The 243,793-nt window shown below is 43.4% G+C and overlaps 7 protein-coding genes and 1 non-coding gene across 16 annotated transcripts; 3 read left to right on the top strand and 5 right to left on the bottom strand.

Moving 5' to 3' along the window:
* Positions 1–3,380: 3,380 nt before the first annotated feature.
* DLG3 (discs large MAGUK scaffold protein 3) lies at positions 3,381–60,360 on the bottom strand. Of its 7 annotated transcripts, none has more exons than XM_065900099.1 (19): positions 59,719–60,360; positions 56,353–56,403; positions 55,808–55,932; positions 55,428–55,597; positions 54,999–55,135; positions 54,506–54,650; positions 53,704–53,863; positions 51,881–52,037; positions 51,128–51,230; positions 28,291–28,405; positions 15,535–15,711; positions 15,213–15,288; positions 12,350–12,395; positions 9,298–9,348; positions 8,603–8,704; positions 7,645–7,817; positions 7,139–7,248; positions 6,713–6,804; positions 3,381–5,649 (listed from the first exon to the last, which is right to left on the bottom strand). In XM_065900099.1, exons 1-19 carry the CDS (start codon positions 60,073–60,075, stop codon positions 5,543–5,545), a joined length of 2,454 nt encoding a protein of 817 aa, XP_065756171.1. In that variant the 5' UTR covers positions 60,076–60,360; the 3' UTR covers positions 3,381–5,542. The 7 variants fall into 7 exon arrangements, with proteins under 7 accessions (XP_065756171.1, XP_065756170.1, XP_065756172.1 ...); XM_065900098.1 differs by having other exon boundaries at positions 5,543–5,649; positions 54,506–54,631; positions 55,037–55,135; positions 59,719–60,075; XM_065900100.1 differs by lacking the exons at positions 12,350–12,395; positions 53,704–53,863; positions 54,506–54,650; ... (3 more) ...; positions 56,353–56,403; positions 59,719–60,360 and adding exons at positions 10,614–10,655; positions 14,297–14,396; positions 52,939–53,087 and having other exon boundaries at positions 5,543–5,649.
* Positions 36,948–37,749, top strand: LOC136142587 (chromobox protein homolog 3-like). Its single transcript, XM_065900843.1, is given in 3 exon segments — positions 36,948–37,295; positions 37,297–37,435; positions 37,685–37,749. Coding segments are annotated over 3 exon segments (552 nt in total).
* Positions 60,361–69,464: 9,104 nt separating the features above from the next.
* On the bottom strand, positions 69,465–76,823 carry GDPD2 (glycerophosphodiester phosphodiesterase domain containing 2). Of its 2 annotated transcripts, XM_065901151.1 has the most exons (16): positions 76,719–76,823; positions 76,333–76,436; positions 75,959–76,052; positions 75,740–75,799; positions 75,411–75,509; positions 75,135–75,228; positions 74,844–74,989; positions 74,643–74,725; positions 74,390–74,540; positions 72,197–72,418; positions 71,841–71,989; positions 70,453–70,488; positions 70,129–70,393; positions 69,880–69,962; positions 69,599–69,627; positions 69,465–69,517 (listed from the first exon to the last, which is right to left on the bottom strand). In XM_065901151.1, the coding sequence occupies exons 1-16, from the start codon at positions 76,821–76,823 to the stop codon at positions 69,465–69,467; spliced, it is 1,773 nt and encodes a 590-aa protein (XP_065757223.1). The 2 variants fall into 2 exon arrangements, with proteins under 2 accessions (XP_065757223.1, XP_065757224.1); XM_065901152.1 differs by lacking the exon at positions 70,453–70,488 and having other exon boundaries at positions 70,129–70,276.
* Positions 76,824–81,141: 4,318 nt separating this feature from the next.
* KIF4A (kinesin family member 4A) lies at positions 81,142–208,778 on the bottom strand. Its single transcript, XM_065900334.1, has 30 exons — positions 208,659–208,778; positions 208,433–208,547; positions 205,179–205,369; positions 203,704–203,796; positions 200,350–200,516; positions 200,021–200,115; positions 156,608–156,724; positions 155,802–155,977; positions 149,562–149,623; positions 136,633–136,765; positions 134,870–134,928; positions 134,654–134,759; positions 130,015–130,071; positions 128,647–128,832; positions 122,189–122,292; positions 121,090–121,234; positions 120,211–120,321; positions 116,378–116,461; positions 115,065–115,178; positions 105,931–106,086; positions 105,706–105,806; positions 101,359–101,488; positions 99,912–100,082; positions 99,427–99,534; positions 98,316–98,393; positions 97,640–97,738; positions 96,922–97,104; positions 83,365–83,481; positions 81,622–81,744; positions 81,142–81,345 (listed from the first exon to the last, which is right to left on the bottom strand). The coding sequence occupies exons 1-30, from the start codon at positions 208,776–208,778 to the stop codon at positions 81,142–81,144; spliced, it is 3,705 nt and encodes a 1,234-aa protein (XP_065756406.1).
* On the bottom strand, positions 101,055–101,161 carry LOC136143184 (U6 spliceosomal RNA). The gene has a single exon (XR_010657879.1). It is a non-coding gene; the product is annotated as a U6 spliceosomal RNA (small nuclear RNA).
* Positions 208,779–209,366: 588 nt separating the features above from the next.
* PDZD11 (PDZ domain containing 11) lies at positions 209,367–212,260 on the top strand. 2 transcript variants are annotated; one of them, XM_065900773.1, is made up of 7 exons: positions 209,367–209,443; positions 209,956–210,055; positions 210,474–210,557; positions 210,825–210,881; positions 211,177–211,275; positions 211,503–211,563; positions 211,714–212,260. In XM_065900773.1, the coding sequence occupies exons 2-7, from the start codon at positions 209,969–209,971 to the stop codon at positions 211,746–211,748; spliced, it is 423 nt and encodes a 140-aa protein (XP_065756845.1). In that variant the 5' UTR covers positions 209,367–209,443; positions 209,956–209,968; the 3' UTR covers positions 211,749–212,260. The 2 variants fall into 2 exon arrangements, with proteins under 2 accessions (XP_065756845.1, XP_065756846.1); XM_065900774.1 differs by lacking the exons at positions 209,367–209,443; positions 210,825–210,881 and having other exon boundaries at positions 209,969–210,055; positions 211,714–211,748.
* Positions 212,261–216,706: 4,446 nt separating this feature from the next.
* ARR3 (arrestin 3) lies at positions 216,707–229,167 on the bottom strand. The gene is made up of 16 exons (XM_065901387.1): positions 229,136–229,167; positions 228,420–228,450; positions 228,209–228,269; positions 227,967–228,011; positions 222,391–222,590; positions 222,210–222,269; positions 221,985–222,052; positions 221,212–221,347; positions 220,943–221,027; positions 220,617–220,689; positions 219,862–219,999; positions 218,273–218,356; positions 217,984–218,007; positions 217,760–217,812; positions 217,442–217,451; positions 216,707–216,874 (listed from the first exon to the last, which is right to left on the bottom strand). The coding sequence occupies exons 1-16, from the start codon at positions 229,150–229,152 to the stop codon at positions 216,778–216,780; spliced, it is 1,182 nt and encodes a 393-aa protein (XP_065757459.1). The 5' UTR covers positions 229,153–229,167; the 3' UTR covers positions 216,707–216,777.
* An 8,019-nt stretch (positions 229,168–237,186) lies between these two features.
* On the top strand, positions 237,187–238,265 carry P2RY4 (pyrimidinergic receptor P2Y4). Its single transcript, XM_065900177.1, is given in 2 exon segments — positions 237,187–237,991; positions 237,994–238,265. Coding segments are annotated over 2 exon segments (1,077 nt in total).
* Positions 238,266–243,793: the final 5,528 nt, after the last annotated feature.

Below are 243,793 nucleotides of genomic sequence, written 5' to 3'. Positions count from 1 at the left end.
GAATCACGTTTTGGTAGGAGACTGGCTATGATGACCAAAGGAGAGAAATCAGATTTTGAGCTTAGGTGACTAGGAAAATGGTAGCACTTAGGATGGGGGAGAAGAGTGGGTGAAGCAGTCTTCCTTGCAGCCATAGGGCTCCAGGGAGGAATGGAGTCACCGCGAGGAGCGGGGGATGTGGCATGTTCATCTTTCTCTGACGCTATGGCTGAGAGAGGAGTCTTTGAAAGTCATGCTTGGGAGGTCCTGGCTGACCCTGAGAGCTTCTGGGCACTGGATAAACTTGTGCTGAACGAACAAATGGTCAGTAAGTGGGAGCAGAGCTGGGGGACCGTTCAGTTCCTGGTGAACAGGCAGCAGAGTGAAAAGAAGGGGAAGGAGCTAAAGGAGAGGAAGTGGTTGGAGATGGAAAGGAGTCATAATTGGAGCAAGATCCCAGAGGAAGTAGCAGGAACTCCAGAATGGAGGTTCTCCGTAAAACAGAAAACAAAATTCACATTCACCACAGGTTTGGGCCTCGTCAAATCTCTTCCCTCCAAGCTTGAGCCAAAGACTAGGACATCTCTTTTACCGAGTACCTGCTATGCGACAGATACTGTGCCGAATGCTGGAAATGGGAAGGGAAATAGGACAGTCTCTGCTCGCAAAGAGGAGTCAAGGAGAGGAAGCCAGATGTCAAGAGAGAAGGGCCAGAAAACGCGTGGCAGAGGAAGAAGCAGCGCAGCGCTTGAGAGCACAGCCACTGCAGCTGGCCTGCGCTTGACTCACTGACGTGTATTAGCTGCATGACCTCCGTGTGCCTCAGTTTCAACGGGAAAATAAGGATAAGAGCACCAACCCCATAGGGCTGTTTTTGGCAATAAATGATTTAAAACGCACAAAGCACTGAGCACGGTGCCTGTCACATAGTAAGCGTGAAATAAGTGTTAGCGGTTACGGTGATGGTGAAAGTTCTTACAGGGTCTAACAACAGCACAAAGGAAGGAAGGGTCATTGTGACCCACGGCACGGGGGCAGAAGAGGTACTTCAGGAAAGGCAGCATAGAACGAGGGGAATTCTTGAATGGAGTCTAAAATGTTGACAGGAGTTTTGCAGGTGATCAAGGGGGTGGCAGCGAGGGCATTTATGGGCAGGAAAAAAAAAAGCAAAGACACAGGGTTGTGCCGCATTCAGAGAACTCATGGCTGGAGCAGACGGGGCCACAGCAAGACGAGGCAGGAGGGAAAGGGCAGGGACGCCATGATAAGGAGCTCGGACTCTTCTTCCCTGTAGGCAACGCTGCCCCCATGGGGAGGGAGGGCACTTTAGTAGGCCGATTCTATCAGCTACAGGGAGGATGGCTGTGGTGACAGGAAGGCCGGTCAGGAGAGCATCCGCTTGCACATGTTCTTCACCACCAGCAGGCAGGTCTGAATCCTTCCTCTCAAACCACCCACTTTCCAGTCCTCTGCCGTGTGCTAGGTGCTTCTGGTGACAGTGCGAGTGCCGGGGAAGGGACAGGACGCGGAGGGAGTCCATTAGGTCTAATGTGGAAACCACCAGTGGGTATCCCCCTGCAACAACAGGCTCAGTGCTTCATATAAAATCTAGTTGGGGCTTCACAGCTGAAACAGACTATCCTCTGCGAAAGCTCTTGCTACCAAGACCCCACTGGTTCGGCAGGAACCAAGGTGTGCGGGGAGTGGGGGGAAGGGGGGGGTGCCAGTTCTGCTGTTTCTGGGAAGTGATGAGGAAGAGAGGCCTTGGAGGGAATTGGAATTTGAGCTTCAGAAAGTTACTTGCAGTAATAATAGCATGTCCTAGAGGTGCCACGGCACTGACTGAACGGGTGAGAGAATTAGTGGCATCAAGGCCATGAAACCCTAGTTGGGAACAGGGATGAAGGGCAAAACGTGGGAGCACTGAGGTGAGCGTCTCCCGCAGGCGCTCGCTCGCGGGGTTGTCTTGAGAAAGCTAAGGCTCTCTCTCTCTCAGCAGCCACTCTGACACCGTGGGCCTCCAGTGGTTGGCACCAGGCAAGTGCTGTCCCCGTGGAGAGGGCTCCGTTGTCCTTTAGTACTGACCTTTCTGCTCCAGGAGCCCAGTGTCCCTTCGCAGCCCCATCCTTTTTAGCTTGACTTGGACCTGCTCAGGATACTCCCCCTGTAGTCCCTTCCCAGTCCTGCAGCTCAACCCCTACCTTCCTCTGCATCTGTATTAGCTCCATCCTTGAGCATGGCTCCCACGCTAGTTTTGGTAAAGATTTTGCTTTCATTAGCTAATTTCTAGAACCACTTTCACCTTAAGGCAAAGTTGGTCACTTGCGTCTGAACAAATATTTTATGTAGTCAGCATCATCCTAGGAATGTTTTAATTTAAGGTCTGTTAGAGACGAAGAGGCTGGGGTGGGACTGGCTGCGTTGTCGGCAGCGGAGCCGGGGAGAGAGCGCAGCGTTGCCTCCTAGTGGAGAAGGCGGTGGTAGAGTTCAGGGTCAGGGTGTCCACCTCTGCTCTTTCCAAGTTGCTCAGCATCTTCCCTCCGGGGCTGCGCTTTCTTCAGCCGCGCCGCCTCTAGGAGGGCCAGCAGCTGTGGAGCCGGAGTCTCAGCACAGCGGGATCAGAGGCCAGCTCTTTGTGCCCTTTACACTTAGGAGGTGGATTTCCTTAAAACCCCACAGAGCACTTTGGCGACTCCCTTTTGTTAGGCTGCCTTCTAGCAAATGAGAGAATGTGTGAAAAGAAGCACCCTGCAAACAGCTCAGCACTGTTGTCCTTGCCGTGGTTCGGCCCCCACACAGTCATCGCTCTTGAGCTGAACCACAGCAGGACGTCCTCAGGCTTCTTCACACAAGCTACAGGGACATCAGCCACGTCACAGGCACCTGCTCTAAGCGCTCCTCCTCTCATCACAGGGCTGCCGCGATGACTGCCACCCTGCTCTGCAAACTGGGCCCATCTCACCCTCATTCCCCCTGGGCTCTAATGCTTTCTGGTAGCTGGGAGCCCAGCTTTTTCTTACCATGTTTATTACTCGGCTCTCTGCTCCTGCCTTGGCTCCCGCTGTCTCTAACAAACGTCTGTGCTGCATTAGGCACCTCCTGTCTTTGTGTACCTTCTTTGCCATTTTGCCCCGAAGGCCGTGGATGCCCTCCACGCACACCTGGCCAGCACTACCTGAGGCAGTTTTCTGGGGTTGGGGTAGGAGACTGAGCGCAAAGCTTTCACAAAGGACCTGTTATGAGCACAGGAGTCTAGAGCCATCCAGAGGAACGCCTGACTCGGTCAGCTGATGGTCACTAAGCAGACAGCCTTTTGGCCCCCAAAGGTTTGGGACATGTTTCCCACTGCTGCGCCCCCACCCTCCCCTCTCAACTACTTCAAGAAGGTCTCTGAGCCACAGTTCATTGCAACTATCATTTATTAAAAAATATATGTCTCCTTGGAAGGAACACTGGTAAACCAACTAGTGTCATGCTTGCTTTGAATCTCTGCTCTTCTCCCCTGGGAGGGGTAGAGGGTTGAGCATCACTCAGACTACATCACTTAACATCAGAGAAATCAAAGCACTCCCAGCTCACCCCCTCCTCCCCAGAGTCATAATCGGACACCACTTTACCCCTCTTGCCTCCAGTCCAGTGTACTGCGCGGGTAAAGCTGCTGCCCTTTCTTTACCCACATTCCGGGCCCCACACTTTACAGTTATAGCCTCATCACGCTGCTAGGAGAACTGTTAACAGACTTCCTAAATCTGGCTGGTAGCGCTCAAAGCATCTTCGACATGTATGCTTTGCACCGGTTGTAACACAGTGGGCTAGGAAACAACAGGCTCAACCCTGGGGCCAAGCAGGTCCACGCTCTTCTCCCCTGGGTCGTGCCTCCAGCGTGGAGCTGAGGGAGGCATGGTGGCTTCAAAGGAGCGTGGTGGGGCGGGGCCCGGGCCACACCTGCCGCCTGCATTTCTGGTCAGAGAAAAACCCCCTTGACCACAAACACTGCCGTCTGACTCTGGGAAAAAGCAACAGGGTTTCACATCTCAACGGTAAGTGAATTGTAGCTCTACAGCTCAAATTGACAGCATTAAAGTCTACTTTCTTCTTGAAGAAACAGTAAGCTACCAGCTGTTGGTGAGGGATTGGGGTAGGTAGGGCATATGAAGCAGCTGCGAAAACAACCCAAATCAAACTTTTCATTACGCGGCTGGCCAAGCTCAGGGCCGTCCCACTGTCCCAGCGCAGAGCTGGAAGGCAAGTGACTCCCCGTCCCTGCCAGTGGGCCCCATGACAGGGCCTCGGCTGAGCCCAGCATGTCCCTGGCAGGTGAGTGAAGGGACACGTTACAGTAGGAGGCCCAGCTCCTGTCGGTTCTCACCTGCCCCCACTTCCCTTTCCGCTGACGGGAATGGCCAAGCCCGGGTCGCCTAGTCTACCACAAGGCCCGGCTCCTCCAGAACATCTTGAGCCTTTAGAACACGGTCAAATTGGATTCTACACATTCACTTAAATAGTCAAAGTAAAATCTGGAAGAATGAAAAGGCTGACACAGTAGCACAACATGGTTTTGGTTTAACAGCAGCTTAAAAATGAACAAAAAGGAAACCTCTCATGCAGACACATCAGGTGGCATAAAACAATTGGCAATTTAATACGCTGGGAGCACCGTTAGCCATTCTCTCGCTCCCCACACGTGGGCCTGACTGTGCCCCAAGGGCAGCGTCGGCTCTAGGGTCACAGCTCCAAGCCTCTGGCCCCCGGGCCAAAGCCCTTTCTCACCGTTCTCTGGCTGACCTGACCCCTCCTAAAGAAAAGCCCAGCTCTCAAGAGAATGACCAATGCGGGTGCCCTCGGTACAGCACTTACTACCACTTTCACTCCCTCCCCAACCAGTTGGGATATAAGATGCCATCTGATTGGAATATGAAAATTAAAGCATTTCTCTAATAACACAGTACCATTGATGAAGTCTCCATAGATTTTCTAGTCCAAATGCGTGTGAATATATATATATATTATATGAGAGTGTATAATATATATATATATAATAATTTCTATATATTTTATATAAATTACATATATATATCTATATATAAATAAGATACTTTCTGTCACCATGACCGCGCTGTCCCAAGCCGCGAGGTGGTGTACGGATCGTAGCAAAGCCCGGGAGCCTCTCCTCGCGGGGTGCGCGGGGCTCGCTTCATAAGCCGCGCAGCTGTCCAGTCTGTCTTTCCATCAGTCCTCCTCTCTTCTCTTCGCTTCTGCTTGGTTTTATGCAAACAATGACTCTGATGGATTTGCACCTGTGCTAGTGCTTGGGAAAGGTCCATGCAGGAATGGGCGCAGTCACATGATGAGTGAGATGGCATCATCCCAAAAAATAAACTAAAACAAAACAAAAATTTAAAAAAACAGAACAGGACTAGAAAACTCAATTTTTTGGACATATCTAAAAAAGGGGACAAGAACAGTAGTCATCTGTTCTCCCCATGGGGACAGGAATGAAGAGGGAGGAGGGAAGAGGGACTTGGTTTCTTCTGTTCACAATAGAATGGTTGGAGGGGATTCTTCAGAGTTTTTCAGGGGATGGGACCCAAATGTAGTGCCCAGACTGGTCCTCAATGATTTGTTTGATTTTGTTATAAATCTCTTCCAGTGAGTCACCCTGTACAATGGCTGAAGAGGAAAACAGAATTATTACCGTGGTCCACAGCAACCCCCTGCCCCAAACCCTGACAGTCTGGCCCATCCCAACCGCCCCACAGCTCAGCCCCGCTCATTCACTAGGCGGCCGTCTGGGAGCCCAGGTCGCTGGGGAAACTGGCGGGCACTGCAGGCCCGGGGCTTGATGTCAACTTGCTAAGACAGTGAGACTGAGCAGCAATTAGTAGGAAAATGTGTTCTTCAGAAATGTTTATTGAGCACCCATTAGATGCCAGACCTTGTAGATCATGCCCCTCTCTTGGCTGCCATGAGGCCGGCAGTTGGTAATTCTAACGCAGCCTTACCAGAAGATGTGGAAAATCCTGGTTATCCAGAGCAACAGCTGAAAAAGCCACAATTTCTGGCAAGGTGCCGTGCTCCTGGGGCCGTCACATCTGCTCCATGTCAGAGGTCAACCCGACAAACAAGGACATGGATGCTAACAGAAAAGGGAGCTCCAAGACCCAAGGTATGCGAGGACAGTTATGAATCCTGTCCCCCGGTAACCTTGTAGCACCACCAGCTAGAGCTCACTCAGCACCACCTTGCACACACATGTCCCTGTACTTCAAAAGGTAAGCAACATATTACACAGAAACCTTCCCAACCTTTTAGGAACTGACCCTTCTAAAGCAGGTGACCATATAAACACACACACTGACAGACGACAGCCTGAACACCACGCCAGGGAATCATCGTCATCAACAAACATTCACTCAGTACATAAAACATGCAAGGACAAGTGCTGGATGGGGGAGCCTGGGAGGGAGGGAAACAAACGACAACAGGGAGCCTACAATCTAGGAGGGACATGAAGACGAACAAAAACGATCAAAGGCAGCATTTGGTGATGGTGGTTGATACCAGAAAACTGGCTAAACTCCTCTGGCTGGAGGGCACTTGAGTACTTTGGCAATGCTTGAGCTCAAAAGCACCCAGAAACTCTGTGCAAGGTGTCTGGGCCTCTTGGAAACACTCACAGAATAGGTGTCCAGCTGCTCCCATGTTACCCCAGCTGTGCAATGGGGAGACTTACCTGTGAAGTATTCTCCAAACTCCTGCTCCAGTTTCATGGCTTTGTCATAGATCTTATTTGCTTGTTCGTATGTCTGCCGTCGGTTCATTTCCCTGCCAAAGACACGGAAGAAAACAGTACCCAAAACTAGGTTCTGTGTTTTGATTAACACAAAGGATTGTTCCAGGCTCCCTGAAAAGCTGCTCAGCTGCCCTCTGACAGCAGCAGCGGCCCAAGGCTCAACATTCCTCAAACCTTCCAGGTTTGAAAGCTCAACCAGGAATACACGCAAGTGCACTCGAATCCAAAGGAGCCCCCAGTGAACAGGGTGGGGCGCAGACATTCCACTGAGCACCCATTGGGTCTTACCCCTGCCCAACAAACCACTTGATTTTTCCTTTCCTTTCCAGGGCCCTCTCCTAGCCGAGAGTCTCAGCAAATACTTACATAAGCGCTTCAATGGACTTGGGCTTGATGAAAATGGCAATGGGGTAAAGTTGTGACTGCTGCAGCCTCTTGATAGCATTGCCAGAAACATCTAAGATGCAGTGCTTGCCCTGAAAAAGCAAAGACTGGCATCAGTCCACCCAGTCCCTGTCTACGCCCTGTGCTAACCCAAACATCCACCTGCGGGAAACATGGCGCCACCCAGAGAGGCCTGGAAGATTCTACTTCTGAGGTACCCAGGCTCCACATTTTGCTCCTACTACCCACACAAGGTCACATCTGAAGCTGCAGGTGGGTGACGCTCTGGGGTGAGTTGCGCAGAGGAGACAGATGCCTCCAACCTGGGTCTGGGAACACGCGGAGTGGGCGTGGCGCTGGTCAGCACTGCCACTGGGTAGGGCCATGTGCTGGAAGGATGAGGATCCACGCAGAACTTTGGCTGCAGCATTTCCGTGCTCCCTTTGAGGGTAATTTCGTAGGGCCACCGCCTCCGCCTCTCTCCTTACCCTCTCTGCAACTGCCCTCACTGACTGGATGCTGGTCCCATAGAGATTATCGTTGAATTGGCCTGCCTCGATGAACTTGTTGTCCTGAATATCCTTCTCCATCTGTTCTCGGGAGACCACAAAGTGGTAGTCTTGCCCATCCACTTCATTATCACGCCGAGGCCGGGTAGTATCTGCAGGAAGAGAGGAAACGCTCTGGGGTGCAAGGACAACGACCTGCCCCAAGCCCCGGAGAGCTGACTTGTTCCCCTCAACCACTGCTGGGCCCCAGGGCCACTCCAGTGCTTTTCAGATGAGTCGGGGGAAAGAGGCTGGGAGGAAGTTTGTCTTGCCTACATCTCTTCTAACAGCCAGGTTAGAAGCTGGGAGCTATCTGCTTTAGCTTCAACTGGACCAGAAAGGCGGGGTTTCCTGGGCCAAGGTCTGGCAGACAGAGGGTGCCAAACGTGGTACAGGAGCCAGCAAGCCTCACAAGCCAACCAGAGGGCCACACCCACACCTCGTGGGCTGGGCACCCCCAAGCGCCCAATCGTTCCCAACCACCACCACTCAAACTCCTCTCCAAGGGAGTGAGCAGACCGGCCTGATGTCTTAATCCTCCCCACATCAGCTTTGGGGGAACGCGTTGCTGCCTAATCTCTTCCAAGGTGGGTTTTTTCTTTTCACATTTTTTAAAACTACTTTTTCAGCTGTGCCGGGTCTCACTTGTGGCATGCGGCATCTTCGTGGCGGCATGTGGGATCTAGTTCCCTGACCAGGGATCGAACCTGGGCTCCCTGCATCGGGAGCATGGAGTCTTAGCCACTGGACCGTCAGGGAACTCCCTCTTCCAGGGTGTTAGATGCACCCTGTTCCCAGAGAACCCTAGAACCTGGCCGCAGGCCCTTTCCATAAAACATCAGAGCAACAATTCCCAGGGCACCAACGCCTCCCTCCCAAAGATGCCCTGGGCTTTTACGTGGTACACAGGATCCAAATTTATGCGGGAACTCAGAAATCAGGTCATCGTTGACTCTGTCCTTCATTGGGCCCAGGATGATGACAGGCCTTGCATAGTGAACTGGAGAGCAAGCACAGAGACAGTCAGTGAGGCCCCCACCAGACGGCCTGTTGTCCTTCCCCGTATGCCTGGAGCACTGAGGCTCTGGAGCCACTGCTCAGACGGGAGAGCACATCTTCAGCCATTCTGCCTTTTAACTACAAAGACATCAAAGAGCCTTTAATTTGAGAATATCTAAGTCCAAGGCAAGTATGAAACCAGAAGCATCTCCCTTTCCAACAGATTCAGGAGAAATCTCTGCATGGGCACCAACAGCTGAGCAAGGGTTTTCAGAGCAGCCACGGAAGGGAGGGACCGAAGCCTCTCTTTTAGCAGTGGCCACATCCACTGAAATCGACCTCTGCCATCCCTGTCCATCTGTCCTATCCTTCGGAAAGCATCCCAGCAGCAAGCAAAGGTATAGTGAGGGACGCACACTGGGTGGCCTTCCCTGTTCTAACGCTAGGAAGAAGTAGATGAGAAGGAGGCATCCAGGGACCGGCTGCCCTCCTACTCCTCCACCTTCACCCCATGTGCCGCCACGGCCAACCACTGGGCCGGGCCCCATGACCACCAGACTGGCTCAAAGGCAAGGCTCTCAGAAGGGGGCTTACTTTCTTGCCGTGTCACTGGCTCATATGACAAAATAGCATCCTCTTGTCCTTCTGCAACAAAAAAGGGGGACATGTTAGCACTTTATCATCTGCCTCCCTGTGTCCTCATCTCCCTACAATGTTCACTTCACCCCCACCTCTGCCAGAAAACAGCCTTGTCAGCTGACACTTGCTAACACCTGCCCTTGGGCCTATCTACTTCCCGTTGGCAAGAAAGCACAGGAAGACCTTCACCGCCCCTGGGACAGGAGTCAGGAGTCCTCTTGTTCAGTGAAATGTAGCTGAGCAAAGGGACATGACCCAGAAGCCATGAAGCCTCCACCAAAAGCCACCTCAATTTCTCAGAACTCTTCTTATAAGTAATATTCTACTGTGCTCAGTTGCCTTCTTGCTCTGGTGAGAATCACAGGAAAGCGTCAACTGGTCGAGACACACTGCCTGTGTCCCCTCATCTGCAGGTCCCCAAAGATGCAGCTAAACTTTGCCCCTTTTAAGGGTCTACCTATCTCCCCTTCACTGGAAGAAGCAACCAGAAAAGTGGCACAAGGCTGGGCTAAGGTCCTCAGTGCCCTTTAAGAGCAGTGCTGAGCACTGCTCTCCCCTCACGGTAGAGCTCCATCTATCCTAGCAGCGATGAGCTCTTCCTAAAACAGTCACCAAGAGACGTGGTACTGGGCGCTAGGAGGTCCCAAAGTGGCCGACGGCAGTGCCGGGGAAGGCAGCGATATCTGCATCAAGCCCCAGGATGCATTCTCAGGGCCTCCAGCCACAACTCCTGAGAGGCCAGTAGTCCCAAAGTTCATGCGGCTTGAATTGTGGCTTCTCTGGCCTGGTCACAGGATCTCTGAAGGAAAACTGGGCAGTCATCTGGTCATTTAGCCCAGCTAAAAGGTAAGGACGCCAAGCCTTAACCCAGGGAGTACTAGTGACCTGGAAAGGCAATTCAGAACAATATCCCACAGGAGCCATTCTTCTTTTGGTCTCTGAGCAAATCTGTAAAACTGGCAGCACCTACAGCCCATGGTGGCTATGGCAGGGATTTGCTCACTGGCTGCTCAGCCTTCCCAGGGCCCAGGGAAGCTTTTAAGTCAGGTCCTGGCCAGAACTGCAGGGCTTATGCTCTCCCCTTTAATACACAGCCTAAATCCCATCCCATAAGGACAAAATGGCCACAGCATTTCCAGGATCTCCAAGTGTACATGGCTAAAAGAAGCAGTAGCCTCTGAACAGAAATGGCAGCCGTGCAACGCTGGAATGAGGATGGCTGGGACACACGGTAGAGCTACATGACATGGGGGAGAATGACACACACTTACTGGAACTGCTTTCGCTGTCACTGGTGTTGGATGTCACTCCCTCTGCAAGCCAACAAGAAAGAGACTCCGATTCAGAACACACCACTGAGAGGTCACACGCGGCAGAAAACTCAAATGCTCCAAGAGCCAGACACTGAGCTGCCAACCAAGTCAGGCCACGGGAGGCCTGCCACATCAGGCTACCAGCTGGGAGGCACAGCTCCAATCCTGAGCCCCGGCCACCTCGCACTTGTCCCCAGGGCCCTCTGGGGCTGCCAAGGCCCTCCCTACAGACTACCAGCTTCCAATCTTTGGCAGCATCCTCTTCATCTGAATCAGAAGAACTGACTTGGATGGTTTCCAAATCCTATCCCAAAATGCACCTCCCAATGCTAGACAGGAAGTGACAGTAGCAAAGAGAAGCCCAGCGACCAGGCTGCTCTTGAGTTTCCTCCCCACACAGAACCCCTGAAGTACAGAATTGTGCACGACTAAGAGGCTAAGCACTGGGTTGGTTGAGCAATCGGCGGGGAATGACGTGTTGGCCAATGGGTGGAACCAAGAGCCCTCCTGCCGCTGCTACCTGGAAAGAGGGCTTGGCCCCAGCGGTGAAAGGGGATGCTCCTCCGTCCAGGAGAAGACAGACACGTCACAACACAGAGACAACAAATGAAGAACACTGGGAAGACAAGACGATCCTCCTGTCTCAGACTGTTGGGGCCTCCCCGCGTCTGAGCGGGCCCAGCAGCCGCACTTGCAGGAGGCACAGAGCACAGTTTGGCCCAAAGAAAGCCCTTCGCTCCCAAGACGACAGTCGAATGAAGATGGAACATGGAAACAACGAACTATGGAGTGAGACACTGCTCGTTTCAGCCAAGATGACACTATTCCAGACCGTGATATGCTGTGGCCCCCAGGAAGGACTGGCTAAGTCACCATCCATGCTAGTTCCTGAGCAACCCCCCGATGAAGCTCCTTTACCCTCATGCCTTTATTACTTATGGAAGCAGAGTATCCACTAACAGAACCTGCCCGGCACGGCCACATGTGTGCACAGCAGGGAGGCTAAGGCCCTGTGATCTAGGTCCCTTCCTTTTTCAAGTCTAGGATTATTTTCCAGAGGGGAGAGGTTGGTCAGGGTTTCCCCAAGCTAAAGCACTAAATATATATAGTCCGGAAAATGCTGTCAAGGCTCCCATCTGCTCAGCCCCTTAGAGATGCTCTGTGGGGAGCCAGCCCACAGCCATCTGCTGAGGCCCCTGAACCTTCTGGGACATCCCAGATGTACGCTGGGTAAAGGGCTTCACGGTACTCTTACCCCCTGTTTAGAGAGACTGAAACAGCTAATTCTTAAGTCCAATTCTTTAGTGCTGCGTCACTGGAAGAAGAATACAACAGGCGGGCACCCCTCACCTCAACAATAGGTTAGAGATGAGCTGAGTGGTCACCTCTGGAGAAGCACTTCTTGCCCCCCCTCACTTATAAGGTGGGATGCCAAGACGGCTCCACACCATTTCAAGGTACAAAAGGAAAAAAAGAGACATGAATGATAGGCTTTTATTAGGGTACCAGGGATCCAGAGCAAAAGTGTGACATTCAGAGCCACTTCTAATTCCTCCTGCTGTGGTACCAGTTCTCACAAATTCTCTCACTGCCCTCCCCTCCGCCCTTTGCCCTCACCCATGTCCCCTGTAGCCCAACCCCAGCAACTCCACTCATGCCAGAAATACAGTTAACAGTATGTAAGTTTGACTTACTCAGGTTCTTTGCTCCATAATAATCGTCACTTAACCCAGGGAAGTCCTAATTTCACAGACAGCAGGACAAAGTGGGAGGGAGGGAGGGAGGGAGGGAAGGAGGGAGGGAGGGAGGGAGGGAAGGAGGGAGGGAAGGAGGGAGGGAGGGAAAGAATTGGGGAGAAGACAGAAAATAGAGAAAAAAGACAAGGGGAAGGAAGAATACAGAGCCAGGTGAGCATCAGTGACAGAAGTATGAAATACTATGAAGACCTATAAATATAGCCAGGTTAAGAACTTTGCTACAGAAAGAACATCCCAGGTCATATATGATACCTGGACAGACAGGTGACTTACCAAGGCTCGGAGCACCTGCTTTGACTAAATGTGTAGTTACACAGCCACCTCTGCTTTGCCCCTGAAATCACCATTTCCCTCTGAGGGTGAATGGAAAGTCAAACATCTATGTGTGGCAGACAGGCTGGCAGAATTATCGTCATCCCAAGGAGCTTTCGTCCAATACTGACTCACTCTGTCCAAACCCTTCAGGGAAAGCTTCATGCAGTCTGAGGTGTGGGCTTCCAAGCTGACCTGAGTTCTGCAGACCACAGGGGATGAGCTCAGCTTCTGGAGAATAAGCACTAGGCAGTTTCAACTCTTATCCAGCAGCCAATCCCCTCCCCCGTTCAGCTGGGCCACCCAACAGCGAAGCCTCCCCAGGCTGGGCTCAGCACGGAAGTTCTGGAATTGTCTGGTGAACGAACTATGGTGACCTCACCTCAGGCCTCTGTCTCAGACCGTCTCCTACTGCACCTAGTGCTTCTTACTGAGCTACCCAGAACTGTGAGCCCTAACCTGCATCTGGATGAGGGCACCCTTGTAATCTACTAGCTGCCACCCCAGACACTGATGACCTATGTATCCCATGACCATGAAACATGCTGGCCTAGAAAAAGGACATTCCCTATCGGAACTAGTCAGTCTCCTGCTGTCCCAACAGCTCAGGACCCCGAGACCCCTCCTTGTGAGGCAGAAGAGGAGAGAGGTTTACAATTCACCATGAGCCATGCGAGAAATACTTTAGCAGCCTGACCTGGTATTTAAGGTTAGGGTGAGAGCAGTTAATTTCTGAGGCACATGGTAGAAAGAGAATATTTCTCAGGATGGCAAGTTCATTCAGCCCAGCTTTATGGTCTTTTCTATCAAACCAGCTTTGTGTTGCTCAATAAACCTTTATTTGGACAATGTTTAGTAAACCCCGTTCGGTGTCAATTCGTTTAAGCAAGAAGGATTTTATTTTGAAAGCTGGCTCTGTAACACTCTGGGAAGACAGTGAGTCTGTTAGAGCTGTGTGAACATCCCTATGCATTACACGCATATGCACGTGCATGTAATTCAAGAAGTAGGCCCAATTCCAGGTGTCCAGGGAAGAAAAGGCTCTTCTCTTGACATAGATGAGTGAAGATAAGGGAAAGAAAACACAAGAGGAAGAAGCCAGGAGAGCAACACCGAGTCCCTAGACTTGGTTTTCTTGAGAAACCATTTTTCTGAACTTGACCCTGTAGCTGATAACCGCTCATCACCACCACAGCAGAGCTCAGCCATGCACTCCCAATGCCAGTGCCAGCGACTTTCTGGTGGGCAAGCCCTGGAACCAGTTCTACCTCAGAGCCTCCAACATTCTTTCAGAGCGAGGAGCTGGACAAAAAAGACCCAACGTCTCCCTGTGCAGACCAATTTCTACCCTGACTCTGCAAATAAGCAGGTACACACACACACACACACACACACACACACACACACACACACACACACACTCACACACGGCAGATAGACGGGGGACCGACACACACGGACACATACACACCCACACCCATACCCACACACGCTTTCCCAGTCTTCGGTGCAAATGAGGAAGAGAGGGCGGGGCTGTGGGTGGCCTGCTCTCTGTTCCCTGCTGCTACTTACGTTCCTGTACGCTGCTCTCCTGGGCCATGTTTTCTTTGCTCTTGTAAAATGGAAACTTTCGAGAGAGGCGGAAACTCTTTTTACGTTTCGTTTTGATCGACTGTGAAAGAACATGAACATGGAGGGGAAGGACAGAAGAAAAAAAAACAGAACAATGGATTTTAAAGCATGCAAGAAAAACTAAAATGGAGACAATGGTGAGCTAAACAAAAGACCATCTCTCACAAATGGAGTCTATGAGATTAAATGAAAGTTGATGTAAGAGGAAAATTATGTTTACAGGAAAATGTTGTAGGGATGTTAGAGGTTTCTACCTAATCCAGACTCACAGCACTCACTGGTACTTCCTAAAGGATAAAGGTCACTGTAGCCTCCTGGACACATGCCCTAAGGTGCCACTGATACACACAGAGTCATCTACTCCGTGTCTCTCTTCCCTCTACCGCTCCAGAAGTTCTTTGGCCTGTGAAGCTCACAGAAGAAAAGGGGTGAATGGACAGAGCCCTCATGCCTCGTTCGGTCTGAAGGGCAGTCGGAGCTCTGGGGCTGGCCTTGCTGGCTGGATGACAAGGTCAGGCTCTGTTCAGGGTCCCCACAGCTCCGAAAGGGTCTACAGCCAGGGAGACACCCACAAGTGGTTTCATGTGCCCCAAGAAAGTCAGCCTTCCAAACAGTCCAACTCCAACACATCATCAAGAGCCAGTTACCCAGGGGGGAGGAGTATACACTGGCTGTAGAGGTTGGGTGCCCGCTCTCTCTGCTTTGTGAAAAGCAGTCAGTATTCTGATAGGACAGAGCCAGCGCCCTGAAAAAGAGATATTCTTTTGTGCTCGCCAGTTTTCTTATCCACCAGACAGACTTCAAGCTTCTTATGCCTCTTCACATATGGCTGACTTCCTTGGGGATCCCCACTTACCCTGTTAGACTCAATCATCCCCGTCCTGGCATGAAACTTCACGGTTTTCAATCGAGCCCTTTCTTTCTTTTCCACCCTGTTTTGGAGTCAGAAAGAAGTCCTGTTACTGCCAGTGCATGGTCTCAGCAGTGGGTTGCAGTGGGCACAGCAGCCATCTTTGACTCACTGAATCGTAACCATGTCCTGAGCACCAGCTCTCTACCAAAAAGGAGTAATAAAGCACATCCACTGCTCTCAAGCAACTTATAGTATAATAGGTAAAGAAGAAATCAATACCAGGAACAGGGTAAGGAAAACCTCTCTCATGATCATGACGACTCACCTCTTCTTACTGGGGATCACACCAATTTGCTCACTTTCTCCATGGGGGGTCACCAGTCTCGCCTGCCACCACTCATCATCAGAGGCGTTAATGACATGTAGAATGTCACCATAGGAGAAGCTGAGGCCTTGGCTCGGCAGGCAGCTGTCCCGAGTCCGGTCATAATCAAACAAGGCCCTGGAAACAAACAGTGAAAGATGAAATGGTCATCTCAACCCTAAATAGGTGGAAGGATGGCAGAGGAAGGTCAACCCAAAGAGTCAGCACACACCCAGCAGCCTTACAGCAGACCAGAAGGAATTCTGTGGGAGACTGCATCCTTCTTTCAGTCTTGACATTGTAAATATCCCATTCTCCCAACAAGGGGCGTAAGGGAAAACAATCTTTCACGAGTCCCATCTCCTCCCAGCTTCTGGACGTGAAGTGTGAGTCCAAAGCAGAACACCCTCGCTAGTCTTCTCCCTCAGCCACGTCCTAGGGAAATAAGTTAGTTCTGCCAATGGGCTGTCTCAGTTTACAACAAATCTTTAAAAAGTAGTCGAAGATAGGACACAAAAATGTTAACTACAATCCCAAACAATGAATGGTAAATGCTGTAGAAATACAAAAGAGAAAAGGGCCGTGCATCCTGGGGCAGCGAAAGAGAAAGCTAAGGCTGATGTTGACCCCGCACAAGGATAAAGTTGAAGGGGCCCCTCTAAAGAAGTCTCCCAGTTCAGTCTCTCTCTCTCATATACGGGGAAACGGAGGCTCAAGGAGGAAGAATAATTTGACTGAGGTCACACACCAAACTAACTGGGACAGAAGCCAGGTCCTCTGATAAGACATGCAGAGTAAAGATTAAAGGGGAGGGTAGGAGAAGGTGGGGAGAGAGCTATTCCATCTAGGCTTGAAAAAAAGGAGGAGACCAGCTTGGTTGCAGCTGAGAGTCATGGAAAATGAGGCTGGAAATAAAAGTCTGGCGCCAATTTTGGAAGGTCTTGAATAGACCTGATCTAGTGACCCCTGAAGATTTGGGAGTAAGGAAGTGGCACATCCAAAGAGACTTAGGAACATTAATCTGACCTCATATATGATGAGATAGCAGGGAAAGGGGGTGGATTTTTTTTTAAGGGGGTGGATTTGAAGGAACATTTAAACCAAAGCTGCAAGCTCAATCCTTCAGGATAGACTGCTGACTTCGGCCCTGGTGAAGCTGGTACTTGACAGCAGAGCTCCCCTGCTCAGGGAACAGACACATCTACATGAAAGTGTCTACTTTTCTCATCCACTGGATCTCTCCTCATACGCAGTCACCACAAATGGGTGATTTCAGTGAGAAGTTTGTATTTTTCTACTTGTAATCTAGGCTCTGTCTTCTTCATATTCTCTGTTAACACCTTTGCACATACAGCCCAGCAGATTTCCCAGAACTAGTTCCAAGACTTAGACTTCTACCTGCAATACAGTGGTCTGTGGCTCAGGGGGAAGCTGCAAAGTAAAACATACTATTTCCCCATGTGCAGGCCGGCCCAAATGAAATGCAGAAGGTCATAAAACTGTGGAGCGTGAAACACCCATCTACATCTTAAACTTCTTAAAATGGAATCCTTAAGAAGTCACTGTCAGAGTATTTGAAAATGAAAATACCCAAATTCTGACCAAAAACCCTTTATCTCCCTCAATTTACACACTCGAAGCAATAAGGAGAGAGGCTGAGGTCAGCAGATTAAGGAGGCCCTCCATCCCCAAGGTTCTTTCTGGGCTTTGTGTGATAGAATCAAATCTGAACACGTCTGCACTGCATTCGAAACTGAGTGTCCTAAAGCAAAGAAGCTATTCTGTCAGAGCTTCCTACGAACACGTGCATGGTGAAGACCTTATTATCTTAAGTGACAATGAGAAACACTAAATGTCATTATGGGCTTCAAAGATTAAAACAAATATAGTAAGGAAAAGAACAGAGCTTGGATTCTGCACAAATTAGTTTGGGGAGGCAAGGAAGAAGATGTTGAAATGAGTGAGGAGAGATTAGGATGAGGCTGTAGAAGATTAGAAGGGAGAGTTTACTGGTTACAAGTTTAAAACATAAAAGGGACAATCCAATATATACTTTAGCACCTCACAGAACCATATTGACCTTTGGCAACAGCAGTAAGAAGCTGGAGTACGTACAGTAAAATTGATGTAAACATTTTCTGGATGAGGAATCCAATTATTAGTAATTGATTAAACATCTGAGATTTAAATAAAACTAATAGGTCAGTTTACTTCCAAGATGAATTTTGGATACTTTACAATATTAAAACACATAACACGAGCTAAGTAAAAACAAAATAAGCACAGATCCAAGGCAACAAGAATGCCAGCAGTTCCCACTGCCTGTCAGGAATGGAACTGTTTGGTTTGTTTTTAAACCACAGGCATGTGTTCCTTTTACGACTTTCAAAAAATGTAACTCAATTTAAAAAGGAACTGCTTTCAAATATTTTAGCTGTTTCTTTTTCTTTTCTAACATATTTCTAAACAACTGCTTCTTCTTGCTTTGTGTTTTACATTTTAGACATTATGTATCGGTCTTCTATAGCACTCACCCATTCTTTTTCCCCTGCCCTCCCAATTTAGTTACATCACATTTTTTTGGTTAAACAATATTTAATTTTACATCATTATGTAAGTGGTGTTCATAGATGACTACCCCTCCTTTCCTATAAACTTTTCCTATTGTTGTTTTTTTTAAAACAATTTGTTTATTTATTTTTGGCTGCATTGGGTCTTCGTTGCTGCGCGTGGGCTTTCTCTAGTTGCCGCAAGAGGGGGGCTACTCTTTGTGCTGGTATGTTGGCTCCTCATTGTGGTGGCTTCTCTTGTTGCGGACCACGAGCTCTAGGCGTGTGGGCTTCAGTAGCTGTGGTGCACGGGCTTAGTTGTGCCACAGTGTGTGGGATCTTCCCAGACCAGAGCTTGAACCCGTGTCCCCTGCATTGGCAGGCGTATTCTTAACCACTGCACCACCAGGGAAGTCCTCTATTGTTTTTTTTCCTGGTGGAAATAAATGCCTGATTTTTCATTTGACTATATTTCTACATCCCTATTATTTTGTAACTCCCTTATTTAACACATAGAAGGCTATTTAGATTTACTATTTCTTTTTGTTACAGTTAAAATATTCGAAAGCAGTTACCTTTGTGTAGCAAGAAAGGGGGTGAATAGGCAAGGGATTAAATTTTTTGCATATGCTATTGTAATATTTGACATTTTAAACTATCCATATGCATTAATTTCATTAAAAATTAAATTAATATAAGCTCATTATAGAATATTTGAAAAATATAAAGCCTAAAAATAGAAAAATCACATTTAATGTAACTTAGAAGTAACTCTTCATACTGTTGTGGTATTGTATAATATTGTGTAATAAACACACAAATCAAAAAGTACATATTTCTCAAAGTTACAAACATGGTGTGTATACACAATTCTGCAACCTTACTTGTCACTTGAAATTGTATCATTAATATTTCCCATATCGTTGACTACTCTTCAAAACTAATATTTTAAATGATGATACAATAGTCTATTCTTAAGGATATTCATTAATTAAGCAAATATTTATCAGCATCTAATATGAACGGACACCACTGTTCTAGGCACTTTTAAAAAAGAAAATAAAAAGGGCTGGGGGAGTCAATAAACCAGGCACCTGACCTGAGTCATTTACTTCAGATGAGGAACCTGTTTGGCTCTAAGTTCCCTGGCAAAAAAAGGCAATTTCCCAATAAAATGTAGTACTTAAGTTTACCTACATTCTATCTGATGAATTTGTGAATGAGCAATAGTGAACAACAGAATGGACAATGCTTTTTTTAAACGATGATTTTGTTAAAAACATAGCAGCCTAAAACTTGAATTTGAAATTCTGAACTATAATACCATTCTCAGTTGAGAACGTAAAAGGTGAATTGACAAGAATTTCCTTTTCTATCAATCGGAACAGCAAATGAGGAGAGCTCTGTAGAACACTGAAACCTCAAGGGTCATTTCACCCCACTTCCTATCTAATAAAGGAAATTCCTTTGATATTCTCTAAATTTCTTTCCAGTGCAAACATTTAATGAGTCTGAGTCCTTCCTAAGGTCTTCTCTACCAGGCCAAACATTCCTAATTCCTTCAACAGTCCTTCTTCCATTGTCATGATCTTGATTTGTTTTCCAAATCTCTTCCTGCTGAAATTTTGTCTGACTAAGAGCTTGAAAAGTACCTCATAGACAATGAAAACCAGTCCCAGAGATGCACAGGGCCTCATCTTAGAGTTGTATGATGGTTAACTCTCAGACCAGGGCTCTTAAATCTCAGAAAAATTTTGTGAGGTCTAAGTCACGGTCACATTTTTAAAAAAGAAAAAAAAAAGCTAACTGTCCACTTGGCTATGTCTGGAAAATATCTTTCTTCCATTATTTACATACTCACTGAGTCTACTTTGGGGCACTGTGTTTGACAGAAGGGAGATACAGAAGCAAAATGAGTCTTGGCCTTGTGGAGTATGCTATCTGACAGTGTGTCATAGCGAGAGGCACAAGGGCAGGACAAACCAAGGCCTAAAAGCCTTCAGAGGGAGCATAGGTCACAGCGAGCTTGGGGAATCTATGGGGAGGTGTTAACTTTGAACTGGGCCTCCTCGATGACGGTTCAGATTTCAAAGACAGAGATGGGGAGAGGCCCTTCCGGCTAGAAGGAACAGCATGAGCAGAAGCTCGGAGGCAAGCAGCCCAGGGTGTGTACCGGGGTCAGCAGCACCCACGTTTGGCCTCACCGCAGGGCACTCGGGAGAGCGGTTGGCCAGGGCCTGCCTGTGGACAGCCTGGAGTCCAGCTAAGGAGTCTGGCATTCATTTAGGAGGCCTTGTGTGACCGACTTCATTGTCTCACTTTTTTTTTTTTTTTTTTTTTAAATCATTACCAGGCTGGTGACGCAGTGGTTAAGACTCCACGCTCCCAATGCAGGGGGCCTGGGTTCGATCCCTGGTCAGGGAACTAGATCCCACACGCATGCTGCAACTAAGAGTTCCTGTGCCACGACTAAGAAGCCCATGTGCCGCAACTAACACCTGGTGCAACCAAATAAATTAAAAAAAAAATCATTACCAGGCTAAACTTTCACGTGGGAAGTAATCCAGTAAAAGAGAACAAGCCTGAGTAGTAAAGTCAAACCACCTTTCAAATGACATGTATTTCATGTAATAGGAAAAAGTATGCAAATTAGACCTTAATAAATTTTGAAAAAATATTGACTACCTACCTAAGATCTTTAAGAGGCATGCTAAACTGTGGCCTTCTAGCAATAACAGTCTCTCTTAGGAACAGCCTAGAAACCTAAGGAAGTGACAGGGATTGGCACCTTGTTACAAAGGCCTCTAGTCAGACTTGATAAGAGGATCAAAGAACACCTTTCTCCACAACATGAATATATCCTCCTGCCCGCCCCTTTTTATCCTTAGGGCAAGCACTAAGGAAAGTCAAGGCAGTAACATACCTCCCCTTTTAAATCAGACTGAACAACTGTCCTGGAGCCAAAATCCTACACATGCAGGGCCCAGATGACACAGCAACCAACGTTTTCAACCTCTGACTCAAACCAAGAGTGAGCAGGAAAAAAAAAAGCAACACCTGTTTTCTCCGGACACCTAAAAAAAGACCATAATTAACTACTCCGTCACCTTGGTCCCATCTCATGTGTGTGAGCTTATTGACAAGATGGTGTGTTGGGAGACTAGAAGCCTCAGAAACTCCTTATCCTTCCTGGGTGTAAATATAAAGAATCTCATGGGGGCCTCCAAGTTAAGGACTGGTCAGGTCAGAAGGAAATACTATTTCGGGAAAGAACAAGGCTTATGGAAATATTACCATCCACAGCCTAAGATCACAGTGAGTGGTCTACATAAAAGATTATTGACTTCAACCCTGAATATGTTCTCCTTGGTTATGGCCATGTACCTCTGTGAAGCAAAGGAGAGCCAGATCTTGGGTTTTCCCACAACTTCTCAAACATCATGGCCAGGCCAGAAAATACTGATTTATCTTGAGAGCAGGGTAAAGAGCATGTCCCAGGTAAAATGTGGCACATAAAAACAGAAAGTGGGCGATGAAGCCACCTTCTGGAGCCAAGTCACAGCAGCACGAAAAGCAGATGCTCACTTCCCAGGGCCTGCAGGTTGGAGTTCCCAAGCTAAGTTTCAGCGCAGCAGCTTTAAATGCCGCTGCCTGTCTTTCCTAAGGAGAAGGCGTTGTCAAAGGTCTTGAAAGATATGTTGTTTAAGTGGTGACCTTTCAAATAGTATCCCCTAAGAGCTGCCCACAGGGATGATGCACACGCTCCAGAGGACTTTGCCTAATCTTCCTTTCAGCTGGGACCTCACTGCCAAGTGGGAAAGCAGGAATATAATCAGCTCAAAGTAAACAGATTACCAGGCCCAAAGTCTCTGCAGTTCAGGTCCTAAATTTTAAAGTTTAGGGTCTGAAAGATTCAGAGAAATCATATGCATCTGGCCCAGACACCCTGGTGTCTTAGTGAACAGGAATGCAAAGAAAATGGCAAATACCGAGGAAACCGGTCAGGCAGGTTTCTCAAAGCAAAGTAAACAACAGCACTTCAGCACTACAGCCTCAAAGGCAAGTAGCTGCTTCCATGTACTCACCTAGTAGTGTGCCCACCTCTTTGCCTGTGGACCCAGCCATCTGTCTGGCCTGGGAGGCTCTGCCTGTCCCCTTGCGCCATCAGCAGCTCCTCTGAGGCCCAACCCAAGTTCCACCCTTCTCTGTGACCCTGCCCACTCCAAATTTCCTTCTTCCAAATTCATACTACATATTTGGCAGCGATCTTTCTTTATATTTTCTGTTTATTGCTATTTAACCCTTGCAGTTTTCTAATCTTTCATATTATATCCCTTTGGGGAAAGCCCTTTGAGGACTGAGGCCACGTATGACGCTCGTGAATGGTGGGTGAGACCAAGCTGGGGCAGCGAGCACAGAACACCCTCCCAGTTACTATCCTGCAGTGTTCTTCCACTGTATATCCCTCCCATACCAGTTGGGAGACATCGATTTCTTCCTTTGGTCAGTGTTATGGGCTGAATGTTTGGGTTGCCCCCTCCAAGTTCATTTGTTGAGGCCCTAACCCCCAATGTAATGGTAATTGCAGGTGGGGCCTTTGGAAGGCAATTAGGTTTAGATTAGGTCATGAGGGAGGGGCCCTCATCCTAACATTAGTCCTTTATGAGAAGAGGAGGAGACAAAGAGACCTGTTTCTCCTCAGAACACACCCAGGAAAGGCCACATGAGGACACAGCAAGAAGGTGGTCATCTACAAGCCAGGAAGGGGGGAGGGGGCTCACCATAACCTGAATTTGCCAGCACCTAGAACTTGGACTTCCCAGCCTCCAGAACTGTGAGGAATAAATGTCTATTGTTCAAGCACTCAGCCTACAGTATTTTGTTACAGCAGCCCAAGCTGCCTGAGACAGAAAGTACCAGATAAAGGGCACATATTACTTAAATATTCAGCAGCCCCTCCCTTGCCTGGTCCATCTAAAGGATGCACAGAGAGCTGTAAATCGGCCCTTGGCCTTAGTGCAAGAGTTAAAATTTCTCGCAGCTCCTGAAGAGCAACTCAAAAGTCCAAACTTGAGTACTCAGATAGACACAAGGTGGGTCATCACAGGAGGAGCAAGTGCAGCTGGTAGCAAGTCGGGAGTCCCTTGCACACCTTGAAGAAGGGAACATGGAGAACAGGGGAGGGCACTCTTCTCCTTAGTCTACCTCAGAGTCTCAGGCCTTAGAGAGCAATTATGAAGTCAGAGGGGCATTCACAGACCCACAGTGTGTGAATATTCAGGGTTCACAGCACCTGTTGGATCAGCTGAGGGGATTACAAGTCCAGGACTGGTGTCTGTATATGATCCAGCAACAGGCAGTTCCAGAATCACTGATACAGGAAACTATCCCATCCTCTGGTAGCCCTGAACACTACATAAATTGTGGTTGCTTTTTAAGATGCGGATTATCAGCACTCCCAAATTCTGTCAGATAGTGAAGCCTGCCAATATTACCTCGTTGGCATCTTAATCCACTACTGAAACTCACTAATGAGCAAGAGAAAGTTGGGCTCCCCCGAGCACCACCCTGGGCTAAGCACAGAGCAGTGTACAATTAATGTCTGCTTGTGAAGAAGAAGGAGCACCTTCCAGCCTTCTTTGATGACCAAGCCAATATTTCTGACATTTTTTTGACATTGTTTCTTGAATCAGGACTACAGATGGGGCATGACTTCCTTCCTAGAGTGGGAAGAAAACTGGGATGGCAGATGGCCAGCCAGAAGGCCAGGACTCCCAAAATGCCTGATGCTGTCCTGTGACTGCAAAGAATGTAGCCAGGCTAGCCGGAACAGACTTTCAAAAGCTATTTCTACAAATGTACTATCAAGCCTCTTGGCAAGCTTTGGAGGATAAGGTCTTTTGTTCATTCATGAAATAAATAAATAAACTAAATACAAGTGTAGAACTTGGAGGTCTCTGGAACTCTAACCTACCCTGTGTCTTTTTACTACCTTCACATCAGAATGGCCTGAGTTAAACATCTAATCACCCTGACCCTGAGCAAAAGGCTCAAGAGAGGCATATTTTGTGGACTTTTCTAGTGTGGAAGGCAAATTAACCAGCAGAGCAAAGGCCCTAGACTGGGCAGAAAGAGGGGCTCTGTTCACCCTGCCTATACTATTTAAGAGATGTTTCTATAGTATGGTGAAGGGTGGGGAAGGCCTTTCCATTAAGTCACTAGTGACTTTAAAACCAAGTTTCATTTTCCAAACACTGTTATCTTTCCTTCTTCCTCCTGCTCCCCGCTCCACAAATCCCATCCCCCCTGTGGTTAGTGCGGCTGCAGCTTCCTAAGGCTTCACCTGCTACAGCCTCGGTGCAGCTGCAAGAGGGTGTTATTTGCTTCAAAACAGCTTTGCAACCCCGTGCACACGAGAGGAGGATAGAGATTCAGGGGAAGGGAAGGGAGGAGGAGCATGTCAGAAGGGGAAACAACAGCAAACAGAATTAGAGGTGAAATCCCACTGTAAAGGGTTCCTTCACTTTAACCACCTGCTGCGTAGTATCATCTGTGTGGATGGCAAGCTGCTGGAGGGCGGGAACCACGCCTACCGCTTCCTTGAATCTACCGCCACAACCACGCCCAATTTCTCAGGCCCGTGCTTTACTGCTTTCCACGTGGCAGGAGCTAAAGTAAGTGTAATGTTCAGTTGTTCGAGTGAAACAGAAATAAATGTCTATTGTGACAAACAAGTGGTCATTCCTAAGCATTATGACTGCTTGTTAAAAACATACATTTCCCCAAACCTGGTGAATCTAAATCGATAGAAGAAGAGCCTGGGAATCTGTACTTCTACTAGCATGCCAGCTGATTCCTATCAGCAAGTTTGGGAAATGATGAGAGAGCTCTAGTCAGAGCCAGGTTCAAATTCCAGTTTTGGAACTTCTTAGCTGTCTAACTGGAATCTCAGTTTTCTCACCTGAAAAATAAGAATAATAATGCCTACTTCGTAGCGTTATTAAAAGGATTTTAAAAGCAATTTAAAGAGAATGTTTAAATGTTTGTTCCCGTAAATGTTTGTTTAAAATGTTTGTTTGTTCCCCTTCATCCTGAAGACACTGGGAACTACTAAAAGCCTCTGAGCAGATCTTTAGCTTCAACCCGCTCTGCAACACTCAGACAAATGGCTGCCCAGCCTCTTTGGTAACACCTCCAGTGACAAAGAATAAAATTTACTATCTCCAGAAGCAGTTCATTCCACTTTCAGACAGTTCTAATCATAAGCTCTTTCTTCCTTATGTTGAGTTGAGATCTGCCTTGGGTGACAGAACAAATCTAATCCCTTTTCCGCATGATAGGGTGACACAATTAGTTTAGATAAGGAAAGTAAGGAGGATGAGTAGGTGTGGGGGTCCATTTGGAACACACTGTTTGTTTGAGGCACTGGGAGGGCAGCTCCAGTCACGTGTGCAACAAGTAGTTGATATGTGGGTCTGGAGTTCAGTAAAGAGATCAGAGTCGTCATTTACACAACAGGATTTGAAGCTGTGAACATAAATGACATTGCCATTTATGGGGCAGAGCTAATGAAACGTATTGAGGAATGGTCAGCAAGGTAGAAAGAGAGCCTTTAAAGAAGAAAGCCGGTAATACACGGAAACAAATATGAAGAGATCAGACCAATGGCAGAGAATCAGCGAAGCAGTCACTACTGACAGAGTTGGGCTTCTGCCCCTCTGGAGCCTTCCAGAGTTGCTTGGAACCATACCACCATGCTGATAAGCAGATGCACACTTCCTTTCCTATTGAAAGAGAAGCAATTTGAAGAAATAGCAGCAGCAAGTACAGACGACTGCAATATTTCCAAGCCTGGATGCTAAGACCAGTTTCTCCAAATAAGGCTCCCATGCTCCTATCTTTGGGGGAAACACTGCCTAGTACAGTCCCTCCTGGAGATTGATCACAGTAAAGAACCCTATTTTCCTCTGTTTAATCCTGCATTTGCCCAACTTACTGAACCACTGATTTTTCACACAATACTTAACATCTTGAGGAGCTAGTGTTTCCTGGCACATAATGTGGCAAATGTGGTGAGAAGAAGAGAAACAAGACAATAGTTTAAGGGACTATTGGTAATCAAGGGAATTTTTTTTCTTTCCTTATTAAGAATGGAAGAACCTTGAATATACTTAAATGCTGAACAAAAGGAAGCTACTGTAGAGTAAAAAAAGGCCAAAAACAGGCACAAAAAGCAATAGAGCGAGCCAGGCTTCAGGCTTTGGTAGAGGGTTAGCTTAGCGAAATACCTCAGCTCGCTAATCTAGCCATAAAACATTATTTCCCTTGATGAACTCTAGTGATTACAAATGTTCACTATTCTAAACCATATTTACTTTCCTCTGAGGATACAGATATTATCTACATAAGACTAAGGGCAGATGATATAAACTGTATAAACTGATTCACTAGAAACAGAGTGCAGTCTCCACCCTCCTCCCCAGAGTCAGATGGAATGCGTCCCTTGCCAGGACCAGAGAAGGGTGTTCCAGGTCTTCCAGGTTGAGAGCTGATACCCCACTCCCCCTGCCCAGGCAGGGAGAGCTCTAGCACAGGATAGGTAGAGAGGGGAAATTTAGAAATAAAGCTCTCCAAAGAAACTGTCTTGCCTAAAGATCAGCTTCCCACACACACTGGAGTGCCACATCTGCGGGGGCTGGAAGCACGCGAATGGAACAATCCTGACCAAGTCACATAACTATTACCCTTTTGCGGGAGGCGACAGCATATTTCTGAGTCCCCCCATTGGCACCCCAGTGTCCAGGCTGCAGATCCAGAGCAAGGGCTTAGGGACAGAAAACAGGAGACTGAAAAGATCACCAGTGACTAGTCCAGCCTTCCTCCTGCTCTCCTCTCTTCACAACAAATGTGAAGAAAGCTGCTCTCAACACAGAGGGAGCAGAGCTGAGGGTTCATTTTAGAAAAGAACCATGAAGGGTTCTAGTGGGCTTGAGGCTCAAATCTGGGCTCCCTTGGCTCTTCTCCCTGTAGGAGGGTCAGGAACTAGCAACTGAGGAAAAAGAAAATCAAGCACCCCAGAGAAAAACTGCAATTAGCATTTATATCGGTTGGCTATGTCATCTCAAACCCCAAGGACAGAGTAGATGTCACGTTGCCAGGCAACTAGCAACTGTAGCCTCCCCTCCCCACCTTCCAGCTGGTATCAGAGGCCACTAGAAAAAGTTTAACCCAAGAGTCTGATACAAGCATTAAACACACACACACACACACACACACACACACACACACACACACAGACACACGGCTCAGAGGAGTAATCCTACCACCTCTTTCTCCAAGGATTTTACCCTTGGAGAGGTACAATATGCTTGCCCCAGACTGCTGGAGTTTTGCCAAGAAGCCCAAGCAGGAAGAAGGAAACTATCCCTAATTCTAGGAGGAGTCCATAGTGTTCATTTAGCAATCCAACTCTCTAAGAGGTTTGTACTTCGACCTGACAAAGTATTATAATGTGACTCAAGGGTCAAAAGCTCAGCCTTGGACAGTATCTCAGAACAGCTTCCAGCAGCAATACACTCAATGCTATATATCCGTTCCACCCACCCTTCCTGTGGAAGATACACCATCCCATCCCATGTCCCATGATTCAGATACAGCAGACCAGTGCACAGGGAGTGAGGGAACACAATTAAAAAAAAAAAAACCCAGAAAGCAGCAACCTGTCAGTTCTTTGGTTTCTTAAAAGAGACCCTGTACCAGAACGCAGTGATAGCTGATATGCTCGGATACAAATTCTGATGTCTATTATGCATATGTAGAAGGGGGGAATGCCAAGTTTCCCCTGAAATCACAGATTGCAAGCAAAGTACTTTGAACATTTGAGTGCTCTCTGAATGCTGAATAGCAACAACCACCCAACAGTCTTTTACAATTAGAGCAAACTGAAAATTTCCCATACTGAGTCATTCAGGAGCAAAAAGGAAGAAGCCAGCTCACAAAAGGGAGGAGATACTGACCATAAAGTACACAACCTGAGCATACAGTGCAAAGTGTTGTTTTAGTACTGGGAGTACACACTCCCTACCCCACTAGGTAAACAAGAAGGGCTGGGTTGGCACGGAACTCCCCTTGTGCAGCACAAGGCCTGGTGCTCAGAGGTGAGACTTACCTGACGTACAAGGACCTCTTCTCACTCGTTCGCAGGGACCCAGACCCGGAGCTCATACTGCTGTTCATCATTTGTTCTCGCAAGTCATGTATCTTCGATTCAAAGCGACTGTATTCTGTCAGAGACAAGGGAAAGGACAAGAAAAGAATGAACCCAAGGAGTTGCACCAAGCCTGTGTGCCAGCGGCCAAAGAGTCAGGAGGACCCTTGGCTTCAAAGCAGCCAGAGCCAGCCCAGTCAATCTTTGCTTTGATAAGCAGAGTACCTCCTCCATGCACAGAAAGATTTCTCTCAATCCCCAGACTAGTAGAACGAAAGAATACACCTGAAAAAGGAGTAACATTTGGACATATCAAATGGAAAAACTCACTGATCCTTAAAAAAAATAACAACTGGAAAGAGGTTCCAGTGCAGCCTTCATTAATCTTTAGAGCAGGCACTAAGGCCCAAGGAGAGCAGATGGGAAAAGAGACTTTCCCGAAAAGTGGATTGCAGAGAACAGATGGCCCTGAGATGCAGGGTGGTGGGGCAGCGAAGGACCTGAGGCCATTATATCACTGTTAGGCAAAGATGATCTGTTTCTAGATGACTTGTTTTTTTTGAGGGGGGACATTGGAATGCAGTACAAAGGTAAAAACAAACCTCGCAATCAGAAGAGAAGATCACAAAGCTCTCCTGAATTATTTCCCTTTTAACAAACAGGGTCTTTGGCTTCAGTAACAACTGAACATTACAATAGAAATTCTCCCAAACCCAGAAGTCTGCTGACATCTCTCTCCTCCAAAACCATCTAGCCAGGGGGGTCATAAGTCCATGCCCAACTTTGTAGCCCACTGACACCATTACAACAGTCTGAAAAAGCCTCATCATTCTGGAAAGGTGACTACAGGTTTACACCCGATGTAAGAAAACCTGACATAGGAAAATTAACTCTATCCATACAATTATTATAAAAGGCTTTTTACAGGGCTACTTTGCTGTGACACTCTCCTAGCACATTTTAAATATGATGTTCACATTTACCACAAACACACACACCCTGCACATTTTTCAGGTCTATAATTGCCAGTCTATAATTGCCACATAAAATGGGATATATCTAAGGCACAGACTGTGAAAACGGTAGAAAACAGGCATACTTCATTATGACAAGCTGATTTTAAAGGAAGTCACAATTTATACTGGGGGTTGAAGGTTGGGGAACTGCTTTAAAAAACAAACACATTTCCAGGAAATAAGAATTCCACAAAAGCATTTTCATGCACCACAGAGGGCTGGCAAGAAGCATCCCCATCTAGTCTGTAAGACTCTACAGGCAGAAAACAAAACACCTGTTCTAACACCTGACACTCCCCTTCCCTCAGCAAAGCAACCTGACCTTCAGCTGGGTATAAAGGGAAACAGTAAAAAGCCTTAACAGGAGGGAATAGGGTTCTAACTCATACAAATATCCTCTTCTCAACAAAGTTTCTTTTTGTTCACTCTGGTACCAATGAAGCCAACTGGTTAAACTCATGTGCTCTTTCATTCAGCACGCACTGGTGTTATGGTGATTTGTCCTCATTACTTACTCCTGTCCCTGAAATCCTGCAGGAAGCGGTTAAGTCACTGACTCACCCATTAAATGTTGGGGAAAGAAAAAAAAAGAGAGGGCCTCCCTGGTGGCGCAGTGGTTGAGAGTCCGCCTGCCAATTCAGGGGACATGGGTTCGTGCCCCGGTCCGGGAGGATCCCACATGCCGCGAAGCGGCTGGGCCTGTGAGCCATGGCTGCTGAGCCTGCGCATCCATCCGAAGCCTGTGCTCCGCAACGGGAGAGGCCACAGCAATGAGAGGCCCGCGTACTGCAAAAAAAAAAAAAAAAAGAAAAAAAAAAAAAAGAAAAAAAGAGAGACAGCAGCTGGACAATGTCCCTATTCTGAGGGTTAGAAGGCAACACATCAATATCAATGAGGCTTCCCAATCTAAAGGTAGAAGGTGGTGACCAATCTGTCATGGTAGCCCTGGATGGCCCAAGCGCGCAGCAGCAGGGCTATCTACCTCTAGAGCCGCCCAGGCGCGGGTCCCGCCCCAAGGCTCAGCCCTCCAGCCCAGCCCTCTCCAGTTGGCTCCTTTCTGGCCCTCCTCCCCACTCACCGGCTAAAAGGAGACTGGGTGAGACAAAGAGATTTCTGACCAAGCAACCCCTTCTTGAGCAAGATAAGTAAAAGGCAGAAATATGCGTTGAACACAGAAAAAAAAAAGAAAAAAAACCCCACCACCCAATCTATCCTTAAGCCATATTCCCCCTCTCCCAACTTGTTTATATATTCTCTTCTTTGGAATTGGCTTGCCCACTGAACTCCAACTTAGCAGCCGGTCATGGCAGTTGCTTAGTAACTACATTTCTTAAATAACCCTTTAAAAACAACCGCCAAACCACCATTTCCTCAAAGCTCCTAATCCAAGGTTGATAACGCTGGGCCAGAGAGCCCACTTAAAATAGACTATAGAAAGAGAACAAGGCTATTGCTTTAAGGAAGCCACTTTCTGTTTTCTATGTGCTACTAAGCTTTCAAGTCTATTAAATAGTGTTTTATTCACTTTTTCCCCATTCAGATGATCCCCTTAGAGTTCTAGCTGCTCATCGGTCTCTGCCTTTTATTTGTAGAGTTATCTAATGTCCAGTAGGCACAAAGTAGGCTCCGAATAAATGATTGTTGGGTAAACGAGGAGCAGATTAAAAAACTCTGCCCAAGTCGATGCTTCTGTTCTCAAACTAATAAAACTAATGGTTTATTTAACTCATGGCTGCCAGCTTCACTGAGGGCTTGGAAAAGTAGTTAAGAAGTATTCCCATTTGCTTTTGTTCCCAAGGTTAATTATTGGGAGCAATTGGAGTATATGTTTTTTAAACACCTTTTTGAGATGTTAATAACCCACAGTGGGCATCTGATTAACAAACTTTGTTTATAACAAAGAAAAAAATAATTCTAACAAAAAGCTGTTTAGAATAGTCTTTAGATAGTACCTCATCTTAATATTAGAGGCCTCATTTTCCAAGGACAAAAGCTTCAACTAAAAAGCATCTGAATTCTAAGACCTTACAATTTGCCAAGGTCCCTTCTTTTCCCCTTCCACTCATAACAAAGCCGTTGCTGGAAGGCATCTCCTAGGCCTAAGTCTTTGCCTAAGAAGCCCACCAGACCAGCCTCTTTAATCCAAAAGGCCTACTTCAAACAGGCTATTTTAAAGAAACAACACTTATTACTAAAATCTCAAGTCTACTAAACTGTGTTATATTCATTTTTTTCCCATTCATATGAACCCAACCATTTGTGCTCCACAAAGATATCCACGGTCAGTCATTGCTCCCTCATTCTCTTTACTAATCACAGAGAGAAAAGGGAGTGGGGTAGGGGACAATCAGACATCATTCCCCGAAACAGGATTTCTCACTGACCATCTGGGGTGCCTCTGAAAGATCAGGATTTGGGACCCTATCCCCTGATACACTGACTCAGAACCTACTGAGTGGGCCAAGGAATCTGTATTTTTAACAAGCATCAAGATAATTCCGATGCCAAATAAAATTTGAAACTGCTGGTCTTGATTACAGAATTGAGTTTTGTTTTGTTAGTTCAGGGAAAAGATAAGGTAAGTATCCTGCAGCCTGTCTCAAAAGGAAGTTAGGACAAGAGGGTTGGAAAGCTCTCCAAAAAAAAAAAAAAAAACTGGCAATACAACTGCAAATTCCACGGGAAAGGAAAGTGCTAAAGAAGCCTCTGTCCAATATATACACTACCAAACGTAAAATAGATAGCTAGTGGGAAGCAGCCGCATAGCACAGGGAGATCAGCTCGGTGCTTTGTGACCACCTAGACGGGTGGGATAGGGAGGGTGGGAGGGAGGGAGGGAGACGCAAGAGGGAAGAGATATGGGAACATATGTATATGTATAACTGATTCACTTTGTTGTAAAGCAGAAACTAACACACCATTGTAAAGCAATTATACTCCAATAAAGATGTTTAAAAAGAAAAAAGAGGGCTTCCCTGGTGGTGCAGTGGCTGAGAGTCCGCCTGAGGATGCAGAGGACACGGGTTCGTGCCCCGGTCTGGGAGGATTCCACATGCCGCGGAGTGGCTGGGCCCGTGAGCCACGGCCGCTTAGCCTGTGCGTCCGGAGTCTATGCTCCGCAATGGGAGAGGCCACAACAGTGAGAGGCCCACATACCGCAAAAAAAGAAAAAAAAGAAACCTCTGTCCAATGTGCCTGCAAAGAAATCTAATGAGTTTATACTTTTTTAAATTATAAAAGTAGCACATGATTTTTTAAAATCTTTAATTTTTTTCTTTGGACATTCCTGTATCATTTCCCCATCCCACTACCCAGAAGTAACCAGTTAGGATTTTTAGTATGTATCCTTCCAGACTTACTTCCATGTATATATCGTTTATATACATACACTCACAACTCACATAGATTCACAAGTTTTTCTCATTCTGATATATAATGGAAACCTATTCATGTCAGTACACAGTGATCTACCTCGTCCTTTATAATAGCTGCACAGTATTGCATATTATGGACAGACCATAATTTATTCAGTTGTATCCCAACAGACATACATTTAAATTGTTTATAATTTTTTTATATTACAATCAATACTGCTCTGTATATTTGTATGAGCATTTCGATAGCATAGACTCCTAGAAGTGAAAACGCAGGGTCAAATTACATGCACATGAAAAAATTTGATCGGCACTACCAAAATGAACCCCAATATTCTGAAACCTTCATGACTGGAAGTGAGGATAAACTGCTAGTCTAAAGCTTCCAGCAGCTCTTCTGTTCCTGAAGAAGTAGAGGCAGAATTTACCTTTAAGGACAGATTGATCTTTTTGTTTGGGGGAAAAAACTCTGATAAGCCTTTTGGTTATGAAAAAGTAAAGCCAAGACTGCATTCTGGAATAGACAAAGAGGAACCTCAAATGTTCTCTGCATAATCACAGAAAAGGTCCTCCTGTGGGTGGAGCTGCTGATTCAAAGGGCTTGTCCTACCACCTATATGATACTTTATCTACCTCTAGAAATATCTACCTCTAGACTTGACCACTCTGCCTCCTCCTACTTAGTAATTTCATGCCAAACCTCCCTGGTACAGTAAATGACAGCCCCCTTCCTCCTGTGCACAACCAGTGTTTCCTCCTGTGCACCACCAGTGTTTCCTCAGTGTTTTGCTGATGTTCTTCCTAACTGCTTCCTCAATCCATCTTTCTTTCTAACTTCCATTGTCATTGCCTTTTCCTTTTCTCATGATTATTTTTATCTCTTGCCTGGATTTAGGTCACACTGTGTTATCTCTTCTCTGGACCACTGCTATATTGCTCTAGCTGGTGGTCTGCCCCCAGGCTCTCCAAACTCCAATCCAGCTTAAGATTCTTATTTGAAAAGCCTTCCTAAAACGCCAACTTGTAGCCCTCTGTCCAGGTATCTATAATAACTCAACAGCAACTAAAGAACTTTAATATCTCAACTAAAATTTCAAAGACTGCTAAAACCATCATCTTGTCACCCTCAGCTGATCTATCCCATGTTTTATTAGACAGATCCTCTTTTGATCTAACCTGCCTGGAACTCTTGAACACAATTTGTTCATTCCTACCTATTATTCCCTTGTCCTGAAATTTTCCTCCCTGCCTGACACTGAACATCCTTTATGTCCTTCACCACTCAGAAGTTTTATTCATTACTTATTCAAATCTTAACTAAATGTCTACAGTGTGCCACGCATTATGAGAGCTGATGGGGATATAATGGTAATCAAACAGTTCCTAGAAATTACAATAATGAAAAAAACAACAATTTAATTACAATTTTAATTACGATTGTGACAACTGCTATGAAGAAAATGCTACAAGACGAACAGGGTGACCCAATCTACTGAGTGGGGGAATGGGAGGTTAACAAAGGTTTCCATGAGGAAGCGACATTTAAGCTGAGACTTTAAGGATGAAGAGTTAGCCCGTGGAAAAGGGGTAAAGAAAGCATTCCAGACAGAAGGAACAGCATATGTGAGGGTACAAAATATCTGGATCACAGGGAAGTAAGGGAATACTGGCAGGAGATCAGACTTGTAAGGTAGACAGAGGTCAGATTATACATGACCTCGTGGACTACAGTAAAGATTTCTGCTTTCATCCTAAGAGTAACAGAAAGAAGTCACTGAAAGATTTTAAGTAAAGGAATGACATGAACATGTCTGTATGTGTATCACTATGGCTATTGTGGGGAGAATAAGTGTGGTGCCTCACATGTAGATTTAAGTTTCTTGACAGCAGAGGACCATGCTTTCTCTTCTTGCCTAGGCCCTACAGCCCCTAGGGGGGCCTGCTTTACAGCATCCAAACCAGCTAGCCCCCTAGCCTCTGCTCAAATATATCCAATGTTGGGAAGCTCTGTATTCCTTAATTATTAGACAACACTATTCAAGAGAAAATTCTTGGATTGAGGGCCATCTCTTTTGCTAGCTGGTCCTACTTAGGTGTCTAAAACAGTATAAAACATGATGGATTCTCTTCTGCATAACTGTATGAAGGAACAGTTTAAAGAAAATCAAAGAGCTGGGAAAGCCTGGAGCAGGTTCCAAGACTACTGAGTAAGACTGAAGAGAAGGTAGAGTGTGAACAGGGGAAGGGGAAGTGATGGAAGGTTAGGGGGCCAGATTATAAGAGTTTGAGATAGGACTTTTCTTACTAGGCTTTGGGAACCACTGTTAAGTGTTTAAATAGGAAAGTGATACAATTAGAACTAGGTTTGGGGGAAGATTATTCTGAGAACATAATACAGAAGGGAAAACAGCGACAAAGATAACAGAGACCTGTTCTACTAGTATAGACAATGACTTCAAAGGCTTGACATAGTGTGGGGGCAACTGAGGACAGAAAGAAGAGGCAAGAATCAGGAAATATGCTGGAGCTAGAGGAGAGAAAATCTGACATCTGACTGGATGTGGGGTGAGAAAGGATCAAAGGCAGCTTCTGAATTTCTTCCTGAAAGACCAGGAAAAGGTGGGATAATATCAGCCATAATAGAAACTGGCCATCATGTACTCCAAGTAAGTTCTCTATTCTCCAGGCTAAATACTGTTACTTCCTTAACCATTCTTCATCTAACATGGTTTCCAGGCCCTCCACTACCTCTCCCTTTTTAAAATCTAGTGCCCAGAACTTGTGGTGATGTCATTTTCTTTACAAAACTGTAAGCTCCTTGATGTGGTTTTTGTTTCCTTCTCAAAGTTTAGCATGGCAATCTGCACCATCGTTGAGTCAACGATCTTTACTGAATGTGCTAACTCACTATAAAGATCCAACAGGACAAACCTGGACACTGTAATTCTCAAATTCTGACTCCTCAGGAACTAATGTAAGAAAAAAGAATACAAAACTTTCTCCTTCCACTGACCCCAAAATGGTTAAAAACTGAACAACAAAACCACAAACCACTTCTGCAAAACACTAACATATCAGAGGTTTCAAGACCTACTTAATAGCCTAATAAAGCATCAAAGAGGACTGAAACTACAATATTCACTAATATGAAATGGACACATAACCAAGCCTCCAAATCCATTTCCCCTATAAGACTTTGATCTCAAATGCATCTACGTTCCTAATGACAGAAAAACTGTCTTCTCAGGATAAAAAAATGACATTTGTCAGTAATTTGGAAAAGCAGAAAGAGGCTCAGTTTCTCAACCCATAGAAGACTTATGTGGTTCTATTTGATTATGGGTAGGAAAATGTTGTAGAGACAGGGAACAATGGGAAGCAAAAAAGGGTACTTACTCTGCATGAAGCACTGACTACCTATGGTTTGAATGAAGATATAAAAGGTAAATGCTCCAAAATAAAATAAAAACCATGCCTACCAAATCTGGAAGTGACAATGAAGCTGGGGAGACAACTGGATGACAGACTTCAGACACACAGATTGTGACAGGTAGGAACAATGGAAAGAGGGGAATACAAATAGAATGCAAAAGAGAAACGTAACTTCCTGACCTTGAGTCCCCACACAAATACTGAGTAGGGAAGACAGGGCTGAATAACAGCATGTGTCTTGGTTGGCTATCAACACAAAACAAGGCAATAGCTGCCCAAAGGCTCGTTTGTTCCTATGGAAGTGAAGGTGTTCCAATCTCAAACTCATACAGCCCTCATTTGCCATTGCTGAGCTGCCCTGAGCTCAGAGGAATCACCCGTTGTGCAAATGTACAGAACTCGTGAGAGTCACAGATTTTGATGAGTATGAATTGTGTTTTAGGTTTCTACAGTTGCCTTTGGAGTGCAAACCCTCAGGATTTGTATGAATTACAAGCATCTGTCCCAACAACACAGCTCATGTTTTCAAAAGAAATGGATGGAGCCAAAAGTAAAATAAGCCCATCAAGAAGATACCTGTCAGTGTGGTGATAAGTACATGAATCGTCAAACAGCACAACATTTCTTGGAATCACAAACCTGTCTCTATAAAATAATATGAAGCCTATTACTTGGGTTAGTTTCTAATTATGGGGCCTACTATTTAAAGAATCTGACACCTCTAACAGAAGCCGCAGACCCGGACCGGAGCAGCTCGGAGGCGGTGAATAATAGCTCTTCAAGTCTGCAGTAAAAAATGGCCTCCAATAAAACTACATTGCAAAAAATGGGAAGGAAACAGAATGGAAAGAGTAATAAAGTCGAAGAGGCAGAACCTGAAGAATTTGTGGTAGAAAAAGTACCGGACCGACGTGTAGTGAATGGGAAGGTGGAGTATTTCCTGAAGTGGAAGGGATTTACAGATGCAGACAATACTTGGGAACCCGAAGAAAATTTAGATTGTCCAGAGTTAATTGAAGTATTTCTTAATTCTCAAAAAGCTGGTAAAGAAAAAGATGGAACAAAAAGAAAATCTTTATCTGACAGTGAATCTGATGATAGCAAATCAAAGAAGAAAAGAGATGCTGCTGATAAACCAAGAGGTTTTTGCCAGAGGTCTCAACCCAGAGCGAATAATTGGTGCCACAGAGAGCAGTGGAGAATTAATGTTTCTCATGAAATGGAAACATTCAGATGAGGCAGACTTGGTGCTGGCAAAAGAGGCAAATATGAAGTGTCCTCAAATTGTAATTGCTTTTGTGTGTGTGTGTGTGTGTGTGTGTGTGTTTTGTGGTACACGGGCCTCTCACTGTTGTGGCCTCTCCCGTTGCAGAGCACAGGCTCCGGATGCGCAGGCTCAGCGGCCATGGCTCACGGGCCCAGCCGCTCCGTGGCATGTGGGATCTTCCGGGACCAGGGCACGAACCCGTGTCCCCTGCATCGGCAGGCGGACTCTCAACCACTGCGCCACCAGGGAAGCCCTGTGGCTTTTATTTGTAATTGCTTTTTATGAAGAGAGACTAACTTGGCATTCTTGTCCAGAAGATGAAGCTCAATAATTGTCTGCATTGCTTTTTATATATTTTTTTTAATCAAAAATCTGGGTCTTGGTTTTTTTTGATTTATTAGTGTGAAGAAATAACTACATTCTAATGAAAATCAAGTTTGATATGTTCGTTTTGAAGTAGTACTGGGGAAGTTGTTGGGTTTTGGGGGGAATTTTGGGGGGTTTTGTTTTTGTTTTGCATCTGTAGCACTGGTTACTTTGAACAAATAAAAGCTTTCTGTAGTTGCTTCCTTTAGCAGAAAAGAACGTTTGATACCACGGTATATTATTTCCTCTGCATTAGAGAACAGCTTTTCTAAATGTTCGGGAAAATCTCCATAGTCATTACTCAATCGGAATTTAGAATTTTCATTTAACTCATATATGCCTAAGGACCATTCTGGGTTTTTTGTATGTGTATACATATGTAAATGGTTGGGGGTTTTCTGGTTATTGTTTAAATACATTTACCAAAACAAAAACAGCCTTTCACAACCAGGGATAAGCCCACGTTTCTGGGATTCTATCATTTTGAGCAATATAAGAAATCACTTCAACTTAAATTGAAAATTTAAGTCTTAACCTTTCAAATTAAATAATTTTGTAATTAATTAGACAAATTAATGTAAACAATTTAAATTGGATAATTTTCTAAAGCAGCCCTACCAGAATCTGCATCCATATCTACCATCATATAAATGCGGCTTTATATGTAAAAACCCCTGAAAGGAAAACTTTATCTCTGTCAACCCAAATGAAAAAACTAGAAAAATTCTGGTATGTGTTAATTAGCCAAGCAAGACTTAGTTAAATGGACATTTAAAGCTTCCTTTTGGCAAACCATTCTTTTATAAGAAGTTGAAATCCCTGTGCTGTATTTACTGAAAGACTGTGATACATGGAATGTCTCAGACTTGTTAATGGAAACCTAATCAGATGGTTAGAGACGTTGGCAGTTTAGGATCTGCAGGAATAAATGAGCGAACAAACTTTACTAATCTAAACTTGACCTGCATGTTTTTTCAAACTTTACCCCAACCCATTCCTTACATGTAGGCTCAATCTTCTCAGTATTTTGGGTTACTGGTTCAGCAGCAGCCAGGAAAAACAATAACTCTGTAGTAATCAGAATGTTATTCAACTGTATATTGTTTACTTTATTGTAAATACTGGTGAACAGTGGTCAATAAATAGTTTTATATTCAAAAAGAAAAGAATCTGACACCTCTAAAACTAGACAATTTCTCAGTTCCCTTCTAATTTTGACATAATTATGATTTTAGAACCAAATCAATGAGGTCCATAAGAAATCAAACCTAGGACTAGTCTAATAAAAAATTTTAATATGATCTACAAGAAGGAAATCTTCACATCTGCAAATAATCCTAAACTCTTTGGGTCAAAAAAATACCAATTTAAGGAGTATAAATTGCAAGAAAAAGAATTTAAGGCTATATGAGAGGGCAGAAAAGTTGCAAACAGACCTCCATATGGGCAAATGCTGCCTGAAGAAAAATAATTTCAGCTCTACTTTTAGAACAATGGGCTCGGAACTATGACTAACCCAGAACAGAAACTTCAGTGTCATTGTATTCTGGTCCCTGCACTGTCACAATGTGCTTCCTCACCCATACACACACATTACCAGGGTCCTGATACTGGGAATAAAACAGAAAACAAGACAAGTCATAACAGCATGCCATAAAAAAAATCCAGATTATCCCTACTGACTGGATGTTTCTGTCCCCTAAAGAGCTTAGTGATTATGCAGGAAGGGCCACTGAGCAAAAGTGCTATACTATATAAATGTGCCATGACATTCAGCCACCTGGTCTGAAACGAGTAGAATGAAAAATGCGTTGATCTCCCATCAAGCTAAGAAAAAGTTTTTCATAGGACCTGGCCATTGGCTCTCCTCACCCCGTTCTAGATCACCCAACAGATCAGGGTAAAAGCTTCAAATAGGGCCTTTTCTCTAATTCAAAAGAATTTCATATAGTATATTCAAATGCAAGATTAATAAAGCCTTTAGCTCCTTTAACCCATAAGTCAAAGTCTATGTAAGAACCACCCCAAGACAAAACACCTCATCTAGAAAACATGAGAATGAATACCTTGCCCTGAAGGTAGCAGGTACTCTTGTTCACAGCAATCTTTTCCACTTAACAGAAATGCTGCAACACAGTGACTGAAACACACAACATTTTATGACTAAGCTTGCTAACTTGAGATAATATAACTGATTTCTATGTTTTGTTTTGTTTTGTTTTTTATTTTTTTTGGCCGCAGCCGGCGGCGTTCCCCCCACCAGGGATCGAACCCGGGCCCCCTGCAGTGGAAGCACGGAATCGTAACCACTGGACCACCAGGGAATTCCCTGATTTCTATGTTTTACTATGTCAATTGAGAATCTAGATTCAAATGTTCTTCACAGTAGTCACTCCAATAGGATCACAAATTCTCTCACAATAGTTATTGGGGTATCAACTGAATCTCTTTTGGGTCAAGTTTCTGTGGAAGGAACCCAGAAACTGAGACCTAGAGAAAGACCCTTCTGCTTATTTGTCAAAACATCTGCGGTCATTTTTCATATTTTACTCTGATAATCCCAGAGTAAAATATTACAGAACAGAATTAAGAAACCCCAAATCCAAATTATAAGCGTGTGTGTGGTTGTGTGTGTGCGTGCGTAATAAAGGTGGCACTTCAAAACAGCACGAAAATGATGGATTATCTAATAAATGGTACCAAGGTATTCCTTAAATATTTGGAGCAAAAATAAGGTAGTGTCCTATCTTACCTCATAAATAAAGTCCAGGCAGGTTAAAGTTTTAAATGCAAAAAGAAAAACATTAAATAACTACAATAAAACAAAGGCAGACATTTATTTTATCTCAGGGTAGGAAAGGCCCTTCCAAACCTAGGGGCAGAGGTGAAATACACAAAAGAAAACACTGATAGACTTGACTACATAAAAACAAAACATCTGTACATCAAAATAAAATAAAATAAAGCAAAATGGGGAAAACCGCTGCAATATATATGACAAAGAACTAATATTCTAACTACTTTAAAGCTTTTAGGTATCAGCAAGAACTAATGAACATACGTCAACAGGGAAATGGGGAAAGGGTATGAACAGGCAATCCACACACAAAAAAAGAAAATGATGAACAAACAAACACACACACAAATGTTCAATTCTATTACGAAAAAGAAATACAAATTAAGATATGAATTAAGTAACATTTTTACCTATCCAATTTGCAGAGATTTTTAAAAAATAATACTCCATGTTAGCAAGGTTGGTGGAGGTGGAGAAATATACCAAAATATATCAAATATATCAAAAGTCTTAAACATGTTCATATCCTTTGGCCCAATAATTCCACTCCAAAGAATTCATTCTGAAGGCACAATCACAGATTCACAAAAAGCCTCATACAAGGATATCCATCAAAGTGTTATTTATAAGATCAAAAAATTGCAAACAACCTACAAGTCCTCCAATAAGGGAATGATTACATGAATTATGGCACACACATGATGGAATATTGTTTAATTATTAAAAACCATTTTAATAAAATATGCATGACGCCAAGTTAAAAGAATGGATATAAGACTGCTTAAATACAATGATCCGAGTCTTGAAAGAGATACATACATACTATATGATATATAAAAGTTTGGAGGGAAATATACACAAACACAAGGTTATTTCTGGAGGTAGTTTTACAGGTGATTTGAACTTTTTTTACTTTGTATTTTGTTATGTTCCAATTTTCTACAAATCTGAATGTAATATTTATATATCCAGGAAAAATATAATTTTAAAAATTATATATTTTAAAATTATATATATTATAATATAAAATAATTTGAGAGGGATGGGGAGGCAGACTGAAAAAGACAGGCCCAAGGATGAAGCCAGGACACACGTGCACTAGAAATTTCCCTCCTCACTGCTCTTGACTCCTTCATCATTTTCCTCTGGGACGGATCACCCAACCAGTTGCAGACAAATCCACTTAAATGTATTATCACTATTATCACCTTGCCATCTTATCCAAGAGTAGACCAAAGAAGCCCTGCCAATGCATTGCTAAAATCTAGATTTACCACATTTACCCTATTTCCTTGGTCTACCAGTCCAGTAACCCTGTCCATCAAGGCAATTTGGCAGTCTGACATGATTCGTTTGACTTTGGTGAACCAATACTGGTTCCAGTGCTCACCACTTCTTTTTTCTGAGTGTTTATAAAACAACTCTTGGGCTTCCCTGGTGGTACAGTGGTTGAGAATATGCCTGCCGATGCAGGGGACACAGGTTCAAGCCCTGGTCTGGGAAGATCCCACATGCCGCGGAGCAACTGGCCGGTGAGCCACAACTACTGAGCCTGCATGTCTGGAGCCTGTGCTCTGCAACAAGAGAGGCCACGACAGTGAGAGGCCTGCGAACCGCGATGAAGAGTGGCCCCCGCTTGCCACAACTAGAGAAAGCCCTCGCACAGAAACAAAGACCCAACACAGCCAAAAATAAAAATAGATAAATTAAAAGAAGGCTCAACATTTAAAAAAAAAACAACTCTTAATAATCTAGTTTGGAATTTAACCCAAGATTTACAAAATTCTCTTTCTCCTTTTTGAAAATCTGAAGGACACGTGTGTATCCAGATCCCCAATGCACGTATTTATACAAAATGTGTTAATTTCATCAAGTTGAAAAACCCCCAAATCTCTAGGGTCTTTGTTTTTTTAAGATATCTAAATTCAGTGAAAAGTAGTGAAAAGTAAACAAAGATCTATTTCAAGAGGATGAAAGTCTTATCACAGGAAAGAAGAGGGGAAGACAAGACCTTTATTAAAACAAGACTGTTATTAACTCAAGACTGTGGTTCGGGCTTCCCTGGTGGCGCAGTGGTTGGGGGTCCGCCTGCCGATGCAGGGGACAAGGGTTCGTGCCCCGGTCCGGGAGGATCCCGCATGCCGCGGAGCAGCTGGGCCCGTGAGCCGTGGCCGCTGAGCCTGCGCGTCCGGAGCTTGTGCTCCGCAACGGGAGAGGCCACAGCAGTGAGAGGCCCTCTTACCGCAAAAAAAACCAACCAAACAAACAAACAAAACCTCAAGACTGTGATTCAACAACAGTCTAGGTACAAACAGGAGCTTATGAATTGAATTCACTTACACTTATCTAACACAGAATTTGAGTTAGAAGAAACATGTGAGATCATTTTGCATAGTCCCCTCATTTTACAGATCAGAAAACTGGGGCCCATGGGGACTTCCCTGATGGCACAGTAGCTGAGAATCCGCCTGCCAATGCAGGGGACAAGGGTTCAAGCCCTGGTCCGGGAAGACCCCACATGCCACGGAGCAACTAAGCCTGTGTACCACAACTGCTGAAGCCCATGCTCCGTAACAAGGGAAGCCACTGCAATGAGAAGCCCATGCACCACAATGAAGAGTAGCCCCCCCCCCACCGCTGCAACTAGAGAAAGCCCACGTGCAGCAATGAAAACCCAACACACCCAAAAATAAAATATAATAAAATAAATTTTTAAAAAAACCAATAAAACAATTACCCTATTGTGGAATATAAGTCTAAATCTTCAAACAAACAAAGCAACAGTGTAAATACCAGGGTCAAGATTTCAACAAGCAACACATTAAATTAAAAAGAAATCCTAAAAAGCTATAAATAAATAAGAAATAATTCATTCTCTATATCATTCTAATCACTCTACCCCATCAGAAGAACCGATGTTTTACAGACACCAAAGCTCCTAGGATTTTGCCTCAAACCATGTAACAAGGACAAGAAAGCACCTGTCTAGCTAGGTTCAGAATTCTTTGCCAACTCTAGCTACCATGTCCTTAGGCTACATGGAAGACAAAAAAGCACAGTGCACACGAGGACACACACACACACACACACACACACACACACACACACACACACACACCTGTATATAAAGTTCAGTCCCAGGAGGCAAAACTGAAAAGAAAGCTAACATATTTCTCTCTTCTAAGTTTGCAAAACAGGGTGGGCCTAAAAGGGTGCAGCCACTTTGGGAAAGTCTGGCAGTTCCTCAAAAATGTTCAATGTTGTTACCTTATGACCCGGCAATTCCACTCCTAGGCATATATACCCAAAAGAATTGAAAACATATGACCGCACAAAAACCTCCCGTGAGGTTCATAGCAGCAGTATTCACAGTAGTTGAAAGGTGGAAACAACCCAAAAGTCCATCAACAGAAGAATGGATAAACAACTTATGGTATAACCATAGGATGGAATATCATTTAGCCTTAAAAAGGAATGAAGTGTTACGTGCTACAACATGATGAATCTTGAAAGCACTATGCTGAAAGAAAGAAGACAGACACAAAAGACTACATGTTGTATGATTCCATTTATATGAACCAGCCAGAAAAGGACACTTTACAGAAACAGAAAGTAGATCAGTGGTTGCCTTGGGCAAGGGAAGGCAAGGGGAGGAGTTTGGGGGAAATGGGAAGTGACTGCTAATGGGACAGGACTTCTTTTTGGGGTGAGGAAAATGTTCTAAAATGGACTGTTGCACCACTCTGAACATTCTAGAAACCACTGAGTTGTACACTTTAAATGGGTGAATTGTATGGTATGTGAATAAGCTGGAGGGTTTTCTGTTTTTTTTTTTTAAGGTGGGCCCTATCATTTTTATCAGGTCAGCATTCCTAAATTATCCATACCCACGCCCTCCAGCACACAGTGATAAGAGTGGAAAGGTAGTCCCTTATCCTCCTGGTTCCCTCTAATCACCTGAGTAATAACAGTTGGCTTGCTCGGGTCTCAAGTCAATTTATAAACAACGTGAGAATCAGGGGACTAAGCAAAGCAAAACAATAAGCACAAGAAAAGATGCTCAACATCATTAGCCATTCGGTAAATGCAAATGAGAAGCACAATGAGGACTTCCCTGGTGGTACAGTGTTTAACAGTCCGCCTGCCAATGCAGGGGACACGGGTTTGAGCCCTGGTCCGGGAAGACTCCACATGCCGCTGAGCAGCTAGGCCCATGTGCCACAACTACCGAGCCTGCACTCTAGAGCCTGCGAGCCACAACTACTGAAGCCCGCGTGCCTAGGGCCGATGCTCCACAACAAGGGAAGCCACCGCAACAAGAGAAGCCCGCGCACCGCAACGAAGAGTAGCCCCCACTTGGCGTAACTAGAGAAAGCCTGCGTGCAGCAACAAAGACCCGATGCAGCCAAAAGTAAATAAATAAAAATTTTAAAAAAAGAAAGAAAAGAAAACCACAATGAGATATCACTTCACACCCACCAGAATGGCTAGAATCAAAAAAACTGACATTAATAAGGGTTGGCAAGGATGTGGAGAAACTGTAACCCTCACACTGCTGGTGGGAATGTGAAATGGTGCAGCCACAATGGAAAACAGCCTGGCCATTCCTCAAAAGGTTAAATATAGAGTTGCCATATGATCCAGTAGGTATACATAAACAAGAGAAATAAAAACACATGCCCATGCAGAAAACTGCATACAGATCTTCAAAGATAGATAGCATTCATAATAGCCAAAAGAGTGGAAATAACCCAAATGCCCATCAACTCATGAATGGATAAACAAAATGTGATATATTCATATAATAGAATAGTATTCAGTCCTGAAAAGAAATAAAGTACTGATACATGCTACAACACAGATGAACCTTGAAAACACTATGTCAAGTGAGAGTAGCCAGTCATAAAAGACCATATATGAATCCATTTATACAAAATGTCCAGAACAGGCAAATCCATAGAAGCAGGAAGTAGATTAGTAGCACTGAGGGGGATGGGGAGGTTGGTGGGGCAGTGGGGTGGGGAGAGGCTGGGGGGACAGCTAAAGGATTTTTCTTTTTGTGGTGGTGAAATGTTCTAAAATTGACTGCTGGGATGGTTGCACAACTCTGTGAATTTTACACCACTGAATTACACCCTTAAATGAGTGAACTGTAAGTTCATAAAAAAAATGAATGACAAATACAACTTTATTTCACTTGAAGAAATGGGAAATTCCTATTTACTGCATTAGTATTCTTAGGCCTGCACACATTTGCTGTTAAGTCAAGCCAACCAATTCCCATCTTTTGGCTCCTCCTGAGGTTCCCCCCACAATATCATTCTATGGTAGTTTTCCCAAGTCCACGTTCCTTTTGCAGGAGAGGGGGTGTCTCCTTCAGGCTTCCAGCAGCCCCTCTACCCCCAGGTTACCTCCTCCTTTGGTACAGGAGTTTGTGGTCATCAAGACTTAAAAAGCTGACATTTGGGGCCTTACCTGCTGGCGCAGTGGTTAAGAATCCGCCTGCCAATGCAGGGGACACGGGTTCAATCCCTGGTCCAGGAAGATCCCACATGCCGCGGAGCAACTAAGCCCGTATTCCTCAACAAGAGAAGCCACTGCAATGAGAAGCCCGCGCACCGTAACGAAGAGTAGCCCCTGCTCGCCGCAACTAGAGAAAGCCTGCACACAGCAACGAAGACCCGACGCAGTGAAAAATAAATAAATTTATTTTTTAAAAAAAGCTGACATTTGGGAGTTGGCTTTAGTCCATCTGTTAACAGCTTCTGGCACCCGAAGAGTCTCAGAACAGTATCTTCTGGGTAGAGAGAAGGGGCTCACAGCTTCTCTGCTGTGGAGAGAGGTCGTTGTGGTCTCTTGGCAAAAGCCCTGGACACGAAGTTCTCAGGAAATCTGACTTCAAATTGTGATTATGCCCCTTACTGGCTGTGGGATCTTGAGCAAGTCACTCAACCTCTCTGATCCTCACTTTCCTCATCTGTAAAATAGGGATAATACCACCTATCCCACAGGGATATCCTGAAGATTAATGCTTACAAAGCCATCTAGAACGCAGACATACTCAATAATTCAACAAAACATGTGCCAGGCTCTGGACTAGGTGCTGGGGCACAAAGAAAAATACAATAGTAGCTGCCTTCAAATTGTTCAGTGTAGAAATGCTGTTAACAGGAATTCATTTTCTTCCCTCCCTACATTAGCCTTCTTTTAGGATGGCAACAGGAGTTTCAGAACTTTGATTCTTTGCCTTGATAAACTTTCACCTCTGTGCTCTCAAAAAAGATCATGCTGATAGGGTGGCACCTATGTTTACATCCCTCATTCTCAAACAGGGGAGATGGGGTGGTAAACTTAAATGTTATGGGGAAAATATCCCTTTTATGCTTTCAAGTTATTACCAACACTGATCCTTACACTCTTCCAGGCCTTACCTGAAGGTGTTTCCATGGTGAAAAGTGTGCTTCTTCAGCACTTTAAAATAAGTATGGAAAACCCTAGTTCTTTCTCATTCCCTGTACCCCCAGCCTGTATGGATTTATATTCCAGTTGAAAAGACTAGTCACAAAGGATCAGTTCCCAGTTTAGCTACCTTAGTGACCAATTTCTGGCTCACCTCCTGATTTGGGGTTCAGAATCTATGCTAAAAACAAAAGGGCTTTCCAGAAAAATACTAGCTGAGTTTATAAACAGAGGCTGACACAAAGCAACTAGGGAGGAAAATGTAGGAGATAGTTTCTAAATCAAAATGTTATAACATGAAAACCATCCTTCCCTTGGTGGAGCAATTCCACAAGTCACAGAAAAATATTTTTCATTTTAGAATAGATTGGAAGAGAGCCTCTGCCAAGAGCCAGTTGTTTCAATTTTCAATTTGAATTTTAAGCAGGATTATACATGCCCAAGAACATCATGCTATTTTTAGCTAAATAGGTAGGATTGCTGTGTCCACAACAGTTTGGAGCAATCAGGAGTGAAACTATTAAACAGCATCTCTCACTGTAGTAGCTTATAATTTGGCACTTCTATATCTATTTTAATATTTTCCAAAGCTTCATCATACAAATATTTGTAAAGCACCCATGCTTAGGCACAATACAAAGTTTAAATAGATAGACAAGGTTCCTATCTTCATTATGGGTTCAACCCATTAAGCAACCAGATATATGAAAGAATCTCACAGTTAGAGCAAAGTCAGAGCTGCCATCCAGCCCCTAACTGCCCAGATGAGATACATCAGGAAGCAACTGTCCTACACCTATCACCCTTCCAATGCTTGCACCATCTCTATGTATTCAAAAGAGAGGGGTAATGAAAATGTTCTAAAATCGACTGTGATGATGAATGCACAATTCTGTGAATACACTAAAAGCCACTGAATTGTACACCTAAATGGATGCATTGTATGGTGTATGAATCATATCTCAATTAAGCTGTTAAAAAAAAGGAGAAAAATTGTTCTTACTCTGATTGCTCTAATTAGTCAAGGCTATTTTTTTTTAAGCTCTCGTACTAAAGGATATCTAGCTAAAGGCTGCACTGGTTTGGCAATGGTGCCTCGAGGGCCACCATGGAGACCACTCTAATCTTTCCCTCACCCTCTCTTCTATTATTTTCCCAGTTCCTTTCCTCTGCTCCAACTAGGTCTTAGGTTTCTCAGGTATTCCCAAGCACGATTTGTCCCAGCTGGTGGACTTCAGGATTAAACTGATTGCTGACCCTCGGCAACTTTCCCTTCATGACCTTAGGCAAGTCATGTCCCTGCTCTCCTGTCGCTGTTCTGGTTTGCACAATGAGGGGTTGGACTACGTGATCCTTTCCAGCTCCCACATTCCATGTGAAAAAAATACAAATGATGAACACTTACTTGGCCAATAACATACAAAGTCTCTGCCATTTTAGCCAACAAACATATATTTGGATCATTCATTTTGTAAATGCCTATGTGATGCAATCCTCCAAAGAACAGTATTTAACATAATTATAAAATGATCAACATGGAGTCCTTATTCTTAAAAACTATCATTTTATCAAAGAAAATTCAGAGCCCAACACGGAATGCTTGATAGTCTCTCTGGACCTGTTTCCAAGGGTCCATTTTTGAATGGAAAAAAAAAAAAAGCTTTTGCATGTTGGGGCCCTGTTGGATTTTCCAAACCAAAGGAAGAAATGAGATTGGGGTGGCAGAGACTTAACAACAGTAGTTCAACTAAATCCTAAGAGAAGAAAGGCTTTGTTTGGCAAATGGTAGAGAGACCTAGCATAAGACAGCACCCTGACAAACATCAAAAATGCTCAGAAATATGCCCAGAGAGCAATGAACACTGAAGGAATCCCTTTAGCCAGGACAACTTGCAGCTTTTTATGCAAATCAATTACATTCTAACAAAACTCGGAGAAACATGTAGTCACCAGTTTCCAACATACTACCACCAAATTCACAGTATTGTTTCCATGTGCCCAGCATCAGTGAGCAAAACCAAAAGAAACACATCAATTTCTCCTTCACACACACACACAAATATGCAAGAGAAACCATTTTCTTTGCAGAACCTACGTTGCCTAAGTTGTGGCCATGAAATGGATAAATATTGGTTGCTAATAAAAATCAGATGGTGAGCTCTACACTGAGAAGCAAACAGCACGCCCAAGCATCATAAAAACAATAACCCTAATGTGTGTTTTTTGTCATTAACCGGGACACCCAACATGGAAAGAAATGACTCAAAGTGTCCATTTGCATCCCTCTTTCCTACTACCTCAGACCAACAAGCTCTCCTGTTAGTCATCTCCCTACACTTGTCCCCATCAAAAGGGCCTAGTGCATAAGGTTGCAGGCCCCTCTCTTGTTGGCCTTCAGGCTCCTGGCTTGAGGCACTGAACAAGGGGTAGGGGGGCAGCGGAAAGGACAAAGGTAGGCGCTTTCGATCCCTCACGGCTTTGCAGCAGGGCTGCCAGCCTCTCCCCATTCTCATCACGGAACAGAGCACCTGCCCTAAGGGACAAAGGCCGGCCTTACAAAGAGGAGGGGGAGGCGAAAGGAGTCGGCGACAGTCGCAAACGCTGGCAAACAAAAGCGGGCATGGGGGAGGCCCGAGAACACCGAGCCCACCTCGGGGGTTCCCAGAGGTCGCCAGGTCGGGGTGGGGGGGAAAGGAGGCGTAGTAACGGATGTGGGGGAGGGGAAGACGGAGAAAATTCCTCTGAGGACCGAGATTAGGGAGCTGCTGGGGGCGCAGCCGCCGGCAGGAAGGAGAGTGGGGGGCGGACAGAGGTCCCAGGCGAGAAGGGGCAGAGTTCGTGGGTGGGGAGAGGTGATGGCCAAGAGGTGGAGGCCGGCCGGGGCTCAGCCGCGCGCATTGCTCCGCGGGGCCGCGAGGGACCCTCGGGAGGGGCTCCAAAGTCGCGCGCCGCGCGGGGCTGGGGACACGCGACCCAGGGATTCCGGGGAGAGCTCAGAGTTGGGGGCGCAGTGTGGGAAAAGAGAGAGTCTGAGAACAGAACCGTAGAGAGGCTAGGGGGGACTGTGAGGGGGCCTGACCCCCGTCCGCCCCACCTCACCTGGCGCCGGGTCGGAGTCCAGGTCTAGTGCTGAGAAAGCGCCAGCTCCGGCCGGCCCCTCTGTCCCGCGCGGGAGACCACGGACACAAAGCGGGGCACGCGGGAGGAGGGGGGGAGGAGGGGGAGGAGGAGGAGGAGGAGGGGGAGGGGAGGGAGGAGGAGGAGACGCCTGAGGCGCGCGAGGCGGGGAGGGGGGAAAGGAGGGGCGCCCGCCGCCCTCCGCCTGGGTCAGGGGGCGGGGCGTGAGGCTGGAGGCCGCGCTCGGCCGGCCAATGGCCACCCCGCCGGCCGGCTGGCTCAGGCGCGCTATCCCGCAGCTCACCTCGGCACCTGGGCCTTGGCTGGCCCCAGCCAATCAAATGCTTTCATTTGCATAACCGGCCCCTCCCACTCGCCCAAGCCGGGGGACTGCTCCCGCAGAACACAAAGAAGGCCCCCAGCAGGGAAAGGGGGGTCCACTTCCGATTCCCTACCTGGAGAGCCTAGCATCACCTTTTCAGCGCGTTTATGGCTGTTTCACGGTCACCCTGATGAGGGGAGAAGTGGGGGGTCATAGAGGTTTGGCCCAAGCACTCTTAAGAGGTTGGTACTCTTCTCCCTCAAGTCCTTCTAACCGAGAACTACCCTCCTGTTCCAGGGAACACAGTTATGTTCTTCGCCTCTTGAGCCCTCCGCCTCTGCCTCCCTCCTCCTCCCCTTTTTCCAGTCGCCCCAATCTCTGCGCTTCCTCCCGTAAACTGCCGCCCACTACTGGCCTTCAGCTGCATTGCAGCCCTATTCACCAGGCTCTGAGCACAGCCTTGATTGATGCTCCCAAGCTGTCCAAACCTACCCCAGTCCAGAAGGAAAACGAGAGAGGAAGAGGTTACTGTACCAGTGTAAGAAAGGACCTAGTCAAGTGGCTTTGTTACCTATGATGGCAAAAAGCCAGCAGTTAGTAATAAGTCTAATCTCCCCAAATCATCTTGTTCCACCTTCCTTCTCCTACCTTCAGGTCTGTACTGGGCCACAATAGTGACTGACTGGCCAGCCCGTTTCAGAGCAGCCGCAGCCTGCTCATGAGTTGCATTCCTCAGGTTCACGCCATTCACCTGTCCAAAGAGAGGAGTTATGAGCCACCCCAAAAGCAAGAAAGGAGTCCTCTTGTTGTCCTGAGTTAGGAGAGGGAGATGGGTAGACCATCTCTAAGCCTACTTGGATGCCTTTCTCATCCAAGGATGGGCAATATCCCATCCTTGCCCCTAGGATGAGACCTAAAGGATACATCTCTAGCATAATATCTTTGTGGGGGTCAAATGCCAGCCAGGGTTAAGATCCAAGAGATACTCACTTCCTCCTTAAGTATAAGTCTGGTTCCCTGTCCCTCACTAAGGACATCTATAAAGAGAATATGGGGCTTCCCTGGTGGCGCAGTGGTTGAGAGTCCGCCTGCCGATGCAGGGGACACGGGTTCGTGCCCCGGTCCGGGAAGATCCCACATGCCGCGGAGCAGCTGGGCCCGTGAGCCATGGCCGCTGAGCCTGCGCGTCCGGAGCCTGTGCTCCACAACGGGAGAGGCCACAACAGTGAGAGGCCCGCGTACCGCAAAAAAGAAAAAAAAAAAAAAAAAAGAGAATATGTTTTCTCCAGCTTTTAGCCTTCCCCCACTTCAAGAAGCATTCCTTGGAGACAGCCAGGTCTTCCCTCCTCCCTTTCAGACTGGCATAGCTCCCATCCTCCCACCTTGCCTTTGTCTCCTCACCGATAAGATCCGGTCTCCTCTGCGCAGCTCCCCACTCAGGTCAGCTGGGCCTCCTGCCAGGATGAAGGAGACGAAAATGCCTTCTCCATCCTCTCCTCCCACGATGTTGAAGCCCAGGCCTGTGGAGCCCTTGTGCAGGATGATCTTGCGGGGCTCTCTGGTGGGAAAGGAGTGGAAGGGTCAGGACAAAGTAGGTATAAACTGTTGTCCCTGCGAGGGCCAGCCTGGAACAAGGCCCATATGGCTGTAGACGGACTTAGGTTCCTAGGTATGATACTCTGTTGCTCCGTTTCTCTCCTGAAACCTGCTTGGCTGCTGTTTGCTTCCAGGTGCCAAGTTTCAGTTGTTCTTCCTCCCTTCTTCCTGAGGGCTTGGAGTCAACTTCCCAGTGGACAGTCCCCGACTCTCTCTGGTCAACAAACCCCTACCCTGGGCTCTAGAGACCATATCTCAGAGCCCACTCACTGGTCCTCTTCCTCCCCAGATTCTCCCATCCTACCAACTGGTGTGATTTGAACCCTGGGCCACAAGAAGGGGAATCAGTTAGGGGCTGTGGGATGGCCCTGGGGTTGATTGCACTCACCACCCACAAACTGTGCATACTTACTTTATACATGCTTCTCCGCAGTCTCAAAAATCCACCGACCAACTATGACCCCTCCTACTTTCCCCAACAACAGATTTAGTCAATAGCTAGCACTATGTACCCTTGCTGGGTGATGTGGGAGATAGAGATAAAGAAATCCCAGGTCCCCAGAAGATGCTTAGGAGCCTAACTGAAGAGAGGAGACAAACACATGAAAACTCCGACTCCAACTAACCATGTCTAAGGAATCCCTCTGTAAATGGTCAGTGTCATCAAGTGAGAGCAGCTGCGGCTCCTGTATATCCATACAACCTGACTCAGCACACTTGCCCAGCCCACTGCCTTCACTTTAAGCATCTTTCATCTGAGGAGCCCCAGGTCCGAGGCTCTTCCTTTCTTGCTCCTAGTCTCAGGTGCGAGGCTCCTTCCCTGAGACCCGGATGCTCTTGCTAAAGCCCTCCTCTCCTCCTACCTGGCATCCCCTCCAGGCCGCAGGGAACGGAGCGGCCAGGCCCACCTCTGCGAAGCCCTCCTCCGCGAAGCCCTCCTCCAGGCCGAGGCCGAAGCTGAGCCCAAGCCCAGGGGCAAGCCGGAGCCTGAGAATTTGCGTGCCCTCTCCATGGCTCCTCCAGCTCCCCCCGACCCCGCCCCCGCCAACTCCGTCCGCCTACCCTTCCGGCTCTACTGCAGCCAGCCCAGCAGCCTCCCAGGCCCCACCCTGCAGCAAACCTGTCCCCCGGAACCCCTGCCGGCCCAACCAGTTCCGCAGCGGCAGCAGCCTCCAGAGTGGGGCGGGGCCGTTCCCTGCGTGCGAGGCCACTTGGCCCGCCAGCCTCCCAGCATCCCGGACCAACCCCACCGGCTGAACTGCTCTCTTCTCTAACGTGGAATGGTTGCAGCAGAGGGGGCTGCAGCTGTCTCGGGGCAGGAAATCCCGCAGCCTCCACCTCCTCAGCCCCCTAAACACTCCATCCTACCCTTTCTCTGCACTTTCGAATGGGGGCCACACACTTGGCACTCCCCCTGATGGTAGAACTTGTCCCTGCAGCCACCTCTGTCCCTCCTTAGGGTCCCAAGGGCCTGAGAGGGGGCCTCAGACCCCAAAGACACGAGGTATGAGGGCTTTATCCTCTTCTATGCCATACTACGAGGAGGCCTGTGGCCAGCCAGAAGCGATTCCTCTCCGCCGCATCCCTGGGTAGGATGCGGAGGGGCGGGGCAGGGGAGGGGGTCTTACCTGGTGAAGTCCTCCTCAGCCAGCATGTGCCTGGGGATAGGAGAGTAGCGGGCGGGGGGAACCTGAGGAGGAGCAGGGTAGCTGACCTTGCTCTCCACAGCCCCGAGATAACCCAGGCTGGAGTTATGGCTTATGTGGTTGTCAGCCAAGGCAGTAAAAGCTGGAATCGAGAAAGGGAGAGAAAAGTTCCGAGACCACTCCCCAGTGGTACCCTACTCCACCCGCCACCAAGGGCTGACCACCCCCCCCCACCTCAGATGTAAAGAGACCAGACCGAGGGATGCAGATTCCTCAGGCGTCTCCTCCCCACTCCACCCCCTAGGGTTCCTCCTCCACAGTCCCTTTCTGAATTCTGAGCTCACTCCTGTGAGTCTTAGAAAGAGCTAAAGTCAAGGCAATCTACAAAGAAAGGCATGACTAGAGGTGTGACTAATAATAATCCCTCACATCTCTATAGCCTGATACAGTTTTCCAAGGGCTTTCTCGTCCGTGATCTCATTTGATCCTTGCAGCAGTCCTATGAGGAGGGCAGCACATATATCATTAGCTCCTTTTTGCCAAAGAGGAAACTAAAGACAGGTGAAAGGGACTTGTCCAAGGGCACTCAGGTATAAGGGACAGGGCTGGGATTTGGACTCAGCTTTCCTGAGCACCAGTTTTATTCTCTCTCTCTCTCTCTCTCTCTCTCTTTCTCTCTCTTTCCTTCTCTCTCTCTTAACAAGGAGCATAAACTTGTTCCCTTCCAGAAACCAGGGGGCAGGGCTTCAGAACAGGGACAGGGACAGGGCAGACTGGTACGTACTGCTGGCGTAGTCGGGGGGTGCATACATGTCGTTGAGGTGGAGGCTGCCTGGCTTGGCCACCTTCAGATAGACCATGTCAGATGTGTTCTTCAGCGAGGCCACAGCTTCCTCATGCCTCACGTCCTGCAGGTTGGTGTTGTTCACCTAGGAGAGGAGAGGCCTTAGGGCTGGCACTGGGGAGAAGAAGGGAGGGCCTCCGCAGGGAACACTGAGGGGTGCCCTTTCAGTGAAATTCAACAGCGCTCTATCTAACAGAGGTCCAAATACAGTGCTGTGAGGGGCAGAGAAGCAGGGGGTAGGGGGGGACAGGTGAGGGAGTTCCGGCCATGAAGAGGACTAGGGCCTTGCTATCTGGGGACACACAACTCAGATGATGCTCTTGAAATTTCCCAAGACGCCTAGTCCCTGAGTGAGGTTCAGGTGGAGGGAGAGGCTACTAGAGCTCCACCTCCCCACCCTGCCATTTGGGCATCCCCAGGAAGGCTGTCTCACCGCCAGCAGCCGATCCCCGATCTGTAGGCGTCCATCCTTCTGAGCAGCACCCCCCTCAATGATCTTGGTGATGTAGATGCTGTTGTCTCCTGGGATGTGCTGGTTGCCAATCCCCCCAGCAATGCTGAAACCCAGGCCTGGGCGGGAGCCAGCAGGGAGTGGGAGAGGGACACAAGGAGAAGTTAGAACACGCAGTCAATCCCAACCCCAATGCCCCACACCCAGCCAAGCCACCAGCCCCATAGGAGCTCCCCCCAGGGATCCCAAACACCAGGCTGCCATCCCGAGGTCAGTACAGGTGAGATGTGAGATCAAGAAAGAAGGATGTGAGCTGCACCAGGGAGTCAGGAAGGAATTCCAATCCCTTCCAATTCCTACGGGGCGAACCAGGGGCCTCTGGCCAGAGCACGAGAACCCAGAGGGCCGCACCTTTGGGCCCTTTGAGCAGGTTGACCTCCATGATGGTCTCTGGTGGGGGCTGTCGCCTCCGTACCACCAACCGCACCACAGGGCCGGCCTCCTTCAGTGCCTCCACCGCCCGGCTGTGCACCACCTCTGACACATCCACCTCATTCACCCGCAGCACACAGTCATTCACCCTGTGGGGGAAGCCCAAGAGGCATGACACCCTGCCACCCCCCCTCCACCCCCTCTCCCACCTCCTCCTTTTCCTCTCCCCTCCCCTTCCCCTCCCTCCTCACCCCTCCCCATCTCAGATCTAATTCAAGGGTCATCCTGCCAGGCGGCCCTCCTCCCCTCACCTCCATCCTGCCCCTGCCGTCCCCAGCCCTGCTTCCAGGCCACCTCACCCCAGCCTCCCGTCCATGGCAGCTGCTCCACCAGGGATAATCTTCGTAATAAAGATACCAGGGTCATCGGGGACATGGGGGTTGTCGATTCCACCAGCAATGCTGAAGCCCAGGCCAGAATTGCCCTGCAGAAGGAAGTGGAGGGGCACAGTTTTCTCATTTAGAAGGCATGGAGGAGGGTTTCCGGGGCCCCATCTACCCCTGCCCCCAAAGAGCAGCTTCTCCAGGCCTCAGAAGGGGCCACGGCAGGCTGGGGCACATTCGTCACCAATCTGGCAGATCCCCAGCCTGTGCTGACCATTCTGGCGTGGAGGCCTCAGCGAAGCCATCCCCTCCCCAATTCCCCAGGCCTCAGCGAGCAAGGTCAATTAATATTTGTTAGACAGCTGATTGATTGATGCAGTGATGCAGCCTCTGAGGGCCGCCGTTTCCCCATTCTCTCAATGCAGGTCCCCCACGAGTCTTGAGACCAAGATTCAGGGCCCTCCCCTCTCCCCGTTCTAACCCTGCCCTCCCATTTTATCCTGCCCCACCTCCAGACTCACCCGCTCAAGGACTATCTCCTCATACTTGAACATGCCATCACTGCCATTCACCTAGGGGAAGACACAGGCAGGGCCCTAAGTGCCTCCTGCGCCGCTCCCCCCTACCCCCTGGTCAACCTGCTTGTCCCCCAACTCCCCACAGAGTAGTAGGAGAGCCCAAATTGACCCTGAGACATCTGTTGGCCACAGATGGGACAGGCTGACCCTGAGGAGGCCCCCCCTCCCCTTGCTTCCAGCCATATCAGGCCCAACCCAGCTGCTCATTTAGCCCAGATCAATTGTTTGGGACCGAGCCAGCCAGTGGTGCACTCACCATGAGGCTCAGGGTTCACTAGGAGGGGTGCAGGGCTGGCCTGAGGGGGATGGCAGAAATTGAACATGGCAGGCAAACCATGCCACACTCAGCATCCGTGGGGGCACCCAGTGGCCTGGACGGGGACCTGCACCCCTTCTGAACAACAGCTCTCCCTGACTTGGGATCACAGACTCCCACCATGTCAGAGCTGGAAGGGCAGCAGACACCATCTTGTTCAACCTCTCCCATGTGACAGATAGTGACACTGAGGCCCAGAGAGGACGCAGGTTGTGCCTAAGGGCACACTGGGAGTTAGTGGCAGAGCAGGGGCTAGAACCTGGATCTCCACATGCTCTTTTGAGTAAAGCAAGCTGCCAAGGCCACTGATGTTCTGGCCACTCATCACCTTGCCCAGCAAAGCTCATGGGAAAAAGAAAAGTTACCCCCTTCAGAGTACCTCATGAACCCTCATTCTATCTCCTGTGTCCCCAAGAACCCAATTCCTCAAATGGGCAGAAGTCAATCCATTTTCTATCAAGGGGCTTTTGATCCCGAACCCTTTGTGTTTCCCAGCAGAAAGGGATCTGCTCGGGAGTCAGAGGCAAAGCCAGGGGTAGGACAGGAGCAGAGTGGACAAGATGCCCCATGAGGGAGAAGCTGATGACCCATGGACTGATTGGCAGCAGAGTCCACGGCCTTCAACATGCAATAGTCACAGGAGGAGAAGCGAGGGAAAGGGATGGAAACAGGGTTGGTCTGACCAACCCATAGAGATGGCCTCTCAGACAGGACTTACTTGTGGCCACTGTCGAGTGAAAATATGATTCTGGACAGACAAGTAGCACCTGCTCCCTGGCTTTCCCTCTTATCCCCAAGAATGGAGGAGCCCTCTTGCCTCTCTCCCCAGATAGCCTGGTGCCCCTCCCCCATCTTTCTCTGGCTGTGTTGCCCCTTTCCTGACCCCTGGTCTCCTCGTCTGAAGAGGGAAGCTGCAAACCCAGGGTGAGGGCTCCTCTGCATGCCCTGCTCTGCTTCCCCTCCCACCTACACCCCACACAGCTTTGGCTTCGAAAAGCAGAGAGGAGGAGAGGGCTGGCTAGTCATGCCTCCACCTTTTCTGAGCCTGGCCCCAGGGCTTTTTGCCCTGCAGCCCTAGGGGTTGGTGGGAGGATTCTCACTGCAGCCCTACTCCTGTCCCTGATCCCAGGAGGAAGAGCCGATGGCTCTTAAGAGCCCGCAAACCAACACCACCGCCTGAAGTACCATGCAACAGACACATAGGCAAAAGGATTTCCATGTAGCTCTTGTATGCATCTGGTACACCATGTGTGCCCACATGTGATAGCCATGCTTCAAGTCCAGCTCTGGTGAGACCCAGCAGCTCCCAGCTTCCACTGGTCCACCCTCCAGCCTCCCACCACCCCCCTCAGGGAACCTGCTCCCAGGGCCAGGAGCCAGCCAGGGATCAGCCCTGGCAAAGAAACCTTGACCAACTGGCCCAGCCTTGGGACTGGCACCTATCTACCAGTTGAGCAGGACAAGCACAAGAGAGTGTTTACAAGGGTAGGGCCCCAGGATGGAGGAGAATCCACTGGAGAGGGCAAGGGGCCAAGGCAAGGGACACAGGAAACAGTGTGGACAGACAGAAGGCCAGAACGGAGGACTCCTCTCCCCAGGAAGTCCCCACCTTTGCTTCTGAGTGAGAGCACATCTGATCCCCAGAGGGGGACAGAGGTGGCCAGGACGGTCACCAGCTTGGGGCAGCCAGCACCTGCCCTCCACAACAAAGCCTCCTCCTCCCCTCTCCCTACCCTGGGGGCTGCAGAGCCGAATAACCGGACAGGCCCTCCGCCATGCATGCCAGGGACCCGGCTCTGCCGGCCCAGCCTCCATTTTGCTGCTTCTCCCACAGATGCTCCTTCCATTTTCTAAGCTGGCAGTTTATTTAGGCTGGGAGTGGAAGCCGGAGTTGTGCCCAGCACCCAGGGGTTCCCAAGCTGTGCCAAGTCAGGACTGGGGGGCCAAGTTCTCCCACATCTTGCGGTACCCAAGGGGAAGATGCCCCACCGGGGCCAGTCCCTGCACCATAGCAGCTGCCCCTTGCCTGGCTCCAGGCATCATGCCTGTTCTGGAGCAAGGAAGCTGGCTTCAGTCCCCCCCTCGCCCCCTGAGTACACATACACACTTCAGAGCTGCCTGGACAAAAGAGTCCATCCTTCTCAGCAGCCTCTCAGCCTTGCTTGGGACGTGTCTCTCGCCTCCTCCCCCTCCCCTCCCTTGCCTGTCAAGCGCCTCTCACCAGGGACACCACACACGCGCGCGCACGCGTGCGCACACACACACACAGAGGCACACGCGTGCACACACTTGCAGCCACATGCTCATATACATGTAGCCACACACACACAGGCAAACACAGCCAAACCTGCAGCTTCATCTACAGAGACACCTCCACATTCAGAGAGACGTCCCCACATGTCCATGTGCACATTCACACACAAAGGGACTAGGACGGAGAGGGACTCATGGCATCAAGGGATGAAGCTCAGCAAGCTGGGCACATGGGCTCCTCGACACAGATTCACAGGAGCTCCACTGCCTTCCTCCACACGCCTCAACACACACACACACACACACACACACACACACACACACACACATACACGTCCCCCCTACACAGAGCACCTTGCCCCCTCCTCCCCTCCTGTGGAGACACACACCGCACACAGCCCCCGCAGAACCTCCCGCCCCCTGCCAGACACAGAGACACTGCTAACCCCCCCCCCCCGCCCACGCTGAGGCGAACCCAATCCCCCCACACGGGAGAATGTGCCCCTCCGCCATGCCTTCGCCTCCTGACACACAGCTCCTCCCAATCCCCTCCAAATGGAGACCCCCAAACAGACACACTGGGAAGCACACACCACCTCTCTTGGCCCAGCTGCAATGCTAGGGCTCAGGGTCTGCGGGCTGGGAGCCCTGGGAACCCGTGCTGCACCCCAGGCCTCCAGGCGCCCACTCCCCAGCCCCCCGTGGGTTGCCCCACCACCACCCCCTCTGCTGATCCATACCTGCTCATACCAATCGCGGTTGGTACAGGTGCACTCGGGCCACCAGCTGGGGCCGCTGCCGTTGAGTTTGGGGGTGCTCTTGCCCGGGACTGGCTTAGGGGGCACTGGCCCCACATCCCGGCCGGTGGGGATGAGCTTGGCCTTGGTGCGGGGGGTGGGGGTGGCCCCCGCCTGCGAGGGCAGGGTCTGCGAGCTGTAGCCCCCGTAACCGGCGCTGGCTCCATTGCCCCCACCTGGCCCGTAGGGGTCGGGTACCTGCCAGTCCCCGTAGCCGGGAGGCTCGAGGCGCCGCAGGGCGGCCAGGCGGGTCACCTCATAGCACTCGGGGCACTTACAGCAGTGCTGGTGCTTGTGCATGGCACTGCCCCCCGCGGCCCGGACCCCCCAGCCCACGCCGGTTTCCACACCGCCGCTGCCGCCGCCGCCGCTGCCGCCAGGCTCCCGGGCACACTCACACTGCTCGGACCAGGAAGGGGGGGGCACCCGTGGGGGCGCCCGGGCGGAGCGGGGCCTGGGGCCGGGCGGGCGTCCCGGGGCCTCTGCCCCCACGCTGCCCCGCACCCACGGCTCCCCCTCCAGCACTGGCGGCTCCGTGTCGCCCGTCGTGGCTCCTGGGCCGAGGCCCAGCGGCAAAGAAGAAGCGGGAGCCTGGGCAGAAGCTGGGTGCTGCGAGGACCGCTCCCGCACTGGTCCCCAGGATGGATCTGAGTGGAGTCAAGAGCATCTCTCCCTGGCTCCCTTCTCAGTTGATTCCAGCCAATCAGCGTGCAGAGTCAGGCAGCGGCAGCGGCAGCGGCAGGAATGCTAAACAGCGGCTCCTTAAAGGAACAGAGGCAGTGGCGCCCCCAGGCTCAGCCCCAGCTCCCCAGATATCGGGGGTAGGGCCAACCCTAGGGCAGGGACAGGGGACTTGTGCCACGGGTGAGCTCAGCCCCCACTCTCGTGCCCCCTCATCTCCAATTTCAGCCTGTCCTCGGCCCACTCCACCCCACCCCACTACCAAGAGGGAGTTGCAGGGAGATGCTCAATGGGTCCCCGGGCTTGCTCTGAGCTGGGGCCACCAGAAGTAAAGACTTGAGGCGGCAGAACAGATCGAAGGGACGTTAGAGCAGGGTGAGGGAGGTGCTCTCTCCTAACAGGGGACCAAGGAAGAGGGCAGCTTAGGAGGCTACTCTCTTGTCAGGGCCTCTTCCTCAGGACTATTGTTCTCTCAACCTCTAGGCCCCGAAATGACTGCAACCTCACACTTGACCTGCTTCCATCACCAATGAGGGACTCAAGCCTAGAACAGAAGGAAAGGAAAGCTCTAAGTTTTTGTCCCTGGCGCACAGATTCCTGTCTCCTCAACTCCACTCCTGCATGGTTATGATGGGGGAAAGAGCTTCAGGATGCCAAGAGAGTAAAGAAAGTCCAGGGCAGAAGGAAAGGTAAGGAGAGATCTGAAGTGAAAGAAATCCGGGTGTCTGGAGAAGAAGCTGGGAATACTTATCCAAGGACATTTCCTTAGCCTCTCCTGGCTCAGTCTGTTGGCGGATGGAAGAAGGATGACATGCTGGGAAAACTCTTATCTTTTTGCTGTTCTTTATGTCATTAGCTACCAATTATTGAGTCTTCACAAAGTCCTAAGTGCTTTACATGCAAACAAAACCCCTACCAAGGTGCTACTATTATTATCTGACTTTTACCGAGAAATTGAGGCTCAGAGATGTTAATACAGCTAGGTTACACAGGTGGAAGTGACAGAATCAGGATGCAAATCCTGGCCATTTGACTCCAGAGTCCACGCTCTGAACCACTCAAGTCCAACAGGCCTATTCTAAGTTCTCCTGCAGATCTCAGATCTCAGTTCAACGAACATTCATTGCACACCTACTCTGTGCAAGACCTTGACCTAGGCCCTAGGGCTACAGAAATTCATTCTCAAGTCAACAGGTATTCACTGAGCACCTGCTATGTGCCAGACACTGTTCTAGGATTTGAGGATATAGCAGCAAACAGAACAAAACACAATAAATCCCCGCCCTTGGGGTGCTCACATTCTAGTGAAAGGGCACAGACAAAAAATAGCACAATAAATAAATGAAGTATATACTACGATATATGGTGATAAGTGCTATGGGAAAAAAGAAAAAGAGCAGAGAAAGCAGGATTGGGAGTACTAGGGAAGGACATGAGGTTGTGATCATTTTTCTTCAAGTTTTTTACCCCTGCATTTTAACATGAGAATTTTCAAACATACAGAAAAATTGAAAGAATTTTACAGGGAACAAGCATCCAATTGCCACCTAGATTCTCATTAACATTTTACTATACTTGCTTTATCACATGTATATCCTCCACATATCCTCTCCAACTTTTTTAAAAATGACAATTTGCAAACATACAGAAATGTTGAAAGAATAGTACAAGGGACACCTATACGTCTTCCTCATAAAGCCAACAACTGGCAATGTCTTGTTATATTTGCTTTATCGATCTATCTACAATTTCTTCTGAACCGTTCAAATGTACGTTATAGATTTCATTACACTCCTCCCCTAAATATTTCAGCATTCATCTTGTGGGAATAAAGACATTCTCCCACATAACCACAATATGATTATGACATCTAAGAAAATTAACAATAATTTCATATCATCTAATATCGTCTAATGTCCAGTCTATATTCAAATTTCTCCAAACTTGCCTTTTATCTTTTTTTTAAACATCTTTATTGGGGTATAATTGCTTTACAATGGTGTGTTAGTTTCTGCTTTATAACAAAGTGAATCAGTTATATATATATACATATGTTCCCATATCTCTTCCCTCTTGCGTCTCCCTCCCTCCCACCCTCCCTATCCCACCCCTCCAGGCAGTCACAAAGCACCGAGCTGATCTCCCTGTGCTATGCGGCTGCTTCCCACTAGCTATCTACCTTACGTTTGGTAGTGTATATATGTCCATGCCTCTCTCTCGCTTTGTCACAGCTCACCCTTCCCCTTCCCCGCCTTTTATCTTTTTTAACATCAGAACCTAATCAAGGCTGTCACATTGCATTTGTGTCTTTAGCCACTAGAACAGCCCCAATCTTAAAAGAAAACCTTTTTATTTTGAGATAATTATAGATTTACAAGGAAGTTGCAGAGATAGCACAGAGAGGGCCCGTGTACCCTTCACCCAGTTTTCCTCAATGATTGCATCTTACATAATTATAGTACAATATCAAAACCAGGAAATTGACATTGGTATAGTGTGTGTATAGTTCTATACCATTTTACCACATGCAGAGATTTCTGTAACAACCACTACAATCAAAATACAAAACTATTTCATCACCACAAAGACCTACTGGTGTCGTCATTTTAAAAGGTTGAGAAAAGTGTAAAAAAATTACCTCCCTTTAGGTCTCTTTACCATGTCTCATTTATAGTACGGTTGTCTTAAATATTTCCTCTACATATACTGAGCTTCACATCAGATGATGTTTTACTTATTGCTTCAACCATCAAACATTATTTAGACAACTCAAGAGAAGAAGGAAAGTCTGTTGTACGTACTTACTTTTTTACTCATTCTATTCTTTCTTCCTTCCCGATGTTCCAAGATTTCTTCTCTTATCATTTCCTTTCTGTTTTGAGAACTGCCTTTAACCACTCTTTTAGGGTGGGTCTGCTGGTGTCATGGTCTCGTAGCTTTCCTTTTTCTGAGGATATCTTGATTTCTCCCTCATTTCTGAAGGATATTTTCACTAGATATAGCATCCGGGCTTGGCAGTTCTTTTAACACTTGAAATATGTTGTTGCCACTTCCTTCTGGCCACCATGGTTTCTGGTGAGAAATCGCTGATACTTGAATTGTTTTTCCCCTGTTGGTAAAGTGGTGTTTCTCTCCTACTGCTTTCAAGATTTTCTCTTCGTCTCGTTTTTAAAAGTTTGATTATAATGTGTCTTGGCATGGATTTGACTTTATCCTGTGTTGCGGGTTTGTTCAGCTTCTTGAATCTGTAGGTTTATGTCTTTTGCCAGATTTGGGGGATTTTCAGCCATCATTTCTTGAGGACTTTTTCGCCCCCACCCTTTCTCTTCTCCTTCTGGGACTCCGATGACATGAATGTTAGGTCTTTTGTTATAGTCCCACATGTCTCTGAGGCTCTGTTCATGTTTTTGTTTTTAGTCAAGTCACCTAGTCAAGTCTGTCCTTTTCTCCTTCTTTTAGCATCTTCCTATGTTTGTTTTATATATCACATACAGAGTTTTAGCTGTCCTTAGTGGGAGAAATAGGGAGAAGCATGTCTACTCCACTTGGGTCCAGAACTAATAGCCTCCCATCTTTATTTTTTTTTAATTAATGACACTGGCTTTTTGAAAAGTACAACTCAGTTGTTTTGTAGAATATCCTACTTCTGGATTTGTCTGTTGTTGTTTTTTTTCCCCTCGTGGTGTCATTTATCTTTTTCCTCTATACCCTGTACTTACTGTAAACTGGAAATTAGAATAGAGGCAATCTTAAATAGGCTGGTCAAGGTAGGCCTCACTGAGAAAGTGACATTTGAACAAAGACTTGAGGGAGGTGAGGAAGGGAGCCATGCAGAAGAGTATACCTAGCAAGGGAAGAGCAAGTGCAAAGGTCATCGGTAAGAAGTGCATCTGGCTTGTTGGAGAAACAGCAAGGAGGACCAGGCAGCTGGAGCAGAGTGAGAAGGAGAACGTACTAGGAGATACGATCAGAGATTTAGTAGGAGACCAGATTGTATAGGGCCTGTAGGCCACTGAAGGATTTTGGCTTTACTCTGAGAGAGATGGGGAGCCATTGGAGAGTTTTTGTGCTGAGAACTGACATGATCTGACTTGTGTTTAGCAGGATCACTCTGGCTTCCATGTGGAGAATAGGCCACAGGGGACAAGGGTGAAGCAGTGAGACCAGTCAGCAGGCTACTGAGGTGATGCCAGAGAGACATGAGTGATGGTGGTTTGGACCAGGGTGGTAGCACTGGAGGTGATAAGAAGTGATTGGATTCTGGATGTATTTCGAAGAGAGAGTCAACAGGATTTGCTGACAGATTGAATATGAGGTGTGGTTCCAAGGTTTTTTGGCCACAGCAACTGGAAAGGTGAAACTGCCATCGACTGAGATGAGGACTGCTTTAGGGGAGGGGTCATTTGGGCGAAAAAGATCAGGTGTCCAGATTTGGACATGTTGAGTTTGAGATGTCTATCAGACATCCAAGTGGCAATGAATAGTAAACAGACCCTGTCGCCAAGATGCTCAAAGTTAGAGAAATGGACATATAGAAGCATTTCATTACAATAACTGTGAAAAGTGCTATTTCAGAGGGGTATACAAAAAAGCAAGTTATCAACTCTACTTGTGGGTGGCGAGGGGCTTACGAAAAGTTTCATAAGAGATGATATTTTTAGTTTGCTCCTGAAGGGTGACTAGGTGTTCATTAGGTAGAGAAAAGAGAGGAGTGTCTTGTTTCCTGTATTCTTAGACCCTGGCACACAGTGGTTGCTCAGCCACACCCAACCCAGTCACTAGTTGTATGACCTTGGCCGTTACTTTACTTCTTGAGCTTCAGTTTCTTTATCTGTGAAATGGAAATCATCTAGGTTTTTTGTGAGGATTAAATGTAAAACATTTAGCACATTACCTTGTAACAGTGGGTTAGGGTTAATTATTATTGTTGAATGAACAAATGAATGAATATCTTCCTTCATGACCAAGTCTAGGCTAGGCTGGTAACTCAGGACCTTAAAGTCTTTTATATGCTCAGCAGTTTGCCAATACTATAGAGTGCTAGACTCTTTTCCTACATCCTAAAAGTAGCTCAGGAAAAACAAAAAACACCCTATAGCCTGGGCCTCTGAACTGCTCTGATTGAGGAATAAACATTGCTAAGCCTGGAGTGAATGGAGAGGGTCAAACTGCCTTCCCCACACCCCGTCCCCATTTGACTGCTCTCTCTCTCTCCTCTCTCCCTCTCCCTCTCTCTCTCTCTCTCTCTCTCTCTCACACACACACACACACATACACACACAAACACACACACATTTTCATTTTTAATGAATATGAGTTACATCCCTTTACATTCATAGTGAGCTTCTCCCCACTCTACAGGCTCTCTGATGCTCAGACTGGACTTGGTTGGCAAGTCAGCAGCCTTGAGATGCTTTGACACTTGGAATCCCCTCCCAACTGCTAGAGTTCCAACCTGAGGCCCCAGGGAGACAGGCGCCCCCTACAGGTCGAAAACAGCCCGCGCCCCTGCAGGCGGTTGTGGTTGCTAGGCAACCGGGAGGCCCGCATGGAGACTGAAGCCACAGAGGAGCCTGAGAAGGGATTTGGGAGAAGGGGACTGTTTCTCACTCCTATCCACCGTTTCTCCAGCACCCTCCCTCAGCAAACTGATGGGGTTAGGGCAGTGCGGCCCGCTGCTGTCTGATAATCTGGGCTCATTCTTGAAAGTACAGCTTCACTGGGTGACCCCAATCTTTTTGTGTGGAGAAATAATCACCCTTGCCCCAAAGCCCTTGGGTTTCACCTCGGAGCCAGAGACTGGGATTGCTGAAAGCAGGAAGTTTCTGTTTTGTGAGCAAGGGGCATTGCTGTGGGTGTGCATCCTTGGTGGATGGGAATTCTAGCACATTGGGCGTGGGTAGGAATAATTTTGGTGATTAGTCTACTAAGGTATCAAGATTTCCCCACCTTTCCCAAGGTATGGATTAGGGAACTCCTACTTTCGCCCATTAAAATAAAAAGGCCCCATAGGAACGACAATATATAAAGGATCATTCATACCTTGGTGGAGACAAGTTTCTCAGTGGCTTTCCTGAATTAGATTTCTCTATGGAGTAGGGAGAGATCCTGAGGTCTGTTGACCCCTGTGAGTAGGGACAGAGGCCAACAAGAGGGAAAGAAACAAAAAGAATGGCAGGGTAGTAACACAGAATTCGGCACCTTCCTAGTACTGTGTCTGGTTTGGGGCTAGCAAATCCTGTCAGCTCTGTGCCCTCTCTGTTAGGACCATGCTGAAGTATTCCGTCCTTATGACCGCCTTTGGGGACCAGAAATCCACAGCTTTTCCCCCTAGTAACCTAGCATTCTGGCCCAGGAGTAGGTCCAAGCAGGCCGAAGCCGTGGGCACAATAATCCCTCCACTTGGGACTCATCTCTTCACAATCAGTACAGCAGGAGCTTCACTGTGGCAGAGCCCCAAGCCATGGCAAGCTTAGGGGAGAGCTGTACCCGGAGTCTCGTCGTGGGCTTTCCCTCAAGAGTTCCAAGGTAGAGATACCAGGCTGAGGTACTGGCAGCCAGAGAGGTCCTGGTCCAGCCACTGCCCCAGTCCACAACATCTCCACAGCCGCACGATGGCAGGGGGAGGCTCCTTGCTCCCTGTGCTTCTAAACTGAACTGGGTCGGGGCTGTGCCTTAGCTCTATTAATAGCCCCCTAGCCCAGCCTGCTAGCCCCAAACCCGGATGCCAGAAGCTGTGAGTCAGCAGCTAAAAATAACGAGAGCAACTGCACCCAAACCCCAATGAGCAGCGCCCCTTGGCCCTCCACCCTCAAGTTTTTGTCAATCTCAGCCTCCAGTCCAGGACCTTATAGAGGTTAAGTGCGCCATAGCTGTCCAGTCCTCCTGGGAAGAGAGGAAGGATGGACGGTGGCAGGCTCAGGGCTGAGCGCTCAAGGCTAGGGACTAGGGGCAAGGGCTTGGGGCATTCCGGCCGAGAGTCTAGACTCTGAGGCTAGAGGACTGCAGCTGAGAGCCTGGGAGCTGAGAGGTGGAGGCTGCGGGGGTTGGAAACCCTGGATGTGGTCGGGGTCAGGTCGGAATGGGAGGGGAGGAAGAGGCTGCGGGGCTGCGAGGCTGGGCGACTGGGAGGGGACAGAAAAGTAGGGATGGGGGTGGGGGGGAGGTCCATGCTGAGAGGTGAGAGCCCGGCAGTACCTGGGCGCCACAGAGCTGAGGCCGGCAGTCGGTCTGAGGGGCGGGATCGGGAACAGGGAAAACTACGGAAATGCAGCTTGAAAAGGTAGTATGTGGAAGAGATGGTCCAAGGCGGCGTGGACCCCCGAGAAGACTGGGACCAGGCAGCAGCCGCGGCGTGGGCTCCCGGCGCTCCTCCCACCTCCCAGCCCGTCGCACGCCGATGCCCCCGCCCACCGCGCCTGCTGCAGGCCAGGTATGTTGGCGTGGACGGCGGCCTGTGTGTCTATGTGCATGTGTGTGCATGGCGAGGGCGGGGTGGCGAGAAGGGAAGGGGCGGGGTCTGGGAGGAGGAGGGGGCGGGAACACAAATTCAAATTAGCTTCGGGCCATCCCGAGACCGGAAGTGGCCGTGGGGCCTCCTGGGAGTTGTAGTTCCAGGGCCTGCCCTGCAACCGAGGAGGGTCTTGTCCCTAGGTGTCAGTGCCGCCCCCGGTCCCAGGCTGGCGAGAGAGGAGGAATTGAGAACCAAACCTCCTGACCTCGTCAGACCCTTAGTTCGATTTCCCTTCGTGTGGAGCCATGAACCGGGGTGAATGTGGGTGCGGTGGGGACTGAAGAGTCAGCCAGAGCCCCCTCCTGTCCTTGTGTTTGCCTTAGCCCCTCCCGCACTTCTACCAGACTCCTTATCCTAGGCCAGCTCCGCGCTGGTCATCTTAACTGTTTATCCCAGGGACTCACGAGCAGCAAACGTACCGGGGACCTTGCTCCTCGAGGGGAAGGTGGGCCCGGCAACCTGACCCTGCACGCAGCCCAGAGAAGCGAAAACTTGTCGAAATCGGACCATGCCCTCGGGATACGGAGTCAAGGACACAGGTCCCCAATGGGCACAAGAAACAGGTAGCGTTCAGCAAATACGTCACGGGTGACGACGGCGCGGCCCTCCTCTTGGGGCAGGTGACCACAAGGTGGAGCTACAGCGCAACTCTGCACAGCGCGCCTGGGCCACCCGGAACGCTCCCTGTGGCGGCTGCTCTCCTGCTTCCCACTTGCAGCCCTTCATTGCCCCAGGTGGACCTCTTGCCACCTCCAACCCACGATTCTCCCCATGATGACCCCTCAATGTCATGTCACATGCAACCCTAGATGGAAGGTGCATCCTCCACCCAGCCCCAGCGCTGAAAAGATTAGACTGTGCCAAATGGGCACTCAATTCACTGAATAACCGATTACCGGACAAGATTCAGGAACAAATGTGTCTTGAGGAAAAGACTGTGCACAGCAAAAAGCCACCTGCAGGCACAGAATTACATGGCTAGATGGGCTCTTTGGCCCCCAGCCTCTAGGCAGGAAATCAGATAAATTGCATATGTCAGGGGAGACAGTGAATGAAGCCAGGTCAATATCTCCATCATCTTATAGTTCTCCAGGAAAGGCCGTTTTGTCATCTCCTTCAGTCTGTTCCAAGCTGTCCCGTCCCTGACACCCTGTGCCTTCTACACAAGAACACGTGAACACAGATCAGAAACATTCTCTTGGCAATCTCCTTGTCTCTTCCTCTGTTCTAGTTTCATTTGGGGAGAAACTTCTGGTGACTCAGTGTCTTCCTAACCACTTCAGGTCAAAATCTCAAGGGGAACAGATTCCATGGACGCTTGGGGCATGCCATCATCTGGGCAGAGGGCCCTCATAGTTCAAAACCTCCTATTGGCAAAGTTCACCCCACGCCAACCCCACCAATATTCCACTTCGGCCATTCTCTCTTCCTCCTTGCTGTTGGCCAATGCAGACAGGCCTCAGACTTTGGCTGGTGGGGGTCCAGGACAGGGCATTTACTCCATTATGAAAGCGTTGATCCTGGTCAGCAGCACTGCTGTTTCTAAGCCTGGGGAGAGGGGCATATAGGGAGTGAGCAAGGGGAAGGCTAGAGGAGGAGAAAAATGAAGTGAGGGGAGAAAGTTCTTACCGGTTCTCTCTCTCTCCTTAGCACATCTCCTATAGGGAGAAAAGCTTCTCATTATGAGTTCAGCCAGCTTCAAGCACGACCTTTTGACCCCGAGTTCCCCCAGACTGCCTTTCCCAAAAGGTTCAAGCCAATTGGATATATAAGGAAGGGTCTAAGAATCTCCGAGGAACCAAACAGACCAAACCCCAAGCCCCAGGCAGCATTTATGAATCTGAATCAGCCCTATCACCAGGACCCTAGGGAGAATAAAGACCCAGAAAGCTGGGGCACAAAACACTCACCGTTGGAGGAGGAAGGTCCACAAAAGCAGCAGGATGGAGACACAGTTGGTAATGATCCACATCATTAGGTAGGTTTGAGGGGACTATGGGAATAGAAAAAAGCTCCTGTCAGTGGCCAGAGCGACCCATATACAGACACAGGTAGTATATGGGGGGAGGAGGGGCAATAAGTAAGGAAGAGAGGGATAGGGTTAATGAGAAGCAGGGATGGGAAAGGAGGAGGAGGGGTGACAGTCCCAGAGCCCTTACAATAAGCCAGACAGGGTAACGCATCTGCTGCAGCAGCTGGCAGTCATTGGTGGTGACCGAATCCACCCCTGCACACCAGAGTAGGGAGAAGAGCCAGGGCTTGTTCACTACAAATAGGTTCACCGAGACATTATCTTGGTGCAGTGCTCTGTGGAGGAGGGGAAGAAATAGGGAACATCCAGAATCATGGCGTTCCAGGCATGGGAGGGAGACAGCCCCTCTCTGTGCTTGAATCTCCAGTGTCACTTCCCCAGAGCCATCAGTTCTGCCTTTGCATAGCAGCCCCTGACCAACTCTGTCTCCCGGTGGATTCCACCTATGGGCCTTAGCTTTGCTGTCTGGGGCCACACAAATGTGTCTCTCCTCTTTGTCTCATGACATCCCTTCAGAGGTCTGAGGGGCAGTGACCCTCAGTGAGTCTTCTCTTCTCCAGGCCCAACGACCCCAGTCACTTCAACTGGGGCTGGGGACCTGGCTTATCATTCCCTTCCTCATAAAAACCTCTCTAATCTGACCTTACTCCAATTTACCTATGTTCCTTTTGAAGTTTGGAGCCTGCATCTGAAGGTGATATCCCGGGTAGGCTGGGACCAGCTTCGAGGAGAGCAAAACTCCTCCTGCCTTCTGGGCACTATGCCCATGTGAAGGCAGCCCAGAGTCAGGCTAGTTTTTGGCAGTGTCATTCATTATTCACAGTGTTCAATCAAAGCCCTGGTCTTTTTCACACATGCTCCTGCTAATGCCAGTGTCTCCCTCTCTTGTTTTTGTGCAGTTGAGCTTCTTTTGGACCCCAAATATAGGTCTTTGCATGTATCTCTGTTGCATTTCATCCTGGTACATTTGGCCCGTCATCTTGGAGTGCTTAGACCTTTCAGGGCCTCCATTTTCCCATCAGTGTTTTCATTACCAATTCATGCCTTTTGGAAACACGATCAGCAGTCGATGTTGACCAGGACAAGACTAAGAGGAGGGCCAAACCTGATATCGTGTCTCCTCCCATGGTGACAACTTGGGGAAAGGTCCTTGAAATACTTAATATGATAACTGGGCTATCTTTCAGTCCACATTTTTTTCTATCTGACCACAAGGATATTATAAGAGACCTTGGCAACTGCATGTTTGTAAGTCTATCATGTTTCCTGGCTGGGTCAGCTTCTGGGGCCCAGCTCACATCTGGGACTCTCGCCTCTCTCCCCTGGATCCATCCTCTCTTGCACCAATCTCTCTGGTGTAGAATGAAAGCTAAAATCCTTCTGGTGGCCTACAAGGTCCTACCCAATTTGGCCCCTGCCTACCTCTCCAGCCTTGCCTTCCCCTCGCTCACAAGACTGCTGTTCCTGTTCTTCTGCAGCTCTTCCCATTGTCCTCTCTTTGTGACCTGTCAGGTCTCAGCCCAGACACCACCTCTTTAACCACTTTTCCTACTGTGACTCTCCCTAGCCCCTCTCTCCCAATCTCTACTACATCTTCCCAATTTTTTGGTCTTCAGATCACTTATCACTATCCAATATGCATATGTTTTGTGCAGTGGTTTATTGTCTGTCTGTCTCACCCCCAAAGCCTGCAATAAACAGTGCCTGACACATAGCAGGTGTTCAATAAATATGTGTTGTATGAGTGAATGAATGAATGGCCTTTGCCTTCCCAGCCTCGGCTCTTCCCCACCATTAAGCCTCGTGTGATCCCCTCAGCTCCTTTCCTCTGGCACTCACTTGATATCCAACAGTGGCAGGTCTTGATAGGGGAGGTTGAGAAACTGGGGCTTCTCAGTGCTGTGGCCTCCCAGATGTCCATATATCTGGCGCATTTGGGGGGCCCGTTGTTGGACATAAGCCCGATCTTCATCCGGTAGCCAGAGGACCTGTGGTTCAGGGTGGATGGGCATGAAGCTGGGGAAGGCCTAGGGATTCCGGGGGTGGGGACAGGGGCAGAGAGGTCTGACTGCGGATGGGCTGTATGAGCTGGGGTGGGGCCCTGGGGCGGGGGGAAGCCTCAGCATTATCATCATGGCCTAGGGAAGGCAGGGGAGAGGGGCACTAGGGAGCACTTGGGGTCCTGGCAACATTACCATGGCTTGGGGCACCCCTGAACTCAGCACAGTCTCCAGTGTCTGGTTCACAAAAGTGTCATGGTATGTATGGTTTCGTGGGGGGCGGCGCAGGTCAAACATGACAGAAAGGTTGTGGGCTTCAGCTTCTTTCAGTAGTTCTTTCAGGGCTGGCACTGTCTGATTCTCAGCGTCTTTCCGATCAGGGCCTGACAGCTGCTTAGCCCCCCAGAAGGGTCGCTTCTATAAGGAGAAGAAAATTGTTTCAAGACCAGAAGAAGCCTCCAGGCCATCCTCCCATCCTCATTATCTTCACTCATTACCCCCACTTGGTGTACAGCTTCGGCCCACTGCTGAGCCAGGGTTTTTCCTTTCTCCAAATTGTGGCCTTTTTTAGACCCTCTAATACCTTACTCTGGCCCCAACCTCCTATCCTCCCGGTTTCCTAACTTCCTCACTCTCACTACACTTGCCCTTGGGTCTCACGAAGACCTCTGGGATCTTGACCCCTTGGTTTCCTCCCAATCCATCAGCCCCTTTCTGGCCACACCTACATCCCCTACCCATGGTCCATCCGCAGCTTGAACTACTTTTCCACAGCCCCGTCAACTCCTTTCCTGCCCCACAAATCCCAAACTCATTGAATTCTGCAATTGTCCGCCCCCTCCTCCCCTAGAATCAGGGGGCAGAGCACACCACGTAGGCTGTTGGCACTGTAGTCCTATTTTTTTTTTTTTTTTTTTTTTTGGCGGTACGCGGGCCTCTCACTGTTGTGGCCTCTCCCGTTGCGGAGCGCAGGCTCCGGATGTGCAGGCTCAGCGGCCATGGCTCACGGGCCCAGCCGCTCCGCGGCATGTAGGATCTTCCCGGACCAGGGCACGATCCTGTGTCCCCTGCATCGGCAGGCGGACTCTCAACCACTGTGCCACCGGGGAAGCCCTGTAGTCCTATTTTTTGCTCTCAGTGCCACTTAGCCATCCTTTTACTTTTTCTTGATTTGTTCCCTCTCCCATTCCTCCGGGTGGCTGTTCCAAACCTCTGCCACTCTCCTCGCCTCCCCTTGAAATCAACAGATGACCTTACCTCCTAGTCACTGGCATGGAGAAAGTGAGCTATCAACACTTATTAAATGTTTACTATGTGCCAGGCAGTATTAGAAGCACTTATGTGTATTAATTTATTTAGTCCTCCCGATAATCCTACAAGGTAGGTACTGTTATTATTCCCATTTTATAGATGAAGAAAATGAAGTACAGAGACCCTAAGGAATGTTGCCTAGGCTCACACAGCTAGGAAGTGGTGAAGCCAAGATTCAAACTCGGATGTCCTTTACTCTTAAGCGCTCAGATATGTCTTAATCCCTCAGAATATGTATCCAACTGACGGGTTGGATTTTTTTCAATTTTAGGTTATTTCTCTGAAATTTTACTTTTTAAAAATTTTTTTATAAGGAACTTGTATTACTTTGGTAATCAAGAAAAGAAAAACTAAATAAATTAAGTATCCTTTTAAATAATTTCCATCACCTGCAGGATTGAAGTCCACACTTCTAGGCCTGGCATTCAAAGCCCCCAGAGACCAAGCCTCTGCTCCCCCGGCCCCCGGCCAGTCTCATCTCCCACGACTCCCGTGCAGTTTTGTCTCCCACTTCCACTGAGCCACTTTTTCATTGTCTTTTTTTTTTTTTTTTGGCCTTGCCGCGCGGCTTGCAGGATCTTAGTTCCTCAACCAGGAATCGAACCCGAGCCCAGGCAGTGAAAGCGCCAAATCCTAACCACTGGATCGCCAGGGAATTCCCACTGAGCCACTTTTTGTTCCCTGGAAAGGTTTCTTCATATTTCTGGGCTTTACACACACTCTTCCCTCTGACCAGAATTCCCGTTCCCTGCCTTGTCCATCTTAAAAACTACCCTCACTTCATATGCTGCTCAGGCATCCTCTCCTGTGAAACCACTCCTGATCCTCTCCTGCACTCCCCCTGCCCAACAGTGACCTCTCTCTCCTCTCTACCCAGTAAAGACCTTGCTCTTGCTGGAGGTTTCATATTCTGATAGCCTGTTGCCTAGGTGCTTTCCTTACTAGGAGGGAATGACCTGAGTGCAGAGATTGTATACCTGTCGCCCAACACGGGGCTCAGCAGATGCTTATCAATGAATGAACTCCACCCCCGAGTGCCCCTGCCCGTGGCTGCCTCTTCCAGAAGGCTGTCCTCACCTGTAGGAACCAGGTCCCGGCATTGAGTCTCTTCAGCTCAGTCCAGGAGAAGTTGCTACTGTGGCTGTTGACTCGGTGTGGGAACACAGAGGCCACATCTGTGGTCCTGGTCAGGCGCTCATCATGCATGAGGAAGGGGATCCCATTGGAGCTGAAGGCACAAGGGGAGTCAGAGGGCCAAGCTCTGGGGCATCATTTCCAGAGCGTCCCTGCTGTGTCCCTGGGGTCGGGAGGGGACCCCGGCTTCCCTCACCTGACCATCACGTCGGTCTCAAACACAACAGCTCCACATTCAGCTGTCTTCCGCAGGGACATCAGGGTGTTCTCGGGGGCCAGCTGGGAAAGGTGAGGAGGTGGCAGGGAAGGGTGAGAGCCTGGGAACCCACAGGCCTGGTCACAGCAGCCTAGAGGAGCAGACCCTCCCTGCCCTGCCAGCATTCTGCCCAGCACTCACCATGGGGGCCCCTCGGTGTCCCATCAGCTCAGGCTTGGGGGGTAAGTCTTTGGATTCCATGATACAGGCTGAGGAGATGAATAGGGGCACCAAGTAGATGGCCAGGGCAACTCCAAAAAATAGGAGAAGTAGCAGAATCTTGGGACCTGTGGGGAATGGGGGACAGGCTATAGAGAAAGGACAGTGGTGGGCCGTGGGGACAGAAAGCAGAGTGCAGGTACAGGAAACGGAGCAGCAGGAGGCAGAAGCATTGATGGCCAGTGAGGGTGTGTGAGAGGGTAGAGTTGGCACCTCTTTGGTGGATACGGTAGAAGGTATCAGCCACAGGCCAGGCCAGGAGAGTGATGCCAGCAACTGCTCCAATATGAAGGAATGGGGCTGTGGCCTGTGGACAAGAGCTGTTGAGGGGGGCTCTTCTCCCTAGAAGCCCTCCCCTTCTCCCCCTAGGACCTGACTTTTGAAGTTGAGAGCTACCTGGAGTCTCGGGGCACCAGGGAGCAAGCTGTGTCCTGGGGTTGGCCACAGGGGAAGGTTTCCCCCACTAAGCCCTGGATACCAGCCACTCACCTGCAGTGACAGACGTAAGCTATGCCACTCCTGCCGCCATTGGACCTCCAGTCCCACAAGGCCAGCGGCCACAAGAAGTATAATGAGGAGCAGCAGCACCTGGGGGACCAGGGATCTTCATGTCAACCTGGGCTTGTGGCTGCCTGGGCTGCCCCTCACTCTATGAAAACAGGACCATTCTCTTCTCCTGACTCAACCACTGTCCTTCTTTCACTCAGCACATATTTACTGGGCTTCAGGTCCTGAGCTCGTGCTCAGGGATAGAAGAACTGGCTAAGCACCGGGCCCAGTGTACCCCTCTCCCACTTGCTCCCATATGCCCACTCTACCTTGTGGGTGGTGTGCAGGCACAGAGGCTGGCCACAGAGCCGCAGGAACAGGGCCAGGAGCTGGGGGCAGAGGTGGTGGGAGTCATGAGGTGCCAAGAGAGGGGCTTCCCAGGCTGACACCTCCCTCCTCCCCTCCCCTCAGTGGCCAGGGTGAGAACGATAAGGTAGAGCTGAGCGGGAAGGAAGGGCTAAGGTTAGACCAGCTGCTCCGGGACCCACCAAGAGCAGGGATGCGTATGTGACCAGTAGAGAGATGACCAGCAGGAATGCCGGGGACCAGTCCATCCAGTGTCCCCAGTGCTGGAACAGGAATCTATGGGAGGGGAGAGGGAGGTGTCCAAGTGGGGGAAGGGCAGCGAAAGTAGCCTGAGGGGAGCTGGGCTGGGTGGCTCTAGGATGGGGGCTAGAAGGGAGTGAGGGGAAGCCCTTCAGGGGGTCAGGGGCTCCACGGACTGGGGAGACCTCACGGAGGGGTTTTCAAGGAGGCTGGGTAGGGGGCAAGCCAGGCAGGGCTGGGGATGACCGAGCACCCTGGAGTCCCGAGGTGGGGAATAGGTTGACATGTCTGCTGAGGAAGGGGGTCTGTGACACACTCATTGAAGTTGTGCAGGTCATTGAGAAGGATGAGCACGACGTACAGCCAGCCCAGGGAGAGGAGAAAGGTGAGGAAGAGCAGGCCAAACCAGATGCATTCGCACTGCAAAGGGGCAGGAGAGAAGCTCACAGCCCATCCCCACTTCAGCTCAGAGTCCCCAACAGAGGGCAGCTCAAGGGGGCTTCCTGCCAGGCATGGGGGTGCTCTGCTTTTGCAGGTAGTTCTTTCCATGTTTGAGGGGATTTTCCTCCTGGGGAGAGAAAGCCCCTTCCTTCCCTATCCCCTCCCCTCTGCTGTCTCTGAACACACCTGGCCTTCTTATACCCTCCGAGTGGCCTCTGCCTTGGACTTCTGCCCCCCCACCACACCCCATCCGTACTTCACCTGGTTGGTTTGTGTCCTGTCTTTGGGGCATTTCTTCCAGTGGCAGCTATACAGGCAGTGGAGGCAGTGGGCCCAGACCGAGCAGCAGCCAGGAGACTCACCCATGGTGAGGGCCTGGGGGAAGGGACACTTGGCTATCAGGGACCCTGGCAGAAGGCAGTATATGTGAGGAGCCCCGGGAGGAGCAGAGGCCTGGGCCGCTGCTCAGCAACGGAGGTCACAGGGCAGGTCCCAAGTGCCAGATTGGATGAGGAGGTGAGCAAAGGGGACAGTTTCCGGGGTCTTTCTTTCCCTTTCATCTGCATATGTGGAAAGTCAGTGGGACACCCAGAGGTCTAGCCTCCTGGCAGGATATACACCCACTCTCTCCATCTCCTCCCCTTTCAACAGCATCCCTATCTGGGGATGGAGAGGTTGCCTGGGGTAGGGACTCAGGAGAAACTTCCCTGGGGTGGGGCAAACACGGTTTAGCAAGTTGAGGCAGATCTGGCCAAACTTCAGGCGGCCCCGTGTTGAGGCTTCCACCATAGAAGCCAGGAGTAACCTGAAGGAGAGGCACCGGGCCTGACCTGGGGCTGAGGGAGGCCTGGCTAGTGGCTATTTGGTCAGTTGCTATGGATACAGAGATTGCACACATTACAACCCCTGAACTGAAAGATTCTGTCTCCACCTCCCAGGGGCAAGGGGGCACTACCAATAAGAGGAAATCTTGAGGAGAACAGGTTGCCTGGGGCACTCCCTACCTTCTGAAGGAAACTTTTTCCTGCCCGCACACACTTGGAACATCTAAGCCCTCTTACCCCAGTCCTGTCGTTTCCTGCCCAGTCATCCCCCAACCTCAGCCAGGAACCCAGTCTCCGCCTTTTCCTTCTCAGGGGCCCCACCCTCTGAGGACACTTTGGTGAAAGTACAACAAATACAGGGCAAAGGTGTGTATAGGGGCTGTGGTTGTCTTGGGGCAGGGGATCCCTGGACCTTGTGCTTTGAGGTCAAGCTGAGACCAAGCTGGCTTACTGATCCCCAGACTAGGCTGGGTGTGTGATTTTGATCCTACATGAGAAGGTGTGGGATTTGTGTAAAGGAGCCCCTGGATACACCCAAAGTGGGTGTGGTCTGAGGAACATGACCCCTTGCCTTGTCATCTGGGCTCCCCTGAAGCTGTGGAGTCTTTAGGGGGTGCACAGTGGCTGAAAGGAGGGTGTGGCTGCTCCTGAAACAGCCCTTCTTACCCTCTGCTTGCCTTGGGAAAGGAGGGTTGGGGTAGGAATGGAAGTTAGGGGGCTGAAGATGGGGGGAGGGAAACCTCTCCCCACCCTGACACCCCTCCCAGGAGAAAGCCAACCCAGAGGGAGGTCCCCTGCCTCTTCCCATGCTGGGACCGAGTGGTTGTAGCCTGCCTCGGGCTCCAGCCGTACCTCGGGTACTGCCTCTGCACCCCGGACACTGCCGTCCAGGGTCCCACCTCCCTCCAGAAGCTGTCTGTAGGATAGGGTCAGGATCTGAGCAGCCAGAAAACTCCAATCAGGGGAGCTGACCAGGGGTGCTGCTCAATCCCTGGGCCCAATCCCTGCCGGCAGGAGCCGGTCTCGGCCCTGCCACTCCCGCCTGTGGCCCCCAGCCTTCCCGAGCCCTCACACCTTTTCTCAGCAGCAGGTCCGCTCTGCTCTCTGCCCTCGGCTGTGCACTGCACTGTTTCCCAGGTCCTCTCCGAGTTGTCAGCCTCCTCCCTCTTCCAGGCTCAGCCCCACCAGTCAAACAGGTGGCACTGTTGCCACCTACAGGAGGCTGTGCGGGTCCTCTCCCAAGGCCTGCAGCTGCTCTGTTGCCTGTGGTGTCCGTGCCTGGTCGGGTGGGAAGATGGGAGGGGGGAAGGGGGAGGGCGAGCAGATCTGCTTCTTTACTCGCTGCCGGTCAGGGGGCTTGGGGTGAGGAATTCCTTTGTGCAGCTTTCCCCATCCCTCTGTCCCTCCTCCTGTTCTCTTAGTCACTGCTGGGGCTTTGTCCCGGCTCAGGGAGGCGAGGGCTGAGGGCTGAGGGCGCGGGTGGGCGGGAAGCTGGGGGGAGGTGACCACACAACTTTGCAACTTGGCAGTGAGGAGAAGGGGCCCAGCCAGCCCCCTGGAAGGGGGTGTGTATGTGTGCAAGGATGTCTAGCATCCAGTCTCAAGCTCCTTGGGAGGATAGCCTTAATTCATCAGCCTCCCTTCCCTCTTGGGATCTTGCTTCTGCCTCTGCAAGGTGCATCTAGAAGGGAACTCAGAGTTGCATGCCATTTCTTGTTTCACCCAGTTTCTGGACCAGGGGTCTCCGTGGGCCTTATGGGGCCTGGGTGGTACTAGCAGCCCTTCCCTTTCCCCCCTCACCCCAGAAAGGAGATGCTCATTCAAGATGTGCTGAGATTTGCATCTTTTTCGCTGCTTTGACCCCAAGGCATCTACCGTCTCTTTCCAAGAATCATTTGAGGAGTGTATAGTGGTATGGTCACTGGCTTTTGGAAGATGAATACATATAAAAGACACTTTTACCACACCATCAGCGGGGGAAGAATGGCCAGCAGGCCGTAGAGTCAGCTTAGTGCTAAAGCACAGGGCTCTGGGTGGGCCAGGGACTGGGGGCTGGCTTGATTGACCTTCCCTCTCAACCTTTCGGCTGAGGCAGTGGCTCGATGCCTGGGGGCTAGTGCAGTGTTGGTGGGAAAGAATGTTTTCTCTGGGGATAAGTTCATTTACCCCTCCCCCCAAACGCACTGGATTTGGAACAGTGAGAAGGAAGACCTGCTCTCTTAGGCCAAGAGCCTGCCCCCTCCTTCTCTGCCTTCCCATTGTATCCAGAGGCTCTAGTTGGCAATGGCAAAGGCTCCCTTGCTCCCTCGGCATTAAAATGCAAAGAGAAGCAAGGCTGCTTGCTGGCAGGAGGCCAGAAAGGGCTGCAGGGTCACCTAGTCCCAAAGGCTTCGCTCTAGGCAGGTTGTCCTTCAGTTTCCTTTGCTTGGACTCTGTTGGATTCTGGAGGAGTCTTGGCTTTCATGTGCTAAATTCTGGGGTGTACTCTGGGAGCTTTGTTCGGGGCAGGGGGCTGGGATTCAGAATGCATGGATATGACGCTCAGGGCTTGTGAACTCCTGAGAAGGCTGCAGGGCCAGGGCTGGCTCCCTTTTCGCCTTAAGCAGAGATGAAGAACCCAGATGCAGAGTGAGGAGTAAGCCGTGCCCATCCTCTTCCCTTTCAAAGGAGGAAGCAGGGTGTAAGTGTAGTGCTGTCCAGGGGCTGGGCAGCAGTACGATCCCATGCCCAGGCGACTCCAAATCAGGCCGCAGGCTGTCAGTAATGGCCATCACTGCCGATCTAGAGTCAGCTAAGAACTTTTGGTGTCAGACCTGGGTTCAAGTCCTAGTAGCTCGATTACTCATTAACTTTGTGACTTTAGTGAAGTGACTTAACATCTTTGTATCTCAGTTTTCTCATCTGCAAAATGAGACCTATTCACCTTGAACTTTTTTGTGAGGAGCAAATAAAATTGTGGCAAGCACATGGAGATGCTTGGCAAATATGGTTCCTTCCTCCTAAATCTGGAGGTCAGGCAGCCTCTACAGTGAAGGTCAGGCCACTGGCCTTGCTAGCATTATTCTAACCTCCTGAGATAACAGAGCAACATGAAGACACATGACTTGCTGCTCCATACTCCCCTCAGGGGATGAGGGCTGCTACAAGGCAGTGGGGCTTGGGCACTTGCACTGACTTTCCTTAATAGCTTCCCAGGGGTGGAGGAACACAGGTTGAAATTGTATTTCTCCCCCTAGCACAGAAGACTCTTTCCGAACAGCAGATGGACTAAGATTTATTTATTTACTTAACATTAACATTTAAAAAGATTTCATTTACCTCAGCAACTTGAAAGACCATTGATTGTACTATTAAAACACTTGAAATTCAGAGACAAGAAAGATCCCAGCGCCATTCTGGAGGTGGCGTGAAGATCTGTGCCAGGCCTCCAACCTAGGCTAGGCTCTGCCATGAAACTGAGATAACCTAAAGATAGGACAGCCTTGGTCTCATTCCCACTGGGACACAGCCCTAACTGCTCATGAGTAAGAGACAGCTAGATTGTACTGAGGACTGGTTCCTCATGAGTCATCAGGAAGGTCAGTTGGTTCTGCCTTCAGCAGGGAGCTTAGCACCCTTCTGGAGAGGAGAGTAGTCGTCAGGGGCTCTGGACACGAAGTTGCCAACATCCAACAAAGGTTCCCTCTGGACACGAAGTTGCCAACGTCCAACAAAGGTTCCCTCTTTTCCAGTAATGTGCTGTTCCTTTTTTCAACAGCAAGAAACCTGAAATCAAGAGGAATCATGAAAAAAAACCCCTTCTGGCTGCAACCTGAAGGCATCTCCCAAGCCAGACCGAGGCAGATATGATGAGTCCAACTTCAGTGGGCCTCTTCTTCAATGGGGGAGCAGCCAGAGAAGAAGCTGGTATTGCTGGCCAGAGCTCGTTTCTTTTTCTTCCCTGGAGCTTTATTTTCTTGGGATTCTGTTGCTACATGTTTTGACTCTGGGAGGCCAAGGGAGGAGGCACCTGGAGCCGTGTTGTTTAATAGCACCTGCTCCACATCACACATCTCTTTCAGGATCTAGGAAGGACAGAGACAGCTATATGACTAGATCTGGGGTAGGGACAGAGGCTCAGCGCAGCCTAGCCACTACAGATGTTTAGCACACTCCCAATGGTATGAGGTGACCCCCCAAATAGCTCTGTTGAAAAAACCAGACTCTAGCAGATGCCCGGTTCCCAGTTCCCAGCAAGCTGATTGTACCTTTACCTCCTTTTCTCCCACAGCTCTCTGCCAGTGCTAATGCTGAGACGGACGCTAATACATTTGGAAACACCTGGCTTTTAGGCCACCTACCTTGCTGTTGGGAGTGGCACAGACAGGGTTAAAGAAGCTCAATCCTGGGGTCACCTCTGTGGGATCCTCCAGTTTGAAGGAGCCTTCAGAATCCCGAGTCCGCTCAACAGTGCCCAAGCTATCCTGAGAATCAAGCAGACAGGGATATGAGAAATTCAGCTACTAGGGTTACACAATCAGTCTGCTCCCCTTCAGCCAGTGAGGTACCAGCTGAGGGCCTCATCAGTCAGTGTAAGCAGGTCTTAGGGTGACCCTGCTTGGGGAGGTCACAGTGCTCAAAGGCAGCCTCTGAAGGCAAAAGACTGGGTAGGAGAGTGGCACAGGACACATCATGAGGCATGGTTTAAAACAAGGCTGAGCCTCGGTCATTTCTTTGATTAATCCTCTCCCCTCCCCAATCTACAATATACTTTTTAGCATTTTACAGAGTGTTGCCTGTATTGGTCTTCCTTTCAGAGAGGAAGCTGAGGCCAAGAGAGAGAAGTTGCTTAGGTAACAAGGCTACTCTGTGGTAGAGCTTGGATTAGAATTATAGCCTGTTGTCATGGAAACTGAACTGGATTAAGAGTCAGGAAGCCTGAGGTCTAATCTTAGCCGCCATGACCAGCTGTATAATATCACACCGAGTCACTTAAGCTTATTTCTGGGCCTTAGTTTCCTTCTCTGTAAAATGGCAGTATTGGACTAGATCAGTGGTTTTCCAACTGAAATTCTAAGAGGAAACTCGATTTATAAACAAGTAAAGAGCAAGTTGCTTTGGTTGGCACGGGGTCAAACTGAGCTGGGCCACACTCCTCTGCCTGGAAGCACTTCCATGGAGCCACTATAGGACTCTAGAACCCAAATTGAGAAAAGCATGGGCATAGAGAATCCTGAAGGTCCTTCTGCAATGCTACTTCTACAGTTCCTAGCCTGACCTCTAGCTTGCCACTTTAGTCCTCTAATGATTACCTACCTCAGAAGTTTTTTTAATGGACGACCCAGGGCAAAACTGCGCCCATATAGATAGTTAAGAAATGCACGGTGAACTAGTCTTGCTAAAATTCCTGTGTATCACACAGAGAGCAGTAGGAATGAGCTTTTGCCGTGGGCACAGGTAGGCATAAGGCAAGTTCGGGCATCTGACCTGCTTGGTGCTGCACTTCTCAGTACACATTTTGTTTCCCTGAGTCTGCTATCCCTGGGAGCAATGTAAGAACAATTACAGTTAACTTGGCTCAGAACAGTGAATATCAGAAAGACCAAGTTCCTGTGGGTCTTTTCCTAGAGCCATGGAATAGCTGGTTCCCATGGAGAAGGTCTAAGTAACTAATGTCTCAAGATGTCAGAAGGATTAACTTCCTTCCTGGAAACTGCTACCTCAGCACGTGGCCCTTACAATTCCAGCTAAGCCTCTGGACTAGTTTGATCCTGCGTGGCTGTATGCCTGTAAATGCTTGCTCTACTGTTCCTTGCTTGTGCCTTAGACACTGTACAGAAATTTTACAGCCAAGGCTAGGGGTGGGGAACTGCATATCTGGGAATCTCCTGGGAGAGGCTGTGGCTTCTGAAGGGGTTGTGTGGACAGGTTAGCAGCAAGGAAGAAGGACTGAGAAGCGAAATATCTTTTTCTGGTTGCAGAGGGAAGAAGGGTGGGAAGGGCTGTGCAGGAGACTCTGGATTTCAGGAAGGAAGGTAGAAGAAAAGGACAGAAACTGCTGGGAGATCTGAAAGGATGGTGAGGGATGACAGCACCGATCCTACCTTGCCTTGCTGACGGTTCCTACACTTTGTGGGGTCACAGCTGCAGTCCACGCCACAGTCCAACTTCTGTCTCCTGCACCCGCACTGCTTGTTCCCACACCAGCCCTTGCAGGAACACTGCAAAGCAGGTTTGTAGAAAGACACATTACTGAGTCAGAAGACTAGGTTTGAAGTACCTTCCCTTCATTCTTAGGCCATTCTAGAAAAACTGGAAAGTACCATCAACTTTACTAAGCTTCTATCTCCTCAGTCCTCTCTTTAGTGAAACAATGATCACCAAGAACCCCCAGAGGTTTTCTAAGAACAAGTCATGCCACACTTTTGGGATAGTATACTTGAAAGATGGATTGGATGGATACCATAATAATGCAGGGCAACTGACAAAGATCCTCATGGTGATTTTATGGCCAAAGTGAAGAACTATGAGATGAATGGGAGTAGAATTAGGCATATTTAAGGACTGAGTATAGTTGCTCAGTATCTTTAGATCTACCCAGCTGCACTTTCATCCAACTCACATTTCTACAGTTTGTTTAGTGTCAGCCTGGGCTTTGTCCTCAGCAGTTTAATCATTCAACATTTTAATAAATCACTGATGATATGAAATAAAATCATTTACATTTGTATAGCACTTTACAGTTTCCGAGTACTTTCATATATAGAAATGCAAAATCTCATTTGAATCTCATAGCCAGTCTACAAGGTAGGCATATTTATCAGCTGTAACAATGACACAAAGCAGGAAGGATGATTAATATGTAAGATAATAGAATCACAATTCAAAAATATTTTGACTGGCTGGAATTATGGGCTGGAAGCAGACAGAAAAGTTATAACAGGGATAAATGTAAGTCTAGCATTAAGTTCCCCCAAATCAGCCATATAAATGTCATGTTGGGTGGGGGAGATCTGGCTTAAAAGTAGTTTGGTGCAGGGAATTGCCTGGTGGTCGTGGTTAGGACCCGGAGCTTGCACTGCCGATGGCCCAAGGGCCCAGGTTCAATCCCTGGTTGGGGAACTAAGATCCCACAAGCAAGAATGGAGTCCGCCTATCCACAGAGCTGGAACTCCTGGCTTGGGGTCTCTTCCCTCCGCCGTCACTGAACTGCCCCAGAGCCCGAGCGGAGGGCGGCCTCACTGAGGCTGCCGGCTCTGGAGGGGCCCCAGCAGCCAAAGCCGCGACAGTCCTGGGGACCATGGGCCGGATCACTCATCCTGGGGTAAGCCAGCTGCCATGTCATGAGGACACTCAAGCAGCCCTAAGGAGAGATCCATGTGGCAAGGAACTGAGGCCTCCTACCTACAGCCACATGACTGTGTGGATGACAGGCTCTTGGTGCTCCAGCCAGGCATCGGGGCTGTGCCTCTGAGGTAGGAGAGCCAAGTTCAGGACGCGGCTCCACAAGAGACCTCCCAGCTCCACGTAATACCAAATGGCGAAAATCTCCCAGAGATCTCCATCTCAATGCCAAGACCCAGCTCCACTGAACGACCAGCAAGATACAGTGCTGGACACCCTATGCCAAACAACTAGAAAGACAGGAACACAACCCCATCCATTAGCAGAGAGGCTGCCTAAAATCATAAAAAGGCCACAGACATGCCAAAACACACCACCAGATGTAGACCTGCCTACCAGAAAGACAAGATTCAGCCTCATCCACCAGAACACAAGCACTAGTTGCCTCCACCAGGAAGCCTACACAACCCACTGAACTAACCTTAGCCACTGGGGACAGACACCAAAAACAACGGGAACTACGAACATGCAGCCTGCGAAAAGGAGACCCCAAACACAGTAAGTTAAGCAAAATGAGAAGACAGGGAGACACACAGCAGATGAAGGAGCAAGGCAAAACCCCACCAGACCTAACAAATGAAGAGGAAATAGGCAGTCTACCTGAAAAAGAATTCAGAATAATGATAGTAAAGATGATCCAAAATCTTGGAAATAGAATGGAGAAAATACAAGAAACATTTAACAAGGAGCGAGAAGAACTAAAGAGCAAACAAACAGTGATGAGCAACACAATAAATAAAATTAAAAATTCTCTAGAAGGGATCAATAGCAGAATAACTGAGGCAGAAGAACGGATAAGTGACCTGGAAGATAAAATAGTGGAAATAACTACTGCAGAGCAGAATAAAGAAAAAAGAATGAAAAGAATTGAGGATGGTCTCAGAGACCTTTGGGACAACATTAAATGCACCAACATTCGAATTATAGGGGTCCCAGAAGAAGAAAAGAAAAAGAAAGGGACTGAGAAAATATTTCAAGAGATTATAGTTGAAAACTTCCCTAATATGGGAAAGGAAATAGTTAAGTCCAGGAAGAACAAAGAGTCCCATACAGGACAAATCCAAGGAGAAACACTCCAGGACACATATTAATCAAACTATCAAAAATTAAATACAGGGCTTCCCTGGTGGTGCAGTGGTTAAGAATCTGCCTGCCAATGCAGGGGACATGGGTTCTAGCCCTGTTCTGGGAAGATCCCACATGCCGCTGAGCAACTAAGCCTGTGCGCCACAACTACAGAGCCTGCGCTCTAGAGCCCGTGAGCCACAACTACTGAGCCCACATGCTACAACTACTGAAGACTGCGTGCCTAGAGCCCATGCTCCACAGCAAGAGAAGCCACCACAACGAGAGGCCTGTGCACTGCAACGAAGAGTAGCCCCTGCTTGCCACAGCAATGAAGACCTAACGCAGCCAAAATAAATAAAAAAATAAATTAATTAGTAAACAGTACTTCTTTAAAAAAAAAAAAGAGAATAAAATTAATCACAAAGAAAAAATATATTAAAAAAATTAAAAGCAGCAAGGGAAAAACAACTAAAAACACAAAGGGAATCTCCATAAGGTTAACAGCTGACCTTTCAGCAGAAACTCTGCAAGCCAGAAGGGACTGGCAGGACATATTTAAACTGATGAAGGAGAAAAACCTACAACCAAGATTACTCTACCCAGCAAGGATCTCATTCAGATTTGATGGAGAAATTAAAACCTTTACAGACAAGCAAAAGCTGAGAGAATTCAGCACCTCCAAAACAGCTTTACAACAAATGCTAAAGGAACTTCTCTAGGCAGGAAACACAAGAGAAGGAAAAGACCTACAATAACAAACCCAAAACAATTAACAAAATGGTAATAGGAACATACATATCAATAATTACCTTAAATGCAAATGGATTAAATGCTCCAACCAAAAGACATACACTGGCTGAGTGGATACAAAAACAAGACCCATATATATGCTGTCTACAAGAGACCCACTTCCGACCTAGGGACACATACAGACTGAAAGTGACGGGATGGAAAAAGATATTCGATGAAAATGGAAACCAAAAGAAAGCTGGAGTAGCAATTCTCATATCAGACAAAATAGACTTTAAAATAAAGACTATTAGAAGAGACAAAGAAGGACACTACATAATGATCAAGGGATCAATCCAAGAAGAAGATATAACAATTATAAATATTTATGTACCCAACATAGGAGCAACTCAATAAATAAGGCAAATACTAACAGCCATAAAAGGGGAAATCAACAGTAACACATTCATAGTAGGGGACTTTAACACCCCACTTTCACCAATGGACAGATCATGCAAAATGAAAATAAATAAGGAAACACAAGCTTTAAATGATACATTAAACAAGATGGACTTAATTGATATTTATAGGACATTCCATCCAAAAACAACAGAATACACATTCTTCTCAAGGGCTCATGGAACATTCTCCAGGATAGATCACATCTTGGGTCACAAATCAAGCCTTGGTAAATTTAAGAAAATTGAAATTGTATCAAGTATCTTTTCCGACCACAATGCTATGAGACTGGATATCAATTACAGGAAAAGATCTGTAAAAAATACAAACACATGGAGACTAAACAATACATTACTTAATAACCAAGAGATCACTGAAGAAATCAAAGAGGAAATCAAAAAATATGTAGAGGGCTTCCCTGGTGGCACAGTGGTTGAGAATCTGCCTGCTAATGCAGGGGACACAGGTTTGAGCCCTGGTCTGGGAAGATCCCACATGCCACGGAGCAACTAGGCCCGTGAGCCACAACTACTGAGCCTGCGCGTCTGGAGCCTGTGTCCCGCAACAAGAGAGGCCACAATAGTGAGGGGCCTGTGCGCCGCGATGAAGAGTGGCCCCTGCTTACCACAACTAGAGAAAGCCCTCGCACAGAAACGAAGATCCAACACAGCCAAAATTAAATAAATAAACAAAAACAAAACAACAAAAAAGATACACATAACTGAATATAATACATTCTTTTAAAAAAATACGTAGAAACAAATGACAATGAAAACACGACAACCCAAAATCTATGGGATGCAGCAAAAGCAGTTCTAAGAGGGAAGTTTATAGCAATACAATCCTACCTTAAGAAACAGGAAACATCTCGAATAAACAACCTAACCTTACATCTAAAGCAATTAGGGAAAGAAGAACAAAACAACACCAAATTTAGCAGAAGGAAAGAAATTATAAAGATCAGATCAGAAAGAAATGAAAAAGAAATGAAGGACACTAGAGCAAAGATCAATAAAACTAAAAGCTGGTTCTTTGAGAAGATAAACAAAACTTATAAACCATTAGCCAGACTCATCAAGAAAAAAAGGGAGAAGACTCAAATCAATAGAATTAGAAATGAAAAAGGAGAAGTAACAACGAACACTACAGAAATACAAAAGGTCATGAGAGATTACTACAAGCAACTATATGCCAATAAAATGGACAACCTGGAAGAAATGGATAAATTCTTAGAAATGCACAACCTGCCAAGACTGAATCAGGAAGAAATAGAAAATATGAACAGACCAATCACAAGCACTGAAATTGAAACTGTGATTAAAAATCTCCCAACAAACAAAAGCCCAGGACCAGATGGCTTCACAGGCGAATTCTATCAAACATTCAGAGAAGAGCGAACACCTATCCTTCTTAAACTCTTCCAAAATATAGCAGAGGGAGGAACACTCCCAAACTCATTCTACGAGGCCACCATCACCTTGATACCAAAACCAGACAAGGATGTCACAAAGAAAGAAAACTACAGGCCAATGTAACTCAGGAAGATAGATGAAAAAATCCTCAACAAAATACTAGCAAACAGAATCCAACAGCACATTAAAAGGATCATACACCATGATCAAGTGGGGTTTATTCCAGGAATGCAAGGATTCTTCAATATACACAAATCAATCAATGTGATAAACTATATTAACAAATTGAAGGAGAAAAACCATACGATCATCTCAATAGATGCAGAGAAAGCTTTCGACAAAATTTAACACCCATTTATGATAAAAACCCTGCAGAAAGTAGGCACAGAGGGAACTTTCCTCAACATAATAAAGGCCATATATGACAAACCCACAGCCAACATCATCCTCAATGGTGAAAAACTGAAACCATTTCCACTAAGATCAGGAACAAGACAAGGTTGCCCACTCTCACCACTCTTATTCAACATAGTTTTGGAAGTTTTAGCCACAGCAATCAGAGAAGAGAAGGAAATAAAAGGAATCCAAATCAGAAAAGAAGAAGTAAAGCTGAAGCTGTCACTGTTTGCAGATGACATGATACTATACATAGAGAATCCTAAAGATGCTACCAGAAAACTACGAGAGCTAATCAATGAATTTGGTAAAGTTGCAGGATACAAAATTAATGCACAGAAATCTCTGGCATTCCTACACACTAACAACAAAAAATCTGAACGTGAAATCAAGAAAACAATCCCATTTACCATTGCAACAAAAAGAATAAAATATCTAGGAATAAACCTACCTAAGGAGACAAAAGACCTGTTTGCAGAAAATTATAAGACACTGATGAAAGAAATTAAAGATGATACAAATAGATGGAGAGATATACCATGTTCTTGGAATGGAAGAATCAACATTGTGAAAATGACTCTACTACCCAAAGGAATCTACAGATTCAGTGCAATCCCTATCAAACTACCACTGGCATTTTTCACAGAACTAGAACAAAAAATTTCACAATTTGTATGGAAACACAAAAGACCCCAAATAGCCAAAGCAATCTGGAGAACGAAAAACAGAGCTGGAGGAATCAGGCTCCCTGACTTCATACTATACTACAAAGCTACAGTAATCAAGCCAGTATGGTACTGGCACAAAAACAGAAAGATAGATCAATGGAACAGGATAGAAAGCCCAGAGATAAACCCATGCACATATGGTCACCTTATCTTTGATAAACGAGGCAGGAATGTACAGTGGAGAAAGGACAGCCTCTTCAATAAGTGGTGCTGGGAAAACTGGATAGGTACATGTAAAAGTATGAGATTAGCTCACTCCCTAACACCATACACAAAAAAAAGCTCAAAATGGATTAAAGACCTAAATGTAAGGCCAGAAACTATCAAACTCTTAGAGGAAAACATAGGCAGAACACTCTTTGACATAAATCACAGCAAGATCCTTTTTGACCCACCTCCTAGAGAAATGGAAATAAAAACAAAAATAAACAAATGGGACCTAATGAAACTTCAATGCTTTTGCACAGCAAAGGAAACGATAAACAAGACCAAAAGACAACCCTCAGAATGGGAGAAAATATTTGCAAATGAAGCAACCGACAAAGGATTAATCTCCAAAATTTATAAGCATCTCATACATCTCAATAACCTAAAAACAAACAACCGAATCCAAATGGGCAGAAGACCTAAATAGACATTTCTCCAAAGAAGACATACAGACTGCCAATAAACACATGAAAGAATGCTCAACATCATTAATCATTAGAGAAATGCAAATCAAAACTACAATGAGATATCATCTCACACCAGTCCGAATGGCCATCATCAAAAAATCTACAAACAATAAATGCTGGAGACGGTGTGGAGAAAAGGGAACACTCTTGCACTGCTGGTGGGAATGTGAATTGGTACAGCCACTATGGAGAACAGTATGGAGGTTCCTTAAAAAACTACAAATAGAACTACCATATGACCCAGCAATCCCACTACTGGGCATATACCCTGAGAAAACCATAATTCAAAAAGAGTCATGTACCAAAATGTTCATTGCAGCTCTATTTACAGTAGCCAGGAGATGGAAGCAACCTAAGTGCCCATCATCGGATGAATGGATAAAGAAGATGTGGCACATACATACAATGGAATATTACTCAGCCATAAAAAGAAATGAAATTGAGCTATGTGTAATGAGGTGGATAGACCTAGAGTCTGTCATACAGAGTGAAGTCAGAAAGAGAAAGACAAATACCGTATGCTAACACATATATATGGAATTTAAGGAAAAAAATGTCATGAAGAACTTTGGGGTAAGACAGGAATAAAGACACAGACTTACTAGAGAATGGACTTGAGGATATGGGGAGGGGGAAGGGTAAGCTGAGACAAAGCGAGAGAGAGGCATGGACATATATACACTACCAAACGTATGGTAGATAGCTAGTGGGAAGCAGCCGCATAGCACAGGGAGATCAGCTCGGTGCTTTGTGACCGCCTGGAGGGGCGAGATAGGGAGGGTGGGTGGGAGGGAGACGCAAGAGGGAAGAGATATGGGAACATATGTATAACTGATTCACTTTGTTATAAAGCAGAAACCAACACACCATTGTAAAAGCAATTATACTGCAATAAACATGTAAAAAAAAAAAGCAAGCCAGTCAGCCAGTAATTTGGAGCTCAGAAATTATAGGGAGAGAATGTTTCAGTAAACCCTGGGTCAGTCAGACTCCATTTGAAATGATATATCCTATTTTAGGGCCCCATAATTTTTTTTAGGCATATAAAAAGTGTAGACAAGAAAAAACCCCACTCATGTCCCCAACCCTCCGTTGATGAGTAAAATACAGATAGAACTGAAGCCTCCTGTCTATGCTTTCCTGATCCCATTTGCCTTCCTCCCTCCCAGGGGCAGTCTCTTGAATTAGGTGCTTATTATCCCATGCATGTCTCTTTTTTTACCACATATGAGCTTTTGTTTAAAATATGTAAGGAGTTACCTTACATACTTCTAAACTTTATATAAATGGTATCTTATCATCCGTTGATGCATGTAGCTCCTGTTCCATTCATTTTCATACTGAGTATGCCACAATTTACCCATACTCCTCATAGTGCCATATTTCACACTTACAACAAGGCTACAGTAGTAATAGCTGACATCACCATGTGCCAGGCACTGTTACAAGCGCTTTCCATATATTAAGTCCATTTTATCAATGTTTCCTTGTGCACACATTCAGGAGTCCACTGTGTGTATGTGCTTCACAAAGAGGGAATTAAACAAAAAGGGGGCGGGTGACCAGCATTATAGGAAGTGATGTTGTAAGAGAAATGGTGGAAGAAAGTAAGGATAGTTTGGCTTGGAACAAATATAGGTGACAGAGCTCTCAGAATGATGGATTAGAGTCAGAGGAGACCTCAGTGACTACCTAAAGCCTGATTTGATGTATGAAGCCCTACTCAAACATCCCTGGTCTTATTATCCAATGCTCTATTTATCCTGAGATAACAGTTTCTATATAACTTCTGATCTCAGGACCAAATTCTGCCATCTGGAATGATTGGAATCAATTTAACCCCACTTTCACAGCATATATGTTCAAACCCTGAGCATCGTTTTCACTCCCCAGTCCCACTCTGTCCAAATCCTCTCAAAGCTAAATATACCTAGCTCCCTCAATGATTCACCACATGACATGGTTTCCAAGAATTCTTACCACCTTGGCTATATAACAATTTGTCCAAGTTCATCTTCAATTGTGACATCCAGAAATGAGCATAACTTTCTAAATGTGGTGTGACCATTGTGAAGCAGATTGAGACAAACACCTCCCTTGTTATGAACTCCATAGTTCTGCTAATGAGTCCTAAATCACAGTAGCTTTTTTTCCCTTGTCATATCTTTGTGGATTCATATTGCATTTACAGTTAAATTCAAGCCCTCGAGCCTGTTTCATATGGACAACCATCACCATTGTTGTGTAGTTGTGAGGGTAAAAGAAACCATTAAAACATCTTCCCCCTCACCCCCATTATGAGAATAATAATATAGTACTTTATAAAATCTGAAAATCAAAACCATGATTTTTAATATTTAACAATTGTATATAGTCTTTCATCATGTGGAAATGTCAATTTACTTAACTAGTCACCTAACGTTAGATATTAAGATTGTTTTGAAAGAAATTGTTTGCCATTAAAAATCACGTTGCAGCAAATATCCTGGTACATAAATACAATCCAAATCTTACCATGATTGACAAGGCCTCTGATTACCCCTCTGACCCGACCTTGTACTGCACTCTCCCACTTCTCAGTATCCTCCAGCCTCACTGGCCTCTTCAGATGTTCCTTGATAAGCCAAGCTCATTCCTGCCCTGAGGTCTTTGCATTTACTGTTTCCTTTTCCTGAAATGTTCTTCTGATTTTTTTCCCGACTTGCTCCTTCACTTTGTTCAGATCTCAGCTTAAATATCTCCTCTTCAGAGAGGCCTCTCCCAAACACTCGTCCAAAGTACTCTTTTCCTACCCCATCATTCTCTATGATTTGACTACATTTTCTTTTTATCTCTTATCATCTAAAATTATTTTATTTGTTTTTCTGGTCACTATGAGTCTCTCTCCACAAGAATGTCTTCAGTTTCATGAGGCCAAGGATTTTACCTGTCTTGTTTATTGCATCCTCAGCACCTAGAAGCAGTGCCTGATACATAGTTTGATGCTCAAAAAAGATTTATAAATCTTTTTACATATCAATGACTATTTCCTTAGTATAAATACCTATGTGTATAATTATTGAGCCAAAGGATAGGAACATTTTTAAGGCTTTTGATGCATATTTTCAAGTTGCTTTCCAGAAAGGTATGCCAAACTACACTCCTAACAACAACAGACAGGAATGCCCGCCTTAGTCACCTTTGCCAACACTGGACATAACAGAAAAAAAAAAACCCCTAACTTTGCTTCTTTGAATAAGACAGAGCAAAACACTGAGTTCTATGACATGTCCTAGAGACACTTCGCCAGGATGACATTGATCCACTGATTGCTACAGGCTGGGTATGATCCTCTGACCATTTACACATTTATCTATATTATATGCCTCAAAAACACTCTATTACCCTGTCCATGTGTCTCTATTTTATCCAAAGTACAAGAGTGGCATCTGAAGGGCTATCATGAGGAAGAAAAATTAGACTTCTACACAGCCAAGACTCATTGGGATGATTTATAGGACAGCTCAACAAGGAACAACTTTCCAACACCTACTTGGAATACAATGGACTGCCCTGTCTCACGACTGTGAGCCTCCCCCTACTAGATTGCTTGTTTTCAAGCAAGCAGAGCCTAGATAAACACCTGGGAGTGGTATTATAGAACAGTCATGACGTACATGACAGATGTATTCACACGAATGCCATGTGCACTAGCTTTAGCTTCATCCTATTTTCTCTCACACCAGGACGCAGATCAGAATATAAGAGAGGGAGCAAGATCTTGCCACAGACAAAACCTCAAATATGATGTATGTGGGATGTGTGTGTATACGTGTGTGTGTATCACAACTGCTAGCAACTCACCAGCATGTCCCAACACCATAGCTGAGAACCACTATAATAGAGAGATTCTTTATATAAAAGCAGTGGGAAGTCAAGATGAAAGACCTCTGGGGTTCCTTTAAGCCAGTGGTTCTCAACCCTGGCTGCACATAAGAAATCTCTGGGGAGCTTTTCAAAAAGGCCAGGTCCCACCTCAGATCAATTAAATCAGAATATCTGGGGGTGGGGTCCCAGGCAACCTGTGTTTAAAAGCTCCCTGGGGGATTCTAACGTGCAGCCAGGGTTGAGAATTATTTCTTTAGAGTCTATAATTCTTCTAGCACTGATTTCAGTGTTACATTATATCTCAGAATGATAAGATCTAGTAAAAATTGTAACATAAAGGATACCAGGCTAGGAATTGGGAGCCTTGGGCTCTGGTCTTATATTTAATACTTGGCATGACCTTGGACAAGTCATTCCATCCAAGTTTATCTCCATTCTTTCATTACTAGAGACCAGAATACCTCCTCCCTCTTTTCTGCCAAAGGGGACAAATGGGAATATTTGTAAAAGTCCTTACAGTGCTTTAATAACAATACCTGCATGATATTTTATCCTTCACAAGGTGCTCCTGCATATATTCCTTCTTTTAACTTCTCAGACACCATATAGCCCCATATAAAGGTAGTATTATTAAAACCCATTTATTAAAAACAACAACAACAAAACCCATTTATACAACTTTGACTGTTACTTTGACTCAGGATATTAGTGCTGGAAGGGACCTTATATATCACTATTCTAGCCTCATCCCTTTATTACATAAATAAGGAATCTGAGGCTCAGAGAGATTAAGTGACTTGCTTAAGGCTATCCAACTAAATAGTGGCAAAGTCAAGACTACAACTCATGTTTACCTGGCTTCTAAGCTATCACTTCTTTACTACAGCACATGGCCTATCCTTCGGCATCTCCTTAGTACAGATAGGAAATATAGCTGAATGAGGAAACCTAGTTTTTCAGCATTAGCTTTGGACAAGTCATCATTTTGGTACCTGCTGCAGTCACCTAGTGATTCATACCAGCCTGCTTCAGCTGGGTTGAAACAATAATAATCAGGATGGCCTTCATGCAAAGCATCAAGGTCTACAGCTGATGTGTCTACAAGCAGTCTGATCAAAGAGCAGTCCATGTACTTTGAGGCCTCCAAAAGGGAGAAACTAGATTGTATGCCAACTTGCTCCCCTTAAAGCCCAGTTATATTCTCAAGTTATAAAATCAGGGAAAAAGCCTAGAAAATAATCATCTCTCAGTGTTTTAGAGATAGGATTTATCATTGATAGCAAATATCACTTACTTGCATTTTTGGCTATACTTCTATATTTCCTTTTTAAGCTTACAGCAACAGTGCTATTATATCTATGCTTATGTGTGTGTGTGTGTGTGTGTGTGTGTGTGTGTGTGTGTATGTATGTGATAAGCTTTCCTCAAGGACAAGTATACCCATATTTGCTTGCCATATGGAAACTCCTTCCCCAGAGTTTTAGGTCCTCTACCATTTGTTTCTGTGTGTACTTCTCACCTGTGCTTCCTAGTACTTGGCTGACCTTTTCATCAACAATCAGCTCATGCTTACCACTTCAACCACAGTAGACAGCATAAATGTTTGCTGAGTAAGTGAATCAAAGTCAGACATGTTCTGCCCCATTTTCTCTCAGTGTCCCAGCTCTATGTCCCGCTACTACCTCTACTATCAAGTCTTTGCGATATGCTATTCATTGTGCCAGAAAATGGCTTCCCAGGTGCTCCCAAGACTGTATTTCCCTTTCTGTCTTATAATGAAGCAAGAGTCGTCCCTTTCATGGCATGTTCATAAACTATATCTATTTGGTTTGGCTTTACAGTCACTCTTAAAAGCCCCTCAGTCCATCTCCCTGAGATGAGTATGCTGAGGTCCTGTGATGTGTTCCTATTTCTTTGGCTTGTTTTCCCATTAGATTATAAGCTCTCTGAGGCTAAGGATGAGCTCTTAGTCCCACTAAGAGCACACGGTATGTTGCATTCCTGATGACTTTCCAAATGACTTAAGGCCACCAGGGCTGTCTAGTCCTCATGAGTTGCTTCTCTCTGGTGTTGTAGCTTTACAAGGCTCAGTTCCCCATGTGGTGCACTATCAGCTAATGAAATCGAATAACCTTCCAGGAATCCAGCTAGGGTAATTTGTGAGCTGTTCTCTTTAAGTGGAATGTGGCTGCAGGCCACAGTTGGGGTAGTGATGAACTGTAATGCCTGGGAAGTTAATGTTTCAACATAGAACACCTAGGTTTGATAAATCCGTAGGATTATCATTGTGTAAGTAAATAGAGCATGCCTCAAAGTCAGATTGTTTCTAACTAGCCTTAACTTTGGTGTGTTCAATCTTAAAGTTCCCACTTAGCTTCCGGGCTACAATTTTTACTGATATGACCATGATGTGGTAGAAACAAACTGGACTTGGAGTCAGAACATTTGATTTCAAGTCCTGACTGTCACTTTGTTTTATGTCCCTGGGCAAGGTCATTTCCCTCTCGTGGGTCTCAGATCCAGCTGTAAAATACAAATAATAAACACCTCACTGGATTTTTTTTGGTGACAATGAAAAGAGGTAACATATATGAGAATGGTATATAGACTGTAAAATGCTTTAAAAATGTGAAAGATTATTATGGTCACACTGGAACCAGTTTCAATGAGATGGTATAGAACACTACTACTTGTTCAGACTGGTCAGAACTTGAAAACATGAAAAAAGCCTCCCTGTGCACCCAGGCAGTCCTCTCAACTAGCCCCCAGTTCCATACAGAGCTGGCCCAACAAGCACCCCTCAGCAGAGCCAGTGCCTCTGAACACAATCGAGGGATTGAGGTGTAGGGTCTGGGGCCGATACACCCTCACTGGCAGTGAAGACTAATGACTAGAACCCCTGAAAGAGATGAGCTGCCTCCTACCCCTTGGATGTTCTTCTTGGACATCTTAACTAATTTTGTTGGCTTCCATTCCTCATCATCCCCATCACCACCATCACCATCACTGTCCTCAGGCTCATTCACAGAATATTCTGAACAATATTTTATATCTTCGATGTTCATGCTTTGCTCCAGGAACTTTTCTTTAAACCGGGAAGGTTTGGGCTAAGAAAAAAAGTTTGGAATGGTTATTTAATTAAAAACAACAACAACAACATGTGGATTATATCTTCCCAGTAGCTGCTGCCAGCTATATTCTCAGAGCAGAGATTTCAGATGCCCTCAAATATACCCCACTTGGCTTTACCAATCAGAAAAAATTCTGCTTTAGCCTTTGGCCTCACAGAGTCTTTGAAGGGAGAGAAACTGAAGGGATAGAGGCTGAGCAATCTGAGGGAGGAGGGAGGGACTCGTGATATGATAAGTATCTTTGGATGGACAGCCGAACACTGCTCTTTTCTATGTGCCTCCTCCTCAGTTGTGTTGCATAATGCCTGTACATGGTCCAAAGTCAGCCATCTAGGGAGGGAGAATGACTATTTTCCTCAAGATTGTACTGTAATTTTATTTGGGACTCCATAGAAAATTGAGATGCTGGAATGTGGGAATTTTAACTCTCAACCACTTCTGAAAGGTGATTTTAGTACACTCACCCCAAACCTTGGCTATGCAAAGGTATCACAGGCCCTGAGCAGTTTACCTTAGGTGGGATATATTCGAAAGAAGAGTCTGGAGAGAGAAGGGTATCCTTAGGAAGATGAGATTTCTGTCTGCTGGCTACTTGGAGGAGGTTCAGTTTCTATTTGAAAAGAAGAGACAAAGTGTACATTGCAGGGCAGCTTCTGAGAGTGTTCATGGCTAAAACATAAAGATTCCTAAGTTAGCTTAATCTTAAGCCATGGTAAAGTGAGGCAGGGTAAGAGCAAAGTAGGTTGAAGGACTCCCACTTTACAAGATCAGTATTAGATTCAGAGAAGAGCAAATTAAAAAATGTGTGGGCTCCCCTGGTGGCACAGTGGCTGAGAGTCCGCCTGCCGATGCCGGGGACACGGGTTCGTGCCCCGGTCCGGGAAGATCCCACATGCCGTGGAGCGGCTGGGCCTGTGAGCCATGGCCGCTGAGCCTGCGCGTCTGGAGCCTGTGCTCCGCAACGGGAGAGGCCACAACAGTGAGAGGCCCGCGTACCGCAAAAAAAAAAAAAAAAAAAAAAAATGTGTTTATGCCATCTGAAATGCACATGACCATACCACATGGAAACTAGATGTAGACCTCATAAAATTGAGCCAAGTCATTATACTCAGGGTTGCTCCCACGAGCTGGCCTCAGTTGCAAGAGGGTCTCCCAGGGCTTATTAAATGGGTGGGAAGCTGTACTACCTGCTTCATGATTTTGTTCTCTCGGAGAAGTTGCTGATTTTGCTCACATACTTCCTGCATCTTCTCAAGTTCTTCATCCTATTTCCAGATAATGCAGTGATAGGTGGGGTTATTTTGGGCACTACATGTGGGTTACCAAACAACTCACAGGGATGAAAACATACTACTGCCAAGTTGCTGGCAGCAGGTGGTTTTTGCACAGCAGGCACTGGTGCCCAGAGAAATGCCTGATTCCCCACCAATTCCTAGGTGTCCTGAGTGCCACCTCTATTCCAACGCTCCCAAGCAGCCACGACTGCACTTGCAGGAACCATGGGCTCTGCTCTACATGCCTTCCTCGTTCTTTTCTATTTTCTAGCCTCATATCCCTTATTCACATCAGGATGCTGATAAAGAAACCCATCCAGAGTGTCAGCTGTTTCTTTGAAGTCTACAGATGCTTTTGCCCACGCTTCTCAACACAGATTAGGCAGTTTATTTGCTACACTAATAAGCCTGATTAAAATTCCTTGGCACTTATGATAATTGGATTCATGCCTACGACCTTAACACATTTGGTTGTCTTTGATGGGCGGTGCCAAGGAAGCCGTAGAGACTGGTGGTTCAGGAAAAAGACTCTAAGTTGGATAAAATAGTACTCCATCATGCTACTAAAGGGTATGGTATTCCCAGCCTCTGGAAGAAATGCAGACCCCAGGCATTTTACAAACAGGTCAGGTCTCAACTCAGAACAGGCACAGGAAGAGACAGCTAAATGTCCCTAGGATTCTACTGGATGATTTAACTTTCTCAACTCTTTAGAGCTCAGGGTTGAGGCAAAGAACCAGGAGGCCTCGAAGTCTGGTATGGAGTATGTACTGTCATTTCTGTACCAAAACGGAGGTTATCCTATATGTGGCTACATCCTAAACACCCCTAAACTGATCAAACAGGGCAACAAGGCAATAGAGACTACCATTATAAAAGGCTACCATTATAAAAGGCTACCTTTATAAAGCTTTTTTTCAGTAGGTAATTACTCTTTCCTGCAGGTACAGTCATGTAAATCAGACAGGATTCTCAGTCAGGCCTGCGGACCCCATCTCTGGAGACCTTTGCCTCATCTCCATACCTGACACTTCAGGATGCTCAGCAGCTGTTGTTCCTTTTCGCTGACAGACTCCTCTAGCTGCTTCTCTGCCATTTGGCTTTGCTGCAGCTGGCTGAGGAGGTATAGCACCTAGAGAAAGATACAACCCAAAGGTACCAAAGGAATGAGAGGAAAAAGGAATTCTGGTTTAGTCCAAGCAGTGATCCAGTTACTCCTTTGTGATTTCAAAGTAAATTGTTCTCTTTGGCTCTCATGGCTTGAAGTATCATCATGTTCATCTTGGTATTAAAGTTGGAGGCTAAGAGCCATTGTCACTGGTATGTGTAAAGTTATTAGATAAGTCATTTTTCTCTATTTCTGGTTTCTTATTTGCAAAAATTGGAAAAGACTACGTGGTCTTTTGAAGGAAACTTCATACCCCCATTATTATTATTATTATTTTTAACTAACAACAAAGAGCAACAATGGTTTGTTTTTCAGTATAGCTTCTTGGCTCGCCAGCTTACCTTCTCTTGGTGCTGTTGCTCCACTCTCACCAGCTCTGCCTGTAACTCTGTCTCTATTTCAGCAAAATGATTTCGTTCCTCAAACAGCATCTTCTGCATGTCAGCACAGCTGGCCTTGTTCTGTTTCAGGCTGCTTTCGAGCTTGCTGACCTGTATTTTGGAGGAGACCAGCTGGAAGGGATAAAAGAAGATCAGTTTATTTGGAGAATGGCCACCTTTCCCCATTCATTAGGCAGGAAAATGTCAGCTTTCTTGAAATGGACTGAGAAAAGTTCTTCCATGTCCAAGTCCATTCTTATGTTTTCATGTCATATGGATTCTACCATTGAATAGAATCACCACCACCCAAACCAAGGGCCGAGATAGATATCTGCTGAGATAGGTATCTTAGAGCTGGAAGCCACTGCTGAGGTCATTTAATCTCTTGTTTTACCTCAAGGCAAGAATAAATCTAACACAAACAGTATCTGACAATTCCAAACTCTGATACTCAAGAAGTTCTTCCTTAATTTTAAAGAGAAATCCATAGCACACACCCTTATGGCTAATTGTGTCCCATTTCAGAATGTCTGTGTTCACATGTTGGAACTTGTAGACACATTAGCCGAGACTACAGCTCTGGCTCTTCAGGTTAGATTGATATCCTATGCTGGCCTAGTTTTATATTCTCTACTAGCCCAGATGGTGAACATCATAAACACCAGTGTTCACAAGACTAATCAGGATTTCCTTAGTAGGATAAATCTGCTAACCCAACACAAAAATGCATAAAGGATAGCACTGCTCAAACTTGCAGAGTCGGAGTTTGTATGCTTGCTTCAATCACCAGAGGTGATCAATTTTAATTCCTCTTGTGACAGTGGAAGATGATATATTTATTTTAAGGTCAGTGAAGATGGATTTTCCTTTAGATGAATCTTTATGTGCCAAAGGTTTTCTCTTTCCTAGATTGTATCTTAAACTTTTTGAATATAATACATGTCAGAGGTGTTTTAAAAAGTAGTATAGTATAATATTTTACGTTTGACCTGTGGCCTACTATGGCATCCTGATTTTTCATAATAATAACAGTGAACATTTATTGAGTACCTGCTATATGCCAGGTATGGGTATCAACTTGCAACTCATATATATATATATATTTTAAATATGGAACGCTTCATGAATTTGTGTGTCATCCTTGCGCAGGGGCCATGCTAATCTTCTCTGTATCATTCCAATTTTAGTATATGTGCTGCCGAAGCGAGCACTCATATATATTTTTAAGTGACTGGCTTGTACTTGCCCACACCAACCTTTACCCATAAAACTATTTCTCTAATGTTTGTGTCATTGTGGTTTCTACCACGAACAGTGGCAATAACACTATGATAGTATTCTAGGCTAACATCTTATTTCAACCCACCAAGCCAGACCCTGAATTGCTGAGAGGAAGAGAGATGTTTACCTCTCCAATTAAGTATTTCAGGGCACACTTGGCTTCCAGAATGGTAGCAATATTCTCCCAGCGGTGTTTTGGCCGGTCTTCACTTTCTGCATCCAGCAGCTTCTGCTGTAGGTCAGCAATCTGAGCACTCCTTCAGGGAAAGAAACAATGAGCCTTATTTCTAGTAGCCTCAACACCAAGGAGAGGGGAAGAGCTCTGAGGAGAAACTTCAAATAGTTTCACGGACAGAGGTATCAGTTAAATACCATTTAAATAATGATTGAGTCATCTGGTTAGGGTTTTATACAGTATCTCAAAACTTGTTACAAAGGGATGCTAAGACTAACCAAATGGTTTTATTTTATTAAATACTAGTTGAAATAAGTGAGTCATATAGTGGGACTTGGAAAGATTTGTTTTAGTGAGGCTTTTGTTGTAGCACATTGACCATAATGTGACTTTGTCTTGAGGCCACATAAGCTGGAACTGTGACGTGGTGGCTCACCTATGCAAGGACAAGATTCAGGTTAGAGACCTTAAGGAAAAAATATCTCAGAAGAACAAACAGGTAGATGCTCTTTGCTGGAATCTAACACCAAACTGATACCTATGGCTGGTGTCGTGAGAGGTTATCTTGGAGTACCTGCCACAGGACTGAGAAGTTTCTACGAAAACTAGATACCATGACCCTGGTTATAGCTTCCAGATACTTTAGGGTCAAGTATGGCCTGAGACCAAGATGTACACAATATTTCAGTTTTGTCAATAGCTTCCTTCTCAAATTTGCTAGGTGTCCAGTGAGAGGGAGCATACCGGCATGTGTATAACATGCAGTGCTATGTAAAGTACTATAAAGAAGATGGGTACTAAAATAATCTAAGATAGCAGTTCTAAACTTTTTGGGTCTTAGGACCCCTTTACACTCTTAAAAATTATTGAGGACCTCTAAGAAATTCTGCTCATGTATGTTATACCTAGAGATATTTACAGTATTAGAAAGTAAAACTGAGAAAAACATTTATTAATTCACTTAAAATCAAAACAATCCATTATACATTAACAATTACACCTGCAATGACACTATTTCCAAATAAAGTCACATTCTAAGGTCTGGAAAGGACATGAATGCAGGGTGGGGGAGTGTGTGTGTCACACACACACACAACAACATTTTCCAACACGAAAAATAATGTAGTGAGAAGAGTGGGATTGTTTACATTTTTACAAATCTCTGTAATGTCTGGTTTAGTAGAAGATAGCTGGATTCTCATATCTCCCTCTACGTTTAATCTTTTGTGATATGTTCTGGTTGATGTAAATGAAGGCAATCTGGCCGCACATGGATATGTAGCTGGACAAGGGAGGAGCATTTCATTTTATTATTTTATTTTATTGTGGCCGTACCGTGAGACTTGCGGGATCTTAGTTCCCCGACCAGGGACTGAACCCAGGCCACTGCAGTGAAAGTGCCGAGTCCTAATCACTGGACTGCCAGGGAATTCCTGGGAGGAGCTTTTTTTATTTTTAATTTTATTGATTTTTGGCTGCATCGGGTCTTCATTGCTGTGCATGGGCTTTCTCTAGTTGCGGCGAGTGGGGGCTACTCTTCGTTGCGGTGCATGGGCTTCTCATTGTGGTGGCTTCTCTTTGTTGCGGAACAGGGGCTCATGGCGCATGGACTTCAGTAGTTGTGGCACTTGGGCTCGGTAGTCGTGGCTTGTGGGCTCTAGAGTGCAGGCTCAGTAGTTGTGGTGCACAGGCTTAGTTGCTCTGTGGCATGAGGGATCTTCCTAGACCAGGGCTCGAACCCGTCCCCTGCATTGGCAGGCGGATTCTTAACCACTGTGCCACCAGGGAAGCCCCCAGGAGGAGCTTTTTTTTTTTGCTGTACGCGGGCTTCTCACTGTTGTGACCTCTCCCGTTGTGGAGCACAGGCTCCAGACGCACAGGCTCAGCGGCCATGGCTCACGGGCCCAGCCACTCTGAGGCATGTGGGATCTTCCCGGACTGGGGCACGAACCCACATCCCCCTGCATCAGCATGCGGATTCTCAACCACTGCGCCACCAGGGAAGCCCAGGAGGAGCATTTTAATAGTCTTTTCAGATAATTGTGGATATTCTTCTTTGAGACCACACCAAAACCCAACAAGTTCCTTAAAAGTTAGTTGAAATGTGGTTACTTGCAATCTGAATGGATCTTTTACTCAAACGTGATTCTGTAACATGTCATTTGGACAGTCATACAGAGCCTTCAGATCAACACATTTCATTACACAATATAAAAAAGACCACAATTGTTAATATCACTACTGGTCTCATTAGAAAAGTTACAAAAAACTGTCAAGTTTACAGTGGCAGATACACGTTTTCCAAAATTCTAAGTTTTGCTTGAAAGCTCAAATTTTATTTTTGGTGACAAACACTGTCATTTGTTTTCCTTGACTTGACAGGCTCACTCGGTTCATTTTTGAGAAAATGTCTGCCAAGTACCCAAATCTGAATAACCATAGTTTGTCTGTCAGTCGTTCTTTCAAGTAAAAATGATGTTCCATGAAAAAAGAGGCCTGTTAAACTCACACCTCAAACAATCACACAAGTGCTTTTCCTCGAGAGAAACATCGTCCTTCGGCATCAGCACAGTGGTTTATGTGTTCTTCCCATTCTGTCACACAGAATATTAAAAAGATCTGAACTCAAGGGTTGAGATTTAATAAAATTAATAATTTTTATTGCTTTATCAAAGCCAAAAGTAAAACTGACTTTTAAGTAAAACCGAGAGTGTGTGGTGGTGAAGTATTCAATGACTGCTAGTACAGGTTTGTGCTACTGGTTTGATTCAAGCTAAGGTGTTAACAGTTTTGTCCACTGTTGCTTTTGCACTATCATGGCAAATGTCAAGTGTAGTAAAAACGGCAAACAATGTCTTAATACTATTATAAAAACAGGGAGTCACCTAGACTCCCTGAAAGGGTCTCAGTGACACCCCAGGAGTTTGTAGACCTCACTTTGAGAACCCTGGTCTAATATATAGTCCTTTCCTTTAACAAGCTTACAATCTGTCTAGATTGACAAGACTAATCTATGTAAAATAATTAATAAATATAAAGATAACATACATCATCTATACTACATGACCGAGTACTATAAGTTCTGAAGGAGTTTAGAGAAGAGGAAAATTAATGAGGGATGAAGAGTCAGGGAAGGCTTCTTGGAAGAGGTGGGCCAGAACACTTCACAGTTGTTTTATCTATCAAATGCCCTTTCTTGTCCTTAGGGAAATTCCCTTGATTACAGTCACCTCTGTCTAATTGCCCTCTACCTGGCACCTGCCCTACATTTAAATAATCATTTACTTATGCACAGTGGTGTGCAGGTAAATGTTTAACAAACAGTACCTAAAAAAACAGATCTGATTTGTAGCTTTTGCTAGTTTCTGTAGTGTGAATACTCTCACCAAAGGAATTGTAAGCTCTCAACAGTTTACAACCGTCTTAAAATTTTAACAAACAATTCCAACACACCACTGTCAGTCATTATACTGTTTCTACTCAAGAGCAAGGACAATGCCATCTATTCTTTCTATATATCCCAACTGCATCCAGTGCAGCACAAAGCAGAAACTCAAATGTTGAGCAACTTAAAGACATATCCAAAGATAAACAGCTAGTATGTGTTGCTAAAAACAAATTAAATGGTCTCCAAGGTCTTCTGGGCAATAAAATTCTATTACCCTAAGACACTATAAAATATCTGTCGAAGTTTTGTTCCTTCTAGATTTCACAGATACTTAAAAGAAAGTAACAGTGATTAAAGAGAAGAGCATTCATTGAGCACTTCTAATATGCCAAGTACTGTGCTATGTACTTTACTTTCTAATCTCATTTAATGGTCATGATACTTTACTTATGCATTATATTATATCTACTTTGCTGATGATCTCTAATTCTCCTTCTCCCAGGTTGTTGATCTTCCGGTATCATTTCTTGGGTTCCTCTAAAGTTTCGTTTTTAGTCAGTTCTTATGGTATATGATAAAGACCATAGACTTTGGAATTAGATAAACTGAGTTTCAAATCCCAGTTCTGTATAAACTTCAGCAAATTTTTTAAGATCTTTGAACCTTTAGCTTAGATCTCTAAAGTGAGAAGAATGGTACTTACCTCACAAGGTATACCTCATAGGGAGAGACTGAATGAGAAAATGTATCTAACATGTCTAGTGAAGTGTATAGCTCAAAAATTGTTACTTTTTCTTGTTTCTCCTACATCACAAAGCTTCTGAAAAACAAGCTTTTGAATAACTGATTGATAGGTTCTATTTTGATTCAAGGCATAAATTTTTATAATGCCTTAGACATAGTCCAATTACCTGAGTTCCATTTCAGTCTCTAGGCTTTCAATCTGCTTTGTAATGGAATCCTCTGACTCAGAAACTTGACCACGCAGTTCAGCAAGTGAGAATGTACGCCTCTGTAAAGAAGAATAGTGGGGATGAGGGTGAAGTACTACTTGGAAAGTGATTCTCCAAAGTAGTGAGGGCTTCTGGGGAGTGTGGAGTCTGATCATTAGTAACGTATTTCCATAGGGCACTTACGCGGAGTTTAGGAGGTGGATTCTCCCCAGATTCCACTTTTTCTTTGAGTTGAGCCACATCCTGAGCCAGGATCTTTCTGTCTTCAAGAAGGTCATTCAGATGGCGCTTGGCTTCCTCAGTACTGACCATAACCTCAATTTCATTTCCAAGCCAACTCTAGAAGATAAATCAATGATGTTGGGTTAGGGATGAGGAATCTCTGGCCCATGGGCTATATTCAGCTCCAGATTTAATTTCACTTGGACCAGAGCCCAAGTAACTAGAAGTGAGATTTCCATTTGTGCCTATACTGACCAAAAATCCCAATAATGCTCTAAGAGCCTTTAACAGCAATATCCCAAAAGGTCACAAGAAAAGTTTTCTGCAGAAAATCTTTCTCCAGATATCCTAGCATTTCTATGTATTCTGTCTTGACCTTCTCCACTTTCTCCTTAACTTTTGTGCTTAACAAGTCATAATATAGAACTGAAGTATATATAGATTACCTGTTCTATTTAATAAATGGATAACTATTATTAATCTTTAAAATAGATGAATAGATTTTTTTAAAAAAGCAAACAAAATTAACTAAATTCAGTTTTTAAAAAAGTAACCATCCCTGAGAAAGCTTTCACTTTTGGATGAAGATATACCATGCTAAGAGTAATCAAAGAAAGCTGGAGTGGATATATTAATATCAAATAATATAGAATTTACATCAAAGAATATTATTAAGAAGAACAAAGGCTGGAGGTATCATGCTCCTTGATTTCAAACTATACTACAATGCCACAGTAATCAAAACAGTATGGTACTGGCACAAAAACAGACACATGGATAAATGGAACAGAATAGAGAGCCCAGAAATGAACCCACACTTATATGGGTAATAAATCTATGACAATGGAGGCAAGAATATACCAATGGGGAAAAGACAGCCTCTTCAATAAATGGTGATGGGAAAACTGGAGAGCTAGATGCAAAAGAATCAAACTGGACTATCCTCTCACACCATGCACAAAAATAGATTCAAAATGGATCAAAGACCTAAACGTAAGACCCGAAACGATAAATCTTTTTAGAAGAAAACATAGGCAGTAAGCTCTCTGACATCAGTCTTAGTAATATTTTGGGGGCTATGTCTCCTCAGGCAAGGGAAGAAAAGCAAAAATAAACAAATGGGACTATATCAAACTAAAAGCTCTTGCACAGTGAAGGAAACTATCAACAAAATGAAAAGGCCACCTACTGAATGGGAGAAGATATTTGCAAACGATATAACTGATATGGGTTAATATCCAAAAATACACAAAGAACTCATACAATTCAACATCAAAAACAAACAAACAAACAAAGACAAACAACCAGGTTTAAAAGTGGATAGAGGATCTGAATAGACATTTTTCCAAAGAAGACATACAGATGGCCAACAGGCACATGAAAAGATGTTCAACATGGCTAATCATCAGGGAAGTGCAAATCAAAACCACAATGAGATATCACCTCACACCTGTCAGAATGGCTATTATCAAAAAGACAACAAAAAACAAGTGTTGGTTATCCATTCTAAATACAGCAGTGTGTATACCTGAAACTATCACAACATTGTTAATCAACTGTATTCTAATATAAAATAAAAAGTAAAAAAACAAAAACAAGTGTTGGTGAGGATGTGGAGAAAAGGGAACCCTCATGCACTGTCGGTGGGAAGGTAAATTGGTGCAGCCCCTATGGAAAACAGTATGGAGATTCTCAATAAATTAAAAATAGAACTGCCATATGATCCAGCAATTCCACTCCTGGGTATTTATCCAAAGAAAACAAAAACACTAATTAGAAAAGACATATGTACCCCTATGTTCATTGCAGCATTATTTACAATAGCCAAGATATGGAAGTAACCTAAGTGCCATCAATAGATGAATGGATAAAGAAGATGTGAGATATATATATGTATATACGATGGAATATTACTCAGCCGTAAGAATGAAATCTTGCCATCTGCGACAACATGAATGTACCTAGAGGATATTATGCTTAGTGAAATAAGTCAGACAGAGAAAGACAAAAACTGCGTGATTTCACTTATAAGGGGAATCTAAAAAACAAAACAAATGAACATAACAAAACAGAAACAGTTATAGATACAGGGAACAAACAGGTGATTGCCGGGGGGAGGGGCATAGAGGGAGGAAAGAAATAGGTGAGGGAGATTAAGAGGTACAAACTTCCAGTTGCAAAATAAAGGAGTTAAGGGTATGAAATGTACAGTGTGGGGAATATAGTCCATAACTATGTAATATCTTTGTATGGTGACATATTGCAACTAGACTTATCATGGTGATCATTTTTAAATGTATAGAAATATTGAATCACTGTTGTGTAACAGGAACTAACATAGTGCTGTAGGTCAATTATACCTCAAAAATAAACAAACTAACAAACTCAAAGAAAAAAAGATCAGATTTGTGGTTACCAGAGAGGCAGTCAAAGGTACAAACTTCCAGTTATAAGATTAAGTAAGTACTAGGGATGTAATGTACAACATGATAAATATAATTAACACTGCTGTATGCTATATATAAAAGTTGTTAAGAGACTAAATCCTAAGAGTTCTCATCACAAAAAAAAAGTTTTTTTCTATTTCTTTTTTTTTTTTTTGCGGTATGCGGGCCTCTCACTGTTGTGGCCTCTCCCATTGCGGAGCACAGGCTCCGGACGCGCAGGCTCAGTGGCCATGGCTCACGGGCCCAGCCGCTCTGCGGCATGTGGGATCTTCCCGGACCGGGGCACGAACCCGTGTCCCCTGCATCGGCAGGCGGACTCTCAACCACTGCGCCACCAGGGAAGCCCTATTTCTTTAATTTTGTATCTATATGAATGATGGATGTTCACTAAACTTATTGTGATAATCATTTCAAGATGTATATAAGTCAAATCACTATGCTGTATACCTTAAACTTTTGCAGTGCTGTTTATCAATTTATCTCAGTAAAACTGAGAGAAAAAAGAGGAATATTATCAAGGTTAAAAAAATATTATTTCATAATGGTAAGGGAGTCAATTATTCAAGAGAACTTAATCCTTAATGTTTATGCCCCTAATATACAAAGCACCAAAATATCTGAAACAAAATCATATATAAGCCAATAAAGGAGATAAAATGGAATCATAAAAATACTCAATTGATCCAAAAGAAGCCAGAAAACAAGGAAAAGGGAATGAAGAACAGATGGGACAAATAGAAAACAAATAGCAATATGATAGATTCAAATCAACCCATATCAATAATCAGATTAAATGTAAATGGTCTAAACACCCCAATTAAAATGCAGATTGTCAGACTGGATTAAAAAAGCTAGACTCAACTGTATACTGCCTACAAGAAAAACACTTTAAAAACACACAAAGGCACAAAGAGGTTAAAGCTAAAAGGATTTTTTAAAAATATACCATGCTAACATTAAAAGAAAGCTGGAAGGGGCTTCCCTGGTGGCACAGTGGTTGAGAGTCCGCCTGCCGATGCGGGGGACACGGGTTCGTACCCCGGTCTGGGAGGATCCCACATGCCACGGAGCGGCTGGGCCCGTGAGCCATGGCCACTGAACCTGCACGTCCGAAGCCTGTGCTCCGCAATGGAAGAGGCCACAACAATGAGAGGCCCGCGTACCGCAAAAAAAAAAAAAGAAAGCTGGAGGGACTATATTATTATCAGAAAAAGATTTCAGAACAAAGAATATTGCTAGGGATAAAAATGATCATAATAGTAAACATTATTATAATAATAAAGGGATCAATTAATCTTACATGTTTATGCCTCTAATAACAGAGCTTCAAAATATACAGAGCAAAACCAGAACTATAATAAGAAAAAGACAAATCCATAATTCTAATTGAAGATTTCAATACCCATCTCTAAGTAACTGATAGAACAAGTAGGCAGAAAATCAGCAAGAATACAGTAGAAATGAATGGCACAATCAATCAAATTAACATGATTGACATTTGTAGAACACTCTATCCAACAACAGCAGAATATACATTCTTCTCAAGTACATACAGTTTGAACATTTGCCAAGACTGACCATATTCTAGGCCATACATAATAAGTCTCAAAAAATTCAGAAGGATTCAAGTCATATAAATGAAACCATAATGAAATTAAATTAGAAATCATAACAGAAAGATATTTGGAAAAATCTCCTAATATTTGGAAACTAAATAATATTTTAAATAACTGTGGATCAAAGAAGAAATAAACAGGGAAATTAGAATGTATTTTGAATTGAATGAAAACATAATTATCAAAATTTGTGGGATGTCATTAAAGGAGTACTGAAGGGGAAATTTATAGAACTAAATGTTTATATTAGAAAAGAAAAGAACTCAAATCAATGACCTCAGGTTCCACCTTTAAGAAAAAAAGCCAATTATATCCAAAGCAGAAATAAGGAAATAATAAAGGTCAGATTGGAAATTAACGAGCTAGGGTTTTGGGGGTATTGTTTTTAATTGTGGTAAAATATACATAACATAAAATTTACTATTTTAACCATTTGTAAGAATGAGCTGGTTCTTTGATAAACCTTAGCCAAATTGATCAAGAAAAAGGAGAAAAGACACAAAATATCAATAACAGGAATGAGATAGAGGACATTACTACAGTTTTTACAGACATTAGAAGGATAATAAAGAAATATTATGAATAACTTCATACCAATAAATTTGACAATTTAGACGAAACACACAAACTACCAAAGCTCACTCAAGAGGAAATTTATAACCCGAACAACCCTATATCCAGTTAAAAAACTGAATTACAGTTAACCCCTCCTCCCCACCAAAAGCAACAACTAACAAAAACATCCTTCAGGTCCAGATGGCTTAACTTGTGAACTGTACCAAACTTCCTCTTCTTTTTTTTTAAGGATTTTTATTTTTATTTAAAAAAATATTTATTTATTTATTTATGGCTGCATCGGGTCTTAGTTGCGGCATGCAGGATCTTTTGTTGCAGCGTGTGGGCTCCGTAGTTGTGGCGCATGGGCTCCAGAGCGTGTGGGCTCTGTAGTTGCGGCACGTGGGCTCAGTAGTTGCGGTGTGTGGGCTTAGCTGCCCTGTGGTGTGTGGGATCTTAGTTCCCTGACCAAGGATGGAATCCGCAATCCCCTGCATTGGAAGGCGGATTCTTAACCACTGGACCACCAGGGAAGTCCCTGTACCAAACTTTTAAGGAAAAAACAATATTAGCTCTATACAAACTCTTACAGACAATTGAAGAGGGGGCAATAGTTTCTAACGTATTCTAAGAGGCCTTGATACCAAAACCAGACAAAGACACTACAAGAAAACAACAGACCAATATCCCTCATGAACACAGATGCAAAAATTTTACATGAAATTTTTATTTTAGCAAAATCTTAATTTTATGTATTGTTGAATTCAATAATACATAAAAAGGATGATATAGGGGCTTCCCTGGTGGCGCAGTGGTTGAGAGTCCGCCTGCCAATGCAGGGGACGCGGGTTCGTGCCCCGGTCCGGGAAGATCCTACATGCCGCGGAGCGGCTGGGCCCGTGAGCCATGGCCGCTGGGCCTGCGCGTCCGGAGCCTGTGCTCCGCGGCGGGAGAGGCCACAGCATTGAGAGGCCCGCGTAACGCAAAAAAAAAAAAAAAAAAAAAAAAAAAAAAAAGGATGATATATCACAACCAAGTGGAATTTATTCAAAGAATGCAAGGCTGGTTCCATATTTGAACATCAAAGTCATTCACCAAATCAACAAACTAGAGACAAAAAGTATTTGACAAAATTTATATACACTCATTGGAAATTCCCTGGTGGTCCAGTGGTTAGGACTCGGCACTTTCACTGCTGGGGACCTGGGTTTGATCCCTGGTCAGGGAAGTAAGATCCCGCAAACTGCACAGCGTGGCCAAAAAAAAAAAAAAAAAAAAAAATTATATCCACTCAGGATAAAAACTCACAGCAAGCTAAGCATAGATAAGAACTTCCTTAAGCTGATAAAGGGCCTCTATGAAAAACCTATAGCTAATGTCATACTTAATGGTAAAGACTGAATACTGTTCCCCTGAGATGAGGAATAGCAGAAGGGTTTCTACTGTCACTACTCCTATTCAACATCATCCTGAATGTCCTAGCCAATGCAACAGGGCAAGTAAAATAAATAAAAGACATATAGATTATAAAGGAAGAAATAAAACTATTTATAGATGGCATGATTGTTTATGTAGAGAGTCCCAAAGAACCTACAAAATAGCCACTAAACTAATAAAGTCAGAAGATAAAAGTTAATATACAAAAATCAGTTGTATTTCTATACACCAGCACTGAACAACTAGATAAATAATTTGGTAGTTTTTCTTTTTTTCTTAAAACTTTTTATTGTTTTTTTTTACATCTTTATTGCAGTGTAATTGCTTTACAATGGTGTGTTGGTTTCTACTTTATAACAAAGTGAATCAGTTATACATAAACATATGTTCCCATATCTCTTCCCTCTTGCGTCTCCCTCCCTCCCACCCTCCCTATCCCGCCCCTCCAGGCGGTCACAAAGCACTGAGCTGATCTCCCTGTGCTATGTGACTGCTTCCCACTAGCTATCTACCTTACGTTTGGTAGTGTATATATGTCTATGCCTCTCTCTCGCTTTGTCACAGCTTACCCTTCCCCCTCCCCTTATCCTCAAGTCCATTCTCTAGTAGGTCTATGTCTTTATTCCTGTCTTACCCCAAGGTTCTTCATGACATTTTTTTCCTTAAATTCCATATATATGTGTTAGCATACGGTATTTGTCTTTCTCTTTCTGACTTACTTCACTCTGTATGACAGACTCTAGGTCTATCCACCTCATTACAAATAGCTCAATTTCGTTTCTTTTTATGGCTGAGTAATATTCCACTGTATATATGTGTCACATCTTCTTTATCCATTCATCCAATGATGGACACTTAGGTTGCTTCCATCTCCTGGCTATTGTAAATAGAGCTGCAATGAACATTTTGGTACATGACTCTTTTTGAATTATGGTTTTCTCAGGGTATATGCCCAGTAGTGGGATTGCTGGGTCATATGGTAGTTCTATTTGTAGTTTTTTAAGGAACCTCCATACTGTTCTCCATAGTGGCTGTACCAATTCACATTCCCACCAGCAGTGCAAGAGTGTTTCCTTTTCTCCACACCCTCTCCAGCATTTATTGTTTCTAGATTTTTTGATGATGGCCATTCTGACTGGTGTGAGATGATATCTCATTGTAGTTTTCATTTGCATTTCTCTAATGATTAATGATGTTGAGCATTCTTTCATGTGTTTGTTGGCAGTCTGTATATCTTCTTTGTTTTGATATTATTAGATTTTTAAAAATTTTATTTTTGGCTGTGTCAGGTCTTAGTTGTGGCATGTGGGATCTTTGTTGCGGCATGTGGGATCTTTCGTTGCAGCTCTCGGGCTCTTTGTTGAGGCACAAGGGCTTCTCTCTAGTTGTGGCGCACGGGCTTCCCCCTAGTTGTGGCGCATGGGCTCTGTAGTTTGCAGCACTCAGGCTCTCTAGTTGAGGTGCGCACACTCAGTAGTTGTGGTGTGCAGGCTTAGTTTCCCCGCAGCATGTGGGATCTTAGTTCCCCTACCAGGGATCTAACTTGCGTCCTCTGCATTGGAAGGTGGATTCTTTACCACTAGACCACTAGGGAAGTCCCTTGGCAGTTTCTTATAAAGTTAAACATACACTTACCATATGACCGAGCAATCCCACTCCTAGGTATTTACCCAAGTGAAATAACTACCTTTGTTATACAGAAACCTGTATGTGAATGCATTTATAGTGGCCTTATTCATGATCACCAAAAACTAGGGGAAAAAAAGACTCCAAGATAACCTTTAACAGGCGAATAGATAAACTGTGGAACGTCCATATGACGGAATAATACAGGCAACAACATGGATGAATATCAAATGCCTTAATGCTAAGTGAAAGAAACCATACTGTACGTTTCCAGTTATATGACACTGATGCAATGCAAAGTGAAAACAATAATGACAGAATACAGATCAGTGTTTGCGAAGGGCCAGCATATGGCTATGGGAGAAACTGACTACAAAGTGTTATAGGGGAATATAGAACTACTCTATATTTTTATTGTGGTGGTGGTTATACACCTGTATATGATGTTAAAACTTGCAGAACTACAGTAAAAAGGGTAGATCTTACTGTACATCAGTTATACCTTAATAAAATAAGTTGGAAAAAAATCAATGTCGTTTGTCATACTGAATAAAAACAAACCAACCAACCATAAGATCATAAGATCACCTCAAGAAGATTATCTCAGAAAGATCAGAAACCATAAGATCAGCTCAAGAAGATTCAGAAAAAACTTTTGAAAAAATCCAACATCTATTCATCATAAAAACTTTCAGCAAACTAAGAACAGACAAGAACTTCTTCAACCTGATGAAGAACATATACAAAAAACCTATAGCTAATATCGTACTTAATGGTGAAAGGCTGAATGCTTTCTCTCTAAGATTGGGAACAAAGCAAGGATGCCCTCTTTTCACCTATTCTATTCGATATTTTATTGGAGGTTCTAGCAAGTACAATAAGGCAAGAGAGTTTTTTTTAAAGGCATACAGAGTGGGTAAGGATAAATAAAATTGTCCCTATGCGCAGATGATGTGATGTAGAAAATCCAGTGACAGAAAGCAGATTAATGGCTGCCTGGAGATGGGGCGTAGAGGGATAGACTGGGGAGGGGAGGGAGGGATTACAAAGGTGTACGAAGAAAGTTTTGGTCCTGATGGACATTGACTTTATCTTGATTGTGGTGATGATTTAATGGGTGCATATCTGTGTCGAAACTTATTAAACTGTACACTTTAAATACGTATAATTTATTGTAGGTCAAGTATACCTCAATAAAACTTTAAAAATTAACTGAACAGGGGCAGGGATAGAAAGGGTTCACTACTCATGGTCTTTAACAACCGTTCAGAGATAATCATATCTTTAGGAAATAATGCTTTCAGGTAGAACTCCAGATTTTGTAGTGTTTCCTTCTAAACGAAAAGAAAGCTACTTCCCATTTTTTCCTATCCCCAATGTACATAAGACAAATGGCAGTTCAAGTTGTCCATACCTTCACTCGAGCTGTAGTGCCTTCCATTCCACGGCTCTGAGTCTCCTTCCGCTTTTCTGCGACCTCTCGTTGTTTTTGGAGAGCATCTTTGAGACGCTTGTTGGCAGCTGCTGCCTAAATAAAAATGGCTCATAGTAATGTTGAATTGAAGGGTAGAAAGAAGAACATTCTTCATTAATTATGTATTTGATGATTCATACAGCTAATCGTCTGAGAAATACAAATTAGAACCCAGTGAGATGCCTTTACTTAAACCCTGGAGTGGCTACGATGAAAAATAAAACGACTGACAATCCCCAGGTTAGTGAGGATATGGAGCAACTGAAACTCTTATCCATGGCTGGTGTGAGTAAACTTTGGTACAAACACCATGGAAAACCATTTGTCATTATTAACTAAACTTGAACATACACAATCCCTGTGATTCATCATTTCCCCCCTAGGTATAACTCACCAGAAAGGCTCACGTACCTGTGCCAAAAGATACTGAAATGCAAGTTCAGAGCAAACCACCCCTACGTGCAACAGCATTGGTGTTTATTACAATTCTACTACCAAATCAAAGAAACAAGATGCACTTCATTCTCTGTAATTCCCTTCAAAACCAGGAAAAATAATTTGTAGTGTTAGAAGTCAGGACGGTCGTTACCTCTGAGGAAGGACTCGTCATTCGGAGAGAGAACAGGTGGGGGTGGGGATGAAGTTCTAAGGTTCTAGTAGTGACTTGTTTGTCTTAGGTTGATGGTTGTACAGGTTTTTTCGCTTTGGAATAACTCATGGAGATGTACATAATATTTGTGCCCTTTTTAGGTATATATATTCTACTTCAATAAAATAATTTATATTAACATAATAAAAAAGAAAGAACATTCTAATTTCTAGCATATTAGTCAAGAAAAATAAAAAATTCTATGGGTTTAAATTCTTATAGGAACTACATTTATAAGTCTCCATGTACATAACACTGGTGAACAGCTACTGCGTTAGAGCCTAGGGGAGGCACACAATTTCAAGGAAGCACTGCAGATTGAAAGCGTCTGGAAATGTCATATATCAGAATTACTCTTTTTGTTTTGTTTTGTTTTGTTTGGAAAGAAGCCCAATTAGAAAAAATCCTTATTTGAATAGTGCCATTTTCATCAGGTTTTTATCTGCTGACAGTTCATGACAAACAGGGATCAAGACTTAGGAACTGCTGGTCAAGACTGTTATCCCTGGTTTCAGGACACTGGCTCATTTAAGGGATACTCCTCTGCCATCATCCAAGCCTGAAAGTGATAATACACTTGACCTAGCAGATTGGATTTTCTTACCTCCTCAGTTTTACGTCTGAGCACACTAGACTGTTTCTGGAAGCATCTTTCAAGTTTGAGCAGTTCATATTGCCTCTTACGGTCCTGAGAAGAAAAGAGTCAGACTTTTCATTGCTATTCAGCTGGCTAAAATAAAACCTTACAATGTAACTGAAGAGTCTTTCAATGGTATAGTCATTATGGAAATCAGTATGGAGGTTCCTTAAAAAATTAAAAATAGAAAGACCATATGATCTGACAATCTCACTACTGGGTATATATATATCCAAAGGAAATGAAATCAGTATCTTGAAGAGATATCTGCATTCCCATATTTGTTGCAGCATTATTCACAATAACCAAATATGGAAACAACCTAAGTTGACAACCTAAGTTGACCTAAGTTGTTGACAAATGAATGGATAAAGAAAATGTGGTACGTGTATACAGTTGACGCCTGAACAACGTGGGGTTAGGGGTGCCAACCCCTATGCAGTCGAAAATTCGTGTGTAACTTTACAGTTGGCCCTCCATAGCTGTGGTTCTGCATCCATGGATTTAACCAACTGTGGATAGTATAGTAGTGTAGTATTTACTATTGAAAAAAATACATGTATAAGTTGACCCGCACAGTTCAAACCCATGTTGTTCAAGGGTCAACTGTATATACAATGGAATATCATTCAGTCACATACAAGGAAATCCTGCTATTTGTAACAACATGGATGAACCTGGAGGTCACTGTGGTAAGTGAAATAAACCAGACTGAGAAAGACAAATACTATATGATCTCACTTATATGTGAAATCTAAAAAAGTCAAACTCATATAACCAGACAGTAGAATGATAGCTACCAGGTACTGGGGAGGGGATGGGGGCAGTGAGGAAAATGGGGAGAGGTTGGTCAAAGGGTACAAAATTTTAGTTATAAAATGAATAAGTTCTGGGGATCTATGTATAGCATAGTAACTATAGTTAATAATACCATACTGTATACTCGAAATTTGTTAGGAGAGTAGATCTTAAGTGTTCTCCCTACACTGAAAAGAAGGGGTAACTATGTGAGGTGATGGTTGTGTTGCAATCAGGAAATGTGGTATCTCCAAATGTATTGTTCTCTTTCAAGATTGTTATGACTATTCTGGGTCACCTGCATCTCCATATGACTTTTAGGATCAGCATGTGAATTTCTACCAATAAGCTAGAGGAAATTTGGTTGGAATTGTGTTGAATCTGTAGATCAATCTGAGGGGGTATTCCAACTTAAGAATATTAAGTCTTCCCATCCATGAGCATGGATTATTGTTCCATGTATTTAGATCTTTTTTAAAAAAATTAATTAATTTATTTTTTGGCTGTGTTGGGTCTTCAATGCTGCGTGCAGGCTTTCTCTAGTTGCGACGAGTGGGGGCTACTCTTCATTGTGGTGCGTGGGCTTCTCATTGTGGAGGCTTCTCTTGATGTGGAGCACAGGCTCTAGGCACGCGGGCTTCAGTAGTTGTGGTGCATGGGCTCAGTAGCTGTGGCTTGCAGGCTCTAGAGCACAGGCTCAGTAGTTGTGGCGCACGGGCTTAGTTGCTCTGCAGCATGTGGGCTCTTCCCAGACCAGGGCTCAAACCCGTGTCCCCTGCATTGGCAGGTGGATTCTTAACCACTGCACCAGCAGGGAAGCCCTATTTAGATCTTTAATTAATTCAATGATGTAGTTTTTAGTGTATAAGTCTTACACTTGTTAAGCTTATTCCTAAGTATTTTATTCTTATTGATGTTATTATAAAAGGAACTTTCTTAATTTCATTTTCAAATTGTTAGTGAATAGAAATACAACCAAATTTTGTGCATTGAACTTATGTCCTGCAAGCCTGCTGAACACATGTATTAGTTCTAATAGTTTTCAGTTGATTCTCCGGGATTTTCCACATACAAGATCATGTCATCTCTAATAGAGATAGTTTTGCTTTTTCCTTTCCAATGTGGATGCCTTTCATATATTTTACTTGCCTAAGTGTTCTGGCTAGAACCTCCAGGACAATGTTGAATAGAAGTGGCGAGAGTGGATACCCTTGTCTTGTTCCTGATCTTATGAGAATTCAGCTGTTAATTTTATTGCGATTTCTTTGTATGTGATGAGTCATTTTATCTTGCTGTTTTTAAGTTTTTTGTCTTTGTCTTTCAACCATTGGACATGATGTGTCTTGGGTGTTGATCTCTTTGCATTTATCCTACTTGTAGTTGATTGAGCTTCTTAGATGTGTAGATTAATGTTTTTCATCAAATTTAGAAAGTTTTCAGTCATTAGATCTTTGAATATTTCGACTGCTGTTTCATTTATTGTTCTCATGGAGCTACCAGTCTCCTCTTAATTGCTCACCACCAAAATTTCCATTGTTTTTGACAGCACCTTTAGGTTTTAACTTCCCCAGACTCTGTCCCCAAATAAAGTCAGTCCCCTTAGGGAGAGCTGCATTCCTATGGCCTGCCCCTCCCCCTGGGCAGAATCCTCTGCACCACTGCTTAGGACCTGGGGATGGGGACAGAAGCCCACTTCTCTGAGTGACATCTCTGTTCTATGAGTAGGATGCGGGCCAGTGGCAGCATACCCTATTTTTCTTGGCTGGTCTCCTGACATGGAACCTACATCCTATGATTAGATGGGTTATGGTAGTCAGACCCCAGTAGTCCTGGTCTTCTGCAGCAGGGATACAGCTTCCACCCTCTGCATGGAGGCTAGGTGGAAGAAGGGATCCCCAGATCTCTTGGCTGCTCTTACCTGAAACAAAGCTTCAGCAACATGGAGCTGAGAGGGGATGAAGGGAGAGAGTTGGTCGTGGCTCATATGCCACAGACTATTGTTGTTCTTACTCAGATTTAGTAGATTTCCTTGAATAATCGGTTCCTTGCTATATGCCCTTAGGACAATACATTTCACCAGTTGTGCTTCTTTTGCTGGGAAGAGAGTCCACAAAGCTCCTCATGCCACCATTCCTCATGTCACCATTCCTGAAGTACTTCTCTCATTTCCTGACCCAACATATCACATTCTGGCCAATTCTAAAAATTACCCCAAATTAATGTCCTTTCCAGTGTTCTTTCCAAGAACATTGTTACTACTCTAATTCAGGCCCCTATTATCTTTCTGGATGATGCAATACCTGCTTAACTTGTGTTCTGGCCTCCAGTTTCTCAATAGTTCAGTTTGTTCTACACGTGACTCCCCAGATGTATCTTTGGAAAGCAGTACTTTGCTGATAGCACTTTGTTTCTCAAAAACCTTAAAAATCTTTACACTGCTAACAAAATACAGTTCAAACTTCCTAGATCTTTAACAATCCAGATTCAATTTGTCTTTCCAATGGAATCTTCTCCTACTGTCTTTCATCCCACCTGGATCATTCGCTATTCCTACAAAGTTGTCATCTCTGTGTCTTTGTTCCTGCTCTTCCATTTATCTGGAATGCCTGCATTTATCTCTATCAAAATCCTCCCTATTGTTCAAGGTCTTTTCAGTCCAACTGGAAGTGTGCTTCCCTTTCTTAATTACATTGGTATTTTAGACTATTTGTAAAGCACAAGTCTCTTTATTTCTTGTATTGAAGAAAATCATGCTTATGTCTCATTTTCCCCTTTAGACAAGATAGTCTTCAAGAGCAAAACACATATACTACTCAACTTTCTATTTTCCATGGTATCTAGTGGATGGTATCTTGCACGTAGTAGACGTTTAATAAATAGTTGTTAAATTCATGAATGTATCATATATTTAGAGATACCAGCTGTTTGAAGAGAAGCTTTAATGTTAGTCAGTCCAGAAAAGGGTTCATTAGGTAGGACTTTGAGAAATTGTAGTTACTTACCCGTTCTTTTAATTGGATTACTTCTTTGTCTTTTTGTTGCTTCCACTGTCTGAACCTCTCAGCATCCTCTTTCATCTGACGCATTAACTGTACCCGCTGGTTTTTCATCACCTGTAGAAACAAAAACCAACACGAATAGTAGTCATCTGCACTTATTCTGGGCTGATGTACAGATGGATAGACTAACCATTAAGAAGAGAGAAAAAAATCCAGAGCTGAGCTGAGAAGCCTGCCAACAGATTTTCTGATTATGTTTGCAATACCACTTGCTATGCTTGCATAGACTATACAAATGAACGCTCTGAAGAAATAATAGAAAAAATGTACCTACAAGCTAAATCCAGCCCTAAATTCACTGCATATAAATGAAATTTCAAGGAAGTATCTACTAAGTCTCAAGGACAAATCTACCTAGCAACCACTGTATTCGAATAGTTTCAGTACAATGACCTGTAACCACCACTTTGTACATGTCAGAAGTTGAACATTCAATGACTGAAAATTTTCTCTATGTGTCTGTTGTTTTGCAACCACTTTGCAAAATTATTCCACATGATCATGGAAAGTGGTCAGAATGTCACCACTAAATATTAAGGTATCATCGCCCTTTGGTTTCAGAGAATCTAACATTAAAACTCTGAATGTCAAAGCAGAGTTTTGTTATTCAGATTCTAGATGGCTAGCACAATGTCCTACAAAAGGGACATTTGTAGAGATTCAAACACTTGAAATGATGGGCCCTGCCTGCTACTTTCTCACCTGCAAACACCTCTGTAGTATAATTCTAATTCTAATAATTCTAGTATAATTCTAATTCTAAATAAAACACCTATGTTTGTAAGTTTCTATAGGGTAAATGCAAGGATGAGAGTTTATTACCCGTATTTCCTGGTTCAGTTTGGAGACGGTATGCTCTGTGGATTCTTTCAGCTTCAGAAGTTTAGACTGCTCATTCAGTTTCTTCTTCAGATCAGCTATTTGACCCTCTAGCTCCTGGAGACGTTTCCGGCGGCGCTCACTCAACCTAAACACAGATGTTGTAGGAATGAGGACTAGCAGCAGCAAAGTCTGACTCCAAAAGACATAATATTAGACTCCCAGGTTCACAACCTTGATATATATAAAATAGGCGGCCAGTCACATAGCCATCTTTAAATAATGAATCCTACCCAAACAACCAAAACCATCTCAACACTGGGAGCTAAAGAGTAAAGGAAATTTTTTGCGTAAGTAACAATGTAGCTGCCTCAATACACTACTCTCTCACCACTCTGCGTTAAAAGGATGGTTCTTTGAAGGCATTTCACTTCACTTGAGCGTAAGGAATAATTCCGATGATTGTTATACAAGTCTGAGATAGAAAGTAAACATTCAACATAACTTTTAAGAACATGAACTTTAGATACTATAGAGATATAACAGAATCACTAAGTAAAAAGAAGGTAGAATAGCCAATAAAGGCAAAGGTCTAAGGGAGTGTAGGATATTCTGGTAATTTGTCTTGGTTTTATTCTTAACCGGCTAAGGGATGGCTAGATTGATTTTTCATTTGCTAGCCTGAATATTAATTCTATTCACAAACGAATTTACCATCAGCACAGGGACAAAGAAACTGTTGCTGTCTGGTAGGTCTGATAATCTTTCAAAATACAGCTCAAATGCTAACTTCTTATAAAGCTTTCCTTGATCATGCCAGCCTGAACTGATATCTCCTGCCTCTGAACTCTTAAAGCCATTACTGCCTAAGAAATTTATTTGGCTGCTAATCATATGCTGTGTTATGGCATTCTTCTACTGTCACCATGAGATGGTATTTAAAATCTCAGTTCCTTAGCTTTTCTTTTGTTTTAGGTCTCCTCTCCATAATTAGGTTTAAATCCTGTAGGGGCAGGAAATGGCTCTTTCACTTCTCTGTTTCGTCTATGGCTTTTCATACACAGTTTGGGACTTGAAATAATAGTATTGACTTTTTTCTTACTTGGCTTGGTTGACATCCTTCTTTGTTGTCTGAAGTTCAAGAACCAATTCTTCTTTTTCCTTTTGCAGATTGATGACTTCCAATTCTAGGTTTTTTATGTTATCCTAGAAATGTTATAGGTCGAGAGAAAGAAAACATTAAAAGGCAAAGCAAGAAAATCACTTCAACATCTCATGTCTTAAGGAACTAGGCATTCAACTTTACCACTTCGATTGCACACTAAAAGCATTTGTACTTGATTTGATGGAGAATGAAGTTATATAGTGGGAAAAGTACGAACTTGGAATCCAAAGGCCTGGGTTTAAACCTTGAGTCCAGCACATCCTATCTAAACAACTTAAGGAAAGCCATTTCATCTCTTTTAGTCTTAGTTTCTATGCAAACAAGAGTTAATGTGGCAGGCCTGAGACTGATATCCTAAAAACAGACCTGGCTTGCAAGTTGGACCTCGGCTCATGTCTGGGATCTTGGATTTTGGTAGGATTCCCACCATCTCCTAACTGATAAGAGTGGCTCATTATGCCTAAACTGTGCAAACAGTATGATTTATCCTGAACACATGCTTTCCTTCTGGGAGTCTAGAATTTTTGTATGTGCTAGGCAGAGAATGCCTACATGAATTACTGCTGCTAACAATCCTGGACTCCTAGGCTCAGGGGAGCTTCCCTGATAGACAACATTTCACACATGTTGTCAAAACTCATTGCTGGAGGAATTAAGTACATACTATGTGACTCCATCAGAAGAAGACTCTTGGAAGCTTGCACCTGGTTTCCTTCAGACCTTGCCCCATGTGCTCTTTCCCTTTGCTGATTTTGTTTTGTATACTTCCACTGTAATAAATCTTACACTGAGTCCTGTGAGTCCTCCTGGTGAATCATTGAACCTGGGGGTGGTCTTGGGGACCCCCGAGAGTTTTCCTATCTATGTAAACAACTAACACCACCTACCTCACAGGGTTGTTGGGAAGACTGAATAAGATAAAAAGTAAAGATATTTTGTAAACTGTAAAGAGCTGCACAAACATTCTTATATTCTGAACTTTCAAACGTATGCATTCAATAGCATCTGCAGTTCTGCATGCACTTAGAAAACAAATTCTAGAAACTGAAGTTTGGTAGTTTTTCCAAGATTGGGAAAACTCAATGAACAGATTCCTTCCTGTTCTCGTAACCAAAAAAAGATTAAAGGAAACTGGCTGAATAAGTGGTTGGTAGCCAAGAAGATTATACAAGGGCCTTAGACCAGTACTGAAATGACAAAAAGAAGCAGAGGCAGGTTAGGTGGGGCTGTATCTAAATAGGCAAGAGCTATTTTCCATGAAGTATACTTTTAGTCATTTCAATCTAATCAATGAAGACCAACTCACTGCTTTATATACCCTGTATATTTAAACTGGCAATAACGTGTGTGTGTGTGTGTATGTGTACTTATAGAAGTAACACATGAAAACATTCTTGTAAAAAATAATCCAGATAATACATATAAAGGGCAAGTCCCCTTGACTTCCTTACCCCTGCCAAAATTCCAGTCCTCTCTCCAGAAGTAACCACTGTCATCAGCTTGGTCCAGATCTTCCAGACATTTTTTCCTTAGACACTTACATACTATGTATATAGACATGTACATATTCTAGACATTTACATAGAAATGTAAATGCCGTGTGTGTATGTGTGTATTTACTAAGTATATTGTGGCAAATGCCTAGAATATATAATAATATATGTAAATACATAGACTTTAAAATAATATATACACACACGTGCATATATGTATGTGTATGTGTGTACTTACTGAAATATGTTAAAGATAAACAGAGTTACATTATATGTAGATAATATTCTGTAACTTGCCTTTTTTTTAAAACTTGGTCTTGGAGATTTATTTATATCAGTGCATACAGATCTATCTCATTCTTTTTGTTGCCATAATGAAACATTCTTGTACATGCCTTCTGTGCACACGTGCAAGGTTTTTCTAGGGTAGAGACAAGTGGAATTACAGGGTCATGGGGGTACACATTTTCAATTTTAATAGATACTGCCAAATTGTCCCCCAAAGTGGTTATTCCAATTTACACTCTCGCTAGCTATGTATGAGAGTACTTATTTCCCTGCACCCTTGCGAACATTTGATATTGCTACACTTCAAAATTTTTACCAATGGGATGGGTAAAAAAATAGTATCTCTTCATTATGTATGCCACATTCAGTTAATAGTCTCACTGGCTCCACAAGGGAAATTATTCAAATATTTGACTCCTGGGCTATTATAATTCATGGTAGTCTTCACTAACAAGAACTTATACCTCCTCAGATTTTTCTATAGCAATTCTTTACAGTGATAGGAAAAATATTGTTTAGAACAAAAAATTACCTTTATTTCTTAGAAAAAGAGAGACATTTACATGTGATTAAAAGGTACTGTTAACATTAAGAATTTATTTCCTTTTAACTTTAAGGTTTGGAAGCTCAAGCATATTTGATTCCAAGGGAAAAAAAGGACAAGTTATCTTACTACAGCTATAGCTATAGATCATTACTAGCACCCCCTCATAGGGTTAGAAGTACACTGGGGGAACATATGTCCCTGCGTTTCTAGGCAAGAGTACAAGAAGAGAGGAATAATTTCTCAGCCTTATCGTTAATCCTTCATTTATCCTGGAAAGGCCAAAATACATTCAACCTAAAAAAGGCTGCATTTTATGTCCTGTTAGTATGGAGGATTGAGCTATGTATTTAACTTGCTCTCTCCTGAAAACCCACTAAAATGACCTCCCAAAAGGGTATAAATCAACAAGGATGAAGAGAGCAGTCAAGAGATATAAACAAACTTTTTTGGATGAGGAAAATATTTTGGATAAGTGGTAACTGAATTAGAGTAGAAAAAGCTAAACTATGACTCCTATAGGACAAATGTCAAGAAGTAACAAGCTAATTTGTACCATAGCACCACAAAGAGGAGAAGAGGTTTCCTCTCTGGAGAGGCTGAACCTGACAGGCTGGACTCATAGGCAGCAGACACAGCAAAAGGCAGGGATAAAGTAACATACTACTGATAGGGGATTAAATAAAAGTCTGTATATAACTGGAGAGACTTCAACTCCCTCTTTTCCTCTGAGTTACCAGAAATAGGGCATATTACTACTCTCCCCACACAACTCCAGGCAAGAGAATGAAAGATTTCTTTATTGGAAACTGACCAGCCCAGAGAAACCTATGCATACAGAATTTCCTATTGGCTATTAGTGTCTCACTGTTAAATATGAATGGACAACCAAAGATCACTGGAAATTTGAAGAAAGCTTCTTACATGAAAGACCAAATCAAACACACTAAAGAGGGGAATTTGAACGAAACAGAGGCAAGGCAGGAAGAAGAAAACTTCAACAAAATTTAATTTCTATCCTTAGAGATGAGCACTGCATCCATGAAAAAAAAGAAGAGAAGGCTATAAAAAGGAACAATTAGAGAATTTAAAAAAATCTTAGAAATAGGCAAATAAAAAAATTCACCAGAAGGAGTGCAAGGAAATCTCCCAGAGAATGGAATAAAAAGACAAAGAAATAGAAAATAGGAGAGAGGAGATAAGAAAAGCAGAGACTAAATCTAAGAGATCCAATATCTGACTAAGAGGAGTGCAAGAAAAGAAAAAACAGGGATTTCCCTGGTGGCGTAGTGGTTAAGAATCTGCCTGCCAATGCAGGGGACGGGGGTTCAATCCCCGGTCCAGGAAGATCCCACATGCCACAGAGCAACTAAGCCCGTGTGCCACAACTACTGAGACTGCACTCTAAAGCCCGTGAGCCACAACTACTGAGCCCGCGTGCACAACTACTGAAGCCCACACACCTAGAGCCTGTGCTCCACAACAAGAGAAGCCACCGCAATGAGAAGCCCACACACCACAGTGAAGAGTAGCCCCTGCTGGCCGCAACTAGAGGAAGCCCATGTGCAGCAACGAAGACCCAATGTAGCCCAAAAAATAAATAAATTTACTAAAAAAAAGAAAAGAAAAAACAAAGAAAATAGAGAGGTGGGCATTATTAAAGAAATAATACAAGAAAACTTCCCACTAAAGAAGAATACAAATTTCTAGATTGAAAGGACCCACCAAGCACCAAGCACAATAAGTGAGAACAGATCCACACCAAGGCACATGATTGTGAAATTAAAGAATACTTGGGGATAAAGAAAAGATCCTGAAAGTTGCCAGAGGGGAGGAAAATACAGGTCAAATAAAAAGAATCAGGAATTATAATGGACTTCTAAACAGCAACATTGGAAATAGAAGACCATGGAGCAAAGCCTTCAAAATTCTGAAGAAAAACGATTTCCACTGTAGAATTCTAAACCCAGCCAAACTAACAAGTGTAAGAAACACCACCATCACCACACCACCACCACCACAACAACAAAAAGCTATTTTCAGGCATGCAATGGTTTAAAACATTTTCCTTTCATGTACACTTTCTCAAAAAGCTGTTTGGGTTGTACTCCACCAACACAAAGGAGTAGCCCAAGAATGAGGAAGACATGGAATCGGTTTCAACACAGAGATGAGAAGTGAAGCAGGTTCCCAGGACGACGGTCCCAGGCTGATGGCTGGGCAGTAGGCCCAGAGAAAGCAAACCAGAACAAAAGATTCCAAGAGGGTTGTCTTCAAGAAAGAAATGGATTGATAAATTACCTGGTATGTTTGACTACTGAGAGGAGCTTTATAATTCTGTTAAGAAGTTTGGAGATAAATTATTGACAGGTAAATAGCAGACTAAGTAAATGAAAAAATGAGATTATTATTACTATTGTGATTATTATTATTATTTTTGGCCATGCTACATGGCTTGAGGGATCTTAGTTCCCCGACCAGGGATTGGACCCGGGCCCACAGCAGTGAAAGCCCCCAGTCCCAACCACTGGACTGCCAGGGAACTCCCAAAATTAACTTCAGGAAATGCAAAAGGCTGTATAAGAAAGGAAATGGAATCATAGTATACTATGTGGCTCAGTTATAAAACTTACGTAATCATAAAATTTAAACACTAAATATTCATTTAATCAAAAAGTGTGATATAACCATTTTGAAAGATAGAGGTGAGGCACTGTGCATGGGGGTATGTATAAGAGAGCTATATTCCCGTCTCCCATAGTGGGAAGTCAATTGAAAATGTCCAAAAATTTTAAAGTAACATAATTATACTACCAACTCTTATCTAGAAATCTGGAGGTAAATGTCAGAAGAAACAGCTTAAAGAACTTAAACTATAAGCCTAGGGAATAGGAGAGAAGGTAGTAGGGCAGGAGATTGCTTTTATTTTTCTGAGCATTGTACTATTTGACCTGTAAAAATGATATACGTGCATTTGTGTGACATAAATAAAAAATAAGTTTCAAAAAAGTTAAGACAAAAAAAAAAGTTAAGACTGTGATAACAAAAAGGAAATAACACCTCTATTGGCAACTCAGTTATTATTTTGGAAGCAACTTCTGCCCTATGGGAAAAAAAGTGGTGAAAATTATTTAGGAGAAACACTTTTCTTGTTTTTACTCTGAAAACTTAGGGGAACTGGTGGTAGAAATGTATGAGTAATACAGGGATTTGTCGAGAACAGCATATAGGACTTTGGGGATGATAGGATATAGCTGAATGGGAAAGTAATCCACCCTTCCCCCTACCAGTTCTGCTAACATCCCTTTGTGGATGGGAAATACCAGGCTACAGGGGAAAATAAGGTCTGGAGCAAGGGTAACCTTGTGGACAACCTAAAAGCCCAAGACTTGTCTTTAAGTAAAGACCTGATTATTAATTAGCAAGGGCCACTTAGGACTACCACTAGGAAAAGCAGTTTAACCATTTGCCAACTCATGTGACATCCACTACAAGTGTCTTCATAATTCTCACTATAACCCAGACCGTCTACTAAGAGATGTACCTTTCTTAGAATCCCAGCATAGTTATTAGAACAAAATTTCTCTACAAGTAGGGACCACATTTATTATAACATTATCTAACTACTTATTAAATACCTGTTGCATAAGTAAGGTATTAGATTAAATGAAAGAAAATTACAGTTTCTTTATACTGAATGTATCCTTTTTTTTTTTTTTTTTTGTGGTATGCAGACCTCTCACAGTTGTGGCCTCTCCCGCTGCGGAGCACAGGCTCCGGATGCGCAGGCTCAGCGGCCATGGCTCACGGGCCCAGCCGTTCCGCGGCATGTGTGATCCTCCCAGACCGGGGCACGAACCCGTGTCCCCCGCATCGGCAGGCAGACTCCCAACCACTGCGCCACCAGGGAAGCCCAAATGTATCCTTTTTTTAACCAGCAGCACAACTCCAGTTGTACTATGCACATTATGTTGCCCTGTCATCATCAAAAACGGTGTGCCTGCTTTCTTCCCATACTACTAAAGAGAGATGGTAGACATGAACATTACGTGCCCTAGTAAATATTGTACCTGGTACTGGAACTCGATAGGCTGTAGTTGGCTGTCATTCTGATTCATTTTCTTGGCTAGGGCCTCTTTCAGTGCAAGGGCTTTATTCAACTCAACCAGCTCCTTAGACATCTGAGCTTGACGTAGAGCATGCTGAGTGGTGAAACCATCAGAAGACCTGCTGCTCCCTGGACTGATTTCCACTTGCTGGAAAAGATCAGTATAATGAGTTGTGAGAGGAACAAGCAATTGGAGTTCCTTAGGCACTGTTTCATCAAGTCTCACAGCCACTTCTCCATTACCAGTACCTCTGTTCTTTTTTTTTTTTAAGTACCTCTGTTCTTTTAAAACTGTAGCTTCTCAAACATTTGCTTTAAACATCAGAAGTAAATTGAGCTAACCTATTTCTCTGTTCTCACAAGAACCTTATTTCTTATATCCTTTAACTGATTCTTTTAGAGTGAACCAAGTTTTGGGCCTCTCACTATTGTGGCCTCTCCCGTTGCGGAGCACAGGCTCTGGACGCGCAGGCTTAGCGGCCATGGCTCATGGGCCTAGCCGCTCCGCGGCATGTGGGACCTTCCTGGACTGGGGCACAAACCTGTGTCCCCTGCATCGGCAGGTGGACTCAACCACTGCGCCACCAGGGAAGCCCTGGCCAACACTTCTTACTTTCACCTTATTAGAGGAGAGAGGGCTCTGGAAATGGCACTTTGGTAATGGTGGAAATGGAGAAGAGGCTTCATTTATTCTCACAGAGCTGACCTCTGGCACCTGATTTACCTCCTATCTTTCTTCTTTCAGAATATAAAAAATACCAACACATATTTGTTTTAGGGAGAAAAAGCTGTCTCAAGGAAACCACTGTCCATCCTTTCATTCTGACTCTGCTCTATAGCCTTCAGCCAATATCTAACACATTTTATCTATTCTTGCAACTTGAATGCTCAAAATATTTTCCTTGGTTCTTTTAGCCCTTAACCACTGCATCCACAGAAACATATGTTGAGAAAAAATTTTCTTCCATTTCTTCTCTAATGCTTTTTTGACTTTGCCATAATTTCCTAATTTGTTTCCTTCTTCGTCTTAATGTGCTAGACAGTTGATGCAGAATACTAGCATCTAATAAGAAATCAGTAAGCCAGACTGCAAATATGGAAAGTGGCAACCCTGAGAAGCTTTGCTTAGCAGTTATACTATTAGAGAGAGATACTATCCAAGTTAGGGATTTTATAGTTAACTGAGTTTTACACTCAAGATTTCTGGATTTCCAAGGCATTCTATGGAGGATGGTAGCAATCAGGGAGTCTCTTCCTCAGGTGAGTGATAAATCATAAGAAATGGCACAGCTAAAGCTCCTGGTTCTACACAAAGGGGCCAATTACTTACCGCTTCTGGTTCCACTGCAGTATCAATAGCTGCAGCCATACAAGCAGCAGTTTCATCCTGCAATGAGAAATGATATCTCAGTTTAGGAGCTTACTAGTGGGTTTTATATGGGTTATTTAGTTGTTTTCAAGTGTATATAGAGACCATTTAAGGTGTTGGACCAATTCTGTAGTCACATATACCCCAACAACCATGTTTCCACTTCCCATTTCTCAAGGGTCTGTCTTTTTTATAAAGGTTGATTGTGCAGTCTTCGTAAAAATAGGGTCATGTGGCCACTGACATATTTATTGCACCTCTCCTGCTCTGCCAGAGTTCACTGGGCTAGAGTGAAACAGCCATTCCAGCAGGCCAAAGTTCAATCCACTTTATAGACTCTACCTTTTCTTTTTCTGTTTTTTACCACTAAGTCTACCTCTATAATGTACAGGTCTAGCCAGTTCTCATGGACATACCATCCTAAGACCAGACATAGCAAATAAAGGCAATGCAGCAGAAAAGTGAATAGGATGAAGGATTATTTTTGATTTTTATCTTATATCCAGTCAAGGTAGCAAGAGCCCACTCTACAAGGAAATAAACGCCACAGGTGAATGCCCCAGAAAAATGTGCTCATTAAGTCAGACACACTTCAGACTCTGTCCCTCATATACATAGGAACCAATCATATGCAGCTACTCGAGGTAGTGGTTAGTTGAAGGGAAAGGGTAAGCACTGATTCCCTCCCAGAGAAGGGCACATTCCTTTTTTGAGCATTAGAACAGCAACCACCTAAAAGGGAAACCTAAAACCACTTATTAGGACTAATTTATTTATAGGCTCTCATATGAGCAAGCTCTGTTCTCCCCACTGGAATTTAGGCTTTATTTGGCATTGCAACATAAAGATTACCACTTCTGTTTAAGTGATTCTGAAAAGCCCTCGGAAGAAAGGATTATTTCCAGGATGTCACATGATTAAGGTCATAGATGAAAGAGCTATTGGCTCAATAGCAAGGAAAGAATTTAGGGTTAGCACAGGGAGTCCCGGCACCAGCCCAGTGAAACATTACATAGTTGTTGAAACTTGAATCTTAGTACCTTTAAGGCAAGAAGTGAAAGAGGCCCTTAATGGAACTTCCCTGGTGGTCCAGTGGTTAAGACTCCATGCTCCCAGTGCAGGGGGCACGGGTTCGATCTCTGGTCGGGGAACTAAGATCCCGCATGCCACACAGTGTGGCCAAAAAAAAAAAAAAAGGCCCTTAGTAAATGCTGTTTGTAAAGCATTTCCCTTATTCTGCCCAGAAATTCCTAACCAGTGAGACTCAAAGAGAATTCAAAGGAAGCCCCAGTATTCCTACATCCTTTCTCATCGTGATTTACACTACCGGTGATTCTCCAAGGGCAGGACATACTAAATCCTTCTTAAAAAACAGAGCACTTCAATGTATTATAGGTTAATGGTTACCCTTTTCTCCCTCCCAGTAAGTCTCAGTAAAAGGACTAGTTATAGACCTATCCTAGACTAGTAGGGCCTATGACACTGGCTTTTGGAGACTTTTTCTAGGACCTTCCAGAGGCTCAGGATCCAAGTAGATCCGATTCAACATGCCCTGAAGAAGACATGTTGTTACTGTGGGTTTACCTTTTGGCCCAGTGAAATTTCACAATGCTAAGGTTTAAGCTTTGGTGACACATTCTACATGAACATGGCAGGTTTATGCCTTTATAATCCTAAATGTAAATATATAACAATAGGATTTATTTCAATCTAACAGCCTCTTTCTCCCTCATTCTAAGGCTACTGAGAACCTCTTGTAATAAAAAGACATGATTTGCTGAAGGTGATGGTCAGGGGAACAGGACTACTACGGGAACAGGTACGTTGAGCTACATTAACCAGTAATACCCTCCAAAATGAAGTTTGTGCTTGTGGGCTGTAGGCAATAGCATTACTGGGCATGCAAAAAGCTTTTTATGGAACTGGTCTTGGAGAAAGGGGTAAAAACAAAAAAAATTTGATTTTGTGGGAACTGAAAGGACTGCATGAATTTCCTCACAGGTAACTGCAACAAGGTTTGCCTGAATTACATTTTAAAGGAAGAAATAGTACAGTTTAGCACTTAAAGCCCTAGGAGAAAGGTCCAGGAACAATGGTTGCCTTCATAACTGAAAAGAGGGTGTTCAACCATCACTTATAATAAAAATAGTTTTAATCCAGAATGAAGGGCACAAGCACTTACATTTAAAACATTCTGCTTTCACTGTAGTGAGTCTCAGTAAAAGCCACAGGATACATTGTTGTGTATTTCCAAACAAATATGTAGCTGGGAGGGTCTCCAAACAATAGACACAGAGAACTCTGATTCAAGAGTCCAGCAGGAGCCCAGGGTAAAAGGGTTTACTCTACCTGACCATGATGGTGGATGGAAGCCAGGGACTTTATCAGCTTGTGGCAATCTTTAGCACCCTCCTGCTACGCATGCCAAGTGAATTTTAGTGACAGACACAGCAATTCTCTAGAGTTCCTCTGAGCTAGCCACCACTAGCAACTTCCTCCACAGTCATGCCAGGCACCAGTCATACTGCCAGATCCTCACTGAAGATATGCCTTCTCTTATATTGTTAACTTGGTTCCATTAGTTTCCTTCTTCATCTTTCCCATGTGACTCAAAGAGGTGGCATGGAATCCTTTAAGATCAGTGTGGTGGCCATGAACAATGGTGCCCTGGATTACTCTTTTCTGATCTTATAAGATTTGGCTCCAGTAGGGTTCTTCAGTCTAGATTATCTCAATTCTGAGGCAGTTCACACAAAGTTTTCATATATAAGATGCTTCACCTCGATTACAGATGGTGAAATTTAACCTTGTGGATAGCCATTCTCTAGCACACATTCTATACTTCAGCCACAATGAAGTTCTTACCATGTTCTAAACATTCATACCTCTTTGCTTTTGCATATACCTTTTCCTCTATATAGATCGTCCTTTCCCCTCTGTCTGTGTGGCAAAGTCCTATTCATTTTTTAGGACCCAGTTTTTTCTTCCTGAATTTTCTAGGCAGTTAATCACCCCTTCCTTTGGGCTCCCACCACACTTTGCTCATATTGCTAATGTAAGAGGATTAAAACAGACATGAGAGAGGGTTTTTTGCCACCTCTCCCACCTGTGAACCTTGGCAAACTGACAAACAACAAGGCTTGCAAGAACAACTCTTGAAAATAATTGGACATTTATCAGGATGGGATTGCACCAGTGTTCTTGAGCAAGAAGCATGAAAACTGGAGCATCGTCCAACCAAAAGATTCACAGCAATTAACAACAAAAACTGCCAACTGAGACAAACCACAAGGAATCACACCCCTCCCTTCTCACTGTATGAAACTCCAATGCTATTTCAACTCGGGGAGTTATTTGGAGTCCAGGTGATCCCTGAGTACATCAGCTGAATAATGCCTTTAACCTCGATTTGAGTCACTTGGATTATTTTCTTTCAATATCAATATAGTACTTAGCAAGGTTACACAGCTAGTGAGCAGCAGAATGGGATTCAAACCAGGGTTTGTCTGGCTTTGGAGCTCAGATTCTCAATTACTATGGCCTGTTTGTTAGGAAAATGAACTGTCATCTTGGACTACCTGTAATAATTTTGTACAGTACTACTTATTCTAAAACACTGCTTTCTAGTCTTTTGGAAGTTTACTCATTTAATTTCTTGAACTGGCCATCCTAACCATTCCCCTTACAATATTGTATGGTATTTTTTTCACTGACTCTTTAAGAGTAAAATAGAGATGCGGATGATTTTGTGATAACCTTTTGACAACTCTAGAAAACACTGGGCAAGACCCGGGGTAGAGAATCACTGTTCTGGTAAAATTAAAACCTCTGTTTCAGACCTAGGAATTACTACCAGGCACTTACATACACATTACTGCTTCAGAATAATAAACAAGAGGGTATAGATGGAACAAAACAAACCATAACCCCTTTACCAACCATGACCCCATAACATAATATGATTTCAATTTTTCAAAAAAATATCTATGCTTAAGTACTAGGATAGAGAAGGAACACCAAAAATAAAAAGAGGCTTTTAGGATGGTAGGACTGTAAGAATGTTTCTTCTGGGAAAAACAACAAACAACCACCCTCCCAACAAAACCCACCGACATCTACTATACTAGTTCTATAAATAAAAATGTGAACTTATAGTGGAATGATCATTCAAACTAATTTATTACTGGTTATAAAAGAGAGCTACGGTATCTCCTGGAGGCTCTATGCTATCTGTCAGAACCCAGCTTATTTAAAATTGGGGTATGGTATAAGGCCTCTTATTAAGTTAGCCTACACCGAAAAGACAGCAAATCAATGACTGCTGCTCATGCTACCCAGGCAATTTTGCACCAGTGTTGCTGCTTCCAGTGTTTGATTAGAATACTGAAATATTAATGTGCCACTGCACGTGTAATCTATGAGTGGTTTTGATTTAACTAATTCAATATTCAGGTCATATCCAATGATCCATGATCTTTGTCCTCAAACAGCTCACAATCTAGTTGTTTCAGCAAAAGGTGCAGAGTTAGACATGCTTATATGCATCAAGAGAAACAAACGAAAGCAATATGCCTATTTACACTGTCCCTACTTGGCTTACCGAGAGCTGGGTAATCACTTGCTGCAGGTTACGAATCATCTCTACATTTTCTTTTAGTTCTTGGTCTTCCAAAGTCTCCACTAGCTTTTGAAGATCCACTTTGCAGCTGAAAATTCAAGCAAAGGAACCCAAGGGTTAATCATACTGCAAAGGCCAGTGGGTCCATGATTATGTACTAAGGTGGTATAGGTCACAAACATCTGGTAGGAAACTTACGCTGCATGCTTCCTGAGCTCTTCTAGCTTGGCGTTCATTTTTTCATTCGCTTGTTCTGTCTGCAACAAAGACCCAGGAGATCATCAGTGGCACTGCCTGACAGCCTCACCTAATTAGGCCCTCTCTTCTGCTCCTATGGATTAAAACCTAGGTAGAGAGACTAACTCCTTTGCTGTAATAGAGGATTTAGTGGGCTTTGGTTATTTAGCGAGAAATGTGTTTTTTAACAGTCATGGAAATTAGCCCTTCAGTCAACATGAGCTACTAAAAATAGCATCCAAGCAGCTGGGTCTTATGCTTGCCATGAAGCTCAGACTATAGGGTGGAGCGTGAAGCCTTAATTCCATACAGAACTTTGCAACTGGGGGAAAAAGCAATACTTCCTGGCATGCTACGCCCTGCTGTTTGCAAAAAACCCACTTGCTTTAAAACTGCCTCCTACACTACACTGTTCCCTAGCCCCACCATAAGGACATTTAAAACATAAAAGGGCCTCACATTGAATATGAGCTGAGGGTTTTTTCAAGTTACACTATGTGATATGGTAGACTAGTTTTAGCAAAAGAAAGCAAGAAAAAGATGAGGCATAAGAATGATGGCAGAGAAGAAGAAATGGCAGAGAGGCAGCTACGTTTTGGGAAGGGTTACTGATATTTTCCATTTTATTTCAGTCACAGTATCTGTAACATGCTAGGTGCTGCAACAGATTTGGGAAGGATGGTTTATATAGGACAAAACTGTTGTGCTCGTTATGAAGTTCTGACAAGACATCAAACAATAAACCTATTGGGCAGCCATTGTAACAACCTTATAAAGGTCAGATGGGTACACGGCTAGAATAACAAGTACTGTCTGTTATGTGAGCCACACTCACATGTGAAGCACAGCTTCTAGAGTTACTTCAAAGACACAAAATGTAGCACTGGAGATAGAAAACTGTATATAAAAAAATCCCCTAGATCCCATTTTCACCCTTCTGCTAGTAATGGACATTACAATGGACCTAGGATTTGGCCCCCTTTAAAGAAATCTTTAAGCAGGTTACTCTTCCTTGACTGGAGTACACTGATTCGTGAAGGTGTATAAATTACAGATGTTCAATTACATTTTGGTGGGAACTCATTTTTACTTCTGGCAATCGCTGTGCTATCAAATATTGAGTTGTATTTAGACTAGTAGAACAATGTTAGTGACAGAGCCCACACACACTGATCCAGGAGGGTACTATCACACATGTAGTAGGACACAGAACTGGTGTAGTCAGTTACATAGTGATCCACTATTTGAAAATTAACCATATGTAAAAGGAGTTAAAATTAATTTTCCAGATGTTTTCTCTCTCCATGGCAGCTGTTAGGATGGGATATGAAATGTGACATTAGGGGAAGGGAGATAAAAAGGAACTAAAATCTTAGTGAGGAGAATTACTTGGTATTATGGATGATTAGGCAGAACTTAAGGTGACAGAAGGACCTGGTTCTTTCCTCTCTGATATTTTAGAACAAATCCACTTTAAAATAGGCTTCATGTAGATTCTTTGTGGTAGATATATATGTGTTCACGGCATAAGTCTTTTAATTTTTCTGTATGTTTGATTAAATGTTCTTGGATTTTCCCTGGAGGGGGCTCCAGGGAGGATATGGTAATATTAATTCATTTCTTTCCATGTAACTTGTCTCTCATAATGAGAAGCATGTTAAGTATTTCAGAAACTAAAGTTAGTAAATGTCCAGACTGGTAGTAGTTTAGTCTTGAAGCCTCACCAAAATGATCCTCTCCAACATCTGGGCTGTCTGACCAGCAGCCTCACTTAGACCACGACTTAATTTTTCATTCTCCTCTACCAGTGACTGATTCTTCTCCATTAGGGATTGTAGATTCTCTGATGGTTCCACACTAAGACAAAGAAAGTAACATATTAGAAAAGTACTTGTGGACTTCCCTGGTAGCACAGTGGTTAAGAATATGCCTGCCAATGCAGGGGACGCGGGTTCGATCCCTGGTCCGGGAAGATCCCACATGCCGTGGAGCAACTAAGCCAATGCGCCACAACTACTGAGTCTGCACTCTAGAGCCTGCGAGCCGCAACTACTGAGCCCGCGTGCCACAACTACTGAAGCCTGCATGCCCTAGAGCCCACGTGCCTCAACTACTGAGCCCACGCACTGCAACGACTGAAGCCCGCGTACTTTAGGGCCTGTGTGATGCAACTACTGAGCCTGTGTGCTGCAATTACTGAAGCCTGCATGCCTAGAGCCCGTGCTCCGCAACAAGAGAAGCCACCGCAATGAGAGGCCCATGCACTGCAATGAACAGTAGCCCTCGCTTGCCACAACTAGAGAAAAGCCCATGCACAGCAGTGAAGACCTAATGCAGCCAAAAAAAAAAGAAAAGAAAAGTTCCCGATTGATAACAGTTATATCAAAGGTGGATAAAAATATATATCCCATAGGCCTTAGGGTGGGATTGGTTTAAAATTACCCCCCAGAAGTCTAGAAAAAGCGTTCATTCCAATGTATACTTCCAGCCAGGTAGTATATTGGATAAATAAAAATGTATGCCTGAACTACTTTAAATTAATGGTTTGGAGGAAGGTAATAATTCAGAGCAAGAAATGGTTGCAACAAGAATGACTAACCTCTAGGTTTAGGATCTTGGTTTAAGATCTTTCTATTTATGCTATGTAGGTAAGAAGTAAAGGCTAACTAATAGCTAAGATACATGTTCTCTCCGGCTTCTCATTCTCAATCCCTCATTAAAGATTAGGGAACTAGAGAAGGAAGAGGTATGGGGGAGGTAGAAGTGACACTGCTAAGGGTCAAAATTTAAGCTAATCAACATAAGTCAATTACCTATTTGCTGTAAAGTTAGGGAAATAGCATTTAAGGAGTGAAAAAGTTGAAATGATGACCTGTGGCCACTAAGAACACATTTCACAACTCTCCATAAACAAGTGCTCCCTTCTAAATGCTTGCCTCCCTTCAAACTGATGACCCACAGCCTCCTGTTCATTTGTCTATCAATTTTTAATGGCTTAGAGTGGGTGGTGGCAACAATAGTATTAATTTCAAATAGGAGTGGAAGGGACAGAAATAGCTTCAAAGAACTTTTGGCATTTATACAGATTACTTGCTATCAGTTCCAGACTACTGAAACAGATCAATAAGAAGCAGTTTTGATTTGCTTTTTTTGTAATCCACTGGGATTAATTGCTCAAAAGACTAGAAAATAGGACTGGCAAAAAAAGATCAGAAGAAACATGAAGACTTGATCTGAAGGAAATGGAAGGGGAAAATGAATAGTTGTCAAGGATATAATAAAGAGAAAATAAGGACAGGGAACAGCTGTTCTCAATCTCAAGAAAGGACAGAAAAGGATTTCAGGAACAGATGCCCTCTCACCCAGTTTAAGATTTCCATGAAGTCTTATAGAAGATCTTAGCATGTTCTTTATCAAAAGTTAAGAGCAAAGCCACACCATAGGGTTTCATTACACTCTTGAGAATTTACTAGAACTCTTATGAAGGAATGTTCAACTGTGGATTATAAAAATAAACTACGAGTAAATTTAGTGTTAGTTTAGATTGCTCTGATTTCTTTATTGTTATTAAACTGAAAACTTCCACGCATCATTCATGCAAGTTGACAAGCTCCAAAGTAATGATACTTTTAACTCAATAGTTTTTTTCCTCTAAAAATTTCCAAGGTTTCTCTAAACCGGGGAAAATACAATGTAAACCAATGTTTCCTCTTTCAGATGCTATTTAATTGCCAATGCTAGTAGGATTCCTCAGTTGAGCATGTGAAAATTGACAAACACGTGCAGAAAATCTATACAAAAGCTTCAATGACACACATTCACAAAGAAAAGAATATAACCTAAGGAAAAAAGCAAAAAAAAATCATGTATATAAACTGTACATTTTGTAAAAAGCCTTAAGAAATGTCTCTAAAGATATAAATATACATTTTTGAGAAAAGTAGCATCATTATTTCTCTGTAAAACATTGAACAATTGAGTTACATTGTTTCATTCATCAACTGTTTCTTAGAATCTGTTACTTTTGTAGCTAAAACTATATCCTATAGGATATTCTAGGTAGTTGGAAGTCTGGAATGGTTTTCATTAGTCTTGTCTTACATGAAACAGGTCTGTGCTAAATTGAAAGAAAAGATGGGTCAATTGCTTCTAAACTGGCTATACTAGAACAGGTCTTTAGGAGACCCTTTAAGAGATCCAAGCTTTCCTCAGTTCCTTTATCCAACATTTAAAAAATATTATCAGGAAACCAAGATTAAATGACCCAAAGAGGGAGAGTTACAAAGAGAAGGGCAGTCATTTCTGGGTGATAAAACTATGACAAATTTTAAGATTTATTCTTTATACTTTTCTAAATGTCCTACAAGAAGCAAGGTATCACTTTTATAATCAGAAAAAATGATTGAGTTATTGAAAATAAGGACATTAAAAGAAAATAGGTCCACACCAAACACAAGTATAAACTCCAAATGGAAAAATGAAATGTAAAAAATAAAACCAACACAAGTACTAGAAGAAAACATGGGTGATTTCCTCTTTAATCTTGGCATAGAGAAAGCTTCTTAACTATGAAGCAAAATCCAGAAACATGAGGAGAATGTAAACAGTGTAGCGACTTTGGAAAACAGTTTGGCAGTTTCTTTAAAAGTTAAACATACAACCCAGAAATTCCACTTCTAGGTATCTACCCAATAAAAAACATATGTCCATACAAAAACTTGCAAGTGAATATTCATGGAAGCATAATTCATAATATTCACAAAGTTGAAACAACCCAAAAGTCCATGAACTGGTAAATGGATAGACAAAATGTGGTATATCCAGACAATGGAATACTATTTAGCAACGAAAAGGAATGAAGTACTGATAATCTCAGAAACATTATAGATGAAAGAAGCCAGACAAAAAGTCCACATACTGTAAGATTCCACATACATGAAATGTCCACAATAGGCAAATCGTGTAGAAAAAGACAGCAGATTAGTGATTACCTGGGGCTGGGAGTGGGAACAGGAGTGAGTGCAAATGGGCACAAGGGATCTTTCTGGGGTGACGGAAATGTTCCAAAATTGGATTGTGGTGATAGTTGTACAACTCTGTAAGTTTACTAAAAACCATTGAATTGTACACTTAAAATTAGTTAATTTAATGGTATGTAAATTATATCTCAATAAATCTAGAGGCTAAAATATCTGGAGGCAATAAAAAAATGATGGATAAACTTTTTACTACATAAAGAGTAATTTTTTGGCCCGCCTGAGCTGAGGTGTTGGTGGCAGCCATTCCGCACTAGGAACTCCAGTCAGAAGAGCCAGGTGAGAGGCCTCTGCACATGGCCCCTGTGAGCAAGTGAATCCCAACTAAGCACAAAGGGGGAAAAAAAGGTCATCTCAGAGCTGTGACTATTTTCAAGGCCACTGTTTTTCCCTGTGGAACACTGCCTTTGGGGCAAAACAAGGAAGGAGCAGCTGATTCTAATGTGCAGTGCAGAAGGAGAGCCACTGCAGGTCAGCTTCCCCAATTCTAAAGGCACTCCAGCCGTGTGGTTGACAGGGTCTGGGTGCTCCGGCTGGGTGTCAGGCCTGAGCCTCTGAGGTGGGAGAGCTGAGTTCAGGACACTGGACCACCAGAGACCTCGTAATATCAATTGGCACGAGCTCTCCAAGAGATCTCTGTCTCAATGCTAAGACCCAGCTCCACTCAACAACCAGCAAGCTCCAGTGCTGGATACCCCATGCCAAACAACTAGCAAGACAGGAACACAACCCCACCCATTAGCAGAGAGGTTGCCTAAAATCATACTAAGTTCACAGACACTCCAAAACGCACCACAAGATGCAGTCCTGCCCATCAGAAAGACAAGATCCAGCCTCATCCACCAGAACACAGGCACCAGTTCCTTCCACCAGGAAACCTACACAACCCACTGAACAAACCTTAAGCACTGGGGGCAGACCCCAAAAACAACGGAAACTACAAGCCTGCAAAAAGACCCCAAACACGGTAAGTTAAGCAAAATGAGAAGACAGAGAAACAAGCAGCAGATGAAGGAGCAAGGTAAAAACCCACCAGGCCAAACAAATGAAGAAGAAAAAGACAGTCTACCTGAAAAAGAATTCAGAGTAAGGATAGTAAAGATGATCCAAAATCATGGAAACAGAATGGAGAAAATACAAGAAACGTTTAACGAGGATGTAGAAGAACTAAAGAGCAAACAAATGATGATGAACAACACAAAAAATGAAATTAAAAATTCTCTAGGGGCTTCCCTGATGGTGCAGTGGTTAAGAATCCACCTGCCAAGGCAGGGGACACAGGTTCAAGCCCTGGTCTGGGAAGATCCCACATGCTGCGGAGCAATTAAGCCCGTGCACCACAACTGCTGAGCATGAGCTCTAGAGCCCATGAGCCACAACTACTGAGCCTGCGCACCACAACTACTGAAGCCCGTGCACCTAGAGCCTGTGTTCCGCAACAAGAGAAGACACTGCAATGAGAAGCCTGTGCACCGCAACAAAGAGTAACCCCTGCTCGCCACAACTACAGAAAGCCCGTGTGCAGCAACGAAAACCCAAGGCAGCCAAAAATAAATAAATTTATATTTTAAAAAAATTTCTAGAAGGAATCAATAGCAGAATAACTGAGGTAGAAGAACAGATAAGTGACCTGGAAGATAAAATAGTGGAAATAACTACCACAGAGCAGAATAAAGAAAAAAGAATGAAAAGAATTGAGGACAGTCTTAGAGACCACTGGGACAACATTAAACGTACCAACATTCAAATTATAGGGGTCCCAGAAGAAGAAGAGAAAAAGAAAGGGATTGAGAAAATATTTGAAGAGATTATAGTTGAAAACTTCCCGAATATGGGAAAGGAAATAGTCAATCAAGTCCAGGAAGCGTAGAGAGTCCCACAGAGGAAAAATCCAGTGAGAAACATGCCAAGGCACATATTAATCAAACTATCAAATATTAAATAAAAAGAAAAAACATGAAAAGCAGCAAGGGAAAAGAAACAAATAACATACAAGGGAATCCCCATAAGGTTACCAGCTGATCCTTCAGCAGAAACTCTGCAAGCCAGAAGGGAGTGGCAGGACATATTTAAAGTGATGAAAGGGAAAAACCTACAACCAAGATTACCCTACCCAGCAAGGATTTCATTCAGATTTGACAGAGAAATTAAAACCTTGACAGACACACAAAAGCTAAGAGAATTCAGCACCACCAAACCAGCTTTACAGCAAATCCTAAAGGAACATCTCTAGGCATGAACCACAAGAGAAGGAAAAGACCTACAATAACAAACACAAAACAATTAAGAAGATGGTAATAGAAACATACATATCGATAATTACCTTAAATGTAAATGGATTAAATGCTCCAACCAAAAGACATAGACTGGTGGAATGGATGCAAAAAAAAGATCCGTATATATGCTGTCTACAAGAGACCCCCTTCAGACCTAGGGACACATACAGACTGAAAGTGAGGGGATGGAAAAAGATATTCGATGAAAATGGAAACCAAAAGAAAGCTGGAGTAGCAATTCCCATATCAGACAAAATAGACTTTAAAATAAAGACTATTACAAGAGACAAACAAGGACACTACATAATGTTCAAGGGATCAATCCAAGAAGATATAACAAGTGTAAATATTTATGCACGCAACATAGGAGCACCTCAATACATAAGGCAAATGCTAACAGCCATAAAAGGGAAAATAGACAGTAACACAATAATAGTAGGGGACTTTAACACCCCACTTTCACCAATTGACAGATCAACCAAAATGAAAATTAATAAGGAAACACAAGCTTTAAATGACACAATAAACCAGATAGATTTAATTGATATTTATAGGACATTCCATCCCAAAACAGCAGGCTACACTTTCTTCTCAATTGCACATGGAACATTTTCCAGGATAAAGCACATCTTGGGTCACAAATCAAGCCTTGGTAAATTTAAGAAAACTGAAATCATATTAGAAATAAATTACAGAGAAAAAATGTAAAAAACACAAACACACGGAGGCTAAACAATACATTACTACATAACCAAGAGATCACTGAAGAAATAAAAGAGGAAATCAAAAAATACCTAGAGACAAATGACAATGAAAACACGACAATCCAAAACCTATGGGATGCAGCAAAAGCTGTTTTAAGAGGGAAGTTTATAGCAATACAATCCTACCTGAAGAAACAAGAAAAATCTCAAATAATCAATCTAATGTTACATCTAAAGGAACTAGAGAAATAAAAAACAAAACCCAAAGTTAGTAGAAGGAAAGAAATCATAAAGATCAGAGCAGAAATAAATGAAATAGAAACAAAGAAAACAATAGCAAAGATCAATAAAACTAAAACCTGATTCTTTGAGAAGATAAACAAAATTGATAAACCTTTAGCCAGACTCATCAAGAAAAAGAGGGAGAGGACTCAAAATCAATAAAATTAGAAATGAAAAAGGAGAAGTTACAACAGACACCACAGAAATACAAAGCATCATAAGAGACTACTACAAGCAACTCTATGCTAATAAAATGGACAACCTGGAAGAAATGGCCAAATTCTTAGAAAGGTATAACCTTCTGAGACTGAACCAGGAAGAAATAGAAAGTATGAACAGACCAATCACAAGTAATGAAATTGAAACTGTGATTAAAAATCTTCCAACAAACAAAAGTCTAGGACCAGATGGCTTCACAGGTGAATTCTATCAAACATTTAGAGAAGAGCTAACACCTATCCCTCCCGAACTCTTCGAAAAAACTGCAGAGGAAGGAAGACTCCCAAACTCATTCTATGAGGCTACAAACAGCCTGATACCAAAGCCAGACAAAGATGTCACAAAGAAAGAAAATTACAGACCAATATCACTGATGAAGATAGATGCAAAAATCCTCAACAAAATACTAGCAGACAGAATCCAACAACAAATTTAAAAGGATCATACACCATGACCAAGGGGGATTTATCCCAGGATGCAAGGATTCTTAAATATACCAAATCAATCAATGTGATACACCATATTAACAAATTGAAGAATAAAAACCATTTGATCATCTCAATAGATGCAGAGAAAGCTTTGACAAAATTCAACACCCATTTATCATAAAAACTCTCCAGAGAGTGGGCCAAGAGGGAATTTACCTCAACATAATAAAGGCCATATACGACAAACCCACAGCAAACATTCTCAATGCTGAAAAACTGAAAGCATTTCCTCTAAGATCAGGAAAAAGACAAGCATGTCCACTCTCGCCACTATTATTCAACATAGTTTCAGAAGTCCTAGCCATGGCAATCAGAGAAGAAAAAGAAAAAAAAGGAATACAAATTGGAAAAGAAGAAGTAAAACTGTCACTGTTTGCAGGTGACAAGATACTATACATAGAGTATCCTAAAGATGCCACCAGAAAACTACTAAAACTAATCAATGAATTTGGTAAAGTTGCACGATATAAAATTAATGCACAGAAATCCCTTGCATTCCTATATACTAACAACGAAAGATCAGAAAGAGAAATTAAGGAAACAATCCCATTCACCAACCATTGCAACAAAAAGAATAAAATACCTAGGAATCAACCTACCTAAGGAGGTAAAAGACCTGTATTCAGAAAACTATAAGAGACTGATGAAAGAAATTAAAGACAACACAAACAGATGGAGAGATATACCATGTTCTTGGATTGGAAGAATCAATATTGTGAAAATAAGTATACTACCCAAAGCAATCTACAGATTCATTGCAATCCCTATCAAACTACCACTGGCATTTCTCACAGAACTAGAACAAAAAATTTCACAATTTATATGGAAACACAAAAGACCCCGAATAGCCAAAGAAGTCTTGAGGGAAAAAAACTGGAGCTGGAGGAATCAGACTCCCTGACTTCAGACTATACTACAAATTTACAGTAATCAAGACAATATGGTACTGGCACAAAAACAGAAATACAGATCAGTGGAACAGGATAGAAAGCCCATGATAAACCCACGCACCTATGGTCAACTAATCTATGACAAAGGAGGCAAGGATATACAATGGAGAAAAGACAGTCTCTTCAATAAGTAGTGCTGGGAAAACTGAACAGCTATATGTAAAAGAATGACATTAGAACACTCCTTAACACCATACACAAAAATAAACTCAAAGTGGATTAAAGACCTAAATGTAAGACCTGACACTATAAAACTCTTAGACGAAAACACAGGAAGAACACTCTTTGACATAAATCACAGCAAGATCTTTTTTGACCCATTTCCTAGAGTAATGAAAATAAAAACAAAAACAAACAAACAGGGCCTAATGAAACTTAAAAGCTTTTGCATAGCAAAGGAAACTATAAATGAGAGGAAAAGACAACCCTCAGAATGGGAGAAAATATTTGTGAACGAATCAATGGACAAACGATTAATCTCCAAAATATATAAACAGCTCATGAAGCTCAATATTAAAAAAAACTAACAACCCAATCAAAACATGGGCAGAAGACCTAAGTAGGCATTTCTCCAAATAAGACATACAGATGGCCAAAAGGCACATGAAAAGCTGCTCAACATCACTTATCATCAGAGAAATGCAAATCAAAATTACAACGAGGTATCACCTCACACCAGTTAGAATGGGCATCATCAGGAACTCTACAAACAACAAATGCTGGAAAGGGGGTGGAGAAACGGGAACCCTCTTGCACTGTTGGTGGGGATGTAAATTGATACAGCCACTATGGAGAACAGTAATGGAGGTTCCTTAAAAAACTAAAAATAGAATTACCATATGATCCAGCAATCTTACTACTGGGCATATACCCAGAGAAAACCATAATTCAAAAAGACACATGCACCCCAATGTTCACTGCAGCACTATTTACAATAGCCAGGTCATGGAAGCAACCTAAATGCCCATCGACAGATGAACGGATAAAGAAGATGTGGCACATATATACAATGGAATATTACTCAGCCATAAAAAGGAATGACATTGGGTAACTTGCAGAGACGTGGATGGACCTAGAGACTCTCATACAGAGTGAAGTAAGTCAGAAAGAGAAAAACAAATATCATATATTAACGCATATACGTGGAATCTAGAAAAATGGTACAGATGAACCCGTCTGCAAGGCAGAAATAGAGACACAGATGTGGAGAACAGACGTATGGACACCAACGGGGGAAAACCGCGGTGGGGTGAGGATAGTGGTGTGCTGTATTGGGTGATTGGGATTGACATGTATACACTGATGTGTATAAAATTGATGACTAATAAGAACCTGCTGTTTAAAAAAAATAAATACAATAAAATTTAAAAAATATTGTGGTAAAAAGCATAACATAAAAGTTACCATCTTAACCAGTAAATTTTAAGTGTACAGTTCAACAATGTTAAGTATATTCACATTGTTGTGCAAGGGATCTCCAAAAGTTTTTCACCTTGTAAAACTGAAATTCCATACCCATTATACAACAACTCTCCACACACACCCCCCAGTCTATTATTTTAGTTTTGTGCCACTGCTTCTAATGCTCTTTACCTTCACCTATGTGCACACAGAACTTTGCCTATATTTTCTTCTAGTTCTCTTGTAGGTTTTTTTTCCTTAAAAATTGTGGGGACTTCCCTGTTGGCACAGTGGTTAAAAATACGCCAGCCAATGCAAGGGACATGGGTTTGATCCCTGGTCTGGGAATATTCCCACATGCCGTGGAGGAACTAAGCCAGTGCGCCACGACTCCTGAGCTTGTGCTCTAGAGGCCGTGAGCCACAACTACTGAGCTCGCATGCCACAACTACTGAAGCCCCCACACCTAGAGCCCGTGCTCCACAACAAGAGAAGCCACCGCAATGAGAAGCCCACACAACGCAAGGAAGAGTAGCCCCCGCTTGCCACAACTAGAGAAAGCCCACGTGCAGCCATGAAGATCCAATGCAGGGAAAAATAAATAAATAAATAAATTTACATTAAAAAAATTGTGGTAAAAAACATATAACATAAAACTTACCGTCCTAACCATTTTTAAGTGTACAGTTGAGCAGCATTAAGTATATTTACATTGCTGTGAAATAGATCTCCAGAACTTTTTCACCTTGTAAAACTCAAATTATATACCCATTAAATAACAACTCCCTTTTTCCCCCTCCCCTAGCCCCTGGTAACCACCATGCTAGTTTCCATTTCTATGAATTCAAGTCCTTTAAATTCCTTATATAAGTGGAATCATACAGTATTTGTCTTTTTGTGACTGGCTTATTTCACTTACATAACGCCCTCAAGTTTCATTCATGTTGTAACATGTGATAGGATTTCCTTCCTTTTTAAGGCTGAATAATATTCTGTTGTATGTATATACCACATTTTATTTATCCATTCATACACTGATGGACATCTGTATTGCTTCTGCTTCTTAGCTACTTTTTATTTATTTAGTTAGTTAGTTTTTATAGAATATAGGAAGGTGTTTAAGCCCTTCCTATATTCTTTTTTTAAAATAAATTTATTATTTATTTATTTATTTTTGGCTCCATTGGGTCTTCACTGCTGCATGCAGGCTTTCTTTAGTTGCAGCAAGCAGGGGCTACTCTTCATTGCGGTGCACAGCCTTCTCATTGTGGTGGCTTCTCTTGTTGTGGAGCATGGGCTCTAGGCGCATGGGCTTCAGTAGTTGCGGCATGCGGGCTTAGTAGTTGTGGCTCGCAGGCTCTAGAGCACAGGCACAGTAGTTGTGGCGCACGGGCTTAGTTGCTCCACGGCATGTGGGATCTTCCTGGACCAGGGCATGAACCCATGTGCCCTGCATTGGCAGGTGGATTCTTAACCACTGTGCCACCAGGGAAGTTGTTAGCTACTTAAAAAAAAAATCTTTATTTACTTATTTGGCTGCATCAGGTCTTAGTTGTGGCATGCGGGATCTTTCGTTGCAGCACGTGGGCTCTTTGTTGTGTGCAGGCTTGTCTCTGGTTGAGGTGTGTGGGCTCCAGAGTGCAGGGGCTCAGCAGCTGCTGCGCACGGGCTCTCTAGCTGTGGCACGCAGGCCCCAGAGTGTGCAGGCTTAGTTGCCCCACAGCATGTGGGATCTTAGTTCCCCAACCAGTGATCGAACCCACGTCTCCTGCATTGGAAGGCAGATTCTTAACCAGTGAACCACCAGGGAAATCCCTCTTAGCTATTATGAATAGTGCTGTTATGAACATGGGTATGCAAATATCTCTTTGAGACCCTGTTTTCGATTCTTTTGGATATATACCCAGAAGTGTGATTGCTGGATCATATGGTAGTTCTATTTTTAATTTTCTGAGGAACCTCCATACTGTTTTCCATAGCAGTTACACCATTTTACAATCCTTTCAACAGTGCACAAAGGTTCTAATTTAATTTCTCCACATCCTCCTCATATCCTTTCCAACATTTGTTACTTTTTGTTATTTTTTGTTTTTCATAGTAGCCATCCTGACAGGTGTATGGTGATATCTCATTTTGGTTTTGATTTGCATTTCTCTGCTCTGAGTATATCTTTTTGTAAAACTCTGACTCTTAGACCATGATAATGTTTCACATACACTTCATATACCCAAAATATAAACAAACAATTAAAACTAACCAAGCAAGATGTAGTGGGAACCCACAATGGAATACAAACAGTAAGTCTGGGAAACAATATCTTGCCTGGATATTCTAAGCCTAAAGACAAAAGAATTATACATATATGCTGTAATCTAGTTCCTAAAAGTGTTTCTCACAGGGGTATGGGCTAGCAATTCCAAAATTATTTTACATGTATACTAGAACTGAACAAGTAAGTAAATAGAATGCAGATAAGGAGAGCTGGTTTTTCACTGCTAGAGAAAGAAGTTATAAATAAGGAGAGCGGGAGGATTAGAATAAACCCTGTAGTGTTGGACTGGAATCAGAGGTATCAGTCTAAAATCATGGTTTTTAATATATACACAGTTAGATAGACATAAAAATATAGATATATGTGTGGATTACTATACATACAGATATTTCCTAGCTCTACTCACTGAGAGGGCCTAGAAGTAATGACTTCTCAGTAACAATGAGCACACCTAGCACCCAGATCTGGTTTCTAAACACCATTTTCCAATAAAAAAAAAAAACCCAGGGCTCCTTGGACATATGGTTGATTCCAGAATTGGGGCAGGGAAAATAGAAGACAGGTGTGGAATATCTGGTAGAAATGCTTAAAAACTTGATAGCATGTTAAAGAATACAACAGCCACCCTGAAGGAGCTCCTAGTGGACAAAGCAGAAACAACAAATAAAACAAGCAATAAAACATAATGCTAGTATTGGATGTTAATGCATAGAATAAAATAAATACCCATGAGTCTATATGGCTATAAATACATAATGAAATAGATAAATGGTGGGAGGGAGAGACAGCTCTTCCTCATAGTAGAATTCCAATTAATAAATTTCTGAGGCCAGAACCTATGCTCTTTCTATTATACCAGGTTGTCTCAAAGCTAACTAGCTAGTCCTAAATAGACAGCAAGTTTGTTAAGTTCCCTACCTTGACACCAAGTGCTACCAGAAACTTTAGAATATCAGGGGAAAACAATCATAAGGAGAAAAAGGCTCTGTTAGAATATACATTTAAAATTAGTCTATGACTCTTACTTTATAGATCCAGGCAGGGTACCTCCATGGGCTTGCAGCAACAAGACCTGTAGCTGTTGTACCTGGAACAGGCAAAGAAAAATAGTCAGCTAGTTACCAATCAAAAGTTACTTATCAGGCTTCCCTGGTGGCGCAGTGGTTGGGAGTCCGCCGGCCGATGCAGGGGACACGGGTTCATGCCCCGGTTGGGAGGATCCCAAATGCCGCGGAGCGGCTGGGCCCGTGGGCCATGGCCGCTGAGCCTGCGCATCCAGAGCCTGTGCTCCGCAACGGGAGAGGCCACAGCAGTGAGAGGCCCGCGTACCGCAAAAAAAAAAAAAAAAAAAAAAAAAAAAAGTTACTTATCCCTTATCAGCAAAATTACCATGATTAGTAGTCGGGTAATCTTACTTGATACCTATGAAATCTAAAGCATATCTTAGGTATTACAGAAAGCAACATGGTTGATGATTCAATGATAAAAGGACAATCAGCATTACATGAATAACTAGTACTTAGAAGATGAGTTGTCTCTTTTACCTAAGCATCTTCATGAGTTTTATTTGAGAATCTATTTTTTTTAATTTATTATTATTATTTTTTAAAATATTTACTTATTTTGGCTGCACCAGGTCTTAGCTGTGGCACATGGGATCTTCGCTGTGGCATGTTTAGTTGCGGCACACCGACTTCTTAGTTGTGGCATGCACGTGGGATCTAGTTCCCTGACCAGGGATTGAACTCGGGCCCCCTGCATTGGAAGCACAGAGTCTTACCAACTGGACCACCAGGGAAGTTCCAGAGAACCTACTTTTTAAAAAAAATCAAACTTAGGGACTTCCCTGGGGGCGCAGTGGTTAAGAATCTGCCTGCAAGTGCAGGGGCCACGGGTTCGAGCCCTGGTCCGGGAGGACCCCACATGCTACGGAGCAGCTAAGCCCGTGTGCCACAACTACTGAGCCTGTGCTCGAGAGCCTGCAAGCCACAACTACTGAGCCTGTGTGCCACAACTACGGAAACCCGTGCGCCTAGAGCCCATGCTCTGCAACAAGAGAAGCCACCGCGATGAGAAGCCTGTGTACCACAATGAAGAGTAGCCCCTGCTCACCACAACTAGAGAAAGCCTGCTCGCAGCAACAAAGACCCAACACAGCCAAAAATAATTAATTAATTAATTTAAAAAATCAAACTTAGCACTGGGCTACGCAATGTGGGGGGTGGATACAAGAATAAACTCTTGTGGTTTATTATCCAGTTTACAATCTAGTTGATGAAGACAAGACTAAGGCCTGAAAATGTAAGAAATAACACAAGACAGAAGATACTAGTCATCAAGTATAGTTAAGTACTTTAGGGTTCTGAGAAGAAGCAAATTAATGAAATCCCAAAATAGTCCAAAGGAGGCTTCGTGGAGACAGATCTTAAACCAGAGTGAATGTGCAATCAACCTCTCCATTCCCTCTTATGATAAAAGAGGAGCTGCTCTGCTTGAGCTTTGGATCCCAAGTCTTCTTGCCTTCTGATAAATCCTATTCTGGGGACTTCCCTGGTGGTCCAGTGGTTAAGACTCCATGCTCCCATTGCAAGGGGCCCAGGTTCAATTCCTGGTCAGGGAACTAGATCCCACATGGCACAACTAAAAGCCTGAATGCCACAACTAAAATATTCCACGTGCCTCAACTAAGACCCGGTGCAGCCAAATAAATAAATAAATAAATGAGTAAATAAATTAAAAAAAATCTTATTCTATTTGTTATCTGTTCTCTCTTCTATATCTTTGACTTCTCCCCTTTTACAGAATCCTTCCTACTAAGATTAAAACATGTTCAAGTCTCTCCCATCTTAAAACAAAACAAAACAAAAGCACCTTTCCCAATCCCACTTCCTATCTCTTTTGCCCAATTTCTCTCCTTCACAAAGTTTAACAGAATAGTCTACACCCACTGCCTCCATTTCCTTTTGCTCTTCTCTCACTTGCTCTTTAACCTATTCTAACCTGATTTGTGCCCACAACATTCCGCTGAAATAACTCTTGATAATGTCACCAATGATCGGCATGTCACTACGTCCCATGGGCATTTTTCAGTCTTCATTTTATTTGACTGTTTGGTAGCATTTGGGTTACCAGATGCCACTCTTTCTTGCTTTTCCTTCTATTCTTCAAGCTGATCTTCTAAGTCTCTTAGTTCATCTTTGATCCAATTGTCCTTTAAATGATAAAGTTCCTCAAAGCTCACTCACTTTCTCTCCTTAAAGTCTCATCTCTGACTATGGTTTCAATTACCATCTATAAACTGGTGACTCCCAAATTTATCTCAAACACAGATCTTTCTGAATTTAGAACCCTTTTTTTAATGCAATATCACTAGTATTTTACATTTATTATCACATCATTATTTCCAAAGCATGACAACACATGTGATTTCACTTGGTCCACATAGATTTCTAAAGCATTTACAGGGAACAAGGATGTTTGATAGGGAGAAACTGGTATTTTATCTCCATTTTATGAAAAGGAGCCTTCAGGCAGAAAGCTTAGGGGGGATTTGCTGGCCATCAGTGAAGGAATTGCTGGTAGGGGGGCGCTGTTCCCTCCAATCCAGCTATCTCTCCCTTGCAACCTGCAAGTAAGGCTTATCAGAGTTACTATACCACTGCAGGGAGAAGAGCTTTCTCTGTTCCTTGATAAGCCACTACTGCTCCATCTTGGAGAGACAGTGGGAAAAGTCAAGGGCAGGATATCAGGAGACCTGGTTCCTCCATCAGCCTGCCCTGAACCACCTATATTCATTTCTTAGACCCCAGTGTCTTAAAATGGGAATAAAGATATCTGCTGTGTTCACTGGCTTATTATGATGATAAAATTAAATAATGAATATAAAAGGGTTTTTTTTTGAACCATAATCATATATGAATGTCAAGGTGAGACAGGAAATCTGAAAGGAAGGGAGCTTCTTTGAGGCCTGAGTCTAGCCCCTGGAGCCAGACACTACGCAAGATGGTTTAGACATAATATCCTGTTTAATCCTCAAATCAGCCCAGGGAGCTGAGTATTACTATTATTAGATCCCCTTAGTTTTTCTGAATTTAGAACCTTTATATTCAAATATCTACTTAATATTTCTGCCTAGTTTTCTGCTATCCCAAACCTGGTCCTTCTCCAGTATACTCTAGGTCAGTGAATATGCAGTTTCACATGCCAGAAAGCTGGGTGTCATACCCTCACCCCCTTATCTAATCCACTGGTCACTTCTTTCTATCACTTTCTAAGCCACCATTTCTCTCTCTGGACTACTGCAGTAACTTCTTAAGTGGTCTCTATGAGTCTACTTTTGCTCCACTATAATCCATTTCCACACAGCAGCCATACCATTTTTTAAAAGTGGAAATGATCAATGTTGCCACCTTGCTTAAAATCGTTTTTAACGTAGTACATGAGGCCTTGATCAGGCCTCTGCTTCTTCTCTAGTCTCAGACTGGAACACCCTTTCCTTGCTCTCTCCACTCTAGCCACACTGGCATTCTGAGTTCTTCAAATGCACTGTATTCCTAACTCAAGATCTTTGCAGACATGCTATATGCCTGGCACTGTTCTAAATGCTTTACATGTATTAATTCAGTTAACCCTCACAAAAACCCTATGAAGCAGGTACTATTATTATTTCCATTTTACAGATAGGGAAACTGAGGCACAGAGAACTTGCCCCGGGTAAATAGCTAGTGAGGTATAGAGCCAGGATTTGAACCCAGGCAGCCTGGCTGCAGTGTCAATGCTGTTTCCCATCATACTTTGCTACACATGCTATTTCTTCTTCCTGGAATTCCCTTCTTTCTTTTCTGCATAGATGATTCCTGCTCAGTCCCTCAGATCTCAGCTCAAATATAACTACTTCAGGGAAGCCTTCTCAGATTAGATATTTAACAGAAGATCCTGTTCCATACTTTCACAGTGCCCTATAGCACACTATCCCAGTTTATAATGATATGTTGGTATGACTGTGTGTTTAATGTTTGTCTCCCCCACTAGGCAATAAATTCCATGAACGCAGAAACTGTGTCTGCTTTGCTTAACAATGTATCCCAGCACAGTACCTGGCACATAACAGTGTTCAATAAATATTTATTGTTGGAATGGATGAACAAATAAATGACCAGGAAAAAGAGCATTTTTGGCAATAGGAATACACATGAAAGAAAACAGAGGAGCAGGACTGAGTAAGGTATTTTACAATTGAGATGATTCTGTGAACAGGTAAATTATTTATATTTTCTATAGTGAACCCTAAGAGGGAAGGAAATAAAGGAGGATAAGGGGAAGGAAGACAACAGATTGAATGAATGGTAATTATTATCACTGAGGAGGAAGGCCAGAGACGGAGTGAACACTAGACAGCTGGGAAACACTAGATTCCCATTGGGAAGAGTGCTACACAAAGAAAACCTGACCCTCTCCAAGGGGTCAACCCAACCACCTGCCCTCTTAGCTCCTCTGCCAGAGATACTGAGCTGCTGCACAGTCATACTGATACTACCACAAATTCATGTTCCTAGTCAGCTACTTCTTCAATTTCCGTGATTTTAAGCCTTCTGTGGTTACCTCAGTCCCTCTACCCTATCATCATCTGCTTGCTTGCTCTCAGAAGATGACCTTGCCTCCTACTTCACTGAGAAGATAAAGATCGTCAGGCTGAAAATTGCTCAATTTCCCTTCTTCTTCCTCTAAATTAGTGTCACTGTATTCTTCCTATCCTAACCTCTTTTCTTCTAGTCTTGGGGGTAAGTATCCCTTCTACTGTCTAAAGCAAAGCCCTCTTTATTTGTGCTCAGGATCTCAACTAAGAGATGACCCCTTATCAACTCATCCCTATTCTCAGTTTTAGTCTCTCCCAACTGGTTCTTTCACATGTTCAAGTCTCTTCCATATTTTAAAAACAAGCAGATTTACATCCCTTGACCCTTGACTACCAGCTATTGTCTTCTTTCATCTTGCCTTCTTGAAAGAAGAGCCTAACAACTTCCTCCACTTCCTTATCTAGCATTCACTGTCCATCCCATAGCAATCTGCTCCTATCATTCCCCTGACCCTCTTCTCACTCTTTGTTGATTAAAAAAAAAAATCAATGGACACTTTTCAACCCTTATCTTACTTTACACTTTATAAATTTATACTTTCAGTAGCCCTCCTTGAAACTTTCTTCTCTTGTCTTCCATGAACCACTGATTTTCTTCCTGCCTGTTTGCTCCTTCTTCATCTCTCTTGTCTTCTACTCCTTTCCCCCTTCCTTAAATGCTGCTGTTACCCCTGAGTTCTGCTAGGCTTCTTCTCTCTTCTTGTCCATTTGCTCATTCAGCAAATATTGAGGAAGTGCCTTTAACGTGCCGGGCACTCTTTGATCTCATCCACTCCATAACTTCAGATACCATCTAAATGCTGATGACTCTCAAATCTGTATCTTCAGTTCAGACCTCTCTACATTAAACCCACATACCCAGCCATGTTTGAACAACTCTTAGATGTCCCACAAGCCCTTCAAATTCAAAATGCCCAAAACTGAATTTCATCATTTCCATTTCCCTACCTGACCCTGTTTTTCTTCCTATATTCCCCGACTCAATGATTATTACTACCATTTATTCAGTTGTCCAAGCAAGAAACCTGGGAATCAACTTTGATTCTCCCTACCTACCCTTCCACGTCACATGTGTCACCACATATGTAAGCTCTATACATTCTACCTCCTTGTTTTTTGTTTCTAATTTGTCCCCCTTTCTTCATCTCTATCGCTACTGTCTTTAGTTCAGGCCATAGTTCTCACCTGAGTTATTATAATACCCTAATTTATTTTCTTACTTCTAGTCATGCCCACCTCTAATCCACTTTCTATATACTTGCTAGAGTAATCTCATTTCAACATGTTACCCTCTTACTTAAATCTTTCAGTGGCCCCCTACAGCTTTCAGGTTGAATTCCAAATCCTTTAACAAGTTATATAAGGACCTTTGGGATCTGACTCCTGCCTACCTCTCTTGCCTCATCTCTTACTGCTCACTTCTTTATCAGTGAAATCTCCAGTGCCACTCCCTAATCTTAAATATGACCAAAAACCTGTTAATAGGAGTTACTTTAAGATTTCCCCAAACTAACATAATGCTTAACCAACATCTCTAAAATTCTGGTAGAGGAGAAGCTGAGAAATAGGAGCTCTACCATTCCACTCACACACTTGTAATTTTTCCCATCAAATGTCAAGTTCCTTCTACCTGTTGCTTCAGATGATTAAGTTCAGCCCTCTGGGGATCAATATTAACAACAGGTTTGTTCTTGATTTTTCTTGCTCTGTCAGCATAGCGAAGAGTATTTAATGTTTCCTCTAGATTGGAGTCAGCAGGACTCACACAGGCTATCATAAGAGTGTGGCTATTACCTCCTAGAGAATCTGAAAAAGAACAAGGGAAGGAAATGAAATCAAACAAGTAGGATGCAAGCAAAACTGTCCGTTTTGGTTGGTGACTTCAATCTCAGAGCTGTAAGAAAAAAATTCTTAAGTATCTACAAGTTTCCTATTGTGTCAATATAAAAACATTAAGATTTTTGTTGTATAAAATGATATAGTTTAGAATCCTATTGCATGTGTCCTCGTTCTTAAGAGAGACTGTGACTTCAGCAGTTAATCAGGTTAAAACAAAAAAAAACTTACTGGGCCAAATTAGGAGTCACTATTAGGATTAAAATTTCTTTGGATGCCCCCTCTAGGTAGATCTTAACTCCTTAGGGAATTCTTCTTATCAGCAGTAATAAAGGCAGTAACTAAGTTCATTTTCAGGTACAAAGTACTAAGTACAGTTGACACGCTACATACAGATATTTTGCCTCTCAAAGCCATATATGAAGACATTTTTCCATTACCTTAGAAGCCTGCTTGCCAACAGGTCTCTCTCCTGTTTATCAACTAGACAGCTCTGTATGTAATAGTCCAAAAATCTGGCTTTCTACCTGTTCTATCTTTCCTTTCTCAGCACTATCATTCTGAGTTACTCTCTTATTTTTAGAGGCACTTTGGGCTTACCTTGAAGCAGTCGAGTCAACTTGGAATCTCTGTAGGGCACAAAGCCACCCTTTTTGTCATCTCCAAGAGCACTGATTACATTTCCCAAGCATAGGAGGCCTCGGTTAATATTAATACCTAATAGCAGGAAACAAAATTTAAATTGCTTGGTAACATATACCCATGTTACCTAGGTAACATCTAACATATGCCTATCCTGAGAAAGAGATAAGAAATAAAGACCCTATAGAAATATTAAGTCAGCAATCTTAAAGAAACCTCTTAATCTTGTTCACTTTTCTGAGAGTGCCTCTTTTTTTTTTCAAACAGAAAGCTTCATAGAAATGAAAAACAACAGTATTTAAAAATCTTTAGGGGCTTCCCTGGTGGCGCAGTGGTTGGGAGTCCGCCTGCCGATGCAGGGGACATGGGTTCGTGTCCCGGTCCGGGAAGATCCCACATGCCGCGGCAGCGGCTGGGCCCGTGAGCCATGGCCGCTGAGCCTGCGCGTCCGGAGCCTGTGCTCCACAACGGGAGAGGCCACAGCAGTGAGAGGCCCGCGTATCGCAAAAAAAAAAAAAAAAAAAAAAAAAAAAATCTTTAGTGTTCTTATCAGATATTCTTATGCTCTTCGGGAAACAGGCCATATTTTTCCTAGGTGGTATAGGTAGAAATGGGAATAAACATGATGCTGGTAGAAGTTGGTGATATCCACTCTGATATTTTATTTTCTTTCCATCTCTTCCTCTTTCAAACAGTTGGTCTTCCAGTTAAGCAAAGTTCAAAGGACAAAGGTGAATGCACAATTGAGTCTGTTGGCACTTCTTGCCCTTTCCCATGGAAACAAAGCAGAGAGACAGATAACGATCACCACGACAATAACCACTTGTATAGTTATTTACAAGTGGTTATATATATTATCACACTTTTAATTATCACACTTAATTATCACACTTAATGCTTAAATTAATGCTGTGAAATTACATTAAAAGCTATTTTTATTATCATTATTTTAAATATCATTTTCAGTTTATTGATGACAGAACTAGCTCAAAGGTTAAATGACTTGTCTAAGGTCAAGTGGTACCACTAGCGGGTAAGTGGTAGGCCTGAGATTCCATCTCAGGATTGCAGTCAAATCCTATGCTCTGTCTATTATACCACAATGAAATACCTTTCCTCTTATTGCTTCAAATAGAGTAAAGGTTCTTTTCCACTTCTTAAATTCCAAGGTTTACTTTTTAAACATTGTAATAATCTCTGGGGTCCCTTGAAAGCCCCTGACCCTCCCATGGTTATGTTTACTACGGAAAGTCTATGTAGTATAATGGCTAAGTGCATGGGCAATGGTGTCAGATAGACCTAGGTTCTAATCCTGGCTCTGTCACTGATTAGCTATGCGATTTTGGGTAAGTTCCTCTATAAAATGAGGCAAATCTACCCACCTCGTTAGGTCGTGGTGGGGAGTTAATAAGATACCTTACACAAAACAAAGTTAAATGATATACAAATGGCATCATTATTGTTAGTGCTGTACTACTTTACTTATTCAGCCATACTTTGGACTCCCTTATAACCTGAAACAATTTTATCTACAAGATCCTGAACTCCAAAATTCCTCTCTGCATCCTACAACTATTCTTCCATTTCTTTCATGGATCCTGTTCTTCACCCTTATTGTGGCTACAAATATACTGATGCCTTCTCTCTTTTTTCTTTTTTCAGCTGCACCGTGTAGCATGTGGGATCTGAATTTCCCGACCAGGGATCGAACCCGTACTCCCTGAAGTGGAAGAGCGGAGTCTTAACCATTGGACTGCCAGGGAAGTCCCTATGACACTTTCTAATACTCCCAGTAGATCATCCTTCCTGGGCCTTAAACTACCTATTCCCTGCAGTCAATCATTTCAGTTATGTTTTCCCAAGCGCTCACTAGACCCATGGCCTTCTGCCCCATGACCTTCTGCCATTCCCACCGTGTCAATTCCCAGGCCTAGGTTAAACCAACTGTGTGTGTGAGCATGTGTGTGTGTGCGCGCGTGTGTAAGTTTCTGAAAGTCACATAACGAAATGGACTGGATCCATCCATTATAAAACACGCTATCTGACCTTGGCTGAACCCTTGGTCAATAGACAATCTTCTCTTCTTCATTCTTCCTTCACCACAGCAGCTATTCTAAACACTCATCATTTCCAAGACTGGAAATCTACCTTCACTCTATTAGTAGATGATTTCAACAGATACATTATGGTGATCAACTATTCACAAGGGCTCCCTAACCTTCCCTCTCCTCACTTCACAGTCTTTTCTTTGCTGTTACTGATTCCTTTGTCCTTCTCCTTGTTTCAGAGGAGGAAATAACTACCTTTATTTTCCCTTCAGCCTCTGCCAGTGTTTCTATTCCCTCCATTTTCCCAGGGACCCTGGATCCCTCGATCTTCCCCCTCCCTCTTAGATATTCAATTTATTTTTCCTTCACGAATTCCTTCTTTTCAGTCTATACACATGCTCAAATCTCCCCAACCTAAAACAAAAACAATTCCCTCAAGCAACTATCTCTTTCTTTTCCCTTTATTGCCAGTTGGAAGGGGTACCACTTTTCAGGGCTACTTATCCCATCCAGGATGTGAAGGAGATCCTGCTGAGATTGATCAAACCTCACCAATGCCTGTACTAATCCTCATATTAGTTCACTCCTTTCTCTTCTTTCCCCTTTTTAGCCAAACAGAACATTGTGCCATCTTATTGGCCCATATCCCATCTAGGATGTGAAGGAGAGACTGCTGAGGTTTTTCAAACCTGCTGAGCAAAATGTCCATCTATAGCTCCACAGGAACAACAATAAAAGTCCAGATGAACCCTGAGAAGAAATTATGGCTACTGTGATCTAAGCAAGAAGCACAGACTTAAGGATAAAAAGGCTGATTTTTTTTTTCTTCAAATGAGAGTTGGAGTTTTGGAATAGATAGGAGCAAGGGAAATGAATGTCTCTTTGGAAAGAAATCATCACAAAACAGCATTTGATTTCCTGTTGCTAAGAGAAAATTCTTGACATGGTTGGAGATTATATATTATAAAGACTGGGAAGAACATGACTGCAGAGACTTAAAAGTTTTAATCAAGGATGGCTATGGAGAAAATGCCCAGATAAAATTATAAGACCAGAAGTTCCTCTTCTCTCTAAAAGATTGAGAACAGACCAAGTGAGGAGAAGATCAAGAATACTACTTAACAGCTTTGGGTATTTGTTCACTAGGGCAACAAATAAATAATAAAGTAGAGATTTTAACTTTAAAAAGGGGCTAGAACTTCACAAGTATCATGGAGGCATGTTACAATTGGTTTCACAACTAGAATAAAAGGGTATATTGGTAACAGGAGAGAAAAACGAGGCAGAAGAGAAACGAAGCAGCTCTATATGCAGCAGCTCTCAACTGGGGACAATTTTGCTTCTTGCAGGACATTTGGCAATATCTGGAGACATTTTGGTTGTCACAACCTGTGAGGTCAGGGGGAGTACTACTGGCATCTAGTGGGTAGAGGGCAAGGGTACCACTAAACACCCTACAATGCTCTGGACAGTCCCTGCCCCCCAATATTGTTTGACACAAAATGTCAATAGTGCCACAGCTGAGAAACCCTGCTCTATATGTGAAGAAAATATGTATGAGCCTAAGGCAGGTAGCACAGCCAAGAAGATTAGGGTGAAAAACAGAAGTAATATGATAGTATAGATATGGTCTGCCTAGCTACAAGGGGAATGATCTATTACTGCACAAGATCACAAGACTTACAGGAGTAACTACTAAGAGGGGATAGAGTGGAAAGGAACTTGATTGGGAGATAGAATCTTAGTTCAAACTCTGCCTCTCCCACTTATCAATGTGTGTGACCTTGGACAAGCCACTAAAACTTTCCTTTATCCATAAAACAGGTGTAATACATACCTTTACCTCATGAGGCTATGATAAAAATCAAATGTGATCTATAAAGTGCTACCTACATGTAAGTTATTATTAATAGGATAGAGGAACTTAGATTATCTGGATATTTGCTAAGTTACCTGACAGTGAAAGCAGAGCACCCATTAAATTCCTTATCTACTCTGATGACAATTTCTTCACCAGAAAGATACTGCAAGTGAAGAAGGAAATGGCAGTATCTTGAAGTTGGCCTTCAAGTTGACACACATGGAAGAACTGATTATGTAAGTAAAATGATGAGAATCTGGTTGTAGGGGACTGAGGTGCATGGTCAGACATCAGTATGCTAGATGGTAAGAAAACGTATCTCTAAAATTCAGGAAAAAAAATAGTTAAGTTTCTGGTACAGAAAGTCTAAAGGGGGAAAAGTATGAAAGGCTTTCAAAAAATAAAATTGTAATTATCTAGGCACATATTATTCCAATAAAAAATTGATACAGCTTCATAGGAACCAATGTAACAAATAAAATTATATACAAAAAGAACACAGAGAGCATTAGAGGAAATTCTGTTCAAACACAGGAGACTGACCACCAGCATTTCTTTCCCCCCTAAGATACCACTAAAAGGAATTTAAAAAGTAATAACCCATAAGATCACAGAGCACAGGAGAGGAAATATCCGTAGACAAGAGGTTTCAATGTGTTTTTAGAGCACAGGTAGAGAAGCAATAACTGACTCAGCAAGATGGAGGAGCCTCAATCTAAAGTGCCTGCAGAGGGACAATAATGACCACGACAGTGATAATAACAGCTAAGTTTATATAGTGTTTACTATGAGCCAGATACTGTTCTAGGAACTTTATGCTTATTACCTTACTTAATCCTCACAATAGTCCTATAAAGTGTGCATCAAGTATGATTATCTGTGTTGACAGATATGAGAGCTGAGGCACAAAAAGATTAGGTAACTTGCCTAAGGTCACATAGCTAATAAGGGGCAGAGTCAGGATTCAGATGGAGGCAGTCTGGCTCCCAAATCCATGATCTTAACCTCTATGCTCTATGGAAATGAGCAAATTTGCTCACTTAGAGGCACCAGGTACCTTGGAAAGAGGAGAGACTTGAGGCTGAAAAGACGGGGTTGGTAGAAAACATATTTAAAGAAAGCTTGAACTCTCACGTCGCCCCTCCAGAGCCATGTGACTACTGTGTCCCCCATTCTCAATCATTCCCAGTCTACTTAATGGGGTAGTTTTTCCAATACCCACCCATTGAAGTTGGTATTCTCTTGGGACTGTCTTAGGCTCTTTGCTTACTATATATACTCTTCCTGGGCTATGTCATCCTTGCCTAGAGTTCCAATAAACACCTATATTAATGACTCCCTCAAATTCCCATCTCCAAACCAGACCTCTTTCCTATTGTCCAAAGCTATATTTTGTCTGCCTACTGAATAACCTCCAGTGGGCTGTGCCCACGTGGCATTGCATAACACAGACTTGAACAACAGAATTCATCCTTCAGTGCAAATCTATTTCACTTCCAGCACTGTTCCTTTTCATTGTCTCACCACCTAAACAGTCATCCAACAAACAACAAACCTGTGACATCCTGGACTCTCCCTCTTTTCTCACCCCACACATCTGAGTCCTTATCATCATTTAGTGAATATGTTCAATATTCTAGGCACTGTGCTAGGCATTAGAGGTAGAAAGATGAATAAGTCACAATCCCTACTCTCGAGGAGTTAAAAATCTAAAGAGAGATAAACACACCAACAAAAACTATTTGCAAATATAATGTTAAAGGAAAAGGTAAGTATAGTAAAAATGGGTTCTCATAGGAGTGGGAATTGAAAATTTGAGCTGAACTGTGAAGAATGACTAGGACAATGCTGATGGAGGAGGGAAGAGTGGGAAAGAAGAATGTAAGGTTATTCCAGGCAAAGAAGTAACATATGTCAAGGCACATATTTGTGAGAGAGCATCATACATTTAGGAACTACAGGGAGTTCAACAGGAAAATAATGCAAGCTATGAGATAGAGAGTAACAAATAATGAGGCCAGAGGACAGTTAGGGACAGATCATAAAGAGCATGAAAGATATGTCATGCTCAGGTATTTGTGTTTATCCTGTAGGACAGTGGTTTTCAAATTGTGTTCCTCAGAACCTTAGGGATACTTTAGGGAACCACAAAAATACTGCAGAGTTTCTGCAACTGTAATTTGGATTTTGTTTTAAAAATTATTTCTATTGTGGTAAAATATATATAACATAAAATGTACCATTTTAACAGTTTTTAAGCATATAGTTCAGTGGCATTAAGTACATTCACACTGTTGTGCAACCATCACCGCTATTTAACGTTATTTTAACTATTTTTAAAACTGCATTTAAGGGACTTCCCTGGTGGTCCAGTGGTAAAGAATCCGCCTTCCAATGCAGGGGACATGGGTTCGATCCCTGGTTGGGGAACTAAGATCCCACATGCCACAGGACAACTAAGCCCGCACGCCACAACTACTGAGCCCCCGTGCCTCAATCAGAGAGCCTGCCTGCTGCAAACTACAGAGCCCATGTGCTCTGCAGCCCACACGCCACAACTAGAGAGAGAAAAACCTGCACGCCACAACTAGAGAGAAGCCTGCATGCCACAATGAAGATCCCGCATGCCGCAACGAAAGATCCCGCATTCCACAACTAAGACCCGACGCAGCAAAAACAAAAAAGCCCTATATTGTTTTTTTAAAAAACTGCATTTAAATAGCTCATTCCAATGTGCTATAAAGCAAATCTTTTTTTTAAAAAACAGATCTTTATTGGAGTCTAACTGCTTCACAATACAGTGTTAGAATCTACACATTATCTTGTGCAGCAAGGTTAATTAATTTTTCTGCAGTCTTTGAAAATACCTCTATTATTTGTACATATGTTCGAAGTTTTTGCAAATGTGTAATTTAAAGTTGTGGCTTTGCACGAGACTTTTGCCCAGTTCACATGCACACTCACGGAAAACTGTACAGATAATTATACCACTGTAGCACATGAGCTTGTTCTGAAACACCAGACAGAGGCAGTTACTCAATTCATGTGCTCATCACAGCATCATAGTCGGTTGTGTGGTACCAAATGAATATGGAACTCAACATGCTATGATATACTATTAAAGATGGTTTCACAATCTAATTGTCCATTGATGGATGAATGAATAAAGAAAATGTGGTACACACACAGAGAGAAATATTATTCAGCCACAAAAAGAAGAAAATCCTGCTCTTTGCAACATAGATGGACCCTGAGGGCATCATGCTGAGTGAAATAAATCAGATGGAGAAAGACAAACACTGTGTGTCCTCACCTTATATGTGTGGAATTTAAAAAAAGCTGAACTCATAGAAAGAGAGTAGAATAGTGGCTGCCAGAGGCTGAGGGGCGGGGGAAATGGGAAGATGCTGGTCAGAGTACAAACATCCAGCTATTAGATGAATAACTTCTGGGTATCTCAAGTACAGTATGGTGACTATAATCAACAGTACTGTATTATGTACTTGATGGTTGTTAAGAGACTAAATCTTTTTTAATTAAAAAAGTTTATTGAGATAACATTGGTTTATATCATTATATGTTTCATGTGCATATTACATTTCTACTTCTATATGTCCTACAGTATGCTCACCACCAAAGTTTTAGTTTCCATCCATCACTATACAGTTGATTCCCTTTACCCATTTCATCTTTCCCCAACCCCTTCCCCTCTGGTAACCACTATTTTGTTCTAAGGGAGTAAAGCTTAAATGTTCTCACCACACACACACAAAAATGATAATCATGTGAGGGGATGGAGGTGTTAACCAATCTTATTGTGGTAATCATTTCACAACATACACATGTGTCAAATCATCACATTGTACACCCTAAACATAACATATGTTATATGTCAAGAATATCTCAATAAAGCTGGAAAAAAAAAGAAAATGTGATGGTGCATATGAAGCACTTATCCAATGGCACTCAAAAAAAAAAAAGATGGTTTCAGTGCTTCTTGTAAGCTTTGCGTCTTGTTAGACATTTATAATCATTATATAACATATTAGGAAATATATCGTTAGTGATCCAACATCGAATTTAAATGTCCTATCACTTCCTCATTGAAGCTCCTAGATCAGTTTAATAATTGAAGAGATTGTAAAGTGGGCTGTTAAAAAATGTTTATAACTCATAATTATGTATTAGTATGAATCAGGATTTTCCTGATAATGTGTGACAAGAAAAAAATATAGAAAAAATAGATACAAAACCTTAAATAAGATTATAGCTGTTATCCAGAATCCCCATCATGTTATATACTAAGAACTAAGAATGTTCACTGGAGCTAGTGTGTAATAGCAAAAGTCTGGAACCAACCTAAATGTTTATCAATAGGGGAATGGTATAATAAATACAGTGGCATATCTATATAATATATGGACATGAAAAAGAATACAGTAGAGGTGTATATACTGATATGGAACAATCTCCATAAATACAGGGTAGATTAGAACAGAGTGCATAGTATGCTTCCATTATACAGAAAGAGAGAATGTCTAAAGACATAGACTAGGGATTTGGGGAAAGAGAAAAAGTTACTTTTCATTATATTGCATTAAAAAAAAACTTTTTATTTTGAAATAATTATAGACTCACAGGAATCTGCAAAAGAAATGTACAGCAAGGTCTTGTGCACCATTCACCCAGCCTCCCCCAATGGTAACATCTCACATAACCATAGTACAATATCAGAACCAGGAAATTAACCTTGGCACAATCCCCAGATGTTATTCAGATGTGACCAACTTTTACACGTACTCTGTGTGTGTGTGTGTAGTTCTGTGTAATTTTATCACATGTATAACTTCATTAATGATCACCAAAATCAAGATATAGAACTGTACTATCATCACAAGGCTCTCTTGTGCTGCCCTTTAGAGGCACACCTATCTCTTCACCCTCCAATCCCTAACCCCTGGCAATCATTAAGCTTTCTCCCCTATAATTTTGTTATTTCAATAATGTATAAACAGCATATACAGTATGTAACCTTTTGAGACTAGCCTTTTTTTTCACTCAGCATAATAATAATCCATCCAAGGAGTCTGTTTTAATAGTTCATTCCTTTTTACTGCTAAATAGTATTACATGGCATGGATGTACCATAGTTTGTTTAACCATTCATTCACCTGTGGGTGGACATCTGAGTTGTTTCCAGTTTTTGGTTATTACAAATAGAGCAGCTATGAACATTTGCGTACAAGTTTTTGTGTGAACATACACTTTTTCTGGAATAAATGTCCAATAGTGCAATGTATGAGAAATTCAATTTCACCACATTCTTGCCAGCATTTGATATTGTTACTATTTCTTCTTTTAGCTATTCTGAGAGGTGTACAGTGAAATCTCCTTGTGGTTTTCACTTGTATTTCCTTAATGACTAAGGATGTTGAACATCTTTTCATGTGCTTATTGCCATTTGTATATCCTCTTCAGTGAAATATCTGCTCGTGTCTTGCTCATTTTCTAGTTGGATTATTTTTTACTATTGAGTTTTGAGAGTTCTTCATATATTCTAGATACAAGTCCTTTGCTAGATGTACTGCATTTTTTTTACCATGAAAAATTTTATAATATGCAATAAACAGAAAGAAATTATGATCATAAAATAGCTATAATATTTATTGTTTGAAGATTGACCTACTCAATGTTATAAATTTGAACTTACAAAATAAATTTATGTAAATTTAAAATCTGTTTTTTAATTTATTTCAACTGTTATAATTTGTTTTAAGACTTCATTTTAAAAAGAGTTCCTCTGCTTTAAAAAGAAGGCAGATTAAAAACATCTATTGTAGATGATGGACACAAATGAAAGGTTTTAAAGAAGGAATAAACATGATCAAATTTAGATTTCAGAAATATTACCTTGGTAGTCATTTGGAAGGTAGATTTGGGAGTAAAAAACTGGTGTTTAAGAAACCATTTAGGAGGTTATTATTTTCTTTGAGGAAAAGATGGACAATTTAATATATTCTGTTGGGGAAGATGGCTATCCATATGGAAAAACATAAAACTAAGTTGCTACCTCACACCACACGTAGTTATAAATTCCAGACAGATTTAAGACTTTTTTTAAAGAAGAAAACATAGGAGAAATGCCTTTATGTCTGTATGACTACACTGAAATTCTATTTATATAAAAACCCCAACACTTTATATGACAAAAGACATCATACACTTAGTAAAAAGATGTGCCACAGATGGGGACAAAATATTTGGAACTCATAAAACTGACCACTTATGTCCAGAATATATGAACTCCCTCTCCCAATTAATTTTCTAAAAAGTCAATAGAAAAACAAGCACGGTATTTGAGTTGGCAATTCACAGAATTTAACAGATAAAAATATAGGACATATAAAACACAAATAAGTTTTTAGTATAAGTATGTCCTGTGTTTCCTGTATTCCTAGTATATCCATGTCTTGGGTTTCCTGTGGTTTACTTGGCAACTTTACTGAAAAGACACTCAACCTTGCTAGAAATCAAAACATACAAATTACAACAACAATAAAATTTTGCATCCATCAATTTAGCAAAAATGATCAAATTAATAATATTTGCTGGTGGGTGTGTAGAAGGGTACAAGATCCTTAGAGAGGATTTTGCAATACCTACTGAAGTAAAAAAAACGTTCATTAAAATATGACCCAACAAGTCTACTTCTGGGTGACTATGAAGAAACTTTCTCATCAGTGCATAAAGAGACATGTATAAGGATATAATTTTAATAGTTCAGTTGAGCGATCTCTAAGGACTGGAACCATGGGAGAGGAATGAAGGAGACAGAAGGTGTTTAAGACATAAATATGACATGACTAAAAGACCTTTTGGATGTGGGAGACGAGAAAGAAAGAGGATGAATACAACATGTACTCATATTCCAGGAATAAGGCAGATATTCATATATCCGGCCAGACAACAGTTATGGAATGCCTACTGTGTGTCAGACACAGTCTTAGCATAGGTGGCAAGAAAATACGAACTGGTCACTACCTTCAAGGAAATCAAAGTTTAATGAGAAAAAAAGACAAATATAATTACAGTGAAAAGGGAGAATGCTGTGAGACATGGTAGGGTGACAAATGACTGGGAAGGGAGATAATCTTCTATATCATGATAAGGTTTTGGATTACAGGCTTTTAGGTAAATGCATTTGTCAAAATTCAGCTACAGTACACTTAAAATTTGTGCTTTTCATTGTAAATTTTACATTAAAAATCTAAAGAAATATTAAACTCCAGTTAATAATATGTAAGCTTAAGAATTTGGGAGAAAGTGCACTAATGTGTGCAATTTACTTTAAAAATGTGTTTTAAAAAAGAATGTGGTAGCACAGGGAGATCAGCTCGGTCCTTTGTGACCGCCTGGAGGGGTGGGATAGGGAGGGTGGGAGCGAGGGAGACGCAAGCGGGAAGAGATATGGGGACATATGTATGTATATAACTGATTCATTTTGTTGTGAAGCAGAAACTAACACACCATTGTAAAGCAATTATACTCCAATAAATATGTTTTAAAAAATAAATAAATAAAAATAAAAATAAAAGGGATGCATACAGGGCAAGGAAAAGCATCAACCATCAAGTAGAATTTGGAAAAAAAAGAATGTGGATTAATGACTGGATAAGTGGATAGATATAAAGCAAATATAGTAAAATATTAATGGCGGAATCCAGATGCTAGGTGTAGGGATGTTCCTGTATAATCTTTCAACTTTGTTGTATCTTTGAAAATTTTCATAATAAAGTGTTAGGAAAAAGCACTATGGGAGCACCAACTGATGGAAAGACTTCGACTCAAAGTAGAGGTTTCATAGGTGGGTGACATCTGAACTGTGAATTGAAATATCAGTAGGCATTACCAGTCAGACCTAAAGGGAAAAAGAACTGAGGCATTCAATGAGGGCCAATGATGACATGTCAGGCACTATGCCAGGCCCCTGGGGTTCAAAGATGAATAAGACATAGTTCCCCCTTTTGATTAGCTTGCTGTCTACTGGGAGTCAGCCAGGCAAGGTGATGACTGTAGTACACAGTTGGGGTAGTGTTAGTGTAGGAAAGAGGTAAGCACCAGATGAGGGAGGTGGGAGTGGAAGGAAATGGAGGGGCTCAAAGAACTGGAGGTGGTTCAAGGGGATGAAATTGGAGCTGGGTAACGAAGGGGGAAATAGAATTAGTCACGTGAAGACAGAGGGAAGGCATTTATAGCAGAAGGAGCAAGATGTACAAAGGCTCATGGACAAGCAAGAACGTAGCACACTTAGTATGGCTAGGCAGATTCTGACGAAGGGCTGAGGAGAGGGGAAGCTAGCCAGGTGGGCAAGGCTAGAGCACAAAGGCCTTGCTAAGCAGCGTGGCACAAAGTGAGGAGCTCTGAAAAGAGCTCTAAGCAGGGATATTCCATTTAGGGAGAACATGCTGCTGCTGGTTGGTAGATAACTTGAACAGGTGCCTGACTGAAGATAAGGAATCCAGTTGGAAAGCGTGCTATAAGCTAACGATGAAGGCCTGAACGAAGGTAATTGTAGTAGGGTTAGAGAAAAGAAAGTGACTTGAGAGATGAGAAAGTAAGACTGACAGGACTTGGTGACTGATGGGATTGGAAAGAGGAGTCAGAGTGAAGAAAGAGTATGGAGTGATGCCCTGGTTTCTGGCTTGGGTGACTGAGGGAATGTTGATATTACTGAATACAGGTAATGGAGGGGCAGGTTTAACAGAGGCAGGGAAGGATGGGGAGTTCAGCTTCAGATACGTGGAATGAGAGGTACCTGTGGAACATTCACGAGATGCCCCACAGGCAACTACATTTATAGGCTGAAATGTAGATGCAAGATATGGGGGCTTCCCTGGTGGCGCAGTGGTTGAGAGTTCGCCTGCCGATGCAGGGGACGTGGGTTCGTGCCCCGGTCCGGGAGGATCCCACATGCCGCGGAGCGGCTGGGCCCGTGAGCCGTGGCCGCTGGGCCTGCGCGTCCAGAGCCTGTGCTCCGCAGCGGGAGAGGCCACAACAGTGAGAGGCCGGCGTACCGCAAAAAAAAAAAAAAAAAAAAAAAAAAAAGATATGGGCAGGAGATAGAGGTTTGGGATCAGCAGCACATGGGTAGGAGCTATAAGCATCTTAGTGAGTGAGACCACTTAAGGTGGTGTGGAGGGAGCAAGGTGATGGGCTTGAACAGCGGGACGAGAAAGAAAAAAATCCCAGGACAGAACCTGGGCTATGTTTCAAGTATGGGTGGGTGGAATAAGAGAAGCCTGAGAAAGAGTCCTCAGAAAAGTAAGAGGAAACCCAGGAGAGGGTAGTATCACACATCCATGGGAGGAATGAGACTGTCCAGAAGAAGGGGCAGGGTGTGAGACACAGTGGAGTCACCAAGTAAGAGGAGGACTGAAAAGAGCCTAATGGATTCAGTTATTCAGGTCATTGGTTGATCTCAGCAGGGACAGTTTCAATGGGATGAGGGTGGAGGGTTGACAAAAAAGCAGAGTGAAAGGAAAAGGGAAAAGAGCAGTAGTATGAGGAGGATTAAGGATTTAGTTTGTTTTAAAATGGGAGAAACACATTGGTATGCTTCTATGCTGAGGGGGAAAAGCCAGTAGAGAGGGAAAGGTTAAAAACACAGGAGGAACAGGGGTGCTTGATGAAACCAGGTTTCTGAGGCAGTAGGGAAAAGAAAAACCCCAGCATATACAACAGCACAGAGATCTGAAACAACAGTACTGTTTGGAAAGCAATGAGTAGACTTCTGTGGCTGGATCCCTGAAGTTTGTGGGGAAGTGTTGAGAGATGAAGCTGGAAATACAAAGGGGCCAGAAAATGACCAGATAGCCCCCTGGTACTACAGAATTTTAGAGGAGAAGAAATACATTAGAAGATGAAATGGTTACAAAAGGTGACATCAAAAACCTCAAGACTTGGGGTTCCCTGGTGGCACAGTGGTTGAGAATCTGCCTGCTAATGCAGGGGACACGGGTTCGAGCACTGGTCTGGGAGGATCCCACATGCCACGGAGCAACTAGGCCCGTGAGCCACAACTACTGAGCCTGCGCGTCTGGAGCCTGTGCTCCGCAACAATAGAGGCCGCAATAGTGAGACGCCCGTGCACCGCGATGAAGAGTGGCCCCCACTTGCCACAACTAGAGAAAGCCCTCGCACAGAAACGAAGACGCAACACAGCAAAAATACATAAATTAATTAATAAACTCCTACCCCCAACATCTTCTTTAAAAAAAAAAAACACATACGCCCTTTTGTAAAAAAAACAAAAAACCTCAAGACTTAGGTTGGACCTTGAAAGATGGCTATGTTGTAGATAGTTTGATGGGGGATGGGGAGAATGACTTCATTCTGGGAGAGAAGAGGAGACAGCTGTGATGAAAGTACACAGAAGTTAGAATTAGCAGGGCGTGTTGTGGAGGCCATGTAGCTGGAGAGGAGAGTGTGGGCAGGAAAGCTGTGAAAGACAGCTGAGGAGGTAACATGGGATCAGGGTACAAAGGTTCTGGAAGGCCTAGCTACGGTTTTTCAACTTCATCCTATAAGCAGTGATGTACCACTTAGTTTCTAAGCAGGGGAGATGTCATGGACAAAGTGGTATTTTAAGAAGATTAACATGGCTATGGTACTTAGAAGGAATGCCTCCTAGGAGTGAAAGTGTTAGGAAGCGCCTGACCAGGTGTGCTGGGTAAGGCACGGACTTTGCAGAGGCAGGAGGAACAGACTGGAAATGGGTGAACCTCCACAATATTGCTAAGGAAGAACTAACAGCAGGTGATGGGTACTCATTCCTCGTCAAGGAAATCATGCTGAGTACAGTAATTAGCATATTCTTAGGAACAGGAAGAAGAAAAGCAAAAGAGACTAAAAAGGAATAGTTTGAGTTAAGAAAAGAACTAGGAAAGTGAACATTCACAAACCAGAAGAGTTTCAAGAAGGTATGTTCAAGTGTCAATGCCACAAAGAAGTCAGGTGAGATGGACACTAAAAATAACCAATTCGTTTTCGTAATTAAGATATCAGTGGTGGAGGAGACCTTCAAGATGGCGGAGGAGTAAGATGTGGAGATCACCTTCCTCCCCACAAATACATCAGAAATACATCTACATGTGGAACAACCCCTACAGAACACATACTGAACGCTGGCAGAAGACCTCAGACCTCCCAAAAGGCAAGAAACTCCCCCACATACCTGGGTAGGGCAAAGAAAAAAGAAAAAACAGACAAAAGAATAGGGGTGGGACCTGCACCTCTGGAAGGGACCTGTGAAGGAGGAAAAGTTTCCACACACTAGAAAGCCCCCTCACTGGCGGAGATGGGGGATGGGTGGGGGGAAGCTTCAGAGCCACGGAGAACACAGCAACAGGGGATCAGAGGGCAAAGCAGAGAGATTCCTGCACAGAGCATCGGTGCCGACCAGCACTCAGTAGCCCGAGTGGTTTGTCTGCTCACCCGCCGGGACGGGTAGGGGCTGGGAGCTGAAGCTCGGGCTTCAGAGGTCAGACCCCAGGGAGAGGACTCGGGTTGGCTGCATGAACACAGCCTGAAGGGGGCTAGTGCGCCACAGCTAGCCAGGAGGGAGTCCAGGAAAAAGTCTGGAACTGCCTAAGAGGCAAGACACCATTGTTTTGGGGTGCGCAAGGAGAGGGGATTCGGAGCACCACCTAAACGAGCTCCAGAGACGGGCACAAGCCGCGGCTATCTGCGCGGACCCCAGAGAAGGGCATGAAACGCTAAGGCTGCTGCTGCAGCCACCAAGAAGCCTGTGTGCAAGCACAGGTCACTATCCACACCTCCACTCCCAGAAGCCTGTGCAGCCCGCCACAGCCAGGGTTCCCTGATCCAGGGACACCTTCCTCGGGAGAACACACGGCGTGCCTCAGGCTGCTGTAACGTCATGCTGGCCTCTGCCACTGCAGGATCACCACGCATTCCGTACCCCTCACTCCCCTCCCCCTGGCCTGAGTGAGCCAGAGCCCCCTAATCAGCTGCTACTTTAACCGCGTCCTGTCTGAGCGAAGAACAGATGCCCTCAGGAGACCTACATGCAGAGGTGGGGCCAGATCCAAAGCTGAACCCCAGGAGCTGTGCGAACAAAGAAGAGAAAGGGAAATCTCTCCCAGCAGCCTCAGGAGCAGTGGATTAAATCTCCACAATCTACTTGATGTACACTGCATCTGTGGAATACCTGAATAGACAACAAATCATCCCAAAATTGAGGTGGTGGACTTTGGGAGCAACTGTAGACTTGGGGTTTGCTTTCTGCACCTAATTTATTTCTGGTTTTATGTTTACCTTAGTTTAGTATTTAGAGTTTATTATAACTGGTAGATTTGTTTATTGATTGCTCTCTTCCTTTATTTTTTTAATATATATATATATTTCTTCCTTTTTCTCTTTTTGTGAGTGTGTATGTGTATGCTTCTTCGTGTGATTTTGTCTGTATAGCTTTGCTTTTACCATTTGTCCGAGGGTTCTGTCTGTCCGTTTGTTTTTTTTTTTTAGTATAGTTTTTAGTGCTTGTTATCATTGGTGGATTTGTTTCTTGGTTTGGTTGCTCTCTTCTTTCTTCTTTTATTACTTTTCAATTTTTTAAAAATAATTCTTTAAAATATTTTATTTTAATAACTTCCTTTTCCTCCCTCCCTTCCTTTCTTTCTTTCTCCCTTTTCTTCTGAGCCGTGTGGCTCACAGGGTGTTGGTGCTCCGGCCGGGTGTCAGGCCTGTGCCTCTGAGGTGGGAGAGCCGAGTTCAGGACATTGGTCCATCAGGACCTACCGGCTCAATGTAATATCAAATGGCTAAAACTCTCCCAGAGATCTCCGCCTCAACGCTAAGAACAGCTCCACTCAATGACCAGCAAGCTACAGTGCTGGACACCCTATGCCAAACAACTAGCAAGACAGGAACACAACCCCATCCATTAGCAGAGAGGCTGCCTAAAACCATAATAAGTTCACCATCACCCCAAAACACACCACTGGACGCAGTCCTGCCCACCAGAAAGACAAGATCCAGCATCATCCATCAGAACACAGTCACCAGTCCCCTCCACCAGGAAGCCTACACAACCCACTGAACCAAGCTTAGCCACTGGGGACAGACACCAAAAACAACAGGAACTACAAACCTACAGCCTGTGAAAAGGAGACCCCAAACACAGTAATTTAAGCAAAATGAGAAGACAGAGAAGCACACAGCAGATGAAGGAGCAAGGTAAAAACCCACAAGACCACACAAATGAAGAGGAAACAGGCAGTCTACCTGAAAAAGAATTCAGAGTAACGATAGTAAAGATGATCCAAAATCTTGGAAACAGAATGGAGAAAATACAAGAAACATTTAACGAGGACCCAGAAAAACTAAAGAGCAAACAAACAATGATGAACAACACAATAAATGAAATTAACCTTTCTCTAGAAGGAATCAATAGCAGAAAAACTGAGGCAGAAGAACGGATAAGTGACCTGGAAGATAAAATAGTGGAAATAACTACTGCAGAACAGAATAAAGAAAAAAGAATGAAAAGAATTGAAGACAGTCTCAGAGATCTCTGGGACAATATTAAACACACCAATATTCGAATTATAGGGGTACAAGAAAAAGAAGAGAAAAAAAAAGGACTGAGAAACTATCTGAAGACATTATAGTTGAAAACTTCCCTAATATGGGAAAGGAAATAGTCAATCAAGTCGAGGAAGTGCAGAAGGTCCCACACAGGATAAATCCAAGGAGAAACACGCCAAGACACATATTAATCAAACTATCAAAAATTAAACACAAAGAAAAAATATTAAAAGCAGCAAGGGAAAAACAACAAATAACATACAAGGGAATCCCCATAAGGTTAACAGCTGACCTTTCAGCAGAAACTCTGCAAGCCAGAAGGAGTGGCAGGACATATTTAAAGTGATGAAAGGGAAAAACCTACATCAAGATTACTCTACCCAGCAAGGATCTCATTCAGATTCGACAGAGAAATTAAAACCTTTACAGACAAGCAAAAGCTAAGAGAATTCAGCACCACCAAACCAGCTTTACAACAAATGCTAAAGGAACTTCTCTAGGCAGGAAACACAAGAGAAGGAAAAGACCTACAGTAACAAACCCAAAACAATTAAGAAAATGGTAATAGGAACATACATATTGATAATTACCTTAAATGTAAATGGATTAAATGCTCCAACCAAAAGACATAGACTGGTGGAATGGATACAAAAACAAGACCTGTATGTATGCTGTCTACAAAAGACCTACCTCAGACCTAGGGACACATACAGACTGAAAGTGAGGGGATGGAAAAAGATATTCCATGCAAATGGAAGTCAAAAGAAAGCTGGAGAAGCAATTCTCATATCAGACAAAACAGACTTTAAAATACAGACTATTACAAGAGACAAAGAAGGACACTACATAATGATCCAGGGATCAATCCAAGGAGAAGATATAACAATTGTAAATATTTATGCACCCAACATAGGAGCACCTCAATACATAAGGCAAATGCTAACAGCCATAAAAGGGGAAATTGACAGGAACACAATCGTAGGAGGGGACTTGAACACCCCACTTTCACCAATGGAAAGATCATCCAAAATGAAAATAAATAAGTAAACATAAGCTTTAAATGATACATTAAAAAAGATGGACTTAATTGATATTTATAGGACATTCCATCCAAAAACAACAGAATACACATTCTTCTCAAGTGCTCAGGGAACATTCTCCAGGATACATCATATCTTGGGTCACAAATCAAGCCTTGGTAAATTTAAGAAAATGGAAATCATATCAAGTATTTTTTCCGACGACAACGCTATGAGACTAGAAATCAACGACAGAAAAAAAACTGTAAAAAATACAGACACATGGAGGCTAAACAATACATTACTAAATAACCAAGGGATCACTGAAAAAATCAAAGAGGAAATCAAAAAAAACCAAGAAACAAATGACAATGAAAACACAACAACCCAAAACCTATGGGATGCAGCAAAAGCAGTTCTAAGAGGGAAGTTTATAGCAATACAATCCTACCTCAAGAAATAAGAAACATCTAAAATAAACAACCTAAACTTACACCTAAAGCAATTAGAGAAAGAAGAACAAAACAACCCCAAAGTTAGCAGAAGGAAGGAAATCATAAAGATCAGATCAGAAACAAATGAAAAAGAAATGAAGGAAACAATAGCTAAGATCAATAAAACTAAAACTGGATCTTTGAGAAAATAAACAAAATTGATAAACCATTAGCCAGACTCATCAAGAAAAAAAGGGAGAAGACTCAAATCAATAGAATTAGAAATGAAAAAGGAGAAGTAACAACTGACACTGCAGAAATACAAAGGATCATGAGAGATTACTACAAGCAACTATATGCCAATAAAATGGACAACCTGGAAGAAATGGAAAATTTCTTAGCCAATAAAATGGACAACCTGGAAGAAATGGAAAATTTCTTAGAAAAGCACAACCTTCCGAGACTGAACCAGGAAGAAATAGAAAATATAAACAGACCAATCACAAGCCCTGAAATTGAGACTGTGATTAAAAATCTTCCAACAAACAAACGCCCAGGACCAGATGGCTTCACAGGTGAACTGTATCACACATTTAGAGAAAAGCTAACACCTATCCTTCTCAAACTCTTCCAAACTATAGCAGAGGGAAGAACACTCCCAAATTCATTCTACGGGGCCACCATCATCCTGATACCAAAACTAGACAAAGATGTGACAAAGAAAGAAAACTACAGGCCAATATCACTGATGAACGTACATGCAACAATCCTCAAAAAAAATACTAGGAAACAGAATCCAACAGCACATTAAAAGGATAATACACCATGATCAAGTGAGGTCTATCCCAGGAATGCAAGGATTCTTCAGTATATGCAAATCAATCAATGTGTTAAACCATATTAACACACTGAAGGAGAAAAACCATATGATCATCTCAATAGATGCAGAAAAAGCTTTTGACAAAATTCAACACCATTTATGATAAAAACCCTCCAGAAAGTAGGCATAGAGGGAACTTACCTCAACATAATAAAGGCCATATATGACAAACCCACAGCCAACATAGTTCTCCGTGGCAAAAAACTGAAAAAATTTCCTCTAAGATCAGGAACAAGACAAGGTTGTCCACTCTAACCACTATTATTCAACATAGTTTTGGAAGTTTTAGCCACAGCACAAAAAAAGAAAAAGAAATAAAAGGAATCCAAATGGGAAAAGAAGAAGTAAAGCTGTCACTGTTTGAAGATGACATGATACCATATATAGAGAATCCTAAAGATGCTACCAGAAAACTACTAGAGCTAATCAATGAATTTGGTAAAGTAGCAGGATACAAAATTAATGCACAGAAATCTCTTTCATTCCTACACACTAATGATGAAAAATCCGAAAGAGAAATCAAGGAAACACTCCCATTTACAACTGCAACAAAAAGAATAAAATACCTAGGAATAAACCTATCTAAGGAAACAAAAGACCTATATGCAGAAAACTATAAGACACTGATGAAAGAAATTAAAGATGACACAAATAGATGGAGAGATATACCATGTGCTTGGATTCGAAGAATCAGCATTGTGAAAGTCACTATATTACCCAAAGCAATCTACAGATTCAATGCAATCCCTATCAAACTATCAGTGGCATTTTTCACAGAACTAGAACAAAAAATTTCACAATTTGTATGGAAACACAAAAGACCCCGAATAGCCAAAGCAATCTTGAGAAAGAAAAACGGAGCTAGAGGACTCAGGCTCCCAGACTTCAGACTATACTACAAAGCTACAGTAATCAAGACAGTATGGTACTGGCACAAAAACAGAAATATAGATCAATGGAACAGGATAGAAAGTGCAGAGGTAAACCCACGCAAATATGGTCACCTTAATTTTGATAAAGGAGGCAAGAATATACAGTGGAGAAAAGACAGCCTCTTCAATAAGTGGTGCTGGGAAAACTGGACAGGTACATGTAAAGGAATGAAATTAGAACACTCCCCAACACCATACACAAAAATAAACTCAAAATGGATTAATGACCTAAATGTAAGGCCAGGCACTATCAAACTCTTAGAGGATAACATAGGCAGAACACTCTATGACATAAATCGCAGCAAGATCCTTTTTGACCCACCTCCTAGAGAAATGGAAATAAAAACAAAAGTAAACAAATGGAACCAAATGAAACTTAAAAGCTTTTGCACAGCAAAGGAAAACCTAAAGAAGACGAAAAGACAACCCTCAGAATGGGAGAAAATATTTGCAAATGAAGCAACTGACAAAGGATTAATCTCCAAAATTTACAAGCAGCTCAATATCAAAACAAATGGGCAGAAGACCTAAATAGGCATTTCTCCAAAGATATACAGATTGCCAACAAACACATGAAAGGATGCTCAACATCACTAATAATTAGAGAAATGCAAATCAAACCTACAATGAGGTATCACCTCACACCAGTGAGAATGGCCATCATCAGAAAATCTAGAAACAATAAATGCTGGAGAGGGTGTGTAGAAAGGGAACCCTCTTGCACTGTTGGTGGGAATGTAAATTGATATAGCCACTATGGAGAACAGTATGGAGGTGCCTTAAAAAACTAAAAATAGAACTACCATACAACCCAGCAATCCCACTACTGGACATATACCCTGAGAATACCATAGTTCAAAAAGAGTCAGGTACCACAATGTTCATTGCTGCTCTATTTACAGTAGCCAGGACATGGAAGCAACCCAAGTGTCCATCGACAGATGAATGGATAAAGAAGATGTGGCACATATATACAATGGAATATTATTTAGCCATAAAAAGAAATTAAACTGAGTTATTTGTAGTGAGGTGGATGGACCTAGAGTGTGTCATACAGAGTGAAGCAAGTCAGAAAGAGAAAAACAAATACCGTATGCTAACACATATATATGGAAACAAACAAACAAAAAAGGCTCTGAAGAACCTAGGGGCAGGACAGGAATAAAGACGCAGATGTAGAGAATGGACTCAAGGACGCGGGGAGTGGGAAGGGTCAGCTGGGACGAAGTGAGAGAGTGGCATGGACATATATACACTACCAAATGTAAAATGGATAGCTAGTGGGAAGCATCCACATAGCACAGGGATATCAGCTCGGTGCTTTGTGACCACCTAGAGGGCTGGGATAGGGAGGGTGGGAGGGAGACGCAAGAGTGAGGAGATATGGGGATATATGTATATGTATAGCTGATTCACTTTTTTATAAAATAGAAACTAACACACCATTGTAAAGCAATTATACTCCAATAAAGATGTTAAAAAATATATATATATCACTGGTGATGTTTTACATAGTGGTTTTAGTAAGGTGGGTAAAGATAGACTACAGAGAGTGAATCAGGTTCCTAGATACAAAGTCAATATAAGAAAATAAATTTTATTTCCATATGCCAAAAACAAAGTTAGAATATAAAATTTTAAAAGATTCTATTCATGCTGGTTACATGAATTTATTCAGTTTGTGAGAATTCAGCAAGATATTCACTTATATGTACTTTTCTGTTTGTATATTATACTTTACTAAAAAGATTTTAAAATATCACTTCCAATAGAGTCAAATTACAAATTACCGAAGAATAGAACAAAGGATGTATAAGATGTCCACAAGGAAAATTATTGAGAGATATTAAAGAAGTCCTAAATAAGTGAGGAGATATACATAGATTTGGAAAACTTAATTTGACTTAAGAGAATAGAGTGCCCAAAAACAGACCAAGCTACATTTGGGCACTTAATAAATGACAGAGTTGGCACTGCTCATCAGTGAGAAAAGTATGGACTTTTCAATAAGTAGTGCTAGGACAAATGGGTATTTACATGGAAAACCAAAATTGGACCCCTACATCATTCTGTATACAGAAAACAGTTGCAGGTGAATTAAAGACTTAAATGTGAAGGCAATATTGTAAAGCTTTTATTAGATAATAAAGAATAATTTCAAGAATATCTTGGTGGTACTAAAGGATTTCTTAAAGAAGACATAATATAAAGGAATTATAAATGAAAAGAGAGTGAAAAGACAAGCCAGAGATGAAGGAGAAGATATCTGCAAAACATGTGGGGTCGGGGAGGTTTGCAATAAATATAACTGAACAGTGACTAGAATCTACAGTATATAAAGAAGTACGTTTTAAAATCAGTCAGAGACAGACACAATAGAAAAATGGGCAAGAATAGAACAGGAATTTTACAGAAAAGAAAATATACATGGCCAATAAACACATGAAAAAGTGATCAACCGGTCATCCAGGTAATGAAAATTAAAACCACGTGAAGTTTATCACTCCACACCCACTAGATTGGCAACTATTTAAAATTCTGACAGAACATGGGGAATATAACTACTTGGGGACTGCTCAGCAACAGGACTCTCACACATTGGAATACTTTGGAAGACAGCTGGGTGTATATGTACCCTATGACCAAGTAATTCTAGGTATATACCTTAGAAAATTCTTATGCATCAGGATACATGAACCAGAATGTATTGTTGATAATAGCTAAAAACTGGAAACAACTGAAACTGTTGTTCCATCAACAGTAGAAAGAATAAATAGTGGTATAATCATACCAATGGAAAACTATACTGAAATGGAAATAAAAGAACTACAGCTATATGCAACATACGAACTTTTCACACACAATGTTGAATGGAAGATGTAAGACACAAAAGATTACATACAGTATGATTCCACTTATATAAAGTTTAAAAGTAAAGAAAACTATTGGGTTGGCGAAAAAGTTCGTTTGGGTTTTTGGTAAGATGTTATGGAAAACCCGAACGAACTTTTTGGCCAGCCCTATAAATTATGCTGTTTAGAGATGTATACACAGGTGGTACTACTATCAAGGAAAGCAAAGTAATTACTACCACAAGAGTCAGGAGTGGTTACCTCTGGAGGGAAGGGAGGGGATCGTGACCTGTGAGGGCTATATATGGGTGCTAGAAATGTTTTGTTTTTCAACCTAAGTGTAACTACATGGGTGTTCACTTTATAATTATTAATAAACTATATACATGATTTATGCAATTTTCTGTAGGTATGCTATATCTCACCAAAAAAATGTATGAGTGAATCACATGTGTTGCTAAGCAGTGTAAACATTTTTGAGGAGCTTAACTCTAAAGGGAAGCAGATAGGGTAGCAGTTACAGGAGAATTCAGGATTGAAGGAATTTGTGTACATGTTCACCAAAATGCAGGTACAAGAATATTCATAGCAGCACTATTCATAATAGCTCCAACCTGGAAATTACCCAAATGCCCATGCAACAGTACAAAGAATAAATAAACTGTGGTATATTCACCAATGGAATATGTATAGTAATGAAAATGAATGAACTACAACTACATGCAATAATATGGATGAATCTCACAAGCATAATGTTGAGTTAGGGTTACTAGATTTAGCAAGAGAAAAAAAAATACAGGGCATCTAGTTAAATTTGAATTTCAGATAAATGATGAATCATTTTTAATATATATATATGCCCCATGCAAAATGATTCACTGTTTATCTGAAATTCAGATTTAACTGGACATCCTGTATTTTCTTTGGCAACCTTACACTGGATGAAAGAAGTCAGACACAAAGGTTACCCTCTGGGGAAGATAGAGACTGGAAGTGGGCACGGTGGTAATTCTGGGATGCTTGTAATATTGTTTCTTGATCTGGGTGCTAGTTTTATGGGTATATTCACGTTGTGAACATTCACCAAACTGTATAATTGTGATTTGGGCAACTTTCTATATGTATATTATTCTTCAATTGAAAAATCTATCTGTTATCCATCTGTAATCTATTTATAATCTATCTGGCAGTGATCTGAACATGTTTTATATTCAAAGTCACAACAAAAAGTAGGGATAAACTTAACAAGAAATGTACAGCACCCAAACTGACTAAAGGGAGAGAAATGCCTTAAATGGGTAATTTAATCCAGAATATAAATGGTCTACAAATATATTCAATTCACTAATAACTACAGAAATGAAAATGAGATACCACTTTTCACTTATCAAATTGGTAATAATACTTAGTAGAAAAGTGAAAAAACTTTAGAAAAATGAATAATCTCATCCCTTCATGGGGATTTTAAAAATGTAGAGGGATTTTAGGAAGATGGTAGGTTAAAGACATCCCAGATCCCCTCTATTCCCAAGTCTGATCCATCTACTCTGTTCTTGAGCCAAGTAGGTACTGCAGTCAGCCAAGAGAATGAGGTCACAGGATGGGTCTGAGACCTGAGAATAAGGGGTGATGCAGGGTTTTTCATCTCTGGAACAGATGAGAGCTCTGGGCTACTGGCCTGGGGTCTAATGTAGGACAGCCGAAGTGCAAGGATGGGAACACAGTTCCTGGTGAAGACTTGGCCTGCAGGACTCTATGAACTCCTAGGGGACAGGTGATATTACCTATGTGAGTATGCCAGGTTTTCCTGGATCTGAAAATGCTGAGAAGAAACTGAAGAGTTGGATTGGGTCCTCCCTACCTTGAGACAAGGATAGCACCAGGGAACAAAAGTATAGAGAGGCCCCTCTTGATGCCTCCCAAGAGTGTGACAAGCTGACTGACAACATGCCTGCTGCTACAGTCCTGGCTCATGGGCAGAAATCACTGTGGCTTTTCCACTCAACATAGCTGCTACAATGTAAGGCACCCCAGCATTAGACGAGCCCCAATGAGCAAAGGAAAATAACAATACATGTAAGGAGACCCAGAAACCAATAAAAGAAACAAGCAGAACGCTTAGAATAGGCCTTTTATAAAATAGAGTTGCTGAAAGGAAGCAGACAACTTAGCTTAAAAAAGATCTCTTAAGGAGATTAAAGTACAGCTTTACTTTCTGGAACTAAAAGAATTAGATACCATTTACCAAAACCAGTAGCAATTACCATTCCAAATATTAAAACACTAAAACTATTCCAATTAAAATCAGAAACTAGATTCCTCCCAAGGAAAGCAACTTTACAAGCGCAGGATGTGTCCTTCATCATGTTTCTTGCTAATAAACAAAAAATAAGAGAATTAAATAACAGGAACAAATATTGGCAAAGAGATAATTTTCGTTTTACTGATATGACTTTATACTAAGAAAATCTAAGACTTTAGTTAAAAAAAAGCTTAGAACAGAGCTATATGGATCAAGATGGATGAATCTCACAAACATAACACTGAGGAAAAAGTCAGTGATGAAAAAACAAATACATTATGAAACCACTTATGAAAAGTTTAGAAACAGGCAAAATACCACTACATATCATTAAGGGATACAAGAATAAGGAAATTAATGGAAAAGATAAACACCACATTCAGAATGGTAGTTACATTCACACCTCAATCTGATGCAATCTGCCCTGATTCCTTCACCAAAAACCTCAGTGGACAAATCCGTTTCTTATCCTGGACTTTTCTAATATGCATTCCAAATCTGACACATCCAAAATCAAACTCCTTATCTTTCTCTCTGCTGTCTGCTTCCTATATACCTGTGTCTTGCTTTCTCACTGGCTTCCCTTTCAGCTAAAGGCATCTCCCACTTGATCTAAGACTCAATTGTGATTTTGTCATAAACTTCTTTGCCTCATAAATCAAATCTGACACTTGAGTACACCTCCTTCCTCTACCCCCCGTAATGCAATATGCAACAAAATTCTGATGAGACATATCCACCCACTGAAAATATCCTAGAGGGGCTAGCAACCTTCTTAGCTCTTGATAGGTAGAAAATGATTCCCTCTAACAGTGGGGGTCTTGGCTTTGGGAATGATATTTTGTTAGCTAAAGAAAACTTAATTCCGCTGGTACAAGACACATTCCCACAAGCCTTTTCCACCCTCAAAAATCTACCTCAAATGATGACAATCACCCTAGCAAGCTCCTAGGTGGTCTTAGTTCATCTGAGCTTGTTTATAAATATCAGTAGGGCCCCTATATTCCTTATTAACCACCACTCAGAGCAAGTGAAACCACAGAAGATGGAATTAATAATTATTAAGAGGGTAATATATACTAGGAATTATGTTACATTTTTTTACAATATGAGTTCACTTAATCCTCACATCTTTGTGGGGGTATATATTCAAATCCTATTATACAAATGAGGAAATTGAAGCTCTGAAGTTAAAAAAAAAAAAAGGAACCTGGAATGTAGGGCAAAACTCTCTAATGAAATTGAGTTAAATTCCTTTGAGAGCTCTTAAAAGTCTTTGAAGATGCTGCCAAGTGAGAAAGCTGGCAGCCACTTTTTTTTTTTAACTGTATGATATCATTTGTAGGTGGACATTAAAAAAAAAATTGAACTCACAGAAACAGAGAGCAGAAAAGTGGTTGCCAGGGGCTTGGGGATGGGGGAAACAAGAAAAGGTTGGCAAAAAGGTACAAATTTTCAGTTATAAGATTAATAATGTCTGAGAATCTAATGTATAGCATGGTGACTAAAATTGATTATACTGTATTGTATAATTGAAAGTTACCAAGAGTACAACTTAAATGTAGATACTCTCACCAAAAAAAAAAGTGATCAATGTGTTAATTAACTCAAGGCAGGTAATCCTTCCACAATGTATAAATATATCGAATTATCACATTGTACACTTTAATATCTTGTAATTTTATTTGTCAATTAAACCTCAATAAAGCTGAAAAATAAGGGTAATTATTATTTTTTTTTTTTTTTTTGCGGTACGCGGGCCTCTCACTGTTGTAGCCTCTCCAGTTGCGGAGCACAGGCTCCAGACGCGCAGGCTCAGCGGCCATGGCTCACGGGCCCAGCCGCTCCGCGGCATGTGGGATCCTCCTGGACCGGGGCACGAACCCGTGTCCCCTGCATCGGCGGGCGGACTCCCAACCACTGCGCCATCAGGGAAGCCCAAGGGTAATTATTTTGATAATCCAGACATTATATAAGGCACCTACTAAGTTCCTGCAATTGATTAGGCTGGAGAACACAGATATGAAAAATAGTGAGGCAGTAGAATTGGGGGAACTTTTTCACAAGTTCACACTTGTTCAAGCACAGAGAGATCTGAAATCATTTTAGATTTCAAGCTTTTGTAATTAAGTCCAAACACACAAGGTGGTGCAATATATTAAATAGATATTTAGAAAAAGGGTGAGCTGTGACAAAGCGAGAGAGTGGCATGGACATGTATACACTACCAGACGTAAAATAGATAGCTAGTGGGAAGCAGCTGCATAGCACAGGGAGATCAGCTCGGTGCTTTGTGACCACCTAGAGGGGTGGGATAGGGAGGGTGGGAGGAAGGGAGACGCAAGAGGGAAGAGATATGGGAACATGTGTGTGTGTATGGCTGATTCACTTTGTTATAAAGCAGAAACTGGCACACCATTGTAGAGCAATTATACTCCAATAAGGATTAAAAAAAAAGAAAAAGAAACTTTGGAGAACTGGTAATGTGTTCAGTTTTAAACATTCTGAACTAGTGAGAAAACTAGTCTAAAAGGAAAGTTTCATTATGGTTAAGAAGTTCAGAGAAGCAGTTAAGGCAGGAGATTTAGGTATATTGTTTATCACCATACATAGAATTATAATACAGAAATTAGTTTAAAATTCTGAGAGTGGATAAGAAAGATAAGATGTAAGATTAGATTGAAAAGTTTTGTGTGGTATCTCACAGGGACCGATAATTAATTGTTCAAGTCAGTTACATTAACTCCAATCAGCAAATATATTATGCAGCCATTCTGTGCCAGGTACCATTCTAAGTTTTGAGGATACAATGGTAAAAAATATAAACTCACTGCCTTTCCTCTAAGAGCCTATAGAATTCTTTGAGAACAGATCTTTATATCCATGATTAATAGTTTCCTATTATCTAGAATGTATAATGTCAACTCCTACTTTTGGCATTTAATTATCTAAATGACTTGAATGAACCATTATTTACAGCTAATAGGCACATATACTTTTTGTTTACTCAGTGTAGTTTGACCCTTCTTCTGGAAACAGCACGTTTTACTTAAAATTATTCTCTCCCCAACCCTCAACCTATGGGTTTACTTGGAGAGAGGGTGGAGTATTTGACCCCACCTGTAGTTCAGAGTGGGCATGTGACTGAAAGCCAGCCCATCTGAGCCTTTTATGTCAAAGACCACAGTTCAGAAGGGGACAATTGGCCCTAATCACACCATCCAGACTTGAAGAGACTTCTGGAGAAGGATGGTAATGTTGGAGGAGGTCATGGTGTAATGGGGAAGAACAAATCTGACTCCATAAGGGATCTGTTTCTTTTACTTTAACCTCTGTATTCTATTGCTTTTGCTACAAGTTAAGAATGTTGCTTATAGCCTGAAATATACAGGATAGTCCATTCTCAAGGCTCTGCCCTTTAAAGATGTAACACTTTTCCATTCATATAGAGATAAAATGTTGCGGAACAGAGAATACCATTTGTCTTATTGGAGGTTTATAGGAACACTGTGACCAGACCTACTTAGACAGCTACAAGATCAATGGATTCTGGCACCAAGAAGTTTGTAGCAACAACCATACACACGCCCTCCTTTTAGTATAAGAGAAGCTTGAATTCTAACTCTGGCAAGATGGTTCTTTGGGATACTAGTCCACCATCTTCTTGATCTGCTGACTTTCTGAATAAAGTCACTATTCTTTGCCCCAACAATGCATCTCTTTACTTATTGGCCTGTTGTGCAGCGAGCAGTTCAAGCTTGGACTCGGTAATACTGGAGAGGATATTACCACAGATTGACCCATGAAATGGACCTGGGCATTTGGGGGCTCCTCATCCCCTTCCCTGTCCTTGGAACTTATGTGCTGTCCACCATTCCCACAGCCAGAGCCATTTTCAAGAATGCAGCCTTGAGAGAGTAAGGTCATATTGAGACCATATGGACAGTGTACATGACTAAACTCAGTTAAGCCTCTATATAAACTTTAAGATTCTGGTGGGCAGGTGTGGAGATCCACTTGTCTTGCAGCTGCCCAACACAAGCCTCATGTTAAGTTCCCTTGCTTATTAAATCTGCCACCTACCAATCTGGAATGGCCCAGCAGCCACTTCTGAATCTATCACTGGTGGATCAGAAATGGCAAAATCCTTGAGCCTGAAAGCAGATGAATTGGACTAACAGAAGAAAAAATATACAGGAGAGAATTGCTATGAAAAGGTGGCACCAACTCTAAGGGTAGTGTAGACTTGAAGGTAGTGGATCCAGCAAACAAGAGGGAGCCTTGGGATAACAATCAAGGTAATTGGTTGTAGTACCAGAGTAGGAGTAGGCCATTGGGCTAGTAGCCAATGATATGGCAGGAATAAGTCCAAACACAAAAATAAAAACATGTAGAATAAAACCCTCTGTTAAAAGAGAACACCCAATTGGGCATAAATGAATGAATGAATGAATGAACTCAAGATACATGGTTTCAATTAAGGGATACAAAAAGACATACCAAGCAAGGGCTAACAAAGAGAAAGTAGGTGAAGAAATATTAATCAGATACAATAGATATAATCATCTAAGAAGATATATGCCATGACACTTTATGAAGCCAGCAACATAGCTTAAAAATATATAATACAGGGGGCTTCCCTGGCAGCGCAGTGGTTGAGAGTCCACCTGCTGATGCAAGGGACACAGGTTCGTGCCCCAGTCCAGGAAGATCCCACATGCTGCGGAGCGGCTAGGCCCGTGAGCCATGGCCACTGAGCCTGCGTGTCCAGAGCCTGTGCTCCGCAATGGGAGAGGCTACAACAGTGAGAGGCCCGCGTACCACTCCCCCCCCAAAAAATATATATATATATAAAATACATAAACAAAGAAATACAAGGAGAAATTGACAAATCCTTGGTCATAATGTAAGAAAATAGCATATTAAGTAAATAACAAGACAGGACATGGAGACTCTGAATAATACAATTAATGAGTTTATCTAATAGGTATACATAGAACTATATACCTAGCAGAAAACACACTCTTTTCAAATATACATGGTATATTAACAAAGCTCAAACAAGAGTCAGACAAAATTTCAAAAAACAGAAATCACACACATTCATTGATCATAATGCAATAAATCAGAAATTAACAACAAAAGAATACACAGAGACACCTTCTACCTAACTCTTAGGTTAAAGAGGAAATTAAAAAGGAAATCTCCTATTTAAAAATGAACAGTTAGAGTACTGTTTCTCAAAATTATACGATTATATCCAAGTGGTACTTAGAGGAAAATGTATAGTTTTAAATAGATCTTTTGGGACTTCCCTGGTGGCGTAGTGGTTAAGAACCCGCCTGCCCATGCAGGGGACACGGGTTCAATCCCTGGTCTGGGAAGATCCCACATGCCGTGTAGCAACTAAGCCCGTGTGCCACAACTACTGTGCCTGTGCTCTAGAGCCCACGTGCTGCAACTACAGAAGCCCGTGTGCCTAGAGCCCGTGCTCTGCAACAAGAGAAGCCACCGCAATGAGAAGTCTGCGCACCGCAACGAAGAGTAGCCCCCGCTCACCGCAACTAGAGAAAGCCTGCACACAGCAACGAAGACCAGACGCAGTCAAAAATAAATTAAAAAAAAATATATATATATATATAAAACTTGGCAAAATCTTCGAACCAAAACAAGGAGAGCATACATACAAAAAAAAGTTATAGGTTACTCTCTCATAGGAACAGATATATAAATGCCCTAAATTGGAAACTAGTATGTGAATCCTGCAATGTACAGAAAGAGTAATTTATCATAATCAACTGGGGATGATTCAATGACAGAAAATTTATTTTTACAATTTATTCTATCAATAGGTTGAAAAAAAGAAAAACTACATGTTCATTAATTCCCAATCAATGATAAAAGTCAATAATCATTTATTTTAAAAATATATAATTCTTAGCAAACTAGGACTAAAAGTTTATCAAGTTAACTTGATAAAAGCTATCTGCCAGTAGATTAAGGTGAAACACTAGCAATGTTCTGGTTAGAGCAAAAAAAAGAAAATAAAAGATGAGAATGGTTACTATCATTGGTACTATTCAAGCTTACACTGAAAAAGATATGAAAAGAAATAAGATATAAATGTTGGAAAGGAAGAGGCCAAAGTATGTACTTGAAAATAATGTGAATACCTACCTAGGAAATCGAAGAAACACAACTGACAAATTATGAGAAACTAAGAATGCAATTCAGCCATGTGGTTGGATATAAGATGGAAATTTGAAAATTAATACTTTTCTTAAACAGGATTAGAAAATAAAAATAGAAAACGAGGTATTCAAAATAGCAACAAAAACTATAATATTCCAGAATAGGCCTACCAGGATATGTGGTGTAAGAATTACATTAAGAAAACTACAAAGCTTACTGAAAGACATAAAAGAAGACTTGAATAAATGCGGAGAGATCATGCTCATGGATGGGTAGGCTCAGTTATATTTAATCTATAAGCTGAATTTAAGTTCTCAATAAAAATCCCAAAAAGATTTTTCATAGAACCTGACAACTTGATTCTAAAATTCACCTGGACAAGAAAATAATCAAAACAGTTCTGATAAAAGAAAAGTGAGGTGAAACTTGCCCTCCCAGAGATTAAAATATACTGTGATGAACTGTATTTATTAAACGGTTTGGGACTTCCCTGGTGGCGCAGTGGTTAAGAATCCGCCTGCCAATGCAGGGGACACAGGTTCGAGCCCTGGTCTGGGAAGATCCCACATGCTGCGGAGCAACTAAGCCCGTGCGCCACAACTACTGAGCCTGCACTCTAGAGCCCGTGAGCCACAACTACTGAGCCTGCGTGCCACAACTACTGAAGCCCACGCGCCTAGAGAAGCCACCGCCGTGAGAAGCCCGCGCACCGCAACGAAGAGTAGCCCCCACTTGCAGCAACTAGAGAAAGCCCTCACGCAGCAACAAAGACCCAACACAGCCAAAGATAAATAAATAAATAATTAAAAATAATAATAATAAAAAATAAATAAAAGGTTTAAGAATAAACAAATTCACTAATAGGGCAGAATAGTGTCCAGAAATAGACACACACACATACGGTCAACTCAATACACCAAGATACTAAGTCAATTCAGCAGGTAAAGGACCTTCTTTTTAATAAATGGTGCTAGAAGAACTGGATATTCATGGGGGGTGGAGGATGATCTTCAACCCCTATCTCACTTTATAACCAAAAACTAATTCAAGATAGATTATACAACTAATGTAAAAGTTAAAACTATAAAGCTTCAAGTAGAAAACATAGGAAATTATCGTCATCACTTTGGGTATGCAAAGGTTTCTTGGACAGGATACCAACAGCTCTAAGCATTAAAGAAAAAAAACGATAAACTGAACTTCATCAAAATTAAAATTTTTGTGCAAATCAAAACTACAATGAGATACCACCTCACACTGGTCAGAATGGCCATCATTAAAAAGTCTACAAATAACAAATGCTGGAGAGGGTGTGGAGAAAAGGGAACTCTCCTACACTATTGGTACAAATGTAAGTTGGTGCAGCCACTATGGAAAACAGTATGGAGGTTCCTCAAAAAACTAAAAATAGATTTGCCATATGATCCAGCAATCCCACTCCTGGGCATATATCCAGATAAAACTATAATTCAAAAAGATACATGCACCCCTATGTCCATAGCAGCACTATTCACAATAGCCAAGACATGGAAACAACCTAAACGTCCATCGACAGATGAATGGATAAAGAAGATGTGGTACATATATACAACTGAATACTACTCAACCATAAAAAAGAATGAAATAATGCCATTTGCAGCAACATGGATGAGCCTAGAGATTATCATACTAAGTGAAGTAAGTCAGAAAGAGAAAGACAAATAACTATACGATATCACTTATATGTGGAATCTAAAATATGACACAAATGAACATACCTATGAAAGAGAAACAGACTCACAAACATAGAGAACAGATTTGTGGTTGCCAAGGTGGAGGAGGGAGTAGGGGAGGGAAGGATTGGGAGTTTGGGATTAGTAGATGTAAAGTATTATGTTAAACAACAAGGTTCTACTGTATAGCACACTATAGTCAATATCCTGTGATAAACCATAATGGAAAAGAATATGAAAAAGAATATATATATGTATAAACTGAGTCAGTTTGCTGTACAGCAAAAATTAACACAACACTGTAAATCAACTATACTTTAATAAAATTTTTTTAAAAAGCTATGATGGGGAATTCCCTGGCGGTCCAGTAGTTTGGACTCAGCGCTTTCACTGCCGTGACCCAGGTTCAGTCCTTGGTCTGGGAACTAAGATCCCACAAGCTGCGTGGTGCAGCAAAACAAAACAAAACAAACAACAAAAAACTATAATGAGATGTATTTGATGCCCACTAGAATTTCTAAGACAACATCTTTATTTATGAAGCTGTGATAAGATGGAACTTTCAATAACATTGCTGGAGCATAAAACAGTACAAACCATATTACAGAACTGTTAGGCACTTTCTTATAAAATTAAGCATATATCTATCTCTTCCACTCCTAGGTAATTACCCAGGAGAAATGAAAATGTATGTTAACAAAAAGACCTGTACACGAATGTTCAGGGGAGCCTTATTCATAATAGCTAAAAACTGGAAATAACCCTAATTTCCATCAATAGGAAAACTGAAGAACAAATAGTGGTATAATCATATAATGGAATACTACTCAGCAGTACAAAGGAACACATTATTAATCAAAGCAAGAACATGAAAAAAATCTGCCCCAAAAATCTTAAGTTGAGCAAAAGAAGCCAGACACATGAAAAAATTATATGATTCCATTTATATGAAGTCTAAGAACATGTAAAATTAATCTATGGTGATAGAAGTCAGAAAGTGGTTGCTTGAAGTGGAATGTGGGAAGGGTGGATTGACTGGAAAGAACACAAGAGAACTTTCTAGGGGAGATGGAAATGTTTTTATCACGTTTTCATTGGTATTTACATGAGGGCATACAACTATCAAAACTCAAGAAATTGAGCATTTAAAATATGGGCATTTTATTGCGTATAAACTTTACCTCAAGAAAAAAGTATATAGGAAGAAATACACACATAAGACATGAATCGAAAGATTAAAAAAGTTAAAAAATGAGACTAAGAAAAATATATGCAACAAGGGATTAATATCTAGAATACAGAAACAACTCCTAAAGTCAACAGGAAAAATAACAAGAAAAACAAGAAAAAGTCAACCTGAAAGAAAAAAACCAAAACAAAGGGTATGAGCAGGGAATTCACAGAAATGGAAAGAGAAAAGGCCAGTAACATAAAAAGATGCTTAATTTCATAAGTAATTGGGGAAATACAAGTTCTATAAAAATAACATGCAATGTTCAAGATAGGGGAAAATAAAAAAGGTCAATAATATCCAATATTGTCAACGGTACAGTGAAACATAGTCTCATATATTGTAGGTATGTGCATACTGGGACAGACATTTTAGAGGACAATATTTAGCAGTATTTAAAAATCTGAAATGTGTACACCCTTCAAACTAGCAATTTCTCTTCCACGTACATAATAACCTAGAGAATACTCTCACTTGTATATCACATACAAGGCTATTGACTGAGGCATCATTTTGCAATAGCCAGGAACTGAACAACCTAAATGTCAGTCCAAACAGGAATAAACAAACAAGGTAGACTTTGTATACTGTGGAATCCTAGATAGCAGTTGTAAAAATGAGATAGACTTATATACTAATACAAAAAGATTTCAAACATATATTGCTGAGATAAAAGCAAGCTGAAAAACAATATATGCAGTATGATAGCATCTATCTTTAAAAACAACAGGAAAGGGCTTCCCTGGTGGCGCAGTGGTTGAGAGTCCGCCTGCCGATGCAGGGGACACGGGTTCGCGCCCCGGTGTGGGAAGATCCCACATGCCGCGGAGCGGCTAGGCCCGTGAGCCATGGCCGCTGAGCCTGCGCGTCCGGAGCCTGTGCTCCGCAACGGGAGAGGCCACGACAGTGAGAGGCCCGCGTACCGCAAAAAGCAAACAAACAAACAAAAAAAAACAGGAAACACCAATAAAAATATATACACAGAAAAACATCTTGAATTCTACCCACCAGGCAGGTAAAAGTAGTTACCTCTAGATTAGGATTAGGTGGTAAATCAAGGGGGATTTTATCTTCATCCATATTGCTTATGTTTGTATACCAGGAATTGATTCATGTACTACTTGTGTAATTAAAAGGAAATAAATTGATTTAGCAATGCCAAAATTTTAAAAGGCATATAACAAATGTATTACTAAATGTGCATATATATACATATATAGAAAAATATCTGGTGATGATACACACCCAACTTAATAGCCATGGTCAAACAAGAGCCTGGCTGAAAACTTAAAAGGAAGATCTGGGGAGTGAAATGTCCACTGGGGACTTTATTTTATTTTTTTAATATATTTTTAAGAAATAAATTTATTTATTTATTTTTGGCTGTGTTGGGTCTTTGTTGCTGTGTGCGGGCTTTCTCTAGTTGCAGCAAGTAGGGGCCACTCTTCGTTGTAGTGCACGGGCTTTTCATTGTGGCGGCTTCTCTTGTTGCAGAGCACGGGCTCTAGGCACTCGGGCTTCAGTAGTTGTGGCACACAGGCTTAGTTGCTCTGCAGCATGTGGGATCTTCCCGGACCAAGGTTTGAACCCATGTCCCCTGCACTGGCAGGCGGATTCTTAACCACTGCACCACCAGGGTAGTCCCTCCACTGGGAACTTTATTTTATTTAATTTATTTTTTAACATCTTTATTGGCGTATAATTGCTTTACATTGTTGTATTAGTTGCTGCTCTATAACAAAGTGAATCAGCTCTACGTAAACATATATCCCCATATCCCCTCCCTCTTGCATCTCCCTCCCACCGTCCCTATCCCACCTCTAGTCCACTGGGGACTTTAAAAAGCTCTGATATATTGCTGGAGAAAGCCATGTGCATGCTCAGGAAAGACCTAAAAATGTCAGTAAAGACCTAAAAGGCCCTAATCTTGTACCTCTGGCTGACTTTGAGACCCTGCTCAAGAAGTAAAGACTAAGAGTTGTAAAGAACCTTAGCATTTAAGGTAAGCCGCAACACAAACTCAGAGCCCTAGGCAAATGCTGGAAGAGTTATAGGTTCAAGGCATTTAAGGAAATGAGACCAATCACTAGCTAACTACTAAAGTAACTGAGCAGACACTTCTGTGACCACAAACTATAGGGAGTTGTAGAATTAGTCCAGTAAAGTCATTAAAGGTATAAAAACAGTAAGTTAGATTTATTTTAGGAATACAAGATGGCTTAGCATCCAAAAAGCAATTAATGCAATATACCAACAGAAGAACCAAAATAACGTGATCATGTCAATAGATGATGAAAAAACATTTGACAAATTCATGATAAAAACACTCAATGAACTAGGTATAGAAGGGAATTTCCTCAACCTGGTAGGGGCATCTGTGAAAAACCCCCAGCTGACATCATACCTAATAGTAAAAGACTGAATGCTTTTCCCCTAAGATCAGGAACAAGACAACAATATCCACTCATGCCACTTCTATTCAACATTGTACTGGAGGTTCTAGCCAGGACAGTTAAGCAAGAAAAGGAAATAAAGGTATCCAGATCAGAAAGGAAGAAGTAAAACCATCTCTGTTCACAGATGACATGATTTTGTAAACAGAAATCCTGAAGAATCCATCAAAAAAACTATTAGAAATAACAAGCTCAGCAAGCTTGCAGGCACAAGACCAATATACAAAGCTCAATAAATAATTTGAAAATGAAATTAAGTAAAAACAATTTCATTTACAAAAGCATTGAAAAGAATAAAATATTTAGGAATAAATTTAACAAAAGAAGTGTAAAACTTGTACTCTGAAAATTAAAAAAAAATTTCTATTGTAAGATATTAAAGAAGACCTAAATAAATGGAAAGACATCTGATGTTTATGAATTGAAGGACTTGAAAGAATTGAAAGATGCCAACACTCCCTAAATTGATCTACAGATTCAACACAATCCCTGTGAAAATCCCAGCTGGCTTCTTTGCAGAATATGACAAGCTGACCCTAACATTCATATGAAAATGCAAAGGACCCAGAACAGCCAAAACAATCTTGAAAAAGAACAAAGTTGGAGCCCTCACACTTCTCCATTTCAAAATTTATTACAAAGCTACAGTAATGAGGACAGTGTAGTAATGGCATAAGGATACACATATAGATCAATGGAATAGAACTGAGAGTCCAATTGCTTCTTGACAAGGATGCCAAGACAATTCAATGGGTAAAGAATAGTCTTTTCAAAAAATGATGCTGGGATAACTGAATATCTACATGCAAAAGATTAAAGTTTGGACTGCCACTTTACACTATATACAAAAATTAACTCGAAATGGATCTCCGACCTATATTTAACATTGAAAACTACAAAATTCTTAGAAGAAAACAGAGACGTAAATCTTTGTGACCTTGGATTAGGCAATGATTTTTTAGATATGATGCCAAACACCAAGCAACAAGAGAAAAAAGAGATGAATGGAATTCATCTAAAAATTTTAAATGTGTGCTTCAAAGGACACCATCAATAAAGTGAAAAAGCAACCCAAAGAATGGAAGAAAACATTTGCAAAGCATAATATAACTGATATGGGGCTAGTATCCAGAATGTGTAAAGAACACACACAACTCAACAATAAAAAGATAAATAACCCAATTTTAAAAATGGGCAATGAATCTGAATGGACATTTTTCCAAAGAAGATACACGAATTGCCAAGAAGCGCATGAAACATTATTAGCCGTCAGGGAAATGCAAACCAAAACCACAACGAGGTACCACTTCATACTCACTAGGATGGCTATAATTAAAGACATAATAAAACTAAGAATATGGAGAAATTACAATCCTTTATATATTGCTGGTAAGAAGGTAGAATAGGTACAGTTGCTATGAAAAACAGTCTGACAGTTCTTCAAAAAGTTAAACATAGAGTTATCATTTGACTGAGCAATTCCACTTACGTATATACCCAAGAGAAATAAAAACACACATCCACACGGAAACTTGTACATCAGTGCTCATAGCAGCATTACTAATAAAAACCAAAAGTGGAAACAACCCAAATGTCCATCAACAAATGAATGGATAAATAAAAACTTAAAGGTGGCAGGAATGTACAGTGGAGAAAGGACAGCCTCTTCAATAAATGGTGCTGGGAAAACTGGACAGGTACATGTAAAAGTATGAGATTAGATCACTCCCTAACACCATACACAAAAATAAGCTCAAAATGGATTAAAGACCTAAATGTAAGGCCAGAAACTATCAAACTCTTAGAGGAAAACATAGGAAGAACACTCTATGACATAAATCACAGCAAGATCCTTTCTGACCCACCTCCTAGAGTAATGGAAATAAAAACAAAAATAAACAAATGGGACCTAATGAAACTTCAAAGCTTTTGCACAGCAAAGGAAACCATAATCAAGACCAAAAGACAACCCTCAGAATGGGAGAAAATATTTGCAAATGAAGCAACTGACAAAGGATTAATCTCCAAAATTTACAAGCAGCTCACGCAGCTCAATAATAAAAAAACAAACAACCCAATCCAAAAATGGGCAGAAGACCTAAGTAGACATTTCTCCAAAGAAGATATACAGAATGCCAACAAACACATGAAAGAATGCTCAACATCATTAATCATTAGAGAAATGCAAATCAAAACTACAATGAGATATCATCTCACACCAGTCAGAATGGCCATCATCAAAAAATCTAGAAACAATAAATGCTGGAGAGGGTGTGGAGAAAAGGGAACACTCCTGCACTGCTGGTGGGAATGTGAATTGGTTCAGCCACTATGGAGAACAGTATGGAGGTTCCTTAAAAAACTACAAATAGAATTACCATATGACCCAGCAATCCCACTACTGGGCATATACCCTGAGAAAACCAAAATTCAAAAAGAGTCATGTACCAAAATGTTCATTGCAGCTCTATTTACAATAGCCTGGAGATGGAAGCAATCTAAGCGCCCATCATTGGATGAATGGATAAAGAAGATGTGGCACATATATACAATGGAATATTACTCAGCCTTAAAAAGAAATGAAATTGAGCTATTTGTAATGAGATGGATAGACCTAGAGTCTGTCATACAGAGTGAAGTAAGTCAGAAAGAAAAAGACAAATACCGTATGCTAACACATATATATGGAATTTAAGGGGGAAAAAATGTCATGAAGAACCTAGGGGTAAGACAGGAATAAAGACGCAGACCTACTGGAGAACGGACTTGAGGATATGCGGAGGGGGGAAGGGTGAGCTTTGACAGGGCGAGAGAGAGTCATGGACATATACACACTAACAAACGTAGTAAGGTAGATAGCTAGGGGGAAGCAGCCGCAAGGCACAGGGATATTAGCTTGGTGCTTTGTGACAGCCTGGAGGGGTGGGATAGGGAGAGTGGGAGGGAGGGAGACGCAAGAGGGAAGACATATGGGAACATATGTATATGTATAGCTGATTCACTTTGTTATAAAGCAGAAACTAACACACCATTGTAAAGCAATTATACCCCAATAAAGATGTTTAAAAAAAAAAACTTAATATATTCATGTAGTGGAATATTGTTTGTTTGGCAATAAAAAGAATGAAGTACTGATACATGTTACAACATGGATGAACCTTGAAAAGATGCTAAATGAAAGAATCCAGTCACAAAAGATCACATATTGTATGATTACATTTATATGAAATGTCCAGAATAGGCAAATCCATAAAGACAGAAGGATTAGTCACTGCCTGGAGGTGGCGTGGTGGGGGGTGGACAATGGAAAAAAATGAGTGACTGCTAATGGGTATAGGTTTCTTTTGGGGGTGATGAAAATATTCTAAAATTTATTGTGGTGACAGTTGTACAACTTTGTGAATATACTAAAAAATCACTGAATTGTACACATTAAAAAAGTGGGTTTTATGGTATATTAATTACATATTAATGTTTTCAAAAAGAAATTTTAACAGCTACCATATGACCCACGTATAACACTCCTAGGTTATACCTAAAAAGAAATTAAAACATTTGTCCACACAAAAACTTATATATAGATGTTCACAGAGCAATATTCAAAATAGTCAAATTGGATACAACTGATGAATGGGCAAACAAAATGTTGTATATCTGGGGCTTCCCTGGTGGCGCAGTGGTTGAGAGTCCGCCTGCCGATGCAGGGGACATGGGTTCGTGCCCCGGTCCAGGAGGATCCCGCGTGCTGCGGAGCGGCTGGACCCGTGAGCCATGGCCGCTGAGCCTGCGCGTCCGGAGCCTGTGCTCCGCTACGGGAGAGGCCACAGCAGTCAGAGGCCTGCGTACCGCAAAAAACAAACAAACAAAAATGTTGTATATCTGTACAATGGAATATGATTTAGCAGTAAAATGAAGTGATGATACACACTGCAACATGGATGATCCTTGAAAACCTTATGTTAAGTGAAATAAGACAGTCACAAAAGACCATAAATTATATGATTCCATTTGTATGAAATACAGGTTAGTGGTTGCCTAGGGCTAGAAAACGGGGTTGGGATGGGGAGTGACTGCTAATGGGTATGAGTTTCTTTTTGGAGGTGATGAAAATGTTCTAAAATTAGATTGCGGTGATGGTTGCACGACTCTGAATATACAAAAGTCCACTGAAATGTACAGTTTAAACGGGTGAATTTTATGGCATGTGAATTATATCTCAATAAAGCTGTTAAAAAAAACTCAGAGGGCTTCCCTGGTGGCGCAGTGGTTAAGAATCCGCCTGCCAATGCAGGAGACACGGGTTCAAGCCCTGGTCTGGGAAGAGCCCACATGCGGCAGAGCAACTAAGCCCGTGTGCCACAACTACTGAACCTGAGTGCCTAGAGCCGTGCTCCACAACAAGAGAAGCCACTGCAATGAGAAGCCTGCGCACCGCCATGAAGAGTAGCCCCTGCTTGTTGCAACTAGAGAAAGCCTGCGTGCAGCAACAAAGACCCAACACGGCCAAAAATAAATAAATTAAATAAATAAATTTTAAAAACAAAAAATAAAAAACCTCAGACTGTACACCTAAAAAAAGATAGAGGAGGCAAAAGAACCTTTAAAAATAGTCTTAAGAAGGATAAATCTCAAAGTTCAAACATAGAACAAAAAGGGCACTTTTAAATACATTCAGAACAAAAAGCTGAATGAGGAAGAAATAGGTCTCTGCCCTGTGCCAGCAGTATAATAATGATAAATGACAAAGAGGTAAAATTCCTCAATTACGATTTCTGCTTCTGCCTTCTCAGTTCCCAAGAGGGAACTGAAGCCCAATATGAGTAAAGAACTCATTGTAGTAAGGTAGTAAGCAAGAACTCAACTACTTTAATAAGAGTTCAAATGTCTTGGACCAGATGAATTATAGCTGAGGGAACTGAGAGTAATTTCAAACAAGAACACTGAAGCTATGTCAATGATATTTGAGGAATCACAGAGAAGGATGTTCCGGAAGACTGGGCAGATGTAATTTCAATTTTCGAAAAAAGGTAAGTTAATTCCATAAATTACACACCAGTCAGTTTGATATAAGTCTTCTAGATTATTATAGAGATGGCTTGCAAGAACCTAGAAATGGAAGAATAAGCACTAGAAGCCAGCTTGAATTCACTTAGAAAAAGTCAATTTAGGCTAATCCTTCTTTCTTTTTTGTACTGTTACTAAGCTGGTAGCTGTGAAAAATATGGTAGACATACAGTATATCTGGACATTAGCAAGGCATTTGAAAAAATCTTTTATGAGATCCTTAAGTACAAAATTGAGAAATGGGAGCTGGTTGTTAATTTTTGTTAGCTAGATTAATAACTGCTTGAAAGACCATTCCCAAAGCATGCAGATTACCAGGTCATTATCATGCTAGACGCAGGTTTCTAATAGCGTATACCATGGGGTTCTCCTAGCCTTAGGAGCTTCATCATTTATATCCAACCACTTAAATGAAGATATGGAAACCATGCTGATGAGGCTTATAAGTGACAACATCTGGGAAGGATAGTGAATACTTGGGATGACAGAATCAGGATATTGATTTTAATTATAAGTAGTTGGGGGTAAAACAAAACAAAACTAAAACTAAAACTTGCCTGGGCCAGATGAAATCAAACCAAGGACCAGATCCAAATCTCATACCTAAATTAGAAAATGAGTGCAAGGGAGAGAAACAATTTTTCACTGTTTCTGAAATCAGCCTCAAACTTGAATTGTAGCTACTGTTAGAATGTGACCTGAAATATTCCGGTCAAGACACCAACAACAGCAATAAGAGTACTAGAAGTTTTTATCTATGACTGTAGCCTTAATTATTCTCACCCTCTTTTAGACGATCCCCTTCGGCCTTGGTTTTCTTCTGTCTTTCTGATCCAGCAAGGTCTACAAGATGCAGCTTGGAGCGAAAGCTGCTATTCCTGTGATGATAACAGGACACAAGTGAGAACGGTACACAAGCTTGAGGGTAGGTGAGTATCAAAGCTCACCTGCCGGTTCTCATTTTCTTTCATATCAGTCCAAATGGCTCCATTCATTACTCATGCTCAGAGTACTGAAGTCTGCTTATTTTTCAAATCAAGAAGCAAGCTATTATTCAACTTTAGTAGAACTAATGTTAAAAATCTTGACTCTTACTTGTAACTTGAACTTACTTGTCACTTTTCTTTCTTTGCTCTATGGAGATTGTAAAGATGGCATGAGATCGGGATGACTGGGAGTTCATAGCTGTGGAGGCCACAGTCCTACAGTTGTTGCCCTGCTCCAAACAGGAAACAGTATCCAGGGCGACTAAAACAGTCTTCTCAGTGAGTCCCACAATCTAATTCAGAGAAAGAAAAAACTCTCTTATGATTCGACTTCAAATACTTCATCAGAAATATAAGGATTGGTGGTTTAAAAAATAATGCCTTGGGCTTCCCTGGTGGCGCAGTGGTTGAGAGTCCGCCTGCCGATGCAGGGGACACGGGTTCGTGCCCCGGTCTGGGAAGATCCCACATGCCGCGGAGCGGCTGGGCCCGTGAGCCATGGCCGCTGAGCCTGCGCGTCTGGAGCCTGTCCTCCGCAACGGGAGAGGCCACAACAGTGAGAGGTCCGCGTAACGCATAAAAAAAAAAAAAAAAAAAAAAATAATGCCTTGATGTTCCAGTAGAACCTCAATAAATAGTCACGGTAATAAGAGCTGCGTTGTTTTAAAAATTTATTTTATTTATTTTTGGCTACGTTGGGTCTTCATTGCTGTGTGGGGGCTTTCTCTAGCTGTGGTGAGTGGGGGCTACTCTTTGTTGCGGTGCATGGGCTTCTCATTGCGGTGCCTTCTCTTGTTGTGGAGCATGGGCTCTAGGTGTGTGGGCTTCAGTAGTTGTGGCTCACAGGCTCTAGAGCGCAGGCTCAGTAGTTGTGGCGCACGGGCTTAGTTGCTCCATGGCATGTGGAATCTTCCTGGGCCAGGGCTCGAACTCATGTCCCCTGCATTGGTAGGTGGATTCTTAACCACTGTGCCATCAGCTAAGTCCCATAAGGACAGTTTTAACTAGCAACTCTGTGATCACTGCAAACCAAGGTCTCCAATCTTCGCTGGGGACCTCCAAAACAAGGATGCCAGTCAATACTGGAGCTACAAAAGATCTCTAGATTTTATGGTAGCAATGGATATGTGCCTTCCAGGGAGCCCCAAGTGAAGGTAAGTTTTGGCCCTAAGGACAGCAAGGGCAACACAAATAGCTATGGTTATTTCTCTTTGCTACATTCTCCTCCATGTGGCCCTGTGTTCCTCCCTATATCTTGGACCCATTTTATACCTCATATTCAGTAGGGAAAATAGCATGGTACAATTTCCACTGGATTAGGAAGCCAGGAAAACAGGGTCCTAGGCTTGGTACTGTATCTACCCAGGAGAATTTGTACAAGTTAAAATCTCTTGGAGCCTCTGGAGATTGAACTAGATGATTATGAAGTCCCTTCTAGCCTCAATATGCTATGATTTTATTACCCCATAGCTCCCAAATCTTTATCTGTGGCCCTAATTTCTAGTCCTATACTTCAAATTGCCTGCTACTTACACTTTGACATCAGTAAATTATAAAACCAAACTCATCTTCCTTCCACCAATACTGATTCTCTCCACTACTTCTTCGTTTCTACTAAGATCTCTATTCTCAAAACCTCAGATTCGCCTTTAATTCCTGCTATTCCCCCATATCTCACCTATCACCAACTCCCAGTCATTCTTCTTTTGAATCCATTGTTTCCTTTTCCTTTCCACATCTACCTGCCTAATCCAGGCCCATATTACTTCACGCCTGAAAAATAAGGCAACGTTTCCCTAAATTTTCCTTCCTCATCCTAGTTTTTCTCCTTTTCAATCCATTCTTGTTTAGCCTTCCGAAAGTCCTGCTTCCTAAAATGTCACCAAACTCCTAAGCCCTATGCTAGATAATGAGGGTACAAAGAGATTTTAAGATACTCTCCTAACCTCCCGGGAGCTAACCTAGTCAGAGATATACACGTAAGATAAAACTTGGCAAAAGTAGCCAGTGCAACCCTTCATTTGGAAGTATTAAGTAGCTTACATACTATTCACAGGGATAGAAACTAAGCTCTTTAGCCTGGCTTCATAATCTGGTCCTAACATACCTCCTATTACTTCCCAACCCATATCCTCTAATGCAGACAGACTGATCTAGTCTTATTACCCCCAGGAATATATTTTCTGCTTTCCTGCTTAAGCTATTCCTTACTACAAGAATAACCTTACTTCTTTACTTACTTATATTCCATCCATCCCAACTGAAGAGTGCTCACAAACTTGTCCTTACCCTTCCCAATTTGAGTCAGAAACTTAACACTTCTCTGTATTGCAAACTTTCCCTCAAATAGTGCTTGGGATTTAATTCCTGCCTTGGTATAGGACATATAAAAGATCTTAGTACTGGGTCAAGAGCCGGCTCAGTACCAATATTCTTTCTGGTGACAGCATGCGTTTTACCCAGGTTTCTTATCCCCACTATTCAAACTGTCTTTCTGTATCCCACGCTTATCAGGCTTTCAAAATAAGTCTGATTCTTCAAGCCTTGCTTTAGTGCCTGGCTAATGACCTAACGACCCAGAAGGAAAAAAATTTCAGTAGCATAGGCATCTGCCCCTCAAGCACCTGCACCCTAAATTTCAGCTTTCTCTGCAGGGAAGAGAAGAAGGAGAGAAAGATGGATAAAGTATTATTTTACCAAGTTTTCCTAAGTCTGTACTACCCTATTCTCATCCACTTCCCACCTCAAATTCTCCCACTCCTGAATACTCAAGCTGCTGCTAGAACCAAGCTCTGCCTGTTTTCAACACTGGCTCCTGGATTTGGTCCACTCCCATATACAATACTCCCAACCTTGCCTCAAACTTTGTTCAGCTACAGCTCCTCAGCCTACATCTATACCATGTGATGGAAGCCTCTCAAATAAGCCATCTCTTCTTCCTATGGTACTTATAAATTAAAAATTTTTGTATCATCTTACTTTCTAAATATCATTCCAGAGATCTAGCACAATGTCTATTACATTGTTGTCTAACAGAATTTACTATGACCATGTTTTATATCTATGCTATCCAATACAGTAGCCACTAGTCACGTAGCTATTGAGCACTTGATATGTGGCTGGTAACTGAAGGACTGAATTTCAAATTATATTCAATTTTAGTTCATTTAAGTTTAAATAGCCATTTGTGGCTAGTGGCTACCATACTGGACAGCCCAGCCTCAGAACTCTGTAAATAGCCAATAAATATTTAATTGATATTAGCATTCCTTCAAGAGGTAATAGGAAGGTAATAAAACTTCTTTCCCCACAAAAGTTCCCATCTAGGAATTCTAGGTTAACAAAGGGAATTAGGACCACACAAAATCTGAAGGACTGAGATGTTAGTAGTCATTTAAAACCACAGTGGCAAGTAAAAGGAGTGTGAACTTTAGTAGTGGCCAACATTTTAAAATAACATCAAATGAGAGAAAAACACACCTTTATGCCTTCCTTAGGATCCTCCCGTATATTTATTTGAGGGGCTTTCTCACGAGATGGGCACAGAAGATCCAAGATTTCTTCATTGTAAATCTGGTATTGTTGAAAACAAAGTGGTAAAAACAAGATGTTAACAGTGGTAATTGAGGAGTGGTGGGACCACAGGTGATCTTTAAAATTCTTTATGACTTTCTGTATTAAAAAAATTTTTTGCAACAAACATATTATTTTTATAATTAAGAAAAAGATTTTAACACTACATGTAACCATTTGATACTCATAGGAATAAATTCACATATTACTTGTAACAAAATTGAGACTGCTCTCTTGAGAGAGTGTTTCTCAGGAATAGCAGACACGATGAAAGCTACGTGGGTGCCCAAATTCAGTTCTTTGATGGTGTCATGACAACATCACCTTCACCAATTTTGTTCAAATGTAAGCAATGGGTCCTTAGTGGAGGGTGGAAGTGGGAAGCAAAAGGGAGAGGTAGCAACCAATATTTCAACAACAACCAGAACTTTAAGTACTAAAACAGTGTTTGCACATAGTAAGCACCACGTTTGTTTGCTATTATTGCTGTTGCTACTATTTAATATAGCAGGTTCCTAAGTTATTTTTACATTTGGTCACCTTGGCCACAACTGGGTTAATCAAGAGTTTCAAGAAGGTTAATCTTAATGATGTTTAACTCCCCATCTTCCACCTCTATACCTCTTATACCAACTAACATATTGAGATTCAACTTCAGGATGAAGTATTCACATACTATTTATAATTGCATGTTTAAATTATATACATTTAATTATTGCTCCTTAAAGATAAGGTATCTTATCACTGCTACGGAATCAACCAACTAGTTTCCCAGAAGCCATAAGTTCCCTAACTATGTGTTTCTGGTGTCACGAGGTTAGATATAGCTGGTCAGTCTACTTGTATACTGATATATAATTGAATGAAAATATCCACAAAGGCAGGGACTTCTATCTGTTTTGTTCACTGATATATCCCAAATACCTAGAACAGGGCCTGTAACATGTAGGTACTCAATAAATATCTGTTGAATAAACACTCTGTCATCACTTACACAGCTCAATACTTCACCCAATTTTTATAACATTCTTCATGGAGTAGCAACATTATCACTCAAGCCTCGAAACACTAAAGGGATATCAAATATTTTTCTAGAGACTCTATAGGGAATCAATAATAGAGGCCAAACTGGAATTAAAGGATTCCTATTATCTTTTTATATGGGAATGCCAACTCCTCTAACAATCGGATTAAACAGACTATTCTGACAACAGGGAAAGAACTGGGTGGGAGCCAGATCCAACTGAGCCAGTAAGTTTTCTATCAATTTATTAAAAATGTAATTTATTCATTTGAGTCATGCCAGGAAAAACCTGATTTGTATTTATTTTTCTACCCAAAGATAAATTTGAATTCAGAATAATTAAAGATAAATCATTTACCTCCAAGTACGATACTTTCAGAGTAAATTCGAAGTCACTCTTTTTATCAATTTCTTGGAAGAGCAGCTGTATTACTCTAGGAATGACCCCAACTGTTGGTTCATTTTCTTGCTCTGCAGTATATGCACCTCCCATCGAATAGGTTTTTCCAGAGCCAGTTTGCCCATAGGCCAGGACGGTTGCATTGTATCCTGACAAAATAGAAGTCACATGTGCGTTGATGCTCAAATATTTTCAACCAATCAGTACACTCTACTTCCTTCAGCAATTACTTGTAACAAAATTGAGACTGCTCTCTAAACACAAGGGTCTCTTGGGAATGTCAGACACAAAGAAAAGTTATATGAGTGCCATGACTTTGCACTACTCCAAATAAGCAAAGAAGAAAAGTATCAAACCTGAATGTGTGCCTCTCTTGATAGCCCATAAAAGCTAGGAAGTAAAACACTTAAAGATATGACTGAGATAATGAAGGTGGCCAAGTCACTGTCTAAAAGCCATTCAGAGTTTTATAATTCTACTTTCTCTCTACTTGGAACAATTCTAAATTAGGGCAATTAAATGAAAGTTTTAGAAGCTGCAAATAGAAGGGATTCCAACCTGTATTTCTTTGATTAACAGAGTCTTCATTTGAAAAGGCAACAAAGTTGCTTTTTACAGTCAATGAAAGCATCCCTCCCTATATGAATTCTCAGACTGCATTTGGACCGTATTATCAGGCTCCTCATAGAAATGTCATCATTTAAGTATGATTCAATGTGATATATGTCCTTTGCTTTTTTTTCTTTTTGAAAGAACTTATTCACCTAAATGAAGACCTTGATGTTCTGGAAGATCTTAAGATGTTAAATTGAGATTTTCATTGTAATAGATTGGTAATATCACCTGGCATGACTCTGGGACAAGAGAATAATATTCCATAATCTTCTGTAATACCACAGATATGTATATATAGTAATAAGTGGGGAAACCAAGTTTCAGTACTTTTTACAAAAACTTAGGGTGCTGTTGACCTGACTGAAAAATACTGGCTTTATCTCTGCAACTGAGAGCAATGTTAACAAAACACATAGATATTGGAATCACTTTCTACTTTATACTGCCTCTAAAGACTATAATTCTCATAGTTTCCCAAGTTAAGAATACTAAAGTAGAACTATAGTGTTCTTACTAAGCCGTGAAAGGTACATTCTGAGGAAGATAACAAGATAATGAAGGGTCTGGATACCATATTTTTTTTAGGAATGGCTAAAGGAAAGGAGGGATGGTTAATTAGAAGAGACTTAGAATCAAATAATGGTCCTCCAAATATGTAAATAGGAAAAAGATTAACTTTATGGTGGAGAAGTCTGGCAGACATCACCTTAATCAAATGATCAAAATGAACATCAATAGTAATGGAACAAATCAAAATTGTGTGCTGCCTGATAGAATTCAATGAGAATACAGCATCACTTCTGTGATATTCCTGCTAAAGATATATTGATACAACCTGAATCTAATCATAAACTTCAGACAAAACAAAATTGAAAAAGTTTACAAAATAACTGGCCCGTGATCTTCAAAAGTGTCATGATCATGAAAGTCAAAAGAAGACTGAAGGAGTTTTATAATAAAGGAGACTATAGAAGTAGTACAACTAAACGTAACATACGATTTTGAACTAGATCCTTTTGCAACAAAGGACATTATTGGAACAACTGGTGAAACTTGAATGAGGTCTGAGGACCAGATGGTAGTGAGGTAGCAATGTTGATTTCATGATTTTGATGGTCGTATTGTAGTTACATAGGACAGTAGGACAGAAGTTCTTGTTTGTAGCAAATATACACTGAAGTATTCGGGGGCCATCAGGTCAACAACTCAAGTCAAATGGTTCAGGAAAAAAAAGTTCTTTATGCTGTTCTTGCAACATTTCTGTAAGTTTGAGATTACTGCTTTAATAATTTAAAAATTTGAAACAAACTATTCAATGTGTCCTGAGCCATGACATCATTTTAAGAAGTGAAAAAAAAATGTGAATAGCTGTTGCTTGGAAGAAGGCTTCTGTTTGTCTAGAGGGATGAACTAACATCATTGGGCAGAAATTATGGGGAAGCAAATTTCATCTCAATATAATCTAAAACAATTAGAGTTGTCCAAAAGCAATCAACAGGACTACCCTATGAGCCAGTGATATCCCTGTCAAAGAAAAAAATTTTAACCAGATGCTGCAAGTTCACTTAGAGATATTGCTAGAAAGTATTTTTCTTTGGATGGAAAGTTAAACTAGATGATGTACAAATATCCCTTTCAACTTTAAGGGACTAGTATGCCATGGTCCTACTTCTTTTAAATAGCCCTCTGCTTTGAATCCTGAATAACCACTGTACTAGAATAACAACTAGACACCTCTCAGGCACTGCTCCCTTCTTCAGAACTTTGCCATGGTCTTCAATAACACCAAAGCCTTAGCTTCTGTAATCAAGATTATTAACTGGCCAGGGTATTCGGGGGCTTTAGGAAATCTCAAAGGTTTTAACTTTTAAAATACTTTTTCTTAAAGATAGGAGCAAAAAGTTTAACATTTCTAATGTATTTAAAAGTATGGGGACTTCCTTCGTGGTCCACTGGCTAAGACTCCATGCTCCCAATGCAGGGGGCCCTGGTTCGATCCCTGGTCAGGGAACTAGATCCCACATGCTGCAGCTAAGAGTTCGCATGCTGCAACGAAGATCCTGCACGAAGCAATGAAAATCCCGTGTGCTGCAACTAAGACCTGACGCAGCCAAATAAATAAATAAATAAATTTAAAATTCACAAAAGAAAAAACACAAGTGATAAATGTCAATAAAATACAAAAAGATTTTTTAAAAAGTATGTATGTAGTCATCTATTTCCACTCCTACCCCTGGACTTTGAACTCTTCCAGGGCCCAGAAGCTAAGTTATTTATCTCTGAATCCCTCAACAGGCTTTGCAGTGCCTGGGCCTCAAGTAGATCCTCATCAGCACCCATCAAACAGCTTAGAATCTAATGAGGTTCCAGGACAAACAAACAAAAACATATACAAGTCAAAGATGAGCAGAACCATAGAAAGCAAATATAGTATAAAACTAGTTTCAAGGGTACAAGTGATATTGGGTTAGTTCTTAGGCTGTGGGCTTTTTGAAGGCAGGACTCATGCTTCATCCATTCCTGTATTGGCAGCACGCAATCACAGTGCCTAACACAGTGTATGCTCAAGAATCGTTTGGAGAATCAAACAGCCTCACCTTTAAATACGCCTTTTATGAGTGGTGCTACTGCTGTATTGAATACTTCCTCCTGTTCAGTAGAAGGGTCAAACACAAAATCGTAGGTAAAGGATTTGTCAGTACCAACCACCACCTAGAGAAGGCAAGGGACAAGGAGTAAGAAAAAAAATGAAAGGCCAGACCACGCCCCTCACTGCCATTTGGCCCCAGCTGTTCAGAGGCAGGCCCAGGACTCGCTACGCACCTGAGGTTCCTCGGGTACGAAGGAAAGGCACATCTGGCAGCCCTCATTAATCTCTTTGGGGACCAGAGGGCGACATCGCAGTGCCACTCTTACAGGAATGCCCTTCACCTCTTCCTTCATGATCCTACCTCGGCACCGTCTCTGCGGCGGGGGGGGGGATGGGGTGGGGAAAGATGATCGCTGATTAAGTTTAGCAGGTCGGCAGGGGTGGGAAGGCGTTCTTCCTCAGTTCCGGCCTTCCTCGGAGGGTGTGGTGGGTTAGGGAAGTCAGCGGTAGCTTACGGTGGCAGCCTCCCGCTCCCAGCGGGATCGCTGCCTCGGGAAAGTCACTGTCCCTCAGACTTTGCCACGACAGGACTGCCAGTCAACCGACCCTCTGAAGAGAGCGAAGTGGCGTCTGAAATGAAAAGGAGAAGCCCAGCGGAGACGACAACAAAGAACCAAAGCCCCAGGGTACCAGGAAAGGCCGATCCTGAGCTAAGGTGTGCCCCCTTAACTCACCAAACTAAACGTCCCTTCCCCGGTCTCCCGCCGCCCCGTCCCAACCGCAGCTTTAACCGCCAAGTTTCAAACCACTCTCGGAGGCGCCAGCCAATTGGAGCGCAGACAGCCTGTGCGTGGAGCACGCACGCGGCGCGCGCAGGAAGACGCGTTGGGGAGGAGGAGGGCCTGCGCGCCGCGCCCTGACCCCGCCCCTTTTCCTCAGCTGAGCATCCGCTTCCGGGTCCCAGGCTGAATTGATGGTGAGAGGAGTACGGGGCTCCTGGGGCCTGCCGGCGGGAGAGGTGGTACGACGATTTTTACAGCGCCGTGGGCGCAGGACTCAGGCACGATGCGGGACGGGTATCTGGAAGGTGTCTGGTGGTAAAGGAAGGGCCGATCTGGGGACCCCCACCATTACTGATCAAATTAGGGAATGTGGGGTGGTACCTTGCCCCGAGTCCCTGTGGATGGTTGGAGTCAGCACTCCCTTGAATTTCCAAAGTAGTCAGATCTTTTTAGACGCGTTCCTGATTTCCTCTTCTCTAGAATGAAGACGGTACATCTATTTTGCAGGATTGTTGTGAGAAAAGAGATCATTTCTATAGTGTACCTAACAGGTTGCTTGGAGTCCAGATATTCAGCCAAGTTGATAGTTTTTTTCCTTCTCTCCCAAAATGTTTATCACCTCCCTAGAAGTGGGCCGGGCCTAGAGACTGACAGCCTTTGAATGGGTTGGGGTTGTTTTCTGAAACTCGCTGGGCTACTATCCCTTTTGAACCATTTTCGTCAGCCTTGATTCACCCTTCCATTTCAGGGCCTTGCTGGAGATGGACAGCCGGATTCCTTATGATGACTACCCGGTGGTTTTCCTGCCTGCCTATGAGAATCCCCCAGCATGGATTCCTCCTCATGAGGTGGGAACCATCTGTACAAGGGATTTTTTTCCCCATAGACAAGGGATGATATATGAAAGGTAGGATGGCAGGGTTAGAAAGCTCAATGGAGAGTGAATCTTAGCCAGAAGTTAGATTCTGAGCAACTGGGCCCATTGGGAACTTCTTATGGAATCCTCCTGCCAGAGTCCACTTACACCAGAGAATTCTGGAAATTCAGAGCCCTGATTTCCATTTTGTTGAGGTAAAGAAGTGGGGAGCTACTGGGTGGCTAGCATTTCCCCACTGCTATCCGTCTACCTATTTGGACAGTGTTATCTGTTCTACGTAAACTAAGTCCATGACTTCACCTTCTCCTGGCTTCAGGGTGATGCAGTTGTGTCCTAGATGAAGGTAGTAAGACTGGTAGTAATATTTCTGGGGTTGCTGTGTCTTGCAGAGGGTATACCACCCAGACTACAACAATGAGTTGACCCAGTTTCTGCCCCGTATCATCACACTGAAGAAGCCCCCTGGAGCTCAGGTGAGCTTATGGAACAGTTGCCTCTTATTCCAGGCGAGATTTGTCCGTACCAGGCCCTGAAGTTGGCCACGGTTGGGGGGACGGATTGGGAAGCAGGTAAGGAGGTAAAGAAACTTACTTTTATGGGCAGAAAAGCTGAGATGCCACTTCCACAACTTCTGACTTCTCTCTAAGGGACACAAGGCAAGCTATCATACAGTGATGCTACTGGATGTTCTTGTGTTTGTGGTCTGTATTGAGCCCCCATTCTGTGCTCTTGTCTTACAGTTGGGATTTAACATCCGAGGAGGAAAGGCCTCCCAGCTAGGCATCTTCATCTCCAAGGTGCGTGTGCCTGGTAGACAATACGGATAGCTACTTCCCTTTGTTAAGTTATCAGGTTGCAGAACCCTGATGTCCCAAGGCTTGGGGAGAGGGATGATTTAGTAGACTCATAGAAGGGGCATAGTGGGGATACCCTTGCCCACTTAAAACTTCCCACCTGGCAAGCCACCGTTTCCCTGCATTGTCTCACACACACACACAACCGATAGTACCTTACATTTGAATAGCACTTAATTCACTTACATTCTTTGAAATTATCCCACCTTGATCATGTATATTCTCTCCTTACCAACAGGTGATTCCGGACTCTGATGCACATCGAGCAGGACTTCAGGAAGGGGACCAAGTCCTAGCTGTGAATGATGTGGATTTCCAAGATATTGAGCACAGCAAGGTGAGCACAGCACCCTGGGCTGTGGTGAGGCAAGAAGCCATCCCAGGGAGGACACAGTGGATAAGATTAGCCTGATGTGTAACCTGATAAGAAAGAATTTCTCCTTGGTAAGAGGGAAGCAGCTATTAGTGACCCAGAAGGTTGGAATGGCAAACTACATTCCTTCTGTTAGGATTCTGTCCTGGGTTGTATCTCTTCATTTGTACAAGCTGCTGTGTTCCTTCCAGGCTGTTGAGATCCTGAAGACAGCTCGAGAAATCAGCATGCGTGTCCGCTTCTTTCCCTATAGTAAGTGCCGCTCTCTTTTTTGCTTACCTGGCAGGGCCTTCGGTAGGAACTCTTTAAATACCAATTACTAGAGGCCCCACAAGTTGGAGATGGGGAGTTGGGAGCTCAGGTTGGAAAATAACCTGCTCTTTTCCTCCTTCTTTCCCCCAGATTATCACCGCCAGAAAGAGAGGACTGTGCACTAGAGAGTTGCAACCCACAGCCCTCCACATGGAATCTTCTAGGACGAGCTAGCTAGGCCTCAGGGAAGCCACTTGGGAAACTCTACTCTCAGCCCCACCCTGGCAGAGTGGAGTAGGGAGGATGGAGAGACAGCGAGGCCCTGTCCTGAGCCAGCTGGCCAACTGCATTATCCCACCTGTACTGCATTTTGAGTTCCTTAGTTTTCTAGGTGGGCTTCATTCCCTGGAAGGAGAAGGATGATGATGTCTAGGTGTCGCTTAGCCTGTGGAGAAGCCTGCTAGAGAAGGCAACTGACATTTATTGAATACCATGTGCGAGGCAATTCCACATATGTCATGTCATTTTCATTAACGTCTACAAATCTTGGGGGCCTCCCACCTAATCTGCCTGGCCATCTCATCCCATCCTTATGCTACCAGTCATACACTTTGGAGACTCCAGTGGAACCCCATTTTCCCCCACTCCCTCCTTCTATCTTCTCTCTCCAAAAAAGTAAAACACAATGCTGAGGAAATGTTGCTTGATACTGATTTGGATGATACTGATTGGGTGTTAAATGCCTTCGAGATAAAAATAGAAGCTCTTCCAAAGAGAAGAGCCACTAGAAGCAGCAGAGCAACACTATATGTACTTCACAATTATCTCTCTCAGAACATTAGGGAGACCCAGGAAGCTTATCTACAGTATAACTGAGGAATGGTATAGGGTGAGGGGGTACTGGAGGAAACAGTGCCCCTTCCCCCATGAGCTGTGGCCATTTCTCTGCAGGGGGCAGTATTAATATAGTTCTGTCTTCTCTTTTCCCAGATTCTTTCGTTGGGAACATAAACTAAGGGAGAGGCTTGGATGCATTTCTTTTCAGGGACAGCAGTAAGAAATTGCTTCCCAATTTTCACCTGGTTCGTTGATTTCCCCCTTGTCTTCACCCCAGCCCCCAAATAACCTTCTGCTATGTTCTTAGCAATCCATTGTTAGAGATTCCAGGCCACGCCTTCTGCCATTTCCATTGGCATGTTCACAATACCCGTTCAGAATAGAAAGTTGTCTAATGAGGTATGGGGCGAAGTTGTACCCCATAATGAAAGTCCCGAATTTGCCTTGAAAGAATCCTGGGAAGCTTCAATATGTATTTTGAGGCCCTTGCCCCCATTGAGTGATTCTCTTGATCTGAGGTGGAGCCTGGATGTCTGAATTTTTATTTTTCTTTTTTTATTATTTTGTACTTAAAGGTCTTTTTATTCAAAGTCACAATACAATTATGTACGTCAACTATACCTCGATTTAAAAAATCACAATACAATTAGGATGCTGCCCCTCTGCACTTTCAGTGCCACTTCTACTCATGTTGCCACAGTTAACCCACTTTGCCACTCTACTCTCTTCTCTCCAAATTTTGCACAAACCAACCAATTTACTAACTCTGCGGAGCACTAATCACCCAGGGTTTCCACGCTTCTTTTTTGTTTTTAATGGATTTTAAAATAAGGGGAATAAGTCTTCAAATATGGGAAACAGTTCTAAATAGTAGTAACATATCTCTTTGAGGAAGTTCTGGTTCTTCCTATAAATCCCACCCCAGCTCTACTATGGTACCTCTTCTAGCGGCTCGCTGCTATTGTCAGGTGGCAACATCCTAGTGAGCAGAGCTGGAGGTACAATCAATCTAGCTGTCTCTGTGTTTCCTGGGAAATCCCCCCATATAGACTATATGCTCCTGTTTGCTCTGCTGCCCCCCAGTGGCCATCTGAGTAAGAAACTAGAGGCTGAGATACTTACACAAAGGCATATTGGCTGAGTCTACTGAATGTTGAGGTCCAAGACTCTCCCAACTGTCTGTGGTTAAAAGGTTCTAAAACAACTCATCGAAGAAGTGTGGTAAACAGGGTAAAAAGCCAGGTGCCATGGGCCTAAGAGGCAAAAATCCTGCCCTAAATTGGTTCTTTGAGGTATTTAGAATGCTTCTGTGTTGGGGCACCAGCATGATGCAACTGCATTGTGGAGGTGTAGGCAGAGCATGGAGAAGGTGCAAACAATAAGAGGCTGAGGTGAAAGGACCAGTCATTTATTGAGGGTGAGATAAGAAAACAGTGGAGAAGGAACTGTATCGATCTTTGAGGTATCCCAGCTGCTGTAGAACTGCATCCCCTATAGATGTGTTTTAGCAGTCAGAGACGGCCAGGTGGGATTCCTGGACTCTGCCAGAACTTTCCACCCTGTAACTGTGAGAAGTGGTCAAGAGAAAGTGATAGCATTTTCAGGGGTTCCGTTTTACTCCTAAGCCTAGGAACTGAACAAGAGCTTAGTAAGTGGCCAAGTATTTAAACCGTAAACATGAGGTTGGGGGAGAAGGACTGGTACTGGGAAGCCCAAATGCAGTAAGTTGATCATATTAGGCAGAGAGATAACCTAAGCTATCAACAGGAACAATGGTTTTTGATGCCTGACTCATTGGAGGGTTCCAGTTGGATTTCAGCACTGAAGTGTGTGGTAAGGAAGGAAGGTGATAAAGTGGCTAGGGTCAAATCTCAACTCCCAGGGGCATCTTCTAGGACATACAGAAAAGGAATTTTTATCTTATGATCCCTTTCGCCTAAAGGCAAACCAGGGAGCTGCTTTGGGCTGAAGTTAGTCCCATTTTCCCTTCAGTATCAGTCAGGCAGAAAAATTGGCCTGGCCATCAACTCAGCAAAGGAAGTTTGCCTTCTCTGCTTGTACCCTCCCTACCCCAGCAAAGCTGGGAGAAAGGATACTCTCGTCTTCCTTCAGTGGAGAGGAATTACCTCTGGAAGTGAGGGCAGAAGCCATGCTATGGAATAGCCGTGTGTGTGTGTATGTGCAAAAGAAAGAGAAGGTCAGGTTTAGAGAGATGATTCCAGTCCTTTGCACTGCATGATGGGGAGATGAACCTTACCCCCACCCCCACGACAGGACAAGCCAAGGTTATCCAAAAGAATAAGCAGTGGTGAATTTGGCACTGGTCTCAATAAACATCACATTGAGGTCTCTGGATTTTTCTTCTGCCTCCTCGGTAGAGACTTGTCTGGACAAATGAGAAGTGACACAAGGGACCAGATAGTGGTAAGACCCCCTTCTGACCCAGAGTTAGTGGATAGGGATAGATCCTTCTGAGGCGTAAAGATGCATCCCTAGGACCAGGAACCCTTGAAGCCCTGAACCCATGACCTTTCTGATCCCTGACACAGGTAACTCCTCCCAAGTAAATAGAGCACAGTAGACCCTCCCCATTGGGATTGAGCTCTAGGTATGCCAGAAGCAGTTGCAGTTATACCTTTCCTTTTGTTGTTCAGATCAATCTTGTTACCCACCAACATGATGATGATATACTCTGCCCGTACATCTTCTACCCACTTATCTGTTTCCTTGAAAAAGTTGATGTCTACAGGACAATATGTTGCAGAGAGCTGAAACATTTAGTAGAGATTTGGAGAAAATAACATACCTGTCTTTCTCTCTCCTAGTCTTTTTTTTTCTTATGCTCCAATGCTTGTATTTTTTAATCCTCTCTGCTAGTCTTACCAACCTCTCTATTGCCTCCCTCAATCCCCTTTTCAAGTAAAACATGGCATAACTTCCACTTGTGATGTCATAGACAACCACAGCAATAGTTGAATCATGAATGTTGCTAGAATTAGGCTGCAAAAGTTCTCCTGGCCAGCTGCATTCCATAGCTGCAGCTGAACCTGGATAAAACAAATGTTTAGAAAGAAGGTGGAGAAAGAAAAGAAACTAGCTTTTTAAAGGCTAGAACTTAATAAAGGCATAAAAAGAGTCAAGGAAATTGGGTTCCTGAAAAGTGGCTGCTATGGCCACAAACCAAGTGCCTACCATCCTAGGACAGGTCCGATCTCAATACACTATGTTGATTAAGGAAGACCCTACAGAGCAGCAGATTTAAGGATTCAAGGCTACTTGGACTTTGTTACAGCTGGAGATTAGATGAGGGCAGACAGAATAAGAAACACCACAGGATTTGGTAGTTTGGGAAGGTTTCACATTTTATTTCTCCTTTATCCACAGGTAATGTGGGGTGGTGCTACCCTACTGTGATGAATAGGCCTAAGTGATTGAGGTACCGGATTAGTGGCATGAGAGTGAACACTCACTATTCAGTCCTCCAAGTACATGATCTTAGTCAATTCCAAAGGTCTCCTGCAAACCCCTCCTCTACCCCCAATACCAGGCAGTGTTAGACCCAGAAGTGGAGAATAGCTCTTGAAAAGTGTCCTGGCTCAGCTTTTCAATGCTTACAATAGATAACTTTGAGGAGAAGAATCCCTGGGTAAGTTGACCAAAGAAGGGGCAAAAATGTACTGTGTGATGCCTTGACGGTGGGCTGACCCAGCAGGCGCCTTCGAAGCTGTTGTACATAAAGTGGGTGATGATAAGTAGGTCAAGTGTCACCCTAGGCGAGGAGGAAGTTGATTCCCCAGAGAACCTCCAGTTCCATTCCATACCATCACACCTTCCTGTTCCCAAAGCCCAACCCAGACCCCCGCTGCTCTGACCCCCAAGGATTGCAGTGTTTGGATTTGCGCAGAGACTGGTGCTTGGGTGCCTCGGCTGTGGGCCTTGTGGTGTGCTGTATGCTTGGCAGGTGGGTGGCATTTGCTTCCTGGGGCCACATGGCACTCTCTGTCCAACCATCAGCGTCGCCTTCAGGGCTGGTCTCAGGGCTGTGTCCCCTCAGGCGCTGCCCACAGCTCCGAGGTGGGAGTGGGATAGTTGGGTGTGGGGGCAGAGGTGACCAGGGCCCAGAAGGAAAGTTGAAGGACTCAGGGGTAGGTGGCCTTGCCAGAGGGAAGTCAGGGTTGTTTAGAGGAAAAGCACGTGCTGCAGGAGATCTAATCACTGATGTGGGGTGGCGGGTGGGGAGGTGGCTTATTCTAGGTAGTTCCCTTACTCTCCTGCGGGAGGAGGAGATACCAAAGTGATCAGCGGGCACATCTGGACAAGCTGATTTATTAGAGTGTTACAGTGGGGCTTCCACACAGAGGCACCCAAGCCAGGCGCTCAGGTGCCCTCATCCCCCTCGGCCGCCAAAGCCTCCTGGCTCTCCTCCCTGCCGGGCTGCTGCTGAGCGAACTCCTCGATGACTATGTCCTCAGAGCTTGCAGAAGCAGCAGAGGGAAATGGAGGGTTAGGAACAGCTGTCTGAGCGTCTTCCACATCCACTCCCGTTTCCTGATCCCAGAGAAGTGATCCCTTCCCTGCTTCCCAACTCCGATCCTCACCGCCTCTCAGCTGCCCCCGCCCCACTTGGATCACACTGGCTTGTTTCCTTTGTGTCCTCCCCAGTCTGCCAACACAAAAGCCCCCATGAGGGCCAGAGGGAAAGTAAGAATGGAGGGTGGGAAGGAGGGAAGGGATGGGAGAATGAAAGACGGGAGAAGTTAGGGTGAGGAGGCGCCGGGGGAAGGAAAAAGAAAACTGGAATGGATGAGGGGGAAGGACGATTGGGAGAAGAGCAGGAGGTGAAGGGCGGGGGACGCAAAAAGGGAAAGAGGGGGGTGTATGAAAAGCACTGAACTATGACACGAAGCTAAACCATATGTTTCCACTGCACACCTATTGAAAGCAACACTCCAGGGAAGCTATTTTCCATTTCCATCGTCATAAAATGGAGAGTGGCAGTGGGGAAAGGGGGGCGAGGTTTCCAGGCCTCACATTTTCTTACCTAGCAGCCTCTGTAGCAAGCATGGAGAGGGAAGGAAATATGGATTGAAGCTGATAAGTTCCCTGAAGAAATGTCCTGTTACTCATTCCTCTCCCTTTTTAACCCTCTCCCTCCCATATACACAATACACACACACACACACACACACACACACACACACACACACACACACAACTTCCCCTGAAAACCTAGACACCCAACCTACCTATTGCTATTCAATCTCTACCCAAACTGCCAGTCCTCGATTCATGAGATCAGAACTGCTTGGTCCCCAACCCTTGGGACCACCGTTCCTGTGAGTCCCACCTGGTCACTCACCGTTCGATGGCTTTGGATGCATCAGGATCAAGGGCAGCTCCACGCCAACATCACTGCAAGGATCCCAAGGTAGAGTCACAGATTTCCCTCCAAGGCCACTCCCTGAACCTCTCCCTCAATTTTTCAGTGCTGGGATGCCCTTAGATTCTCCTGTGTCATTCTTTTGGTCTCCTGATCGCATCCTCCCCTTCTTGCCCCAGTTCCCCCTCCCCACAGTGTCTTACCTGGCTGTCAGGTCACCTAGGATGCTGAGGGTAGAATGACACCCTAAAATTAGCAGCTGGAAATGGTTAGTAGCAACCTAATTTTGCAGGGGAATGAAGGATTGTAAGGCCAACTCAACCACAGAATGGGTTTCTGGAAGGGAAGGTGGCTTGTTCGTGGAGCTCACAGGTTTGGGAAACTGGTCCAGGAGAAGGGGTGGGGAATAGCTTGAGTGGGTCAGTCCAACTGGGAGGAAAACAGAAGTGGCTCCCCAGCCCCTGCCCAGACAGACCCTGCACTCTTACTCACCCTCCACAGGACACCATCAGGTTGACTCTGACTTTGTAGGACACCAGGATCCCCAGCAGTTCCTTGTCCATTCCTGGTCGAAGACTGGAGGTGGTAGTATTCATCGTTGTGTGTTTGGAGGGGAGGGGCTGGGGGTTAATTCATTCAGTGCACCCTTTGTCATCTGACAGGGCTCCCAGGCTCTGATCTCCTACTCATTGGGACCACACTTCTGTTCCTCAGATCCAGTTTTACCAGGTCACCCTCTGCTCAGGAGCCTACCTCTCTGAATATGACTACTACACTGCTTGGCTTTCATGACCCTTAACAATCTAACCTTCCTGCCCTAACTCCCTAACACCTGGGATACAACCTAAGTGGACCCATGCTCTCTCCATCATCAGAACGTGCCATGCAGATTCCTACCTTCTAGCCTTTGCACAGGCTATGTTCCCAACCCGGAACACTCTTTTCTTCCTCTGTTGCTATCCAGATCCAACACCTTCTTCAAGCTCTAGCTCCTTCTGTCTCCTCTAGGAAGCCCTCTCCAGCTGTGCTGGCTTCTATTAACTTCTATTGGATTTGTAGTCTGAACCACACATACTAACATTTAACTGTTAGATTGCATTTAAATTCCTCTTTGTTCTCCGTTTAGGCTGTAAATTGGCTGAAGGCAGAGACTGTCTTAAACGTCTTTGTATCCTCCCACATTGCTTAGCATAGGAATAAGCATGTAACAGGTGTTCAGTGAAAACCCACTGATTGAAAAATAAGGCACAGAAAACTATACGATCTTGGGAAGGTCTCTTCATTGCCCTGGGATGCTGATCCTCTATCTGTAAAATGATGCTGTTTGTATGATTTCTCAGACTCCTTCAAGCAATAATAGTCCATAGCTACATGATTGATAAGGCATAGGGAAAGGCAGTGGGAATTAATGCTTGTTAGATGGTGGCAGATGGCTTTTGGTGGGAGACACATCTTACACTAGGGCCTCCAAGTGTTAGGCATAGGACCAAATGAATGATTTGGTAGAATTATATCAATTCCTATCATATTTTTCTTCTTTTTGTCCTCTTTTCTCTCCATTTCTCATCTGTCTTGCATTGAACTTCTATCTTCACTAGAGAGTAGCTGCTGTAGAGATCGCAGTGTTAGAGCCAGATGACGTATGATAGAATCTTTTCCATCTCTGCCACTTATTAGCTACGCAAGCTTGGACAAGTTCCTTCATCTCTCTGAGCCTCAGGGTCGTTAAGTGTAAAGTAGAATAAGAATACATATCCAGCCTACTTTAATGGGATTCTTATGAAGATAACAGTACCATACGTAAGACCTTTATGAGCTGTAAAATATTATACAACATAAGGAATTTTTCCTTTCCACTTTTTCCTTTCTTGTTGCCTATGACCTAAGCCTGCCATTGGTCCCATGGGTATTATTTAGCTTACTGTCAGCCCTCTTGCCTGGAGGCAGCTCTGAACACTGACCTAGGGACATTTTTAAAAACAGGTAGGCTTCATTGAAGGTGAAACCTCATAACTGTACATATAGCACACAGAATGGGTTGGGGGTAGAAAATGAAGGTTGGGAGTTACATTTGAGCTTACATCGTGCTAGAGGCCAGATTGGTATCACCATGCTTGAATTTGCCATCCAGTGCCAGGCCCTGTTTCCGGCAGTTGGCAGCCAGGAGTGGGGTTACTGCAAAGCTCTTGGAGAAGGTGGAGTTAGCAGCTATAGTCTCCCTTTCAAAGGAAAAGAAGAGATGAACTTAAGCTAGGCTTGCCAACTAAGTGATTCTCATTCCCAAGAGTTTTTTGCGGGCTTCCCTGGTGGCGCAGTGGTTGGGAGTCCGCCTGCCGATGCAGGGGACACGGGTTCGTATCCCGATCCGGGAAGATCCCACATGCCGCGGAGCGGCTGGGCCCGTGAGCCATGGCCACTGAGCCTGCGCGTCCGGAGCCTGTGCTCCGCAACGGGAGAGGCCACAACAGTGAGAGGCCCATATACCGCAAAAAAAAAAAAAAAAAAAAGAGTTTTTTGCACGATTCCATGAAACTACTGGAGTATCCAAGAGAGCTGGCATGTCTGACTGTGGAGAGTGGGAACAATTCACTCTGGTGGGAAATACTTATGCCTCTGCCCTCTCTCAGGACTTGATGATCCTCTTGTGGTATCCCCCCTCCAGCTCTCTTGAGAATCCCTCCCTCTTTCCACATCAACCCTCACCTTGATGTTCCTCAGTCCTGGGCTCTTCTCCACTTCCTTCTTTCCCCAACCCCCTCCTCTGCCTCCAGACCCCGGCCCTCGTCCCCCCACCCTATCCCTTGGCTCTCTGACCCAGGCCCCAGCGCCAGCTCACATGAACTCCTGAACGAACACAGTCTTGGTGTACTTGTCTAGTGAATACAGGACGACATCTGTGATCTGGTCAACTGAAGAGCCGGGAAAAACACATGACTACAATTAGTCAGTCATCCTCGAGACCCCAACTTGCTGCCCTTGTACACGGGCACATTACTCATGATATACTAAGATGTGCATATGGACAAACAGAGATACATGTTCTGATAAGCCTGCAATGGAGGGAAAGCCTAGATGAATGCAGACTGGGTAAGTGGGGCAGAGTTCTGGAAAAAGACCTCTGGATTTGGGACCAGGTGCAGGGGGATAGGAAAAGAAGCTCACCTGAAATCTTAATCTTTTTGATGACCTTGTTGGTGCAGTTGTTGATGGAAACGTTGACAGTGATGGATTTGCCGTGGTAGTGAACCTGAAGCAGGAGGAGAGGCCCACTATAAGACTGGAGGGAGAACACCCAGATCAAGACCTAGAATTTGTTTCCTCAGTGCTTTTGTCACTCTGGCTTCCACCCTTACCTTCCCAAGTAGGAGATCAATGAAGAAAGGGTGTCAGAGGGGTTGCAAGGTAGGGGGCATTAAATGGGGGTCACAAACCTCCCTGTCCATCCAGGCCTGGAGTTGTAGGGGCTGAGCTGACAGAAGGAAGCGGCGAACAGTCTGGGCCCAGGGGCCAGGGCCTGGCTCCAGGGGTGCAAACTGGATTTTCCGAATCACCAGCCTCACAGAGTCTCTAAGTAGAGGCCAAGGGGACAGCCAGAATGTCTCCTTAGGACCCACAGACCTTTCTCATGCTAACCCCATAGCCCAGTCCTTGCTTGGGGAGGGGAGGTGGTGGGAGGCCTCTGTCAGAGAACTCCTCTGGACCCTCAAGGTAGGTATCTAGACCACAGGTCAGCAAACTATGGCTCAGTGGCCAAATCTGGCCTGCTGCCTGTTTCTGTATGGCCTGCAAACTAAGAATGGTTATTACATTTTTTAATGGTTGAAAAGAAATCTACAATAATATTTCATGACATGTGGAAATTATGTAAAATTCAAATTTCAGTGTCCATAAATAAAGCCACGCTCGTTCATTTACGTACTGCCTATGGCTGTTCTCATGCTACAGTGGCACAGCTGAGTAGTTACAACAGAAACTACATTGCTCACAAAGCCTGAATATTTCTTTTTTGGCCTTTTACAGGAAAGTTTGCTGACCCTTGCCCTAGAGCAAAGAAGAGAAGTCAGAGGGAAATCAGAACTGGGCATCTGAGTTGGTGGTGACAGTGCTACAGAGGTTAGAAGTAGGGCTGTTTCTGTCCTGAGAGCAAGATCTGTTTTCTGGCACAGGCCGGAGGCAGGGATTTTGGAGAGGACCAAAGAAATACCTCTTGGAGACTTTCTCCTCCAGGTTTTCAGCACAGAAACTCTTCACTTCAAAGTCAACACCACAGGCCTGCAAAGGGGCAGGAGCAAGAAGAACTCATTTCTGACACTACCCCTCCCTTCCTCATGGGTTTATAAGGAAACATCTGATCCCGTCCCTTAGCTGTCCCTTTCTCTAGTCTTGTCCATTTATCCCCCTGTCCTCTTTTTCAGAACCCAGACCTCACCTTCCCTGTATCATCAGGACCTGGCTGCAGTGTCACCGAACAGGGCAGGTTGACAACCATCTAAAAGATCAGAAGGAGGTCAGCAAACAGAAGAAACAGGGACCCCTTTCCTCTGTTCTCCTTCTCTAGCTTCCTTTCTTAATCTTCCCTGGAAGCCTTACCCGGGACTTGGGGTCAGTACCTGCAGGGTAAAAGGGTAGGCATTGTCCCCCAGCTTGTGCAGCAGTCGCTCCTGCAGGACTGTGAGGGGCCCCTGGGGGCTGCTGTGCTCAGCTGGGACCACTTGCTGGACCTGTACATACAGATCTTTGCGGAACGTCAGACCAATCACATCCAAGTCATCATGGCCATAGCGAAAGGCACACGTCAACATGACAAACACTGCAGGCAAAGGAGGAAGAGAGTGACCTGTCAGACCTGAGGGGGAAAGGAGATCTTGAATAGCTCAGAGGAAGACATGGAGAGACAATGTAATATGATCAAAACAGTATGGCCATAAAGAAAAGGATCAATACATTTGACTATAGTAAAATTTAAAACTTCTTTACATTAAGTGTCTTTATAAGTAATGAAACAAGCAAAAGCCTGAGAGGAAATACTTGCAACACATATAACAAACAAAAGTTTAGTGTTCATAATACATAAAGAACTCCCACAAATCAGTAATAAAAATAAAAACAGCCCAATATAAAAGTGTGCAAAGTTTATGAATAGACTCTGCACAGAAGAGCAAAACAGAATGGCCAATAAGGTATGAAAACATGTCCAGTCTAATGATAATCAGATAAGTGCAAATTAAAACCACAGTGAGAGGACTTCCCTGGTGGTCCCGTGGTTAAGGCTCTGCGCTCCCAATGCAGGGGGCCTGGGTTCGATTCCTGGTCAGGGAACTAGATCCCACATGCCACAACTAAGAGTTCATGTGGGGCTTCCCTGGTGGCGCAGTGGTTGAGAGTCCGCCTGCCGATGCAGGGGACACAGGTTCGTGCCCCGGTCCGGGAAGATCCCACACGCCGCAGAGCGGCTGGGCCCGTGAGCCATGGCCGCTGAGCCTGCATGTCCGGAGCCTGTGCTCCACAACGGGAGAGGTCACAACAGTGAGAGGCCCGCGTACCGGAAAAAAAAAAACAAACAAAAAAACAGAGTTCACATGCCGCAACTAAAAGATCCTGCATGCTGTAACTTAAAAAAAAATCCCGCATGCCACAACGAAGATCCTGCATGCCGCAACTAAGACCCAGCACAGCCAAAAAAATAAATAAATAATTTTTAAAAACCCACAATGTGATAACACTTCACAGCCATCATATTGTCAAAAACTTTAAAGTCTGACAGCACTATGTGTTGAGCAGTGCTCCAGATGTGGAGCAATGGGGTTCATTACACACTGTGGTGGGACTATACATTAGTACAACCACTATTTTTTTCTGTCAGAGTCCCTAGGTTTATTTATTTATTTTTTTACAGAGGGCAATTCAATTAATGAGGAAACCAGTAAGATGTTAAGACTGATACAAGAGAAAATTCAAGGACCTAGAGATTTGTAGTTGGTCAAGGGAATGCAGAAAAAAATTTGCTAACAAATCAGTACAACCACTTTGGAAAACTGTTGGGCACTATCCAGTAAAGCTGAATCTTCTCATATCTTATGATCTAAGACGAATTTAGAGGAAGTCTTGCTCATGTCTATAAGGAGATACCTATGAGAATGTTCATTGCGTCAACGTTTGTCATAGCATAAGATTGGAAGTGATTTAAATACCTATCAATGGGTAAACAGTTGTGGTATATTCATATCATGGAATACTAAACTGAGGTTAAAATAAATGAACTAAACTCCATGTATTAACATGGTTAAGTCTCAAAAACTATTGAGTAAAAAATGCTAGCTGCACGATGATATGCACAATCTGATACCATGTACGTAAAGTTGAAAAGCATGTAGAACAGTACCAAAGTCGCTCACTGATATATAAATATAGAGTAGAAGTATAGGAACATCATGGGAGTAATAAGCATCAAATTCAGGATAGTAATTATCTGCGGTGGAGGCAGGAAGAAAAGGAGGGAGGGAGGAAGGAGTATGGGATTAGGGAAGGATACACAGGAGACTTCAGTTTGATTCTGTAATTCTTTTTAAAGCTAGGTGGTGAGTACAGGGTATTCATTACATAATTCTCTAGGGTCAGAATACTTGGGCTTGAATATGACTTGCATAAGTCCCTCGAGTTGTCTGAGCCTCAGTTATTTCACCTGTCAATAATAGGACTGCACTGAGAGCTCTACATATGTTATTTGGACCTCACAATAATCCTCTGAAGTATTATTATCTCCACTTTACAGGTAGAGAAAATGAGCTCAGAGCAGCTAAGTGACAGCCCAGGATTTCAACTCAGGCCTGACTCCAAAGCCCAGTCTCGTACGTGCCCAACTTAACTCATAGGATGGTTGTAAGGAGTTGATGTATGAGAAATCCCTTTGGAAATTTAAATTAGATGTGGATGATGATGGTGATGATCATGGGAATATTAGAAAAGTGGAACAGTTATAAATGAACTTATACATTGCAGCTAGTACCTCAGATTAGGGGCAAATAGAAAGTCACTTGAGTGCACTAGTGGTGTGGGATGGGGTACAGAAAGATAGCTGTCCAAGGACAGTGACAGAGACTGAGGGAAGGAAAGATTTAGAACAGGGGTGGGGAATCTTACTTTTAATCAGGAGCCCTGAGCCAAAGAAAAGAAAACTACCAAGAGCCACACACTAGTAGAAAGCAAGTCATTTTTGTGTTTTTAAGAGATCAAAATATCAAACAGCCAGATTATCTGCTTTTAAAATTACGAGCAAGCAAAGAAAATGAATCTATATTCAAAAGATACAACAAAGACTGAAAGTAATGATAATGGTAGTGTTTATAATGACTGGGGCAATGGGCAACTTCATACCCTGCAGGAGGGAGAGTTAATTGGTACAACCATTTTAAAGGGCAATTTGGCAATAGAAACCTTTAAAAATGTGTGACTGCCCTTTGGTCATTCATTCCTTTTCTAGGCATTTAGTCTAAAGAAATAATTGGACAAGTATGAAAAGAAATACATACAAGCATGTACTTTATGGGGTTGTTTATCATAGCAAAAAATGTCCAACGATTGAAGTTGGCTAAATATATTATGGTACACCCATACAATATACTACTAGGCAACTTAAAACTTTATAGATTTTTACATATTGCATAGGTAAAAAAGATTAGAAAATGTTATTTATAATATAGCATTTTTAATAAAAATATAGATATTTTTGCTCGGAAAATATGAAGTGAAATATTAGTGATTATCTCTGGGTGAGAGGATTACAGTCTTTTTCTCCTTCATCTGTACTTTCTAATATTTCTACAATGAAGACAAACTTAACAATTTTCAAAAGATACAACAAATTAAATTCACCTTGGTTCCCAATTATGCCAATAAAAGTGGGAAAGGGAGAGAGAAAGAAAAGGAAAAGGAAAGAGGGGGCAAAGGAAAAGAAAAAACAGAGAAGATGAGAAAAAGAGGAAAAGAGGTGGCTGGAAGGAAGCAATGGAAGGGAGGAAATGAAAGAGATGAGAAATAAGACAGAAAAAGATCAGGTGAGACCAGGCAGAAGGGTATCTAATAGCCCCTGAGGTAAAGGTGTTAATCAGATGAATTGTTCTGTCACATCCCGCTGCGGCATGTGGGGAGGGCATCACCCCACCCCCAAGACCTCATTGGCTCTCTGGCAGCTTAGAATCATCCTTTTTTTAGTGTGTTAGGAAATAGCTTGTTTTTATTTTTTTTTAATTCAACATCTATTTTAAAGTTATTAATTTATATTTGTGTTTATTATATAAACAATACATATTAATTGTGTGGCAATCAGAAAACACAAAGAGAATCAAAGCCCTGCCATCATACATCATATTCCAGAAATAACTGCTGTTAATTTCTGTTGCATTTGCTTCCCAGCTTTGTTTCTATAATTAAACATAAGGCCACCTTAGCTATTGACTTCTCTCTCATTGCCTTTTTTAAATGAAACATTTTATTTTGAGATCATCACATGCAGTTGTAAGAAATAATACAGAGAGATCCCACATCAATTTCTGTTAAACCGCACTTCATTCGCACAACCACATATATTGCCCTACAACCAGCCTTTTTCATTCAGGGTGTAGTATAAGCATATTTCACATCAACAAATGCACCTCAAAAGGAAAAAAAAAGCATATTTGAAAATATGATGCAAATAAGATTATCTTCATAAAAGTAACAAAACATATAGAGTAACTAAGGAATAAACTTAAATATATACAACTTAAATGAATAATAATATAAAACTACTAAGGGACATGAAGAAGATTAGAATTAAAGGAAAAAAACACATCTTATTCCTGGATTGACATGCATTTTTTCAACTAAAGATTTCTTTCTGTAGGTTATTCTGAAGACTTTGTAGGACTGTAAAAAAATGATTTAGGTTTTAGAACTACAGAGTAATTGAGAGTCTTAAATAAGTTGGTTAATTTACTGGCCATACCCCAAAGTTCCTCTGCTATTTAAAACTGGGTGGACTGCTTATCTGCACTGTTTAATCTGAGCGACTAAGTCTGGTTTATTCCACAGTATCTAAAGGTTACATCTGAACTAGTATTCATCAATTTATTCTGAGCCTTTTTCAAATCAAACCCAATTTTCAGTCTAATTGGATCACAGAGTAAGAATTAAAAGAAAAAAAAAGTGGCAAAACAATATTTCAGTGTAATCTGGGTATATAATACTGTGGCCAGAGCAGTGTCGCTTGCTGTTACTTGCTGTAGTTATTGTTTTGTTTGTTTCTTTGTTTGGGATTTTTTTTTTTTTTTTTTTATGCGTTACGCGGGCCTCTCACTGTTGCGGCCTCTCCCGTTGCGGAGGACAGGCTCCGGACGCGCAGGCTCAGCGGCCATGGCTCACGGGCCCAGCCGCTCCGCGGCATGTGGGATCCTCCCAGACCGGGGCACGAACCCGTGTCCCCTGCATCGGCAGGCGGACTCTCAACCACTGCGCCACCAGGGAAGCCCTGGGATTTTTTTAATGGAAAAAAATGGGTTTCCCTACACAAAGGAGATATGAAAAGACATATGCAATTAAAGGAAAAAGCAAATGCAAAGTGGCAGGCTGAAGGTCACATCCAGCCTATGGAAAAATAAAGTTTTTTGATTTATCCAGGGCTTTAAAAATCTTTTAATTAGTTGCCAAAACTTGAAAATCAGGAAATTTGCGTTAAAATATGAATTTCTGGTGTACTGGATCTTTCCATGGGCAGCCTAAGCAGAGGCACCACCAACAGTAATGGAGAAAATCAGAAATTTTAGAAAAAGACTTAATTTCAGCACACATGTAAATTTTGTGTGATCTTGAAAAACAAAATTTCATTTATGTTTAGAAATATATCTATTTTGAATATCATTTGGGGAAGGGGCACTAGAATCTTTTCAGACCTTGGGCCTCTCAAGTTGTATTCTGAGCTTCATTTCCAGTTCCTCTTTAACAATTGGAAAATCTGGCCACACTGGGCTGAAATTCTCAGTGGTTAGCCTCCACCAGACAAGACATTCACAGTTCCCACTACTTTTATATTTTCTTATACCCCTCTGGTCCACTCGTCCACTCCACTCATTCAGGTTACTTGTCTGGCACGTGTGACATTTTAGGTTGGGGTCCCTGGCACATACACAGACCAACAAGGATTTTTACTTACTCTTTCGACCTTTTAAGTAATCAGGGTCAACCAGGACTACACCATCTGTGGAGAGGGGGAGAGATGGCCCTCTGGTCAGGAAAGGTCCTCAGACTATGAAACAGAAGTTGACCCCTGAATGGTTCCTCCCATTTTTCTCTTTAATTGGCCTCCTCTTCTGCATGGTCCTTTCTTGGCTTTCTTTTACTCCCTCACCCCCATTCCCTTCTCCCCAGGCTCTTTCCCTTTTTGGACTCACTGACCAATGGGTTCCACCATGTCCACATGGTCCACGAAGTCCCGTTTACCCAGGTAGATGGAGAGCTGTTGTGGAACAACCTCCCATGTTATTCTCATAATCATCTTTAAAAAGATTCCCCTGAAGCCCCCAACCCAAACCCCTGAGACCTTGAAGGACGTACCCACCTATCCCTTTTGCGCTCTTATTTGCCCTGCTGGGCCAGGTTCTCTCACCTTGCCATTGGAGCAGGTCTTCTTAAACACCCTATGAGGAGAAAATCAGAGGATAGGGAGAGGGATTGGAAGAGAAGGGGAGGGGAGAAGAAGAGAAAGGGAAGTGGGGGAGAAAAGGAAATATTTCTAGGATTAGAAGAAGAGGCCCAGGGACTTCTCTGGAGATCCAGTGGTAAAGAATCCGCCTTACAATGCAGGGGACGCAGGTTCGATCCCTGGTGAGGGAACTAAGATCCCACATGCCTTGGGGCAACTAAGCCTGTGTGCCACAACTACTGAGCTCTCGGGCCTCAACAAGAGAGCCCGAGTGCCACAAGCTACAGAGCCCACACACTCTGGACCCCGTGCACCACAACTACAGAGCCCATGTGCCCTGGAGCTTGCACTCCACAACTGGAGAAGAGAAAACCCACACGCCACAACTAGAGAGAAGGCCGCGCGCCGCAACCAAGATTCCGCGTGCCGCAACTAAGACCCAACGCAGCCAAAAATAAATAAATAATAAATAAATCTTACTGGTGGGATCGGGGAGGAGCTGGAAAAGAAAAAAAGAAGAGGCCCAGGGAGAGCGAAATGACACAAAGGTGGAGGCAGTTGGGATAGAGTCCAAGACACAAGTTGGAGAGAGGTTGCAAACCCCTTCACCCCAAAGGCAAGTACTTGGGTTTGGGTAAGTGACAAGTCACAGATTCAGAGAATTAGGAGTTCTTACTTACCTGGATATGTTGGCCATGGCGTTGATGTTGAGCCTTTTCTGGCAAGAGGGAAAGAAGGGGGAAGGCTCAATCATTTGGTCCCTATTCTCCTTACCTGGCTCTGGTATACCGTCCAGACACACCTAGTGGGATGAAACCTTTTCTTCTTAGATAGACACCTCACCACCATCCACGCTTCCTATTCTCCCTCGTGCCAAGCTTACTTATTCAGCCATAATCTCAACTATCCTGGACATTGGAAAAAACCTTCCCTAGTTTTTATGAATTGTTGACTAACAATACTGTCTTTTCTCCAGAAAGAGAGAGGCTTTTTGAAATAGCTGGGGCACTCTTGAGAGCCTTTTGAGAGGAGAAATTTGTCTGGAGAAAGGCCTCCATCCAGGAAAGTATGAGGAGAATTGGACTGGATGAGTCTGAACATCACCTGGCCCACGGTAGGCACCAAGACATGTTTGTTAGATACACGAATGAATGAATGAATGAATGAACAAAACCCAGACTCTGGCTTTGCTCCTGCAATGGATTCTGAGCCTGAGTTCACTTCACGGTGGCCTTAACACTCAGCTAAGAAAGGAGAAAGGTGTGGGAGAGAAAAGGTTGGTACCCTAATGCTCGTGGTTGTTGGTGGCAGAAACCTGTATGGGGGTTGAAAGCCTTCCTTGAACCTATTCATCGCTCTCATCACCCTCCCCAGATTTTCCCACCCTTATCTCCATCCATGTCCCCAGGTGCTAAGCCTTGGAGTAGGGATACTTAGAGAGAGGAAGACGTCTCTCTAATGCTTTTCTTTGATGTGTACTAGATCTGGCTTGAGGGGTGAGCTTAGGGGAGATTCCAGAGCTCTCTCCCAGGGTCTCTCAGCCTGAGTGCCTGTCAGCTGTGTCAGGAAAGGTGCCCTTCAAGTGCTTCTTGATATATTGATGGGGGTGCTAAGGGCAGGGGATATGGGGCCTAGTATGGGCTGGAAATAGAGGACTTTGGACTCTTACCTGGGGAGGAAGATGAAGCTCACATCCGTCTCCAGCTCTGGTCACTATGCTCGCCTCCCCAACCTCTTATACCCAAGGTCCTCTGAGTTTTTAGATTGGTGGGGGTCAGGGGAGAAGAATAGGGTTCTGGGGGGGCATGAAATGCTGCTTTATAAATAGCTCAGGTGCCAAGAGTTTGGAAAGCAGATTAGTGGCTAAAAGATTAGCACCCCTTCCCCAGCCCCCCACTCCTTAGGACTTGGGACTCTTGAAGTGATGTTTAGAGACCCGATTATCCCAGCTTATGTGCACAGCAGGAGTCAATCTCCCGTACATGCGGGTCGGGTAGGGCAGGGGAGGCTGAGTGTGTTGAGCTGTGTGTACATGTCTGTGAGCCTTGAACTTCTTTTCTTGTTGGAGAGGAAGGTAACAAAGGATTCTTGGCCCAGGCGCAGGTTCTCTGGGCAGGATGTTGCCTGTGGATGGAAAAAGCAATTGACATCTATATCACCCCCACCTGAAGTAAACCTTTCCTGCCCCCCAGCCCTTGACTCTCTCCAATCCCTAAAACTAAGTCCATGCTATAGGCTCTAAGCAGCTTCCCTCGCCTCATATGACCACTCATGGAATTAGAGATATTTCTGTCCTGCAGCTGCCAGGACTCCCCACGATGGTAGCAACAAAAGTAATCTTCCTTTCTTGGATGTCCTTCCCATAGGGCCCAGGCCCAGGCTTCATGAACATGGGGGATGTAGAGACAGGATATCCAAGCTCTGGGGATACAGGACCCTACACCACCTCACCTCACCATAGTGCCGGCTGCGCTTTAGTATCTATCCATAGATGCAGCCCTCAACCCTCCACGACAGCGTGTCCATTCCTCAGAGGGTGACTATGTCCGTGGCTCAGGGGGCTGGGCCTTCCCTATCTCCCACCCGCCACTGTGGGCACTGGAGAGCTAGCTGTCCTATAATCTCTTTGCCCAAATAACCGAGTTAGCCTTTGCCATTCCTTGTTAGTATGCACCCCGGGGCCTTGGCTTTTAGTCAATGTACCTTTCTCCTTCTCAGGGATTTTCAGCTACAGCTAGAAGCCCAGACTCTGCGGAGAAGGTTGGTGTCTATGGAGAAGGTGAAAAGTCAGAATGAATGTACTTTTGGACTAGCCTTCAACCCATTTTTGTCTTCAGACCCACACTTGAAGCTTAGCCCCTCTTTCAACTCAGGTCCATGGTACTCTCAACAGGAAGTAGATCTCGTAGGCCTTTAATTCATTATTATGATTGAACTTAATTAATTCTCTCTTTTCCTGGAGTATGTGCATTTCTTGCCGGAGGTATAATTTAGCAAAAGTAAAATGCACAAATTTTAATTGCACAGCTTGATGAATTTTTACCTACTGTGGAAGGCTGAATAATGCGTCCCCAAGGATATCAGGTCCTAATCCCTGGAACCAATAAATGTTACCTTATATGGCAAAACAGGACTTTGCAGATGTGATTAAATTTAGGATCTTGAGAGGGGAAGACTATTTTGGATCATCCGGGCGGGCCCTAAATGTAATCACTAGTCTGTTTATAAGAGGGAAGCAGAGGGATATAGAGGGAGATTTAACTGCAGAGACAGAAGGCAATATGAGGACTGCAGCCAGATGCTATGTCTGGGCTTTGAAGATGGAGGAATGCAGCTCTAGAAACTGGAAAAGGCAAGGACACAGATTCTTCCCTATAGTCCCTCATGGTTGCCGGGTGGCTGTCACAGTTCAGGCATAGCCCTGCTCTTACCTTGATTTTGGCCCGGTGAACCTGATCTTGGACTTCTGACCTCCAGAGTTGTAAGAGAATAAATGGTGTTTTAAGGCACCAAGTCTGTGGTAAGTTTTTACAGCAGCAATAAAAAACTACTACAGCTATGTATACATACATGTAACCACCATCCAGATCAAGATATAGAACATTTCTAGCTCCCCAGAAAATTCCCTTGTGTCCCTTTCCAGTTAGTAGTCTCCCAAAGAGAGACACCATAGTTTTATTTTGATCAAGAGTATTTGCATTTTATGAGGAGGCAAGAGTAAGAAGGCAAGGGAGTGCATCTCTAAAGGTGAAGTGTCTGGCCCCTGTGATAGATTGATGGGAGAGGTATCTTCAGGTCCTTACCCACCCTCATTTCTGCACACCCCAGTGATATTCCCAGACAGTCCTTCCAGTTTGGAAGTGATGACCGGATAGCTGAGTGAGGAAGGGCTGGTTATTCCATAAGGGATCCTAGCAGACAGGATTGTTTATCAACTCAATAGGCATCTCTCCCTTCCTTCTTGTGGGCAGAATCTCCACTTTTTTACGTACCCCACCCTCCTCCACCTGGCTCTCTGCTCCTCTCAGCCAGTCATGGTCATTTCATCCTTTTTGCCGGTGGTTGGTTTAGTTATAGGCATGATGAAACTCAGGCCACTGAGACATGGGGGGGAAGCATGCTAGGGAGATTTTGGGAAAGGTTTCCTGAGTGATAAAAATAAACACACAGGAAGAGAGGCCTTCCTCTCCTTTTGTCAGTGGTATTTCCGTGTTTGGATGCAATGCCTAAAATGCAACAGCCACCTCGTGACCATGACAGTTGCTGAGCAGCAGGCTGAGGGGTGCTGATCAGGAAGATGGAAAGAATCAGGATTTTTTGAATGACATCATTGAACTGTTGAATTAATCAACTCTAAAGCTCCCTGCTCCTGGACTTAGAGGCTAGATAATACATTTCCTTATTTTAAAGTCAACTGAGTTGGCATTTTCTGTTATTGCAGCTGACAGCATACCAGCAGAGTTAAGTGGGATCTGCACAACGGTACTGGCTCAGTGTGGGAGGATGGAGAGGAGGCAGACAAATCAAATCGTAGAGGCAGAGACTTCCCGTGCTGTCCTAGGTACCGGACACAGTGGTACTGGTCTCTAGTCTAAAGTTGTTAATAGCCTTGTTGGAGATAAAAAACAGACATTTAGAAAGACTAAAAGGGAACGCTATAGAAAAGACACCTGGACAACACTGACTTGGGTACAATTACATGGGACCAGTCACTTTCCCATGATTTTATTAGTAAATTTGGATTGTCAAGGATTTCAGGTTACTGCTCCTTTCCATCAAGCCTGTGAGGATTGTCTTATTCCACTCCACACTGCACCTTACTTTCAGCAGGCGACCTCGTCTTTTCACTTCATAAAGAAAACCTAGGCAATTGAAGAGAAATTTTGATTGGAGGGAGATTTGTATGCTGGAATCTCATTGGTCATTATAATTATTCATAACTTGTAAGTTAAATCATGAGAGTGGATGGAGAGAGAGAGAGGGAGAGAAGGAGAGAGAAAGAAACAGTGGAGGAATGGAGAAGGAGGAGAGGAGAGAAGAGATCTGGAAGTAAGTGTTGCGGAAGGGTCACATTTGGAGGAAGGAGGACAAAAAGGAGCCAGGGAATGGGGTCAGAAGGAACATCCAGAGGAATAGGAGAATCAGAGTAAAGTCACAGAAATGAAAGTGAGGAAGAGTTTCACAGGAGAGAGGGGTCTGGCCTGCAGCCTTTCAGAAGGCATGCATTCCTTTTGGCCCAGGTGACGTCAGCGGAAGCTAGCTTCTGGTTGGGGAATGTTGGGAGAGGTCTTTTCCTGAAGTAGCCACTGGGCGGCAGTGGTGGCAGCGTTGGCAGCTGCAGCTGCGTCCAGGGACTGGCAGAAACCTGGCAGAGCTAAACCAGCTTGAAGCAGTAGGAGCGGGAAGCTGGCTCCTCCTGGGGCTTCTCTAGTTTAGTGGACACTGGAATGTCCCCTTGGGTGTATGCCAAGCTTCAGATCACACTTGTCCTCCTCTGAAGAGGCCAGCTTCACCCCTGGGAGCAAAGTAAATAATACAAAGTACTTTACGGATTAGCAGCATTTTACGGTTTACAAAGTGTTTTCACATCTATTAACCAATTCAGTATTCAGAAAACCCTAAAAGGTTGGTGTTATTGACCCCATTTCACTCATGAGGAAATTCAGTCATGAAGAGGTATCCAGGGTGACACAACTAATACGTGGAAGAACAAGGGTTTGAATTCAGGTCTGTCTGGCTCCAAACACCTGAGCCTTTTGTGCAAAATCACAGTGATCAGCCGTCCAGGATTCAGGCTATGAGTGCTTTCTCCAAGCCTACCTTCTATCCACCACACCCTCACTGGGCAAGGATCTCCAGGTTTCCCCCATCTAGGTTTCTGGTTCTTCCAAGAGATCTAGATTCCAGATTCTAGAGCCTCCCCTACAGCCCTGCCTCCTCCCCTCACTCCCGGGATCCAGCTGGGCAATATTCTCAGGATCTGAAGATCACTTCAGAGTCCCCATTGTTTCCCAGCTCCCTTCAGAGTGGATTCTACTGCTGCTCCCTCTCCCCAAGAGCACTACCCACCTTACCCTCAGAGTCCTCCAGGCCCAGAGCTTGCTTCCTGTGCCTAAGACTTCCATAATCACGGAGACTTAGTTAGCCCCAGGAGTCTTAGGCCCAGAGCTCCTGACAATTCCATGTTCCCTAGCACTAGGCTCTCAAACATCTAGGCTTGGTGTCTGTACTGTCTTGGCTGTATTCAGACCAGGGTCTCCTGGGGTGATAGAGAGAGATGAAGGCTGGTATGTAGGAGGGGGTGGAGTCTGTAAGGGAAGCATGTGGGCTAGCATCCTTGGGGAGGAGTGAATCACCTCCCCACCACCTCCTCTTACACGCGTAATAGGCATCTTGAAATTGGCAAGTGGAAAAATGAGCTCCTCATGTTTCCCCACACCTACTCCTCTCACAGCCTTCCCCGTCTTTGTCAATGGTGTAAGTCCATTCTTCCAGTTGCTCAGGCCAGAAATCTTGGAGTCATTCGTGACTCCTCTCTTTCTCTTATACCCCTTATCAGTAAATATTGTTGTCTCTACTTTCAAAAGCTAGCCAGGGGCTTCCCTGGTGGCGCAGTGGTTGAGAGTCCGCCTGCCGATGCAGGGGACACGGGTTCGTGCCCCGGTCTGGGAGGATCCCATGTGCCGCGGAGCGGCTGGGCCCGTGAGCCATGGCTGCTGAGCCTGCGCGTCCGGAGCCTGTGCTCCGCAACGGGAGAGGCCACTACAGTGAGGGGCCCGCATACCGCAAAAAAAAAAAAAAAAAAAAAAAGCTAGCCAGAATCTGCCACTTCTCACCACCTTCACCGGCCTGGTCCAAGCCGCCATCATCTCTGCTGGCAATGGCCTCTGATCTGATCTTCCTCCTGTGTCCCTAGCCCTGTAGTCTATTCTCAACATAGAGCTAGCCAGGGATCTTTCTAAAATGTGAATCAGATCCTGATACTTGTCTCTTCTAAACTCTCAATGGCTTCCCAGTCACTGAAAGTAAAAGCTAAGATGTCCTCACAATGGCTTCCAAGGACCTTCATGATCTGGTTTGTGCCAAACTCTCTGACCCCTTCTCTATGTTTCCTCTTCCTCACAACCATCTGGTCCTTATTCAAAAGTCACCCTAATATTTAAAACAGAAACCCTCTCTATTCCCTTTCCCTCCTTTACTTTTTTCCATAACAATGATCATGATCTATATATTTTACTTGTTAATTTTATTATCTTTTCCCTCCCACTGGTATGTAAGCTCCATTAGAGTAGGAGGTTTTGCCTGTTTTGTTTACTGTTAGTGAACTACCAGTGCCTAGAACTGGTCCAAGCACGTAATAGGCTCTCAGAACATGTTTGCTTATCCTTTCCTAGATTATGGCCAGTGGCTTAGAGAGGCCACTAAACATAGCAATTATGGATTGCTAAAGCCTGGCTCAAAGGCTGGCCTTCCTGGGTTTGAAATCTTGACTCTACCACTAATTAGCAAAACACTTCAACTTTCTGTGCCTCCGTTTTCTAATCAGTGAGGTAGGGACAATCACAATACCCACATCACAGAGAGCCTGTGGGGCCATTAATAAGTACAAAGCACTTAGAACAGTGCCTTGCATGTAGCAAGTGCTAAATACAGATTTCTTATAATTATATGCACATGGAGTTAAGATTTATATCAGTAGTTTAGATTTCCTAAAATCTTTCGATGTGTTATCCATGCTAACATTCATTTTCCATGTTTCTGCTCATACAGGTTTCTATGATCTTCCTGCAGTTTTTAGTTATCTCCAGTGGCCTGGCTCTTCATCTGTCAACTTGGACGTTTCCTTGTGTACTCTCTCCTACAGTCATTTAGGAGCCGTTAAATAGTCATCTCACTGGGCCCCAGTTTCCCAATCGGTGCACTGAGTGGGTGGGTCTAGATAATCTTGATGGGCCTTTCTAGCTCTAACGATTTCCCAGGACAGGGAGGAGGTACAGGTCCCACGCCCAACCCCGCCCCCTTGGATATGCCCTCTGGCTGCCAAGGGGAAGGGTGACAGAGTCAGCTGGGCTCAGCTTCAAGGGGAGCAGGTAGGAGACGTGCCAAGTTTCTTGGGTAAGGGTGGTGATGGGGTTCCTGGGCTGGTCCAGGCTGGGGGAAGGTATCAGAGATCACTGTAGTTCAGAGACACTGGGACCAGGGGAGAGAAGTTACTGTATGGAGAGATGCCCTCTTCACAGGGACACAGCTGTTGTGATAAGTTGGGAGACAATTTGGGTCTGGGTATCTTCCTACATTGGATAGTCCTGGTAGGCCTTGACCCCCTTTAGCTAACCAAGCTCTGAAGGACAGAGTCAGCTTCAGAAGAACGACCCAAACCCACTGACTGCCCTCCTGAGCCCTGGCACTGCCTGCTGCCTACTATTCCCCAGGCTGGACCGAGGGAGCTCTGGCAGGAGCCAGGCTGACCCGGGTTACTCCCAGATGCATCCTCTCAACTCCCCCTTGAGCTTCAAACACTGCCTGCTGCCTACTATTCCCCAGGCTGGACCGAGGGAGCTCTGGCAGGAGCCAGGCTGACCCGGGTTACTCCCAGATGCATCCTCTCAACTCCCCCTTGAGCTTCAACCACTGCCCTCCCCATTCTCTGCATTTTTGCCCCAGGTCAGGGCTGGGGGGCCAAGGAAATCTGGTCACCCTCACTTCTGCCCTTTCCACCCCTACGGGGACCATGACCAGTACGGAGTCCTCACTGTTCACAGCCTTAGGCCCCCACTCAGATCCTGACGACAGTGAGTTGGAGCTGGACTGCCGGTTTAATGAGGAGTTCAAGTTTATCCTGCTGCCCGTGAGCTATGCAGTTGTCTTTGTGCTGGGCCTAGGCCTCAATGCCCTGACCATCTGGCTCTTCCTCTTTTGCCTCCGACCGTGGGACGCGACAGCCACCTACATGTTCCACTTAGCTTTGTCAGATACTTTGTACGTCCTGTCGCTGCCCACCCTCGTCTACTATTATGTAGCCCGCAACCATTGGCCCTTTGGCACTGGGCTCTGCAAGTGCATCTGCTTTCTCTTCTATTGGAACCTCTACTGCAGTGTCCTTTTCCTCACCTGCATCAGCGTACACCGCTACCTGGGCATCTGCCACCCGCTGCGGGCACTGCGCTGGGGCTGCCCGCGCCTTGCTGGCCTTCTCTGCCTGGCAGTTTGGTTGGTCGTAGCTGGCTGCCTCGTGCCCAACTTGTCCTTTGTCACCACCAGCCCTAAGGGGGACATCATCTTGTGCCACGACACCACCCGGCCTGAGGAGTTTGACCACTACGTGCACTTCAGTTCGGCAGTCATGGGGCTGCTCTTTGACGTGCCCTGCCTGGTCACTCTTGTCTGCTACGGGCTCATGGCCCAGCGCCTGTATCGGCCCTTGCCAGGGGCTGCCCATTCATCTTCCCGTCTGTGCTCGCTGCGCACCATCGCTGCGGTATTGACTGTCTTTGCTGTCTGCTTCGTGCCTTTCCACATCACCCGCACCGTTTATTACATGCAAGGCTGTTGGAAGCTGACTGCTGGGTGCCGAACATCATCAACATGGTCTATAAAGTGACTCGGCCTCTGGCCAGTGCCAATAGCTGCCTGGATCCTGTGCTCTATTTGCTCACTGGGGACAAGTATTGACGTCAGCTCCGGCAGCTCTGCAGGGGTGGCAGGCCCCGGCTCCCCACAGCTGCCTCCTCTCTGGCACTGGTGTCCCTGCCTGAGGACAGCAGCTGCAGGTGGACAGCCACCCCCCAGGATGGCGGCTTGGGCAGATAGATTGTAACGGAAGCCGGGAAGTGAAGGAAAGGGGGTGAGTGCAGGGCAGAGGGGAGGGAACCTTATAGTGACACCCGATCTGGCTGCTTTCTCCTCTTTTCTGAGCTCTGGAGAGAGGCCCTCACCCTGAGATTTAGGAGGAGCCAGAGAAATCACGTGTGACCCCATCTCTCCTAAATCCTTCAGTTGCCCTCTCCTTTTTAGCCAAAGACACTAGCAGCCACTCTTCGTCCTCGACTTCTTTCTCTTTGTTTCTGTCCCCTTCCTGGGGCCACTGGTTCTGTTTCTTGGTCCTACAAGGCTGCTGGAAATCTTCCCCAGCCCTCCTTCTCCTGCCCTCTCCCCCCATATCCTTGTATAGCATGCATTCCTTCAGCCAGACCAGAGCATTTAACTGGAGGGGTGAAGAAGCTGGGGTGACAGCTTGGCCTGTCTCATCTGACATCTGACAATCATCAGTATTGGCCTGACTCATCTGACAGTGATAGCCAGAATCAGGAAGTGGGGGCACCAGCATATCACAAATGTCTGGGAAGTGACATATGTAGTGCCCACACCCACTCCCTGGTTTCCCCTGGAAGACAGGATAGTCTTGTCTACTGAGGCGCTGAACTAGTGCACCGTCCCAGAGAGCCTGCCTGCCAGGGTCCCCATGTGCAGCTAGAGGCATGGCCCTGTTGAATGGTGGGTAGCCATGAGGTAGAGAGGGAGCCCTGAGTCTTCCCATGGGGTGGGGACCTTGAGGAGCCTCAGGGGGCAGGACCCAAGCTGATAATGGCCTTTGGAACAGGAATGGGACTGGCCCTTCTTTATGAGGTTTGCTGAGAACATATTTGACAGCTCTCCTGTACTTAATGAAAGGCAGAGTGATGGCTCAGAACGCAAGGGAGGAGCTCTTGTGTCTATGGCATAAGTTCCAGCACCAAAGGGTGGAGAAGGCTTGTGCAGAGATTAGGGTGGTGACAGGGACTGAGGCCCAGAGCTGACTCTCCACTGGTCTCTCCCCTTTCTCTAGCTCCTGCCCTAGATAAAGATAAATCTGTCACCAGCTCTTTCAGATCAGGTTTTAGGACTTCGAGGACAGGGCAAGGCGCTGCGACTAGGACAGCTCCCCTCAGAGTTTCCCATCCAGTCACTCCTCTCCAGTAGTATCTTAGTGCTTACAGACTTCCAGGAGTGGGGGTGGGGTGTGGAATTTGGGGAGCTAACTCCCAAGCCTTGGGAAGTAAGAGTTTCTGGGAAGGCATTCGTGAGAAGGGTAGGCTTACACTTCCAGGCACCCTCTCTAAAATTGCCTTGCAGTCCTTTGGTCTCTTGAGTCTCCAGCCTTCCTTTCCTTTTGCTCCACTCTTGCTGACCTAGCTCTGATCCCTTGCTTGTCTCCTGGCTTCTAAGGTGTCTCTCTGGAGAGTAAAGTTAGGGCTGGTCTGCAGAAAAAAAAATGATTTCACTGCCCTTGAGCCCCCCTTTGCATTCTTGTAAGTGCTCCCTCTTCCTCTCTAGACATCAAGGACCCCTTCTGCTAGGAGTTAATGAACTGGCCTTCTTCTTACTAGCCTCCCAGTCTCATGGCCACTGCCTAGACTGTTCCTTATCGGCACTCGCTCCCTTTTATTCTGATGACCACAGTCTCCTCACCTATCACCTCTCCTATCCACCAGCCCCACCTAACAAAGTTGCTCTCTTCATCACAGCTGACCCAGGCTCTTCCATTTCTCCAGTCCATTGAAGTCCCCAATGCTTAACTGAGACTAACTGCCCAGACTTTGTGGTCTGCTACTTTTGGGCCACCTTCCCTCACACTCTAATTTTAAACACCTTGACTTTCACCTTGGGCCAGTCTTCTCTCTCCTAGGACTAGAGGGGATTGCAGGTGAAGTCAGAGCCCAAGGCTGGCTTGACCCACTGAAACTTGATGTGTTAGAACTTCATCTAAGACCCCATTCCCCTTAGCCTGCTGAGTTCCTAGTGAACATTCCAGGGCAACTCTTTCCTGTATTTTCTACCTTCTCAAGACCCCAACTTCATCCTCCCCTATGACCTCTTAAGAGTTACCTTGCCTCCTATTTGTAGTTTTTTAAGGAACCTCCATACTCTTTTCCATAGTGGCTGTATCAATTTACATTCCCACCAGCAGTGCAAGAGGGTTCCCTTTTCTCCACACCCTCTCCAGCATTTATTGTTTCTAGATTTTTTGATGATGGCCATTCTGACTGGTGTGAGAGGATATCTCATTGTACTTTTGATTTGCATTTCTCTAATGATTAATGATGTTGAGCATTCTTTCACGTGCTTCTTGGCAAGCTGTATATCTTCTTTGGAGAAATGTCTATTTAGGTCTTCTGCCCATTTTTGGATTGGGTTGTTTGTCTTTTTGTTATTGAGCTGCATGAGCTGCTTATAAATTTTGGAGATTAATCCTTTGCCAGTTGCTTCATTTGCAAATATTTTCTCCCATTCTGAGGGTTGTCTTTTGGTCTTGTTTATGGTTTCCTTTGCTGTGCAAAAGCTTTGAAATTTCATTAGGTCCCATTTGTTTATTTTTGTTTTTATTTCCATTTCTCTAGGAGGTGGGTCAAAAAGGATCTCGCTGTGATTTATGTCATAGAGTGTTCTGCCTATGTTTTCCTCTAAGAGTTTGATAATTTCTGGCCTTACATTTAGATCTTTAATCCATTTTGAGCTTATTTTTGTGTATGGTGTTAGGGAATGTTCTAATCTCATACTTTTACATGTACCTGTCCAGTTTTCCCAGCACCACTTATTGAAGAGGCTGTCTTTTCTCCACTGTATATTCTTGCCTCCTTTATCAAATATAAGGTGACCATATGTGCATGGGTTTATCTCTGGGCTTTCTATCAAATAGAACTACCATACGACCCAGCAATCCCACTACTGGGCATATGCCCTGAGAAAACCATAATTTAAAAAGAGTCATGTACCAAAATGGTCATTGCAGCTCTATTTACAATAGCCAGGAGTTGGAAGCAGCCTGAGTGTCCATCATCGGATGAATGGATAAAGAAGATGTGGCACATATATGCAATGGAATATTACTCAGCCATAAAAAGAAATGAAATTGAGTTATTTGTAGTGAGGTGGATGGACCTAGAGTTTGTCATACAGAATGAAGTAAGTCAGAAAGAGAAAAGCAAATACCGTATGCTAACATATATATATGGAATCTATGGAAAAAAAAAAAAGGTCATGAAGAACCTAGGGGTAAGACGGGAATAAAGACACAGACCTACTAGAGAATGGACTTGAACATATGGGGAGGGGGAAGGGTAAGCTGTGACAAAGTGAGAGAGTGGCATGGACATATATACACTACCAAATGTAAAATAGATAGCTAGTGGGAAGCAGCTGCAGGACACAGGGAGATCAGCTCGGTGCTTTGTGACACCTAGAGGAGTGGGATAGGGAGGGTGGGAGGGAGGGAGACGCAAGAGGGAAGAGATATGGGAACATATGTATATGTATAACTGATTCACTTTGTTATAAAGCAGAAACTAACACACCATTGTAAAGCAGTTATACTCCAATAAAGATGTTAAAAAAAAAGAGTTACCTTGCCTCCTGAAAAACGGAGAAAATCTAATATCTCAGCTTCCCTCTGTTTCATTCATGATAACTCTACTATATTCATTTTGTCTTTCTCCCTTTCTTCCCTGCAGTCCCAGAATAAGAAGTGGCCCTCTTTCCTTTTCCTTTGTTTATCCCCCTTCATTTTCAGTCTCTTCTGTAACTGATTACATCTAGTCTTAAAAAACAAACTCTAGGACTTCGCTGGTGGTGCAGCGGTTAAGAATCCACCTACCAATGCAAGGGACATGGGTTTGAGCCCTCCTGGTCCAGGAAGATCCCACATGCTGCGGGATCTAAGCCCGTGCACCACAACTACTGAGCCTGTGCTCTAGCGCCCGAGAGCCACAACGACTGAAAGCCCGCATGCCTAGATCCCACGCTCCACAACAAGAGAAGCCACTGCAATGAGAAGCTGGCACACCACAAGAAAGAGTAGCCCGCACTCGCCACAACTAGAGAAAGCACGCGTGCAGCAACAAAGACCCAACACAACCCCAAAATAAATAAATTAAAACAAACAAACAAAAACCAAATTCTATTCATCTTATTCATTTCACTCTCAAATATCTGGAAAGAGTACCATGAATCCCATTTCCTCACCACAAAGTCACCCCTTAACTCTCTGGATCTGGTTTCCTTCCTACACTTTTCTGTACCTAGAACACAAATTGCCTCATAAGCAAAACCTTGAATGATCTTTTCTCTGCCTTCATCCTCTTTGACTTCTCTGCTTCGCTTGACCCTGTTGCATATCTTCTTTAAAACTTTTTATAAAAACCACATTAATAAATTCCACTATGACAACATTAAAGCAAAATTTGAAAGAAAATATTTACCTCAACTTCCCAACCCTAGACAATTGTTTTTATTTTTCCACATTCTGTAATTTTCCAATTTGTATAATACATATATATTTGTTTATATAAGTGCAATCATAGTATACATATATATTTTTTAATTCTTCTTTTAAAAAACTTAATTGCAGATACTCTTCTTGTGTTACAGTCTTTCATATTTATCATTTCAATGGCCACATAAAATTACATCCATCAGTAGATTATATTTTATTTGACTATTCCCCTATTACTGGACATTTAGGCAACTCCCAATTTTTCTGTGCTTTGAATATTTTAATGCATATAGCTTTTTTCTTCTTTGAACTCTTCCTAGGAAAAGTTCCCAGGAGTGAGATTACTAGATCAAAGAGCATGAATGTTTTTATAGAGCTTGATTTCCCAAAGGACTGCACAGTTTTCAACACCACAATGACATGCGAGTGTTCCAGTTCCCTTGCAGCCCCAGCATTGGCCTTTATTAGAAATCTCTTTGGATGGCTTAAACATTAACTTATTAATTCCTTTCTTTGATTACTCATGGGATTGAACACTTTCCCATATGTTTACTATTTGCACTTTCTCTTGGGTGAACTCTCTGTTCATATCCTTCTCCAATTGGTATCTTAGTGGTATTCTTACCTATCTAAAAGTATTTTTATTTAACGTACATGTTAACCCTTTGTCATATTTGATATAACTATTTCTTCCATTTATTGTAATACTTTTAACTTTAGTTTATTTTATCCCCTTGCTTTAAAGTTTCTCTCTTCCTACTTTACTCTCTCTTATTACTTCTTCTCTTTCTCTTTTACTCCCTAAGTAAACAGAGTTCCCCTCCCCTCATCTGAGCCTTGATTTTTCTCTTGGAGAGAACATATATGCATGTGAATACAATTCAGTTGACTCATAGTCCTTGAGAGTATCTCAGAAATCTTCTAGGCCCGGGGCACCCCCTCACTTTACAAAGGAGGAAACAGGCCCAGAGATATGACTTGCCCATGACTTAGTAAATTAGGGGCAGAGCAGAGACGAGGCTCCAGGACCCCTGAATTCCAGAGCTCCTTCCATTACACCAGGCCAACTCAGTTCTGTCTGACCTTTCTC

Source organism: Phocoena phocoena, chromosome X, assembly GCF_963924675.1.
Source record: "Phocoena phocoena chromosome X, mPhoPho1.1, whole genome shotgun sequence".
Lineage (NCBI taxonomy): Eukaryota > Metazoa > Chordata > Mammalia > Artiodactyla > Phocoenidae > Phocoena > Phocoena phocoena.
Note: the sequence above shows the minus strand (reverse complement) of the source record. Positions and strands in the feature narration are given on the sequence as shown.

Excerpts from the sequence above, each read along its gene's own strand:
- DLG3 (XM_065900099.1), bottom strand. The coding sequence starts at position 60,075 with ATGCACAAGCACCAGCACTGCTGTAAGTGCCCCGAGTGCTATGAGGTG. Across the intron at positions 55,598-55,807 it reads GCCATGGACGGGAGGCTGGG|GGTGAATGACTGTGTGCTGC; the intron begins GTGAGGTGGCCT and ends CTTCCCCCACAG. Across the intron at positions 6,805-7,138 it reads AAGTCCATTGAAGCGCTTAT|GGAAATGAACCGACGGCAGA; the intron begins GTAAGTATTTGC and ends TGTCTTTGGCAG.
- GDPD2 (XM_065901151.1), bottom strand. The coding sequence starts at position 76,823 with ATGGGTGAGTCTCCTGGCTGCTGCTCGGTCTGGGCCCACTGCCTCCAC. Across the intron at positions 76,053-76,332 it reads GACCTGCACAACTTCAATGA|ATTCCTGTTCCAGCACTGGG; the intron begins GTGTGTCACAGA and ends CCCCTCCCATAG. Across the intron at positions 69,963-70,128 it reads GTTACCCTGTCTGGCTTATT|TCCCCTCAAACCTACCTAAT; the intron begins GTAAGGGCTCTG and ends CTATTCCCATAG.
- KIF4A (XM_065900334.1), bottom strand. The coding sequence starts at position 208,778 with ATGAAGGAAGAGGTGAAGGGCATTCCTGTAAGAGTGGCACTGCGATGT. Across the intron at positions 200,517-203,703 it reads ATCCTAAGGAAGGCATAAAG|ATTGTGGGACTCACTGAGAA; the intron begins GTGTGTTTTTCT and ends TCTCTGAATTAG. Across the intron at positions 134,929-136,632 it reads TGTTGGAGAGGATCATTTTG|ACAGAACAAGCGAATGAAAA; the intron begins GTGAGGCTTCAA and ends TCTTTGTTGCAG.
- PDZD11 (XM_065900773.1), top strand. The coding sequence starts at position 209,969 with ATGGACAGCCGGATTCCTTATGATGACTACCCGGTGGTTTTCCTGCCT. Across the intron at positions 210,056-210,473 it reads CATGGATTCCTCCTCATGAG|AGGGTATACCACCCAGACTA; the intron begins GTGGGAACCATC and ends TGTGTCTTGCAG. Across the intron at positions 210,882-211,176 it reads TAGGCATCTTCATCTCCAAG|GTGATTCCGGACTCTGATGC; the intron begins GTGCGTGTGCCT and ends CCTTACCAACAG.
- ARR3 (XM_065901387.1), bottom strand. Across the intron at positions 221,348-221,984 it reads GAGGAGAAAGTCTCCAAGAG|AGACTCTGTGAGGCTGGTGA; the intron begins GTATTTCTTTGG and ends GCCTCTACTTAG. Across the intron at positions 218,357-219,861 it reads AATCTGGCCTCTAGCACGAT|TCTTCGACCAGGAATGGACA; the intron begins GTAAGCTCAAAT and ends TACCACCTCCAG.